General features: G+C 42.5%; 5 protein-coding genes across 6 annotated transcripts; 3 read left to right on the forward strand and 2 right to left on the reverse strand.

Annotated features, from left to right (window-relative positions):
* The first annotated feature begins 4,613 nt into the window (after nt 1-4,613).
* On the forward strand, nt 4,614-38,707 carry TPX2 (targeting protein for XKLP2). Of its 2 annotated transcripts, none has more exons than XM_086522233.1 (23): nt 4,614-4,930; nt 5,158-5,228; nt 5,315-5,370; nt 5,454-5,506; nt 5,675-5,873; nt 5,950-6,016; nt 33,330-33,461; nt 33,542-33,640; nt 33,733-33,830; nt 33,912-33,990; nt 34,132-34,194; nt 34,297-34,383; nt 34,480-34,580; nt 34,667-34,745; nt 34,840-34,905; nt 35,001-35,075; nt 35,176-35,250; nt 35,346-35,465; nt 35,703-35,869; nt 37,423-37,531; nt 38,020-38,079; nt 38,166-38,260; nt 38,353-38,707. In XM_086522233.1, the coding sequence occupies exons 1-23, from the start codon at nt 4,777-4,779 to the stop codon at nt 38,483-38,485; spliced, it is 2,238 nt and encodes a 745-aa protein (XP_086378359.1). In that variant the 5' UTR covers nt 4,614-4,776; the 3' UTR covers nt 38,486-38,707. The 2 variants fall into 2 exon arrangements, with proteins under 2 accessions (XP_086378359.1, XP_086378360.1); XM_086522234.1 differs by having other exon boundaries at nt 4,615-4,930; nt 33,330-33,458.
* Nucleotides 38,708-81,542: 42,835 nt separating this feature from the next.
* Nucleotides 81,543-185,797, reverse strand: DEG5 (DEGP protease 5). The gene is made up of 8 exons (XM_086522714.1): nt 185,400-185,797; nt 106,727-106,867; nt 106,526-106,588; nt 82,588-82,677; nt 82,365-82,487; nt 82,181-82,268; nt 82,027-82,101; nt 81,543-81,895 (listed from the first exon to the last, which is right to left on the reverse strand). Exons 1-8 carry the CDS (start codon nt 185,709-185,711, stop codon nt 81,795-81,797), a joined length of 993 nt encoding a protein of 330 aa, XP_086378840.1. The 5' UTR covers nt 185,712-185,797; the 3' UTR covers nt 81,543-81,794.
* Nucleotides 185,798-190,090: 4,293 nt separating this feature from the next.
* On the reverse strand, nt 190,091-196,157 carry LOC147449871 (uncharacterized). The gene is made up of 20 exons (XM_086522715.1): nt 195,972-196,157; nt 195,783-195,905; nt 195,305-195,688; nt 194,873-195,218; nt 194,679-194,784; nt 194,475-194,488; nt 194,307-194,410; nt 194,052-194,224; nt 193,803-193,969; nt 193,460-193,727; nt 193,143-193,374; nt 192,866-193,060; nt 192,396-192,783; nt 192,230-192,322; nt 191,592-192,008; nt 191,496-191,516; nt 191,381-191,418; nt 191,105-191,309; nt 190,393-191,004; nt 190,091-190,256 (listed from the first exon to the last, which is right to left on the reverse strand). Exons 1-20 carry the CDS (start codon nt 196,155-196,157, stop codon nt 190,165-190,167), a joined length of 4,164 nt encoding a protein of 1,387 aa, XP_086378841.1. The 3' UTR covers nt 190,091-190,164.
* Nucleotides 196,158-202,468: 6,311 nt separating this feature from the next.
* LOC147449872 (uncharacterized) lies at nt 202,469-204,089 on the forward strand. Its single transcript, XM_086521642.1, has 4 exons — nt 202,469-202,633; nt 202,731-203,153; nt 203,205-203,644; nt 204,017-204,089. Exons 1-4 carry the CDS (start codon nt 202,469-202,471, stop codon nt 204,087-204,089), a joined length of 1,101 nt encoding a protein of 366 aa, XP_086377768.1.
* A 69,600-nt stretch (nt 204,090-273,689) lies between these two features.
* Nucleotides 273,690-274,613, forward strand: LOC147449873 (uncharacterized). Its single transcript, XM_086521643.1, has one exon. It carries the CDS (start codon nt 273,690-273,692, stop codon nt 274,611-274,613), a length of 924 nt encoding a protein of 307 aa, XP_086377769.1.
* Nucleotides 274,614-288,358: the final 13,745 nt, after the last annotated feature.

The raw sequence follows: 288,358 nt of genomic DNA on the forward strand, positions 1-288,358 counted from the left end.
TCCCAATGTGGGCACTTTTCCTTGAAAAGCAAAAAACCCAAGGCATACGAAATAAGCACACACATCAAAATTGAATCACTGTGAAAAGACTTTGGGGGGTCAAAGAAAAGGTAATCAGTCAGGCGATGATTTCATGAGAAATTCCTTTTATCATAGCTTAACTACAAGGTCTTCTAGGTATAGTCTCTAGTCAGCCCTCGAATGTGAAATACTTGGCTCTCGCGATTAAACAACTTAATTGACTAGAGAAAATTAAAAAAGCTTACCCATGGTATTAATAGTCGATCTTTAGTGCCTTTCGACCGTTGAATTAGCGACCTTGAACTTGTTTAGTTTTTTACCTTCCCAACTGTTTATGCCTTTGATTATATTGCGATTTAATGTTTATTGCTGACAAATGGTTTAGAATTTTGCTACCAATCAATTTGTCTGCCTAAAACTGCATATGCTTTTTAATTGTACATGAGAATGCAATTACTATGCCAATGTTGTTTGATTTTGCAGTGACTGAAGAAGGCTAAGGACATTCATCTCAAAAGCTCTTCCACCTCGACGAACGAGCTTCAACTCAATAGCTTCCGAGGACGGAATCTACATCAGGAAGGGGGGCATGTTAACCCTCACGGCTCACGGACACCATATCACCTACGACGGACGTTGTATTATTTACTTGGTAGAGTCAGGTACCGGGCTTGTCGATCCAATAGGAAAAGGGTAAGAGTGATCGTCGATGAGAGGCACACTCTAATTGGAACATTCAAGGGATTAGTTGGCTAAGCATGGGCGCCCAAGTGTGAATGGGGTGAGCTCATATAAAAGTCAACTAAACCTAAAATTCACTCATTCTCTCATTTGTGCAATTGAAGAGTGCTCTTGCTCCATCTCCATCTTCTTCTTCTTCACCTCTTTGTGTGTGTGTGTATGCGTGAGAGAGAGAGAGAGAGAGAGAGAGAGAGAGAGAGAGAGAGAGAGAGAGAGAGAGAGAGAGAGAGTGCGATCGAGCATTACGACGACGACACGGCGGCGGCGAAGAGGTTGAGCGCGGCGCGACAGCGGCTCCTTCTTCTTCGTGGCGAGGAATCCTCCATGACAGGAAGCGTAGAGCGGTGAGTGACAGCTCATCGGCAAACATATCACATCCGTTACAGCATCAAATGACATCCAAACGTAATGAAACTTCTAGGACACATTTATAAGACCTAAGCACATGCTTATGGTCTCAAACCCCACTTTAGGTCAAGTTCCAAAATTGCGATTATTAACAGCAGTGGATTTTTGACCTAGTCGTTTTCGACCCAGAATGCACCAATGCCATCTTTGAGCTTGCTAGTTTAGGCTTGTTGTGTGCTTGGAGCCATTTGTGGCTCGCACACGGTGTATCGGCAAGTTCCTTGCATTGACACGTGCGACAAAAATGTGCGCGAATGTCGCACGTGTCCAAGAAGCATGCAGGCCATGCTGCTCGTCATCACGTCCTTGGGCTTTCAGAATCTGCTTCGGTGGTAGATGCGATTGTAGCTGTTGGGCTGATGCTGTGAGTTGCAAGGGTTTTCACTCTCAGCTACCGGGAGTGCCAAAGTCATGCCAATTAATGGTCATGAGGGGCTGCTATGTCGAGGGTTGCAAGGGATGACCGTGGATGCTAACATCTGTATGCACTGTCGTATGGAATTTCCTATCATGGAACCATGGAAAAAGCAGCCAGGTGTGACGTCTCCCCTCGCAGGGAAAGGATGACAGCTAGCTGCGGCAAGAGGAAAAATCTCACCGCTTCCATGGCTTCTCAGCTCATTTGAGCCCCAATACAGGTGATGCACACCCCCATGTTGCAAAGCAACCCTAATTCTTGCATTGTGGCCCCTCTGTTTGGAATTGCTGGCACTGCTTGTGCGTCACCTGGAGTTTCGCTGCTTGCCATGATTTACAATCATTTAAACACTCCTCGAAAACAGTCTGCGGCGTCGCGGACTGTTTTTGGGAGTTTTTGTACCTCTTTCACACGGACACGAGAGAGAGAGAGAGAGAGAGAGAGAGAGAGAGAGAGAGAGAGAGAGAGAGAGAGAGAGAGAGAGAGAGAGAGAGTGAGTAAAGTCAAGGACCTCAACCATAAGCACTGAGGGAGACAGTCCTTCTCCTCATGACTCGTCATTCTTCATCAAGATGGAGATAGGATACTCAGCATGCACTATTAGAAAAAACTTCAGTGTACTTTAACCGAATCAATCATAAAATCTCAGTTAGATTTTGAGCTTGCCTTCTAGAAAACCGGGAGATCTACTCAAGTTTTAGTGTAATTCCCGGTAAAAGCTTCAAATTTTGAATTGAAATTCGAGAGAATTTTGAGTTTGCCCTTGTTTTCACCGGTTAGGAAAAATGTATTTTTCTAACGCTAGATAGGACGGTAGAAATCATTGTAAGCTCCTTTTCTAAATTCTACCTGATAGGGTATTTTCCTTTCCTTGTCACCTTTCTCCTAAGTAGACTGTGTCACCTAAATGGCCTTCAATAGTGTCTTGTCTTTACAAACCTTTCCAAAGACAAAAGTATCCATTTATTGATTTGTTATACGAAGGGTCACCATCACCATGAGAAGGAAAGATGGGCCTCAAATCTTTAAGCGGTTCCAAGGTGGTTCTCTCCTTCCTCTCGTTTCCCTCATTTCTTTAATTTAAGTAATAAACATAGAGCTAAACTCCTCTATTAAGTAGTTTGAGATATGGCCCCCCCACTCACAATTGTGAGTATGGCAGAAAAAATAAAAGATTGAGATCTGAAAAGTGTATGAGTATGAAAACCTCTCTCTTCATAACATGTGCCATCAAATGTTTCCTTGGATTGTCAACGTTCTAATGTCTTCTAACAAAATTATTGTCATCATTAACCCACTCATACCCTAACCTCCTTGACGCCTATGAATTGAGGAATAATGCTTGGTCGTTTCCTCGATAATGTTAGCCGAAAGAAACTTTCAACACCTAGAAATGTATAGGCATATATTGCTTAAAAGAAACTCCATGAAGCAGAGCTACAAGAGGAGATTAATGAAGTGGATGCAAATGGCAATGGAACGATTGATTTTCTTGAGTTCTTGAATTTGACGAGTTCTTGAATTTGATGGCTCACAAGGTGAAGGATACTAACTTTGAGGAAGATCAGTTGAAAGAAGCATTCAAGATTTCTGATAAGGACTAGAATGGGTTTATTTTTGTTGCATAGCTTTGCCATGTGATGACAAATCTGAAAGAGAAGTTGACAAATGAATAGGTTGACAAAACAATTTTAGCGGGAGATATTGATGGTGATCGACATGTAAATTACGACAAATTTGTGGGGATGATGCTCTCAAAGTAGTGCTTTTGATAGGTGTAGAAGTTAAACGATGCTAAATTTAAACCTCAATGTTGCTTTGGAGTGGCACCATTCTTTTGGTTGCTATTATCCACCATCCGTGGTTTAATTCCAATGGCTTAGTTATTTGTACACTTTAGATTTGTAATTTATGAATTCATTGTTGCTTGGCTTTATCTGAGAGAGAGAGAGAGAGAGAGAGAGAGAGAGAGAGAGAGAGAGAGAGAGAGAGAGAGAGAGAGAGAGAGAGAGAGAGAATGAAGGTGTCATCCCGACAAAGGTCTACCAAGATAGCCTTTCTTTGCTCTCTTTGTTGGCAACTTACATGTGCCTTCTAGTCGTGCTTGTGTTCCTAACCATAATGCACTAGCACTTAGACTCACTAGAGGCATCATCTAGAATATAGAGAGTTGATGAAAAAAATACTACATAGTGTGGACCATGTTTGTACAACTGAGTGAGATTTCTAAAATGGAAATTTATTTAGTTTTGCTAACATGTTGATTTATGCATTCCTTCTTACTCAAACTTTATTTTAGATGGCTTCTATATGGGTGTGCTTAGGATGAGTTCTCTGAGAGACTCTGATGTTTAATCAAGTCCAAAATGCCATTAGAGGTGACATGGCTACATAAGCTCCCTGAGCTTTACATGGATTAGTTTGCTCAATTTTTAATTTGGTCAAAAAATCTTGCTCTCTTTGGAATTGCCCCTTGTACACAAAGAGGTTGAATGATGGTTCCCTCATCATTTTGATTTTGTACGTGGATGATATGCTCATAGCTGCGAAGTCAAAAGACGAGATTGCACTTCTCAAGGATGCCTCAAGCAAGCAGTCTGATATGAAAGATTTGCGTGATACACATAAATGCCAGGCGAGATCAACGCTCCTTTGAGTCATGTTTTTTGCACCAGCCTAAGCTAGGTTCAGACTGAACGGGCGGAAGAAACAAGCCTTTGTAAATCTGCCCCCGCCTAGTGTGAACAATGTGGAGCCTCCGAGGAAAAGTGAAAAAGTGAAGGGGGCTGAGAGAGGCCAACAACTCTTCCGGGGGGGGGTCCGGAAGAAAAATGGAGGGCCCGGCGGAAGAGTGCCTCAACTCCAACCAATTAATTTGCCATGGAAGATCGATGCCCCTTTCCATTTTTCTTCCGCCGCCTATGAACCCACCCTAAGCTTCCAATTTTTTCTCCAACCACGTTTTGCCAACATAAGGGGACTAGAAAATGGCTGGCCGCTGGACTTTGTGACCAGGGTAAGTGGAGACGTTGGGACCCATTAATCGAACCGTTGAGAAAGGCAACTCTGGGATTTCGCCGATGAATTTGAATCCCGTGGCAGTCTTTTGGGGAAGAAGCGAGGAGTAGAGAGAGCATGCGTCGATCAGGCAGGTAGGGTTGCCAAGTCGCGGTATTAGCAGCTGATGTATGGTGGCCATGCCCTCTCCTGCGATCTTCCAATTCGACCCGGATTTCGAGTTCTCGGCACCCCACTTTTACGACTTCACAGCTCCCGAGAGTGTGGCTCAGTTAGCAGAGGCCGAGAGCTGGTTCGAGACATCTGCCAGTCATGGCGCTTCTCGTGAGTCTTCTCTCATGTCTGTATTGTCTTTTCATGTAGGTGCACTTGGAGTGCGCATTTGGCTACAGAGAAAGCTCAACAGAATCATGATGTAGGAGGATTTTTTTTTTCACTTTTTTTTCAAACTACAAGACCTTGGTAAGAGGGCTTCGGGCAGCAATGCAGCTACAATTCCACAGGAATTTTTTTTCAATTGGTGTGACAAGTGTCTGCTGTGTACTTGGCAGCATTTTCTGTGCATTCAAGAGACCATAATATGACCCCCGAAAAGTTCAAAAATGAGTGCTACTGGGAGCAGGTATCAAGTCACATAATGAAAGTTACTCAGTTGTTAAGCTCAGTTGTTAAGCAGTGTCCTTAAGCTTTTAACTGGTTTTATTGTAGATGGATGCATCGAAGCTACCCGCGAATAGTAAAAAAGATCTGAGAAATTGTCCATCGTAAGAGTTGTAGATTTTCAGTACCTTTTTACCGATGCCCTCAGTCTGGATTCTACCATGATGATTTCTAATTGATTTCACAGGGATGCTCGTGGCATAGACCTGGGATTAACAGATGATCACAAGGACACTGAAGGCATGTTTCCTTACGCCTGCTGTTGTCAATCTGATCATACCATTCTCAAATTAAGATGCTTATTAGAACATATATTGCATAATTAATCAACGACTTTAGAGTGTTCCCAGTGTATAAGGATTATGACCTTTTGTTTAATTAACGTTCTTTATTGATTGCATGTTGTAGGCTGCACATCAAGAGACTTTGAATTGAGCCTTCGTACACCTTCAGAGGCTCATAAATGCAGGGCCTTGTCAGTCAGTCGAATGCAGACGCTAACTTCTCCAAACAGCCTTCCAGTAAAACGTGACCATACAGAGATGTCAAAAAGGGCACCCTTTACAGACAAGCCAGCCACCAAGCCTGGAAAGAGCTATCTTCTAAGGTTGCAATATCCAGTGAGAATACTTCCTTGAGGCTCAATGTCTTATTTTGAAGATGTTCATTTATTTGTTATGCAGAACAACTCAAAATCATGACATGCAAGCAATAAAGAAGCAAAAGCTTGAAGGTGGCCGCCTCAAGCAGGTGAGCTTTGCATTACCTTCTCCAAGAGCTGTCATGAATGAAAAAACGTTACACCGTCTGCATTTGTAGGACAATGCATCATTGCATGATTTTGATTTAGATTTTAACTCCTCATCTGTATTTGGTATGTTTAGTTCTCAACAGATTTATGTACGTTAGCAGACAAAGAATGGTAACTCTTCTTTACGGTGAAAACCTCACATGCTCAAATGATTGATGCATAGTTGAGGTTTGATAAAGGTATACTTGCAATGGAGCATTATCGTGTAGCAGATGTAATCTTATGCTGGGCTTTGACCTTCTGAAAAAAAAACTTTAGTTACCGGCTAGAATTAGGCCAGGAGTGCACATGTTAAGAGCACAATTGGCATTTTTTCAATATCTAGTGGTGCCTTCGCAAAGATCTCGCTTTCAAATGAACTTGAACTTGCTACTTTGTGCAGTTTCTCTCAATGGTTTGGTCATTGTTTGTCCCGAGTAGGGATCAACTTAGGGAATCAAAGGCACATAGAGAATGTACAGGTGCTTGACGAGAATCTGTTAGAGTTTCACCTCATGTCTTATGGTGGACTTCCATATCTTTGAGGATCAGATTAGGGAGTGAGGGCTGTTGTTTTGTGGCTGTGCCCAGCCAATAGTGAGGCAGCTTTCTCACCCGAGGCCTCATGTCTCATGTTAGTACCCGACCAGTAGGTTGGCATTGGATGTTGATTAAGTTCTCAAGGCCCTTAGAGAAATGGGCAAGGGGTTTTCAAGCCAATTAGTAGAGCGCCGACGTATAGGCCCCTTTATATATGTGTGACTTGTGTGAATTGGGGCAACGACTCCCCCCCCCCCCCCCTTCCTTTTCTCTTGAACATACTACATGTATCTTATTTGCATACTGAGTGCCACTCTGTTGGCCGTTTGGGAGCCTACACAATCTCTCTCCTCTTTTGCCAATGTTTCTTGTGGTGGCCCCAAACCTTGCGCCCCTTTCTGGATTAATATTGCTTCAACTCAGGACAAGGTGGTACTCCACGCTCTGCACCTTCACTCGAAAGGGTGCCATAGAATGAGCCCATGACACAAATTTTAAGGCCCTTGGCCTATGAAAAGCAGTTACATGAAAAGCTTCAAACTCAAAAGCATCTAGCCCCGAAAGCTTCCAACGCAAATTACAGAAATCCATACAAGTGCCACGTGGCACTATCAACACGTTTTGCAGGACTGTTCGTACAATCTGCCACGTCAGCGCGTTTCGCGGATGTTCGTGCAATTGCCATGTCTCAATAGTTTACGCAAATGTGTGTGTGTGTGTGTGTGTGGGGACTCCTGTTGTATTGAATCTATTTAGGTCCCTTGGGCCCCATCGGACGGGGTCTCGTAAGTTGGTGGGAACTCTTCTTTAAAACTAGGTCACTCGGTGTCACGGGGACGTGGCAGCTGTTAACTATGTCATGAGGACGTGGCAACTGCTAACTTTAGTTGTTGGTTTCTTTCCAATGGGTTTTGTTTTATTTTTGAGACCCTCTTCTTGAAGTAGCAAACGGTCGGACATTGTATGGCCAATGTGAACGGTAGTTTCACCCGCAGACGGGAAGTGGTCGGCACTGGAATTAGTATGGTAAGAGGATGTCAAGGCTCATAGCAAGATCGCACTTAGCAAGTTGGTGGATACTAGGAAGTGAACTCAATAAAGGCCTAAAGTCAAGGTGTGACTACCAACAGAAAGTATCCGACAGTTGGGCCACATTGCACTTTTGGATGCGGTCCCAATGAGGATAGATGGTCAGATGACCAGTGGGAGCGCAACGGAATCATTTCCTAAAATTTAGGAAACTGCTATTTTCGGCCGTGAAATGTTTTCGAGTCATTACCTCCGGTATGACTAGGGGAACATTTTACAACTCTGCCGCGAAGTCAAGTGAGCAACCAGTCGGGAGATTTTTAAGCGGCAAACCCGAAACGAGAAAATGCTTGTAAATGCGTCAAGTGGCACATTTCTGTGCACTTGCTTAATTCAAAGAAGTGGCGCTGAATTTATAGCTGGGAGGCTCATTTGCAAGTTTCGTGCCACAGGTTAAGAGCTATGGAGTGCTTCCTTTCCCTCTATGTACAGTGTGGTGCCAGGAGTGATGCCCTGCATGCTAACACTGCTCTCTCTCTCTCTCTCCCTTACGTGCAATTATGTCATGCCCCACAAGAGGGCTTTTCATTTGACTGATGTACAGTTGTGTGGGTTCATGTGCGATTGCCGAGGCAAAAGCCTCTTGCACAGGTACTGGGTTAGCTAGTGGCTAATCCCCCACAGGTATAGGTGAATTCGGAGAGGTTTCACGTGAGAAATCTCGTCCGATTCAAAGTGCAAGTAGCCCTACAGGTGCGGGAGCTCGAGATCTTGCTAGAGATGCGATCGGCACGCGAAACGGAGCCTAAAACAGGGAATTACAGCCTGCTGTGTATTTTTGCCGGTTCAGGGTTTCAGCCCTAAACGGTCCCTAAGACCCCCAGGAGGTTTGGGGACGCGAGGGGACCGTTGTATAGGTGATCTGGCGCATTTTCGGGGCAGAAAACAGAGAATTCAGCGTGCTGTAGATTCTCGCCAGGTTTTGCAAAGTGCCGAATGCGTCGGGAAAGTCATCTATTGGATGGGGATACTGACTGTGAAGCATCCTAGTACATTTATGTTGCCGAAATCGGGCCAAAACAGGTGTTTCTTCGCTTGGATTGTGGGGGGCAGCTCGTAGGAGGTCACAGGTTTTATTCCCTCTGTTAGAAAATAAAGAAATACTGAAAGGGGCGCCAATTTTGGGGCCTACACGTTGTGATGGTCAGACGACTAGTGGGAGCCCAATTGAATCATTTCCTAAAATTTAGGGAACTGCTATTTTGGGCCGTGAAATGTGTTCGCGTCATTACCTCCGGTATGACTAGGTGGACATTTTACAACTCTGCCGCGAGCGAAGTTAACTGAGCAACTAGTCAGGAGATTTTTAAGTGGCAAATCCGAAACGGTAAAATGCTTGTAAATGCGCCAAGTGGCACATTTCTGTGCACTTGCTTAATGCAAAGAAGAAGAAGTTTTGAATTTATAACTGGGAGGCTCATTTGCAAGTTTCCTGCCACCACAGGTTAAGAGCTATGGAGTGCTTTCTTTCCCTCTATGTACAGTGTGCCCTGCACGCTACACACTGCTCTCTCTCTCTCTCTCTCTCTCTCTCTCTCTCTCTCTCTCTCTCTCTCTCTCCCTTACGTGCAGTTATGTGATGCCCCACAAGAGGGCTTTTCATTTGACTGATGTACAATTGTGTGGGTTCATGCACGATTGCCGAGGCAAGAGCCTCTTGCACAGGTACTGGGTTAGCTAGTGGCTAATCCCCCGCAGGTATAGGTGAATTCGGAGAGGTTTCACGTGAGAAATCTTGCCCAATTCAAAGGGCAAGTAGCCCTACAGGCGCGGGAGCTTGAGGTCTTGCTACAGATGCGATCGGCACGCGAAACGGAGCCTAAAACAGGGAATTACAGTTTGCTGTGTATTTTTGCAGGTTTAGAGTTTCGACCCTAAACGGTCCCTAATACCCCCAGGAGGTTCAGGGACGCGAGGGGACCGCTGTACAGGTGATCTGGTGCATTTTCGGGGCAGAAAACAGAGAACTCAGCGTGCTGCAGATTCTTGCTAGGTTTTGCAAAGTGTCCGAATGCGTCGCGAAAGTCCTAGTACAGTCATGTTGCCGGAATCGGGCAAGAACAGGTGTTTCTTCGCCTGGATTGTGCGGGGAAGCTCGTTGGAGATCACAGGTTTTATTCCCTCTGTTAAAGAATAAAGAAATACTGAAAGGGGCGCCAATTTTGGGGCCTACAGGTTGTCGGCGTCCGCTTGGAGCATTCTAGCTTCCGAGCCGTGTGTGTGCTTAAGTGTTAATCCCCATCATAGGTTTTCTTTGCACGTTCTCTGTGTGTGTTTTTTAAGTAAAGAATTTCGGGTGAAAGCCAAAGCCCACCGCCCCACGGGCCGGTTTTATTGTTCCGTTGCCGGGACATCAATCACTTTTTCCTCAAAGAGTGAACCTCGGTTGTTTTGGGTAAAGACAGAGTGCAGGAATGCGGGATTACACTATGGCCGACAAGGGGAAGGGCACTATGGAAGAGGGTTCCCTTTCAAAGGACAGGCAGGAGATCCCTATGGTTTTCGAGATTGGCGAGAGCTCACGGCCACGTCAATCTGTACCTCCTGTCAATGTGAATGTCCCTTCAGTAGTACAGGGCTTTATGATTGGGCAACTTGAGGATGATGCGTTCAAGGCTCAGTTAGTTGCTGCGGTGAATGTCTTTTCGCAGCTGGTGCAGATTCCAAGGTTTATGGAGTCCTTGCAAGCGCCACCAGTGCAACAGCAAAATAGGCAACCTACGCCGCGTACGGAGCTTGTTGAGGCTCAAGCCTAGGTACTTCATGCGGCTCGAGAGGATAGGGAACACTCGCATGTTGCGAAGTCAGGGGCTCCAAAACAGGTCCCTCCCGTCCTTCAATATGTGGCTAGCGCATATTCCCCAGGTTATGCCAGTTCAGCCCGCCACCTTTTAGAGCCAGCATGCTCTCTTGAATGGACAGGGAACTGGATACCAGGCTATGCACTCAGTTTTTCCACCACCCACGGTACATCCTCGGTATTTCGGGGGTGGATCAGTGTTCCAAAGTATGGCTGGTTATGCGTCTGGAAGTCAGCCGTACATGCCAGGAACAGTGTTTGGGGGTATGCAAGGCATCATGCCAAACCCATTGTATGGTAGTATCGGCATGCAGCAGGGTTTTCAGAGCAACCACGGCCAGTTTGGGGTGCCACAGGGTCATTTTGGCATGGCTGGTTTTTCTGGACAGCAGCCAGATATCGCACCTCTGACGCAAACTGTGAATGGCCAAGATGTGCCGATCATGCCTACTACAGTGCCCATGTTGCAGACCATTCCATATGACAACTTGGGGGCACTGGAGAAGCCGAAGGCTTACAAAGAAGGTGGTGCAGCGGTAAACTTCAGTACCTTCAGTGGTTTCGAGGATATGACAAAGGCCCTCACTTTGCTCCAGCAGTTTGATACAGCTTATGCGGGAGGGAATTTTACAGAGGCCTCGAAGGTCAGGAAAGCTGCCACTTTCTTAAAAGACAATGCGCTTACATGGTGGACGACATTGTTAATACAATGACAGGCACCCGCCACTTGGGTTTACTTCAAGAAAATGTTTGCATCTGCTTGGCTGTCAAATGAATTTGAAGCCGACGTCATGACAGATTGGTACCAGCTTACTTCAGCTTCGTGCAAGAGCTTGCTGGAGTACAATAGGAGGTTTTGTAAAGCGTTACTCTTAGTGACCTCCTACAGATTTGTGCCATTGACAAAGCAGATAGAGAAATACTGTTGTGGGTTGCCTAAAGGGCTTCGCGATTACTGTACAAAGAACAGAGTGGCTACCCTCACTCAGCTTATGGAAGTTGCGAACATTGGTCTTGCTTTGTTGAAAGGAGAGGACAGTGGGTTTCCGAGCAAGCGCAGGCAAAGAAACAGAAAAGGAAGCCTTTTGTGCGCAAGTCGCTCGAGGAAAAGAAGGTCCTAATGGTTGAGAACAAATGCTTTATATGCGAGTAGCTTGGTCACTTTGCTACCAATTGTCCACAAAGGAAAAGACCAGCTGACTCAGAGGATAAAGAAGACCAGAAAGACAAGAAGCCTAAACCCATGGCAGGTTTAGTGCCAGACATGGTGGGTGACAGGTCCAGCATAGATGCCAGTGAATTATGCAGGGCATGGGGTTAAGTTAGGGATCAGACGGCACTCATCTTCTTTGATCAAGGTGCCAAAGCCAACTTTATCTCACCAGAGTTAGCTATGAAGCTTGGCATCAGAGTTGAAGAGATGGGGTACACAACAGAGGTAGGGTTGGCATGTCTTGGCGACTCAGTGTGTGTTACTCCCATCATTGGAAAGCTGCGTCTACATATTCAGTCGTATGTGGACACAAAAGAGTTCTACATCATGCCGCTGGAAGGATGTGACGCCTTGTTGGGGATCCCGTGGATGTTCCGAGTGCATGGAGTCTTGGATGCCTACAACAAAAAGATCACTGTACAGCATAGGGGCAAAACTCACATCTTGGATGTAAAGCTTAAAGGAGAGTCAGTTCCTATTGTATCTGCTTCTGCTATCACTTCTGTAATAAAGAATCATCTTTCTGTGTACTTGATTTTTGCACGTGATGTCTCAGATAGTGATCAATCAAATTTATCTGTGTTAGATAATGAAAGGTGAGCATTTTTGCAAAAGTTTAGTGACTGTTTTTCTGATTCATTACCGTCCCAATTGCCGCCAGAGAGACCTGAGGACCATCGGATAGATTTGGTGCCAGGGTGTAGCCCACCAAATAGACCTCCTTACAGGGTTAGCACGGCGCAACAGAAAGAGATTATGGGCCAGGTTGAGGAGTTATTAGAGAAGGGGTTGATTCAGCCTAGTTCTTCACCCTTTTGCTCCTCAGTGCTTCTAGTGCAAAAGAAGGATGGCTCATGGCGCATGTGTATTGATTACCGCGCGTTGAATAAGAATACCATCAAGAATATGTTTCCTATTCCTCGAATTGATGATATTCTTGATCGTTTAGAGGGTGCTGCAATTTTCAGTAGGATAGACCTTAAGAGTGGGTACCATGAGATTCGTATAAGGCCAGAGGATGTGCACAAGACTGCGTTTAGAACGACATTTGGTCTTTATGAGTTTCTAGTGATGCCGTTTGGGCTAACAAATGCTTCTGCCACGTCCAACAGAATGATGGACCGGATTTTCCGCTCGCATCAACAGGTTGTTGGGATGTTCTTCGATGACATGATAGTGTATTCCAAGAATGAAGAGGAGCATAGGCGTCACTTGACCATTGTGTTCAAAGAGTTGCGCAGTCACAGGTTGCTTGTCAATCCTAAGAAAAGTGAATTCTTCCTCGAAGAGATTCACTTTCTTGGCTGTGACATAGTCTCAAAGGATGGTGTTAGAATGGATCCCGCAAAGGTCGAAGCTATCAAGACATGGCCAGACTTGAAGACTGTGCACGATGTCAGAAGCTTCTTGGGATTGTGTTCCTATTATAGAAGGTTTATCAGAAATTTTGTAGAGATAGCATCGCCTCTTCACGCTTTGCAAAAGAAAGAGGTCACTTTTAGATGGACTCAAAAAGAGATTTTAGCTTTTAGTCTCTTAAAGGAAAAGTTGACTTCAGATCCAGTAATTGTTTTACCAGATCTTAGGAAGTCATTTGTGGTCCAGTGTGACGCGTGTGGCAGTAGCATCGGAGCAATGCTAATGCAAGATGGACGGGTAGTAGCTTATGAAAGCCGAATTTTGCAAGGGCCAGAGAGGACTATGCAAGTCTATGAGAAAGAGCTCTTGGCCGTGATTCATGCGCTTTCTAGCTGGAAGCACTACCTCTTAGGTGCTGATTTTGTTGTCCAAACAGATCATCAGACCTTGCGATACTTCTTGACAAAGTCAAAGTTATCCGAAAAGCATATGCGATGGGCAAACATTCTTTCCATGTTCCACTTCCAGATTATGCATGTGGAAGGCAAGAAGAATGTTGTGGTTGATGCGTTATCAAGAAAGCCACAAATTTCAGCTGTGTCAATTCCTTATCATCATGAGCTAGATGACACGCAGGAACAGTATACTGCTGATGAAGATTTTGCAAGGATCTTTGAACAATTACAAGAGGGGCAACATCACGAGCACTACCTCCTCAGAGATGGTTTTATGATGATGCATGGCAGACTTTGTGTCACTAGGCCTCTGCGACATAAGGTCATGGAAGAGAGTCATGTCCAACCGTATGCAGGGCATCGTGGCATTGATGCAATAGTTAAAGCGGTAGAGACATTCTTCTATTGGCCTACCTTGAGGAGAGATGTGGATGCCTTTGTGTGAGCATGCATAGTTTGCCAAAAGGTCAAGTTTGACGGGCAAAAGGCACCAGGGTTGTTACAACCACTGTCGATTCCGGATAAGCCATGGGAAAGCATTGCTATGGACTTTATCTTTGATCTTCCAAGGACGCCAATAGGGAATGATGGTATATGGACCATTATCTGCAGGTTCAGCAAGCAGGCCCATTTTATCCCTGTCAGGAAGAAGATAAAATCTGATGAGATGGCACGCTTGTTCATGTTCAATGTGTTTAAGTACCATGGTATGCCACAATCGATTATCAGTGATCGTGATCCTCGCATGACCAGTTTGTTTTGGAGAGGATTGTTTGAGAACATGGGCACTACGCTCAAGTTTTCGTCTTCATTTCATCCACAAACTGATGGACAGTCAGAAGAGGCTAATTCTAATGTCTTAGATCTCCTGAAATGCTATGTGTCAGATAATAAGGGCAAGTGGAACAGTATTTGCCTATGCTTGAGTATGCGTACAACAATACGGTGCATTCGTCCACAGGCAAGGCACCTTTTGAGATCGTTGAAGGCGGCAAAAAGGTTCCTCCCATTTTGCATACAAAGGACAAGATCTTTGAGGCAGATCGATACGTTGAGAACATGGATGAGATGTATAAGAAAATTAAAGTTGCCTTGGAGAAGACCCGGGCAAAGCAGAAAAAGGTTGCTGATCGTCACCGTAGTGAATTGCTACTATCACCTGGTGATTGGGTTCTGTTAAGGTTCGCAAAGGCAAGGTTAAAGAAGATGAAGGGCAAGGAACGGCTATTTCCTAAGCTCGGCATGCGTTACTATGGGCCTTTTCAAGTGCTTGACAAGATCAGCGATGTGGCTTACAGGCTGAAATTGCCTGATGCATGGAAGATTCATAATGCGTTTCACGTGAGTCTTCTAAGACCCTTCGTGGGTGATGTGCCAAAAGTTATGCCAGATGAGGATCAGCCAGAAGTTGAAGAACTTGATGAGATCCTGGTACTTGAGCAAGTTTTGGCACATAAGGACATAAAGTTAAAGGACAAGTTGCAAGACGCTATTTGGTGAAGTTAAAGAACTATCCGTCGCCTATGGATGCAAAGTGGATGGAAGAGCATGAACTGTCAGAGTCACCAAATGTATTGCAGCTTTCCTTGAAGCCTTTGGGTTACAGCCTCCTTATGCCCCAACCCAACGTGTGCAAAGGAGGGGTAATGATAGAGCTAGTACATCAAATGTACATATAAGAGCATGAACTGTCAGAGTCACCAAATGTATTGCAGCTTTCCTTGAAGCCTTTGGGTTACAGCCTCCTTATGCCCCAACCCAACGTGTGCAAAGGAGGGGTAATGATAGAGCTAGTACATCAAATGTACATATGAATTCAGTGTAATAGATGGAAATGACAAAAGTATGAAGCTCTCATTAAGTCATCTGTATCTATGTGTTATGACCTCTCTTGCGGATACATGTGATGATAAAAGAGTGTTGATACCACAAGATCATCAGTGCCATGTATTTATGGTATGCAATCGAGGACGTTTGCGATTTCAAGAGGGGGTTATGTCACGGGGACATGGCAGCTGCTAACTATGTCACGAGGACGTGGCAACTGCTAACTTTAGTTGTTGTTTCTTTCCAATGGGTTTTGTTTTATTTTTGAGACTCTCTTCTTGAAGTAGAAAACGGTCAGACATTGTATGGCCAATGTGAACGGTAGTTTCACCCGCAGACGGGAAGTGGTCGGCACTGGAATTCGTATGGTAAGAGGATGTCAAGGCTCATAGCACGATCATATAGGTCCCCCCGTCGTACTTAGCAAGTTGGTGGATACTAGGAAGTGAACTCGATAAAGGCCTAAAGTCAAGATGTGACTATCAACAGAAAGTATTCGACAGTTGGGCCACATTGCACTTAGATAGATGATAGTCAGATGACCAGTGGGAGCCCAACGGAATTATTTCTAAAATCTAGGGAACTGCTATTTTGGGCCGTGAAATGTGTTCGCGTCATTACCACCGGTATGACAAGGGAAACATTTTACAACTCTGCCGCGAAGTCAACTGAGCAACTAGTCAGGAGATTTTTAAGCGGCAAACCCGAAACCGGAAAATGCTTGTAAATGCGCCAAGTGGCACATTTCTGTGCACTTGCTTAATGCAAAGAAGAAGTGGCGCTGAATTTATAGCTGAAAGGCTCATTTGCAAGTTCCTTGCCACAGGTTAAGAGCTATGGAGTGCTTCCTTTCCCTCTATGTACAGTGTGGGAGATTTTTAAGCGGCAAACCCGAAACCGGAAAATGCGCCAAGTGGCACATTTCTGTGCACTTGCTTAATGCAAAGAAGAAGTGGCGCTGAATTTATAGCTGAAAGGCTCATTTGCAAGTTCCCTGCCACAGGTTAAGAGCTATGGAGTGCTTCCTTTCCCTCTTTGTACAGTGTGGTGCCAGGAGTGATGCCTTGCATGCTACACATTGCTCTCTCTCTCTCTCTCCCTTACGTGCAGTTATGTGATCCCCACAAGAGGGCTTTTCATTTGACTGATGTACAGTTGTGTGGGTTCATTCGCGATTGCCGAGGCAAGAGCCTCTTGCATAGGTACTGGGTTAGCTAGTGGCTAATCCCCCGCAGGTACAGGTGAATTCGGAGAGGTTTCACGTGAGAAATCTCGTCCGATTCAAAGGGCAAGTAGCCCTACAGGTGCGGGAGCTCGAGGTCTTGCTACAGATGCGACTGGCACGCGAAACGGAGCCTAAATCAGGGAATTACAGCCTGCTGTGTATTTTTGCAGGTTTAGGGTTTCGGCCCTAAACGGTCCCTAATACCCCCAGGAGGTTCGGGGACGCGAGGGGACCGTTGTACAGGTGATCTGGCGCATTTTCGGGGCAGAAAACAAAGAATTCAGCGTGCTGCAGATTCTCGCCAGGTTTTGCAAAGTGTCCGAATGCGTCGGGAAAGTCATCTATTGCGTGGGGATATTGACTGTGAAGCGTCCTAGTACAATTATGTTGCCAAACTTGGGCCAGAACAGGTGTTTCTTCGCCTGGATTGTGCGGGGCAGCTCGTAGGAGATCACAGGTTTTATTCCCTCTATTAAAAAATAAAGAAATACCGAAAGGGGCGCCAATTTTGGGGCCTACATGTTGTGATGGTCAGATGATCAGTGGGAGCCCAACAGAATCATTTCCTAAAATTTAGGGAACTGCTATTTTGGGCCGTGAAATGTGTTCGCGTCATGACCTCCGGTATGACTAGGGGAACATTTTACAACTCTGCCGCAAAGTCAACTGAGCAACCAGTCGGGAGATTTTTAAGCGGCAAACCCAAAACGGGAAAATGCTTGTAAATGCGCCAAGTGGCACATTTCTGTGCACTTGCTAAATGCAAAGAAGAAGTGGTGCTGAATTTATAGCTGGGAGGCTCATTTGCAAGTTCCCTGCCACAGGTTAAGAGCTATGGAGTGCTTCCTTTCCCTCTATGTACAATGTGGTGCCAGGAGTGATGCCCTGCACGCTACACACTGCTCTCTCTCTCTCTCTCTCTCTCTCTCCCTTACGGGCAGTTATGTGATTCCCCACAAGAGGGCTTTTCATTTGACTGAAGTACAATTGTGTGGGTTCATGCGCGATTGCCGAGGCAAGAGCCTCTTGCACAGGTACTGGGTTAGCTAGTGGCTAATCCCCCGCAGGTACAGGTGAATTCGGAGAGGTTTCACGTGAGAAATCTCGTCCGATTCAAAGTGCAAGTAGCCCTACAGGTGCGGGAGCTCGAGGTCCTGCTATAGATGCGACTGGCACGCGAAACGGAGCCTAAAACAGGGAATTACAGCCTGCTGTATATTTTTGCAGGTTTAGGGTTTCGACCCTAAACGGTCCCTAATACCCCCAGGAGGTTCGGGGACGCGAGGGGACCGCTGTACAGGTGATCTGGCGCATTTTCGGGGCAGAAAACAAAGAACTCAGCGTGCTGCAGATTCTTGCCAGGTTTTGCAAAGTGTCCGAATGCGTCGGGAAAGTCATCTATTGCGTGGGGATACTGACTGTGAAGCGTCCTAGTACAGTTATGTTGTCGAAATCGGGCTAGAACAGGTGTTTCTTTGCCTGGATTGTGCGGGGCAGCTCGTAGGAGATAACAGGTTTTATTCCCTCTGTTAAAGAATAATGAAATACCAAAAGGGGCGCCAATTTTGGGGCCTACTGGTTGTCGGCGTCTGCTCGGAGCATTCTAGCTTCCGAGCTGTGTGTGTGCTTAAGTGTTAAACCCTGTCACAGGGTTCCTTTGCACGTTCTCTGTGTGTGTGTTTTAAGTAAAGAATTTCGGGTGAAAGCCAAAGCCCACCGCCCCACGGGCCGGTTTCACTCGGCAAGGCTTTGCAAGTTGGTAAACTTCTTCCGTTGCTGCTGCTTTTTCTGTTGCTTGAATTAGGGTTTAGGCCCCTTGGTCGGGTTCTATAGGTTGGCTCCGTCCTTCAGTGGCTTGACACGTCAGCAGTTTGTGATACTTGCTGTGCGTAGGTCACAGTTTAAGGAGAATTTTTCCCCTCGTGGATCATAGGAAAATGTATACTTCAAGAGATTTGAAAGATTTCTTTGAAAATCAAGAAATAATTCTAGGCATTCACTATATATTTATGGACATTTTTGGGATCATATCTTTGTGGTGATCAGCTTTAGTACATATTATCTCGAGGCTGTGTCCTTTAGATGTTTTGTCTTAATAGAATATATTTTGAGAGAGAGAGAGAGAGAGAGAGAGAGAGAGAGAGAGAGAGAGAGAGAGAGAGAGAGAGAGAGAGAGAGAGAGAGTAATAAACTTATGCACACAATTAATGAGTCGAATCAACCCGGCGTAGTCTTGTGCCAAGAGAGATTGGCCCCAAAGACTGGTGCCCCTTTTGATATTTCTTTTTGTATTAATCTTTGAGCAAAGTACAACTCCCGCGGATCCTCAACTCTTAGACTCTACGTCCAGATTAGAGTGAGGCCCTTGGGTCCTTTTATTGATAAATAGGGTTGCTATAAGCAGAGCCCCAATAGCAAAACTCAAAAGCTCAACGTGAAATTTGAATTACGAAAATTTCGTACGATTGCCACGTCAGCAACGCAAATCGCGGCGTCCGTACAACTGCCTTGTCAACAGACAGATTTCAGCGCAACTTTTTTTATGCTCTTTGTGTCCCTTGGGTCCCTCGTCACTTGGCCATAAGTTGGGACAACTTTATCAGGGGTCTCTTCTTATCGTCATGCCATGTAAGTAGTTTGTGACATGCCCCGCTCTTGAAAGAATGATAATCGCCCTCGATTTCACCTGCAAAAGAGACAAAGACCATAAACCATTTCAACAGACACTGACTCTAAATACCGACGCACTAGACACGACACATCTAGCACTTGTACAAAGACGATAGTTACATCACAGGACATCACATGACAAATCAATCACAAAAAAATTCATTTCAAATCTTAGACCATGGCTGCCAGCAACATATTTAGTAACTGCATCAAGGTCCATCCCAGACCTCACTGATGTCGGATTAACTAATCCTTAATGCGATCATGTCTAAAGAGATTAATATGACCGAAATGTTGCAGTCATTTCGTCTATTAGTTAGTGCACTCAACAAGTCACATGAGAGAGTACAAATCGTTCATGTTCAATTTCAGAAATTCATTTCATAAAGTCATACACCAAAATACTGTCAGCACAACAGTATCCCTGAAACCCAAAGGGGGATATCAATGACTCTATTCAATCCAGGTAATTTGTGACAAAGGAATCCCTTTGCACCAGATTTAACCCTTGTTATCTCCGGGATCTCTCAGAGTAGACGGAGCTAAACCAAATGCTTCAAGGTAAAGTTCTAAAATCTGAGGAGTATCTGCTAGGTCCTCCTCCTCTATCCATCCACTTCGCATCCAATGCTGGATAGTTCTTGAATTTAACTAAGAACTGCCGAATCACTTTACCTTTTACTTTTCTTTCATTGTGTGCCATAATCTGCTCAGGAACGAGTATCTCCTCGCTCTCTTCCACTTCGGGTTGCTCATCAGACTCCCCATCAACTGACACTTCACCTTTAAAAGGTTTCAAGAGACTCACATGGAATGTATTGTGAATCTTCCAAGTATCTGGCAACTTGAGTCGAAAGGGGACGTCATTTATCTTTTTTTTAATCTGGAAAAGGCAATAATACCACATGCTAAGCTTTGTAAAAAGCCGCTCCCTTTCCTTTCGTTTCCTTAGGCGTGCCTTTTCAAAACGTAAGAGCACCTAATCGTCTTCCTTTAATTTTAAGTCGCGTCGATGTCGATCTTCTGCCTTCTTATGTGGTACTTGAGACTTCTCTAAAGCCTCGTGGACCTTGGTAAAAGCAGTGTCCAAGTCCCTTGTGTACTGGTCTGCTTCAAAAATCCTGTCTTTAGTGCCGAGAAAGGGAGGAACCTTCGGAGCACCTTTTATTATTTCAAATGGCGCTTTCCCTGTTGAAGAGTGAACCGTGTTATTGTAGGCAAATTCCACCAAAGGCAAATTTTTTGCCCATTGAGTCTTCTGATCAGAGACAATTTTGCTAAACGGTCCCGCTTGACTGTTTTTTTAACTGGAATGAAGTGAGCTTGCTTGCTGTATCTGTCAATGACAGTCTAAATGCCATCGTGCCCACTCTGTGTCTTTAGGAGATCAAAGATGGAATCCATTGCAATACTTTCCTAGGGGCGGGTGGGAATGGGTAAAGGCTGTAATAATCCTTGTGCCATATGCTTGTCAAACTTGACCTTTTGGCATACTAAACAAATGCGAACAAAGTTGTCCACATTCTTCTTGAGTCTCGGCCAAAAGAAATAACGCTCTAGCCTCTACCCCCTTCAAGGTGGTATCAATGCCGCGGTGACCCGTAAACGATGGACAGTGGCACTCTGTCAAGACCTTTTCCCTCAAAGGCTGTGTGACACACAACATCGTTCTCTTCATCAAGTAGCCATCTCGTATGGAATATCCTGGAACTGTCTTCCCATTCTGTATCCGAGTGAAAACATTGATAAAGTTCGGATCTGTGGCGTACTGGTCAACCATATCCTCGAAGCCTCTATGATGGATCGTGGAAATGGCCAAGACGAGGGGCTTCCGAGACAATGAATTTGCCGCTAAATTTTTCTTTCTTTGAACATGGACAATTTGGAAGGGAAACTATGACAAGTTAGCCCATTGCATTTGCTTTTCCAAAAGCTGTTGCTGTGACACGAAGTAGCATAGACTCTCATGATCTGTAAAAACTGTGAAATCCGCTTCGAGTAAAATATGTTGCCACTGTGTAAGAGCATGGATCATTGCCAATAGCTCTTTCTCATAAATTTGGGCTACCAATTTTGGCCTTGAAAACATTGTGCTTTCATAAGCAATCACATGGCCTTCTTGCATCAAGACCGCTCCCAGTCTACGACCACAAGCGTCTCACTAAACTTTGAATGGCTTTTGCAAGTTTGGCAAAGCCAACACTGGTCCAATAGTCAATTTTCTTTAAGTGTCTGGAAAGTAGTCACCTCTGTCAGACCCCATGAGAAAGGGACTCCTTTCTGAGTCAACAAGTGCAAATACGAAGCTATCTCTGTAAACTTCCGAATGAACACAAACCCAAAAAGCTTTTAACTTCATCAACATTCTTCAAGTTAGGCCAATTGCGGATAGTCTTAATTTTGGCCGGGTCCATCTGCACTTCTGCTGCTGAGACGATGTGTCACAAGAAATGTTATCTCCGGTAAGAAAAGCTCGCTCTTTTTTGCATTAATAACCAATCTATGATCGAGTAATACTTGAAAGATTTGTAGTAGATGGTGTCCACAAAACTTGGAGAAAACTATAATATCATCAAAGAAAGTGCCCACAAAAGATCGGTGCTCTTGAGAAATCCTATCCATCATTCGGTCGAAAGTTGCTGGAGCATTGGTAAGTCCAAAAGGCATCACCAAAAATTTGTATAAACCAAAGCTTGTTTGAAAGGCTGTCTTGTAGACTTCTCCCGGAGCGATTTTGCTCTAATGATATCCGCTTTTTAAATCAATCCTGCCGAAACAAGAGGATCCCTGAAGTCTGTCAAGAATATCATCGATCCTTGGGATCAGGATTCTTTTCTTGATGGTGGTTTTATTGAGAGCTCTATAGTCAATGCACATTCTCCAAGATCCGTCTTTCTTTAGTACTAGTAACACTGGAGAGCAGTAAGGTGAAGTACACGACTAGATGAGACTCTTTTCAAGAAGGTCCAAGGTTCATGATTTCTTCATTCTGGGCTCGGCTAACACGGTAAGGTGACCGGTTTGGTTGTGGTTCCAGGGATTAGATCAATAGTGTGGTTCTCAAGACGAGATGGAGGTAACTCGCGTGGTAGGCCTTTTTGTAGGCTGAACAAACAGTCAACATGTGTGTGCATAAATTCTTGTCGTTGTTTGTCTAATTCAGAGATGTTCGTTCGTTGTTCATCATTCAATTCTTGAATATGGATCGAGTAAACAAAAAGACTGGATTTCATTAATTTTGAGATGGCCGAAGCCGAAAGAATAGGGACGGACTCCCCCTTCAATTTTACACCAAGTACAATTTTCTTGCCCTTCTCATTGGTCAAAGTCGCTTTCTTGGCCCGATAGTCGATCACGTTGTTGTTCTTATGGTACCAAGGGTTTCCTAGGAGGACGTCACACCCTTCCAAAGGCATGATGTAAAAGTCCTCGTGCCCTAAATACCCCTGACAATGCAAACGAAGTTTGCCAATGACAGGTGGAATGGCTACATCTTGTTTGGGCGTCGCTAGAACTGCCTCCACCGGTGACCCCATCCTGTCGGGCGTAATCTTGAGTCAAGCTGCCAATTCATGTGAAATGAAGTTGTCCTTGGCTCCTCCATCAAAGAAAAGGAGAGCTTCCTGATCTTTTACTTTGCCCCATGCACGACAAAGTTCCGTGCTTTCATCTTGCCTTTTCTGCCACGTTCTTCCGTTGCTCTAGAACTCTCAAGCCTTTCTTCAGTTTGTCCTCATTGTGCCTTTTTGGGGCACTTTGCGGAGATGTGCCCTTGTTCCCCGCAACCAAAACACTTCCCCTCTTTGAGATAGTCGGCTCTCTATTCCGCAATCAAACGGGGTCGTGCATCCTTCTTTTCTAGGAGTTCTTCTTCTTTCTATTGTCGTTTGTCGAGGTCTGTCTGGTCCTCTAAGTCAAAACTTCATCAGTGGGGTAGGTCAAGTTACCCGAATGTATCGAGAATCCCCGCTTAGCATGTCCCATCAATTGTTGTATTGACTCGACTTTTGTTCAAGGCAGTACTCGGATCTCTGTAGGGAGTCCATAGCAAAACCGCTCAATCTGTTCTTTGAAAGTGACCTTCTTAAACGAAGAGGTTGATCTCAAAACTTTCACAATAGTGTCACCCTTGGTCACCCGAAGATGGTTCCAAGCGGTTCTCACATCTCGTTTGTACTCTTGGGTCAACCAAGAAGAAATAAAGAGCCGTTTGAACTTCAACCACTTGGTTGGGGCTTCTTTCCTCAGAAGAAGAGTGGACCACCATGTTTGTGCATTTCCCTTCAAAAACAATGCTGCGCTCCTGATCTTGGAGTGCTCTGAGTAATGCCCTCCAGAAAAGGCTATATCAAACTGCTGAATGAAAGCCAAATACATAGGGTTGCTAAAAGTAGAGCCCGAAAAGCAAAAACTTCAAATCTTCAAGTCCCAAAAACTGGTGCCTCTCAGCCCGTCAGCGTGAATTACAGAAATTCCGTATCGGCAGCCACGTCAGCAGCGCAAATCGAGGCGTCCGTACAACTGCCACGTCAATAGACGTGCACAAATTTTTTATTGCTCTGTGTCCCGTGGGCCCCTCGTCACTTGGCCATAGGTTGGGACAATTTTATTAGGGATTCCTTCTTATGGTCATGCCACGTAAGCGGTTTGAGAGAGAGAGAGAGAGAGAGAGAGAGAGAGAGACGAGAGAGATGAAATGTCATATTAACGTCTTCAATAGGCCAAAATGACCTATGAGACCAAATGGTTACATCCTTGTGGAACATAAAGATAAAAATAAATGACGGCACCCACCTAGGTAGTAGTTGCTGTCCTTGCTTAACTTGCAGACATCGTTCTAAAGGCCCTCGCCACGCCCATTTCCTTTTGAACCACCCAAGATGTCGCTACCTCCCCACCTAGATAGTTGTTGTCCATGCTACACAAGTAGCCATCACTCTACAACCCCGTGGCACGTGCCCATTTCCTCCCCAGCTAGTCGCGACTCTTCTTCACCGCCTAGCTAGTCGTCGGCCATGTTTCTCCCTATCCGCACAGCCATTGTTGACTTCTCCTCTTACCCCCCAAGCGTTTGTAGCATAATTACAGGGAGTGGCCATTTTCAGGTCTCCGTTCCGCGTTCCGTGTTTCAGACATGAGTTCGTAACAGGGAATGGCATTCAATAGGTGTTGCCGTTCCTCGTTCCCCGTTTTGATTTCCCGTTCCGGGTAACTATGGTTTGTAGGCTTATGAACGCCTTACCTTAGCCCCTTAGCTGACAATAGCCATAGTCCCACTAATCTTGTGACCCCTCAGCTAATAGCCGCCATAGTTCATATGTCACCTTAATCCTTTTAGTTAGCTATCGCATTGGGATAACTGACAGTGAATTGGAAGCAGTAGGCATGTTTTTCCTAATAGTGGTCATGAGCTGCTCACGTATGCAATAGGATTGCATCATGTATCAGCTACTTCTTAGTGAGGATTCTTGTGTGGTGATGATACTGAGATACTCGTTGTTGGTGCACATGAGCTTCTTAGGTGCTAGACTTCGAGAAGCTGCTCTTTTGGCGGAAATTCCTTTGGGTCACCGATATCGGCATTCACGATCTTGCTCATTGGAGGTGAGTTTTCTGTTCATCATAGATTCAAGTGGACTTTCCATCGGGGTAAAATTTCATGGCCAGGAGAGGTAGACACAAGTCTATCTACATGTACTAGAAGGTCAGATGCAAAGAGAGCTAGGAGGGACGGAAAGAGGAGAAGGCAATTGCGGTAGACCATATGGCAAATTGCTGACGTGTCAAGCCACTGAAGAACAGAGTCAACCTACTAATCTCGACTGAGAAGCCTAAACCCTAAGTGAAGAAGCAGAAGCAGAAGAAGAAGAAGTAAACCGACTTAGAAAGTCTTGATGAGTGGCCTATTTCTAAAGAAGAGTTCCCACCCCGTTCGATGGGGCATCAAAAATAAAGCAAACCCACACACGCACGCGGAGAGCTGATGACGTGGCAAACCTGCACCAATTTTTGGATTGTACGTTGACATGATGACATGGCAGACTTATACGGATTCCAGGATTTCGCATAGACATGCTGATGTGGCAGACCAATATCGATTTCCGCAATTTGCGCTGGCTGTGCGGACGTGCACCTGTACAGATTTCGGCAAAATGCGCAGGCAGCTTTTGGGCGCTAGTGCTTTTGGCGCCAAATGATTTTGAGTTTGAATCTTTTCATGTAAACTGCTTTTCAAAGGCCAAGGGCCTTGGCCTATAAATATGTGCAGAGGGCTTAGTCTCTGGCACTCTTTCGGGTGAAGGTGCAGAGAGGGAGTATCGGCATTGTACTGAGTTCAAGCAATATAAAGAATTACCGTAAGGGGCGCCAACGTTTGGGGCCAGTGCTCTCTTTGGGTGGAATTCCGCCACTCCCCGTCTCATGTATCGTGCATCTCTTTTCAATTCAGTTGTTGTTGAAGTTTGTTCAGTCTATGCGTTTCGTTGGCACGTGGTGCTCGTCTCAAGACAGTGGTATCAGAGCTTTAGGCGTGTGCTTTTTTGAAAGCATATCGTTCCTACCAAACAACAAACGGAGCAAGACGCCACCTCCAAGTTTTACATGAATTTTATTGAAGAATCTTCGAGTCCTGACCCCGGACGCGCTCCCGTCTTCATCGCTCTGTCTTTCAAGGCATAAGCCATAAAGATCACTTGCAAGAGATGTATCAAGGATTTTTCAAGCCGTTGTTCTCAGAGGCAGTGCCATGCAATGGTGGAAGTCTATAGAAGGACTTGGCAAGCTTTCAAGAAAATTTTCCCGCAAAGTTATATGCCTTTAGACCTCTTTCTTCGGAGTGTAGGTTTTGGCAGAGTGGGTTATCCTGAAATTCTTGCCACGGAACCTCTAGCAGGTTATAACTTGTAGTCTTTGGACATCTCTTAACAGGTGTCTCTTCTGGAGCTGATAACCTTGGAGGTCGAGTGTGATTGCTATGTCTTGGGACTAACACTGTCTATCTAAGAGCTGATGGACCATGCTGTGGTCGGCTACGACCTTATGGAAGGAACCTAATCCTAATTTTTGATGCAGGTGTCAGGATGGAAAGTTAGTTGCCTTTTCGAGCTCGACTGATGTCGAGATTGCTTTTTAAGTTTTAATCTTTTTGGAAATTTGTTCGTAATAGATAGTATCTATTTTGAACTTGTCTTGGTGCCGATTTGAATTGTTTGACTCTGGTTTTAATACTGGTTTCAATGATTGGTAATTTTACTCCCGGGTGGAGTAGTGAAAAATGTTGTTTTGGTATTGCCTGAACCTCGGAACAAGGCAGACAGGATGTCTGGGGAGCGTTTTGTTGTATGCTTGAACCTCCAAACGACGCATATTGCGGTATAGGGGCGTTTTGTAACAAACTTGGACATCCCAAGTCTAGATTTGTCGCGACACAACAAAGATTCACTTCAAAACAATTCACAATTCAAGAGTTGACACGGCCCGGCGTAATTCCGTGCCAAGAGAGATTGGCCCCAAAGGCATGATCACGTGGTAGACTTGTACGGATTTTCGGATTTTGTGCTGACATGCTGATGTGGTAGACTAGTACGGATTTCTGCAATTTGCGCTGGTGGTGCTGACCTGGCACCTCTAGGGATTTTCGCAACATGCTGGCAGCTTTTGTGCGCTAGTGCTTTTGGGGCCATATGATTTTGAGTTTGAAGCTTTTCATGTAAACTGCTTTTCATAGGCCAAGGGCCTTCAAATATGTGGAGAGGGCTCAGTCTCTGGCTGTCACGAGGACGTGGCAGTTATTAACCATGTCACAAAGATGTGGCAACTGCTAACCTTGGTTGTTGGTTTCTTTCCAATGGGGTTTATTTTATTTGTTTTGAGACCCTCTTTTTGAAGTAGCAAACGGTCGGACATTGTATGGCCAATGTGAACGGTAGTTTCACCCGTAGACAGGAAGTGGTCGGCACTGGGATTCGTATGGTAAGAGGATGTCTAGGCTCAGAGCAAGATCATATAGGTCCCCCCGTCGCACTTAGCAAGTTGGTGGATACTAGGAGGTGAACTCAATTAAGGCGTAAAGTCAAGGTGGGACTACCAACAAAAAGTATCCGACAGTTGGGCCACATTGCACTTTTGGATGCGGCTCCAACGAGGATAGATGGTCAGAAGACCAGTGGGAGCCCAACGGAAGCATCTCCTAAAATTTAGGGAACTGCTATTTTGGGCCGTGAAATGTGTTCGCATCATTACCTTCGGTATGACTAGGGGAACATTTTACAACTCTGCCGCGAAGTCAACTGGGCAACCGGTCAGGATATTTTTAAGCGGCAAACCCGAAACGGGCAAATGCTTGTAAATGCGCCAAGTGTCATTTTCTCATGAACTTTCCTCTTGCAGAAGAAGGGGCGCTGAATTTTATGCTGGGGGAGGCCTCATTTCAGCTCTTGTCACAGGTTAAGAGCTATGGAGTGCTTCCTTTCCCTCTCATGTACAGTGTGGTGCTAGGAGTGATGCCCTGCACGCTACACACTGCTCTCTCTGCGCCCTACGAGCAGTATGTTATGCCCCACTAGTGGGCTTTTCATTTGACCAATGTACAGTTATGTGGGTTCATGCGCGATTGCCGAGGCAAGAGCCTCTTGCACAGGTACTGGATTAGCTAGCGGCTAATCCCCCGCAGGTATAGGTGAATTCGGAGAGGTTTCACGCCAGAAATCTCGTCCGATTCAAAGGGCAAGTAGCCCTACAGGTGGGGGAGCTCGAGGTCTTGCTACGGATGCGACCGGCACGCGAAACGGAGCCCAAAACAGGGAATTACAGCCTGCTGTGTATTTTTGAAGGTTTAGGGTTTCGGCCCTAAACGGACCCTAATACCCCCAGGAGGTTCGGGGACACAAGGGGACCGCTGTACAGGTGAACTGGTGCATTTTCGGGGCAGAAAACAGAGAATTCAGCGTGCTGCAGATTCTCGCCAGGTTTTGCAAAGTGTCCGTATGCGTCGGGAAAGTCACCTATTGCGTGGGAATACTGACTGTGAAGCGTCCTAGTACAGTTATGTTGTCGAAATCGGGCCAGAACAGGTGTTTCTTAGCCTAGATTGTGCGGGGCAGCTTGTGGGAGATCACAGGTTTTATTCCCTTTGATAAAGAATAAAGAAATACCGAAAGGGGCGCCAATTTTGGGGCCTACAGGTTGTCGGTGTCTGCTCGGAGCATTCTAGCTTCCGAGCCGTGTGTGTGATTAAGTGTTAATTCCCGTCGCAGGTTCTCTTTGCAAGGTGCTCTGTGTGTGTGTCTAAAGTAAAGAATTTCGGGTGAAAGCCAATGCCTACCGCCCTACGGGCCGGTTTCATGGTTCCATTGCCGGGATTGTGTTCCTATTATAGGAGGTTTATCAGAAATTTTGTATAGATAGCATCGCCTCTTCACGCTTTGCAAAAGAAAGAGGTCACTTTTAGATGGACTCAAAAAGAGATTTTAGCTTTTAGTCTCTTAAAGGAAAAGTTGACTTCAGATCCAGTAATTGTTTTACCAGATCTTAGGAAGTCATTTGTGGTCCAGTGTGACGCGTGTGGCAGTAGCATCGGAGCAATGCTAATGCAAGATGGACGGGTAGTAGCTTATGAAAGCCGAATTTTGCAAGGGCCAGAGAGGACTATGCAAGTCTATGAGAAAGAGCTCTTGGCCGTGATTCATGCGCTTTCTAGCTGGAAGCACTACCTCTTAGGTGCTGATTTTGTTGTCCAAACAGATCATCAGACCTTGCGATACTTCTTGACAAAGTCAAAGTTATCCGAAAAGCATATGCGATGGGCAAACATTCTTTCCATGTTCCACTTCCAGATTATGCATGTGGAAGGCAAGAAGAATGTTGTGGTTGATGCGTTATCAAGAAAGCCACAAATTTCAGCTGTGTCAATTCCTTATTATCATGAGCTAGATGACACGCAGGAACAGTATACTGCTGATGAAGATTTTGCAAGGATCTTTGAACAATTACAAGAGGGGCAACATCACGAGCACTACCTCCTCAGAGATGGTTTTATGATGATGCATGGCAGACTTTGTGTCACTAGGCCTCTGCGACATAAGGTCATGGAAGAGAGTCATGTCCAACCGTATGCAGGGCATCGTGGCATTGATGCAATAGTTAAAGCGGTAGAGACATTCTTCTATTGGCCTACCTTGAGGAGAGATGTGGATGCCTTTGTGTGAGCATGCATAGTTTGCCAAAAGGTCAAGTTTGACAGGCAAAAGGCACCAGGGTTGTTACAACCACTGTCGATTCCGGATAAGCCATGGGAAAGCATTGCTATGGACTTTATCTTTGATCTTCCAAGGACGCCAATAGGGAATGATGGTATATGGACCATTATCTGCAGGTTCAGCAAGCAGGCCCATTTTATCCCTGTCAGGAAGAAGATAAAATCTGATGAGATGGCACGCTTGTTCATGTTCAATGTGTTTAAGTACCATGGTATGCCACAATCGATTATCAGTGATCGTGATCCTCGCATGACCAGTTTGTTTTGGAGAGGATTGTTTGAGAACATGGGCACTACGCTCAAGTTTTCGTCTTCATTTCATCCACAAACTGATGGACAGTCAGAAGAGGCTAATTCTATTGTCTTAGATCTGTTGAAATGTTATGTGTCAGATAATAAGGGCAAGTGGGAACAGTATTTGCCTATGCTTGAGTATGCGTACAATAATACGGTGCATTCGTCTACTGGCAAAGCACCTTTTGAGATTGTTGAAGGCGGCAAAAAGGTTCCTCCCATTTTGCATACAAAGGACAAGATCTTTGACGCAGATCGATATGTTGAGAACATGGATGAGATGTATAAGAAGATTAAAGTTGCCTTGGAGAAGACTCAGGCAAAGCAGAAAAAGGCTGCTGATCGTCATCGTCGTGAATTGCTGTTATCACTTGGTGATTGGGTTCTGCTAAGGTTCGAAAAGGCAAGGTTAAAGAAGATGAAGGGCAAGGAACGACTGTTTCCTAAGCTCAGCATGCGTTACTATGGGCCTTTTCAAGTGCTTGACAAGATCAGCGATGTGGCTTACAGGCTGAAATTGCCTGATGCATGGAAGATTCATAATGCGTTTCACGTGAGTCTTCTAAGACCCTTCGTGGGTGATGTGCCAGAAGATATGCCAATTGAGGATCAGCCAGAAGTTGAGGAACTTGATGAGTTCCAGGTACCTGAGCAAGTTTTGGCACATAAGGACAGAAAAGTTAAAGGACAAGTTGCAAGACGCTATTTGGTGAAGTTCAAGAACTATCCACCTATGGATGCAAAGTGGATGGAAGAGCATGAACTGTCAGAGTCACCAAATGTATTGCAGCTTTACCTTGAAGCCTTTGGGTTACAGCCTACTTATGCCCCAACCCAACGTGTGCAAAGGAGGGGTAATGATAGAGCTAGTACATCAAATGTACATATGAATTCAGTGCCATAGATGGAAATGGCAAAAGTATGAAGGCCTCATTAAGTCGTTTGTATGTATGTATGTTACGACCTTTCTTGCGGATACATGCGATGATAAAAGAGTGTTGATAGCACAAGATCATCAGTGGCGTGTATTTATGGTATGCAATCGAGGACGTTTGCGATTTCAAGAGGGGGGTATGTCATGAGGACGTGGCAGTTATTAACCATGTCACAGAGATGTGGCAACTGCTAACCTTGGTTGTTGGTTTCTTTCCAATGGGGTTTATTTTATTTGTTTTGAGACCCTCTTTTTGAAGTAGCAAGCGGTCGGACATTGTATGGCCAATGTGAACGGTAGTTTCACCCGCAGACAGGAAGTGGTCGACACTGGGATTCGTATGGTAAGAGGATGTCTAGGCTCAGAGCAAGATCATATAGGTCCCCCCGTCGCACTTAGCAAGTTGGTGGATACTAGGAGGTGAACTCAATTAAGGCGTAAAGTCAAGGTGGGACTACCAACAAAAAGTATCCGACAGTTGGGCCACATTGCACTTTTGGATGCGGCTCCAACGAGGATAGATGGTCAGAAGACCAGTGGGAGCCCAACGGAAGCATCTCCTAAAATTTAGGGAACTGCTATTTTGGGCCGTGAAATGTGTTCGCATCATTACCTTCGGTATGACTAGGGGAACATTTTACAACTCTGCCGCGAAGTCAACTGGGCAACTGGTCAGGATATTTTTAAGCGGCAAACCCGAAACGGGCAAATGCTTGTAAATGCGCCAAGTGTCTTTTTCTCATGAACTTTCCTCTTGCAGAAGAAGGGGCGCTGAATTTTATGCTGGGGGAGGCCTCATTTCAGCTCTTGTCACAGGTTAAGAGCTATGGAGTGCTTCCTTTCCCTCTCATGTACAGTGTGGTGCTAGGAGTGATGCCCTGCACGCTACACACTGCTCTCTCTGCGCCCTACGAGCAGTATGTTATGCCCCACTAGTGGGCTTTTCATTTGACCAATGTACAGTTATGTGGGTTCATGCGCGATTGCCGAGGCAAGAGCCTCTTGCACAGGTACTGGATTAGCTAGCGGCTAATCCCCCGTAGGTATAGGTGAATTCGGAGAGGTTTCACGCCAGAAATCTCGTCCGATTCAAAGGGCAAGTAGCCCTACAGGTGCGGGAGCTCGAGGTCTTGCTACGGATGCGACCGGTACGCGAAACGGAGCCCAAAACAGGGAATTACAGCCTGCTGTGTATTTTTGAAGGTTTAGGGTTTCGGCCCTAAACGGACCCTAATACCCCCAGGAGGTTCGGGGACACAAGGGGACCGCTATACAGGTGAACTGGCGCATTTTCGGGGCAGAAAACAGAGAATTCAGCGTGCTGCAGATTCTCGCCAGGTTTTGCAAAGTGTCCGTATGCGTCAGGAAAGTCACCTATTGCGTGGGAATACTGACTGTGAAGTGTCCTAGTACAGTTATGTTGCCGAAATCGGGCCAGAACAGGTGTTTCTTAGCCTAGATTGTGCGGGGCAGCTTGTGGGAGATCACAGGTTTTATTCCCTTTGATAAAGAATAAAGAAATACCGAAAGGGGCGCCAATTTTGGGGCCTACAGGTTGTCGGTGTCTGCTCGGAGCATTCTAGCTACCGAGCCGTGTGTGTGATTAAGTGTTAATTCCCGTTGCAGGTTCTCTTTGCAAGGTGCTCTGTGTGTGTGTCTAAAGTAAAGAATTTCGGGTGAAAGCCAATGCCTACCGCCCTAAGGGCTGGTTTCACTGGCACTCTTTTGGGCGAAGATGCAAAGTGCGAGTACCGGCATTGCACTAAGTTCATTCAATATAAAGAAATACCGAAATGGGTGCCAACGTTTGGGGCCAGTGCTCTCTTGGGTTGAAATTCCGCCACTCCCGTCTCATGTGTCGTGCATCTCTTTCAGTTTAGTTGTTGATTAAGTGCTAAAAGTCTGTTCATTCTGTTCTTTTCCGTTGGCACATGGTGCCCGTCTCATGACAGCTCCTCAGGTCTTACAAGTCCACAAAAGCTAGGATCCAATTCCATAGGATCCACCTCTTCAAGCTGCTCCTCGTTAATAGCTATACTAGCTTCTTTAAGCTCGATAAGGCTTTTGGGGATGTTGTGTAGTTTCAAATAGAGAAGGAGATAGCGGCAAACAGATGCAAGGATCCTATTCCACAAGATCCAATTCTTCAGGCTTCTTCTTCATCAACGGCTATACCACTTCTTCTCTAAGCTTCCTAGGGCTCTTAAGGATGTGTACCTATATGTAGGATCAGATAGAGATGTGATTCCTCTTGCTGTGCTCATGAGAGAGTACGAGAGAAATTTTCCACCTCTTGGGACTAGAAAAATATTTTATATGTTATGAAATCTGAGAGATTGAGAACCCAAAATTATTCTTGATTTTGATTGTATATTTTGTGAACTTTTCGGGATCACACTTCTATGGTGATTAGCATATTAGGTATGTTTGTCTTGAGGACGTTGCCCTTGAGATGATCATTTTATCACACACACACACACACACACACACACGCACACACACACACACACACACACAGAGAGAGAGAGAGAGAGAGAGAGAGAGAGAGAGAGAGAGAGAGAGAGAGAGAGAGAGAGAGAGAGAGAGAGAGAGAGAGAGAGATTGAATTGCAGATTACATCCACAAATGATGGAAAGTGCAATGTAAGAACCCCAGCAAACTTAACGGTGCCAAAGGCCTTTAATTTTCTGACAGAGAAGCGATTGATTTCAGCTAGAAAAGATAACATTTTAGCCTCTCAGGTGGTAAGAAGGCATCACACGAGTTCCTTGATAAAAGCCTAAAGAAACAACATTGCAAGAACTAATTTTAGTTTTTTCTCTAGGTAGGGAAGGCCTCATCTCCATTTATTTCAATGGCAGAAAAGGTTCAGAGATTTGAGATGAAGACACGTGATGTTTTCCACAACCCTGTTCCACATAAAGTTAGTATACAGCTATAAAAGCTAGAAGATTAACCAACAAATGCTGTAGCTGACAGCACAGCTCTAATCTGAATAAGGCTTCTTGCTTTCAGGATGACTCTGGCTCACGTGTCCAAGAAAAGTCAAAGCTAAAACTGACAAGGCCGAAAGAGCCAGAATTTGAGACTTCCCAGAGAATAAGGCCTGCTAGGTTTGCAATTATCATTGCTTTTGGTAGGATCCACTGGTTTGAAGATTCCTTTGATTCAGTGTTGCAAAAAAATTGGTTCAGGGTTAAGAGCACTGCGGAATTAGAGGCAGAATTGCTTGCAAAAATGCCCAAGTTCAAAGCCCGTCCACTAAACAAGAAGGTGAGATTTCGATCGCTGTTTTCTCTATGACTTGACCCAGAAAGTAATATTGAGGATATAATTTTGTCAAGATGGTCTGGTAGAAATATATTGAGGATATGGAGTGTCTTTTATACAAATGCTTTGGTACATCTGTCTTAGATTTTGGAAGCCCCTTCTTTACCATCACTACCAAAAAGCACACCATCAATGCCAGAGTTCCAGGTATGTTACATTCTGTTTGACAAGTTTGGCTGGAGCTATTATCACATTTTTGAGGAAAAACAAAAAACAACTGATTTGGTCTCTCCCTTCTTTTTTTTAAAGGAATTCCACTTGAGAACCATGGAACGGGCATTACAACAAGCTAGTTCAGCTTCTCTTGCATCTGTTTCATCTGCAGACTCTTCAACGGTATTGTTCTCATGCAAAGCTTAGTGCAACAGATTTCTAGTTTGTATAACAAGAAAATTCAAGTGGCTAACCCTTTTAAATTCCTGTTTTCCCCAGTTTGAAGAGTGTAGGAACCGTCGTAAATCTGCTCCTGGTGCGGGGTATACTGAATTAAGGGAGCCTCGCTTGCAAACAGCAGCTCGTGCACGACCAGCGAAGTAACCTTTTCTTAATGGGCTGGTTTAAAGTATTTGCTTGTATGTGTGTGTACTAAGTGCTAACATGGTCATTTTTAGTTTTTCAGGGTTAAAAGCTCAGAAGAGCGAGAACAGGAAGAACTCGCAAAGATTCCAAAGTTCAAAGCTCGACCTCTTGACAAGAAGGTAATCAGCAGAACGCCATCTCAAGGAATTGTGAGTTGCTGCCAACACTTTCTTTGGTGATAGTGTCGTGCTATTGTTACATTTCAAGCAACAGATTTTTTGGAGTCGGGGGGATTTGGGAATTTTTCGGAACACAAAACGGCAAGTTACCACTCCAGTGGTATGCATTTTCTCTCTAGCTGGTGACCCTTCATAGCCACTTTGGATGTTGTTTGCATTTTAAATTTACCAGCCTGTTTAATAATGTCATGACAGGAGTTTCGTTTTGCAACTGAGGAGCGTGTTAATAACCAACCTCAAACCCAAACGGCGCTCGATCTATTCAGCAAGGTATCAAGAGTTGTATATACAATGTTTACTATCATGTTGAAACACAAACTAGTATATCTTTCTGCTGAAGAGAAAATGCTAAATCTTTGGTTGTCATTAGCTGTCAATCAATCCCCAGAATGAGAATCAGCCTCCAAAATTAACAAAGCCTGAGCCCTTTCATCTCCTGACAGAGGTACACTTACATTGTTGATGAGTCTACCTATGAGGGACTGATCTCCAAGAGTCCAGCAATCTGATCAGATTCTTGAAAGCTTAATTTTGCTGCAGGACCGTGGGCAGAAAAAAGTGGATCAAATGCTTATTGAGCTGAAAGATAACCAGTTGAGAGAACTAGAGCAGCGAATTCCTAAGGCTAATCCCCTACCATTTACAACAGATTACCCTGAAGTAGGTCTCTCAGTATGCTGTGAGTCATTCTAGATGTGTTAGTTGAATGGCTTTGATGGATTTGGTTCAGCTAAGATTTTCTTCCTGGAAGGAACAGTATTTCATTGCATACAGAGCTTGACTTTTTAAAAAGATCAGGGTTGCATGCAATCCCCATTGGTCAATGAGCCATGAAGTTGGGCAATGGTTTTGCCTTAATTATCTTGCCTGTCAATCTTCACCATTCTCTTTACATAGGTGCCTCCGAAGCCGGATCCAAAAGAATGCACAATACCACAACCATTCTACCTGGAAAGTGTCGCACGGCACCGACAAGAGATGATTAAAAGGGCAGATGAAAACCGGCGCATTGAGAAAGAGGAAATGGACCATAGAAAATTCCATGCTCAACCAATATTATGCAAGTAAGCTCAAAGATAAAAATTATTTTGCCCAATTTACATTTGCATGGAGGTTCTTGGTTTTTCTTTCTGAACTCCTCTTTGCAGGCACTTGCCTCGGACAGAAGCAAAGTTTCCATTCTATTAGATTTGCCGACTGTGAGGGTGGGCAATGGCCACGTATTATTGGGCAAAACCCACGTGTCCTCTAGAACGATTGAAATAAAGTAAAGTGTGGTGGAACAACATAGCAAAATTGCCCGAGCAAACACGAACGTGCACACATTAAGGCCAATCGTTTAGGTCAGCGTTTTGCAAGCTAGAACCATTGAGTAGGATATGCTATGCTACGAAATACACAAGGCTCACCGTTAGCTCAACGAATTCAGGTCAGCCTTTTGCAAGGTAAGCCTTAGGGAGACGAAAGACAAAAGGAAGCAGACACTTTGAAAAAATCATGGAAACATCCTAGCAGAAATCTTCAAGTTGTAATTGTAGACTAAATAAGGCATTGGGAAAATATCCCGGCACGTGTGTGCTATTTTGATGTGGCAAAACGACAGTCTCTCTTGGTAAATCTTTCCATGTGGACTATTGTTTGCAAAATTGTACATTATAAAGAGAGGATGGCTGGCTAGTGGATTTGTAAATGAGCCCAGCTCCTTCAGCTCCTTCTTTGGCCATTGGCATCTGACTTTCTTCAAACACCATGTGGAGCATTCAATTGACCTTGGAACCTTGCTCTCCAGGGAGAAAGGTGCGTGGATGTCTATGTTGGCAGGACTTTTCTACGTTGTGTATGCAAGATTGCGAATGTTTTGGCCCCTGAGAAAGAGGGTGCTTCAGAAACCAGGATAGCCAATGCAAGTTGCTGCAGAGTACAGTTTGAGTCTGCAGGAAGGCCATCAATGTCCTAGGCAGTAGAGAAGGAGACAGGCAAAAGAGGGTATCTTTGGTGATGACCAGATCAAGCAGCAGTCACAGGGAGAGGGAGGAGCTACCCGGAGAGATGCTAAGAAGTGGCATATATTGGAAGGTGTGGCGGACAGAGGCTTTGTGGATGGTTTAGGTGCATAGAACCTCTTCACTAGATGTATACCCTCCTATTTGCAGCAGCTGTGAGGAGCTTGACTTGGGGCTTGCTTATGGAGCACAGGGTTTCAAGGGTTGACCTAAATCTTGGCCTAGGAGCTTGGGAATGGCCTCTCCTGTTTGATGATATCTCAGCTACATAATGCATTAGTTGTATCATGTTTTCTGTTTTGTGCGTTACACTCTGGAGGTGCTCTTTTTTCTCAGAGGCTAGTATGTCTTTCACCCAAGCACTTGATCTAGCAGAGCTCGATCTTGTGTGCTCCCAACGCTCGTGAAGGATTTTCTTTTGGGAGGGGCTATTGTATTGCAATAAAATGTCAATGTCTGATTCTAGTAAGAGAGAGATATTTGCTTAGCCTGCTTTTCAGAGGACTGAAGCTATTGCGTGATTGCTTTTCTGTGAGCCCATGTTTGGTGATGCCTTAACATCATGGTTCCTTCACAGGTTGCTGAGTGTACAACTTTCATTTTGCTGTTTGCAGTGGTTCAGTCTTTGTGCCCGAGAGATCTAGAAAGCCTCTGACAGAAGTTCAGGAGTTTGCCTTTCAAGTTGATACTCGTGCACTCGAGCGTGCAGAGTTTGATAGAAAGGTATGTCCACATTTACACCATGGCCAGCATAACTGATTTGATTCTTTTTGTTGGAATATACTAGCAAATGGATCTATATTTTCTCTCAATAGGTTCGCTGTCCTCTGGCAGCCTTATGGTTAATTCTTATCCTTAATTTGAATTCTACTATGATTTTGCTCGGCACAAGTTCATGAAAAGTAGAATTTTGTTTTTGTCAATCATGAACCATCATCACATTTACAGTAGACATGTACTGTAACCATCACTTGCAGAGAAGCTCAAGTGCATCTGTGCACATTCCCGTTCTTGATGATAGACAGTCTGTTAAAAGACTTTAGAAACTACTTGGTGACCACAGCCAGGAATGTGGGATTTGTTTTAGTGATTGTAGTGACCTATACAGGTATTCCAAGTGACTTTTGTTGTTAATCCGATTGCACTTGCAATAGTAGCAAATGATAGGAGGTGAAGGCAACTTGCAATTCTTTTATGTTTAATGCCTACAGGTTGCTGAGAAGCAAAATTGTTACAAAAGGTTCAGGGAGGAATATGAAGCTACGAAGAGGGTGAGCGTGTACAATTAGTGGATTGTTTCGTCTTTTGAACCAAAGGAAAAGCTGTTTAAGTCAATGAGGTGGTGTGTATAAGGCAGGCTGATGAGGAACGGCTGATCAAATCAATGCGAAGGACAATGGTCCCACAAGCTCTGCCTTTACCCATCTTTGAAAAACCTTTTATTCCCAAAAGGTGGGTGGGTGTTATACTGCTTGTAATTTACGACTTCTAAAGAAACCGGCAGATTGACTGCAATGGAACTGGTCATGTCATATATGTAGCAGGTGCTCAAAGGAGCTCACCAGACCTCGATCTCCAAAGCTGAGTGTGACGCATAGACGAGAACGCAGGAGCTCTCTTACGTTCAGAAGGCAGTCATCAACATTCTCTATACAAAAGCGATTGCAGATGAGATGACAAAGTCTTCAACCATATTGTATTGATTGCCTTGTAATCTATCCAAAAGTTTTGAGCAACACCTCAAGAAGCTCTATGCTTTGCTTTTCTTCCTCTCTTTACAAGGGTGACTGTACAACATTTTTCATGTAAATTCCACCCACACAAAACAAGACTATTTGGAAGGCAATGACAGCTTTGCTTACAAGATACAAGCTTTGGTTACAAAATAAGCTTTTTGTTCCCCCCCCCCCCCCCCCCCCCCCGCGGCCCACCTCTTCTTGTTCTCTCTCTAGATCATATTTGACCTAAGGACGATGATAAAATCTATCTATCAATCAAGCCCCGTCGGATAGGATTTTGAGGTGTATTGGGATTGTTCCTACAACGTTAAAAACTTCTTCTTCCCCCTTCTCTCTTTATAGGTCATATTTAACCTCCGAGGATTTCCACAAATTATAGGTGTATTTTGGTTATTTTTTCCTAAAATCTATCTAGCAAGTGCTATCGGTTAATCTTTGAGGTCTCTTGGTATTGTACTTACAACATTGATACCTTATCTTCTTCAAAAAATTGACTACTAATTTTTTTTTTTTTTTTCATGGAAGTAAAAATTCGCCAATGCACTTTGTACTTATTTACTTCGCGCTAGATGCTTGATGTCAATCTGCATGTCCTATTATATTCTATAGATAGATGTTCTATAGCAACATCCAGCCAACAAGACTAGTTACCTATTCACTATCCCTCATCACAACCTGGCAATCTCAAGGCTATACAATGACCTATTCACTATCCCTCATCACAACCTGGCAATCTCAAGGCTATACATTGTATAGCCTTGAGATTGCCAGGTTGTGATGAGGGATAGTGAATAGGTAACTAGTCTTGTTGGCTGGATGTTGCTATAGAACATCTACAATGACCTATTCACTATCCCTCATCACAACCTGGCAATCTCAAGGCTATACATTGTATAGCCTTGAGATTGCCAGGTTGTGATGAGGGATAGTGAATAGGTAACTAGTCTTGTTGGCTGGATGTTGCTATAGAACATCTATCTATAGAATATAATAGGACATGCAGATTGACATCAAGCACAATGTATAGCCTTGAGATTGCCAGGTTGTGATGAGGGATAGTGAATAGGTAACTAGTCTTGTTGGCTGGATGTTGCTATAGAACATCTATCTATAGAATATAATAGGACATGCAGATTGACATCAAGCATCTAGCACGAAGTAAATAAGTACAAAGTGCATTGGCGAATTTTTATAAAAGATGTGTAAGCGTATTTATTAAACATATATAATGAATGATAAGCTCTATAGCTATGCGTAAAATAGTCCAATTTCACGGCTTTCTCCGCAACTGTTTGAGCAATAAGACCAAGGCAACCCCCTTTGCCGTAGGTGCATTGTGAACTGCAATACGGAGTGTGAGAAAAGAATTGCGTGTCTATTTGATATATAAATATGATGATCGAAATTGAGCATGTACTGGTGAAGAAAACATGTAGTTAAACTAAACTTAAGTAAGCATTGACAAACTCAAAATATATAGAAAGCTTCAACAGACTCAAAAAATTATTTTGCACTATTGACTTGATAATCGTTTATGGGTATCGTCCTATTGTGCAAGCTAGAGGACAATGTTTGAGTCTATATAAAAGCAGTATGAATAGCTAAACATTTCGTGTTGCAATGAAGCATCACAGAGTGAAATTGCTGAATATATAGTGCACGTCATGCAAAAGTGTCATATAAAAACGTGATGGAGAGTGGGCAATGTGGTCTCTCCAAAAATTATAAGAAATAGAAGTCGGCACTGTCTCGTAGTGTCACAAAGTGATGACGTGGCCACCTGGCAGATGCATGATGATGAGGCAGCAGTACGAAACCCCTGTGCGGGCATGATGATGTGGCAACAATACGGAACCCTCGGATTTTGCGTTGACATGCTGACATGGGAGACTGTATAGACAGTCCCGAAAATCACGTTGACAACTGTATGCAATTTTTGTAAATTGTGTTGATTGCTTTTTACAGTTTTTGGACCAAGTTGCTACCGAGATGCTTTTGGGATTACTTTAAAGGCTTTGAGTTTAACCCCTTCAAACTTGGGCACCCCAAGTCTAGGTTTTGTCGCGACACGAGAGATTCACTCAAAACACTTTACAATTTATTTAGTCAACATGGGCTGACGTAGTTTCGTGCCAAGAGAGATTGGCCCGAAAGACTGGCGCCCCTTTCAATGTTTCTTTTTGTATTAAGGTTTGAGCAAAGTACAACTCCTCGCGGGTCCTCGACGCTTAGACTCTTTGTCCAGATGCTCTGAGAAGTGAGGCCCTTGGGCCCTTTTTATTCTTACAAAGGGATGCTAAAAGCAGAGCCCCAAAAGCCATAAACTCAAAAGCAAAGTATTCCAAAAGCAACTTGGTCCAAAAACTACAAGAAAAGCAGGTAGTGCAATTCATGAAATTTCCGTATTGTTTTGCCACGTCAACAGTCAACGTGCATCACGGGGGTACTGTTCTGTCATGTCATCATCTGTCGGCAAAATTGCCACATCATCAAATTGTAACATACCCCCTCTTGAAAGAATTGTAATCGCCCTCGATTACGTCTGCAAAACAGACAGAGGCCATAAACCATTTCAACGCACTCATAGTACCAACGCACTAGACACGACATAGCACTTGTACAAAGACGATAGTCATCACTGTACATGACATCACATGACAAATCAATCACCGAAAAATTTATTCCAATCGTCAGACCATGATTGCCAGCAATGTATTTAATAACCGCATCTAGATACACCCTGGACCTCACTCATGTTGGATTAACTACTCCTTATTGCAATCATGCCAATAGAGATTTATAAGACCGAAATGTTGCAGTCATTTCGTCTTTTAGTTCCTGCACTCAACTAGTCACATGAGAGAGTACAAATCATTCATGTTGAATTTCGGAAATTCCATTTCATAAAGGCATACAACAGAATATTATCAGCACATCATATATATCCCTGAAACCCAAAGGGACAACAGTGACTCCCTTCTTGTGCAATCCCTTTGCACCAGATTACAAACTGTTGATCTGCGACATCTCGGAGCTAAACCGAATGCTTCAAGGTAAAGTTCTAAAATATGAGGAGTAACCGCTAGGTCCTCCTCCTCCATCCACTTCGCATCCAATGCCAGTAAATTTAACTAAAAACTGCCGAATCACTTTACCTTTTACTTTTATTTCCTTGTGTGCCAAAATCTGTTCAGGAACAAGTATCTCCTCGCTCTCTTCCACTTCGGGTTGCTCATCAAGATCCCCATCAATTGTCACCTCACTTTTAAAAGGTTTCAAGAGAACTCACATGGAATGCATTGTGAATCTTCCAAGTATCTTGCAACTTGAGTCGAAAGGAGACATCATTTATCTTTTCTTTAATCTGGAAAGGGCCATAATACCTCCTGCTAAGCTTTGGAAAAAGCTGCTTCTTTTTCTTTCGTTTTCTTAGGTGTGCCTTTTCAAAACGTAAGAGCACCCAATCGTCTTCCTTTAATTTCAAGTCGCGTCGATGTCGATTTGCTACCTTCTTGTGTCGTACTTGAGACTTCTCTAGGGCCTCGTGGACTTTGGCAATAGTAGTGTCCAAGTCCCTCGTGTACTAGTCAGCTTAAAAAATCTTATCTTTGGTGCTAAGAAAGAGAGAAACCTTCTGAGCACCTTTAATTATCTCAAATGGTGCTTTCCGCGTCGAAGAGTAAACCGTGGTATTGTAGGCAAATTCCACCATAGGATGACGCTTTCCCCGTCGAAGAGTAAACCGTGTTATTGTAGGCAAATTCCACCATAGGATTTTTTTTTCCCATTGAGTCTTCAGATCAGAGATGTAAGACTTCAATAAATCCAAAACGACTGGATTTTTTGCAATCTCAGATTGCCCATCTGTCTGCGGGTAGAAAGATGACGAGAACTGCAACCGTGTGCCAATGTTCTCCCAAATAGCCCTCCAAAACAAACTCGTGAGTTGGGAATCTTTGTTGGAGACTATTGTCTCATGTAACCGAAATATGTGTGCAATGAACAATCTTGCTAAATGGTCGAGCTTGACTGTTTTCTTCACTGGAATAAAGTGAGCTTGCTTGCTGAATCTGTCATTGTAGTGACAGACCAAAATGCCATCATGCCCACTCTGTGTCTTTGGGAGATCAAAGATGAAATTTATTGCAATACTTTCCCCGATGGGGGTGGGAATGCCTGCCAAACTTGACCTTTTGGAATACTAAACAATTGCGAAAAAAGTCATCCACATCCTTCTTGAGTCACCGCCATAAGAAATAACGCTCTAACCCCTTCAATGTGGTATCGATGCCGTGGTGTAAACGGTGGACAATGGCACTCTGTCTAGACCTTTTCCCTCAAAGGCTGTGTGACACACAACATCGTTTTCTTCATCAAGTAGCCATCCCATATGGAATATCTTGAAAGTTTCTCCCCATTTTGTATCCGAGTGAAAACATTGATAAAGTCCGGATCTATGGCGTACTGGTCAACCATATCCTCGAAGCTTTTATGATGGATCACGGAAATACCAAGACAAGGGGCTTCTGAGACAATGCATTTGCCACTAAATTTTTGTTTCTCTGAACATGGACAATTTGGAAGTGAAACTGTGACAAGATGTTAGCCCACTGCATCTGCTTTTTTGAAAGCTGCTTCTGTGAGAAGACGTAGCGCAGACTCTGATGATCTGTAAAAACTATGAAATTGGCTTTGAGTAGATAATGTCTCCACTGTGTAAGAGCATGGATCACACCCGATAGCTCTTTCTCATAAATCTAGGCTACGAATTTTGGCCTTGAAGACATTCTGCTTTCATAAGCAATCACATGGCCTTCTTGCATCAAGACTACTCCCAGACTACGACCACAAGCGTCACAATAAACTTTAAATGGCTTTTGCAAGTCTGGCAAAGCCAACATTGGTTCAATAGCCAACATTTTTCACCTCTGTCGGTCCCCACGAGAAAGGGACTCCTTTTGTGAGTCAATAAGTGCAAAGGCAAAGATATCTTTGCAAACTTTTGAATGAAACGCCGATAGTAAGAGCATAAGCCCAAAAAGCTTCGAATAGTCTCAATTTTGGTTGGGTCCATCTGTACTCGTGCTGCTGAGACGATGTGTCCCAAGAAATGTATCTTCGGCAAGAAAAATTTACTCTTTTTGGCATTAATAACCAATCTATGATTGCGCAATTCCTGAAAGACCTATAGCAGATGGTGTCGGTGCTCTGCTTCATTCTTGGAGAGAACTATAGTATCATCAAAGAAAGTGCCCACAAAAGATCGATGTTCTCAAAAAATCCTATCCATCATTCGGTTGAAAGTTGATGAGCATTTCTAAGTCCAAAGGGCATCACCAAAAATACATATAAACCAAAGCTTGTCTGAAAGGCTGTCTCGTAGACATCTCTAGGACTGATTCTGATATGATGATATCTGCTTTTCAAATCAATTGATCTTGGTGAAACAAGAGGAACCATGAAGTCTGTCAAGAATATCATCGATCCTTGGAATTGGGAATTTGTTCTTGATGATGATTTTATTGAGAGCTCTATAGTCAATGCACGTTCTCCAAGATCCATCTTTCTTTAGTACTAGTAAAACCGGAGAATAGTAAGGTGAAGTACTAGGCTGGATGAGACTCTTTTCAAGAAGGTCTTTCACTTGGTTCATGATTTCTTCATTTTGGGCTCGGCTGACACGGTAAGATAGCCAGTTTGGTGGTGTGGTTTCGGTGATCAAATCAATAGTGTGGTCCTCAGGAGGAGATGGGGGTTACTCGCCTCGTAGGCCTTTTGAGAAACAGTTAGCATGTGTATGCAAAAATTCTTGTCATTCTTTGTTCAATTCAGACATGTTCATTCGTTATTCAACATTTAATTCTTTCAAATAGATTGAGTAAAAAAAAGGATGGAATTTATTAATTTTGAAATACCGAAGCCGATACAATAGGGACAGACTCATCCTTGAATTTTACATCAAGTACAATTTTCTTGCCCTTTTCATTGGTCAAAGTCACTTTCTTGGCCCTATAGTCGACCGTGGCATTGTTCTTATGGCATCAAAGGATTCCTAGGACGACGTCACACTCTTCCAAAGGCATGATGTAAAAGTCCTCGTGCCTATTTACCCATGACAATGCAAACGAAGTTTGCCAATGACCGGTGTAATGGCTACATCCCGCCGTCCTTGTGCCGCTATAACTGCTTTCGTCAGTGGCCCCATCCTGTCGGGCGTAATCTTAATTCAAGCCGCCAATTCAGGTGAAATGAAGTATGCCTTGGCTCTTGCATCAAAGAAAATGAGGGATTCTTGATCTTTTACTTTGTCCCATGTGCAAAAAAGTTCCATACTTCCATCCATTTGACTTGAGTCGGTTCCCATGCAATCCGGTATCAGTCTTGCTCTCATCTTGCCATTTCTGCTACGTTCTTTCGCTACTCTAGAACTCTTAGGTCTTTCTTCAGTGTCCTCGTTGTACCTTTTTGGGGCACTTAGCGGAGATGTGCCCTTGTTCCCCCCAACCAAAACACTTCTCCTCTTTGAGATAGTCGGTTCTGTAGTCAAACGGGGTCGTGCATCCTTCTTTTTCTGGGAGTTCTTCTTTCTATTGTCGTTTGTCGAGGTCTGTCTGGTCCTCTAAGTCAAAACTTCATCAGTGGGTAGGTCAAATTACCCAAATGTATCGAGAATCCTCGCTTAGCATGTCCCATCCAACTGTTGTATGAACTCGAACTTTTACTCAAGGTAGTAATCACGGATCTCTGTAGGGAGTCTGCAACAAAACCGCTCAATCTGTTCTTTGAAAGTGACCTTCTTAAATAAAGGGTCAGTAGAAAAGCATCCCAAAACCTTTCACAATATATGTCCAAAATGTTACCCTTGGTCACCCGAAGATGGTTCCAAGGTTCTGACATCTCGTTCATACTCCAAGGTCAATCAAGAAGAAATAAAGAGCCGTTTGAACTTTAACCACTTGGTCGGGGCTTCTTTCCTCAGAAGAAGAGTGGACCACCGGTGATGTTCGTGCATTTCCCTTTAAAAACGATTGTGCCCTTCTAATCTTGGAGTGCTCTGAGTAGTGTCCTCTGGAGAAGGCTATATCAAATTGCTGAATGAAAGCTAAAGCCTTCATAGCATCTCAAAATCTGGAAAAGGATTCAAACTTCATTGACTGTCCACCCTCTTTAAATTCCTTTGTCTTTTTTTTCTTACCTTCGAGGAAATCATATTGGTTGGCACTATAAAAGTGTTTCTTCTTTGCATAAAACATGTAATCGTCGGAGTCCAAGCTGTCAGAGGATGACTCGTCCATAGAATTGTCAGTATAACTGGTCAAAATATGATCTTCTTTACCTTTTTCTTGTTCTTTCCAAAACTTTGTTTCTTGCTTCGCTTCTTGCCCTTTTTCTCCTCCTTGCTCGAGTTGGAAGAGGAAGAGCTAGAAGAACTGTTGAAAGAAGAGGAAGAAGAACTATGTAGTCCTTCAAAATGCACATGCTTCTTCTGTTTTTGTGCAATTTGCAAAAGAAGATTGACGGCCCAAGTAACAGCGTAGTCAATCCCCTTGTTGTGCTTCTTCGATGGCTTCTTCGTGTCTAGAAGCTGATTGATTCAGGTCTCGGCACATCATGGAGCTCTTCTTTAGTGAACATCCTCAGAGTAGGAGGTTTCTTGATTGTCGGTTTGATTGATAACTCAATGGCTTTCTACCCCACTGAGTATGCACTTCTTCCATCGAGTGCTGGGTCAAAAATTTTGCATACTGAGGATCCTTGGCAAACTGAAGCATCTGATTTGCGCACTCATCAACTCACTGTTGACATTGCATCTCCATGAGTTCTTATTGCGAGGGCCAAGGTGGCCCGTACTCATTCTCCGCTAATTCGCTTGAATTTTCCGTACTGCCTCACGCTTTAGGGGTAGCAGATGGAGTCATTTGATTTTTTCCGGAATCCATAGGTGCCACGAAAAGAAGTATCGGATTTCTCGGTAGAATAGAAATTGACAATGCTCTGATACGACTATAACAAACTTGGACACTCCAAGTTTAGGTTCTGTCGTGACACAAGAGAGATTCACTTAAAACACTTCACAATTTATCTAGTCAACACGAGCCCGGCATAGTTTCGTGCCAAGAGAGATTGGCCCCAAAGACTGGCGCCCCTTTTGGTTTTTCTTTTTGTATTTATCTTTGAGCAAAGTACAACTCTCACGGGTCCTCAACTCTCAGACTATGCATCCAGATGCTCTGAGAAGTGAGACCCTTGGGCCCTTGTTATTCTTACAAAGGGATGCTAAAAGCAGAGCCCCAAAAGACATAAACTCAAAAGCAAAGTATTCCAAAAGCAACTTGGTCCAAAAACTGCAAGAAAAGCAGTCAACGCAATTTATGAAAGTTCCACACACAACTGTCAGTGTAAAAAGCAAAATTCCGTACTGTTTTGCCATGTCAAAAATCAGTGTCCATACAAAACTGCCACATCAACGTTCGTACAGAAGTGCTAGATCAACAGTCAACATGAACCACGGGGGATCTGTACTGTTTTCCCATGTCATCATTTGTCCGCGTAGAACTGCCACATTATTAATTTGTGACAGTTGTACTTTGCTCAAGATTTACTATAATAACAAAAGGGTTTTGGGGCCAATACCTATGGGCACGAAACTATGTCGGGCCGTGTCGTCTTGAGTTGAACTGCAATTTAAAGTTGTGAAGCATATATGTTCAGTGAATCTCTCTCTAGTGTCGCGACAAATTCTAGACTTGGGTGCCTAAGTCTGTGAGACAGTGGTATCAGAGCATGACCAATTTCTCTTCTACCGGGAAATCCGATCCTTCTTCTTGCAGCACATATGGATTCCAAAAAGAATCAGACGACTCTATTTGCCACCTCCGAAGTGGGAGGCAGTACGGAAAATTCAAGCGGATTAGTATAGAACGAGTACGGGCCACCTCGGCCTTTAGAATATCAACTCATGGAGATGCAACGTCAACAGCAAGTTGAGAGTGCGCAAGGCAGATGCTTCAATTTGCCAAGGATCCACAATATGCCAAATTTTGGACTCGGCACCCGATGGATGAAGTGCATACGCATTGGCACAAAGCCCAATTTAGTCACCAATAAAACCAGCAATCAAGAACCTCCTATCCCACAGATGCTTACTAAAGATAAACTTGAGGACATTGTTGAAAAACGAGTCAACCAACTATTTGGGTCAAAGGAGAAGCAATTGAAGAAACATAACAAGGGAATTGAGTTCCCTGGTTACTTGGGCTGAAAATTTTGAGAAAGCAAGAAAACAGAAGAAGCGCTTCAAAGTATTGTCTTGTTCGTCCTCATCTTCTTCTGACAGCTCGGATAGCTCATCCTTTTTTGACTCGAGTGATGAGGATAGAAAGGGCAAGAACGACGAGCGAACTATATGTTTTATTAAAAAAGGAATCACTTTTAGAGAGCTAATTAGTATGATTTTCTCAACGACAAGTTCAAGAAGGCCAAGGAATTCAAAGAGGGCGGACAAGCAATAAAGTTTGAAACCTTTTCAGGGTTTTGCTATGCTCCTAAGGCTTTAGCCTTTATTCAACAGTTTGATATAGCATTTTTTGGAGGCCGCTATACAAAGCACTCAAAGATTAAATGGGCAGCATTCTTTTTTAAAGGCAATGCACAGACATGGTGATCCTCTCTTTTATTAAAAAAGGAATCACTTTTAGAGAGCTAATCAGTATGATTTTCTCAACGACAAGTTCAAGAAGGCCAAGGAATTCAAAGAGGGCGGACAAGCAATAAAGTTTGAAACCTTTTCAGGGTTTTGCTATGCTCCTAAGGCTTTAGCCTTTATTCAACAGTTTGATATAGCATTTTTTGGAGGCCGCTATACAAAGCACTCAAAGATTAAATGGGCAGCATTCTTTTTTAAAGGCAATGCACAGACATGGTGGTCCACTCTTTTGTTAAGAAAATAAGCAATGACAGAGTGGATGAAATTCAAGAAACTTTTTATTTCTTCATGGCTCATTCAAGAATACGAACGAGATGTGAGAACCGATTTGGAACCACCTTCGGATGATCATGGGTGACACTTTGGATGATTACTGTGAAAGATTTTGGGATACTTTCCTTCCGACCTCTTCTTTCAAGAAGATTTGTTTTAAGGAGTAGATTGAGAGGTTTTGTTGTGGACTTCCCAAAGAAATTTGAGACTACTGTCTTGAAGAAGTCAGAGTCCAATCAATAATTGATGGGACATGCTAAGCGGGGATTTATTATGCATTCAGTTAACTTGACTTACCCACTAGATGAACCTTCGAAAAGTCATAACAGAAACGGATGACATACAAATATGCAAACTAGATTGACACAAGAACAAAAAGATACACGATCTCAACTGACAAAAGACCAGAAAGATGAAAATTTCAAAGCAGGAAGTGTTTTGAATGTGGAGAACAAGGACATATCACTACACGGTGCCCCAACAAGGCACAATAATGAGCATGGTTGACAGAATGGAAATACAACGGGACGAGGAGATACTCGTTCCATAACGGATTTTAGAACCTTATGGATGAATTAGCATTATTTTGATGTATGAATTTATGGAATAAGACTTTTCGAAGGGAGATTTTGAATTTTTGGATGAAACCAATGTTGTATGAAAGAACCTGTTTTTTGTGAGCATATAACACGATTATGAATGAGATGATGATGATGGCTTTGAAGCAGTGATAGCTCCCGGATGAACATGAATTGAAAAAGAGTGAGAAGATACTTTAAAGTGTGAGCTTTGTCGTAAAGTTTGAGTCAAGGAGAGAAGAGTGGAATTATCCCACATGATGTGGTGCAAGGATGTAGAGCTACTTAAAGCTCATTTTCATGAATGAATAAACACAAGTCTATTTTGCATTACATCTCCCTTGTTCATGGTGAGCTTGTGATGGCTCCAAGTTAATTGATCTTGGAACCTAATTCACTTCAGTGATAATCTAGCCACACACACTCACTCTTGTGCACAATTTTTCTCTTTCATCCACCCTAGCTAGCACGATCCCATTCCCATCAAGTGGTATCAGAGCACCATGGTTTTGCTAGCTAGGATTTGTTGTTATTAGTGTGTTAGTAATTGACATTCTCCATAACTATTTGCTTCTCTCACTTATTAAGCCCTAATCTAGCTATGTGTGGGCACGTCCTTGGCACACCCAAGAGGCCACTACCCTCCATAGTTAGTGTGTTAGTAATTGGGATTCTCCATAACTATTTGCTTCTCTCACTAATTAAGCCCTAATCTAGCTATGTGTGGGCACGTTCTTGGCACACCCAAGAGGCCACTACCCTCCATGGCTAGGTAGGCTTGATTAAGGAAAGGATTAATATTTTTTTTTGGGTGGTTTTTGTACTCGCTTTTAGCTTACTTCATTGAAAAATTTCTCCCATTAAAGCCACCATTAGCTATTGAAATTTATGTGTGTGCAAAGTGCTAATCAACACCGTTTTGCAGAGTGCTCACATGATTCAATCGCACTTCATTTGGCTATCCTATTAAGATCGCAAAATCCCTCCATTTTTAGCTTTCCATAGTCTATCAAACCTCTGAAATAACTACAACATCAACCAAAAGTTGTGTGAATGTAGTGGATTTTTGCACTAAATGCTCATCAATTTATTAAGCATTGTTACCCTGACTTGGCTTGTCAAAGAATCAAAAGGTGGGAACACCCTCTTTAATGAGGTCAACCCCTAAAGGGGTGCTCACACTCACAAAAGGAGACCACAAGCGCTGCCTATTGCACGGCGGCCTACCCTCGCCTGCCCGAGGCGCTACCCTTGCCTGCCTGACAAGATGCCCGCGCCTGCGTGAAAGGTGCTCGGTGTGCCCATGCTGCTAAAAGCCTAACCAAAGGCCCCTTCCCGCGGCCCAATCTAGCTCAAGAGGCACTCGAAACTTCACCTTGGGGCCCGTTCCTGCCTACTCCTAAACCTTATGCTCCAAAGCAATCGAGCTTAAGAAAATATTTAAAAAGGCCTCAAGGGACGACTCCTGCGCACAACAGCTCAACAAATGCACTGATTCCCACACTCAAGAGCTACCAAATTTACAGAGTCAAAGCATTCAAAGGAGCCAATTTTGAATTACAAATGATTGGGACACTGGCTTTAGGGATTTTATTGGACTATAGGGATATGTTGGACCCATTGTCTAAAATTCCATGTTTAGGTTGGCTGGTGTTAGGTGGTCCCTCTTAAACTATAGTTTAGGATTCTTGCTCACGGTTATTGTAGTCTTTTTGCCGCTTTTAGGGTTGCAGGTTTACCCAGAGAAACATGCAAGGACTACCCTAAATAGTCTCTTTCTAACTCGTCTAAGCATTTGCTATAGGCCATATCCCTCTCCCAAGGTCTGGAGTTAACTTCCAAACCTCTTATTGTAGCTACCTTCCTCGTACTTTGATGTATGAGCAACTTGGAAGCATCACAACTTATCTATGAATCAACTCTTGCTTCTAACAAGAAGTTGTCTATTCTACACATGCTCTCGTTTAATGATTGGGTCAAAATTTGGGCTACTTTAGACAAAGATGCTACTGATGGTGTAGCTATGATCTCCCAATACATTGTCCAACTATGTGTACTTGCCTTACAATACAACCAAGAGTTGGCACATTTTTCTTCTTCTGGTGCGGAACTGTCTAACTTTCTTAAGAATTATGCGGCCTCAATCCCGCTTTTATTAATAGGTTCTCTTATGTATGTTATGGTATGGACAAGGCCAGACAATGCACATGCGTGGGAGCTGTAAGTAAGTTCACCACAATCTGGTGGCATCTTTTGTAGAGATAGTTCTACTCTAGAAGTTGTCAAAGAAATTCAGAACTACCTTTGCTACATGTTAGAGATGGTTCCCAAAGTTTTCAAAGTCTTTCCTTTTCTTCCAGTTAGACAAATTGAGGTTGAGTCCTTTGGAGTGGACCATGAACTTTGGGTCCTTCCCAACAAAGCTTTTTTGGCACCTATCTTGAGTGAAACATGGGTATATTTGTCCAACTTCCTTGCTTACTATGGAGGACTGCAAAATCAAAATCCTTAAAGGTGGACATTTCTTAGACAAAGGGGAGCTAATTAAGGACCCTTTTAGCCTCAATTTTATTGTAAGAGTGTTGACCTAATGCTGGTTTATATATTCACATGAAAGGAATTATGGAGTTGCCATGAGCAATCCATACTTCTACACTGAGTCTATCTCGAATGTCTTTTGACCATACTTAAAATGTGCTTGCAAATTTATGGACACAAAAGCCTTGTGTGATTCCAATATTATGTGGTTTGACCATGCTATTTGGTTCATTCTCAATCACTTGGAACAACTGGAGAAACTTGTGGATTTTCATTTGTCCTTTATTAGTTGTTGGTTGGGTGGGCAAGATAAACCCCTGGTTATTGCTCAAATTTCTTTTAACACTTTTCGAGGCCTAATGATTGATATTCTTAAGAAACTCAAATTAGAAGGACCTGGCACGTATCTCACTACCTATGCCAACTACAAGGGGGTTAAAATTATTACTGGATTAATCAAGCCTTGCATTGAAGATGATGATTCTCCCTCACTTAAAAAGACCTAATTCTTTAACCACCCCCAATAGCTGTTCACATATTTTCTAACACCTGGCACTTCTTCTAGCTTAAATAGCTGTAAATCTTGTAGTTTCACTAGAGGGAGAGGAAGAAACACACCCATGTGGACCTCTTTGACCTGTAACCTTGTTACCATGCAGGTGATTTTTGGCCCTTGTGGTAGGAAGCAGCTTTCAAAAATGATTTCTAAAGGTGAAGTATATCTATATACATTGTTTGTACCAGAATGAACTCTTGGATTGATTTTCACCCAAGTCTATCTTTTGTGATGGTTTTGATAACCATAATATGTTAGATAAAGTCCTAATTGGCTTTTTATGCCACAATACTATCCCTAATTGTTCTTGTGAAAAGTTTGATGCTTTTTGTAAAGACTTTGGTGATTTAGATAGGCATGTTTGCACTTGTCATCTTAAAGTAATTAATGACCCTACATTTTCTAAAGGACTAAACCACATTCCTACTTTTTCAAAAATCCCATACCTTGCCCTTTCAACTTTACTTAGCTGTTTGATTGAGCTAGTCAAATCTCTCTGATTGGAGAAGACAGTCCTACTCAACAATGTTTATTTTAAAAGGTGACTCTTTTACCACATAAATGGTTATCTACAAATAGCACATGGATCACACCTAACCTCACCTTAAAATTTTGAAAACTTGCACAAAATTGGTTTATTGTTACTCTTGTGTGCAAAAACCTCACATGGAAAGCTACCCACTTAAGACTTATAGAGGGTGTCTTTGCTTTACTAAACTTATCTCTAATGAAGTTACCAATATGATTTCAAAACAATGTAGTAATCTCAAATATTCTCTAAAGACAGTCAAATTACCTGTGTTATTTCCTACCTATAAACATCACAAACACAATTTCCGATGGATATCCGATGCCTCAAACTGTTACTAAAGACATTACTTTATGTCTTGATATTAACCAAGTTTGAATTAGTCTGTGCGTCATTATATGTTTAGATTTTATCAAAATCCATGGACTACAATCCATTTTGGGTTGTTAAAAGCTTTACAGATGTTACTCTCAACCTCCCAAGTCAAATCTTTTATCTTTTTTCTGCTGACTCAATGTTACAAAAAAATTCCCCTTATTGGTGATACAGGACTAAAAAGTGTTTTATAAAACTGGCTAAGATTGCATTTAGCCATGCTCGGCTAAGATGACTCTCCCACATTTCTCTTGTTAATAAACCTAGATGGATTAAAAAATCTAACTCATCATATACTTCCCACTTTGACGAGAATACGCTTTCTGACGTCATCTCATGGCTTCTAGATAATTGTTCTCAGTACATTTTGGTAGTCGTTGCTATAATCAAAGCATTGGTATTCCAACGGGCTTTTCTTGCTCAGCCCTTATGTACCTAACCTTTTTTGAATATAACATAATAATAATGTGGCCCTAAGCCCAGGGTTCCTTTACCGTCGACGCCAGATGGATATTGTCTTGAAGTGCTCTCGATCCCAAAGGGTCACCCGTGTCACTCTATTTTGATATGTCCACCATTTTGTCTGCGCAACCGAAGTTCCTAATAGGGGGAATAGAAGACACTTTGAACGGAGTATGGCGTTTCTCCTGATGGACTCATTTGACGACTGCAGATGAGCAATGGATATTGCCAATACCTGATCTTGACTATAAGTCATAGCTGATGAAGTATAAGACACAACGTAAGACAAGTTATTGAAGAAACTTGTAAATTGTTGCTTTCAAGGCTGTTACAGTGCACTCTGAAGTATAATATGATTGTCTTATATAGAATCACATAAACATCCTCTGCCCAATGACTATCCGTATTTAAAACCCACATTACGTGCCAACTCTTAATGGTATCCCATAACACATTAACTTACCTTTGTTTTCTCGACATATGTTTCTCTTATAAACTTACCGGACTAGCCGTCCTACCTATAATAGCCTCTCTTGAAATGTTGGTACTATGAGTATTTTTTGTTTGCAACCATCCAGATTTGTAGACTATACCTCATAAGATTTTTTGAGCCGCGCATCGGCTTAGCAAATATAGCCTGTTATGTTCAAGTGGCTACTGGTACAAAATTACTAGTTTTCTAAATTTCACTACTGACAGTAAAATAAGGGGTGATTCTTTGAAGCCTTTTTTTTTGAAATTATTCATGCTAATTCTTACTCTGTCTGTTGTCCAAAAACCCTACCTTTTAACTAAATATATTGCCTTACTTTATTTACACCAATATTGTTGCATTACTTGACCCTTTGCAGACATTGAAACTACACGTACGTCTTCTTTGTCGCATGTTACCCTCTATTCATGAATGGAGTACGCGGCTATTGCGCTCACGATTCGACACACACTATGCTCTATCGGATCTTGTGCTAATGAAATCCCAGGAGACATGGGCTTTATGAGCGACCTCAATTGAAGGAAATTCTGGCAAATGTCGGGTCCCATCTGCTACGGCTGTGCATCGACCTCTATAAAACCCTCACAGATATGGAACAGGTGAGTACTACACTCACTTAGCATCTGTGTTCTGTGTGTTCAATATATGCCTTCAAACTTCTAAGTTATTGAGACTACATCATGCCTAAGGGAAAGGAGAAATTTGTGGAGGAATTGTCATCTTCTCCAGTCTACAGGTTATTTTAATTCTTTATATATGATCTGGTGGTGTTCTTCTCCTATCTAGCATTTAAGATTGGGATGGGATGGTTTAGTTGAGATGTAGTGATAAACCGGTGTCGAGAGTATTCTATCCTAATTGGCTGGACATATCATCAGCCTATTAAAAGTTTAGTCTACAACAATGAATTTTACGCCACAATACTATTATCCTCGATTGTTCTTGTGAAAAGTTTGATGCTTTTTGTAAAGACTTTGGTGGATTAGACAGGCATGTATTCACTTGTGATCTTAAAGTAATTAATGACCCTACAGTCCAAAGATCATTGCTAAAGGACTAACCACATTCCTACTTTTCCAAAAAGCCCATACCTTGCCCTTTCAACTTTACTTAGCTGTTTGACTGAGCTAGTCAAATATCTCTGACTGGAGGAGACATTCCAAATCAACAATGTTTTTTTTTCAAAAGGTGACTCTTTTACCACATAAATGGTTATCTACAGATAGCACGTGGATCACACCTTACCTCAACTTAAAATTTTAAAAACTTGCACAAAATTGGTTTATTGTTGGTCTTGACAAAGACGCCAACTCCCCACTCTTATGTGCAAAAACCTCACATGGAAAGCTGCTCACTTAAGACTTATAGGGGGTGAGTTTGCTTTACTAAACTTATCTCCTAATGAAGTTACAAATATTATTTCAAAACATTGTAGTAATCTCGGATATTCTCTAGAGACAGTCAAATTACCTGTGTTATTTCCTACCTATAAACATCACAAACAGAAGTTCCAAATGGATATTTGATGCATCAAATGGGATCTTTAATGATATTACTACGAACATTACTTTATGTCTTGACCTTATATTGATCGAGTTTGAATTAGTCTGTGTGTCAAAGCAAAAGATATGTTTAGATTTTCTCACAATCCACTATAATCCATTTTGGCTTGTTAAAAGATTTAGAGATCTTACTCTCAACCTCCCCAGTCAGATCTTTCATCTTTTTTTTTTGTTGCTGACATTATATAATGTTACAAAAACATTCCCCTTATTGGTGATACAGGACTGAAAAGAGTTTTATAAGAAATATCTAAGATTGCATTTAGCCATGCTCGGCTAAGAGGACTCTCCCACATTTCTCTTGTTAATAAACCTAGATGGATTAAAAACTATAACTGTTCAATACACTCTGGTAGCTGTTGGTATAACCAAAGCCTTGGTACTCCGATGGGCTTTTCTTGCTCACCCCTTATGTGCAACATGTACCTAGAATTTTTTGAATATAAATGGTTTCTTGAGACCATCAAATATTAAAACACCAACCACAAACTTTCTCTATTTAACCATACCTATAGATACATGGATGATATCCTTAGCCTCAATAAAAAAACCTTCTTTAACGAAATCCAGTTGATATACCCAGATTGCCTTAAAATCAAGACAACCTATTGAAACGGTTTTCATACGTCTCCGGGGTTTTTCTCCACCTCTATGCAATTCCTTAACTTCTATTGTGCTACACAATCCTTGTAATGGTAACTTTGATCTCCATTTCATTTGGAAAAGAGATAACCTTAAAATCACTTCTATAGAATTTATCAAGAAGATGTGTAATTGACCACATAAAGCAGCACTGGACATGTGTATGAGTCTACTATACATGATCTTATATTCTTCTTCTGACTGCTTCTTGGCACATTCACAAATTCTGCCTCAATGGCTTCAAGAGAAACGACCTAATTAACACGATCACTAAAGCTATTTCATTGAACAATTGGCCCGACTAAAGATTCAATTGTACTAATCGTATCTCTTTAATCACGCAGTAGGCCAATAAACAATGGGCCTACTGCCGACCTGTTGTGTATGGTGCTTGGGATAGGGCGGGTACACAGACACACACGCGTGCACGCACGCACACGCACACGCACACGCACACGCACACACACACGCACACACACACACACACACACACACACACACACACACACACACACACACACACACACACACGTATCCCTATCGGCTTTAACTGTTTTTCAGGAATAATCCCATATCCTCACACTCATCTATCAAAAAAGGTACTTTCTCTCTCAACTTGTGGTCACCTGTTACCTTTTTCATACTCTAGCCAACCACTTACCCAATAATCTAAACACACTCATACTCACATCTACTTTTGACCCTATCTTTTATTCACATCTCTGTCTTAACAACTAGTACTTGCTTTCCTGAGCAAATTTCCACCTTTTAAATACTGAGAGGACCCTTTCCAAAGAACCATTTGCACACACAATTTATTTATTTTGTTTTGGAAGGGGCTAACCCCCTTAAGGCTTTGAGCATAACACTCACTTTCCTGGATTCACCATCTAGTTTGCGAGAACCATTCGGGGGATGGTGCCCTTGATAGGGTGCTTGGTTATTAATTCACTTATTGATTTGGAACCCCTCGTGGGATTGTGCCCTTTATAGTGTGCCTGGTTAATAATTCTCTCTTTCTCAATTTCTATAAGCGACGTTTAAGAGCCTTATGAATCCTTGACTATACACACTCATAGTGAAGCCCCTCACGTCCCTGCTGCTTCCCTGTCTTCCCCTAGTGCTATTGCATAACACCCGTTGTCTTGCCTGCAATACTCTGCTAGGTTACTCTCTCTCTCTCTCTCTCTCCCCCCTAACTTAGCTTCTAGAGTAAAAACCATGGTGGTTACTTTAGGCAATCATGTGCCCTGAGAATGAGACTGGATGAGTATGCAGATCATGGGAGTGATTCTCCATGCTGTACAGGACGCCTCCACCTATTGTGTTCTTCTATAAAATGAGTGTGTCCTCCACCTATTGTGTCCAGGCATAGTTGTACCTCGTTCACTTGTTTGGTCTTAATGTTTTTTGAGACTGATTGAGCAAAATATTGGCTTCATCTATGAGCTAGGTTTTTATGTGACGTTTATGTCTAGACCCATGTACAATTTAATATGGTAATAGCATGGTTGGTCTTCAGGATGAAGAATTGAATTCTTGGGCATAAGGACTACAGAGCTGGCATTGTATTTTTATAAAAAAATAAAATGTATAGGGTATCTCTCTACTTTGGCTATCTGGGATATACTAAGCCCAATTTTTTATCTCATTTACTTCGACAAGTTTAAGTAGAGCAGCTTGTGTGGTATAAATAGTGCTTTCTCTAAGTAGACCACAAGGATGGACTGCACAAAAAAATTATGAGTTCATGACACCATTAAACTCCTTAAAAAATTAAGACATTCAAACGTGCAAGATACTTAGTGGAAGGATTGGTATATTTAAACAAAGATACAAAATGATTAGGGACAATGTTGGGTGTAAAACACTTGGATTAGAATGGGTAGTGGCTTTCTAATCAAAATTTTATGTATATAAAAGCTATTTAAATTCTTAGAAATTGGGTTATATAATAACCTTATTTATAACCTACAAAACCTCACTTGTATCTTAAAGGAGCGATGACCTTTTTTTATTACAAGTTAAAAAGGAACCTAAAAAAGAACAAAAAACACACCTTATACTTGAAAATAAGCAAAACATGAATTCAAGATTACTTTGGACAATGGTTTTAAGTTAAAAGCATTATAAGATGGACATGGATAACAACTGATAAAGTCCATTGACACCTGTAAAATGCATTCAAAGCTAAAATATCTGTTGCCTTGTTTGCATGGATGCAGGTGAGGACTCTATCCTTTCTTGGGATTTTTTTTGCTTAGCTGTTGTCCATCATTACCTGACTTTTGTCACATTATAGAACAATCAATGCAGATTATCCCATGTATACAAACAGTAGATTGAGACCTCATTCTCATATCTATGTACAAAAATAATTCAAAGACTGAATTGTTTTTGTGCTACTATTCCTTGTCCCTTGTCTAAAGCTAGCTGTCCTTTGAACTTTTATGTTCTTTTGTGTATATGTATTAATTTAAAATATCAGCACACACGTCCTACACACAAGGCTCTTCCAATATTTTGGGGGAATCGAGACGTTGGCTTTACGGATTTTTTTGGACTATAGGGATATGTTGGACTCAGTGTCTATAATTCGTGTTTAGGTTGGCTGGTGTTTGGTGGTCCCTTGTAGACTATAGTTCACGATTCTTGCTCACGGTTATCGTAGTCTTTTGACTTTTCTTGTTTTTGGGTTGCAAGTTTATCCATCTACTATACTAACCTTGGTTCTAAATAATCTTTTAGGTACACACTCAATATAAAATGATTGCTCGCATGAAAGTCATCCATGACCCAGAGAAACACGCAAGGATTATAAAACAAATTACTTTACCTAAAGGATCATTCCTATAGAAAAACCCGTGCCCCTAGAACAAGACCCTTTCTTTCCCAAAAGACCAAAAGCATTGTAATCTCTTACCCTCAATAGTCTCTTTCTCACTCGTCTAAATGTTTGTTACATGCCATATCCCTCTCCAAAGGTCTGTAGTTAACTTCCAATCCTCTTTCTATAGCTACCTTCCTCGTCCTTTGATGTATAAGCAGCTTGGAAGCATCACAACTTATCTATGCATCAGCTCTTGCTTCTGACAAGAAGTCGTCTATTCTACTCATGCTCTCTTATAATGATTTGGTCAAAATTTTGGCTACTTTAGACAAAGATGCTACTGATGGTGTAGCCATGATCTCCCACTACATTGCCCAACTACCTGTAGTTGCCTTACAATAAGCCAAGAATTGGCTCGGTTTTCTTTTTCCGCTGTGGAACTATCTTACTTTCTTACAAAATATGCGGCCCGCTTTTATTAGTATCCCTACTACCCCTATTATCCCACAATCTGGTGGCATATTTTGTAGAGATAGTGCTACTCTAGAAGCTCTCAAAGAATTTCAAAACTACCTTTGCTCCCTCAATTGCTCCCTCAATGACTCTAACGTGTTAGAGATGGTTTCCAAAGTTTCCAAAATCTTCCCTTTTCTTCCAATTAGACAAATTGAGGTTGAGTCCTTTGCAGTGGACTAGCAACTTTGGGTCCTTCCTAACAAAGCACAACTCTTGGCTATGGAATGCAAATCCAACCAAGAGCCAAGATTTAATGGCATGCTCATCTCCTCTACCATGCTAATTACTAAGCTAAGCTATGCTATAAGAGTGATTATGTGAGGAGAATACTTCTTTCTAGTAAGATACATCTTCTTCCTCTTCATCTTTCCTCATTCCCTGCTAGCTCTCACCATCTTTGAAGGTGTGTGAAGTCTTGGGATTGAGGCTAGGTCCACTATGTGGGTTTTTCAAGCATAATTTGGTGCATGAAGCTTCCATCTTCATTGCACCAACGAGTTTTGTCAAGGAACACAAATATGTATTGTACAAAAGTCTCCCTTGATGGGAGAAGCTATAATACAAAGCCTTTTTGGAGGGGGGACCGGATCCATGTAAATCCGGTCCTCAATAGTTGTCAATTGTTCTTTTTCTCTCTCTTTTTAAGTATTGTCTATGCCAAACTAGCTAGGTGTAATTGCTATGTTTCTTTCTCTAACTAAGTACTCTCTCTATGCTCATTAGGAAGTTGTTCTTAATGAAATGCTCACTATGTTATCACTTTCTGCTACACACAAGTTACTAGTGCATTAAATGTTACATTGGTATCAGAGCTATTGGTTTCTCTTTTCTTGCTTAAGAAGAGAGGTCCTCAAGCTTGCTACAAATGGTTGGTGTTATTAATTGCAAAAGAGTAAGTAGAATAGGGATTTTTCATCCTTGAAGCACGCATGCTTTATGCAGTTAATGTGGATACCGTCGAGAGCTATGGTCTTAATAATGAAGCCCTACGGGGCTTGGCTACGACAACCATTCTTGAGCTATTAGAAGCTTGACAGGAACCGGTGCTGTCTCGGCTCTGTGAAACCCTCTCTTCTATTCCTTGCAATTGATAATATTCTAGCCACTTTGAAGGTAAAGAGGAGTAACAACTAGGGCTTGAAGTGCCAAAGTAACAAGTAAAAATTTACATCTAAAATTTGCTAGTATGGCTAACAAGTGTAAAGAGATTGAAATGAATGTTGATAGCTTTGATTTTGCTAATGATAGAGCAACTAATGATGCCCCTATGCTTGTAAACTACCTTGTTTCTAGAATTCAACAAGCCCTGGGCAATCCATCCCTCCAAGGTGAAGTGCTACAACAATTGCGCACCCATGGTATTCTCCAAACTCCCCACCAAGAAGAGAGAGTACCTAGGAAAGCTCCTGGTGAGACTTCCAAAAGAGGACTCTCTCTGATAAGGGAAGAAGAGGAGGATCCGTGCGAAGGGCTCAAAAACTTACTACTCGATGAGACATATCCCTCTCAAAGGAGAGCCCAAGTTTCAACAGTAGAGCCCCCCACCGAAAGAACGAGAAAGAAGCGAGTCTCCTGCCACCTCGACGGAGATGGCTCCACAAAGACGGCGGGCAGAACGCTCTCAACACCCCTTAAACGGAGAAGACCATCACATACTCCTCCTCACCATAATTCAAAGAGGGAGGAGAGGAAACAAGGGAGGAAAAAGACGAGAAAGAGGTCGCCCTCTTCTCCATCTTCCTCATCCTCTTCCTCTTCTGAAGAAAGTAATGGTGTAGAAGAGGAGGAACAAGGGAAGAAAAAGGCAAGAAAGAGGTCATCCTCTTCTCCATCTTCCTCGTCCTCTTCCCCTTCTGAAGAAAGTGATGGTGCTGCTCTCGAACCGCCCAAGAGAAGAGGCCATAGGAAATCCAATGCCGCTTGGAAAAGGTCATCCAAGCTCAAAAAGTTCAAAGAGGGAGAAAAGAGCATCTCTTTCCTTACCTACCATGGCACGTTTGGTGCTACGGACAAAATCTTGGCCTTATCCAACAATTCGATGCGGCGTTTAGAGATGAGGGCTTCACGGAGTCCTCTAAGCTACACCATGTAGCTATGCACTTTCAAAATTCGACCAGGCAATGGTGGTCTAGCCTACGAGCAAACGGTGAAGCTCCACAAACATGGAAAGTTTTAAGAGCTTCCATCATGAAGAAGCTTTTGGCTAGCAATGCCAAAGACAAAGCACTCACCGAATGGCGAAGCTTGAAGCTCTCTCTGTACGAATCTATTAACAAATATGTGGACAAGTTTTGGGATTTACACCTCAAAGCCATTGTCTTCAAAAAGATGGATTTTGGAGAGAAAAAAAAACAATTTTGTGCGGTTTAACTGAGGATATGGCGGAGTATGTTAACTCCCAAAGGCCACCCACCATATCTGCGTGTCATACACCATACCATGGTGGCTTCAAGAATCAACTTCCAACAAGGGGCTAAGAGAAATCTTAAGCCCACGGAAAACAAGGACCGTAACGAGCCTAAGGAGAAGGACAACGTCCAAAAGTCTCCCAAAAGCAATGCCAACAACAACAAAGCTAAGGAGAAGGGAGTTTATAAAGGCAAAAACAAACTCTCTCTTGAAGAGCTAGAACATTATAAAAAAGATAACCGTTGTTTCAAGTGCGGGGAGCAAGGGCATGCCTATCGTGCTTGTCCCCACAAGAATACACGTAATGAGCCTCCTAGAGCTTCCATAGTCAAAGTTCAAGAAGAGGATGCTCATCACAAAGGATCTCCTCTATGTCATGCTTGGGAAAAGGTAAGAGAACACGATGCTTTCATTCTGTTTGACCCCGGTTCTACTCACAACTTCTATCCACGGAGTTGGCCACCAAGCTAGGCATCCAAGCCTATGAGATGGGAGACATCCTACCTGCTGCCAATGGTGCTTTCAAGGGACAAGAAGTCTCAGTCACTCTCTTAATTGGGAAATTGAGGCTCCATGTCCAAAGCTATGTAGGTAAGGAGGATTTTTTTATCTCTCCTCTCAAGCATGATGATGTAATCCTAGGGTCACCATGGTTTGATTGCACGACTGCCAATGCTAAATTCCTTGAAAGACAAATCTACTTTAGGTACAGGGAAAAGATATGTACATAGATGCTAAGGAGTCGGGTAGCACCATACCCCCCGTGTACATAAACAAGCTTTTGATAAGTCAATAAAGAGCTCTATTTTCGAGTACGTGATTTTTGTTAAAGACTCTAAAAATGAACCTAATGTTTTAGCAGAAAAAGATATAGGGAATCAAAAGGAATTAGAGTTATCTAATTTCCTAAATGGATTCCAAGATGTTTTTAATGACGACATCCCTTGTGAGCTACCTCCCAAAAGAGGGGATGACGACCATGCAATCGAGCTTCTTCCAGGAAGCTCACCACCTAATAAACCTCCTTATCGATTTTCTCAAGCTCAACAAGAAGAGATCATGCGGCAAGTGCACGAGTTGGTTGAGAAAGGCATGGTTAGGCCTAGCTCATCTCCATTTTTTTCGCTAGTTTTATTAGTGCAAAAGAAAGATCGCACATATCGATGTGTGTCGGCTATAGAGCAGTAAATAGGATCACTATCAAGAATAGGTTTCCCATTCCACCGGTAGAAGACCTATTTTGATAAGCTACAGGGGTCGACCTACTTCAGTAGGATTGACCTAAAAAGTGGCTATCATCAAATAAGGATAGTTGATCAAGACATTGTAAAGACCGCATTTCGCACTATGTTTGGTCTTTACGAGTGACCAATGCACCAACCACATTCAACCGTCTGATGGAGAAGCTATTCAGGCCTCACCTAAGCTTTACTGGAGTGTTCTCTGATGATATAATTGTCTACTCTAATTCATTAGACGAACACAAGCAACACCTCCAGGTAATATTCAAGTTTTACGAGAGAATAAGCTTTATATAAATCGAAAGAAAAGTGAAATTTTCTTACAAGAGATTCAATATTTAGGTCAAATTATCTCTCAAGATGGCATCCAAATAGATTCATCAAAGTTAGAGGTAATAAAAGGATGGCCTAATCCAAGGAATCTACATGAACTAAGAAGCTTTATCGGTATATGTGCATACTATAGATGCTTCGTAGAAAAGTTCTCACAAATTGCAGGACCATTACATGACCTAACAAAGAAAAACACTAGGTATATATGGTCCACCAAGGAGAACAATGCTTTCGAAAAGCTTAAAGAGAAGCTTATATCTCAACTTGTGCTTACATTGTCGAATCTCTCAAAGCCATTTGAGGTCCAACGCGATGCTTATGGTGATTGCCTTGGAGCTGTTTTGCTCCAAGAAGGGCACGCCATAGCCTATAAAATTCAAAGGCTCGACCCTGTTTAGCAAGCTCTAGGTATATATGAGAAGAAACTCTTAGTAGTTCTACATGCTCTAGACTCGTAGAAGCACTATTTATTGGGGACTCCTTTCATTTTGTGAACGGACCACCAAAGCCTTAAGTACTTCATGACGCAAACCATGCTCTCTGACAAACAAATGATGTGGACAAATTTCCTTTTGCAATTCCATTTTCATATTGCTCACATTGCTGGCAAGCATAATAAAGTAGCCGATGCACTCTCATGACGACCAAGAGTGAATTAAATATCCATAGCAACTCACAATGATCTATCTTCTATGATAGATGAGTATGATATCGATCCCGATTTTAAAGATGTAATTTCAGTCCTTGCACTAGGGAAGAAGGAAGAACCATTTACCTTACAAGATGGTCATCTTCTCTATGGCAATAGGCTATGTGTTACTAACTCACTATGTGAGAAATTAAATGTATAAATCTCATGCTCCTCCTTATGCGGGGCATAGAGGGATTTAGTCTACCCTAAGAGGGATAGAAACATACTTCTATTGGCCTGCCATGAAAGCGTTTACATACAAGAGTATATTTCAAAATGTATGGTATGCCAAAAGACAAAGATTGATAGTGGGAAGGAACTTGGATTTCTTCAACCTTTGCTATTCCCTAATTCACCATGGGAGAGCATATCCATGGATTTTATCTTTGGATTGTCCAAGTCTATCCATGGGAATACAAGAATATGGATAATAGTGGACAGGTTTAGCAAACAAGCGTATTTCATACCTACCAAAAAGACTATCAAGGCCCATCAAATGGTAACCCTCTTTATATTACAAACCTTCAAGTACCACGGCTTGCCAACGTCCATAGTGTTGGATAGAGATCCTAGAATGACCACTAATTTTTGGAAGGGTCTCTTTGAGAATTTAGATACAATGCTAAACTTTTCTTCGGCCTATCACCCGCAAACGGATGGCCAAAGTGAAATAGCTAACCTAACAATTCTTGATCTACTAAAAGGTTATGCCACAAAAGTAGAACAAAAGTCCCAATGGGAGAAGTACTTACCTTTAGTGGAGTATGCTTACAATAACAAAGTATATACTTCCACGGGAAAAGCACCTTTTGAGGTGATTGAGGGAAGATCAAAAAGTCCCCTGCTACTCAAAGTACATGAAAAGATCTTCGCTGCAGATGAATATAGCCGAGACCTGCAAGAATCTTTTCAAAAGATTAAGGATGCTATATCCATCTCTCAGCAAAGGCAAAAGGCTGCGGCTAATAAGCACAGAAGATCTCTAGCTGGAATTGGAGCTGATCTCTTGAGACAGCTAATTCCAGTGTTAGAAGATTTCAGCTACTAGTGTGAGAAGATTTCAAACAGTAGACTGGACATAAATCAGAAACTAGACTGGAATCTGGATACTGGAATAAGAATCAGACTTATATACTGGAAATAATGTTCGGATTCAGATTCAGAATACTGGACAAGAAGTAAGTGTAACTGGAATATCTGTCATGATTGGGATTACAGATAAAAGATTACCGTGAATATGATTTACAAAGAGAGTACAGCCCTCGACAACAACTGCCAATGATTCTCAAGTACAAGTGTAACCAAAGTGCTAACCCAAATGATAACAATTGCCAACCCGATTACAATGTAATGGGCCCTATTTGTACACTTCAGGTTTCCTGTAGTAATTACCATAGTAACTACTAAGTAATTCGCTGTCTGTCTCATAAGAGAACGTTCCCACAGTGAAACTATCCGGCCGTCTACATCCTTCCCTTCTTTCTTGAATTTTGGCAAGATTCCAAAATTTCTGAAAAATTCCCCTGTCTGATTCTGATGTGAGACTGAAGAATCCATCGTCTGGTTCTAATGTTGGGGGTCGGACTTGACCACTGACAGAGTGGCCATACAAAGATTGCGAGAGGCAGCTGAAAAGGCCAAGGTGCTGCGGGAGGCAGTTGAAAAGGCCAAGGTAGAGCTCTCATCGTCTACCTTCCAGCTGAGGAAGAAAAGTCGCCCCTGAATTCTGAGATGGAACTACCCAGTATCCTTCCATTGGACCGTCTTCCGTTTGCTCTTTGACCTGGAGGGTACCTGAGAAGTCCCAGTACCAGCATTCTCCTTCTGAATCAGTCGGTAAATGGCCTCCTGCTCAAGCTAATCCCGCCTTTCTGTGGTCATCTCTACTTCATAAGGCATGAGGGAATGATAGGTTTTGGTGTCAGGATCATACAATGTACGCCTGCCCTTGGTAATCCTAGTTCTGGCCAGCTTATGACAATGCGAAGCAGTATGGATCCATCATTCTGAAAGAGGCTGATTAGTTTTGACACGAGCTTCGAAAAGAATCTCAGCCATCTCCCCATACTGTGGTGCCAGGCCCGCCTTAGCTGCAATATCCTTTTCAGGCAATTTAGAAGATTCGACAGTAAGTTGCAGTAGCTGATTAGTAATCTTGGTCAGGCCTCTGTTCTGAATCTTCCACTGACCCATACACATCCGAATCCTATGCATCTCCTCTTTCAGTGCCTGAATATCATTGAGTTGGAGAGCATCATTGAACAACGTTTGCCAAGTCTTCCATTCTACAGTTGATCGCTCATACCAATCCTGAAGCTCATCAATAATCTTGAAGTATGTAAGGCGATCAACTGGTTCTGGATGTTGAGGATACAGTGCTCGAGAGAATCTTGGCAGCTCCGTCTCTCTTGCTGGAAAGGCATACAAGAGAACTGGAGAATCATGCACAAATTCTAAAAAATTGAGAACAGCTTGGTTCTCTTGCTGCATCATCTTTTTGGTGATTCTCACTAGCTGGAACAATTTTCGGAGAGCAGTTGCCTGTGCTCCGATTGACATTCTAGTATGAGGTCCTTTGCTAGTGGCTGTTTGATCCTCAAGAACGGTCCTTACTCTCCGATCCAAAACTCCTTTGGCAGTTTGCATCTGCACCAAAACCTCCTTTAACTGTTCCCTAACATCTTTCATACATCTGTAAGTTGGTTTGTTTCCCAGCAGAAGTTCTAATTCGAGGGCAAGAGAGCGACAATATGTAGTAGACTATCTTTGCAAGTGTGGATTGGTCACTCTCTCTTCAGCAGTGATTATCTATTCAGGAACTCTTTTCAGCAGCTGGACTGTGCTAGGATGTGCAGGCAAACGGCAAGCTTCTTGATCATGAAAAGCCGCTGATTTCTAATGCTCTATCATTTCCCTGGCTCCAACATACAGCCTCTAAAACCGTTCCAACTCAGACAGGAGATCATCATCCTCCAGATACTGTCTGGAGGATGGAGGCCTGCTGATGTCTCAATTGCCTGTTCAGGGTAATAAGCTGCAAGGAATGTTGATGATCAGCAGCTGATCCCTCATCCTGCACTTTCATTTTCCCTTTAGCATCCCTACTGAGCTGGGATTGATCAGCTGACTGATTCTCAGTGTGACTGGGCTGCTGTTCTTCAGACTGCTGATTACCCGACTGGTGCCCTTCATTCTGGCCTTCCTGCTGGCCCTCAATCTAGCCTGGCTGGTCTGGCTATGAGGACTGGCCTCCTTCAGTTGGCCCTGTAGGTGGAGATGGTGGTGGAGCATCATCATCATCATTTGTATGCCCTTCTTCTTGGTCATCCTCCTCCTTATCAGCTCCGTCGTCCTTGTCTTCATCTTCCTTGTCCTCTTCTACTTTATCCGGGGAAGTCTGTTGCTCAATATAATCCAATATTGCTTGATTCATCAAAGCAATATTATACCCAGTCACTTTGTCCTGCAAATCACTCTGCATACTTTCCATCAAAGACTTCAAATTTTCTAAATAAAAAACAGCATTGCCTGCTGGATTTAGAATTTCAGCTAGGCTGTTATAAATGTATCTGTCAGTAAGAGAAGCCTTTAGAGCTGTATGGCGAATCAACAGGGAGTTGAATTCCACCCGCTTCATTTTGAGCATTGTTTCAGACCATTCAGCAGCTCTCAGTGCTTCATTCCTTTGATTCTTGATGATCATTATCTCAGATTCAGCCTTAGCTAGCTTCTTGTTTAATAACTCATTAACCCTCTCTAAATGAGCTTCAAGTACCCTGTGTTGTATGTTCTGCTCATCTCGTGCTTTCTGGAGCTTCTGAATCTGATCTTCAGCTTCCTTCAAGTCAGCTTTAACCTTTTTCACTTCATCTTCTGACCCAGCAGCCTCCACTAGTTGTCCCATACAATTGACAATAGTATTCCAAGAAGACTGTACGAGGACTGAACATTTGTCCTTTACTGTAGCTAGATCAGAATCAGTAGGCTCATATATTGTTACTGGAGCCATGTAAGGTAAAGTTGCATAATCAGCTTTTCGTAGCAGAAGATGCCCTTTCAGTGGATGGGTCTGCATTTGTTGCAACTTATCCTGTTTTACCAGGTGCAGAATTTGTTTAGTATTGGGAATAGAGACTCCACCTGGCAAGGTTGAAGAAGCTGGGCCTTTGCCTTTGTCCACTTGGCCCTTGCCTTTGTCCACCGACTGATCTGCTACCTTCTCAGAAGTTGTTGCCTTGGCCTGATCTTTTCCAAAACCAGTAGCGACTGCACTTTGTCCTACTGACTGGCTAGGCCCAGTATTCTGAGCAGGTTGCTTCTCAGTTTGGCTCACTATAGCTTTCTCAATATTCACAGTTTTGACTTGACTTTCTATCTGCCTCAAAAATGCACTGCTCTTCGTCAGTGTAGTCTTTGGCTTCTTTGAACTGCCAGCCTGTTCCTCAGTGGCTTTCCTTTTCAGATTTGTTGAAGTAGTCTGACTGTCCGTTGCTTCGTCGTCTGAGGACAGCTCAATGTTCTTGGGCTCAGAAACCGGCTTCTCACTCCAAGCCTTTTTTACCTGCTCATGAGCATCTGCAGCAGTGGCCCAATACAAAAATTGCCAAACATACCAAGCTTTAAAAACATTATGGGATTTTAGCTTGGCAGTTTGCTGAAGCACATTGTGTGACAGGATTTGACAAAGGTTAATAGAAACCTTTGGATCCAATGTCTTGGCCAACAGCATAGCAAAGAGTTTCTCAGATACATACGTTGGATTGTTCTTAAGGATTACTGCTTCAGCCACAAACCTGTAAGCAGTGGAAGCTTCCAGTCCTGCTACTGGAACACCTTGACCACTTGCCTTGCGCCTACACGTAGCCGCTTCATCCTCCTTCAGGGCTATACTTATCTGCTGTGGAGTTGCCACAGATGGTTTGGGCTCATTGGGCATCCAGAATGCAAAAGCTATGGTCTCTGATGTAACCCACACCTTTCTACCATTCACCATGGCACTGCCATATTCAGCGTCGAAAGAATCAAGAACTTGCTTGATGATGTCTGCGTCAAAAGCAATTATTGTAGCTTGCAACACAACTCGGAGATCCCATAGTTGGAGCAAAGTCATTGCTTGGTCGGTGAATACATAACGCTGGATTTTACTGTACGGTATGATGGGAAGGCTTGCCTTTGCAGTAGCAACTATGGCTTGGGTTTCCTCAAGAGACTCCTGCATCTTGTCTGAGCGTTTCCTTCTACCCATACACTGTGAAGACGATGAAACAGGCGAAGGAGAAGAAGACTTACTTGATGTGTCAAAGCCGTACCCTGGTGTTGCTGGCAAGGCTTGCTGACAGTCAACTGTCTCTTCAGAGGTCGAGGTCTGCGGGTGTAGCGAAGAAACCTCGGAGCTCGGCGATGGCGAATGAATAACAGGAGGAAAGCGTCGCGCAGGGGATTTGTGAGGAAAAATGCCAACTCTCCTGATTGTTATACGTGTTCGCGCCATAAAAGCTCCACCACTCGCCGTTCCTAGACTTGTGTGCGTCGTTGCTGTCGTGGCAGACATGCATTGGACAAGACTGCGACTCATCCTTGAAATGATTACTACTGGCGTGCCATCTGATCGTTGGGCGCTTAAAAATTGAAAAGTGTGTTCCCACTAATACTGGACTGGTTTCCAGTCTAGCTCGATCTTACTGGTACTGATTCTAAGATCAGTCTGGTCTGGTTCTACTGATACTGGTTCTGAAATTGGGACTGGTTGCACATGAAAAAGCCCGAAAATATATGATTCAGCAGTTCCCAGTTCCTTAGTACCTTGTTCTTGCCCATTCTCTCTAGCCTTTGAATAATAAAGCTTGATCTTTGCACCATTATATACTCCTGGCAACAATAATCCAGCTAAATCTTTCAGTCTGACTGTACCATTGGAGAAGACCCAGTCTACCTCAAATGGTCTTGCCCAGGCAATCTTCAGGTTTGGCTTCTTTGGATCCACTCTAGACTGATATAGAAGCACCAAATCTCCTTTCTGAAATTCTCGAACCTTAATTCGGCGATCATGCCAGTGCTTCCTTCGTTGTTGAACAATTTCTTGTTCCAACATAGCCCGTTGCCTGAGTTCATCTAACTGCATCAGTTCATCTAGGCGCTTTTTCAGATTGTGGTTGAAGTCTAAGCCATACTTCACAGCCATTCTCAGACTTGGGATCACAAACTCCATAGGAACCACAACTTCAACGCCATACACCATTCTGAATTCCATAGGACCTTATAAGCTATCCTATATGCCCATAGAGCAGTCTGGAGTTTCAAATCCCACTGGTCTGGTTTCTTTTGCACCACCTTAGTGAGATTAGTCTTTATTGTCTTGTTGCTACTTTCAGCCTGTCCATTGCATCCGGGATAGTAAGGAGTAGATTTCCGATGCTTGACTGAAAGCACATCCAATAGGATTTCCATAGTGTCATTAATAAAATGTGTTCCTTGATCGGACACAATCTCTACTGGACATCCATATCGGCAGAGACAATATTCTCAAATAGAAACCTTGCAGTTGACTTGGCTGTGTTGTCAGGACGAGCTTTAGCTTCAACCTACTTAGTTACATAACAAGTAGCCATTACTATGTACTTGTTCTTCCTGGGTGTAACCTTCTTAAAAGGTCCCATAAAATCTAGTCCCCATTTCATGAACACTCCCAGTGGTTGTACTGGCGTCAAAGGAGTCATATCTGCAACTGTTGGTCGACCCATTCTTTGGCATATGTCACAAGTTTTACAAAAACTTCTGACATCAGCAATCAATGTTTGCCACTACAGACCAGCTTGTAGAATCTTCTTGTAGGTTACTTCGTTGGAAAAGTGTCCACCAGATTCACCATTATGTGCTTCTGAAATCACTTGCATTCTTCCTTCCATAGGGACACAACGTCGAAGTATACCATCAACACCCAATCGATAGAGTAATCCTCCGATGATAGTAAATTTCATGCTTTTTATGATCAGAGCTTTCTTCTGGTTCTGCTTCCAGTCCTCTAGAAAGGCACCTTGGGAAAGAAATTGATAAACATCGTACCATTCAGGATCAACTGATTCTCCTGCCTCTAACTGAAATAAGTCAGCGTCCACTGGTTCATCTCTCAAGGGTGATTCTGAATAACCTTCCGTACTTCTTGAGAGAAAATCAGCTCCACAATGATTCTTGCCAGGCTTATGGAAAATTCTGAATTCAAACTCCATTAGGAACATCATCCATCTTATCAGCCTGCCTTGAATAATGACTTTATTAATCAGAAACAGAAGAGCTTGATGGTCCACATAAAAATGGAACAACTTCTCAACAAGTAATGCCTAAACTTTGTAGCGCTGAAAACCATTCCAAGGGCTTCTCTCTCAGTAGTTCTATAGCCTTATTCAGCCTGACTGAATCTGCGAGACTGGCAAAATAAACTGGATAATCAGTCCTTCCGTCTGGCTGAGCTAATATTGCCCCCATTGCCAATCCCGAAGCATCTACATATACGTGGAAAATAATATCCCAGTTTGGTTGCCTAAGGACTGGTTTACTGATAATGGCCTTTTTCAGATTCTGGAAGCTCTCCTCACATTCAGCAGTCCAGTTGAACTTACTGGTTTTCTTTGTAAGCTCATATAGTGGTACTGCTTGAGAAGCAAACTTATGTACAAATCTTCTATAGAAATTCACATAACCCAAGAAAGAGCTCAACTCTGAAGCATTTCTGGGTGCTTTAGCTTGCTGAACACACTGAATTTTGTCATTGGCCATCTCTATTCCGTTTCGGGAAACCACATGTCCCATTAGCTGTCCCTTCCAGACTAGGAAAACAGATTTGGATGGATTCAAACAAATCCGCTTCTCCTGACAGCGTTTGAAAACCATTTCTAGGAATAGTAGGTGTTGTTCCTCATCTGAATAGACAGTAAAGTCATCCATAAAAATGGCGAGGAACCGATGAAGGAATCCATTAAACATCTCCATCATACACCGTTGAAAGGTAGCTGGTGCATTGCACAGGCCAAAAGGCATCACCAGATACATGAGAGCTCCGCACTCGGTGATGAAAGTGGTCTTCGCTCTATCTTCAGGAGCGATCTGTAACTGGTTATAGCCACTGTAACCATCTTTAAAGCTATACATTTCATATCCTGCGATCTCATCAAGCAACATGTCAGTAAAAGGCAATGGAAATGGATCTTTGATAGTTTGGGTGTTGAGTTTCCTATAGTCGACACAAACTCTCAATTTCCCATTATTCTTGGGAACGACGACTATGGGAAATAGCCAATCGCTACTGGCCACCTCTGTGATGAACCCAACCTTGAGAAGATTATCAATCTCCTCTTTGACCTTCTTTGCATAGTTGGGGTTCATCCGGTATCTTTGTAGTCATACTGGCCTAGCATCTGGCTTTAGCGGTATTCGATGCTGACATACTTCAGGATCAGGCCTGTATGTTCCCAGGTAAACACGTCTTTATAGTTTTGGAACATTCTGCGTGCCTTCTCCTTCATTACCGGGTTGAGATGCTTGTTGACCTTGATCATTCTAGGATTATCCTCCGATCCTAGGTTCCACTCTTCCACTTCTTGGTCGTCTGGAAGCAACCAATTAGGCCCGCCTCCTTTTCGTTTGGTCGACTCTTCAGCATAATCCTAGGATGGTCCATTCATTTCTGAATCAGCATTCTGATCCACTGGGTACTCTTCAGAGCGTACTGGTTCCTCTACCATACCAGTATCAGCTGATTCCACGACCCTTCCAATTAGCTGAACTGTTCTTTCCCCTGTGTTTATTTCAGTAAACTGATCGGGGAATTGTCTTTTGTGCTTGTCAGCCCGCTCTTTATTCAGCAAGAATGCATTCAAGTCAATCTCTGCTAAAGGGAATATGTTCATGGCCGCTAACATTCGCTCGATCTTCTTGGCTCTGTACTTCTGACATAACTCCTTCGGCCTCCGTTCTTTTCTCCAGCTCCTAGTATTGTTTGTCTGGATTTGAATTCTGCCACTGGCCCCTTCTATGGTTAATGTTTGGTTTGCATAGTCATGAACATCATATGCTGTTCTCAACCATGGGCGCCCTAGCAGCATCCCATATGCCCCTTGCACATCCAGAACTAAGAATCTGGTTTTAAATTTTTTCCCTCCAAACTCTTATCTGCATATTTTCAATCATACCCGTCGCTTGTACCACTATGTGATCCGCCATTCGCACTTTAAATGGTGTTGGCTTCAGATTAGTGATACCCATTCTCTGCTGGAGATGAACTCCCATTATGTTGACTCCTGCTCCTCCATCCAAGATAACACTTGAGAGAGGTTCCCACTGCTTCCTAACCTTGTAGTCCACCTGAATAAGTGGAACTTCATCATCTCAGACGGCCGTCAGGTCCACTGTTCTGGCCTCCGCCTTAGCTTTTCTGCACTGTCTGATAAAGTTGGCCACTTCAGGCAAGGTTCTTCTGATATCATCCAGCTCTACAGTCAACTTCTAAATTCTATCACAAATTTTCACATGAATTTCTTCTCTTTCTTGGTCAGATTGATTGTCAGAGCTCGAAGAACTGGTATCTTCACACTGCCATTCCTCTTTCGATGTGCTTCCCATCCTTCCATCAATTCTCAATTCATCAGCCATTCCTTATACTGCAGCCAGTATGGTCTCAAGTATGGTCGGTACTAACTGATCCTTATCAGCTGATTGGGCTGGTATCCTTTGAATGACCCTAGCTTCAGAACTTTCTGGCTGCTCTGGAAGCTTCTTCGCCAAATCCTCCGTGCTTTTAGCCGCTAGTTCCCTCTGCTCTTGCCATTCATCTACCACCTTCTCTTTCCCTTTGGCCTTCCAAACTTCTCTTTGTTGAGCCCACTTGTTCCTGGTAGGATTAATTGGTGTTTCTGAAGTATTTGGAACTTCTTCAATAACTACACCCTTGCTTCTAGTAACTACCCGTACTAGGACTGGTTCTGGTGCCTTAGCCTCAGTAGTAGTAGTTTGCAGGTGTATCTGGGCATTGGGCTGCAAAATGGCTATACTTCCCACAAGTGTAGCAATTCATGCTCCTATTCTGGAATTTGCCACGTCCTCTGCCTCGGCCCATACTTGTTTGGAATCGGCCATGTCCCTGACCAATACCACTGGTACCTGGTCTCTCCTCTTGAGCTACTTTGACGGGTTCTACCTTCACTGGTTCAGTATAGGCAACCACTGACAGGTCTTTGCCTTTCTTAAAGTGATGAATCCTGATGCCACAATTGTTCCATAGATGACCAAAAGCCTTACAGTAGGTACATTGTGGATATTCATTGGAGATATGGTCCTTGGATTGCATTTCGAACACCAAGTCTCCATCTTCCGAACTGGCTGTCTTGTGTGGCTAATTTCGGCAATCTGTCTAGCCATTTCTTCAATTTTCTTGGTCCAAGATCCCTTCTTTGACTTCTCCTTGGATCGTTCATTAGAGCTGCTTTCGGAGCTACTGGACACCTCACTAGAATCAAAACTTTCAGTAGCAGAACTACTGCTACCGGACCTTCGCTTCTTGTGACTCTTTTCCTTCTTGGCCTGCTGTTCCAGCTTCAATGCCCTTTGGACCAGATCATTGAATTTTTTGGTAGGGGCTGGTACCTCTTGCTCCCTAAGCTTCTTGCTTCTGAAACCATTTAGCCCTCAACCTCTTCTCAGATGGTGGTTCCTGCAACTACCTCGTTAGCTCCTTGATCTTTTCCACATAACTTCGGACTGATAGATTCTGCTGTTTGATCTTATCTAGTTCACAGAGGATATCTTCATCCCCTCTGTTGTCGGAATATTCCAACCTGAAGGCTTTAATCAATTTGTTGTATGATCTGAGCTGGCAGGCGGGGTAATGGTAATACCATTTCCTCGCTGCCTCCTTCAAGGTTTGCGGGAAATATTCCCCCCAATCATCTTCATCAATATTTTTCAGTTCAGCATACTGCTCAAAAGCCTGTATGTGAACGTCTAGATCATCCTTCTTACCTCCCTTGAATATTGGAAAAGAAATTTTCAGGGAAGATGTGTAATCATTCCAATTACCACTGATCCTGCCACTTCTCTTTTTGGATTCAGAATGACGCTTGGAAGTCTTCTTGCAATTGTCAGTGTCAGCATCCCAATCAATCTCTGTCTCTGTCTCGATGTTAAGTGTCTTCTTTGGTCTGTCTGCTAGAAGTACGCTGACTACCTTTGCTTCCCTTGGTACCCTCATCCCCCTGCCGGGACCGAGAACTCTTGGAACTCTTGGCTTTCCGTGCTTCACGTTTTGCCCGTCGACGTCGAGAATGACTGGACTGCTGTGAGTCCTGTGCCTCATCAGCCTGACTATGCTCCTCCTGAGCCTCAATGTCACTCATCTTCTCTTGCTTGGGGTCAGACTCTCTTCCCGACTCTTGAGGAATAGGGTCAACACAAATGGTGGATTTCCGGCCACGACTGGATTTAGGTGCCATTGCTGAAAACTTCCAACTGGGAGAAGAGTCTTTCAGTCAACGAGCTTCAGCTCGAGCCACCGTGATCGCCAAAATGGAATTGGAGCTGATCTCTTGAGACAGCTAATTCTAGGGTTAGAAGATTTCAGCTACTAGTGTGAGAAGATTTCAAACAGTAGACTGGACAGAAATCAGAAACTAAACTGGAATCTCGATACTAGAATAAGAATCAGACTTATGAACTGCAAATAATGTTCAGATTCAGATTCAGAATATTGGACAAGAAGTAAGTGTAACTGGAATATCTGTCATGATTGGGATTACAGATAAAAGATTACAGTGAATATGATTTACAAAGAGAGTACATCCGACAACAACTGCCAATGATTCTCAAGTACAAGTGTAGCCAAAGTGCTAATCCAAAGGATAACAATTGCCAACCCGATTACAATGTAATGGCCCCTATTTATACACTTCAGGTTTACTGTAGTAATTACCATAGTAACTACTAAGTAATTCGTTGCCCGTCTCATAAGAGAACGTTCCCACATAGTGAAACTATCCAGCCGTCTACACTAGCCTTTAAATAAGATGATTGGGTCTTGCTTAAGTTTCCCAAAGCTCGATTAAGGCACACGACGGACAAGAATCCTACGGGACACCAAAAGTACTATGCTAAGTTAGCAAAAAGGTACTATGGTCCCTTTCAGATTCCTAGGCCGATCAATGAGATGGCCTATCAGCTCAAGTTGCCCAATCAAAAGTACTACGGGACACCAAAAGTACTATGCTAAGTTAGCAAAAAGGTACTATGGTCCCTTTCAGATTCCTAGGCCGATCAATGAGATGGCCTATCAGCTCAAGTTGCCCAATCATAGGCTCATACACAATGCGTTCCACGTGAGCCTACTAAAGCCTTACAAAGGAGAGCCACCTCAAGAAGCAACCATTGAAGACCCACCAGAGATCGAGGACCAAGAAGAGGTGCTGCAACCCGAGTCCATTCTCCGACACGAAGACGAGGTATTGAGAGGCGGTAAGACTATCCGACGATATATTATCAAGTTTAAAAATTATCATTTTGAAGATGCTAGATGGATGCAAGGCATACAATTAAAGATAACCTAAACCTTGTCAATGCTTACAATGATTCCCTAAAGTAAGCAAATGTGATATGTATAAATGAACAAAGTTTTTATCTTATATTCTTTATTGTGCACAAATGTTAATAAGTATGCATGCTTAGGAACTTGTTTGTGGAGACGACGTCTCTCGATCACCAAGTAGAGCTTGTCACTCTACTATGGAAGATTTATACGAACTAATGTGCAAACATGCTTGCCACAGCTAAGGCTCTCAAGCACCAAATGAACTAGTCATCCATTCCGGAACGGTGACGTAGGGTAAAATAGGGATCCTCTATCCACTTTCAAATAGACTAATGACTAGGCTTTATCTTTCTCTATCTCATAGTCGAGGATGACTATGATTTCAAGAGAGTTAATGTCATAAAAATTAATATCTAATTCTCCCAAATGATTTTCTCATGTTAAACTGATCATTTAATATGGGGAGGTACTAGGGGAGTAAGAGCTAGAATATTGGCAAGGCTGCCAGACCGATCTCAGCAGGGATCCAAAGGAGGAAAAATAGGGATCCAAAGGGGGACAGTCTGCAAAAGAGCAATGTGCATCAATGGGACTTAAAAGACCTAAGTTTTAGTTCCATTAGGACTTCCATAGGCTAAGGTTCCAAAATTTAATTAAAAAGTCCAATGGCCAAAAGTAAGAAAAATTGGATGGGTGTGAGAAGAGTAAAAAGTCTTTCCACATCCCTAGGAAGGAGGGGGTGAGCCCTAAAGGTAGGGGAAGAGAGAGAAACACACACTCACACTCCCAAGCTCTCCCTTTACACAAAGGGAATAATGGACACATGGCACGCTCTTAACCCAGTTGCCCCCAATCTCCTCTCAAATCCTATTGGATGGCCATAGAGGTGGACCAATGAGAATTAGGCTAGAGTAAAATCGGTTTAATCAATTTAAAAATGCTTGATAAAAGAAACATGGAAATTAAGCTCCCTAAAAAGACTGTTGGATAGTCTACCAAGGGGTCCAATGAACATCAAGCAACTCAATGGCTTGCTTGATTCCTATTGGCCAGAAGACTAAAAGGTCCAATGAGAGTTTAAATAAATTATTTTAATTATCTAAAACTCTTATAAAAGAAAAAAGTGGGACACTTGTCACAAGACTATCAACTATGCTTCTTAATTGCTATTGGCTAAGCACTGCAGGAGCCAATGGAAAGCCAACAAGAGAAAAATGGGAAGAGGAGTCAACCAAGAAGAGAGAGAGTCGACATTTTTAAGCTAACTAATTTGCTGTTAGGAAATATGACGTAGCTAAATAGCTATTTGAGTAAATTACTTAATGGAGAGAGATAGATTTCACACACAAGAGATTATAGAGTAGAGAGAGAGAGTACACACGATATACGTGGTTCACCCACTGTGGGCTACGTCCACGGGAAAGCAACCACTCAATGGCTTTAGTACTTCAAAACAAGAAGTAGTTTACAAAGGGATTATACCCTTAATGGAGCTCCCGCCTTGCTTCACTCTCACCACCTCACATTCACCTTGTTGCATCAACTTCACACTATGAAATGTGTGTGGAAATGGCCTCCTTTTATAGGCCAAAAGAGTTGCCCTCTCTTATGAGAGGCAGCCATGTGTAGCCGCCCTTGTGTAGATAAGTCTAAATCGGACCCTTCAATCCACCCATGTATGGCCGCCCTTGAGAAGACAAGTCCGCTTTTGAATTCGGCCATCGGCCAACCGACTACCGGCCACCGGCCAACCAACCGGTTGTTTTCCGACCACTTTCTGGCCGCCGTCCGGCCATAATATTCCCCTAAAGTTGCCCCTGATTTTTGGCCTTGAAAATTTTGGTTTCTGGCGAGTGATTTTCCTTCACGCACGATGGCTTCTTCTCATAGTGAGGGCCTTACAAATGTGCGCTTTTACCACAGAAAATTACAAAGGTAAATCATGCTCCATACTTAACATTTGCTACAACCCAATTCTTGTGTTGAGCAAGAACTCTATCTCCTTCTCCAAGCATTGAGAAGTAGATACCTACACCAACAACTCTTGGCTTTGGAATGTAAATCCAACCAAGAGCCAAGCTTCAATGACATGCTCATCTCCTCTACCATGCTAATTACTAAGCTAAGCTATGCTATAAGAGTGATTATGTGAGGAGATTACTTCTTTTTCGTAAGATACATCTTCTTCCTCTTCATCTTTCCTCATTCCCTGCTAGCTCTCATCATCTTTGAAGGTGTGTGAGGTCTTGGGACTGAGGCTAGGTCCACTGTGTGTGTTTTCAAGCATAATTTGGTGCATAAAGCTTCCATTTTCATTGCACCAACGAGTTTTGTCAAGGAACACAAAGATTGTATTGTACAAAAGTCTATGTTGATGGGAGAAGCTACAATACAACGCCTTTTTGTAGGGGGGACCGGACTCCATGTAAATGCGGTCCTCAACTGTTGTCAATTGTTTTATCTCTCTCTCTTTTTAAGTATTGTCTATGCCAAACTAGCTAGGTGTAATTGCTATGTTGCTTTCTCCAACTAAGTACTCTCTCTATGCTCATTAGGATCTTGTTCTTAATGAAATGCTCACTATGTTATCATTTTCCGCTACACACAAGTTACTAGTGCATTAAATGTTACATTGCATCATGGAAGCCCACATTGGGTAATTATCTCCATCCAAGTTATCTTCAACAACAAACATCTTGAAAACATGTGTTGTTGTCAACCATGAGGAGTGACCGCACTTGATTTAAAAACTACCATAAAAGAGAAAAAACGAAGTAGGACCAACACGTGATATGTAGCACAACCCAAAGAAGATTGTAAGGGACCTGCTTTGCAAGAAATTGCACTAAAAAATTCTGCACAAAAGGACAATTGCTTGCGCAACACTGCTTGTGGTGGAAACGGAGGTCGAAATGAGCTTGAATGAAAATTTTGAGCAGACCAAGCTCTACACGCATTTTGGAAGTATTTGTCGACCTGCAGACGCTCATCAAAGCTCACCCAAATCAATCGAAGAAAGAGAACCGACGTGCGTTGGCAACGTTGACGACTATGCCTGGGAGGACGGAACCTACTCTGATACAAATTGTTGGATTTAGGGTTGCAAGGAAAAACACACAGCTTGAATAAGATAAAGAAGCTCAAGGCACACAACAAAGAATACACTGCTTAATGCACAATGGAAAGATAAGTTAGCCCTAGAATGATGGGCGAATATACAATGCATGGACAAAAACCTCCTAGTGAGGGAAAAATGCCTCAGTAGTCCTAAGTGTGTTCACTACCACACACATATATATATATATATGGTAACAGAGTCCTTGTACACAAGTTTTGATTTGTACATCACCTTGAGTGTCAGGCTGACCTGAGCATCGTCAAGGATCCTTAGTACCCAATAATACTTGCCTTTTCAAAAAAAGAGCTATACAAACACCAACCAGTTCTTTTTTTTGGCAAAACTCACAATTGTGAGTGAATTATATTGATCATCTCAAAAAATTACAAGAACTTGCCATGCTCGTGCCGAGCCATGACACCATCCAGAGACCAAACTTACATTACCTATCTAGGGAGCCACCCCTAACGACCTGTCCCCATGCTCTTGATACACCAGGTTCATTATCATGTTCTTCACTAATCTTCTGCTTTCATGATTTTCCCCTTACCTAAGCATTCCGCTGACAACAAGGCACAAGTAACCCTAGACCAATCATCTGAGTTTTGCTTGCGCCCAAGCGTCCATATTAGCACTCTGCCTTCTTGTATAATTTCTGCGAAGCTTGCCACCTCAGGACCTCCTTCGAACACACGGCGGTTCCTTGTTTGCCATACATTATGTAAAAAGCAAAACTTGATAATTTGAGTGCAAATTAGGATGGCAAGGCTACCCAAGTTCTTACCTCCAAGGAGTAAATCAGCCTTGAAAAACCAATTTTCCATGTTCTTTGGATCCACTTGCAAATTTTTCCTGTAAGGTCTCTGATAGCTGGGCATTCCATAAAAAGGTGGGTCAGATCCTCACTAGCCATCCTGCACCCCAAGCATCACTCTGTCCCTATCCCTCTCTCCTGAATCTTCACCCCCATCGGAAGAGCACCCCTAATTACTTTCCATAGAAATATCTTCATGTGATACGAAACCTTTGGCCCCCAGATGTTCTCCATTACTTGCTCCCACCTTTCGTACGACCATTGCTTTTTCCATATCTGTTAAGGGGGCTAGACCAATTATTCTTTAGCATCATTGTATGGTAAATGCCTGTAGAATAGGGTTTCCATAAGAGGCTGCTTCCGGGCCATTTCTAGGCATTCCAATCAAACTCTGAGTCACAGATTGGCATCAATGCACTGTCAAGCTCTTTCATCACTTTGTTGACTAGCAAAACCTCCAAGCTATTAAGTTGGAATTGGGTTACCAGAAGTTCTATGACCTTGTCCTTACCTCTTGCTAGAAATAAACTCAGGAGACACAAGTTATACTTAACATACACAACCCATCAATCTACTTACATTCTACGAAAGTATAAACAGGTACACCACAAGTACAGCCAGATCCGATATTTTAAAAGGACAACTTAAACATTGGAAGAGAGAGACATTTTCGGAAAAAGACAAAATTTCAGTTGTGCGTAAAAATTCAAGAAAAATATAAGCTGCTCTCCAACCAATCATGACTGGTTGTTTGACAATCCTTGACAAAGAGAGAGAAATTTAGAACATGTTAAATGGTCATCAAGATGGGTATACACCACTTGTACAAATATCTTTTCCACATCTATGGGTCTGAAATCCCATTTTTGTTATATGCAATGATGCATTCTCCAACTCACTGACATGGTGCGAGCACATAAAATCAGCGATAATTGAAAACTGGAAGAACCTTGAAGCCTTCCATAGTAACACTGTTTGAGTGTGTCAACAATCAGAATAATAACACACTGTTTTCAGGGGGAAGAAACTGACCCTTCAACAATTAGATGTGGAACAAGCTTCAGCACTAAATCAATAGGAATGGCAAAGTTTACACCAGATGACATGCCAGAACCTACATAAAAAGGATCCAACATCATCCTTAAAAGGCATAAGTGTGGAAGCAAGAAAGTCCTCGAATGTCTAAGAAGCTCCTAACAAACAATTCTGTTTAAACATATTTGGGTCTGGACAAATCAAACTAACCTTGGAGAGTAAACGTGGCTGTGTTTATTCCAATAATGCGCCCAAAGGAGTCAAGTAAAGGTCCTCCAGAATTGCCTTAGCAAATTGTAGTTAACCATCATCTTAATGATTAGGATCAAGAGATTACATGCTAAACAACCGAATTGTTAGTTACCAGCATTGATTGCAGCATCTGTTTGAATTGCTCCAGCGATAGAGCTTCCAGCAGGTGAAGGGATCTCTCTCCCTAAGCCACTGATCACCTGAATACAGTGGCAGAAAACTGAGACAGAAACTTACATCAACCTTGTAACAGCAAAGATACCCTCGAGCATATAATCAGAATTCCAATCCCTTACCCCAGTAGTTAATGTATGCTCGTACCCGTACGGATTCCCTATGGCAAAGCAGTTCTGACCCACCTTCAGTTTCTTAGAAGAGCCCAGTGTAAGTGGCCGAAGCACATCACCTGGTGCATCAATCTCAAATCAGATCTATCCAATCAGACTGTGTACAGTGAATTACCTAACTGATAGATATTTGAGCAAACATATGCAAAAGTTATTACTGAATAACTGGTACCTTCAAAACAGCTAGATCATGTGCAGCATCAATGCCAACAAGCCGTGCCACCTTGATCATAACATCACCATTAGGATAGAGAAGTGAAACCTGGAAAAATTGCACATTTGACTTTTTAGTCTTGCATGCAGAGCTTCAACCTCATAAAACTTTGTAAAAAATTAAAGGCATTACTCTCCCACTCAAAAGAGAGCTCTCAAACAGACAATGGGGTCACTTCTAAAAGGATTGACAGCTTTTGCTCACTATTAGAATATGGAGCAATTTCGGAGGCAACTCCACATACTTTTTGATTTTGCACAAGCGGGTGTCCTCTTCACTTTGTTCCTGTTTTCCTCCTCCAACTCTAGGAAGTGATCAGCGGCCATCACACCCAAAGCCTCATGCCACTTTTTTTGTTTGGCTGTCCTTCACTTGGTTCCTGTTTTTCCTCCAATTTTGGGACGATGGTTTAGCTGCTTTGAAAATTATGACAGCTGAGGAATGGTGTCCCATTTGAGCATTTAGTTTTGATGCTTTCACTCTTTTTAGATTCTTTATACCACTTTCTATCATACAGCCACATAAATTCAGGATTGGATAGACCCCATCCCATCCTTTCAAGCTAAGCTTTTCTTTAGGTTTAGCATTGCTTCTCTCCTAGATATGCTAGGGGGCTATGTGCCATGAAGGTACATACCATCACTGGATTGCTATATTGGATTTAACGGCGTGATCAGCAGGGTAGATCTCATACGTCAAACAGAACGAGTCCAACTCGTACTGTTCCGTACGTCTCGTACATTCTGTTCGGTAGTTTTTTGGTAACTGTTTCTAGCCATTGGCCCTTTTGACTGTTGACCATTGTCTGTTGAACACGCAGTTTTTGGGCCCGAATTTAGGCAGTTTGCCCACATTGGATTCCATTGTTGGGGCTCCTTGAGCTTTGCATGCTCCCCCTTCAACATGAATTCAGCCTATGTGACATTGATGCCACTTCTCTCATGCTCTAGCCTCTACCTATTTAAGCAATGCCTCTCCATCTTGTTCTCCAACACTTACAAGTTCTCAATGCTCTCAAGCTCTCCATGCGATGTTACATCTATGATCTAGTATGCTCAAGCCTTCAACCTCCCATGTTCTAGCTCTCAAGCTCTAGAGACTAGAGTCTTGCCTCTTCATCTCCTCTCCCTCCAATTTCTTTAAGACTAAAGTTTAAACCCAAGGGCCTAGGCCTTAGGCTTAAGAATTATTTGTTTATTTATTTTGAGCGTACATGAAGTTGTCGTACCGCACATCTTCGTACGTGTACAAAACGTATGGGACCGTACGAGACCACTTGGTGATCAGACATGGTGTAGTAGGGTATGCTTTGCTGGGCATGCTATGGAACCATGTATGATGTTGTCAGAGACCAACACTGGATTTGATCCACTAGCAAGGTAGTGCACTTAAGATTTGTTGCATTGAGCACCAAAACACTTGATACAGCACATTGGAATGATGTATCACCCCCTAATCTATGTTTTGTGGTTTATGTGATGTGATTATTTGCATCTGAGATGAATGACTACAACATTATCTCTAAGTGAGGTGAAGGTGTCTAGTGATTTGATTTTAATTGCATGATGGCACGAGGCATTAATTGTTAACAATGTTGATTGATTTTAGTGTATGCAGGTGTAGTTGTGGATGATTACTCTTGTTTAAGAAAGGGGTATGTGATGACTTGTGACGTGGCAAGGACCGGCTGGCACACATTCACACGAGGGGAGCGAAGTGGCCGAGCAATAGAGCCAAATCTCAGTGTGAGATCGAAACGTGGCAGATTTTGCACCGCAAATCACAGCCCAAAATGCAAGGCAGTATGGACAGATTATATGTGGCAGATTTTACAAGAAGAGCTTTGGCCGCAATTTTTGGGTCCAGTTAGTTAATGAAAGCAGATGCCTTTAGGGTATGTTTTTAGCAGTCCTTTTTAAGTTACTTCGTAGGGGAGTCCCTCCCAAATCCATAACCTCCAAAGTGCTGCCTCCTTGGCTGTGAAAACAGGGTCAACACAAGAGCACCTCCCCAAAGAGCCCACCACTCGAATAGGCTGCCAATGAGCATCCAAACGCCTATCAAGTGGTACCGCACCCTGAAATGTGAATCTCTAGTCATAGCCATGATGGCCAATCTCTACAATGTCAAAAACGAGAGTTCCATGCTTAGTGACAAGTGGCTGTCCAGAGGAGGGGTAAAAGACAGCCCACCACCCCTGATGAGGGGGCAAAAAAGCCTATCCCCCAATGAGGTCATGCCAGTGAGCAAGAATTGCAAAATCAATCTCTCACATACATGATCCCTTTGCGAATCCCATAGGTAGTTCCAATGATCTCTGCATTAACCAAGGAGGCCTCCGACCATCTACATAAAGATATTGCTGGACCATCCTCCCATCTGGCTTGATCAATAAGTCCTCTCTTCTAGCTGTTGGCTGTCACACAAGCATTCCAAATCAGTCGCTGCCTCTCAACTTCCTCCAAACAATGAGGTGGTTGTCGAATCAAAGCAGGAACCATAGTCATCCAAATCCTCAACAAGCAGCGCATAAACCGTGATAAATGAAACATATCCAAGGGTGCATCCCTGAAAAATGAAATGGATCATCATGCGCCAAAGGGCGTCACTGTCCATAAACCTAAAACGAGGAGAGGTACCTGACAAAGCATGGCATAAAAACTGCTTCCAAGGCTCAACCGGAGGAAACAAACCGTGGACTATGAGCTTGGCAAGCAATGCACTACTCTACATCTTGGGATAAATAATCCCCAAACAGCCCTTCTCTGTAGGCAACATCACGATGTGTCAGTGAACTCGCGGCCGTGTGTCTGTGGATCCATTTGACCCACTCCATAGAAAGTTACGCACTAAGCGGCGCAAAATGCCATGACTCCAGAGTGAAGAGTCATGCACGATGTAGTAAACCAAGCCATCGCAAGAAGAATCAGATTTACCAGAAGAGCTCTAGCAGCCAAATACAAATGCAAGGAAGACCAATGGCAAAGCTCTCTCTCTCTCTCTCTCTCTCTCTCTCTCTCTCTCTCTCTCTCTCTCTCTCTCTCTCTCTCTCTCTCTCTCTCTAGCAGCCAAATACAAATGCAAGGAAGCCAACCGGTATTTTTCTAAAGAAGAGGCCAACTCTTAAGAAAACCGGTATTTTCCTGGGAGATGACCTTACATTGGCACGAGTGGCACACATGCAAGAGTTGATGCCAGAGATCAGGGCAGCAAGAGAAAAGGGGAAAATCACCTTTTATAGAGGAGGGAAAGTAGTGGTTCTGGAAAAGCGCTCATCATGACGGTGCGAGACCTATGGGGCAACGCTCCGGATAGCGGCGTGGAATTGTAATGGATCATATAGACTAGATGTAGGTGCCTTTGAGGACAGCTTTAGGGACAGAGACATAGTTTTCTACTCAGAGACACACAGATACCGGGACAGCTTATGCCACATGTGAAGGGGTATTTATGGGAAACAACTGGTCGACCAGACAAGAGATCTCTGCGAGGTAGCCGGGGTTCAGGAGGAGTAGCAGTCTTATTTAAAGAGGAGCTGAAACCACTACTACAGATTATCAGGAAAGATGAACAAGCAAGGTATATGTGGGTGAGAATGAGAGCCGAGACAGGTAGATTTCTATATATCGCTATATGCTACTTCCCTCCAAGTACATCAGTCTACTCCTCACCTAAAGGACAGTCCCCTTTCTCCATATTGAATAATGACATATGGGAGTTGTTCTCTAGAGATGGAGACATCGTTCTCTTAGGAGACTTTAATGCCAGAACGGCCAACTCTCAAGCAGTATTCTATGATACTTCTGAGGAAATGCTCAGAGAAGTGGATTTTATCAGAGGAGGGGCTTACTAGAAACTCACAGGATAAAGAACACACTGAATATGGGAGACATCTCATGGAAATGGCAACTACACATGGTTTGGCCATACTTAATGGTCTAGAGAATTTCCCTTTATTTGGGGGATTCACATGCTTCCCGCACAGGCATGGGGCCAGTACAGAGCATTATGTCATGACTTCACCAAGCTTTATTTCTAGTATCGAGGACTTTAAGGTGGGACCCAGACCGGTTGGGACTGCGGTGGATCATGCTCTCTTGACCTTATCAATCTCCTTCCAATACAATGCCTCTCAAGTACGAAGGAAGAAGACACACACAAGATATACTTTCACGCCAGAGACTGATTCAATCTATGTGGAAAAGATCTATAACAGGATGTGGGCAGCCGAGCCAGTATATACTGTAGAGGAGATTACTTCTCAGCTAACAGAGATACTACATGGAGCAGCACAAGAGGCATACCCGCATACTCAGCCTGATCAGAAGAGAGGATATGGGAACATGCCTCAAAACAGTTGGTATGACGAGGAATGCAGAGAGACGAGAACCCAGGTCCAGAAAGAGCTTACACTTGGGATTATCACATATAAGCAGTCTCGGATTGCTCTTCGGCGTATAGTACGTTGCAAGAAAAGGGCATTTTTAGCCAAACTCGAGAAGGATTTATATCAGCTCTTCTTGAGTCAGGACTCACATGAGGCCTGGCGTTTATTTCACGAGCACTCATCACCTCCGACAATTACTTCTCCTGAGATTTGGGGTCAATATGTAACATCATTATATACGGTATCGAGACAGCCTCCATTAGCAGATCCGTTCGAGCCATGCTCTGCTACTAGTACTTTCTTTACTACGGAAATGGTGGAAAAAGCCATTGATAAGATGAAGACAAGAAGAGCATATAATCATGAGGGTTTAGTAGCAGAACATCTGATCCATGCAAGGGATCTACTTTCAGAAGTCCTTGCTCGTCTGTTTAATCGGGTCATGTGTGAAGGATTCCCTGAATCTTGGAAATTATCTACTATCGTACCTATTTTCAAGTCAAGGGACCCTATGATACCCGGGAACTACTGTACCATTATGGTGGGTCACACATTGACCCGACTGTACGCATCCATTCTGGAACAAAAATTGAGTAGATGGGCAAAGAATGAGGGCATAAGGGCAACGGGACAAGCTGGATTCAAGAGGGGTTATTCCACTTTAGATCATATTCTTACGCTCAGAGCCATTATTGAGGAAGGAAGAGCAAGCGGGAGAAGGATGTATTGTTGCTTTGTGGATTTTCGGAAAGCTTTTGATATAGTACCAAGGGCCAGATTGATGCGCAGAATGCAAGAGTTAGGGGTCCCCAAAGAGATTATCTGGGGGATCATGGCCTTATACGGGTCAGTAACTGGTTATGTACGTACTCCAGAAGGGGATTCCGACATTGTTCATTCCACCGTTGGAGTAAAGCAGGGATGCCCATTGTCCCCTACTTTATTTGGTATGTATATAGATGAGGTATCGGATTACATTGATAGAGAGGGTGACAGAGGTGCTCAACTTGCAGGGTCATGGATCCCTTTGTTGTTGTATGCAGATGATATTGTATTGATAACAGAATCGCCAGATGGAATGCAGAGGCAGTTAGATGCATTACATAAATTCGCGGAAGACAGCGGACTGTCGGTAAATTTGGGTAAAACCAAAGTTATGGTGTTTAACACCACACCGCAGTGGGTTAGGAGATCGGCACCTACATTTGCATATGGCCAGGATACAGTAGAGTACACAGACGCATACACATACCTTGGTGTGGTATTTACAGGACCGAAGTTTACTCTTAAGAAAGCAGCGGATGCTAGATTGTCCAGAGCCTCTGCGGCCTTGGGGGGGTTGGAGAGGATGTGTTCACAAGTGCAGTTTCAAGAACCACGAAAAAAACTTTGGCTCTTTGATACTATGGTGGCTTCGGCTATGCTTTATGGGGTCCAGATTTGGGGACCATCTGTGGATCAGGATAATTGGAAGTCAATGGAGAGACCTTTGGTATCTATGATTTCGCGAATGATTAGAGCCAAGGCCTCCGTACCACACACGATTACCCAAGCGGAACTAGCTGCCCCTTCGATAGAAATTGAAGCTCTTACCAGATCAGTGTCCTTTATACACGGTTTATGGGATACAAATAATTGCCGATATACTAGATTGGCCCTCAAATCCTCTCGACAATTAGCAATGAAAGGAGATACATCATGCTGGTATGCGCAACTATCCTCGTGGTTTCAGAGACACGGGTTCAGTATGGAAAGATTACCCCCCTTCCAATACTCTCTTGAGGCTCCATCACTGGCAATCACACGAACGGAGATTAATAAAATCATCTGCCAGGATCTTATACAGTTGGACACTAAGAGGACATGGGTAGACCCTACACAAGAATTGGGCACGAAGATGGCCGACTACAAAGAAAACTTCCTACAGATATCTGAAGATGGTTTTGTGATTCGCCCGAGCTACATGGATACCCACTTGTCTCACGGTTTGAGATGTGCTATTGGTCAAATTCGTACATCCTCACACCAGCTGGAAATTGAATTTGGCAGATTTAGGGGAATCCCACATGCGAGCAGAATTTACAAGTTATGCGGAATGGAGCCGAAGACAGAATTACTATGAGATACGCGGGCGTTTCCATTGCCTATTTAAAAAAGGCTTTGGACCTCTAAATAGAGTCATGCAATACCAAGATCAAAGGTGCTTAGGCCTGTACCTACTGGAACTACATCGGCACAGGGATAATCTAATGAGAAGACAAAGAGCACTACAGCCTCAGAGGCAGATCACAGATTTCTTCGGATCGAGAGAAGCAAGAATGGAAGGAGAAGCAAGAGGCCAGCACTGAGCACAAAGGAGTACCCACATTCAGACCAAAGGCACCCTCATTGACAGGGCGATTGAGCTTAGGAAATCGAGATGACCTCGACCGAGATGCAGAAGCACACTTCACCGGAGGAGACTACAACAAAGGATTAGAAGCATTCTAGCCAGACACCCAGAATGCTCCTAAGAAGCTTATCTAATACTTTGTATTTAGTTTTTCGCATTTATTTTCACACTTTTCAGACATTGTAACAGATTCACCACTTTTGTATCAGTTTGGTCTCATAGGTCACTCTGGCCTTTTGAAGACGTTAATATAACATTTCATTTCTCTCTCTCTCTCCGTTTATAGAGAGGAGATTTGAGACCGTCTATGGGAAGGCACAACTGGTACAGGCCTCTCAGTGGAGGAGTGCACCACTCTACTGACTGACACACTGCATGGTGTTGCATCCGTGGCATACCCACACACTCAGCCGGACAAGAGACGACATTCTAGGAGCATGCCCCAGAATAGTTGGTATGATGAGGAGTGCAGAGAGATGAGAGCCAAGCTTCAGAGGGATCTTCTTTTAGGAGTCATCACTTATAGACAGTCTCATATTGCTTCTAGACGCCTTGTGCGATTCTTGACTTACATGGCTCAGATGGACCTAGACTTATATCAGATGTTCTTGACTAGGGACTCAGGAGAGGCATGGCGACTCTTTCATGATCACTCCCCTCCCCCAGTGATAACTTCACCTGATGTGTGGACATCGTTATATACGATTCCAGGACAGGAACCCCTTCCAGACCCTACAGAGCCACGCCCATCTACGAGCACCTTCTTTACCACTCAGATGGTACAGAGGGCCATTGATAGGATGAGGACCGGGAGGGCATATGATCATGACGGTCTAGTAGCGGAGCACTTCATACATGCTAGGGATATGTTGATGAAGGTTCTTGCAGTGTTGTTCAATCGTGCCATGTGTGAGGGGTTACCTGAGACTTGGAGGTTGTCTACTATTGTGCCCATCTTCAAGGCAGGTGATCCTACAGAGCCTGGGAACTATCGCACTATTATGGTTGGACACACATTGGCACGGTTGTATGCATCCATTCTTGAGCAACACTTGAGTGATTGGGCAGAGGGTGAGGGTGTATGAGCAAAGGGTCAAGCCGGTTTCAGGAGGGGTTTCTCCACTCTTGATCATATTCTGACACTCAGAGCCATCAGTGAGGAGGGCAGGTCACATGGGAGGCAGATTTATTGTAGCTTTGTGGATTTCCACAAAGCATTTGACATGGTACCGAGAGCTCGATTGATGCGCAGACTGCAGGAGATGGGGGTGCCCATAGAGTTGATTTGGGGGATTATGGCTTTGTACAGATTAGTAATGAGACATGTACGCACTCCGGAAGGGTATCTGATTTAGTTCACTCTACTATTGGGATGAAACAAGGCTGCCCATTGTCTCCTACTCTATTTGGTATGTATGTTGATGAGGTGTCTGATTACATTGACAGAGAGGGTGACAAAGGTGCCTAACTGGCAGGGACGTGGATCCCATTGTTGTTGTATGCTTATGATATTGCGTTGATATCTAACTCACTAAAGGGTATGCAACGACATTTGGATGCACTACACAGTTTTGCAGAGGATAGTGGATTATGTGTAAACCTTGGTAAAACCAAGGTTATGGTGTTTAACACCACACCACAGTGGATCAGGAGATCAGCACCTACTTTCACGTATGGTCACGAGATTGTGGAGTATACAGATGCATACACTTACCTGGGAGTAGTCTTTACTAGGCCGAGATTTTCTTTGAGAAGAGCCGCAGAGACTAGACTGACTAGAGCTTATGCGGCTTTGGGAGGATTGGAGAGGATGTGTTCGCAGGTTTAGTTCCAGGAACCTAGGACAAAGTTATGGCTCTTTGATACTTTGGTTGCCTCTACTATGCTATATGGGGTGCAAGTTTGGAGACCTTTTGTAGGTCAAGAAGGCTGGAGACATATGGAGAGGCCCTTGGTATCTATGATCTCTCGGCTGATTAGAGCCAAGGCCTCCGTACCGCATGATATCATTCCAGCGGAGTTAGCTGGCCCCTCTATGGAGATTGAGGCGCTTACCAAATCAGTCTCCTTTGTACATAGCCTATGGGATACTACCAGAGATAGATATGCCAGGTTGGCACTAGAGTCCTCCAGACAGTTAGCTCTACAGGGGGATACATCATGCTGGTATACACAACTGACATCATGGTTTCAGACACATGGCTTCACCATGGACAGGTTGCCTCCTTTTCAATACTCTCTACAGGCACCCTTGATGTCCCTGCCACGAGTGGAGATCACTAGACTCATCGTCAGGATCTGATCCAACTGGACACGAGGAGGACATGGATAGAGCCGGTACAGGAGTTGGGCACAAAGATGACTTTCTATAGAGAACATCTTTTCCACCTCATAGAGGACGGGTTTGTGATTCGACCTAGCTATATGGACACACACCTTTCTCATGGTTTGCGGTGTGCCATTGGCCAGATGTGCACATCCTCACATCAGCTCAAGATTGAGATTAGCAGATTCAGAGGGATACCAGCAGATAGCAGGATATGCCGCTTATGTCATCTAGAGCCAGAGACAGAGCTAAATTACATATGCCATTGCACAGTGTACTATGAGATACGAGGCCGTTTCCATTGTCTATTCAAAGAGGGTTTTGGGCCTCTATCTAGGGTCATGAGTTATGAGGATCAAAGATGTCTTGGACTGTATCTACTTGACACAGGCATAGAGACACTTTACTGAGGAGAGCCGGAGAGAGACAGTCCCAGAGAGAGATTACAGATTTCTTTACACTAGATATTGGGCACCCAGAGGAGCAGCCAGAGGAGCAATCACCATTGCAGAGCTTTGCCCGCACTCATACTACCACTATTGGCATTCTCATAGACCGAGCATTCGAACTAGGGAGATCTAGAAGACCGCGATTGAGGAGAGGAGCTACACAGTATAGACGGAGACTACAGCAGAGGATTCGAGCCATACTTTCTCGACGGCCATAGTGCGGACGAGGATGGATCTCTACCATAACTATCTCCCCCCCCCCCCCCCCCCCCCCCCCCCTTCTCTCATTGGACTACACAATGTATTGGGCACCTTGTATTAGCTGGCACATCCATACAGTCCCACTTTGTAGTAGTTGTATTTTGTTTCAGTTCTTTTTTATTCCGGACATGGTATCAGATTCACTATGTTGTAACAACTTGGTCTCATAGGTCATTTTGGCCTTTCGAAGACGTTAATATATCATTTCATTTCATCTCTCTCTCTCTCTCTCTCTCTCTCTCTCTCTCTCTCTCTCTCTCTCTCTCTCTCTCTCTCTCTCTCTAAAGAATCACATCGTTGGTTCTCTATACTTTGGCCCCCTCTACGCGCCCGAAAGGTGTTTTCCTACAAGAAAGTTAATCTGATACAACCTCCCGAAAAGCAAAGTACAAGGCTTCCTTTAGGCATAGAACCCGTGAATAGCTGAGGCCCATCAAAAACCTGAAAAGACGGATAACGCATGTGGGCGAGCAACTATATAACTGAAAAACCAAGGGAAACCCCCCCCCCTAGGAACTAGGTGGAGAGCCGAGAGGAGTCCAAGTAAGTGGTCAGGGGGCAGCTATGCTACCCAAGACCGCCAAGCGACTAGGAAGAGACCAAATCGGCAGGAAGGAGGATGGACGAGAAGAAGCACACGTAGACACCTGAGAGAGCCGCAGTGACACCCACAAGGTAGAGGCGGGCAAACTAGGAACAGAGGAGCCGTCATGTAAGGTGCAGCGGAAGTGAATGTTGAACTTTGCTCAAGATGAGTGCTCCGAACTGTGCTCAAGGGTTCCTTTTACTTACGGAAGGAAGAGCCTTCCGTTCCTTTAGTGAGAGAGTGCAATGGACACAAACAAAGTGAATGACACTGTGAATGAAGGTGTTGAGACTAAGAGATAGAGAGAGAAGAGAATACGACACCAGAATGTTGTCAAACCCTCCTCCCAAGGCCCCACTCTCTATGGCGAGAGCGGTCTACTATTGATTGCACAAATCTCTACAATGCTTTGGACTTGCCGACTATGTCGACGACGATGAGGACGACGACGAGACGGGCTGAAATCTGAAAACGCCAAGGGCTGAAATCTGCAAATCTTGTATCTGCTGAATTCTGACTCTATGTCGGCGACGATGTCGATGGCGACGTGATGAAAAACGCAGATGCTGAAATCTGTGTTTTCCGGGCTGAAACTGCAAACTTTGCTGGATATGACCGTGCGGCGAGGATCTGCTGCGGGAAGGTGAGATCTGCGAGGTTTGGGGCTTGTTCTACTGTGCCTAAGTGCTGAAAACTGAAAACGCTGATGCTTTTAACTGTTCCGTCGCGAAGGATCTGCAAAACGCTAGGATGGTATGCTGATCCAAAACCGCTAGGGCTGAAAATGGGTCCTGCTACAAAAACTCTGTGAATCTGCTGGTGCAAACCACTAAGGCTAGGGCTGATCTATCCTCTGCTGTTGCCAGGCTGCTGCAAATGCAAAAACGCTGGCTGATCTGGGTTCTTGATGGAAAACGCTAGGCATCCAATGTTGATGGGGTCTTGTTGAGAAGTTGCCTGTTGAACAAACTGTTCCTGCTGCCTCTTTTGCCAGAAAGTGCCAGCGCTAGGTTTCTATTTATACAAACTTAGCAAGAATGCCCTACCTACTTTCCAACAAAAGTCACTTAAAAATAATAAGTGAAAAATGTCAAAAATAGAAAAAATAGGTCTATACATTGTAAAAATGCTCCTAATGGGATCTGACTGGAATTTGATTATCATGCTATGTGCAACCAGAGGATATAAATCTCATCTAAGTGTTTGGACATGCACGGTCTACGAACAGACTCACAAAAGTGCCAGATCACTTCCTATTCTAGACTGACTTGACTGAACTGAACCCTGCTATGGTGTAGCTTGTCCACGGACACATAGGGTTGGATGTGTCACATGACATCTCCTCCTTTTCAAAGTGAGATACTGGTACCGAACTGTATGCCGTCGAGGGAGATCGCCAATAGCATCCCAAATCCTGGAAGGGACTCTTCGCTGCCCACTCTGATGTGTGTGTCGTGCGGTACTTGAACTTCATAAAGGTCTGCAACGCTTCCTTCTTTGTGCCGCGCCGAAAGCGACACAAAGTCATCGGAGACTGCTTCAATGCTTCCACTTTGTCTATGGACGTAAGTCCACCTTCAAGAATCTCCATGGCTGAAAATTCATGAAACCATTTCCAACACAAACCATGAACATACCTATTCCATGTAAAGTGACTGGAAAAAATCTTGTCTTCCTAAAAGACTGTGCATGCAATGTAGACATAGTTACCCGGAACGGGAACGGGAAACGGGAACGGGAGAGTCCCGAACGGGACGGGAACGGGGAGGAGGAGGGGGGGGGGCCGGAACGGTCCACCTAAAGTAAGACTTGAAGCTCTTTCTACAAATGTATCATGCCAAGGAAGAGACTGGAATGTGACTTCCTTAAATGCATACTTTTCAGCTTTTCATGAATAATCCGCATACATCCGTGCTCATTCATGAGTGAAACGTGCCCAACGTGCAATATGTCATGCCTCGGAAAAGGGATCACGAATGAAACACTCGAACAATGCGTGCTGATGAATCACTCGAACACATAGTACTTCTTGTAAGGGTTCTTTGGACCTAGGCTCTAGAGCCAAGACCGGTTCTTCTTGAGGGGGTTCTTGGGACCTAGGCTCGAGAGCCAAGATCGGTTCTTCGTGATTGATCGAATCTGCAATGAGGTTAGCTTCACTACAGAAAGTATCAATTAACACATCATCCTTGTGAACAATCACATCATCTTCATGCAAATCATCATGCTTGTCAGAAATCACATCTTGATCATGCAAATCATCATGCTCATCATTTATCATTCAAATCATCATGCTTATCATCATGCAAATCCTGTGCGTCATGCTTTGGAGAAAAAGAGACTGAGAGAGTCTCCTTCTTTTGATTCTGTTCAAACTGTGCTTGCACAATTGAAAAGAGTCGCAAGAACTCTTTCATGTGTTGGTCGCTCTCCTCTTTTCTTGCTTTGTTCTCGCGATCAAATTCGGCTCGTCTTTCTGTGGCTTCCAAGCGTACTTGCTCGTACTTACGCTCGATGGCTACCAATCTTTCTTCGCGTTCACATGCTATGGCTGCCATTCGTTCTTCGTATTTACGTTCTATGGCTGCAATTCTTTCGTCACCTTCTAGCTTACTGTCCACCATCATCTTGTAAAAGCTTCCATAGGATCTGGTGCAATCTTTCGCGTAGATGGGAAAGCGGGAGGGTCGGAAAAACCTCCTGGTGGGGAGAATTCTTCTTCGCCTCTCTCATACTCATCACCTCTAAGCGAAGTATCCATTCCGCTTTGAGTGATGACCATCCACTGAAGTCGTGGGTTCTTGTGGTCTTGGGTTCTTAAGTTCACAAGGAGCTTGGGTTCTTGGGTTCTTACGGGTCTTGGTTCTTGGGGTTCTTGAGTTCTTGAGGTTCTTGCGCGTCTTGAGGTTCTTCTTTTGCTTGCAATCTGTGTTAGAGAAGGATCTTCTCTTCACCCGAGTTCTTCTCTTTCCTGCGGCGGGCGCACCCCTTGGCGGCCTTGCGCTCACACCAAGGTTGCTTTTTCCCACCTCACGTCGATTGGCCGGCCACTAAGTGCACGGTCCGCTCTTAATGAGTGAAAAGAGAAACAAGGGGAGGCTGGACAAGCCCTTCTTTCTTGGGTTTCCTGTCACTCTTCAAAAACACGATTAGGAATCAACACGCCCAAGAGAACTTGGGTTCGTGCGACCTCAACAAGCAAAAAAAATTGTGGTTCTTGTGGTTCTTTCCTTGAGTGATACAGAACACTGCCAAAGCTTTGATACCAATGTAAGGTGCAGCGGAAGTGAATGTTGAACATTGCTCAAGACGAGTGCTCCGAACTGTGCTCAAGGGTTCCTTTTACTTACGGAAGGGAGAGCTTTCCGTTCCTTTAGTGAGAGAGTGCAATGGACACAAACAAAGTGAATGACACTGTGAATGAAGGTGCTGAGACTGAGAGATAGAGAGAGAAGAGAATACGACACCAGAATGTTGTCAAACCCTCCTCCCAAGGCCCCACTCTCTATGGCGAGAGCGGTCTACTATTGATTGCATAAATCTCTACAATGCTTTGGACTTGCCGACGAGACGGATTGAAATCTGAAAACGCTAAGGGCTGAAAAATCTGCAAATCTTGTATCTGCTGAATTTTGACTCTATGTCGGTGACGATGTCGATGGCGACGACGACGCGCTGAAAAACGCAGATGCTGAAATCTGCGTTTTCGTTGCTGAAACTGCAAACTTCGCTTGATCTAACCGTGCGGCGAGGATCTGCTGCTGCGGGAAGGTGAGATCTGCGAGGTTTGGGGCTTGTTCTACTGTGCCTAAGTGCTGAAAACTGAAAATGCTGATGCTTTAAACTGATCCGTCGCGAAGGATCTGCAAAACACTAGGATGGTATGCTGATCCAAAAACGCTAGGGTTGAAAATGGGTCCTGTTGCAAAAACGCCGTGAATCTGTTGGTGCAAACCACTAAGGCTAGGGCTGATCTGTCCTCTGCTGTTGCCAGGCTACTGCAGATGCAAAAACAAGATGGGGTCTTGTTGAGAAGTTGCATGTTGAACAAACTGTTCCTACTGCCTCTTCTGCCAGAAAGTGCTAGCGCTAGGTTTCTATTTATACAAACTTAGCAAAATTGCCCTACCTACTTTCCAACAAAATTCACTTAAAAATGATAAGTGAAAAATGTCAAAAATAAGGAAAATAGGTCTACGCATTGTAAAAGTGCTCCTGATGGGATTTGACTGGAATCTGATGATCATGCTATGTGCAACCAGAGGATATGCATCTAATCTAAGTGTCTGGACATGCACGGTCTGCGAACAGACTCACAAAAGTGCCAGATCACTTCCTATTCTAGACTGGCTTGACTGAACTGAACCATGGTCGTGTTGTAGCTTGTCCACGGACACATAGGGTTGGATGTGTCACGTGACACATCAAATTGCTTGTCAAAGCCTACTATCAAGCAAGCAACAATAGGCCGGAGGAACAGGGGGAAATGTCGGGTAGGCCAAATCCAGTATCCGCTCTACAAGACGACTCAAACTGTTGAGAGAACATTCCTCACAACTCTTGCCAGTCAGCCTATTTAGGCTCCACCTTGAGCCGGAAGCACACTGCGAAGATGCACAACACATCACAAAGCAAACGTACACACTCAGACACCCATGCGAAGAAAATTGCAAATTGCTGGAGGTAATTCGGAAGAATGCCAAAAAGCCAGAATCGTTTGTGGAAGACCGCTGAGGGAAATCGAAGGTGCAAACAAGCAGAAATGCGGCGGAGGAAAGCCCTGGTGCAGCGACACTCCCAAAGCAGATGTCTGACGGTCTCATCAGCAGCGGAACAACCGACGAAACGAAAGGAGCTAATACAACGCGCCGCAAGGAGTGTTCCAATTGGAAGAACTCCCAACAAACAACGGCAAAGAAATAAACGCTCCTTAAGAGGCAAGCGAGACTTCCAGATTGCAATAAGAGCCTGCCTCCACCATTGATCGGATTTGTGTAAATCCCAAAGCGCATTACAATGATCAGCCAGCCAAGAAGTCCTGCATGAGAGAAGCATAGACATGGCGAGCAAAAATCGCATCCAAAGAAGAGTCGCATAAATTCCAATCCTGCATATGGCATCCACCGGCCAACGGCGGAACAGGTAGAAAAACATCCAACATATGCCGAAGCAAGCTCCAAATCTGACGATAATGTAGGCCCAACCCAAAGCGTGCTGCCGCTTGAGAAAAGGTAAGCAAATTCCCAGATAAATCCAGCACATCATCCACCGTGCGTATACCACGACCAGAGAGGAAGTAAGCTTGATGAGGCGACTAATCAACCAAGGTAAAAGAAAATGCCTTGCTCCAATGAATGTTTCCAAACGCAACGAATTCCCAACTGCTTGCTGCCTGCCATGCCAAGAGAGATGATCCGTAACAACTTTCCAAGCAGAGAGCAAGCCCAAGGTGATCAAGCAACAAGGAATATTACCGACCATCTTGCCAAACACAGTCTCCCAAAGGGAAATCTGCCAATGACCAAAGGCAGGAGTGGCAACATGTCGACATAGATCAGCAACCATAACTGTCCATGGCTGAAACTGCAATGCAAGAGTGGGCAATAACATAGCCTTCCCTGCCAATGCATGGCGGCGAAGGTCCAAAATATTCAGCCCACCAAGACGCTTTGGAGTGCAGAGTTTCTCCATTGCTAACAAACGGAGGCCTTTCTTATGAGAACTGGTGCGCCACAAGTGAGATACAATAGTAGACATCAACAATGAGAGGCGAGAGTGAGGCCAGTGCAACAATGGCAAGTAAAACTGAACATATGCCATCATGATACTTTGCACTATACGAAGTCGAACATGCAACGGCCATGTAGACAGTTTTACACACTCACACAAACACCTACACACAGAGACAAACACTCACTTACACCCGCACTAAAAGACACCGACACAAATACATACTCAGTCACAACCCTTGCATTACAGTGACATCCCCCTTCTTGAAAGAAGAGTAATTGTCCGCGATTACAGTATATCTGTAAAACGACTCAAGTTAGCTCAAAAATATCCGAGGGTCATTCCAAGGGGCATTCAGTTTTCTCATTTCATATTGGAGCTCTTGATATTCTGACATAGCAAATTGTCACGTGCACATCTAACCCTATGTGTACGTGGACAAGCTACTTCATGACAGGGTTCAGTTAGCCTAGCTTAGGAAGTGTTCTGGCACTTTTGTGAGTCTGTTCGCACACCGTGCATGTCCAGGCACTTAGAGTAGATGCATATCCTCTGGTTGCACACAGCATGATCATCAAATTTCCATCAGAACCAGCATTTTTACAGTGCATGGACCTATTTTCTCTTTTTAGTCAATATTCACTTAATATTTTTAAGTGATTTTCGTTGGGAAATTGGGTAGGGCAATTTAGCAAGCTAGTGTATAAGAAACCCCAGCGTTAGCACTTTCTGGCAGAAGAGGCAGCAGGGACCAAACATTCGGCAGTGCACCTTCTCAACAGGACCCCCCGGCATGATCACCTAGCGTTTTCAACCAAAGAACAAGCCAACGTTTTCATGCAATTGCAGATCAGCCTAGCGTTTGCAACTTGTAGAACAACCTAGCGACAGCAGAGCACAACAGTTCACCTAGCGTTTTTGCATCAGGACAGCAAGAGACCTAGCGTTTTTGGATCAGCACAATCACATAGCGTTTTGCAAATTCTCCGCGACAAGACCATCATTAGCATCAGCGTTTTTGGTTTGCAGCACTCAGATCCCGCAATAGAAGTCCCAAACCTCGCAGATCTCACCCTCACGCAGCAAATCCTCGCCGCACGGTCAGATCCACCGAAGTTTGCAGATTCAGCCCTGAAAACGCAGATTTCAGCATCTGCGTTTTCAGCGTGTCGTCGTTGCATCGTCGTCACCGACATAGAGTCAGAATTCAGCAGATACAAGATTTGCAGATTGCAGCCATTAGCGTTTTCAATATTCAACACCATCTCGTCGTCGTCCTCCTCATCGTCGTCGACATCGTCGGCAAGTCCATTGCATTGTAGAGATTTGTGCAATCAATAGTAGACCGCTCTCGCCATAGAGTGGGGCCTTCGGAGGAGGGTTTGACAACATTCTGGTCTCGTATTCTTTTCTCTCTCTATCTCTCCAATCTCAGCACCTTCATTCACAGTGTTTGCCACTTTGTTTGTGATCATTTGCACTCTCTCACTAAAGGAACAGAAGGCTCTCCCTTCCGTAAGTAAAAGGAACCTTGAGCACAGTTCGGAGCACTCATCTTGAGCAAAGTTCAACATTCACTTCCGTTGCACCTTACACAAATTTAGCCATCACACCCAAACCGCATTGATCTATAACGGGTGTCTTAGTGCACTAAAATTGCATACCCAAGCAATCTCATCCAATTAGAAATATTCAGTGGTTGGCACATCACAATGCAACACAATATGCTTACATATGCATGTTACAAGACACAGAAGCATGTAGTCGCTGATGAACACTACCCTGCAAATAACCATCTAGGTTCGGGCCATGAGCTGTTCAATGACTCCCTCATCACTCCTCTCACACGTAACCTAAAGAGGTCTGGGCCCTGAGATATAGAGGCCTTTTACAACCAACCCTCCTCAGACCGCAGCCTGCGTCACTTGGAGGTGCTGAGAGTAACCACTGCTCAGACTCCAATACACCCCCTAAAAATAACCATCTAGGTCTATGCCATGAGTAACAACAACACAAACATTCATACTCCCCCTGTAAATAACCATCCCGGTCCGGGCCATGAGTAAAAACGATACTCAATCATTCAATACTTCCCTCGCAAATAACCACAAGGGTCCGGGCCATGAGTATATGCAGGCAGTATCAAGCAGTAATACTCTTTAGTACTCCTCCCGGGAGTAAAACACGAATCATTGAAACCAGTATCAAAACCAAAACCAAACAATTTTCAAATCGGCACCAAGACAAGTTCAAAACAGATAACATCCATTTCAAACAAATTCCAAACAGTATTCTCAAACAAATTCTCAAGCAAAGTTCAAAAAGTATCTAAATCAAACTTAAAGAGCATTCTCGATGTATCTTCGTCAGTCGAGCTTGAAAAGACGACTGGCTTTCCATCCTAAGACCTACACCAAAACCATTGTGCGAGAAGTTGCACTCCAAAGGAAGATGTTAAAGATAGCATGTAACTACGGACAAAAGTTTTCTTGAAAGCTTGCCGTTCTTGGAGTGTGCGGCTTGGTAGCTATAGACTGCATGGCATTGTCTCTGAGAAAAGCGGTGGCTCAAAAAATCTTTTGACTCTTCTAAGTAGTTCCCCATGGCATAGATGTTGTCAAATTGTTCCAGAAACTGTATAGCTTTCCTTGGATATTTCTCCCCTTAAAATAATAAATTTGTGTGAAATTTGGAAGTGTCGTCTTGCTTTGTTTGCTCTTTGGAAGGACCGGTATGCTTTCAAAAAAGCACACGACTGAAGCTCTGGTACCATTGTAACGGAAGGGCACAACGTGCCAACGTAAAAGAACAGACTGAACAGACTTTCAAGCACTTGAAACAATTGAACTGAAAGAGATGCACGGGACACGAGACATAGAGTGGCAAAAACCCCTGAGATATTCAATGATCACAAACCATAGGGGGAAAACTACCAGTGATGCAAAGTTACAAAAGATGGGTGATACAACAAAAGCTAGGAGCAGGGGAGTGAGGGAAGAAAGTAACACAGAGCTGAAGCAGAAATAGGCAACCTTGACGTCGAGAGGAGGCCGAAAACTCCACCAAAGAATCTTCGATACCCGACTTCAAATCTCCAAGGCCATATGCAATGGTGTATCCCAGCCGAAGAGACATCACCGCTACAAGAAGACTGCACCAAAAATGCGGGAGAGAGATAGCCTCTAGCCATCCCTGGCAATGATCAGCACGGCTATGACATTCTTCAACCTACAAGCAGAAGCAATATAGTGCAAATCTGAAGGCGAGGCAAGAACTGCCCAACACACCCACCAGCCCACACCCATCAAACAGGAGAAAAAACAAAAAAGAACAACCAGTAAACAAGCAAAACAGGCATACATACATGCGCACACACCTCAACCACAAGCACTCATACAAAAAGTACTCAACCAAGCACATGCAAATCCACAAGCACAAGCATCACACACAAAAGAAATAAGATGCATACAAGCAAGCAAGCTAAACAAACAAAAACCATGATAAACAAAGGAAAATACTTACATAAGAACAACAAACAAAACGAAAGGAAAGAAACCGTCGCAGACAACACATGTGACATAAGAGGGGAACAGATATCTGATGAAGGCGGCCAAGTAGAGCATATGCGGTTTTGTAAACCTTGAGTGACCACCATAGTAAGTATGGTGGTTGCTTAAGGTGGGGAGCCATTCGTCGCAATGGAAAATCTCTCTCTCTCTCTCTCTCTCTCTCTCTCTCTCTCTCTCTCCAACCCCCCAACCCCCTTCTTGATGCTCGCAGGTACGAAGAACTCACTCTTGTTCACTGTCACATGCGCACTTCACTTGCGCCACGTGGACACGCTTCTGCCATAGTCTAGCATGAGTTTAGCTTAGGACTTAGCCTGGCATCTTTGTGAGCCTCTAGCAGGACGTGCATGTCCAGGCCAGTCACACTTGCATACCCTCTCTTGCACAAGAACAATCATTTCATCATGCAAGCATTTTACCGTGTGAACCGCCTCTTATAAGTCATTTTATTACAAGTGACTTTTGGAATTCTTTTTGTAAGTTTGTTGGAAAAGTAGGTAGGGCAAATTGCTAAAGATCTATAAAAGAAACCCATTGAGCACTCAAGAGAAGCAGGGACACAAGGAGACAGGCACCCAACACCTCAGTAGGAGCCCTAGCGTTTTTATCAAGAAGAATATCCAGATCAACCTGGCGTTTTCAGTTTTCAGCAGACAACCCACCGTTTTCAGTTTTCAGCCTTAGCCTCGCGACTCGCGAGAACCCGCTTCCACCAGGTTGCAAATCCTCGCCAGATTCCCCATCTAGTACCAGATCAGCCAGTGTTTTTGCATTTCAGTCCTAGCCCGGCAAAGCGGTTGCAGATCCAGGCAGCAGTATCGCCACAGTAGCAGATCTCCTGCAGAACACCTAGCGTTTTCAGTTTTCAGCCTTGACGCCGTCGTCATCGCAGATCCCTTCGTCATCGTTATCGCAGTCCTCGACTTGACAATGACACAATCGTCGTCGTCATCACAGTCACCATCGTCGTCGACATAGGCCAGCAGTACCCGTCGTCGACGGGGTCTATGTCGAAGACGATGATGTCGACGATAGGTACTGCTGGTCTATGTCGACGACGCCGACAATGGTGACTGTGAGGATGACGACGATGGTGTCGTCGTCGAGTCGGGGACTGCGATGACGATGGTGACGACAACGATGGCGTCAAGGCTGAAAACTGAAAACGCTAGGTGTTCTGCGGGAGATCTGCTACTGCGGCTTGGATCTGCAACCGCTTCGTCAGGCTAGGACTAAAATGCAAAAACGCTGGCTGATCTGGCTGAAATCTAAAAATTGTATCTGATGTGTTTGAAGAAAGATTGACATCGGATACACGAAAACCTAGATCTTGAGTACCAAGATCTCCTAGCTTTGTATACGGATATGGAAGAAGTTGGAGACAGGACCCTTAACCTCTTCTGCATTCGCATTCGCATGTAGCGTGCATCCATTTCTCTAGTCATTGAACCTTTGGAAAGGACTCCAGAACCAAACCTCAGTCCATCAGCACCGGTAATGTTTTCACCATAGTCGGTGTTCGAGGAACAGCTCTTGCTACAGCAGGCAGAGTCAACACTATCTGCTATAGAGCCTAGGCTGATATTCGGCAATCGTAGTAAGGCTGGACAGTGCCCCTTACACGGTGTTTGCATCGCCAGCAGTACCCACAGCAACCGTAGTACCATCAATCCCTGGTTTCGGAGGAATCTGCATTGGTTTGTGCATCCACAACATCAAAAGCATTCATCAATCACCTTCAGAAGTACAAATAGAAGTTCGGCAATTGTGTCTCACTTTTAACAGAGCGGGATGTCACATGCACACTTCACTTGCACCACGTGGACACGCTTCTGCCATAGTCTAGCATGAGTCTTAGCTTAGGCCTAAGCATGGCATCTTTGTGAGCCTCTAGCAGGACGTGCATGTCCAGGCCAGTCACACTTGCATACCCTCTCTTGCACAAGAACAGTCATTTCATCATGCAAATATTTTACCGTGTGAACCACCTCTATAAGTCATTTTATTACAAGTGACTTTTGGAATTCTTTTTGTAAGTTTGTTGGAAAAGTAGGTAAGGCAAATCGCTAAAGATCTATAAAAGAAACCCATTGGGCACTCAAAGAGAAGCAGAAGAAGCAGGGACACAAGGAGGCAGGCACCCAACAGGCACCCAGCACCTCATAGGAGCCCTAGCATTTTTCTCAAGAAGATCCAGATCAGCCTGGTGTTTTCAGTTTTCAGCAGACAGCCCAGCGTTTTCAGTTTTCAGCCTTAGCCTCCCGAGCCGCTTCCACCAAGTTGCAGATCCTCGCCAGATTCCCCATCTAGTACCAGATCAGCCTAGAGTTTTCAGATTTCAGCCAGATCAGCCAGCGTTTTTGCATTTCAATCCTAGCCCGACGAAGCGGTTGCAGATCCAGGCTGCAGTATCGCCGCAGTAGCATATCTCCCGCAGAACACCTAGCGTTTTCAGTTTTCAGCCTTGACGCCGTCGTCATCGACACCATCGTCGTCGTCACCATCGTCATCGTAGATCCCTATCTTGACGACGACACCTCCATCATCGTCATCGCAGTCCCCGACTTGACGACGACACCATCGTCGTCATCGTCACAGTCACCATCATCGTCGTCGTCGACATAGACCAACAGTACCCATCGTCGACATCATCGGCTTCGACATAGACCCCGTCGTCGACATCACCGTCTTCGACATAGTACCGTCGTCGACTTCACCGTCTTCGACATAGTACCGTCGTCAACGAAGAACCTTAGTACCTCGTCGTCGACGAAGTCGTCTTCGACATAGACCACGTCGTCGACCTCCCCGTCTTCGACATAGATCCCACTGTACTCGTCGTCGATGTCATCGTCTTCGACATAGTCCCCTTCAGTACCTCGGTACCCAGTCCCCAACATCAATAGCATCAGTACCCATTAGCATCAGCATCAGCATCATTGTAGTAGCATTTGTGCAAGAATAAAGAAAGTACTTGCTCTGACAACAGAGCAAGGGGGCCCTTGAGAGTTGGGACCTGACATCCCTATGTCGTCTCTTTTCTCTCTCTTGTATCTCTCTTTCTGTCAGTTTAGTTCAGTTCTTTCAAGTGAAGTAAAGTATCCTTTGTGTTTGTGTGCGGAGTACTAGATCCGAGCAAATCCTTATTCTCTTCTGCTGCACCTGACATTCACTCTCTCCTCTTGTATTGCAAGCATAACTATCTCTCTAGATCACTATGTACACCCATCAGCTCAAGCTGAACGTTCAAAGGCTTGACTACAAGCTTTTGCACCTATTCAAAGACAACTCAAATTTTGGTATAACGATAAAGACAATTTCTTACTTGCTCTCATAGATGAACGTCATGTCATCCTACATATGCATTCGCAGTCCAAACCCAACCTATACCTTATTTTGTAGAAAAGACCCTCATGTTTGGGTTCAAGGGCCAACAGAATCAATACAGATGCAGGTAACTGCCCATATAGAGTCACATAACTGCAAAGCAAGAAATGAGGAAGTGTAGTCCTGCTTACTTGACCCTTGACAACGAGAGAAATGTTTTGTCTGATGAAAGTCAATTCTCTGGAATATATAAGTAGACTTGAGTGTCTTTGATGAAGGTCAATTCTTTAGTTTATATAAGTAGATTCGAGTTTATTGAGAGTTTTCCACTCCCTCAAATCTACAATACTTTAAATAGTCTACAAGGAGCTAGTATGTTTAGCTGCATAAATCTGAAGAGCAGCTATTACCAGAAATGCATTGCCACAGAAGATGCGTATAAGACGATCTACATTCATGTTCTTGAATGCCTGGTTGACTTACTTCAGAGCACTAGACATGCTAGTATCATTACTTGATTTTCATTATTTGTCTTTCTGATGAGGGTTATAACAAACACGTTTTTAAGATGCGATGCATGAACTGGTGTCTAGGACCATAGTTGTTGTTTGCCTTGCATCATTCTTTCACAAATTTTATTCTGCACGTCAGCAGGGCTTCTCTTCAAAGAACCTGCCAAACCCTTGTGTTAAGCCAAGTCCGATGTCCCATATGAGAGAAGGCTGGATCTATGAACCTTTCCCCAAGTGTCTTTGTGGTTTGATGAGTCTTTGTACATTCTCTTTGTAATACCCAGTAGAAGAGAGTTGACATGGGAAACAACCCAAACCCACACACAATAGAATATTAATGCAACGCTTAGCACTCACTTGTGACTGTTGCTTGCCTGCAGTGTCCTTCGCTAATTTTGCTACAACATGATAGTTGGTTACCTTCCATAGCCAAAGCAACAGAAATGTTAGTTGTGTCGTATACAAGCATGCAAGACTGAATATTTCATGGGCAATCAGCAATAAAGTAAACAGCAAGCTAGTTGTACTGAGTATTAGTACAGAAAACAGGACTCTCACAATGTGACCAAATTTGTCCCAAACAAAGCCTGACCCTGTTCCTTCAATGCTTATGCCTTCATCATTGGGAGGAATCATGGTTGAGGAACCTGGGCTTGATACTTCCACATCCTTGATGCAAACAACTGACCTTGTAACTTCCTGGATCCAAAAGCGTTTATGTTAGCTGGTTATCCTCATGGCTTTGCACACTCAAGGACAAATTAAAGCACCAGGACAGTTCACGGCCTCAAAAAAAACAACTCCTGAGAGCTTATGCATCAGAAGTCATAGCCTGAACCTTAGTTTGTGTCTCCTCTAGCAGAACAAACTGACACTTGCATGGACCAAGTGGCGAAACCACCCCTTGACAGAGAAGCACTATCGCCAAACTTGGTCAGCCCCTTGCGGTATTTCTTTACGTCTCATCTCAAGAGGGTGGTGCTTGTGTACACTACACAAGTCTTGTACACACTGGAGCTCAAGTGGCTCTTCCGGATCTCTCTTTTTAAGCTTGCTGTTTTTTAATACCACGCTACCTTCCTTCAACCCCTCTCTCTCTCTTTTCGGCCCAGCGCTATACACTCTTTGTGTATCACCTCTGCGTTCTGCCTTCCCAGATAGCTGCCACAACATTCAGTGCCAACTCTACAACCTGCCACGTTACTGCCGGCTGGCTTCTGCCTCGTGTGCGCGCACGCGCACGCACGCGCATGTGTGTGCGTGTGAGAGAGAGATATGGCAGCTCCCACGTCATCACTTGGCTGGCCTCAACCTCTTTACCTATCAAGTGTCTCCTAGGGTTGCCACATCATATTCACTCGAAGCCATATCCCCAAGAACAATGTAGCTATAATCAGAAAAAGTTTAGGTCTTCCTTGTTCTCTTATTCAGAACCAGATTACAGCCTGCAAACCTTTTTAAGAAAACCCCAACTGTAAGGTGTGAGCTTTGTCCTAGAGTCACTAGAGTATAAGTCAAGGAGAGAAAAGGTGGAATTATCCCACATGTAGTGGTGCAAGGCTGTAGAGCTACTTAAAGCTCATTTCATGAATAAACAAATCCATTCCATGTTTGCATACATCTCTCTTGTTTATGGTGAGCTTGTGATGGGTTAGCAAACTACTCAAGATCGTGTTTATGACTCCAAGTTAATTGATCTTGGAACCTAATTCGCTTGAGTGATAATCTAGCCTATTGTCACAAACTGATGACATGGCATGACCAACTAATAAGTTGGTCCAAATTATGGGCAACTGCCAAGGGGCCAAAGGGACACATAGGCATTCAAAAAATGCATAAGAGCTACTGACGTGGCTGGTTGTACGGACGCCCACGATCTACGCTACTGACGTGGCAGTTGTACGAAATTCCACAATTCACGCTCGCTGTTTTGGGTGGCAGCTTTAGCACCAGATGCTTTTGGAACTTAAGCTTTCCATGTAAATTGCTTTTCCGAGGCCAAGGGCCTTTAAATAAGACCCTAGGCTCTCACTCTGGCTCATACAGAGCTGACGAGCAGGTGAGCAGAGGAGTACTTGCTCGATTTGTTAATACAAAAAGAAATACCAAAAGGGGCGCCAGTCTTTGGGGCCAATCTCTCTGGGCACGGAACTACGTTGGGCCGTGTCGACTCAATTGAACTGTGATTGAATTGTGGAAGTGTTTAAAGTAAATCTCTCTCGTGTCGCAACACATTCCAGACTTGGGGTGTCCAAGTTTTTTACACTGGTATCAGAGCTCAGTTGATTTCTCTTCTACCGGGAAATCCGGTCCCTTTTCTCACAGCACAGATGGATTCGGGCAAGAATCAGATGACTCCACCTGCCACCTCGGGAACGGGAGGCAGTACGGAGAATTTGAGTGGATTAGAAGAGCACGAGTACATGCCACCTCAGCCTACGGAGTACTAGCTTATGGAGATGCAACGTCAACAGCAGGTTGATGAGTGCGTAAAGCAGATGCTCCAATTTGCGAAGGATCCATAGTATGCAAAATTTTTGACCCGGCACCTGATGGATGAAGTGCATACTCATTGGTAGAAAGCCATTGAATCACCCATTAAACGGGCCCTCAAGCAACCTCCTACCCCAAGGATGTTTACTGAAGAAGAACTTCATGATGTCGTCGAAAAACGAATCAATCAACTTCTAGAAGCAAAGAAGCCAACGAAGAAACAATTGAAGAAGCGCAACAAGGGGATTGACTACCACAGTTACTTGCACAATCAATCTTCTTTTGCAAACGCACGAAAACAGAAGAAGCATGTACGTTTCGAAGGACTACCCAATTCTTCTTTTTCTTATGACAATTCAGATAGCTCTTCCTCTTCCGACTCGAGCGAGGAGGATAGAAAGGGCAAGAAGCGAAGCAAGAATCAAAGTTTTGGAAAGAACAAGAAGAAGACAAAGAAGAGCAGATCCCGGCCCGTTTCTGACAGTTCGATTGAGGAGTCATCCTCCTTTGACAGTTCGGACTCGGATGATCACATGTTTTATGAAAAGAAGAAACACTTTTATAGAACCAACCAGTATGATTTTCTCGAAGACAAGGGCAAAAAGACCAAGGAGTTTAAGAAAGGTGGACAAACAGTAAAATTTGAATCCTTTTCCGAATTCCGAGATGCCCCCAAGGCTTTAGCTTTTATTAGCAGTTTGATACGCCATTCTCTAGAGGGCGCTATTCAGAGCACTCCAAGATCAGGAGGGCAGCATTATTCTTGAAGGGAAATGCACGAACATGGTGGTCCACTCTTCTTTTGAGGAGAGAAGCCCCGACTAAGAGGCTAAAATTTAAACGGCTCTTTATTTCTTCTTGGTTGACTCAGGAGTACGAACAAGATGTGAGAACCACATGGAACCATCTTCGGATGACCAAGGTGACACTTTGGATGCTTATTGTGAAAGATTTTGGGATGCTTTTCTTCCGACCTCTTCTTTCAAGAAGGTCACTTTCAAGGAGAAAATCGAGCGGTTTTGCTGCGGACTTCCCAAAGAAATCAAAGATTACTGCCTTGAGCAGAAGTCTGAGTCCATATAACAATTGATGGGGCATGCTAAGCGGGGATTCTCTATACATTTGGGTAACCTGACTTACTCCGTTGATGAGGTTTCGACACCAAGGACCGTCAACAAATAAAAATAGAAGAAAGATTCCAGAAAAAGAAGGATGCACGACCCCGATTGACCGAGGAGCAGAGAACCGAATATCTCAAAGAGGGGAAGTGTTTTGACTGCGGAGAACAAGGACACATATCTGCGAGGTGCCCTAAAAAGGCACAACGAGAACAATCAGAAGATAGGCTAGAGAGCTCCAGAGCAGCACAAGAACGTGGCAGAAAAGGCAAGATGAAAGCAGGACTGGTACCGGATTGTATGGGGACCGTCGAACCGAGTCAGATGGACGAAAGCACAGAACTTTGTCGCGCATGGGGCAAAGTAAAAGATCAGGAAGCCCTCAACTTCTTTGATGGAGGAGCCAAGGCCAACTTCATTTCACCTGGATTGGCGGCTCGACTTGGAATTACGCCTGACAGGATGGGGCCACAGGCGGAGGCAGTTCTAGCGGCGCCCGGACGGGATGTTGCCATTACACCTTTCATTGGCAAACTCCGTTTGCATTGTCAGGGGTATTTAGGGCACAAGGACTTTTACATCATGCCTTTGGAAGGGTGTGACGTCCTACTAGGAACCCCTTGGTACCACAAGAACAACGCCATGGTTGACTATCGGGCCAAGAAAGCGACTTTGATAAATGAGAAGGGCAGGAAAATTGTACTTGATGTAAAATTGAAGAGCGAGTCCGTCCCTATTATATCGGCTTCGGCCATTTCGAAATTAATGAAATCCAGTACTGCTTTTTGTTTACTCAATCTACTTGAAAGAATTGAATGATGAACAAAGAACCAATATGTCTGAATTGGATAAAGAACGACAAGAATTTATGCCAGCCAAGCGGGCTAGCCTCTGCCACAAGGGCCGATGTCCCATACCACCGAGCCCACACCAATACAGGTATGCGGACAGAGCTGCCAAGGGCCAAGAGTCCAAGTGTGGTGATTACACAAGATGTCTCACAAATGAGAGACAAGTCCTATTTATAGGACTTCATAACCAAAGAGCCATGTTCACACTTGTCGGACATAATTGCAGGCGTCCATCCTGATGTCGGGGGGACGTAACACCTAGGCCACCTTACCAAGTTAGCCGAGCCCAAAATGAAGAAATTACGAACCAAGTGAAAGAACTTCTAGAAAAGGGTCTCATCCAACCAAGTACATCACCTTACTGTTCTCCGGTTTTGTTAGTACTAAAGAAAGACGGATCTTGGAGAATGTGCATTGATTACAGAGCTCTCAATAAAATCACCATCAAGAACAGATTCCCTATTCCAAGGATTGATGATATTCTTGACAGAATTCAAAGATCCTCTTGTTTCAGCAGGATTGATGAAAAGCGGATATCATCAGATCAGAATCGCTCCAGGAGATATTGTCACAAACTGGTGACGTGGCAAAGCCACCCGGACATACAGACACAAAGCATGCTGACATGGCAGCCATCCGGAAAATGCGCCGACAGGCTGTACACGATCCCGCCATATGCGCTAACTGCTGACGTGGCAACGTACGAACGGGCTGTACGGACACCTGCTTTTTGCACTGACACGCTAACATGGCAGTTGTACGAAAACCCGCTTTTTGCACTGACAGCATACGGATTTTCTGCAAATTACGCTGACAGCTTTTGTTGGCAGCTTTTGGGACAGTTTGCTTTTAATTTTACCAGCTTTTGGGGCTCTGCTTTTAGCAACCCTTTGTAATGTTTATAAGTAGCCTTAGGGGCTCACTTCTCAGAGCATCTGGACGCAAAGTCTGAGAGCGAGAACGCACTGGCTCAATTGTACCTTGCTCACAGATTAATATAAAAATAAATACCGAAAGGGACGCCAGTCTTTGGGGCCAATATGTCTTGGCACAGAACTATGCCGGGCCTATCGTCTCTTGTGGACTGTTAAGTAATTTGAAGTGAATCTTGCTGTGTCGCGGTAGACTCTTGACTTGGGGTGTCCAAGTTTGTTATAGTGGTATCATAGCACGACCGATTTCTCTTCTACCGGGAAATCCGATCCCTTATTTCGCGACACTTGTGGATTCCGACAAGAATCAGTCAACTTCTTCTAGATTTGCTAATGCGGGAGGAGATCACGCAGAAGATTTTAACGATTTAACAAAGGAAGAGTGCGGGCCACCTCGGCCTACTCAGTATGAACTTCAAGAGATGCAACATAGACAACAGGTTGACGAGTGCACAAAGCAGATGATTACATTTGCAAAAGACCCTCAGTTTGCAAAATTTTTGTCTTAGTAATCCGCCGGGTTAGTGTGTCGAATCAATTGTGAACTGTGAACTGTTTTGAAGTGTTTATTTGTGGTGTCGCGGTAGATTCTCGACTTGGAGTGTCCAAGTCTGTTACAGTGGTATCAGAGCACGGCCGATTTCTCTTCTACGGGAAATCCGATCCCTTTTTTTCCGTGGCACTTATGGCTTCAGGCAAAGATCAGTCGACTCCCTCTGCATCCGGAGATGCAGAAAGGGATCACAACGAAGATTCACGCAAGGAGTATGGCCCGCCTCGGCCTACTCAGGCGGAGCACCAAGAGATGGAGCGTTGGCAATTGATCGGCGATGCAAGAAAGATGATGCTTAATTTTGCCAAGAACCCAAAATTGGCAAAATTTATGAGCCAGACTTCTTTCGAGGAGGCGCACACGCAGTGGCAGAAGACCACAAAACCACCCCGAAAACCCGCTCTCAAGAAACCTCCTACTCCCAAGAAATATACAGAGAAAGAATTAGAAGAGGTGGTTGATGCACGAATTGCTTAGCTTTTTGACGCGCAAAATAAAGCTAAAAAGCACGACAAAAAGCAGAAGAAAGGCACTGACTTCCCGGGTTATTTGGGCAGTCGGTCTACATTTGAAAAGGCAAGAAAGCAGAAGAAGCGTGTTCGATTTGAAGGAGTACCCAGTTCTTCTTCTTCTTCTTCTTCTTCTGACACTTCTTCTAGCTCATCTGACTCGAGCGAAGAAGACAGAAAAGGCAAAAAGCGAAGCAAAAACCAACGCTTCGGAAAGGGCAAGAAAAAGGCAAAGAAGTCTAAATCTCGCCCCGTGATTGACAATTCTATAGAGAACTCGTCTACAGACAGTTCGGACTCTGATGACAGCAACTTTTACGCAAAGGAGAAGAATTTTTACAAAGCCAACCAGTATGACTTTCGGGAAGACAAAAGCAAGAAAGTCCAAGAGTTTAAGGAAGGTGGACAGTCAATTAAATTTAACACGTTTTCTGGTTATAGAGATGCTTCGAAGGCTTTGTCTTTTGTACAGCAGTTTGACATCGCTTTCGCGGGAGGGCGTTACTCAGAACACTCTAACATTCGGAGAGCTGCCTCTTATTTTAAGGGGAATGCTCGAACTTGGTGGTCCACGCTTCTATTAAACAAGACGCGCCAGTTAAATGGCTGAAATTCAAGAGGCTTTTTATTTCTTCTTAGCTAACTCGAGAGTATAAACGCAATATAAGAACTGCTTGGAACCATCTTCGGATGACCAAGAAGGATACAGTGGACCCTTATTGTGAGAGATTCTAGAGCTCTTTTCTACCCGCCTCTTCATTTAAGAAGATCTCGTTCAAGGAACAGATTGAGCGGTTTACCTTGGGTCTTCCTACAGAGATCCGAGATCACTGCTTGGAACAAAAGTCAGCTTCCATTCAGGAGTTGATGAGTCATGCGAAACAGGGTTTTGCCATTCACTGAGGCAGTTTGACCTACCCCACCGATGAGATATGACACAAAGAGCCGAACAGACTTCGACAAATGAAAGTAGAAAGAGGAAGAGCAACCCAAAAAAGAAGGATACACGACCCAAGCTCACTCCTCAGGAGAGAGCTCGCTACATCAAGGAAGGGAAGTGCTTTGGATGCGGGGAAACTGGACATATCTCCGTGAAGTGCCCTAAAAAGGCACAGAAAGAACAGAACGACAAGGACGACGAGAGGCATGAGAGTTCGAGAGTGGTTAAGGAACATAGAAGAAAAGGCAAGATGAAAATAAGACTGGTTCCAGATTGCGTGGGTACCGATCCCAGCACGTTGAACGAGAGTACAGAACTTTGTCGAGCTTAGGGCAAAGTGAAAGACCAAGAAGCCCTAATCTTCTTTGATGGAGGAGCCAAGGCCAACTTCATTTCACCAGAATTGGCGGCGCGGCTCGAGATCACTCCCGATGGGATGGGATCGCTTGCGGAGGCAGTTCTAGCGGCACACGACAGGGACGTAGCCATTACACCTGTCATTGGCAAACTTCGGTTGTGTTGTCAGGGCATTTGGGGCATGAGGACTTTTACATAATGCCTTTGGAAGGTTGTGATGTCCTCTTGGGAATTCCCTAGTACCACAAGAACAACGCCGTGGTCGACTATCGGGCGAGGAAAGCAACATTGACCACAAAGAAGGGCAGAACCATTGTACTCGATATAAAACTTAAGGGCGAGTTTGTCCCTATTGTATCGGCTTCGGCCATTTCTAAATTAATGAAATCCAGTCTCTTTGTTCACTCAATCTTTTTGAAAGAGTTCAATGATGAGGATAGGACAAATATGTATGAACTTGATAAAGAGCACCAAGATTTTCTCCACTCTCATGCCGATTGCTTCTCAGAGGGCCTGCCAGGCGAGTTACCACATGCTCGTCCTAAACATCATACCATTGATCTGATACCTGGAAGCACACCACCGAACCGACCACCTTATCGTGTGAGCCGAGCCCAGAACGAAGAGATTATGAACCAAGTGAAAGACCTCTTGGAAAAGGGTCTTGTCCAACCTAGTACTTCACCGTATTGCTCTCCAATGTTGTTGGTATTGAAGAAAGACGGACCTTGGAGAATGTGCATCGATTATAGAGCTCTCAACAAAATCACCATCAAGAACAGATTTCCGATTCCTAGGATCGATGATATACTCGACAGATTACAAGGATCCTCGTGTTTTAGCAGGATTGATTTGAAGAGTGGATATCATCAGATCCGAATCGCGCCGGGAGACGTCTACAAGACATATACCTAGATGAATCCAGGATGAGCCCAGATTCATCCTTAAAGGAAAGTGCAAGGTATAGACCCATGGTAGTCACCCACAAGACAATATAACCATCAGCTCCATCGTGCATAGTATTGACTAAATACCACGACATCCCCACTAACGTCTACAAGACAACCTTTCGGACAACTTTTGGGTTATTGGAGTTTTTGGTGATGCCTTTTGGCCTAATCAATGCTCCTGCGACATTTAACTGGATGATGGCCAGGATATTTCGAGAGTACATGCTATTTGTTGGCACTTTCATTGACGATATCATTGTTTTCTCCAAGGATGAGGCAGAACGTAGAGATCATTTGCTTCAAGTCTTTCAAGCATTACCAAATCACAAGTTAGTGATTAATGCAAAGAAAAAAGAATTTTTCCTACCAGAGATACACTTTTTGTGACACATTGTGTCAGCAGCAAGAGTGCAGATGGATCCGGCCAAGATAGATACTATCCGTGATTGGCCCGATTTGAAGAATGTCCATGAAGTTAGAAGCTTCTTGGGATTGTGTGCGTACTACAGGCGGTTCATTAGAAAATTTGCAGAGGTTGCTTCTCCTTTGCATGTTTTGACACAGAAAGGAGTCCACAGAGGTGATTGCCTTTCAGACATTGAAAGAAAAATTGACTACGGGACCAGTTTTGACTTTGTCGGACTTGCAGAAGTCATTTGAAGTATATTGTGATGCTTGTGGTCGTAGTCTGGGTGCGGTCTTAATGCAAGAAGGCCATGTCATTGCTTACGAGAGCCGCTTACGAGAGCCGATTATTCTCAAGGCCGGGATTGATAGCACAAATTTATGAGAAAGAGCTTTTGGCGGTTATCCATGCTCTTACTCAATGGCGGCACTACCTACTCGGAGCGGATTTTACTATCTTTACGGACCATCAGAGTTTACGCTACTTCTTGTCACAGAAGCAGCTATTGGAAAAGCAGACATGGTGGGCAAACATCTTGTCACAGTTTCACTTCCAGATTGTCCATGTGCAGGGACAGAAGAATTTGGTGGCAGATGCTTTGTCTCGGAAGCCGTTGGTTCTGGCTATTTCCGCGATTCATCATAGGAGCTTCGAGGATATGGTCGATCAGTATGCCACGGATACAGATTTTGCAGACGTTTTCACACGGATAGGGGATGGGGAGACAGTAGCGGGATATTTCATTCGGGATGGCTACTTGATGAGAAAAACCATGTTGGGCGTTACACAACCGTTGAGGGAAAAGGTTATGACTGAATGCCACTGTCCGCCTTTTACGGGTCACCGCGGTATTGCTACCACCATGAAAGGGGTAGAGAGATACTTCTCTTAGCCAAGACTCAGGAAGGATGTGGACGAGTTTGTGCGCAGTTGCTTGGTATGCCAGAAGGTCAAGTTTGACAGGCATAAAGCACAGGGATTGTTACAACCTTTGCCTATACCCACCCGCCCCTAGGAAAGTATTGCAATGGATTTCATTTTTGATCTCCCCAAAACACAGAGTGGTCACGATGGTATTTGGACTGTTATTGACAGATTTAGCAAGCAAGCTCATTTCATTCTAGTGAAGAAAACAGTCAAGCCGGATCACTTAGCGAGACTGTTTGTGGCCCAGATTTTCAGATTACATGGCATGCCTAAGACGATTGTCTCTGACAAGGACCCCAGATTTACGGGTTTGTTTTGGAAGGCAATTTGGGAGAATATTGGCACGCGGTTGCAGTTCTCGTATCTTTCCACCCGCAGACTGACGGGCAATCTGAGATTGCTAATTCAGTGGTTTTAGATTTATTGAAGTCTTACATCTCAGATTAGAGGACTCAATGGGAAAAGTATCTACCTTTGGTGGAATTTGCCTACAACAACACGATACACTCTTCGACGGGGAAAGCACCATTTGAGATTGTTGAAGGTGCTACGAAGGTTCCACCCTTCCTAAGCACGAAAGATAAGATTTTTAAAGCTACATGCGCGACTTAGACACGACTTTTGCCAAGGTCCGCAAGGCTTTGCAGAAATCTCAAGAAAGACAAAAAAAAGGCAGCGGATCGCCATCGTCGCGATTTGAAATTGAAGGAGGATGATTGGGTGCTCTTACCTTTCCAAATCTCCGAAAAGATCAATGATGTCTCCTTCTGATTGAAACTGCGTGACACTTAAGAGGATTCACAATGCATTTCATGTGAGTCTCTTGAAACCTTTTAAAGGTGATGTCCCCGAAGATGGGGGGAGCCTGATGAGCAACCCGAGGTGGAAGAAAATGAGGAGATCCTTGTTCCTGAACAGATTTTGGCACATAAAGACAAATATTATAAGGGTAAAGTCAGAAGGCGGTTCTTGGTTAAATTCAAGAACTATCCTGCATTGGATGCGAAGTGGATGGAGGAGGAGGAGGACCTAGCAGATACTCCTCAGATTGTGAAACTTTACCTTGAAGCTTTTGGTTTAGCATAGTCTACTCCAAATGGAACCCCAAATTCAACTTGGCCGGAGATCTGGTGCAGTGGGTTTGCACAAGAGGGGAGTTACTCCGCTCCTTTGTCAACGGATGCATTTTTGAATACTAGAGTCACTGATGTCTCTTTGAGCTGACAGTATTCCGTTGTATGACTTTATGAAATGGAATTCCTAAATATGAAACTCATTTGTTCTTGACTTGTTTTTAAGTGTAGGAACTGATAGAAAAAATGACTGTAGCATTTTGGTCTGAATGATCTCGAATAGACATGGTTGCAAAGGGATTAGTCAATCGGGCATCTATGAGGTCCTGAATGGATCTAGATGCGATTGCTAACTGCGTTGCTGATAAATCATGGTCTAAGATCCGAATGAATGTTGAATGTGATTGGTAATGTGATGTCCTGTGATGTCCTGTGATGTGACTGTCGATTGGTACATGTACTAGATGTGTGTTCCTAGTGCGTAGGTACTAACAGTCAGTGTCTGCTAAGGCAGTTTATGGCTTCTCTCTGTTTTGCAGGCGTAATTGAGGGCGATTACAATGCTTTCAAGAGGGGGGTATGTCACAAATCTGTGACGCGATAGCCTGTAGGGGAGCAGCGGATAAACACACACACACCTTTTCTCTAGCTGCAGTTGAATGCTGACATGGCAGGCTATGTACGGACAGGCTGGAAATGACTGACACGTGGCAATTGTACGGACGCCCGCATTTTGCGGCGGAAATTGCGGAGGCTGAAATCTGCGGCAGTTTTGCTTTTTGGGCAGTTTTTTTAATACGCAAATTATGGCTGAAGTTTTACGCTGGAGCTTTTTGAAGGTTGCTTTATTTTATTAAAGCCTAAGAGAGAGAAAGAACCTTTGCTTTATTTTCATGAAGGTTTTTAGAAACCCAAGCTTTTGATTTTTACCAACCTTTGGGGCTCTAAGCATATCCCTTTGTAATCTTTAAATAGGCAGGCAGGGCCTCATGACTCAGAGCATCTGGACATAGAGTCTGAGTGTGAGCGCCTGCCTGCACTCTTGTACTTTGAACACAGATTAATACAAAAAGAAATACCAAAAGGGGCGCCAGTCTTTGGGGCCAATATCTCTAGGCACGGAACTCCGTCGGGCCAATGTCGAATCAATTGTGAACTGTGAACTGTTTTGAACTGTTTATTTGTGGTGTCGCGGTAGATTCTCGACTTGGAGTGTCCAAGTCTACTACAGTTCTTCTAGCTCTTCTGACTCGAGCGAGGAGGACAGAAAGGGTAAAAAGCGAAGTAAAAAGCAAAGCTTCGGAAAGGGCAAGAAAAAGGCAAAGAAACTCAAATTCCGCCCAGTTTTTGATAGCTCTACGAAGGAGTCATCCTCTCGCAGTTCGGACTCCGATGACCATATGTTTTATGCAAAGAAGAAGCACTTCTACAGAGCCAACCAAGATGACTTCCTTGAAGACAAAAGCAAGCAAGCAAAAGAATTTAAAGAAGGTGGACAGTCGATAAAATTTGAATCCTTTTCTTGACTCCGAGATGCTCCAAGGGCTTTGGCCTTCATCCAACAGTTTGACATAGCCTTCTCTGGAGGGCATTACTCAGAGCACTCCAAGATTAGGAGGGCTGCATCTTTTCTCGAAGAAAATGCTCCAACATGGTGGTCTACTTTTATTCTAAACAAAGAAGCTCCAATCAAGTAGTTAAAGTTCAAAAGGCTCTTTATTTCTTCTTGGCTGACTCGAGAGTACGAAGAATGGGATATAAGAACCGCTTGGAACCATCTTCGGATGACCAAGGGAGATTCTTTGGACGCTTATTGCGAGAGGTTTTGGGACTCTTTTCTATTGATGGGTTCTGATGGAAAACTGATGATCATGCTGTGCGCAACCAGAGGATATGCATCTAATCTAAGTGTCTGGACATGCATGGTCTGCGAACAGACTCACAAAAGTGTCAGATCACTTCCTATTCTAGACTGACTTGACTAAACTGAACCCTGGTCATGCTCTAGCTTGTCCACGGACACATAGGGTTGGATGTGTCACGTGACATCCCCTCCTTTTCAAAGTGAGGTACTGGTACCGAACTGTATGGCGTCGAGGGAGATCGCCAACAGCGTCTTGAAGAATCCTGGGAAGGACTCTTCGCCGGCCCACTCTGATGCGTGGGTCATGCGATACTTGAACTTCATAAAGATCTGCAATGCTTGCTTCTTTGGGCCGCGCCGAAAGCAACACAAAGTCTTTTGTAGCTCCTTCAATGCTTCAATTTCGTCTAGAGTAATGCGTCTAACTTCTTCAAGAATCTCCTAAGCTGAAAATTCATGAAACCACTTCCAATACAAAAACATGAACATACCCATTCCATGTAAAGTAACAGAAAAAAATCTCGTCTTCTCTAAAGATTGTGCATGCAATGTAGATGAACATAGAGACGGAGTGTCAAACCATTCATCAAACACATGCAGACAATGAGATCAAATCTTTTCTTTCTGATCCCAATCAATCAACTGTGGCAAAACACAATGGAAATGCCCATGCTTGGTACTCATACTTTCTAGTACTCGTTCTACGAAGGTGTCATGCCAAGGAAGAGACATGAAATGTGACTTCCTTGAATGCATACTTTTCAGCTTTTCATGAATAATCCGCATACATTTGTGCTCATTCATGAGTGAAACGTGCTCAACGTACAATATGTCATGCCTAGGAAAAGGGATCACATAAAGACGCTGACTTAAATACATGAAACGATCACGAATGAAACACTCGTACAATGCGTGCTGACTAATCATGCGAACACAGTACTTCCTGTGGGGGTTCTTTGGACCTAGGCTCGAGAGCCAAGATCGGTTCGTCGTGTTTGATCGAATCTGCCGGGGCGGGGGGGGGGGGGGCTGTGAACCTCGACTCGAAAGCCAAGATCGATTCTTCGTGATTGATCGAATCTGCAACGACGTTAGCTTCGCTAGAAAAAGCATCAACTAAACCATCATCCTTGTGAACAATCACGTCTTGATCATACAAATCATCTTACTTGTGAGAAATCACATCGTGATCATCATGCAAATCATCATGCTTGTCATTGTCATTCAAATCATCATGCTTATCATTATCATGCAATTCATCATGCTTATCATCATACAAATCCTGTGTCATGCTTTGGAGAAGAAGAGACTGAGAGTGTCTCCTTTTCCCGAAGCTCTTGCATCTGTGCCTGCACTTGAGAAAAGAGTCGCAACATCTCCATCATGTGTCGGTCGTTCATTGCTTGTCTTGCTTTGTTCTCGCGATCAAATGTTGCTTGTCTTTCTTTGTTCTCGCGATCAAATTCTGCTTCTCTTTCTTTGTTCTCGCGATCCAACTTTGCTTCTCGTGCTTTGGCTTCCAAGAGTGCTTGCTCGTGCTCACGCTCTATGGCTGCCATTCTTTCTTAGTATTCATGATCTTGGCTGCCCTTCTTTCTGCAGATTCATGATCTATGGCTACCATTCTTTCTGCTTTTCTAGCGTTGTGTTCTAACTCCCTTTTCATAAACAACTACTTCAACTCCTCCATAGGAGTTAGTACAATCCTTGGCGTAGATGGGGAAGGGGGAGGGTCGGAAAAACCTCCTAGTGGGAAAAATTCTTCTTCGCCTCTCTCATGCTCATCACCTCCAAGCAAAGTATCCATTCCGCTTCAAGTGATGACCATCCACTGAAGTCGTGGGTTCTTGTGGTCTTGGGTTCTTAAGTTCACGAGGAACTTGGGTTCTTGCGGATCTTGGTTCTTGAGTTCTTTAGGTTCTTGAGGGTCTGGAGGTTCCTGCGGTTCTTCTTTCGCTTGCAATCTGTGTTAGAGAAGGATCTTCTCTTCACCCGAGTTCTGCTCTTTTCCACGGGCACACCCCTTGGCGGCCTTGCACTCACACCAAGGTTGCTTTTTCCCACCTCACGTCGATTGGCCGGCCGCTAAGTGCACGGTCCACTCTCAATGAGTGAAAAGAGGCACAAGGGGAAGTAAGGTGCAGCGGAAATGAATGTTGAACTTTGCTCAAGATGAGTGCTCCGAACTGTGCTCAAGGTTCCTTTTACTCATGGAAGGGAGAGCCTTCCGTTCCTTTAGTGAGAGAGTGCAATGGACATAAACAAAGTGGTGAACACTGTGAATGAAGGTGCTGAGACTGAGAGATAGAGAGAGAAGAATACGACACCAGAATGTTGTCAAACCCTCCTCCGAAGGCCCTACTCCCTATGGCGAGAGCGGTCTACTATTGATTGCACAAATCTCTACAATGCTTGGACTTGCCGACGGTGTCGACGACGATGAGGATGACGACGAGACGGGCTGAAATCTGCAAATCTTTTATCTGCTTAATTTTGACTCTATGTCGGTGACAATATCGATGATGAGGGTACGACGACGACGCGTTGAAAATGCAGATGCTGAAATCTGCGTTTTCCGGGCTGAATCTGCAAATTTCACAAGATCTGACCGTGCGGCGAGGATCTGCTGGCAGAAGGTGAGATCTGCGAGGTTCGCGGGTTCTACTGCGGTTACTGAATGCTGAAAACTGAAAACGCTGATGTTCTTGATGGTCTTGTCGCGAAGATCGGCAAAAACGCTGATGGTCTCAGGTAGATGCAAAAACGCTAGGGTTGAATGTCATCCTGCGGTGGGAATCTGCTAACGTTGGGAATCTACTGTCTTCTGGGGTCGTCGGGGCTGATCTGCTGTACAAAACGCAAGGGCTGATCTGTCTTGCAAAAAACGCTAGCTTCTCAGTTGGGCTGAAAATGCTAGGTCAATTGCGGGGGTTGGTCTTGCTGAGAAGTTGTCTGTTGAGCAAGTGATCCTGCTGCCTCTTCTGCTAGAAAGTGCTAGCGCTAGGTTTTCTTATATACAAACTTAGCAAAATTTCCCTACCTACTTTCCAACAAAAGTCACTTAAAAATAATAAGTGAAAAATGTCAAAAGTAGGGAAAATAGGTCTATGCACTATAAAAATGCTCCTGATGGGTTCTTATGGAAAACTGACGATCATGCTGTGTGCAACCAGAGGATATGCATCTACTCTAAGTGTCTGGATATGCACGGTCTGTGAACAGACTCACAAAAGTGCCAGATCACTTCCTATTCTAGACTGGCTTGACTGAACTAAACCCTAGTCATGCTATAGCTTGTCCATGGACACATAGAGTTGGATGTGTCACGTGACAGAAAAGGGTCGAAAATTTGTACTTGATGTAAAACTGAAGGGCGAGCCCGTCTCTATTGTATCGGCTTCGGCCATTTCCAAATTAATGAAATACAGTCTCTTTGTTTACTCGATCTATTTGAAAGAGTTAAATGATGAACATAGAACGAACATGTATGGACTTGACAAAGAACGCCAAGATTTTCTCCACACACATGCTGATTGTTTCTCTGAGGGCCTACCAGGCGATTTACCCCTATCTCGTCTTGCGGAGCACACTATTGATTTGATTCCTGGAAGCACACCACCGAGCCGGCCACCTTACCGTGTTAACCGAGCCCAGAATGAAGAGATCATGAACCAAGTGAAAGACCTTCTCGAAAAGGGTCTTATCCAGCAAAGTACTTCACCCTACTGCTCTCCGGTGTTGTTGGTATTGAAGAAAGACGGATCTTGGAGAATGTGTATTGATTACAGAGCTCTCAATAAAATCACTATCAAAAATAGATTTCTGATTCCAAGGATCGATGATATTCTTGATTGACTTCAGGGATCCTCTTGTTTCAGTAGGATTGATTTGAAAGGCGAATATCATCATATCAAAATCGCTTCAGGAGATCTCTACAAGACAGCCTTTCAGACAAGCTTCGGTTTATATGAATTTTTGGTGATGCATTTTAGCCTTATCAATGCTCCAGCGACTTTCAATCGAATGATGGATAGCATTTTCCGAGAGTATCGATCTTTTGTCGGTGTCACCAGGAGGTGTATTTTTCCTGTTGCCTTCTGTAAATAAGTACTAGATATTTTTACTTATTTTTATTTTTACTTGTTTTCCCCAAAACCCTTGAAAAGGTGCAAGTGGACATTGCATGGCCAGTGTGAAACGGTTGCGGCCGAGCAGGTTTCTCGCATCGAGAGTCTAGGTCGGTCGATCTGGTTGGGCCAGTTAGCACTGAATTCTAATGAGTATGGAAGCCTGTGCGCGCCAAATGAAATCTAGGCCACTCAGAAAGTCACTTACTACTTTATAGGTGAGTGGGAACTAGAGAATTAACTCCAAGGGGCAAGTTGGACACTTGGCAAGAGGAGAGCAGTCTACAGGACACCTCAATTGGAGGGTGCGTCCATTTTGGGCTGATTTTAGCCTCATAAGTGACCTACAGTGTGTGTATGAGTAGTGGATGCAAGTCTACAGCTTTAATGGAAAGCTTGCCTTCTCCTCTGTCTCATGTAGCGCGATGACTTGCTCTCGTGCATCTCTCTCCCCCCTTTGGCACATATGGTAATGCCCCACTAGTTGGGCTACTCAGATGAATATGTACAGTTCTGGGGGTTTATGCATGTTTGCCAAGGCAAGAGCCTTCTGAACAAGAACCGGATTAACTAATTGCTAATCCCCCAAAGGTACACACAGTTCCATCGCGAAAGATTATGAGTTTGAAGAGTTTTCTCGCGTGAAAACTCGTCCAATTCACAAGGGCACTGTCCCATTGCGTGCGGGAGCCCTTGGGACACGCGTAGGCGTGTTCGCTCCGCTAAAAACGATCCTAAACAGGGAATTAGAGCATGCTGTGTTTTTCTGCAGGTTTAGGGTTTCGCACCTAAACTGCAAGGAAACACTAAGGGAGCCTCGTGAGAGCCTTGGGATGCATGTACAGGCTTTTGGGCACCCGGCAGTGAAAAACAGAGAATTACAGCACGCTGAATTTCTGTGACAGCTCACCAAAAAGCTTCCAGATAGCGAGGGAATCCGCCCTAGACAGGTACTTTTGACCTACAAGGGTTTTTGCGCCGTTATGCTGCCGAAATCAAGTCGGAAACCAACATTTTCAGCCCTCGCCAGGTTTGGAGCTTTGTGAAAGCTTGTACTAAGTGGTCGGATCGTCTACCTTAAATTGAATGAAGAAATATTGAAAGGGACACGAGTGTTTGGGGCCTACAGGGTGTCGGTCTTGTGTACGCAGTGAAATTCTAGTCGCTGGACGCATCTGTGTTCTCTTTCCTTCTCAGTGCTCTGTGTAAAGTTAACAGGTAATTGAAATAGTACCGCCCTCCTACGTTGTATAGGCCGGTTATATGGTTTGGCCAATAGAAGAATGCCTCAACCCCTTTCCCTGTCACATCAATTCCACGATGCCCAGCATAAGGTGGAGCATGACTTTCCATCAAAATCTTTGGCCGTAACTGTTTAGTAACGCATAACTTTCCATGCATCATGAGAAAGTCATTCTTAAGCATATAGTGCTTATGATGTTGCCCATCAACAAGCTAGTCATAGATCCTTGCAAAATCTGAATCTTCAGCATATTGTGTCTTCATTTCGCCTAGTTCACAATGGTACGGAATCGACACTGCTGAAATTTGGGGCTTTCGTGACAATGCATTAGCCACCACGTTCTTTTTCCCTTGCACATGCCCAATCTAAAAATGGAACATTGACCAGATGTTTGCCAATCGCGTGTGCTTCTCAGACAACTTCGTTTGTGTGACAAAATAACGCAAGGTTTGATGATCTGTTTGGACAACAAAATCAGCCCCTAGCAGATAGTGTTTCCAACTAGTGAGAGCATGGATTACTGCCAGCAATTCTTTCTCATAGACTTGCAAGTTCCTTTCAGTCTTCAAAAGAATTCTACTCTCATATGCGACTACTCTGTCATTTTGCATTAGAACTGCACCAAGACTATGGCCACACGCATCACACTGAACCACAAAAGGTTTCGAAAGATCTAGCAAAAGCAACCGGGATTGTTGCAGCCATTGGCGATCCCTGATAGGCCATGGGAAAGCATGGCGATGGACTTTATCTTTGATCTTCCAAGGACACAAACAAGCAATGATGGGATTTGGACTATCATTTGTAGGTTCAGTAAGCAGGCCCATTTCATTCCTGTTAGAAAGAAAATAAAGCCTGAACACATGGTCAAGATATTCATGGCAAATTCTACTATCCTGGATCTGCTCAAATGTTATGTGTCAGAGCACAAGGCAACTTGGGAACACCATCTTCCATTGGTTGAATATGCTTACAATAACACTGTGCATACGTCAACAGGTAAGGCACCATTTGAGATAGTGGAAGGAGGGAGAAAAGTCCCGCCCATTTTACAGACTAAGGACAAGATATTTGAGGCAGACAAGTATGTGCAAGATATGGATGAAACATACAAGAAGATAAAGATTGCTCTTGAGAAGACTCGGGCTAAGCAAAAGAAAGCTGTTGATCGTCACCGTCGTGAACTTGTATTTTCACTTGGTGATTGGGTGCTTTTGCGCTTTGAAAAGGCCAGGTTAAGGAAAAGGAAAGGCAAGGAACGTTTGTTTCCTAAGCTCAGTATGCGATATTATGGTCCTTTTCAGATTTCAAAAAATATCAGCGATGTAGCTTACAGGTTGAAGCTACCAGAAGGCTGGAAAATACATAATGCTTTTCATGTCAGCCTTCTAAGACCTTTTATTGGTGATGTGCCAGAGAATATGCTTAATGAGGAACAACCCGAAGTGGAAGAATTGGATGAGATTCTTGTTCCTGAACAGATATTGGCACATAAAGAAAGAAAGGTTAGGGAAAGGTTGCAAGACGCTATTTGGTGAAGTTCAAGAACTATCCATCGTTGGATGCCAAATGGATGGAAGACTCTGAATTGGTCGATTCACCTCAGCTATTGCAATTGTATCTTGAAGCCTTTCAGATGGAACCCACAATGACTTGATGTAGCCTTTTTGGAGCAAGGCAAGAGCATGGTTCATGATGCTCAAGAGAGTAGTTAAGCAATTGTATCTACTCTTTCCATACAGAATTTAGCTAGAGAAGTTTGTGCTTGAGAGTACACTAGAAGACTTCTATGCTTGATATATGTGTCATAGCCAAGTTGGTGGGATTGTTTAATCGTCCAACGCTACATTTCCGAAAGCATGTATATCTTGGATTCCCATCATAGAATATAGGTGATATCAGGAGATACAGAATGTATTATTGGCATGCAAGCGAGGTCGCTTGCAGTATTTCAAGGGTGGGATGTGTCACCAGGAGGTGTATTTTTCTTGTTGCCTTCCGTAAATAAGTACTAGATATTTTTATTTATTTTTATTTTTACTTGTTTTCCCCGGAACCCTTGAAAAGGTGCAAGTGGACATTGCATGGCCAGTGTGAAACGGCTGCGGCCCAACAGGTTTCTCGCATCGGGAGTTTAGGTCGGTCGATCTGGTTGGGCTAGTTAGCACTGAATTCTGATGAGTATGGAAGCCTGTGCGCGCCAAATGAAATCTAGGCCACTCAGAAAGTCACTTACTACTTTATAAGTGGGTGGGAACTAGGGAATTAACTCCAAGGGGCAAATTGGACACTTGGCAGGAGGAGAGCAGTCTATGTTGGGTTAAAGGCCTAAATAACCTCTTTTTGTACATTTTTATACTTTGTCCATGTTCATATTGAACCTGGACACATTTTTGAAAGGTCACTTATAATAAAAGTGGGAAAACCCAAAACTCACTTATTGAGTTTTTCCCAAAAACGTGAGCCCTCTCTCTCTCCCTCATCGTTCTGTTAGCGCTTCCTCTCCTGCTGGCTTTCGTCACCCCTCTCTGCACACACACTGCACTTCCTCGCGTGCTCTTTCACTTGCACACACCGCCGCGCGCTCAACAACTGGTATCAGAGCCAGATTAGGGTTTCAGAAGCTTTGCGCAGGTGGCTGGACAGCAAGCAAAAGGCTTCTCTCGCGTCAAATTTCCGCTTTCATCGCGAAGCCCCTTGCTTCCGGTGTCACCTAGGGTGATTAGGGTTTCCAAAACAGCCTAAAACAGGCTGAAATTAGGTCAAAACAGGTAAAAATCAGAAAATTACAGGTCAAAACAGCAAAACGCAGGTGTTCGAAATCGATTCCCGTGAATGCCCCTTGCTTTTCCCACTCAAAATAGGTCCATTTGATGCAAATTGATGCGCCAAAACAATAAATTTGCAGAAAATTCAGAATTGAACTGTTTTTATGTACACAAATTGAGGTTTATGTACGCCTTTTGTGGGTTTATGCAAGTACGCATTGGGGATACTTGTTAATTGGTGAAATTTTCAGCACATTGTATGCAACGTGCGGTACATTGTGATCACTGAAAATTTTCAGATTTTGTGTAGACACTTTCTGTTGCATTTTTATCCGTGCAAATGGCCTCTACTTCCTCATCGTATGATGCCAAGAGCTTGATGGAAATCAAGCGATTTGACGGTACAGGTTTCGACCTATGGCAGGACAGGATGCACGGGATTTTGTTCCTCAAGGATTGTGAGGACGCCCTTTTGGCTGTAAAGCCTGAGGATATGCCGGATGAGGAATGGGCCAAGCTCAACAAGAGGGCAAAGGCCTATATCAAAATGGCTGTGACCGATGACATTCTGGTGGACATAAAGGGCTTGTACACTGCACATGCAATTTGGCATAAGTTGAAGGCCACTTATGAGAATGCCACCCCTGTGAGTCAGGTGCATTTGATGTGCAAACTGGTGAACATGATGCTTGACGAAGCCAAGTCGGCTTCTGAGTACTTAAGTGCTTTCACCAGTGTTATGAGTCAGCTACAGGATACTGGGCTTCAACCTTTTGATGACAAGTTGAAAGCCATATTTTTGTTGATGACGTTGCCAGACTCTTGGGAAACGCTTGTGGTTTCTTTGAGTAATAGTCCCAACCTCACATATGATGGAGTGCGAGGCTCCATCTTAAATGAGGAAATTAGACGCAAGTCTAGTGGTGGGGAAGGTGGCAGTTCTGCTTACAATGCGAGAGGTAGAAGTCAGAAGCAAAATACAGGTACCAAGACTCAAAACAGGAGCAAAAGCAAGTCTAGGGATAAGGATGTGACTTGTTACCAGTGTGGCAGAAAAGGCCATAAGAAGCCAGATTGCAAGTATTTCAAGAAAGAGCAGGAAAGAAAAGAGGATTAACAGGAGAAGAAGAAGACAGAGGATAAGAAAGGGAAAAAATCAGCAGGTACCTTCTCCAAGGATTCGGAGACTGTCAATGTATCCTCTAGTGTGGTTATCACAGAGTTATCCGACAGTGAGGAGATCTTAGTTGCAGCTTCATGCCCCTCATATTTTGTTGTAGCAAATGCAGAAGACATGCTTATCTCACGTAGAGATGTCATTGATGCATTGCTAAGTGCAAATGATGGCCTTACACAGTCTTGGATAGTAGACTCGGGTGCCTCATTTCATGTGACTCCATCTATGGAGTGTTTTGCTTCTTATCATGCAGGCAAGTATGGCAAGGTTTACCTTGGGGATAACCATGCTTGTGACATTGAAGGAATGGGCACTGTGCGCTTGGCATTAAACAATGGCCAAGAGTTTATGCTTAAAGATGTAAGGTATGTACCAAGCAACAAGAAGAGTCTATTGTCTGTTGGCCAGATTGATGCACAGGAATATACAACCATTTTTGCTGGGGGTTCATGGAAGTTGCTTAAGGGATCAATGCTCATTGTCAAGGGATGCAAGAGTGGTATATTGTACTATTTACATGGCAAAGCTTTGCCTGGCAAGTTTCTTGTAGTGGCCGAAGTTGCTTCTCATTTGGAGTTGTGGCACAAAAGACTTGGCCATATGAGCCAGAAGAGACTTGATGTGCTCTCCTCTTTGAAGAGGGTTGATGTAAAGGGCACCAAGTTAGATTTTTGTAATGACTGTTTGTATGGTAAACAAAAGAAGTCTTCTTATTATTCTGGTGTCTCGCGCAAAGCTAATGCTCCTGATTTAATTCACTCCGATGTATGTTCAATGCCTGTTAAGTCTTTTGGTGGTGCATTATACTTTGTTACATTCATTGATGATTGCACTAGGAAAGGCTGGGCATATTTGTTAAAGAATAAGAGTGAGACATTTAATGCATTCAAGAGGTTTCATGCTTTTGTGAACACGCAAAAGGGTAGTAAGCTTAAATGTCTCAGATCTGACAATGGGGAGGAGTACACGTCTGCTGAATTTCAGCGTTATTGCGAAGAATATGGGATTAAAAGGGAGTTGACAGCCCCTTATAATCCATCTTCTAATGGTGTGGCTGAGAGGTATAACCGTACTTTATGTGAGAGAGTGCGTTGCATGTTGTCCACGGCTAATCTCCCTCATGGGTTTTGGGGAGAGGCTTTGAAAACTGCAGTTCATGTATGCAATCGCTCTCCTAACAGTACGCTAAAAAATGAAATTCCAGAGGAGGTTTGGTCTGGCAAACCTGCCTCTTATGATCATTTGAGAGTGTTTGGTTGCGAGGCTTTTGTCCATGTTTGTAATGACTTGAGGACAAAGCTAGATGCCAAGTCCATCCAAGGACTCTTCCTAGGTTATGGGGAAGAGGGTGAAATGGGCTACAGGATATGGTTGCCTCAGTTTAAGAGGGTAGTACGCAGCCGAGATGTAGTGTTCAATGAGGCTAAATTGCTGAAAAATGCTACATCTTCTGAAATTGACAAGAAATCGGTCAAATTTCAGCCTCTCTTGCCACCTATTGATGTTGAAAAAGAGCCTCAGGATGCATTACCGCAAGCTGAAATTGATAATCAACCGGTTAACTTGAGCCAGAAGAGGTAGGACATGATTTAGATGCTCCAAATGAGGATGGACAGCCACCTGTCATGGCTGAAAATGATTTTCAACAGCATGAGCATGCTGAAAATGAGTTGCCTCCTGATGTAGAACCTGTGCCTGAGAATGTAGATCATTAGGTACGCAGGTCTACTCGTGTCAGAAGGTTGATACAGCGCTTTGACCCCTCTTTGCATCATGTTATGTTGACAGATGAGGGAGAGCCTCTTACATATAAAGAGGCAAAATCATGTGAGTTAAGCAGTAAGTGGGAGCTTGCGATGCAAGAGGAAATCAAATCTTTGCATGCAAACAATACTTGGGATCTTGTGCCATTGCCTAAAGGAAGAAAGGCTCTTCCCAACATACAAGGTCAAATGTGTTGATGGAAAGCCCAAGTATAAAGCAAGGTTAGTTGCCAAAGGGTATGCACAAAAAGAGGGGATTGACTTTCAAGAGATCTTTTCTCCTGTTGTAAAGCTTACGACATTGCGTGTCCTTTTTGCTCTCGCTGCAATGCTTGACTTAGAATTGAATCAAATGGATGTAAAAACAGCTTTTCTTCATGGTGACATTGATGAAGATATCTACATGAAGCAACCTGAGGGTTTTGTAGTTCCTGATAGAAAGGAACTTGTATGCAAACTAAGAAGGGCACTGTATGGTTTGAGGCACTCATCACGTCAGTGGTACAAAAAGTTTGATACTTTTATGCTGTCTCAAGGCTTTAAACGCAGCCATTCAGACCATTGTTTGTATACAAAGAAGGATAATGATGGAAGTCCTATAATCCTTGTGCTATATGTAGATGATATGTTGATTGCTGGGAAGCATAAGTCTACCATTGATGCTCTTAAACGTCAGCTGAATTCAGCTTTTGCAATGAAGGATTTAGGTGATGCTGAGCACATCTTGGGCATGAGAATCAAGAGAGATAGAAAGTTGAAATTGCTCTTCTTATCTCAAGAAAAGTACATTGCTAAAGTACTTGACAGGTTTAACATGGCTGAAGCTAAGTCACTTGGAGTACCTTTACCTCCACACACAAAACTTAGCAAAGCCGATTGCCCAAAGGATGACGTGGCAATGAATGCTATAAAGGGAATCCCTTATGCATCAGCTTGTGGTTCTCTTATGTATGCTATGGTTGCCACTCATCCTGACATTGCCCATGCAGTGGGAGTTGTTAGTAGATACATGTCCAATCCCGGCAAAGCACATTGGGAAGCTGTGAAATGCATTATGAGATACTTGTCAGGTACACAATCTAGGTGTATATGCTATGGCAAAAGTGACCTGAAGTTGCAGGGCTATTGTGATGTAGATATGGCAGGTGACTTGGATACCAGGAAGTCCACTAGTGGCTATGTGTTTGCTATTGCTGGTGGTGCTGTCTCTTGGTGTTCACGACTGCAGAAAATTGTGGCATTGAGTACTACTGAGACTGAATATATTTCAGCCACCGAGGCTTCTAAAGAGGCCATATGGTTGGGCAGACTTGTCAAAGAGCTTGGTATGCCTGCTAGTACTCCTGTCTTGGGATCTGATAGCCAAAGTGCTGTCTATTTGGCCAAGAATGCCATGTTTCATGCACGGACAAAGCACATTGATGTGCGATACCACTTTATACGACAGGTATTGGAGGATGGTCTAGTCACCTTGACTAAGATTCACACACAGGATAACCCTGCAGATGTTCTCACCAAGAGTCTTGCTAAGGCTCAACATGAGCATTGCATACAGCTGGTGGGAGTTGGTTAACTTAAAGGCGTCATTTATGCCTTTAAGTGGGAGGTTGTTGGGTTAAAGGCCTAAATAACCCCTTTTTGTACATTTTTATACTTTGTCCAGGTTCATATTGAACCTGGACACATTTTTTAAAGATCACTTATAATAAAAGTGGGAAAACCCAAAACTCACTTATTGAGTTTTCCCCAAAAACGTGAGCCCTCTCTCTCTCCCTCATCGTTCTGTTACCGCTTCCTCTCCTGCTGGCTTTCGCCACCCCTCTCTGCACACACACTGCACTTCTTCGCGTGCTCTTTCACTTGCACACACCGCCGCGCGCTCAACAGTCTGCAAGACACCTCAGCTGGAGGGGGTGCCCATTTTGAGGCTGGGGCTGATTTTAGCCTCATAAGTGGCCTACAGTGTGTGTATGAGTAGTGGGCGCAGGTCTACAGCTTTAATGGAAAGCTTGCCTTCTCCTCTGTTTCATGTAGCGCGATGACTTGCTCTCGTGCATCTCTCTCTCCCCTTTGGCACATATGGTAATGCCCCACTAGTTGGGCTACTCAGATGAATATGTACAGTTCTGGGGGTTTATGAGCGTTTACCAAGGCAAGAGCCTTCTGAACAGGAACCGGATTAGCTAATTGCTAATCCCCCACAGGTACGCACAGTTCCATCGCGAAAAATAGTGAGTTTGAAGAGTTTTCTCGCTTGAAAACTCGTCCAATTCACAGGGGAACTGTCTCATTGCGTGCGGGAGCCCTTGGGACACGCGTAGGCGTGTTCGCTCCGCTAAAAACGATTCAAAACAGGGAATTACAGCCTGCTGTGTTTTTCTGCAGGTTTAGGGTTTCGCATCTAAATTGCAAGGGAACACCAAAGGAGCCTCGTGAGAGCCTTGGGATGCGTGTACAAGCTTTTGGGCACCCGGCAATGAAAAACAAAGATTTAGAGCACACTGAATTTCTGTGACAGCTCACCAAAAAGCTTCCAGATAGTGAGGGAATCCGCCCTAGACAGGTAATTTTGACCTATAGGGGTTTTTGTTGCTGCCGAAATCAGGTCGGAAACCTACGTTTTCAGCACTCGCCAGGTTTGGACAGCTTTGTGAAAGCTTGTACTAAGTGGTCGGATCGTCTACCTTAAATTGAATGAAGAAATATTGAAAGGGGCGCCAGTGTTTGGGGCCTACAGGGTGTCGGTCTCGTGTGCGTAGTGACATTCTAGTCGCTGGTCGCATCTATGATCTCTTTCCTTCTCAGTGCTGTGTGTAAAGTTAACAGGTAATTGAAATAGTACCGCCCTCTACGTTGTACAGGCCGGTTATAGTCAACACTTTCTTTGATGACGTTATAGTCTTCTGCAAGGATGAAGTAGAACATGGATACCATCTGCTACACGTCTTTCAGGCATTGCGGGATCACAAATCAGTTATCAATGCCAAAAAACTTGAATTTTCTTGCTGAAGATACACTTTTTGGGACACATCGTCTCAGCAGCAGCAGCAGTTCAGATGGACCCGGCCAAGATTGAGACTATACGTGACTGCCCAGATTTGAAAAATGTTCATGAAGTTAAAGCTTCTTGGGCTTGTGTTCTTACTACCGGCAGTTCATTCAAAAGTGTGCAGAGATGGCTTCCCCTTTGAACATATTAACTCAGAAAGGAATCCCTTTCTCGTGGGGACCAACGGAGGTGACTGCCTTTCTGACACTTAAAGAAAAACTGACTATCGGACCAGTGTTGACTTGCTCAAAAGTCATTTGAAGTATATAGTGATGCTTGTGGTCGTAGTCTGGGAGCGGTCTAAGTGCAAAAAGGCCATGTGATTGCCTATGAAAGCCGATTGTTTTCAAGGCCAGAATTAACAGCACACATTTATAAGAAAGAGCTTTTGGCAGTGATCCATGCTCTTACTCAGTGGCGACATTACCTACTCGGAGCCGATTTCACGGTCTTCACTAATCATCAGAGTTTATGCTACTTCTTGTTACAGAAGCAGCTTTGGAAAAGCAGATGCGGTGGGCTAACATCTTGTCACAGTTTCACTTCCAAATTGTCCATGTTCAGTGACAGAAAAATTTGTTGGCAGACGCATTGTCTCGGAAGCCCCTAGTCTTGGCTATTTCCGCGATTCATCATAGAAGCTTCAAGGACATGGTTGATCAGTCACAGATCCGAATTTTTTCGATGCATTCACTCGAATACAGAATGGGAACGTAGTAACGAGATATTCCATACGGGATGGCTACTTGATGAAGAAAACGATGTTATACGTCACACAGCCGTTGAGGGAAAGGTTTTGACTGAGTGCCATTGTCCACCTTTTACCGGTCACCGCAGCATCGACACCACCTTAAAAGGTGTGACGCGTTACTTCTTTTGGCCGAGACTCAAGAAAGATGTGGATGAATTTGTTCGCAGTTGTTTAGTATGCGAGAAGGTCAAGTTTGACAGACATAAGGCACAGGGATTACTATAGCCTTTACCCATTCCCACCCGCCCATGGTGTAAGGTGCAGCTGAATGAATGTTGTTCTCTCTCAAGATGAGTGCTCCATTATGTGCTCAAGGTTCCTTTTCTTGTTCTTATGGAAGGGAGAGCCTTCCGCCTTTAATGAGAGAGTGCAACGATAACGAACAAAGTGAGTGGACACCGTGCGTGCAAGTGTATGAGACTGAGAGATAGAGAGAAGAGAATACGACACCAGAGACTGTTGTAAAACCCTCCTCCGAAGGCCCCACTCTCGTCGGCGAGAGTGGTCTACTATTGATTGCACAAACTGGTACAATGATGATGCATGTGATTGATGCAAGTCTATGCTATGCTGGTGATGACGACGGGGATGGCGATGAATGTTGTTCTCTCTCAAGATGAGTGCTCCATAATGTGCTCAAGGTTCCTTTTCTTGTTCTTATAGAAGGGAGAGCCTTCCGCCTTTAATGAGAGAGTGCAACGATAACGAACAAAGTGAGTGGACACTGTGCGTGCAAGTGTATGAGACTGAGAGATAGAGAGAGAAGAGAATACGACACCAGAGACTGTTGTAAAACCCTCCTCTGAAGGCCCCACTCTCGTCGACGAGAGTGGCCTACTATTGATTGCACAAATTGGTACAATGATGATGCATGTGACTGATGCAAGCCTATGCTATGCTGGTGATGACGACGGGGATGGCGATACCGGTCTAAGGGCTGAAATCTGCAAGTGTGTATCTATTGTCCAAAAACGCTCAAGGCTGAAATCTGCTGGAACTGAAACGCTGAATTCGAGGCTGATTTTATGCTGTTTGAAAAACGCAGATTTGGCTGATGAAAAACGCTGAAATGTATGCTGCGTTTTGGTGCTGAAAATGCTGCCTTTCTGCTGCGGGTTGGTGCTGAAAACGCAAGGGAACAGTAGGCGATGATGGCTCTGTAAAACGCTGGATGCAAGAGGGCAAGGTGGTCTTGTGTCTGTTGAAAAACGCCAAGGGGAAAAGGTTGATGGCGATGGTGAGGAAAACCCTAGGGATGCCTGCAAGAGGAAATCGCCAAGGCACTTGGGAGTCTGTTGTTCTCCTTGCTCATCTGCTATTTAGTGCTAACCTTGGTTTGCTTATATATTTTCTTACCCAATTTGCCCTACCTACTTTCCAACAAAAGTCACTTAAATTAATAAGTGAAAAATGTCAAAAATAGGTAAAATAGGCTAAATGCACTGGAAAATTCGCCTGAAGGATTCTGGCTAATGGGAATGCCTATGATCATGCTGTGTGCAACCAGAGGATATGCATCTACACAGAGCACGGTCTACGAATAGACTCACAAAAGTACCAGATCACTTTTAATCTAAACTGACTTGCCTGACGGAACCTTGTTATGCTGTAGCTTGTCCACGGACACATAGGGTTGGATGTGTCACGTGACATCCTCTCCTTTTTAAAGTGAGTTACTGGTACCGAGCTGCATGGCTTCCTTGTAGTCTGCCAACAACTCTGGATAATCTTTGAAAAACTCTTCATCGACCCACACCGCTTCGTGGGTTCTTCGATCCTTGAACTTCAAAAAGTATTGTCTCACTTGCTTCTTCGAACCATGTCGAAACCGATACAATAACACTTGCTCCGGTTCCATGACTTCAGCTTCATCAATGATATCCGGTTCTTCTTCTTTCGAAATGTCCTTTGGAGGTGTTCCCTGAAACACTTTCAATCAAGAAACATGGAAAACGTTGTGCATTGACCATGAGTTATGCAACTGCAATTTCATTGAAACCTCATTTATCTTTTTAATGACTGGAAATGGACTATACATACGAAAAGACAACTTGGGACACTTCTTTCCAACTTGCTTAAGACGTTGCTTCATGATTCTTAAATACATCCAATCTCCTTCCTTGATCGAAACATCCTGACGATGTTTATTAGCCTGTCGTGAATAAGATTCCTGAGCCTTGCTTAGCCGAAGCTTCATACTCTCAAAAATCTCATCCAATGACTGACTTTCAGCATTGGCATCAGGCATTTGACTAGCCAAGCGAGTCAAAAGTGACTGGAACAGACGGCCAAAAGCTGCCTCATACGAAGTTCGATCAATAGCAGAAGAAAGAGAGTCATTCAAAATAGCCTGAACCAATGGGAGATAGAGCTCCCACTGAGACTGTTGATCATGCACATATGACTTTAAAACATCAAAAGCCAATTAATTGTAAATTTCTGTTTGACCATCTGACTGTGGATGAAAAGCCGATAAAAAATTCAACTTAGTGCCAAAATTTTCAAAGAGTGCGCGCCAAAAATTGGACGTGAACTTAACATCCCTATCTGAAACAATTGATTTTGGCAAAACCACAGAGGGGGTACCAATGCTTAATGAACAATCGTGCTACATCTTGTGCAGTAACAATGGCTTTACAAGGAATCAACATGCAAAACTTGCTGAAACGATCAACAATTGTCAAACATTGAGTGTTCCTTGAAGGCAAACATCGTGGTAGGTTAGTCACAAAATCCATAGAAATATCTTGAAAAGGTCCATCGGGAATAGGCAGCGGAAGCAAGAGGCCTTGCTGCTTACCCCGAGGAGCTTTTACTTTTTGACATATAGTGCACTGTGTGACATAACGAAACACATCTTTTCGCATTTTAAGCCAATAAAAGAATCTTTCAATTTTTTCCAAAGTGGTGTTTATTCCCCTGTGCCCACCCGTGAGAGAATCATGTGCATCATGCAATATGGTTGGCTTGAAAGAGGGCAACACACATAAACGTTGACGAAAATACAACAAACCATCACGAATGAGATAGTTGCTTAGCCCTTGGGAAGCAACACCCTGCAACCAATGCTTACCAAACTCGGAATCCGCATACTGATTCTTCATGCTGTCAAAAGACTCACCTTGAATAGAAAATGTGGATCTTGACTCAAGAGCCAAAATCTGTCCTTTGCGACTCAACGCATCTGCAACAGGTTTAGCTTTCCCAGGCACATAATCAAACCGCCAAATGGCTCAAAAAATTGTGACCACCGTGCTTGGCGATATGTGCACTCAGCATAGACTGTAGCCACTTGAGGGCTTGATGATCTGTGCGAACTGTAAACTCTCTACCATAAAGAAAATGCTTCCAATGCTTAAGAGAGTGAATGACAGACAAAAGTTCTTTATCATAAACTGAATAATTCTTTTTCGCACTATTGAGCTTCCGGCTAAAGAAAGCTACAAGACGACCATGCTGCTGAAGCACAGCGCCTATGGCGACATTGCTCGCATCCGTCCATACCTCAAAGAGATCATCCCAAGAGGCAAGGATAAGACACGGTGCTTCTGTCACCGCAACTTTGAGAACTGCGAAAGCCTCAATGGTTGCTTCGGACAAGTCTACGTGCTGACGGCGAGTCTTTACCCCTTTCAAAACATCAGTCATAGGTGCAGCAATGCGTGCAAAATTCTCTATGTGCGAACTATATGCTTCACATAAACCAAGAAAAGAACGCACATCATATGCAGTTTTGGGCAAATCCCAATTACGAACCTGTTCCACCTTTGCGGGATCTAGCTTGACGCCTTCTGCAGAAATGATATAACCCAGATAAGTGACTTCAGTAAGAAAAAATTCAAACTTCTTAGCTGCAATGTACAACTGACACTCATCCAAACGGGTTAGTACCCTTTCGACATCTCTTTCATGTTGTTCCCACGATGCAGAAAAAATGAGAATATCATCCAAAAAGATGAACACACATACACCGACCATATCGCCGAAACAACCTACCATGAGACGATTAAATGTACCCACGACACCTGTCAATCCAAAAGGCATAACAATATACTCCCATTGCCCTCGCTCGGTGCGAAAAGCGGTCTTGAAGATGTCGCCTTTGAATACCCGTACCTGATGGTATCCACTCTTGAGATCGACCTTGCTGAAAACCTTTGCCCCATTGAGCCTATCTAGGATATATTCAATGCGAGGCATCGAAAACTTGTTCTTGACGGTCATCTTGTTTAATGCCCTGTAATCAACACACAAACGAGACGAACCATCCTTCTTGCGAACAAACAAAATAAGGGCAACAAAAGGACTTACACTAGGGTGTATGAATCCTCTAGCCACCAACTCCGTGAGTTGTCGCTCTAACTCTTCCTCCTGTGTCTTGTTTAAACGATAGGGAGCCTTATTGACAGGCTATGTCCCCTCCATAAGCTCGATGCGATGGTCCTCCGACCGCTCGGGTGGGAGACGAGGTGGAAGATCATCCTGCAAAAGAGATGTTTAAACTTCGTTAAAAAATCTGAATACTTAGCTGGAGCCTAAATGCTCTGGGAAACTGGAGCAGCATAGATGAATGCCGCTTGTGCTCCTCGTCGTAATTCATGACTAACCTCTAGGCGGGCTCTCTCAACAAGAGAGGGACAAATCACATCATGCATACTGCCTGTATCAAACAATATGATAAAACGCTGACCCTTTACATGACCATAACACTTCATGAGAGACTCATCAATGTGTGTGTCAGAGTCATGAGAAGATTCAGCGTGGTGCATTATAGTGCTTGTGGTTGTTGTGGGTGCCTTTTGTTCTTTAGGTGGGGTTGTCTTAGGAGAAGCCTTCTTAATGTGACCCTTGACGTGACATTGAAAACATCTACCTTCCTTAGCATAAATCACTTGTTCTTCAGCCATGATGTATCCTCCTACAATTCCTTGTGCAACTTTTTCATCTGGGTTAGCTTAGGTTTTGCAAGTGCTTTAGCTTTACCCTTAGATTCATTGTTAGAGTTCTTTTCCGAGGAATTAGAGGAAGAAGGGCTAGAAGAATTACCATTCTTACCGTTCTTACCATTCTGCGTGTTCTGAGAATTCTGCGGGGTTCCTTGAGAAGTCTTGTCTTCCTTAGGCTTTCCCTTGTTGTGCTTCATCTCGTGTGCGAGAGCAATCGCTACCGCCTTGTTGAGATCGATTGGATCAAGTACCTCGACATCATACTTGATATACTCGTCCAATCAGTAAAGAAATGCCTCCTTGCGCTCCGCATCCAATTTGCGTAATTGAGTGCCGAGCTGCAACACACGATTAGAGAAAGACATAACCGGCATACCATTTTGCTTGAGAGCGCGCCAATCGTCCTTCAATCGTGCGAGGTACTGAGGTGGCATAAACCGCGCCTTGAGCTTGTCTTGGAAATCAACCCAACTGAAGGAAAGGGGCGTGAGTTCGTCGGCTTCCTCTAGGTGCGCGGCTAGCTGTGCCTCTTGCCATGCGTGGTACAAATTGATGGCATCACCAGCAAGGTACATAGCTGCCGTCAATACCTTCCTATTCCCTGTCTTCTTAGTTGTTGCAAAATAAGCATTAAATTGATGCAACCAAGAATGAATAACCGTAGCATCCATCTTACCATCATACTTACTGGAATCAACTTCTTTGTGACTGGGTTGTTGGAATCCGCATCGTGCCTTGCGCCACTTGAGGAACCCCCACGATCTTTGGCTGGTTCGGACATCGAGGCAAGTACTTGTCGTACCAATTCTTGAGTGCGTAGTTCTCTTTGAGCCTCCCGATCGACCTCCAAGGCCGCTCGTCTTGCTTGAGCTTCCTCTTGTCTTTGTGCTTTTCTTTCTTCTCGTTCATCGCGCTCGCGTTCCAAGGTAATGCAATTCGCTTCTTGTTGTATGCAATTCTTTCGTTTCTTTCTTCGCGCACGCGATTCGCTTCTTGTTGTTGGGCCATCATGTCCAACATCAACTTGACCATCGCCTCCATGGAAGTTGGTACAACTCGTGGCGTAGATGGCGAAGGGGGAGGGTCGGGAAAATCTCTTAGTGGGGAAAATTCTTCGTCGCCTCTCTCATGCTCATCACCTGTATGCGAAGTATCCATTCCGCTTCGGGTGATGACCATGCACTATGATCTTTGGTGCTTAAGTTCACAGGTTCTTGAGGTTCTTGAGGGTTTTCTTTCGCTTGCAATCTGTGTTTGAGAAGGATCTTCTCTTCACCCGAGTTCTACTCTTTTCCGCGGGCGCACCCCTTGACGGCCTTGCGCTCACACCAAGGTTGCTTTTTTCCACCTCACGTCGATTGGCCGGCCGCTAAGTGCACGGTCCGCTCTCAATGAGTGAAAAGAGACACAAGGGGAGGCTAGACAAGCCCTTCTTTCTTGGGATTCTTGTCACTCTTCAAAAACACGATTAGGAATCGACACGCCCAGGCAATCTTGGGTTCGTGCGACCGCAACAAGCAAAAAAAATCCTTGTGATTCTTATGGTTCTTTCCTTGAGTGATACAGACACTGCCAAAGCTTTGATACCAATGTAAGGTGCAGCGGAATGAATGTTGTTCTTTCTCAAGATGAGTGCTCCATAATGTGCTCAAGGTTCCTTTTTTTGTTCTTATGGAAGGGAGAGCCTTCCACCTTGAATGAGGGAGTGCAATGATAACGAACAAAGTGAGTGGACACTGTGCGTGCAAGTGTATGAGACTGAGAGATAGAGAGAGAAGAGAATATGACACCAGAGACTGTTGTAAAACCCTCCTCCGAAGGCCCCACTCTCGTCGGCGAGAGTGGTCTACTATTGATTGCACAAACTGGTACAATGATGATGCATGTGACTGATGCAAGTCTATGCTATGCCGGTGATGACAACGGGGATGGCGATACCGGTCTAAGGGCTGAAATCTGCAAGTGTGTATCTGCTGTCCAAAAACGCTCAAGGCTGAAATCTGCTGCGACTGAAACACTGAATTCGAGGCTGATTTTATGCTGTTTCAAAAACGCAGACTTGGCTGATAAAAAACGCTGAAATGTATGCTGCGTTTTGGTGCTGAAAATGCTGCCTTTCTGCTGTGGGTTGGTGCTGAAAATGCCAAGGAACAGTAGGCGATGATGGCTCTGTAAAACGCTAGATGCAAGAGGGCAAGGTGGTCTTGTGTCTGCTGAAAAACGCCAAGGGGAAAAGGCTGATGGCGATGGTGAGGCTTGCTGAGAGAGAGGGAACCTGTCGGCCGAAGCCTGCTATTCTCCTTGCTCATCTGCTATTTAGTGCTAACCTTGGTTTGCTTATATATTTTCTTACCCAATTTGCCCTACCTACTTTCCAACAAAAGTCACTTATATTAATAAGTGAAAAATGTCAAAAATAGGTAAAATAGGCTAAATGCATTGGGAAATTCCCCTGAAGGATTCTGATGGATTCTGATGGGAATGCTTATGGTCATGCTGTGTGCAACCAAAGGATATGCATCTACACTAAGTGATTGGGCATGCACGGTCTACGAATAGACTCACAAAAGTGCCAGATCGTTATTAATTTAGACTGATTGGACTGAAGGAACCCTGTTATGCTGTAGCTTGTCCACGGACACATAGGGTTGGATGTGTCACGTGACACATGGGAAAGTATTGCAATGGATTTCATTTTTGATCTCCCGAAGACGCAGAGTGGGCATGATGGCATTTAGACTATCATCGACAGATTAAGCAAGCAAGCTCACTTCATTCCAATGAAGAAAACAGTCAAGCCGGATCATTTAGCGAAACTGTTCATTGCACAGATTTTCCGACTACATGGCATGCCTGAGACAAAAGTCTCCGACAAAGATCCCCGATTCACGAGTTTGTTTTGGAGGGCTATTTGGGAGAACATTGGCACACGGTTGCAGTTCTCGTCATCATTCCACCCACAGACAGATGGGCTTATATTTATTGAAGTCTTATATTTCCAATCAAAAGACTCAATGGGAAAAATATTTGTCTTTGGTGGAATTTGCCTACAATAACACGATTCACTCTTCGACAAGGAAGGCGCCATTTGAGATCATTAAAGGTGCTCCGAAGGTCCCATGCTTCCTTAGCACTAAAGAAAAGATTTTTGAAGCCGACCAGTACACGAGGGACTTGGACACTACTTTTGCCAAGGTCCGGAGGCTTTAGCGAAATCTCAAGAACGACATAAGAAGGCAGCAGATCGACATCTACGAGATTTGAAATTAAAGGAAGACGATTGGGTGCTCTTACGTTTTAAGAAGGCACGCCTAAGAAAGCGAAAAGGAAAGAAGCGGCTTTTCCTAAAGCTCAGCATGAGGTATTATGGCCCTTCCCAGATAAAAGAAAAGATAAGTGATGTCTCCTCTAGACTCAAGTTGCCCGATACTTGGAAGATTCACAATGCATTCCATGTGAGTCTATTGAAGTCTTTTAAAGGCGATGTGACAGTTGATGGGGAGCCTAATGAGCAACTCAAAGTGGAGGAAAGCGAGGAGAGACTCGTTCCAGAACAGATTTTGGCACACAAGGACAAAAAGATAAAAGGTAAAGCAATTAGGCGATTCTTGGTTAAATTCAAGAACTATCCTGCATTGGATGCGAAGTGGATGGAGGAGGAGGACCTATCAGATACTCCTTAGATTTTGGAACTTTACCTTGAAGCATTTGGTTTAGCATAGTCTACTCCGATAGAACCCCGATTTTAGCGAGGGTGAATCTAGTACAGCGGGTTTGCACAAGAGGGGAGTTACCCTTTGTCAACAAATTACCCCGATTTTTGAATAAGGTCACTGATGTCCCCTTTGGGTTTCAGGGATACTAATGGGCTGAGTAGTAGTCTGTTGTATGACTTTATGACAGGAATTCCCGAAACAGACCCAAATCAGTCAACTTTTGGACGCGAACAATCAATCCACAAAGCAAGTGAAAAAGTGCAAGAAGGGGACTAACTACCCTGGTTATTTGGGCCGTCAATCTTCTTTTGCATCTACACGAAAGCAGAAGAAGCGTGTACGCTTTGAAGAACTACCCAGTTCTTCTTCTTCCTCTTCTTCTCACAGTTCTTCTAGCTCTTCTGACTTGAGCGAGGAGGACAGAAAAGACAAAAAGAGAAGCAAAAAGCAAAGCTTCGAAAAGGGCAAGAAAAAGGCAAAGAAACCCAGATTCCACCCAGTTTTTGACAGCTCTAAAGAGGAGTCATCCTCTGACAGTTTGCACTCAGATGACCATATGTTTTATGCAAAGAAGAAGCACTTCTACAGAGCCAACCAATATGACTTCCTCGAAGATAAAAGCAAGAAAGCAAAAGAGTTTAAAGAAGGTGGACAGTCGATAAAATTTGAATCCTTTTCTGGATTCCAAATGCTCCGAGGGCTTTGGCCTTCATCCAATAGTTTGAAATAGCCTTCTCTGGAGGGTACTGCTCAGAGCACTCCGAGATTAGGAGGGCTGCATCTTTTCTTAAAGCCAATGCTCAAACATGGTGGTCCACTCTTCTTCTGAGGAAAGAAGCTCCAATCAAGTGGTTCAAATTCAAAAGGCTCTTTATTTCTTGTTGGCTGACCCGGGAGTACGAACGGGATATACGAACCGCTTGGAACCATCTTCGGATGACCAAGGGAGATTCTCTATACGCTTATTGCGAGAGGTTTTGGGACTCTTTTCTACCAACCTCTTCATTTAAGAAGGACTTGTTTAAGGAACAGATTGAGCGGTTTTGCTGCAAACTCCCTACTGAGTGAGATCCGAGACTACTGCATAGAACAAAAGTCAAATTCTATTCAAGAATTGATGGGTCATGCGAAACGGGATTTCTCGATACATTCGGGAAATTTGACTTACCCCACCGATGAGATCTTACTCAGAGAACCCGAAAGACCTCCAATAATGAAAGTAGAAAGAAAAAGAGTTCCCAAGAAAAGAAGGATAGGGATACACAACCTTGGCTCACTCTTCAAGAGACGGCCAATTATATCAAAGAGGGGACGTGTTTTGTTTGCAGGGAACATGGGCACATCTCCACAAAGTGCCCCAAAAAGGCACAGCAAGAACAAACTGAAGACAGGCCAGAGAGTTCTAGAGCAACAGAGGAACATGGCAAAAAAAGGCAAGATGAAAGCAAAACTGGTACCAGAAAGGCAATCCTAGCAACACCCGGACGGGACATAGCCATTACAATTGTCATTCGCAAACTTCGGTTGCGCACGAGGACTTCTACATCATGCGTTTGGAAGGCTGAGACGTCCTCCTAGGAGTCCCTTAGTACCATAAGAACAACGCTGTGGTCAATTATCGGGCAAAGAAAGCAACCTTGATGAATGAAAAGGGCCGAAAAATTGTCCTTCATGTAAAAACTAAAGGGCGATTCCATCCCTATTGATAAAGAACGCCAAGATTTTCTCCACACACATGCTGATTGTTTCTCTGAGGGCCTGCCAGGCGAGTTGCCCCCATCTCGACCTAAGGATCACACCATTGATCTGATTCCTGGAAGCACACCACCAAACCGGCCACCTTACCGTGTTAGCCGAGCCCAGAATGAAGAGATCATGAACTAAGTGAAAGACCTTCTGGAAAAGGGTCTTATCCAGCCGAGTACTCCACCCTACTGCTCTCCGGTGTTGTTGGTATTAAAGAAAGACGGATCTTGGAGAATATGCATTGATTACAGATCTCTCAATAAAATCACCATCGAGAACAGATTTTCGATTCCAAGGATCGATGATATCCTAGACAGACTTCAGGGATCCTCTTGTTTCAGCAGGATTGATTTGAAAAGCGGATATCATCAAATCCGAATCGCTCCGGGAGATGTCTACAAGACATCCTTTTGAACGAGCTTCAGTTTGTATGAATTTTTGGTGATGCCTTTTGTCCTTACCAATGCTCCAATGACTTTCAACCGAATGATGGATAGGATTTTCCGAGAGTTTAGATCATTTGTCTCCACTTTCTTTGATGACATTATAGTCTTCTCCAAGGATGAAGCAGAACATCGACACCATCTGCTACAGGCCTTTTAGGCATTGCGAGATCACAAGTTAGTTATCAATGCCAAAAAGATTGAATTTTTCTTGCCGGAGACACACTTCTTGGGACACATTGTAAGGATTCTAGTCGCTAATCCATAATTAAGTACTTAAACTCATGATTAAGACTTAAGAAACTGAAACTGAACTTAGAACAAGACTTAGAAGACTCTGTGTTTGATTGATTGAAAGTGTGATACAAGGGTTCCTTTTATAGGAATTGAATAGTCATCAGTGACGAGGCATGTCTCTTTGTGAAGAGACATGACTTTAGGTGAAAAGACACATCCTTTCGATGAAGAGCTGCAACCATTGGGTGAAGAGTCGCATCCGTACGGTGAAGGGGTGTGACCAGTCGTCGAAGGAGTGTGGCTTTTGGCGAAGAGGTATGTCTTTTGGGCGAAGGGGTGTGACCATTCGAGAACAGGAGTCCTCCTGGGTTAGTCACACTTCGCATCTGCATCTGTAATGAATCAAGAAGAGTGTAACAAGTCACAATCGTGACATTCCCTCCCATTTACATTAAAACCCCGTGTTCAGATGAAAGTCTTCCGCTTTTCAAAGAATTCTTGAAGGAGGTTTGGATACTGCTGCATATCTTCATCCGTTTGCCAAGTTGAGTCTGACTCATCAAGATCCATCCACTTGACAAGAAATTCTGTTGTGATCTTTCGTCTTGTTTCTTTTTGTCTCACATCAAGAATCTTTTCTCGAACAAGAATTATGTGTTCATCTTCAATTTCTGGCACATAAGAAGATAAGTCTGGAATTGGCGAATCTCCTTGTATGTATTGTTTGAGCCAAGAAATGTGGAAAGTTGGATGAAGTTTTCCCCATGAGAGTGGAAGTTCCAACTTGTAACTGACAACTGAGTACTTCTTGATTATTTTGAAAGGTCCATAGAAGCGAGGACGCAACTTTGGAAAGACCGATTTCACAGTTTTGTAGCGATGAGGTGCTACATATAATAAAACAAAATCTCCCTCTTGGAAATCTGCATGTCGTCGATGCTTATTGGCTTGTTTCTGGTACTTTTGTTGGACATGAACCAACTTGTCACGTACTTGAATAAGTACATCTTGCATTTCTTGAACCGACTGATCTGCTAGAGCTACTTTGTGTTGAAGAACAAAGTTTGTCGGTATAAGAGGAGTATGCCCATAAGCTGCTTGGAATGGAGTCATGCCAGTTATTGAATGAATAGAGTTATTGTATGCGAACTCTACAAGTGGAAAATACTCTTCCCATGATCCCAATCGAATTTGTATGTAATGTCGAAGCATTTCTTCCAAAATTTGATTCACTCTTTCTGTCTGCCCATCAGTTTGAGGATGGTATGCTGAGCTGAATAACAAATTTGTACCAAGGGATTTGAAAAGGGATGTCCAAAAATGCCCTGTGAATTTTGGATCTCTGTCTGAAACAATAGACTTTGGTAATCCATGTAATCTGAAAATGTGTTGCACAAACAATTGCGCAACGTCTCGTGCCGAGGCAGCTTTCTTGCAAGGAATAAAGTGTGCCATCTTTGAAAACCGATCCACCACTACGAGAATCTGTGCATTGCTTTTTGAGAACGAGGCAATGTAGTGATAAAATCCATGCTGACACTTTCCCATCTTTCTTGAGGTACGGGCAAAGGATGAAGTAACCCTTGAGGAAGTTGTCGAGAAGCCTTCATTGTTTGACAGGAATGACAAGCTTTGACAAACTTGATAACATCTTGCTGCATTTGTGGCCAAAAATATGTTGCAGATAACAATCTGTATGTCTTGTTGAAGCCTGGATAAGCAGCAAAAGGGACTTCATGATGTTCTTGGATCAAAATTTTCCGCCATGGTATATTGTGTGGAACACAAATGCGATCAATGTAATACAGCAAATCATTGACAATGGTGTAAGCTGCAAACATATTCATCTCTGCAGGAGTCGGAGTAGAGGATTTAAGAGCTTGAAATGCATCCCCAAAATCTCGATCTGTCAAATACTCATGTTTGAAACAAGCAGGTATTTCCATCTGCACACCGGAAATGGCAAAGTTGATGGCTCGATGAAGGCGGCTTAAGGCATCTGCAACTGCATTTGCAAGGCCTGGCACGTATTGAATAATCATATGAAAATTTGCCAAGAACTCAACCCATCGTCCTTGACGAGGATTCATTAAAGGTTGAGTAAAAATGTATGTCAATGACTGATGATCTGTCTACACCACGGAATCTGCGCCAAGAAGATAGTGTTTCCAAGTGCGGTAAGCATGAACAATGGCTAAAAATCCTTGTCATAAACTGGGTATCTCATTTGTATGGCTGAAAATTTGCGGCTGTCAAAAGCAATGACACGCTCATTCTGCATAAGAACACCTCCAGAAGCACGATCTGACGCATCGGTCATGACCTGAAAAGGTTGAGTAGGATCTGCAATAGCCAAAACTGGAGTTGTCGTCAAGCCATGTTTAAGGGCTTTGAACGACTGTTCTGCTTCTTCAGTCCATTGAAGTTTATCCTGTTTGGTAAGCTCAATCAAAGGAGCTACAATGTCGGAGAATTTGTGGACCTTGGTATGATAGAAATTTGCAAGTCCCAAAAAGGAGCGCACATCTGAGACGGTGAGCGGTAAAGGCCAATCCACTATGAATTGTATTTTCTTGGGATCGATTGCAATGCCACTGGCAGAACTAATGTGACCAAGGTATTCCACCTGATTCTTGAAGAAATCACTTTTCTTCTTATTGATGTATAGCACATTGGTTCGCAAAACTTGGAAGACAAGCTTCAAATGTTCCTTGTGATCAGCCATCGTTTGACTGAAAACTAAAATGTCATCCAAATACACGATCACGAACTTGTCCAAGTATGGTCCAAATATTTCGTTCATAAGCGTCATGAAAGAGGCCGGGGCATTGGTTAACGCGAATGGTAATACCAGAAATTCATAGTGACCATACTTTGTGCGAAAAGCTGTCTTGTACTCATCACCAATGCAAATGCGAATTTGGTGATACCCTGATTTTAGATCAATTTTGGAGTAGATCTTTGCTCCCAATAACTGATCAAATAACTCGTCAATGCGAGGCAGGGGAAACTTGTTTTTGATCGTCAACTTATTCAAAGCACGATAGTCAATCCAAAGACACATAGACCCATCTTTCTTTTTGACCAACAGAACAGGAGCTCCAAATGGACTTTTGCTTGGGCGAATATGACCTTTATCCAACAAATCTTCTAGCTGCCGCTGTATCTCTTGAGACTCTGAGTATGAAACTCGATAAGGGGCTCGAATTGGTGGAGGTTGGCCGGGGATCAAATCAATGGGATGATCCACGGGACGCCGAGGAGGCAAAGTTGTTGGTAGCTCGTCGGGAAACAAGTCCAAATGTGGTTGAAAGAAGGGTTGCTGCAAATAGGCAATGTTTGAGGAGGATTTAACTTCTGCTTCTTCTGCACCGGGTTTAACATCTCTTAACATGATTAAGACAGTAGCACAATCATGTTTTCGAACCAGCCGTTTGACTTGTAAAGCAAAAACCAATATAATGGGTTTGGCACTGAAAAGACCACGAAGATCTATTTCCTGTTGCTTGTGAAAGAGCCGAATTGAGTGATCTCTGAAACTGATTATTGGATCATCCTGAAATAACCAAGACTGGCCAAGGATCAAGTCGTAATGTGACAAAGGCATAACGGAAAAACCAAGCTGATCCTGGTAATCCTGTATCTGAAAATCTAGCTTTTCAATCCTTTTGTTGCACTCGAGGAAGGAACCATCAGCAAGTTCTACTTGGTAAGCTGCCTCACTAGGTTGAGTTTGAAGGCGCAATTTAGTAATCAAAGATGTGCTGACGAAATTAGTAGAACACCCACTATCCACAAGAACATTGATTGGTTGCTTGCCAACAAAGCCAAGGAGGCTGAGAACCTGATTCGAAAGATCCACTGGAGCAGTGACGTGATTCCGAGCATTCATCATTAAGGCACTTACAACCTTGGAAACTCGAACACAACGTGCTGCTTGTTTGCCTTTGTCTGGGACAGGAGGTTGACTGTGGATAGGTTCTGAAATTGTGGTCTCCATGTGAGAATTCTGGCGAGGATTTGAAGGATTTGGCTTCTTGGGGCATTCATACGACCTGTGATCTCCATGACAAATTGTACATAATCATGTACGGTTGGAGTTGGAGGTTGAAGGAGCTGATGAAGAGGATTGCTATCCAGAGGACGTATTCGGCCGAAAATCACGACGACCATTCCTTCTATGATTGGGACGATTGTTTCGTCGATTCTGATTATTTGCCAAAGAGGAGGCTCTGGAAGTGGCTGCTTGTCCAAAAGATTGGGGTCGAAAAGAAGTTTGTCCAGCAGAGTATTGTCTCGAAGAGTGAGCTCCTGAGAAAGAACGCTGATTCTGACCACCTTGTCCTTGGTAATTACATTGTGAAGAGCTTACAGAATTGGAAACTCGATCACCAAGAAGGAAACTTCTAAGTGGGCGCCGATTGTCACCAAGACGCTCAACATAAGCGATTGCAACATCCAGTGTGGCAGGGTTTAATTTATGGACATCATCTCGCAGGGAAGGCTCAAGTCCGTCAACAAAACTGTGGAGTTTGTCGGAAGGACTGAGAGTCTCTATCTCAAGAGTTGATTTCTGAAACTCTGAGATGTACGCGGCCAAGGAACCAGTTTGGCTCAAGCGACGGAGAGAAGACCGGGCGTGGAAATCAACATTTGCAGGCTCAAAAGCCTTGCAAAGAACGCGCCGGAATTTGTCCCAAGTAGCGGTGATTTTTCCATCTTTGATGCGGCGACGCCACCAAAGGAATGTAGTATCCTTTAGTAGAGAGCTAGCCAAAGCAACTTTCTTGCTTTCAATGAGATCAGTATTTGAAAAGTAAACCTCCATTTTGAAAAGCCAATGGTCCAGCACGCGCTTATCGCGGCGACCGTTGTATGGCTCGGGCAACTTTGCATCTATTTTCTTTTTTTGTGCTATGTTTATTATCTTAAAAAGATATTTCAATTCAGGATTGTCTACCTCTGGTTCCGGAGCGTCGACTTGCTCAGGAACTGACTCTGCTACCGAAGAAACTGAATGGGTAGCTGGCTGCGTCCTTGAAGAAGAAAAGGCCTGCAGAACATCCAAATGTGCGGTCATCAATGCAAGACCGGTGGAGAGGGCCTCCTGGAGGACAGACATCTATTCTCTAAGGATGGCTATCGGATCGTCTGGTGCAGCACTGCCTGTCTCTGACATTCTGACGGCTCAGAGGGAATATCTCGGAGAAGCTGGAGAGGTGTGATTGCCGTAAAAGGGTGAAGCTGCTGCTGATGCTGTGTCCCACTCCTCTAAGAAATCTGGTCCAAGATCCGAATCCTCGATATCTTCCAGCTCGTCGATAGGAGGTGTGTCGTCTGGCGTCAAAGGCGTGTAGTCCGGAAGATGTAACTCGCTGTGAACCCAAACTGGGAAATGATGTCGTTTACTGAATCCACGCGACACTCCGTCAGAGAATAGGCCAAGTGGGGGTACCGGCTCAGTATGTGCTCGTAGTGCGGCAAATGAAGAGGCTCGCACGTAACTATGATATGCCACACCACCCAGCCCTGTGAGCGCGAGGCATGCTGATGAGTGACATAAACCAGGTAATTTTGTGGCAACACTACTGGCTGTAATGCAGGTCCAGGAGCAGGCTCGGGTGCCGGAATAAAGTCGGGAACTTGTCTTTCCTCTGGAACTGGAACTGGAGATGGGGAATCCGAAATGAGAATTACTTCCGGTTCGAATGCGGGTTCCGGTTCGGGTACGGGTTCTGGTTCGGGGGTATCTGGTATAATTATCACTTCGGGAGCCAGAGGAGGATTTTCTGGCAATATTTCTTCGGGCACCTCGTCTATGTGAAGAGGCATGTCTCTTTGTGAAGAGACGTGACTTTAGGCGAAAAGACACATCCTTTCGGCGAAGAGCTGCAACCATTGGGTGAAGAGTCGCATCCGTACGGTGAAGGGGTGTGACCAGTCGTCGAAGGAGTGTGGCTTTTGGCGAAGAGGTATGTCTTTTGGGCGAAGGGGTGTGACCATTCGAGAACAGGAGTCCTGGGTTAGTCACACTTCGCATCTACATCTGTAATGAATCAAGAAGAGTGTAACAAGTCACAATCGTGACACACATCGTCTCAGCAGCAGGAGTACAGATGGACCCGGCCAAGATTGAGACTATACGTGATTGGCCCAATTTGAAGAATGTTCATGAAGTTAGAAGCTTCTTGGGCTTGTGTTCTTACTACCGACAGTTCATTCGAAAGTTTGCAGAGATAGCGTCCCCTTTGCACATTCTGACAGAGAAAGGAGTACCTTTTTCATGGGGACCCACAAAGGTGACTTCCTTTCAGACACTAAAAGAGAAATTGACTACTTGACCAGTATTGACTTTACCAGATTTACAAAAGTCATTTGAAGTATATTATGATGCTTGTGGTCGTAGTCTGGGAGTGGTCTTAATGCAAGAAGGCCATGTGATTGCCTATGAAAGCCGATTGTTTTCAAGGCCAGAATTGACAGCACAGATTTATGAGAAAGAGCTTTTAGCAGCGATCCATGCTATTACTTAGTGGCGATGTTACCTACTTGGAGCCGACTTCACGGTCTTCACTGATCATCAGAGTTTACGCTACTTCTTATCACGGAAGCAACTTTCCGAAAAGCAAATGCACTGGGCTAACATCTTGTCACAGTTTCACTTCCAAATTGTCCATGTTCAGGGACAGAAAAACTTGGTGGCAAATGCTTTGTCTCAAAAGCAATTAGTCTTGGCTATTTCCGCGATTCATCATAGCAGCTTCGAGGACATGGTTGATCAGTACACCACAGATCCAGATTTTTCTGCTATATTCACTCGAATACAGAATAGGGAGGTAGTAGCGCGATATTCCATACAGGATGACTACTTGATGAAGAAAACGATGTTGTGCGTCGCACAGCCGTTGAGGGAAAAGGTTCTGATTGAGTGCCATTGTTCACCTTTTATGGCTCACCGCGGCATCGACACCACCTTAAAAGGTGTGGAGCGTTACTTCTTTTGGCCGAGACTCAAGAAAGATGTGGACGACTTTGTACGCAGTTGTTAAGTATGTCAGAAGGTCAAGTTTGACAGGCATAAGGCACAAGGATTGTTACAGCCTTTACCCATTCCCACCCGCCCCTGGGAAAATATTGCAATGGATTTCATTTTTTATCTCCTGAAGACACAGAGTGGGCATGATGGCATTTGGACTGTCATCGACAGATTTAGCAAGTAAGCTCACCTCATTCCAGTGAAGAAAACAGTCAAGCCGGATCATTTAGCAAGACTGTTTATTGCACAGATTTTCAGACTACATGGCATGCCTAAGACAATAGTCTCCGACAAAGATCCCCAATTCACGAGTTTGTTTTGGAAGGCTATTTGGGAGAACATTGGCACACGGCTGCAGTTCTCGTTATCTTTCCACCCGCAGACAGATGGGCGATCTGAGATTGCAAATTCAGTTGTACTGGATTTACTGAAGTTTTATATTTCTGATCAGAAGACTCAATGGAAAAAAAATTTGCACTTGGTGGAATTTGCCTACAATAACACAATCCTCTCGTCGACGGGGAAGGCGCCATTTGAGATCATTGAAGGTGCTCCAAAGGTTCCACCCTTCCTAAGCACTATAGATAAAAATTTTGAAGCCGACCAGTACACGAGGGACTTGGACACTGCATTTGCCAAGGTCCGGGAGGCTTTAGCGAAATCTCAGGAACAACACAAAAAGTTAACAGATCGACATCGACGAGATTTGAAATTAAAGGAAGAACATTGGGTGCTCTTACGTTTTGAAAAGGCAGGCCTAAGAAAGAAAAAGGGAAAGGAGCGGCTTTTTCCAAAGCTTAGCATGAGGTATTATGGTCCTTTCTAGATAAAAGAAAAGATAAATGATGTCTCCTTTAGACTCGAGTTGCCCGATACTTGGAAGATTCACAATGCATTCCATGTGAGTCTATTGAACCCTTTTAAAGGTGATGTGCCCAATGATGGGGAGCCTGATGAGCAACCCCGAAGTGGAGGAAAGCGAGGAGATACTCGTTCCAGAACAGATTTTGGCACACAAGGACACAAAGATAAAATAAAGTGATTAGGCGGTGTAAGCTGCAACGGAAGTGAATGTTGAACTTTGCTCAACATGAGTGCTCCGAACTGTGCTCAAGGGTTCCTTATACTTACGGAAGGGAGAGCCTTCCGTTCCTTTAATGAGAGAGTGCAATGGACACAAACAAAGTGGTGAACACTGTGAATGAAGGCGCTGAGACTGAGAGATAGAGAGAGAAGAGAATATGACACCATGAAGTTGTCAAACCCTCCTCCAAGGGCCCCACTCTCGATGGCGAGAGCGGTCTATGCTATTGATTGCACAATCTGGTACAAGATGCTGATGCAAGCCGTGAGACTATGATGCAACGTGGATCTAAACTTGGGGACGACGGCGACAACGACGAGGACGGCGACGACGGCGACGACGACGACTGAAAAACACTACCTCCTAGGAGGTTCTTCTACTGAATTTGATGGGTCTTTTGCTGAATTCTGTTGCTACTAATACGGTGAATTCTGCTACTGCAAATCACTGCCTTGCAGGTTCAAAACGCTGGTCATGCTGTCCTTCAAAACGCTGGTCATGTTGTCTCTAAAAATGCTGCCCTTGCTGCCTTTGAAAACGCTGGCTGCAATCCCTAGAAACACTGATTTGCTGGTTGTAAAAACGCTATGGCAGCAGGCTGGAAATCGCTGAACTGCTAGGCTGAAAACGCTGGGAAGTCATTGCTGCAAACGCTGAGGTTTAGGGCTGAAAACGCTGATGGTCTAGAGCTGAAAACGCCACGGGTTCTTTGGGGGAATCTTGCTTGAGAAGGTGCTCCAAAGGGCCTGCTGCACTGGGTGCCTGTTGCTCTCCTTCCTCTTGCCAGATAAGCCTAGCACTAGGTTTGCTTATATATTCTCTTAGCAAAATTGCCCTACCTAGTTCCCAACAAAAGTCACTTACAAATAATAAGTAAAAAATGTCAAAAATAGGGAAAATAGGTCTAATGCACTGGAAAATGCTCTTGATGGATTCTGATGGTAATGTTGATGATCATGTTGTGTGCAACCAGAGGATATGCATCTAATCTAAGTGACTGGACATGCACGGTCTGCGAACAATTTCACAAGAGTGTCAGATCACTTCCTATTCTAGACTGACTTGACTGAATTGAACCCTAGTCATGCTGTAGCTTGTCCACTGCCACATAGGGTGGGATGTGTCACGTGACATCCCCCTCCTTTTCAAAGTGAGGTACTGGTACCGAACTGTATGGCGTCGAGCGAGATCGCCAATAGCATCCGGTATCCTGGAAAGGACTCTTCGTCGGCCCACTCTAATGTGTGGGACGTGCGATACTTGAACTTCATAAAGGTCTGCAACGCTTGCTTCTTTGGGCCGTGTCGAAAGCAACACGAAGTCTTCTGTAGCTCCTTCAATGCTTCAACTTCGTCGATAGTCATGCGTCTACCTTCTTCAAGAATCTCCGAAGCTGAAAATTCCTGAAACCACTCTCAACACAAAAACATGAACATACCCATTCCATTTAAAGTGACTGGACAAAATCTCCTCTTCTCTAAAGACTGTGCATGCAATGTAGATGAACAAATAGACGGAGTGCCAACTCGTTCACCACACACATGCAAACAATGAGATCGAATCTTGTGTTTATGATCTAAATCAATCAACAGTGGCAAAACACAATGGAAATGCCGATGCTTGATGCTCAATCTTTCTTGTGCTCTTCCGGATACTGTGTCCTGCCAAGGAAGAGACATGGAATGTGAATTCCTTGAATGCAAACACTTCATCTTTTCATGAATCATCCACATACATCCGTGCTCATTCATGAGTGAATCGTGCTCATCGTACAATATGTCATGCCTGTGAAAAGAGATCACATAAAGACGCTGACTAAAATACAGGAAACGATCACGAATGAAACACTCGAACAATGCGTGCTGACTAATCATTCGAACACATAATACTTCCTGTGGGGGTCCTGTGGTCCTAGGCTCGAGAGCCAAGATCGGTTCTTCCTGAGGGGGTTGTTTGGACCTTGGCTCGAGAGCCAAGATCGGTTCTTCCTGAGTGATCAAATCTGCAATGAGGTTAGCTTCACTAGAAACAGTATCAACTAACCAATCATTCTTGTGAACAATCAAATCGTGATCATACAAATCATCATGCTTATCATTATCATTCAAATCATCATGCTTATCAGTGTCATTCAAATCATCATGCTTATCATAATCGTGCAAATCATGTGTGTCATGCTTGGGAAAAGAAAAACTGAGAGAGTCTCCTTCTCCTGATTCTCTTCAATCGACGCCTGCACATTAGAGAATAATAGGACAAACTCTTGCATGCGTTGATCTATCTGCGCTTCACGCTCTAACCATCTTTCTTTACGCTCGCGAGCGAATTCAGCTAGTCATTCTGTGGACTCGCGATCCAATTCTGTGTTTCTTTCTATGGCCACCGAGCGTGCTTGCTCGCACTCACGCTCTATGACTGCTATTCTTTCTTCGTGCACACTTCTCGTTGTCTACCTTGTCGTACCATGTCCATCGTCGACTTGACCAAACCCTCCATAGGAGTTGGTGCAATCCGTGGCGTAGATGGGGAAGGGGGAGGGTCAGAAAAACCTCCTGGTGAGGAAAATTCTTCTTCGCCTCTTCCATGCTCATCACCTCTATGCGAAGTATCCATTCCGCTTCGGGTGATGACTATCCACTAAAGTCTTGGGTTCTTAAGTTCATGAGGAACTTGGGTTCTTGTGGGTCTTGGGTTCTTGAGGTTCTTAGGTCTTCAGTTCTTGAGATTCTTCTTTAGCTTGCAATCTGTGTTAGAGAAGGATCTTCTCTTCACCCGAGCTATACACTTCCCTACGGGCGTACCCCTTGGCGGCCTTTCGCTCACACCAAGGTTGCTTTTTCCCACCTCACATCGATTGGCCGGCCGCTAAGTGCACGATCCGCTCTCAATGAGTGAAAAGAGGCACAAGGGGAGGCTGGACAAGCCCTAATTTCTTGGGATTCCTATCACTCTTCAAAAACACGATTAGGAATCGACACGCCGAAGAGAACTTGGGTTACGTGCAACCTCAACAAGCAAAAAAAATAATGTTCGTCTGGTTCTTTTCTTGAGTGATACAAAACACTGCCAAAGCTCTGATACCAATGTAAGGTGCAACGAAAGTGAATGTTGAACTTTGCTCAAGATGAGTGCTCCGAACTGTGCTCAAGTTCCTTTTACTTACGGAAGGGAGAGCCTCCCAATCCTTTAATGAGAGAGTGCAATGGACACAAACGAAGTGTGAATGAAGGTGCTGAGACTGAGAGATAGAGAGAGAAGAGAATATGACACCATGAAGTTGTCAAACCCTCCTCCAAGGGCCCCACTCTTGATGGCGAGAGTGGTCTATGCTATTGATTGCACAATCTGGTACAAGATGCTGATGCAAGCCGTGAGACTATGATGCAAGGTGGATCTAAACTTGGGGACGACGGCGACGACGAGGATGACGACGACGATGGCTGAAAAACATCATCTCCTAGGATGTTCTTCTTCTACTGAATTTGATGGGTCTTCTGCTGAATTCTGTTGCTACTAATACGCTGAGTTCTGCTGCAGCAAATCACTGCCTTGCGGGTTCAAAACGCTGGTCACGCTGTCCTTCAAAACGCTGGTCATGTTGTCTCTAAAAACGCTGCCCTTGCTGCCTTTGAAAATGCTGGCTGCAATCCCTAGAAACGCTGATTTGCTGGTTGTAAAAACGCTATGGCAGTAGGCTGGAAATCGCTGAACTGCAAGGCTGAAAACGCTGGGAAGTCATTGCTGAAAACGCTGAGGTTTAGGGCTGAAAACGCTGATGGTCTAGAGCTGAGAACGCCAGGGGTTCTTTGGGGAATCTTGCTTGAGAAGGTGCTCCAGAGGGCCTGCTGCACTAGGTGCCTGTTGCTCTCTTTCCTCTTGCCAGATAAGCCTAGCACTAGGTTTGCTTATATATTCTCTTAGCAAATTTGCCCTACCTAGTTCCCAACAAAAGTCACTTACAAATAATAAGTAAAAAATGTCAAAAATAGGGAAAATAGGTCTAATGCACTAGAAAATGCTCCTGATGGATTCTGATGGTAATGATGATGATCATGCTGTGTGCAACCGGAGGCCAGTCTAAGTGTCTGGACATGCACGGTCTGCGAACAGACTCACAAAAGTGCCAGATCACTTTCTATTCTAGACTGACTTGACTGAATTGAACCTTGGTCATGTTGTAGCTTGTCCACGGACACATAGGGTGGGATGTGTCACGTGACATCCCCCTCCTTTTCAAAGTGAGGTACTGGTACCGAACTGTATGGCGTCGAGCGAGATCGCCAATAGCATCCGGAATCCTGGAAAGGACTCTTTGTCAACCCACTCTGATGTGTGGGACGTGCGATACTTGAACTTTATAAAGGTCTGCAACGCTTGCTTCTTTGGGCCGCGCCGAAAGCGACACGAAGTCTTCTGTAGCTCCTTCAATGCTTCAACTTTGTCGATAGTCATGCGTCTACCTTCTTCAAGAATCTCCGAAGCTGAAAATTCCTGAAATCACTTCCAACACAAAAACATGAACATATCCATTCCATTTAAAGTGACTGGAAAAAATCTCGTCTTCTCTAAAGACTGTGCATGCAATGTAGATGAACAACTAGACGGAGTGCCAACCCGTTCACCACACACACACAAACAATGAGATCGAATCTTGTGTTTATGATCTAAATCAATCAACTGTGGCAAAACACGATGGAAATGTCGATGCTTGATGCTCAATCTTTCTTGTGCTCTTCCGGATAATGTGTCCTGCCAAGGAAGAGACATGGAATGTGAATTCCTTGAATGCAAACACTTCATCTTTTCATGAATCATCCACATACATCCGTGCTCATTCATGAATGAATCGTGCTCATCGTACAATATGCCATGCCTGTGAAAAGGGATCACATAAAGACGCTGACTAAAATACAGGAAACGATCACGAATGAAACACTCGAACAATGCGTGTTGACCAATCATTCGAACACATAATATTTCCTGTGGGGGTTCTGTGGTCCTAGGCTCTAGAGCCAAGATCGGTTCTTCCTCAGGGGGTTCTTTGGACCTTGGCTCGATAGCCAAGATCGGTTCTTCCTGAGTGATCGAATCTGCAATGAGGTTACCTTCACTAGAAACAATATCAACTAACCCATCATTCTTGTGAACAATCAAATCGTGATCATACAAATCATCATGCTTATCATTATCATTCAAATCATCATGCTTATCAGTGTCATTCAAATCATCATGCTTATCATAATCATGCAAATCATGTGTGTCATGCTTGGGAGACTAAAAGACCGAGAGAGTCTCCTTCTCCTGATTCTCTTCAATCGACGCATGCACATTAGAGAATAATAGGACAAACTCTTGCATGCATGGATCTGTCTGTGCTTCACGCTCTAACCGTCTTTCTTTGCGCTCGCGAGCCGATTCGGCTAGTCTTTCTGTGGACTCGCGATCCAATTCTGTGTTTCTTTCTGTGGCCGCCTAGCGTGCTTGCTCGCACTCATGCTCTATGGCTGCTATTCTTTCTTCGTGCACACTTCTCGTTGTCTACCTTGTCGTATCATCATAGACCTAGATGAATCCAGGATAAGCCCAGATTAGTGAAAGGTATAGACCCATGTCCATCATTGACTTGACCAAAGCCTCCATAGGAGTTGGTGCAATCCGTGGCGTAGATAGGGAAGGGGGAGGGTCAGAAAAACCTCCTAGTGGGGAAAATTCTTCTTCGCCTCTTCCATGCTCATGACCTCCATGCGAAGTATCCATTCCGCTTCGGATGATGACCATCCACTAAAGTCTTGGGTTCTTAAGTTCACGAGGAACTTGGGTTCTTGAGGTTCTTGAGGGTCTTGGGTCTTCAGTTCTTGAGATTCTTCTTTAGCTTGCAATCTATGTTAAAGAAGGATCTTCTCTTCACCCGAGCTATACTCTTCCCTACGGGCGTATCCCTTGGCGGCCTTGCGCTCACACCAAGGTTGCTTTTTCCCACCTCACGTCGATTGGCCGGCCGCTAAGTGCACGATCCGCTCTCAATGAGTGAAAAGAGGCACAAGGGGAGGCTGGACAAGCCCTAATTTCTTGGGATTCCTATCACTCTTCAAAAACACGATTAGGAATCGACACGCCGAAGAGAACTTGGGTTACGTGCAACCTCAACAAGCAAAAAAAATAATGTTCGTCTGGTTCTTTTCTTGAGTGATACAAAACACTGCCAAAGCTCTGATACCAATGTAAGGTGCAACGAAAGTGAATGTTGAACTTTGCTCAAGATGAGTGCTCCGAACTGTGCTCAAGTTCCTTTTACTTACGGAAGGGAGAGCCTCCCAATCCTTTAATGAGAGAGTGCAATGGACACAAACGAAGTGGTGAACACTGTGAATGAAGGTGATGAGACTGAGAGATAGAGAGAGAAGAGAATACGACACCATGAAGTTGTCAAACCCTCTCCAAGGGCCCCACTCTCGATGGCGAGAGAGGTCTATGCTATTGATTGCACAATCTGGTACAAGATGCTGATGCAAGTCGTGAGACTATGATGCAAGGTGGATCTAAACTTGGGGACGACGGCGACGACGAGGATGGCGACGACGACGGCTGAAAAACACTACCTTTTGGGATGTTCTTCTTCTACTGAATTTGATGGGTCTTCTGCTGAATTCTGCTGCTACTAATACACTGAGTTCTGCTGCTGCAAATCACTGCCTTGCGGGTTCAAAATGCTGGTCATGCTGTCCTTCAAAACGCTGGTCATGCTGTCTCTAAAAACGCTGCCCTTGCTGCCTTTGAAAACGCTGGCTGCAATCCCTAGAAACGCTGATTTGCTGGTTGTAAAAACGCTATGGCAGCAGGCTAGAAATCGTTGAACTGCTAGTCTGAAAACGCTGGGAAGTCACTGCTGAAAATGCTGAGGTTTAGGGCTGAAAACGCTGATGGTCTAGAGTTGAAAACGCCAGGGGTTCTTTGGGGGCATCTTGCTTGAGAAGGTGCTCCAGAGGGCCTGTTGCTCTCCTTCCTCCTTCTGCCAGATAAGCCTAGCACTAGGTTTGCTTATATATTCTCTTAGCAAAATTGCCCTACCTAGTTCCCAACAAAAGTCACTTAAAAATAATAAGTGAAAAAAGTCAAAAATAGGGAAAATAGGTCTAATGCACTGGAAAATGCTCCTGATGTATTCTGATGGTAATGTTGATGATCATGTTGTGTGCAACCAGAGGATATGCATCTACTCTAAGTGTCTGGACATGCACGGTTTGCGAACAAACTCACAAAAGTGCTAGATCACTTCCTATTCTAGACTGACTTGACTGAACTGAACCCTGGTCATGCTGTAGCTTGTCCACGGACACATAGGGTTGGATGTGTCACATGACAGGCGGTTCTTGGTTAAGTTCAAGAACTATCCTGCATTGGATGCGAAGTGGATGGAGAAGGACCTAGCAAATACTCCTCAAATTTTGGAACTTTACCTTGCAGCATTCGGTTTAGCATAGTCTACTCCAATAGAACCCTGACTTCAACAGGGTGAATCTAGTGCAGCGATTTTGCACAAGAGGGGAGTCACTCCGCTCCTTTGTCAACAGATTACCTCGATTTTGAATAGAGTCACTGATGTCCCCTTTTGGTTTCAAGGATATTAAAGGGCTGAGTAGTATTCTGTTGTATATAACGGAAATTTCCAAAATGAAAATAATTGATTTGTACTTGACTTGTTTGAGTGCAGGAACCGAAAGACGAAATGACTGCAACATTTCGGTCATAAATCTCTATAGACATGATTGCAATAAGGATTAGTTAATCAGGCATCCGTGAGAGCCAGAATAGATCTAGATGCGATTAGTAAATACGTTGCCGATAATCATGGTCTGAGATTTGGCATGAATTTGTATGTGATTTGTCCTGTGATGTCAAGTGATGTCCTGTGACGACCGATGATGTGACTGTCGTTTTGTACTAGTGCCAAATGTGTCGTGTCTAGTGCATCGGTACTAACAGTCAGTGCCTACTAAGACAAATTATGGCCTCTGTCTGTTTTGCAGTCATAATCAAGGGCGATTACAATTCTTTCAAGAGGGGGGTATGTCACAAATTGGTGACGTGGCAGACCCCCGGACACACACACACACACACACATTTTTGACGTGGCAGATTCCCGCAGAACGTGCCGACAGGCTGACGTAGCATCACCGTACGGATTTCCGCAAATCTCGTTGACTGTACGGACAACCAAAAAATGCGCTGACATGGCAATGTACGGAATTCCGCAATCCACACTGTTGCTTTTGGCTGGCTGAATTAGCGTTGGCAGCTTTTGGGACAGTTTGCTTTTATTTTTAAAAGCTTTTGGGGCTCTGCTTTTGGGTATCCCTTGTAAGAATAAAATAGTCCTAAGGGGCTCACTACTCAGAGCATCTAGACGCAAAATCTGAGAGGGAGCACCCGAAGGCCCTCTTGTACTTTGCACACAGATTAATATAAAAAGAAATACCTAAAGAGGCGCCAGTCTTTGGGACCAATACCTCTTGGCACGGAACTACGCCGGGCGGTGTCATCTTTTGTGAACTGTTTTAAAGTGAATCACTGCTCTGTCGCGGTAGAATCTTGACTTGGGGTGTCCAAGTTTGTTACAGATTTACACGACTCTACTACTTCACAGGTCTAGGGCATATAGTATGTCTCCAAGCTGGCCACCCATAGTCTAGGTTGCTCTTGTTCCGACTGTCCGAGTTTGGGGCCGGCCTCCCACTTTGTCCAGGCGCCCTCATATATTTCCATATATCATTCTCTATTGGATCGTGCCATAAAAACTAATATCTAATACTCCTAAATGATTTTCTCATGTTAAATTGATCATTTAACATGGGGAAGTACCAGGGGAGTAAAAGCTAGAATATTGGTAAGACTGGCAGACCGGTCTCTGTCATGGATCCAAAAGAGGGAAAATAGGGATCCAAAGAAGGGATAGTCTGCAAAAGAGCAATGTGTTTCCATGGGGCTTAAAAGACCTAGGGTTCAGCTCCATTAAGACTTCCATAGGCTAAGGTTCCAAAAATTAACTCAATTGTCCAATGGGCAAAGCAAGGGGAAAATTGGATGGTCATGGGAAGACTAAAAAGTCTTCCCACATCCCTAGGAAGGAGGGGGTGAACCCTTTTAGTAGGGGATGAGAGAGAAACACACACTCCAAGGCTCCCCCTTTACAAAAAGGGAATATTGGACACATGTCAGGCTCCTAGGCCAGCTGCCCCCAACCTCCCCTCAAATTCTATGGGATGGCCATAGAGGTGGACCAATGAGAATTAGGCTAGAGTAAAGTTAATCTAATCAATTTAAAAATGCTTGATAAAAGAACCGTTAGAAATTAAGCTCCCTAGAAGACTATTGGACAGACTACCAAGGGGTCCAATGAGCATTCAACAGCCCAATGGCTTGCCTGATTCCTATTGGCCAGAAGACTAAGAGGTCCAATGAGAGTTTGATTGAATTATTTAATTACCTAAAGCTCTCACAAAAGGGGAAAGGGGGACACTTGTCAAAAGGCTATCAACTATGCTTCTAGTTTGTGATTCGCTAAGCTTTACAGGAGCCAATGGGAGGCGAGCATGAGCAATTAGCAAGAGGGATAGACCAAGATGAGAGAGACGGCTGCATTTTACACAATACTACACACACACACACACACACACACAACTCATGTGTGCAAGAAGAACTTGATCTCCTTCTCCAAGCATTGAGAAGTAGAGGCCTACACCAACAACTCTTGGCTATGGAATGCAAATCCAACCAAGAGCCAAGCTTCAATGGCATGCTTATCTCCTCTACCATGCTAATTACTAAGCTAAGCTATGCTATTAGAGTGATTATGTGAGGAGAATACTTCTCTCTCGTAAGATACCTCTTCTTCCTCTCAATCTATCCTCATTCCCTGCTAGCTCTCACCATTTTTGAAGGTGTGTGAGGTCTTGGGACTGAGGCTAGGGACAAGGCTAGGGACACTAGGTGTGTTTTTCAAGCATAATTTGGTGCATGAAGCTTCCATCTTCATTACACCAACGAGTTTTGTCAAGGAACACAAGAATTGTATTGTACAAAAGTCTCCTTTGATGGGAGAAGCTATAACACAAAGCCTTTATGGAGGGGGGACCGGCTCCATGTAAATCCGGTCCTCAATTGTTGTCAATTGTTCTATTTCTCTCTTTTCAACTATTGTCAATGCCAAATTAGCTAGGTGTAAATTGCTATAATGCTTTCTCAAATTAAGTACTCTCTCTATGCTCATTAATGAAATGCTCACTATGTTATCAATTTCCACTACACACAAGTTACTAGTGCATTAAATGTTACATTGGTATCAGAGCTATTGGTTTCTCTTTTCTTGCTCAAGAAGAGAGGTCCTCAAGCTTGCTACAAATGGTTGGTGTTATTAATTGCAAAAGAGTAAGTAGAATAGGGATTTTTCATCCTTGAAGCACGCCTGCTTTATGCAGTTAACGGGGATACCGTCGAGAGCTATGGTCTTAATAATGGAGTCCTATAGGGCTTGCTTATGGCTTAACCATTATTGAGCTATTAGAAGCTTGACAGGAACCGATGTTGTCTTGGCTCTGTTGAACCCTCTCTTCTTTTCCTTGCAATTAATAATATTCGAGCCACGGGTATAGATGCTTGAGTGCTTATCTTTGAAGGTAAAGAGGAGCAGCAACTAGGGCTTGAAGTGCCAAAGTACAAGTAAAAGTTTACACCTAAAATTTGCTAGTATGGCTGACAAGGGAAAAGAGATTGAAATGAATGGTGATAGCTTTGATTTTGCTAATGAAAGAGCAACTAATGATGCCCCTATGCTTGTGAACTATCTTGTTTCTAGGCTTCAACAAGCCTTGGGCAACCCATCCCTCAAAAAAGAAGTGCTACAGCAATTGCGCACCCATGGTCTAGACCTTGATGAGGCATCTCCCTCCTCCCCATCGAAAGAACGAGAAAGAAGTGAGTCTCATGCCACCTCGGCGGAGATAGCTCCACGAAGACGGCGGACAAAACGCTCTCCAACACCCCCTAAACGGAGAAGACCATAGCATACTTCTAGAATTACACCATAATTCAAAGGGGAAGAGAGAAAACAAGAGAAGAAAAAGGCGAGAAAGAGGTCACCCTCTTCTCCATCTTCCTCATCCTCTTCCTCTTCTGAAGAAAGTGATGGTGCAGACAAAGAGAAACAAGGGAAGAAAAAGGCGAGAAAGAGGTCACCCTCTTCTCCATCCTCCTCATACTCTTCCTCTTCTGAAGAAAGTGATGGTGTAGCTCTCGAACCACCTAAAAGAAGAGGCCATAGGAAATCCTATGCCACCTGGAAGACGTCGTCCAAATTTAAAAAGTTCAAAGTGGGAGGAAAGAACATCTCTTTCCCTACCTACCATGGCACCTTTGGTGTTACGGACAAAGTCTTGGCCTTTATCCAACAATTCGATACGGCGTTTGGAGATGAGGGCTTCACGGAGTCCTCTAAGCTACGCCATGTAGCTATGCATTTTCAAAAGTCCGCCAGGCAATGGTGGTCTAGTCTACGAGCAAACGGTGAAGCTCCACGAACATGGAAAGCTTTAAGAGCTTCCATCATGAAGTAGTTTTTAGCTACCGATGCCAAAGACAAAGTACTCACCGAATGGCGAAGCTTGAAGCTCTCCGTACGAATCTATTCACAAATATGTCGACAAGTTTTGGGATTTACACCTCAAAGCCACTGTCTTCAAAAAGATGGATTTTGGAGAGCAAAAACAACAATTTTGTGCGGGTTTAACTGAGGATATGGCGGAGTATGTTAACTCCCAAAGGCCACGCACCATATCTACGGTCATACACCATACCATGGTGGCTTCAAGAATCAACTTCCAACAAGGGGCTAAGAGAAATCTTAAGCCCACGGAAAACAAGGACCGTAACGAGCCTAAGGGGAAGGACAACGTCCAAAAGTCTCCCAAAAGCAATGCCAACAACAACAAAGCTAAGGAGAAGGGAGTTTATAAAGGCAAAAATAAACTCTCTCCTGAAGAGCTAGAACGTTATCAGAAAGATAACCATTGTTTCAAGTGCAGGGAGCAAGGGCATGCCTATCGTGCTTGTCCCCACAAGAATACACGTAATGAGCCTCCTATAGCTACCTTGGTCGAAATTCAAGAAGAGGATGCTCATCACAAAGGATCTCCTCTATGCCATGCTTGGAGAAAGGTAAAAGAACATGATTCTCTTATTCTCTTTGACCCTAGTACTACTCACAATTTCGTATCCACAGAGTTGGCCACCAAGCTAGGCATCCAAGCCTATGAGATGGGAGATATCCTACCTGTCGATGGTGCTTTCAACGGGCAAGAAGCCTCAGTCACTCCCTTTATTGGGAAATTGAGGCTCCATGTCCAAAGCTATGTGGACAAGGAGGATTTCTTCATCTCTCCTCTCAAGCATGAGGATGTAATCCTAGGGGCACCATGGTTCGATCGCATGGCTGCCAATGTTAAATTCCCTGAAAGGCAAATCTACTTTAGGTTCAAGGAAAAAAATATGTACATAGATGCTAAGGAGTTGGGTAGTACCATACCTCTTGTACATAAGCAAGCTTTCAATAAGTCAATAAAGAGCTCTATTTCCGTGTACATGATTTTTGTTAAAGATTCTCAAAATGAACCTAATGCTTTAGCAAAAGAAAATATAAACAATCAAAAGGAATTAGAGTTAACCAATTTTCTCAAGGGGTTCCAAGATGTTTTTATTGACAATATTCCTTGTGAACTACCTCCCAAACGAGGCAATGACGACCATGCAATTGAACTTCTTCCACGAAGCTCACCGCCTAATAAACCTCCTTATCGAGTTTCTCAAGCTCAACAAGAGGAGATTATGCGGCAAGTGCATGAGTTAGTTGAGAAAGGCATGGTTAGGCCTAGCTCGTCACCATTTTGTTCACCAGTGTTATTAGGGCAAAAGAAAGACGGCACATATCGGATGTGTGTCGACTATAGAGCACTAAATAGGATCACTATCAAGAATAGGTTTCCCGTTCCACGGGTAGAAGACCTATTTGATAAGCTACAGGGGTCGACCTACTTCAGTAGGTTGACCTAAAAAGTGGCTATCATCAAATAAGGATAGTTGATCAAGACAATGTAAAGACCGCATTTCGCACTACGCTTGGTCTTTACGAGTAAATTGTCATGCCTTTTGGCTTAACCAATGCACCAACCACATTTAACCGCTCGATGGAGAAGCTATTCAGGCCTCACCTAAGCTTTACTGGAGTGTTCTCTGATGATATAATTATCTACTCTAATTCATTAGACGAACACAAGCAACATCTCCAGGTAATAATTCAAGTTTTACGAGAGAATAAACTTTATATTAATCGAAAGAAAAGTGAATTTTTCTTACAAGAGATTCAGTATTTAGGTCACATTATCTCTCAAGATGGCATCCAAATAGATCCATCAAAGCTAGAGGTAATAAAAGCATGGCATAATCCAAGGAATCTGCATGAACTAAGAAGCTTTATAAGTATATGTGCATACAATAGACGCTTCATAGAAAAATTCTCACAAATAGCGGGACCATTACATGACCTAACAAAGAAAAGCGTTAGGTATATATGGTCCACCAAGGAGAACAATGCTTTCGAAAAACTTAAAGAGAAGCTTATCTCTCAACCTGTGCTTACATTGTCGGATCTCTCAAAGCCATTTGAGGTCCAATGCGACGCTTGTGATTGCCTGGGAGCTCCAAGAAGGGCATGCCGTAGCCTATGAAATTCCAAGGCTCGACCCTGTCGAGCAAGCTCTAGGCATATATGAGGAGGAACTCTTAGCAGTTCTACATGCTCTAGATTCATGGAAGCACTATTTATTGGGGACTCCTTTCATTCTACGAACGGATCACCAAAGCCTTAAGTACTTCATGACGCAAACCAAGCTCTTCAACAAACAAATGAGGTGGGCAAATTTCCTTTCGCAATTTCATTTTCATATTGCTCACATTGTTGACAAGCATAATCAAGTGGTCGATGCACTCTCAAGACGACCGAGAGTGAATGCGGTATCCATAGCAACTCACAATGATCTATCTTCTATGATAGATGAGTACGCTATCGATCCCGATTTTAGAGATGTGATTTCAGCCCTTGCACTAGGGAAGAAGGAAGAACCATTTACCCTACAAGATGGTTATCTTCTCTATGGCAATAGACTATGCGTCACTAACTCACTATGTGAGAAAGTAATGTATGAATCTCATGCTCCTCCTTATTCGGGGCATAGAGGGATTCAATCTTACCCTAAAAGGGATAGAAACATATTTCTATTGGCTTGCCATGAAAGCAAACATACAAGAGTATGTTTCAAAATGCGTGGTATACCAAAAGACGAAGTTTGATAGAGGGAAGCAACCTGGATTGCTTCAACCTTTGTCAATCCCTAATTCACCATGGAAGAGCATATCCATGGATTGTATCTTTGGATTGCCCAAGTCTATCCATGGGAATATAGGAATATGGACGATAGTAGACAGGTTTAGCAAACAAGCACATTTTATACCTGTCAAAAAGACTATAAAAGCCCATCAAATGGCAACCCTCTTTATATCACAAATCTTCAAGTACCACGGCTTGCCCATAGTGTCGGATAGAGATCCTAGAATGACCAGTAATTTCTGGAAGGGTCTATTTGAGAATTTAGGTACAAGGCTAAACTTCTCTTTGGCCTATCATCCCCAAACGGATGGCCAAAGTGAAATAGCTAACCTAACAATTCTTGATCTACTAAAAGCTTATGTCACAGAAGTAGATCAAAAGTCTCAATAAGAAAAGTACTTACCTTAAGTGGAGTATGCTTACAATAATATTATACATACTTCCACTGGAAAAGCACCCTTTGAGGTGATGGAGAGAAGATCAAAAAGTCCCCTGCTACTTAAGGTACATGGACAGATCTTCGTTGCAAATGAATATAGCCGAGACTTGCAAGAATCTTTTCAAAAGATTAAGGATGTTATATCCATCTCTCAGCAAAGGCAAAAGATTGTTGCTGATAAGCACAGAAGAGTCCTAGCCTTTAAACAAAATGATTGGGTCTTGCTTAAATTTCCCAAGGCACGATTAAGGGACACAACGGGCAAGAATCCTACGGAACACCAAAAGTACTATGCTAAATTAGCAAAAAGGTACTATGGCTCCTTTCAGATTCTTAGGCCAATCAATGAGATGACCTATCAACTCAAATTGCCCAACCATTGGCTCATACACAATGCTTTCCACGTGAGCTTACTAAAGCTTTACAAAGTAGAGCCACCTCAAGAAGCAATCATTGAAGACCAATCGGAGATCGAAGACCAAGAAGAGGTGATCGAAGACCAAGAAGAGATGCTACAGCCGGAGTCCATTCTCCGACACGAAGACAAGGTATTATGAGGCGGTAAGACTATCCGACGATATCTTATCAAGTTTAAAAATTATCAGTTTGAAGCTGCTAGATGGATGCAATGCATACAATTAAAGGATTACCTAAACCTTGTCAATCCTTACAATGATTCCGTAGAGAAAGCAAGTGTAAATATGTTTAAATGAACAAAAGTTTTGTCTTATAATACTCTCTTTTTCTTTATTGTGCACAAATGTCAATGAGTATGCATGTTTAGGATCATGTTTGTGGAGACGACGTCTCCCGAACACCACGTAGAACTTGTCACTCTACTATGGAAGATTGATACGGACTAATGTGCACACATGCTTGCGGCAGATAATGCTCTCAAGCACCAAATGGACTAGTCATCCATTCTGGAACGATGTCGTAGGGTAAAACAGGGATCCTCTACCCGCTAGCAAACGGACTAATGACTAGGCTTTATCTTCTCTACCTTAGTCAAGGACGACTGTGATTTCAAGAGAGAGGTGATGTCATAAAAACTAATATCTAATACTTCCAAATGATTTTCTCATGTTAAACTGATCATTTAATATGGGGAAGTACTAGGGAAGTAAAAGCTAGAATATTGGTAAGGCTGCCAAACCGGTCCCTGTCAGGGATTCATAGGAGGAAAAATAGGGATCCAAAAGAGGGACAGTCTCCATGGGGCTTAAAAGACCTAAGGTTCGGGCTCCATTAAGACTTCCATAGGCTAAGGTTCCAAAAATTAACTCAATTGTCCAATGGCCAAAGCAAGGGGAAAATTGGATGGTCATGGGAAGACTAAAAAGCCTTCCCACATCCCTAGGAAGGAGAGGGCGAGTCCTTTTAGTAGGGGATGAGAGAGAAACACACACACACTCCAAGGCTCCCCCTTTACACAAAGGGAATATTGGACACATGTCAGGCTCCTAGGCCAGTTGCCCCGAGTCTCCCCTCAAATCCTATTGGATGGCCATAGAGGTGGACCAATGAGAATTAAGCTAGAGTAAAGTTAGTCTAATCAATTTAAAAATGCTTGATAAAAAAACCATTAGAAATTAAGCTCCCTAGAAGACTATTAGATAGTCTACCAAGGGATCCAATGAGCATTCAGCAGCCCATTGGCTTGCCTGATTTCTATTGGCCAGAAGACTAAGAGGTCCAATAAGAGTTTAATTGAATTATTTAATTACCTAAAGCTCTCACAAAAGGGGAAAGGGGGACACTTGTCAAAAGGCTATCGACTATGCTTCTAATTTGTCATTGGCTAAGCTTTACAAAAGCCAATGGGAGGCGAGCATGAGCAATTAGCAAGAGGGGTCGACCAAGATGAGAGAGAGGGCTGCATTTTACTCTAATACAATGCTACACACACACACACACACACAATTCATGTGTGCAAGAAGAACTTCATCTCCTCCTCCAAGCATTGAGAAGTAGAGGCCTACTATGAGGGGCCTGTACAACGTAGAGGGCGGTACTATTTCAATTACCTGTTAACTTTACACAGCGCACTGAGAAGGAAAGAGAACACAGTTGCGTCCAGTGACTAGAATGTCACTGCGCACACGAGACCGACACCCCGTAGGCCCCAAAGACTAGCACCCCTTTCGATATTTCTTTATTCAATTTAACGTAGACGATCCGACCACTTAGTACAAGCTTTCACAAAGCTGTCCAAACCTTGCGAGGGCTGAAAACACAGGTTTCCAATCTGATTTCGGCAACATAACGACGCAAAACCCCCTGTAGGTCAAAAGTACCTGTCTAGGGAGGATTCCCTCGCTATCTGGAAGCTTTCTAGTGAGCTATCACAGAAATTCAGCGAGCTATAATTCTCTGTTTTTCACTGCCGAGTGTCCAAAAGCATGTACACGCATCCCAAAGCTCTCACGAGGCTCCCCTGGTGTACCCTTGCAGTTTAGGTGCGAAACCCTAAACCTGCAGAAAAACACAGCAGGCTGTAATTCCCTGTTTCGGATTGTTTTTAGCGGAGCGAGCCTGTGAATTGGACGAGTTTTCACACGAGAAAACACTCCAAACTCGCAATCTTTCGCGATGGAACTGTGCATACCTGTGGAGGATTAGCAATTAGCTAATCCGGTTCCTGTTCAGAAAGCTCTTGCCTTGGCAAACGCGCATACACCCAGAACTGTAAATGTTCATCTGAGTAGCCCAACTAGTGGAACATTACCATATGTGCCAAAGGGGAGAGAGAGATGCACGAGAGCAAGTCATCGCGCTACATGAGACAGAGGAGAAGGCAAGCTTTCCATTAGAGCTGTAGACCTGCACCCATTACTCATACACACACTGCCGGTCACTTCAAGTCAAAAATCAGCCTCCTCTCTCAAATTGGGCGCCCCCTCTTCATGCTGGATCTGGCAAATCTACCAGGAGCCGCCATGTGTCCAGTTTTCCCCTTTTGAGTTAATAAGTGATTTTTATAAAATTATAAGTGACTTTCCGAGTGGCCCAGACTTCATTTGGCGCACACAAGCTTCCATACTCATCAAAATTCAGTGCTAACAGACCCATCAATCCCAGACTGATCGACCTATACTCCCGATGTGAGAAACCTATTTGGCCGCAACCATTTCACACTTGCCATGCAATGTATCCACTTGCACCTTTTCAAGGGTCTCGAGGAGACAAGTAAAAATAAAAATAAATAAAAATATCTAGTACTTATTTATGGAAGGCAACAGGAAAAATACACCTCCTGGTGACACCGACACCAACAACTCTTGGTTATGGAATGCAAATCCAACCAAGAGCCAAGCTTCAATGGCATGCTCATCTCCTCTACCATGCTAATTACTAAGCTAAGCTATGCTACTAGAGTGATTATGTGAGGAGAATACTTCTTTCTTGTAAGATACCTCTCATTCCCTGCTAGCTCTCACCATTTTTAAAGGTGTGTGAGGTCTTGGGACTGAGGCTAGGGACACTAGGTGTGTTTTTCAAGCATAATTCGGTGCATGAAGCTTCCATCTTCATTGCACCAACGAGTTTTGTCAAGGAACACAAGAATTGTATTGTACAAAAGTCTCCTTTGATGGGAGAAGCTATAATACAAAGCCTTTATGGATTGGGGACCGGCTCCATGTAAATCCGGTCCTCAACTGTTGTCAATTGTTCTATTTCTCTCTCTTTTCAAGTATTGTCAATGCCAAATTAGCTAGGTGTAAATTGCTTTGTTGCTTTCTCAAATTAAGTACTCTCTCTATGCTCATTAGGAACTTATTCTAATGAAATGCTCACTATGTTATCAATTTCCGCTACACACAAGTTACTAGTGCATTAAATGTTACAGATCGTTGGGATTTTTATCATGCATTGACATACCTCCCCTTGGGCACCTATTTATGGGGTTAGGGGGGTACCCACTTCCAACACTATCTGTTGTACTAAGGTTCTCTTGCTCTGGTAGTCAGTGGGGGGTTGATCGCCCCCTCTTCATCATATCTTGCGTTTGTGCTCTCTCTCTCTCTCTCTCTCTCTCTCTCTCTCTCTCTCTCTCTCTCTCTCTCTCTCTCTCTCTCTCTCTCTCTCTCTCTTTTCCGCACACGCGCACTCTCACAAATACTTCTTCTCAATGCTCCCTGTCATCCATCCAATGTGACGCATCAGAAGTACCTGTTCTTGGTGGCCCTATAGATATTCCCGTTTGTAGTGCTCCAGTCATTTCTCTGAATGACGCATTAGAAATATTTGTACTTGGATATCTCAAGCAAGAAAAACCATCTCGCTCATAGTTCCAATAATTCATTTAGAATTATTTTTCCTAGTGTCTCAAGCGAGAAACCCCTCTCACTTATAAATCCAATAATTCATTTAGAATTATATTTCTTTCAGATAGAGTTAATTTAGCAACATATTTTCTCACACAATGGAAATTATTTGAGAAACATATGAGATAAGCCAACTTTCTGTCCATGTTTCATTTCAAGGTGCTTTACTTCACTTGAAGAGAGAAATTGAACTCAACGCAATGAAAGAGAGAAGCAAAGAGAGAGAGAAAAGAGAGACGACACCGCATGTAAGTGTCGATGCTTCATGTGGATGAATTGCAAAACGCTAGGGCTGATCTAATGCAAAACGCTATGCTGATTTGGTGCAAAAATGCGGGGCTGATCTCGCGCAAAAACGTTGGGCTGAACTGATGCAAAACGCTAGGCTAATCTGATGTAAGACGCTAGGGCTAAACTAATACAAAACGTTGATGATGCTGGGGTGCTAGCGGTGGAAATGCTAGGTGTTGAGGTGCTGTAGGCGGTGGATGCCCCTGCAAGTATTGGGTTCTGATGTCCTAAAAATTGAAGGCCAAGTAACTTCTTTATAGGCTTTTTTGCCATTTTCCCTAGCTACCTTTTATAAATTTCATGTCAAAAGTTACTTACTAATAAATGAATTAAGTGATAGTTCATATGCCTATATGCTTAAGTGACTGAACTATGCAAGTGAGGGTATGCAACTATGACTTGCCGAATCATGCATGTCCTTCTAGAGACTCACAAAATTGCCAGGCTAGATCCTAAGCTAACTAAACGGGAAGTTCAACTGTAGCAATAGCTTGTCCACGTAGCTCGAGTGCAATACGCACCTGACACAACACTATGTCAATCTTTTCCCATACTCTTCTCCTTTTCTCTCTGTCGGTTTCTATTAATCAATCATGTGCGATCCCATTTTGGACATTTGGCATTGCACTGGAGCCAAGCTACTACTACAGGTTAGCATCAGTCTTAGCTCAAGATCTAGCCCGACATTTTGTGAGCCTCTAGAAGGACATGCATGATCAGGCAAGTCATATGTTAGGTGCAGCGGAATGAATGTTTGCGCTTTGCTCAAGATGAGTGCTCCGAACTGTGCTCAAGGTTCCTTTTATTCTTATGGAAGGTAGAGCCTTCCGTTCTTAATGAGAGAATGCTATGATCACAAACAAGTGAATGGACACTGTGCGTGCAAGTGTATGAGACTGAGAGATAGAGAGAGAAGAGAGATACGACACCAGAGACGTTGTAAAACCCTCCTCCGAAGGCCCCACTCGTCGGCGAGAGTGGTCTACTTATGATTGCACAATCTGGTGCAAATGGTATGCATGAGACTGATGCAAGTCTAGGCTATGTCGACAATGCCGACGGTGATGACAAAGTCGACCTAAGGGCTGAAATCTGCAATCTTTCTACTGCTGTCCAAAAACGCTATGGGCTGAAATCTGCGATCAGTCCAAAACGCTGATTTGGGGGGCTGTTTTTTGTGGGTCTTTGTCGCTGAAAATCTGCAGGTCTAGGGCTGAAAACTGAGGTTCCTAAATGCTAAAAACTGATGTCTTTACCGAGCTGAATCTGCTACTTCTTGTGGGCTGAATCTGCAAGTCTTCTATTGCTGAAAACTGAAAACGCTGATGTTCCTTGACTTTCCGTCGCAGTGAATCTGCAAAACGCTAGGGTGTGTAGCAAATGCAAAAACGCTAAGCTGATCAGAGGTGCTGCTGTCGCCGGGATCTGCAAAGGCAAAACGCTGGCTGATCTTGTGATGAAAACGCTAGGTGATGCTGGATCTGCAAAATGCTAAGTCTCCTAGGGGGGGATCTGCTGAGAAGTTGTCTGTTGAGCGTGGAGCTCCTGTTGCCTCTTCTGCCATTTAGTGCTAACTTTGGTTTGCTTATATACAAACTTAGCAAAATTGCCCTACCTACTTTTGTTGGAAAGTCACTTAAATTATTAAGTGAAAAATGTCAAAAATAGAAAAAATAGGCTAAATGCACTGGAAAATTCCCCTGATGGAATCTGATGGAATCTGATGGATTCTGATGGAAATACTGATGATCATGCTGTGTCCAACCAGAGGATATGCATCTATACTGAGTGACTGGGCATGCACGGTCTACGAATAGACTCACAAAAAGTGACAGATCACTTCTAATCTAGACTGACTGGACTGACTGAACCCTCATCATGCTGTAGCTTGTCCACGGACACATAGGGTTGGATGTGCCACGTGACATCCCCTCCTTTTCAAAGTGAGGTACTGGTACCGAACTGTATGGGGTCGAGGGAGATCGCCAATAGCATCCGGAATCCTGGAAGGGACTCTTCGTCGGCCCACTCTGATGTGTGGGTCGTGCGGTACTTGAACTTCATAAAGGTCTGCAAAGCTTGCTTCTTTGGGCCGCGCCGAAAGCGACACAAAGTCTTTTGTGGCTCCTTCGATGCTTCAACTTCGTCTAAAGTCATGCTTCGTTCTTCTTCAAGAATCTTCATGGCTGAAAATTCCTGAAACCATTTCCAACACAAAACCATGAACATACCTACTCCATGTACAGTGTGAAAAAAATATGGTCTTCCTCAAAGACTGTGCATGCAATGTAGATGAACCAATAGACGGAGTGCCAAACCGTTCACTACACACACGCAAACAATGAGATCGAATCTTTCTCTTATGATCTAAAGCAATCAACTCTGGCAATTCACAACGGAAATGCCCATGCTTGGTGCTCATACTGTCATGTGCTCTTTCTACGAATGTGTCATGCCAAGGAAGAGACAGAATGTGACTTCCTTACATACATACTTTTCAGCTTTCCATGAAAATTCTGCATACATTCGTGCTCATCCATGAGTGAAACGTGCTCAACGTACAATATGTCATGCCTAGTAAAAGGGATCACAGAAAGACGCTGACTAAAATACAGGAAACGATCACGAATGAAACACTTGAACAATGAGTGCGTATCAATCATGCGAACACATAATACTTCCTGTGAGGGTTCTTTGGACCTAGGCTCGAGAGCCAAGATCGGTTCTTCGCGTTTGATCGAATTTGCAATGAGGTTAGCTTCGCTAGAAAAAGCATCAACTAACACATCATCCTTCTTATGAACAATCACATCTTCTTCATGCAACTCATCATGCTTGTGAAAAATCACATCTTGATCATGCAAATCATCATGCTTGTCATTGTCATGCAATTCATCATTATCATTTAAATCATCATTCTCATCATTATCATTCAATCCATCATGCTTCTCATAATCATGCAAAACCTGTGTGTCATGCTTGGGAGAAGAAGAGACTGAGAAAGTCTCCGTCTCCTGAATCTCTTGCATCTGTGCCGGAACTTGAGAAAAGAGTCGCAAGAACTCTTGCATGTGTCGGTCACGTTGTTCTTGTCTTGCCTTTCTTTCTGCTTCTCTTTCTGCTTTGCCTTCTGCATACCTGCGATCCATTTCTGCTTTTATTTCTACGTGTCTGCGATTCATTTCTGCTATTCTTTCTGCATTTCTTGCTTCGCGGTCTAAGTTCCTTTCCATAAACATCAGCTCTAAAGCCTCCATAGGAGTTAGTGCAATCCTTGATGTAGATGGGAAAGGGGGAGGGTTGAAAAAAACTCCTGGTGAGGAAAATTCTTCTTCGCCTCTCTCATGCTCATCACCTCTAAGCAAAGTATCCATTCCGCTTCGAGTGATGACCATTCTAAAGTCGTGGGTTCTTGTGGTCTTGGGTTCTTAAGTTCACGAGGAACTTGGGTTCTTAGGGGTCTTGAGGGTCTTGAGGCTCTTGACGTTTTCTTTCGCTTGCCAACCGCGTTTGAGAAGGATCTTCTCTTCACCCGAGTTCTACTCCTTTGTGCGGGCACACCCCTTGGCGGCCTTGCGCTCACACCAAGGTTGCTTTTTCCCACCTTACGTCGATTGGCCGGCCGCTAAGTGCAAGGTCCACTCGCAATGAGTGAAAAGAGGCACAAGGGGAGGCTGGACAAGCCCTTCTTTCTTGGGATTCCCGTCACTCTTCAAAAACATGATTAGGAATCGACACGCCCAAGCGAACTTGGGTTCGTGCGACCACAACAAGCAAAAAAAATTATGGTGATTCTTGTGGTTCTTTCCTTGAGTGATACAGAACACTGCCAAAGCTCTGATACCAATGTTAGGTGCAGCAGAATGAATGTTTGCGCTTTGCTCAAGATGAGTGCTCTGAATTGTGCTCAAGGTTCCTTTTACTCTTATGGAAGGTAGAGCCTTCCGTTCTTAATGAGAGAATGCTATTATCACAAACAAGTGAATGGACACTGTGCGTGCAAGTGTATGAGACTGAGAGATAGAGAGAGAAGAGAGATACGACACCAGAGACGTTGTAAAACCCTCCTCCGAAGGCCCCACTCTTGTCGGCGAGAGTAGTCTACTTATGATTGCACAATCTGGTGCAAATGGTATGCATGAGACTGATGCAAGTCTAGGCTATGTCGACAATGCCGACGGTGATGACAAAGTCGACCTAAGGGCTGAAATCTGCAATCTTTCTACTGCTGTCCAAAAACGCTATGGGCTGAAATCTGCGATTAGTCCAAAACGCTGATTTGGGGGGCTGTTTTCTGTGTGTCTTTATCGCTGAAAATCTGCAGGTCTGGGGCTGAAAACTGAGGTTCCTAAATGCTAAAAACTGATGTCTTTACCGGGCTGAATCTGCTACTTCTTGTGGGCTGAATCTGCAAGTCTTCTATTGCTGAAAACTGAAAACGCTGATGTTCCTTGACTTTCCGTCGCGGTGAATCTGCAAAACGCTAGGGTGTATAGCAGATGCAAAAACGCTAGGCTGATCTGAGGTGCTGCTGTCGCCGGGATCTGCAAAGGCAAAACGCTGGCTGATCTTGTGATGAAAACGCTAGGTGATGCTGGATCTGCAAAACGCTAAGTCTCCTAGGAGGGGTCTGCTGAGAAGTTGCCTGTTGAGCGTGGAGCTCCTTGTGCCTCTTCTGCCATTTAGTGCTAACTTTGGTTTGCTTAAATACAAATTTAGCAAAATTGCCCTACCTACTTTTGTTGGAAAGTCGCTTAAATTATTAAGTGAAAAATGTCAAAAATAGAAAAAATAGGCTAAATGCACTGAAAAATTCCCCTGACAAATTTTGATGGGAATATTGATGATCATGCTGTGTGCAACCAGAGGATATGCATCTATACTGAGTGACTGGGCATGCACGGTCTACGAATAGACTCACAAAAAGTGCCAGATCACTACTAATCTAGACTGACTGGACTGACTGAACCCTGATCGTGCTGTACCTTGTCCACGGACACATAGGGTTGGATGTGTCACATGACATCATAGTTGCATACCCTCACTTGCACAATACAGTCACTTAAGCACATAGGCATATGGACACACTTAAGTCATTTATTAATAAGTGACTTTGACATGACATTTATTAAAAGTAGGTAGAGCAAATGGCTAAAAGACCTATAAAAGAGTCATTTGACCTTCAGTTTAAGGACAGCACAATCCGGTACCTACAGTACAAGTATCCGCCGCACAAGCACCCGCCAACATTTCCATCGCCAACACCTTCATCATTGTCAGTACCCTCAACACCAACAGTTTAGCACCGGCGTTTTCAGCCTACAGCATCCGATCAGCCATAGCATTTTGCATTAGGTTCAGCCCCATCATTTTTGCAGCAAATCAACCAATGTTTTGCATCACATCGGCCCCATTGTTTTTGCAACAGATCAGCCAGCGATTTGGCATCAGATTCAGCCCCAGCGTTTTCAGCCTAGAGCATCAGACCAGCCCTAGCGTTTTGAAGATCCTCAACATCAGCATCAGATCCAGCCTAGCGTTTTGCATGAAGTATTCAGTATTAGCATTCAGCATTTAGCCATTGTATCAGCATTTGTGCAAGTAATTAAAGCAAGTTACAGACTTGGGCACCCTAAGTCGGAAATCGGGCACGACACACGAGAGAATCACTTATAATACTTCACACTTTTAATTAAAGAGTCGACAAGGCCCGACGTAATTCCATGCCCAGAGGTATTTGCCCCAAAATCTGGCGCCCTTTCAGTATTTATTTTTATATTAATGCTTGAGCAAAGTTACACCTCCCGCGGGCCTTCTCTGCTCAGATATCTGCTCGTCAGCACAAAACTGAGTGAAAGAGGGACCTTGGGTTCTTATTTAAAGGCCCTTGGCCTCAAAATCAAAAGCAAGTACATGAAAAGATGAAAGCTCAAAAGCATTGGCTAAAAGCAACCAACAAAAATCGCGGAAATCCGTACAGCCTGCAACGTGGCATGTCAACGCAAAACGTTGGGATTTGTGCTGCTACCATGTCAACATGTCAAGGCAATCTGCGGAAATCCGTACAGTTGTCCATGTCAACATGTTAGCGGGTTGTCCGTACACTTCTTCCACGTCATCAATTTGCGACATATCCCCCTCTTGAAAGAATTGTAATCACCCTCGATTACGCCTGCAAAATCAGACATAAGTCATAAACCAGTTCAGTAGACACTAACTCTAAGTACCGACGCACTAAACGACACAAATCCAGCACTTGTACAAAGACGACGGTCACATCACATTCAAGCCATATCACATAAAATCCATCCAAAACTAGGACCATGATTCCTGGCAACATATTTAGCAATCGCATCTAGATCGACACCGTACCTCACTGATTAACTAAATCTTATTGCGATCATGTCCATAGATTTCTCAAGACGAAAATGTTGCAGTCATTATGTCAATCATTCCATCTTTCAACCCTGCACTCAAGCACAATCACATGTGTGAGTAATCAAAAATCAAATTCAGTTCCGAGAATTCCAGTTCATCTATCACACACTGAGTTCATACTGAACAGAGTGTTTCAATCATTCAATTCTCGTAATCTTATTGTTGTGTAGCCATCGCATCCCTCGTGAACTCTTGATACGCTCACCACAGTTTCATTCAATCATTCATCATCAGTCATCATCATCATTCGAAATTCATGATTCTTATCTCGAATCGTGATCGCGTTCATTCTGGAGCTATCATTGCTCCCAATTCGTTATCATCTTATTCTCGATTTCACATGTTATCTGTACACAAATAGCAGGATCTTCCAAAAAACATTAATTTCATACATAAATCAAAGTCATCTTCAGGAATTTCCCATTTCAAAAATTATTCATTCATAAAGTCAAAAAGCAAAAATATTGCCAACACATCAGTATCTTTTTCAATTTTCTATCCAGTATCTGTTCTGGAGCGAGTATCTCCTCACCCAGTTCTATTTAAGTATGTCGGTTGTTCTCATTCTTGTGCCTTTTTGGGGCACCGTGCAGATATATGTCCTTGTTTCCCACACTCCAAACACTTCCCCATTTTGAGGTATTCGTCTTTCTGTTCCTCTGTCAATCGGGGACGTGTTGTTAGAGTTTTGGCATCTCAAGTGAATTGCCCAAGATGATCCCATTATTTAGTTTGGTTTTTAGGTATTTATTTTACTTATTTATCAAAGTCTGAGTAGGGCAATTTACTGAGGTTGCTATATAAGCAACCCCTTGCCTCCATTGTATTACACATTCAGTTATTCATTCCCAAGGTTGATTGGTTCAGGAGACTCTCTCTCTCGTGCTCATTCTCCTTGGTCTCTACGCTTCTGCATAGTCAACTTTGACGTGTATCTTTGTTTCCTCTTCTTGTGTCATCACTTGTCGAAGGTTGATCTGTTGGATAAGTCAATTTACCTGAATGCAAATGTCCCATCAACTGTTGTATGGACTCAGATTTCTGTAACAAGCAGTAATCTCGTATCTCTTTGGGCAGTCCACAACAAAATTGCTCGATTTGCTGCTTAAAATTGATCTTTTTAAAGGATGAAGCGGGTAGAAAAACATCCCAAAATCTCTCGCAATACGTATCCAAAGTATCTGCTTTTACCATCGGAAGATGATTCCAAGCGGTAATCACATCACGTTCGTACTCTTGAGTGAGCCATGAGGAAATAAAAAGTCTCTAATACTTAAGCCACTTTGTCAGTGTTGCTTTTCGTAACAGAAGAGTGGACCACCATGTCCGTGCATTGCCTTTCAAATAGGATGCTGCCCTTCTAATCTTGGAGTGCTCTGAATAGCGCCCTCCAAAAAAAGCTAAGTCAAACTATTAAATGAAAGCGAGGACCTTGCGCGCATCTTGAAAACATAAAAAGGTCTCAAATTTTATCGCTTGTCCACCCTCCTTTAATTCTTTGGTCTTCTTGCTCTTATCTTTGAGAAAGTCATATTATAAAAGTGCTTCCTCTTAGAATAAAACATATGGTCATCAGAGTCCAAACTCTAGAAGAGGATGAATCCTCCTCAGAACTGTCAAAAAGTTTCCAAGATCTGCGATGAGATCTGCTTTTCTTGGCCTTCTTCTTGTTCTTTCCATGTCTTTGGTTCTTATGTCGCTTCTTGCCCTTTCTGTCCTCATCCTTGGAATCAGAAGAAGAGGAGCTGTCGGAACTGTCAAAAGAGGATGAGGACGAACTGGACACACCCTCGAAGCGTACACGCTTCTTGGCTTTTCGTCCATTTGCAAACGAAGACTCTCGACCCAAATAACGAAGACTGTCGACCCAAATAGCCAGGGCAATCTGTTCCCTTGCTGGGTCTCTTTGGAGGCTTCATGGTCTTCGATATTTGGTTGGCTCGTCACTCGATCACATCATCACGTTCATCTTCAATGTATATTCGCGGGAACATGGTTTCTTCAATGCAGACTTTAATGGTGAATCGATGGCCGAACGCGATCAGGAATGCATCTCATAAATCGGGTACCGGGTCAAAAATTTCGCGTAATGGGGATCCTTCAAATACTGGAGCATCTACTTCACACAAGCATCAACCTGTTGTTGACGCTGCATCTCCATTGGTTCATACTCCGCAAGCCATGGAGGCCCGTACTCTTGTTCCGATTGTCCATTTAAATTTTTCGTACTTTTACCCAATCCGGAGTTGTCAGGTGGGTTCTTCTGATTCTTACAGGATTCGTCGTTTGAATCCATGTGTGTCGCAGCAGAAGGATCGGATTTCCCAGTAGAAGAGAAATTGGTTGAGCTCTAATACCACTGTTACAAACTTGGTCACCCCAAGTCGAAAATCGGGCACGAGACACGAGAGAGAATCACTTAAAATACTTCACAATTTATCACACTTTTAATTAGAGAGTCGACACAGCTAGGGGTAGTTCCAAGCCCAGAGGTAATTGCCCTGAAATCTGGCGCCCCTTTCGGTATTTATTTTTATATTAATGCTTGAGCAAAGTTACAACTCCCACCGTGCCTTCTCTACTTAGATGCTCATCAGCACAAAACTAAGTGAGGCCTTGGGTTCTTATTTAAAGGCCCTTGGCCTCAAAATCAAAAGCAAGTACATGAAAAGCTGCAAAATCAAAGCACTCGCTAAAAGCAACCAGCGAAAATCAGGGAATTCCGTACAGCTTGCCACGTGGCATGTCAGCGCAAAAAGCGGGGATCCGTATTGCTGCCACGTCAGCATGCCAATGCAATCTGCGGAAATCCGTACAGTTGTCCACGTTAGCATGTCAGCGGGTTGTCCGTACACTTCTGCCATGTCATCAGTTTGGAACACTTGCTCTAGCAACAAAGCAAGGGGCCCCTTCAGGGTGGTTGGGACCAGACATGCAATGTCATCTCCCTTTTCTCTCTTTCTACCTCTCTCTTTCATTGTGTTCAGTTTAGATCTCTCAACTGTAAAGTAACCTTGTGTTTGTGTGAAGTACTAGATCCGAGTTAAAATCTTAAACCCTTCCGCTGCACCCGACACTTTCCCTTCATTTTCCTTTCCTTGTGTGCTAGCTAGGACCTACTCAGGTATAAGTATCTCCTTGGTTTCTTCTACCTCTAGATGCTCCTTTGGCTCCCTGTCCACTGGCATTTGCCTCAATAGACTCACATAAAAAGCATTGTAAATCTTCTAGGTATCTGGGAACTTTAGTGTGCAGGACACATTGTTGATCTTTTCATGAATCTCGAAGGGCCATAGTATCTTATACTTAGCTTTAAAAAAACCTCTCCTTATCTTCCTTCTTTTTACGGCGTGCCTTCTCGAATCTAAGAAGCACCCAATCACCTTCCATCAACCGCAAGTTGCAACGATGCTTGTCTGTTGCTCTCTTATGCCGTTCTTGAGAATTCTACAAAGCCTCCTTAACCTTAGCACAAACAGTTTCAGATCCTGTACAAAATGATCTGCCTGAAAAATCTTACGCTTGGTATTTTGCAACCCTCAACAATCTCAAATGGTGCCTTCCTCGTCGAAGTGTGAGCAATATTGTTATAAGCGAACTCCCCGAATTGTAAATACTTCTCCCACAGAGACTGATTTTCAAAGATATAGCACTTTAACAAGTCCAAAATCACTAAGTTGGTTATCTCTAACTGCCCATCGGTCCGTGGATGACATGAAGAAGAAAACTTGAACATAGTGCCCACATTCTCATACACTGCTCTCCAAAACAAACTAGAACCCTAGACTTAAGGCATCCCATGCAACCGAAAGATGTGCAAGACAAACAGCTTTGCCAAAATGATCGTCCTTCACTGACTTCTTTGATACAAAGTGAGTTTGTTTGTTGAAACTATCTACAATAGTTCAAATACCATCATGTCCACTCTAGGTCTTGGGAAGATCAAAAATGTAGTCTTATCGCTATACCCTCCCCCATGGTCAATCTAGAATCGTTAAAGGCTGTAGAGTGCGGTCAATTTGTGCCTGTCATACTTTAGTTTCTGACATACGACACAAGCACGCACAAACTCACACATCCTTCTTGAGCTCTGGGCGATAGAAGTATCTCTCGACACCCTTAAGTGTAACACGCTTGGACACCCAAGTGAGAAATCAATAGCAACACGCAAACAGAAATTGCAACGAACTTAATTGGGGGGGGGGGGGGGGGAAGAGAGAGAAGAGTTGATACGATGTGGCATCTGGCCCGAAAGCCTTGAACCCCTTTCAGTATTTTTTTAATATTAATATGCACAAGGTATAACTCTCGGGGAGGGCCTGATCTACAATCTCCACGTTCAAGAATGCTAAAGAGCGGCCCAATGCGAAACAGGAACCGGGGGGTCCCCCTCGGACGAGGCGACAGCCAAGGGCCCGGAACGAGAATGACGCAGAACAGGAGGCATAAAAAAACCCCTAACTAATGGAATTGAGAGCTTGTAAGGTTAAAGTTGAGATTGAAAGGGAGGGATGAAGCGAGCTTTAAAGTTCAAAGTTGAGAGGGAGGGAGGGAAATTGAAAGTTCAAAGTTGAGAGGAAGAGGAAGAGGAAGAGAGGGGAAGAGGAAGAGAGCTTGAAAGTTGAGACTCAAGAGGGAGCTTAAGCCTTGAGAGGGAGAGAGCTTGAGAACTTGAATGGAGATGTGAAGGGGTGGGGGAGGACGAAAGAAACGGTCTTTTTAAAATTATGGTGTTTTTTGCCATATGGAGGTTAAACTGCCCTTGCCAGTCAGCCGTGTTCCGAACCCATTCCCCGCCATTCTGGAACGAATCATTCGGGTGACAGGCGGTCACCTAGAACATCCAACCATTCCGACACGTCCACCTATAGGTGTCCAGAATGCCATTCCGCTGTTCCAAAGCAGTCCAGAATGCCGTTCCCTATAACAATGCCCAGCTGCAATGCTGAGACGTACTCCTTTGCAAAAAAGTAACTGCTTTCCCGAAAGAAACTTGCTTGCTCGTAATGCAATTGCTTGTCTGAATAGCTTTTCATTTTCATTCATGTTCTGGCCCTTAGCGGCAGCACTTACTTAGTCAAGAATCTTCTAACCTTGAAACATTCCCGTCCAAATGCTCGCATCACCCACCTTCTAACAAACTAGAAATGCTCATAACTTGGCTCTACTTACCCGACTAACGGAATGAATCCTTAGTGATGCTCTATGTCACCCACCATGTGACTCATGCCTGTTCCAGGTGGTTGAATACTCAGTAACCTATTTCCAAGTGGCCTAGCAAATGTTCCCTATCGGGGTGCTCTCTTCATTTATATGAAATGAAATGATGCACCAGGAGAACCTGTTCTAGAATGGCTCAAGGGACACTTCGCCTAAGCTGCTCTATGTCAGGTTCATAGACTTCCGTGTTCAAGGGCACCTTGGAGTTTTCCAAATATGAATACATAGACTTCTACCCAGTAGTTAACAAGTGCAAAAACAACCACAAACACAGCATTTCCCAAACTAGGACTCAATCAACCCCCGCCTTGGTAATTAAAAACAGATGTACAGCAAAGTTTCAGACCCAGAAGTAATGCCTACACCGCGATACATGCACAAGAAAATTTGGGACATCATAATCACTAATCATCGAAGGCCCAATAAAGCAGTAATATCTGGAGGAAATTGTTTTTATACCAAATAAACATCTCAAAGATGCTAGTCAATTTGGCTCTGAGTACATACCTCCCTAAATACACCTACTCTCTCTCTCTCTCTCTCTCTCTCTCTCTCTCTCTCTCTCTCTCTCTCTCTCTCTCTCTCTCTCTCTCTCGGTGAAAAAGACTTTCTAGAACCTCAAAGAGATGCCCTCCTCGATCCTCAAAGTCACTACTGCTAGCGCTGGCGAAGGCTCTCTCTCTCTCTCTCTCTCTCTCTCTCTCTCTCTCTCTCTCTCTCTCTCTCTCTCTCTCTCTCTCTCTCTCTCTCTCTCACACACACACACACACACACGGTATTAATGGGTGAGGGAGACTTTCTAGAACCTCAAAGAGATGCCCTCATCGTCCTCAAAGTAATCGATGTAGCTCACTACTGCTAGCGCTGGCGAAGGCTCTCTCTCTCTCTCTCTCTCTCTCTCTCTCTCTCTCTCTCTCTCTCTCTCTCTCTCTCTCTCTCTCTCTCTCTGTGTGTGTGTGTGTGTGTGTGTGTGTGTGTGTGTGTGTGTGTGTTGAAGGATGATAAAAATGACTTTCTATTACCTCAAAGAGATGCACGACTCGCTCCTCCTCGTCCTCAAAGTCATCGATATAGCTCACTACTGCTAGCACTGGCGAAGGCAAGGCAAGGTTTGCAGCCGAGACAACAGCTGTGAATAGACACGCACGCCGAGAGAGTATCGTCGTCCAAGTGCCTGACGAGGACGATTTTGTGGGTGGTGATAGTGAACACAATTGTTGAGCAGCTGCACTTGCATACCAACACAGTGTAGCCATAGTCGACAGAGAGCAGAAAATTTTTACGACAAAAAGCAATGCGGCAGCTACAGACCGAATGGATGGGCGACGACACATTCAGAAAAGACGGACATCACTTAAATAGGCTAATGTCAAGTCTCCCGCCTTCACTTTTGCTGAAAAGCTGCAATGTCAGCAGTGCCCATCCTTAACCTTCTCATAGGCTTGCTAACGGGGGTTATTAAAGGGCCGTCCTTCTCTCACACCCCCTCCCATACACCTGATCCACACGCTGCTGAGTAAAATTCGGAGCAGGTTTCGTGGGTGGTTGGACCACCCTCTAAAACAATGAATCACATCTGAAACCGGATGCAGGCAGTCAACGTGATTTTTGCAGCCGATAATGACCGAACAGTACCACAGTTAGCCACCGATAATGACCGAACAATACACACAGAGGTTGTAGCTTGGTGTATGAGAGTGTGTAGCCAGAGGAGAGTGGGTCGCTTGCTTTAGACAGGCCTTTTGCTCAGAGGCAATTGTAGGGCTCCTATGGGCAGGCGCTGTTAGACTGCCACACGAGGGCCAGCATGTGGCCATGGCTTCAGTGTGTGAATCCCTTTCGGACAACCATTCCAAAGTGGCGCCCTTTTATTGGTTCTAAGTTTTGTCCACCTCACATGATCGGATGTTTGTGAAAGCACCCTAAACTCCTTCACGGAACGGACACATCTCATCATTGTATTCATACTGCATCTTTCACTCTTAAAATCGTCCATCTATTCTACGCTATAACATCTACTAGTACAACGGTGCCACCTCCGGCAGTGCTATGTGGATTTTCTTAGCTTAGACATGCCACCACTATTATAGGCATGAGAAGCGGCCATGAAAGACATGGTTGTCATAGAGAGAGATGTCACATGCCTTCAAAGTGCGAGTGTACATGATAGCATTTGGAGAGATGCCCTCTCTCTGCATCTGGTAAAAACAGTCAAGAGCTTCTTGACCCTGATCCTTGCCTTCAAGATGCAAGCGTATGTGATTGCATCTAGAGAGACACCCTCGCTTCGCATCTGCCAAAAATAGCCTAGAACTTCTTGGCCCTATCGCCCAAGTTGGGCACATCCTGCAATCAATGCATTCCAAGGGACGACGACATCCCGGACAGGAAGCTCCGCAAGCACTTTTTGTGCTTTATGAAGTGCACCACATTTGGCATACATGTCGACCAAGGCAGTGCCAAGCACAGTGTTTTCTTTCAACAACCCCTGACTAACAATATATATATCACGGGGCTCCCTTCCCCCATTACATATACTATAGAGAGGGAAAATGGAGGTCCATCCTCATGCTACTATGGATGGTCGAGTTGCCGCCTACAGTCAGAGATGGGGTGGTGAGCAAGGAGTTTCCGCCTTAGAGGCCGATGATATGTGTGGTGAGCATAGAGCTCCAATAGCCAAGGTGGAAACGGGGAGCTGTCTCCTGCAGAGTTCAAGGCAATGTGCAGCACTGAATTATGGAAGTGGCGATGAGTATCTTGAAGGTGGCATATTGTAGATGGGAGATGCAACATCCAAGAGGGTTACATGAGCTGAGAGGGTGACAGGAGCTGGAAAGAGCCGTGGTTATGGGATTTGCTATAGGGGTTAAGACGCTTTTAGCTTTGTAGAGGTGCCTCTATAGCATGGGGATCGACAGTGTATTAGCATGAGGATCGCCATGCTTCAAAGACCGCCTCTTCAAACAAAACTTTGATTGGAGTCGTGGATCCGGCCTCTCGATGTCTCATGATGTTGCGCATATGCGGCATAGGCCGCAAATTTAGCAAGTTGCCATTAGCAAGTTCCTTGCGGGAGGAGACAATGTTGTTGATCTAACAGGCTAGGTCGTAGGTGGCTTATTTCTTGTAGCTCTCTAAATTACAAATCTTCAAGCTTCTCTTGCTTCAACTCTATGCCCAAGTCAAACTCTGTCATGGCTCCGCTACTAGTGGGGAAACTGGATGTTACCCTGTGTATCACAATGTAGTCCTCTAGGCTTGGAAGAGTGTCGTTGCATGTATGCCTCTCTCTGAAGGCCACCTCGTGCGCTTGCTCTTGGAGATGCTTGCAGAAGTTGGATCTGAAGCGTGCTCCTTGCGAGGGTGAGACTACCTATTGCATTTCCTCCCACCATTTGGACCCCATAGCTACGATAAGCGGCTGATTTTCATGGACTATGTTGTCGAGTGAGATATAAGCATGCAGGGCTTCTGTTGGACGAAGGTGGATTGGTTGAGTTGTCCTAACGGGCAATGGGCTTGGGTGTCATTGTCTAGATTGTTCGTAGGCAATGTCCACAATGGTGTGCCATTGCATGAGCTTGAGGGCGGCAGCGGCCCTCCTGCCATCTGTAACATTAGGCAGCATGTAGGTGCCTAGAGAGGCGATGTTAGTGGCACACATCTTGTCGATGTCCGCTGCACAAGCCGTGTCGAAAGAGGTGAACCACCCACCTAGGACGGCCTCTTCCCTTCCTTCTATCTCTTTACCTAGAGGTTCCTTAATGCTCATTGATGAGCTTCTCTCTCTAACGATACAATTTCAGAATTTCTCTCTCTCTCTCTCTCTCTCTCTCTCTCTCTCTCTCTCTCTCTCTCTCTCTCTCTCTCTCTCTCTCTCTCTCTCTGTGTGTGTGTGTGTGTGTGTGTGTGTGTGTGGGTGTGTGTGTGTGTTTCCAGTTTCCAAATCTGCCCCGCAGGTAGATACATGCTTTACAACCATCTGTCACTTTCAATATCATCCATCTATTCTACTTTATAACATCTATTCTACTATATAACGGGAAGCCAAATTTAGGCTAGGCCACACGGTGCAAGATCTCTCTATGTGTGGCACGTTCTAATTGGATCTTTAGATATTGCCCTTTCATGCTCAAGAAAAGTGTGTATCAGCTTACTTTCATGATGCTTGAAGATGTCGCTTGAAGATTCAAATTTCATTGATGCCAAAAGAAAAAAAAAAGTCCCACCTAGAACGTGAGAGAAATAGTGTACTCAAATTTCTAGCATTTCTTTTTTGAAAGGCCATAGAGAGGAATTCTTGATGGTTAAGATCAATCCTGATTCTTCTCGTATATTGGTTGTATAGCATGTATGATCAGGACAAATTTTGAGGGTAACAAATCCGTGCTAGCATTGTGATGTTAAATGTGAGAGATTAATAGAATGGAGGACGACATTTCGGCAATCGGGGTTGCCACATGGCCTCACATCCCATAATTTCAAGTTGAATGCTCCGCTCTCTTTCTTTCCTTAACTCTGAGTGGTGTCTATGCACGAGTTAGGTCTTTGAGCGAGCTTAGGAGCGAGCTTTTTTTTTTTTGCCGCCCTCCTTAGCTCTACTTCCTCCTCCTCTTGCCGCCCATGTGCCTCCTCCCCTCCACTTACTTCTCCTCCTCAACCTCCTCCTCCAACATCCTCCCTCCCCTCCACCTTCTTCCTCCACCACCTCCTCTAGCCGACATCCTCTTCCTCCTTACCCATCCATCTCTTCTACCTCATTCCTCTCTCTCTCTCTCTCTCTCTCTCTCTCTCTCTCTCTCTCTCTCTCTCCCCCCCCCCCCTCCTCAGACCTTCACTCTTCTCCTTTTTCACACTATTCCGCATACCCCCCCCCCCTCTCTCTCTCTCTCTCTCCCCTCTCTCTCTCTCTCTCTCTCTCTCTCTCTCTCTCTCTCTCTCTCTCTCCTCAGACCTTCACTCTTCTCCTTTTTCACACTATTCCGCATACCGCCCCCCACATTGCAAAATGTTTTTTATCTAATTGAACCAAAAAGAAAACAATTACTTTGACTTGGGTGCATGTTCATGCTATCGCATGCTAAAATTATTTAGGCTACATTATTCGCACTCTCTCTCTCTCTCTCTCTCTCTCTCTCTCTCTCTCTCTCTCTCTCTCTCTCTGCTCCTCCTCAGACCATCTCTCTTCTCTTTTTCCACACTATTCCGCATACCGCCACCCACATTGCAATATGTTATTCTAACCCCTATATCCCCCCCTCTCTCTCTCTCTCTCTCAATCTCTCCATCTGCTACTACCCTCTCTATTCTCCTCTACCCCACCAATCCCGACCCCTCCCCCCACATTGCCATGTGCTTTTTTATGCAATTTACCAAAAAAGAAAACAATTACTCTGACCTCGGTGCATGTTCACGCTATCGCATGCTACAATCATTTAGGCTACAATATTTGCATTCTCTCTCTCTCTCTCTCTCTCTCTCTCTCTCTCTCTCTCTCTCTCTCTCTCTCTCCTGCACATATCTAAAACCAAATAGATTAAAACAAAGATAGAGAATGGATAGTAGTAAGTGACCCAAATAACTGTATTTATTTGATGACGTTAACAACTAAACAATGCCGTGTCCATAATTATCTTGGTCCCTCATCACATGTACATATGTAAATTCAACTAGATTATAACAAAGACAAAAAGAGGAGACTAAAAAATGAACCAAATACTTTTATTTATTTTATGACGTTCGCAGCTAAACATTGCTGTGTACACAATGTTCTTGGTTCCCTCATCACAATTTAGGATGTGCCATGACCGCATCTCCTCCAAGACCAAATGTCGCCTCCATTGTGTGCTCAACTTTCCCACCATGCGCTGTAGAAACTACAATCAAATTTTGGTCAGGGACAATGCTCTTAGCAAAAACTACATTGATACTAAAAGTTAACTAAGAAGCCGTAGAAGACAGTATTTCAAACCAATCACCTATTAAATGAATCCTATGACACACATTGTGTACCTTGTTTGAAAGGTGTGTTCTTGATATAATCCGTTGCTAACCCAGGATATGCATGAAGACCTTCTAGATATGGGAGTAAATTCATGAGGAGCACATTGTCGTTGCTCGCTCCATCGTAACTCCTTACTGTGACAAGCGTATGTGGTGGGTTTTCAATTGCCTTCTCAGGATTGTCATCTACTAGAATGGTGTTCAGAGGGTCCTTGATGTATGCGGCTACCAATTCAGACCTAAAGTTCTTCACAAACACCAAATTGAATTTTGGATGCTTGCCTTCGCAGTGCCTCTCTTCACAATGTCCTTGATGCAGACAAAACTTGAAAAATGTCTCACCATACCCAGCCTCTTTGTATTTACTCTTAATTAAATTGATAATGGGGGTCAGATTTTGCTCTTGCATGGAGCTCCAAAGCCCTACATCGAATAGCTCAAACACCACTCTCAGCAATCGCAATATCCCTGGTCGCAATGACACACCCATTCGCCCTACATTTAGAATATTTGCAGCATGGGAAGGAGCACTTTCCCACCGCCACCGTTTCAACAGGACACCGTTAACATCGAACACTATGAGTTTCCTTTTCGCATGGCAAGAAGGAAGTGTTCCTGTGCCTTCACGACGATCAATTACCAAATGGATCTTACTTAGCATCATATTAGAAGGGATACATAATTCAGTCTTTCACACTAATCGAGGAAGAAAGACACTTACCATTACATAGATGTTGCAATTCTTCCATTGACTCTTGTCGATCTAGCAACAGTACATGTCGACCCATTCGCAGCCCCGGACGTGCCAGAAGACCGCAACCAGCATACATTTGTAATACTACATTACCCTCCTCTGTATAGAAAGAGAGTAGCTTCTCGTGTAAAGTTGGACTTCTCTCCATGCCCCCTGAAGAGATATCATCATTCTAAATGTATGTCTGGAAATTTAGATAAGCAAATACAATGGAGGTGAACTTTTTGAAAACTCACGGCATACCTCGCCAAGGACAGCCATCCGTTTTGAGTTGCCAATGACTGGCGTTGTAGTAATCAAAGATAACTTCCGAATCAGGCTTTCGATTCAATCTGTAGGCACCAATTTTGCGGAATACAACGATTTCCAAGCACCGCATCTGTGGGACTTAAGACTCATAATGAGGACACAACCTATCACACACTAATTTTCCAAAGCAAGCAAGTAGTTTTACCTATCGTAACACCACCATGGAGGCTGAATGGAGTAGCACACAGGACAATAGTGGTATGATCAAGATAATACCCATTTCGATTTGCTAGGCTCGATAATACCCATGCATGTTCTCGACGACATATCAACACTAGATTTCCCTTCTCATCAAGATACTCCCTGGAAATACCAAAAACCTTTTGGATTTGATTGATTTTGAAATGGTTCCATTTGGGGATATTTGGTGATGTTATCCTGACGACGCTTGTGTTGGTTGGTAGATGACAAAATATTGCATCGCAACCTACATTTTTTGTCCCGCCTCGCACCCGAAAGCTTCGCCTAGCTACTATAGCAATTTTTGTGAGTAGGGCACCTACATCTCCCTTGCCCGTCTCATTAGCTGCTCCCATAGGATCAATAGCTAAAACCGTTGAATCTGATTTTAAAGAAATGAATATCCAGTTAGTAAGGTGAGACAATAATACTAGGAGTACCTCAGGTTGGTAGCATACAAGAGCTATGTGCCATTGAATTATGTGCTTCATCGTGAGGTGGAGTGTTGCATTGCACCATGACATCTAAATATAACAAGCAGGTAAGTGACTGTATTCTAAATACTTAAAGATACCTTCTCTTAGTTGCTACACACTTGCTCACCTCCAACAAGAAGAGCAGGCTCCCTGCGGTGACCAGTCTCTGCTACAGTAGACAATCCTGTTGAAAGTTCGGTTATTGTGACGTTCACATCATCTGCATCCACCCACTACAATAAATACATTGCTTACTGCACAACACATACCACAATCAATCATTCCATACTTACGAGGTAGACCGATAATTGTTGCCATTTCATTAGAGCGTATGGCATCCTGCAACCCTTCACTTTCAGTGGTCGCCTGGCGGTGTAAATGAGCAGGCTCTATATTAATTCCAATCTCTGTGCACTGTCGTTGTGCCTGCTCATGTGCCTCGTCATGCGAAGGAAGAACATGAGGCTCTGAAATGGAATGAGATGCTGGTGGAGCTTGTTCAGGCTCTAGAATATGACTATGAGCTTGGTTTTTTAGGCTTCTCGGTGTTAATAGGTTCTCTCCCATTGATTGTGTGTCTCTCTCTTGACGTGCTTTCGGACTTGATGTACCTACCTTGTTTAGAGGCATTGGAGTATCTCTGTCCATTGCTTGACCTTTACCCTTCTTTGCGTTGCTCCCCTGTCAAGAGCATATAAATTACACGAGCTCTATTAGTTCAACCTTTCCATTTATGCAACAACAAGGGTTTGCGAAAACTTGCCTGGGTAGTTTGTGGGGCTCTTGTAGGTTTAGCAGTTGGAGAAGGCGGCACATCACTTTCGTCTTCATCATCCTCAAACTCCGAAGGACATTCACCGTCACTGCGCCTTGGTTCACGATCCTCCTCCACCTCTTCTTCATTATCTGTCCCCTCAGTCACAACATCTTTTCCTTTTAGGGAACGTAGGTTCTTACCCTGGCAAAATTATTTTCACATGTTGCAGTTAAATCCTCACATGACTTGAAAATAGTTTAACTATGGTTTTGTATGCTTTTACCTCTTCTTGCTGTCTTTTAACTCTACCAGTCTCTGCCTCCTTGAACTGCTCCCTCTCGTTGGGGGGAAATGTGTCATTCGCAAAGTCAATGAAAAGAGGACACTGAACATAAACTTTTTTGGGCCACAATGCTGCACGTTGTTCTTCCGTATACATGCATGCAGTGTGCTTCACATTGAGCCACTCTTTTGTAACTGGAACTTTATTTGTCCAATCCATGATCCGCACCCATCTGGTATATGTTTGTCAAAATATACTTATTGTCATCCACTCAAATTTTTTAAGATTTGGAAATCAAGTAGGAAAAGATTACATACCTGTAAAATGCCCGTTTGGCGGCCATGTTAGTACCCTCCTTCTGTTTCTGCTTATTAGATTTGAGTCCACCTTTCAATCTCTCGCACTCCACTTCATACAATGTGCCACTGTACCTCGATTGCCACTCCCTTATAGTTGTCACTAGGGTGTCGTTTTCAAGGAGGCGGCACGATTTCTTTAGCAACGCATACTGTCTCGTAGCCTCGTTCACAAGTCGATTCCACCATGTCTCTCGACGTAACCAAGTGCGAAATACGGAGTGGTCATCTACATTATTACACAATTACGTTATTGTTTACTATACTCTTTTTATTTGAAACATTTATCGAAAAATGACCTTACTTAGCGCTGATTTTAGGCTTGGATATAATGTGGTTGGATCATCGCTAACCAAGGCCCTTAGCACATTGCTACGATGATTGACTGGTAGATCGGCGCATGCAAGACTGTATATTCGATCATCTGTCAACCACTTTGGTCTCTTACTCCAATCTATGTCCATAAGCAATCTAGAAACAAGTGTTAAAAATTTTTAAGCAACACGTGAATGTAAACTTAACTCCATTTGAAAGAAACCCCTATTAATCTTACCTCCACCACTCCTCTCCTAAGTTAGGATCCGCAATTGCGGATGCCCGTTGCGTATTTTTTCGGGCTTTCTTGTCAGCCATATAGAATGCGTTACGGTAATGGGTAGTGAACTCCTCCATTGAGAGCTCATTTCGCTTATTACTCACAGATTGCAAAGCCTTTGTATACTTTTCCTGAATCGTGACATTAGTTCATTCTTTGTTTGATCCACTACATTGTCATGGTGAGAATAATGTAAAGGACAATGAAACTTACCAGATATAGAAGTTGGGATAGCACGATAAGAGGGACCTTGTACCAGCGTCTTCGCAATCCCCCACGCTTATTCATTTCAGCATCTAATTCTCGTTGCAACCATCCTGGAACATCTTCCTCCAAACCCTTAAGCAATGTATCCATGTTGGCTGTGCCCATTTCTTTTACCATACATAGCATATCTATGAAGGAAGTTTTTACGTAGCCTTTGTCATTAATGTTGTGGCAACAAAACTTACACCATTAAAAGAATAGGAAGAGATAACCATGCTATAGCTAAGCTTATCAAATTGACTAGAAAGCAATACTCATGCTATGGCTAAGCTTATCGATTCGACAAGGATGCGTTAATTATGTTATAGCTAAGCTTACCGATTCAAGCGTGCCACCACAGTGAGAACTTCTCCCTCGTTCTCTTTAGTGACCTTAACCATGCAAGCTTCCACACAACAATGGTACTTAGGCTCCTCTTTGTGAACTGCAGAGAAAAATTACCTTGCATAGTTTCACAAAATTCATCTCATCTTGATATTGAGTCAGAAACAGAAGTGTATAAAGTAATCTACCTGTATCAATTTGTGCATTCCATGCCCGAAGACGGTGATTCCCATCCCATGTGTACAACAGTTTTCCTTTCACATCCCCCCACCCGGATTTATGCAATTGTTTCTCAAATTCCTCATTAAGTTGCATCCAGATTGGATCCCAGGTTTTCCGAATAGCATGACTAACTTCTACTGAATCTAGATCTAGAGTCCTTATTGAAAGCATGAACCTGGCACGATGTGGAACATATCCATTTCTAGAGAACTCCAAAGCTAGATTGTGCACACGATCTTGCACTGGCCATACCGCTGGATGAGGTAACAAGCGGCACAATGGCACTGGTGGCAGTGGTACTTTGCGAGTATCCTGTATAACCGTACTTGAATAGCTTTTGATCTTGTAGTTTGAAATAGGAAATGTTAGAGGAGCATACCATTTTAGAAGTTACCAACCTGAAGGCGGTGCAAAGTGTTGTCGAGCAAATCCCATTTCAGCGTGGATTTCTCGGTAATAGTAAAAAGACCGCGATCTTCATCCCCCGCATCCTCTCTTTCGTCATCTTCTTCACTTGAGTACTTCGCAATAGGGACCTTGTCCTTTGATGGCGCTGGTACCTCGGATTGTGTAGTGCCCTCTGCATTGGCTTTCTTTGGCTTTTGCACTACTTTCGCTTTGGTGACTTCTTTCTTTGTGGCACCTTCCTTTTTCAAAGGAATTCTACCCTTTTTCTTTGGGGGCTCCCAGCTAGGGTCCTCTTCTTTCTGTGCTCGTGTGACCCGCTTGCTTTCAACGACTTCACTTGCTTGATCTGCACTTCTTTTCTTGACACCCGTCGACTACTTGGCCATAGGCAAATAATAATTAGCTTAAGTTACTGGCAAACAACGATTAATTTCATGAGTAATAGTGCAATAAACTCCAGTGGATTACCTCTGTAGCAAGAGTCTTTGAAACGCTTGGTTTGGGCATAGCACCCGATGCTATGCTAGTGGCTCTTGGTGCGACAGGGACTGAACCTTTGCCTCCAGAGGATACAATTCGTTGTCCTTTTGCCTAATGTTCGATGTTGCTTGCAAAAGAGAGCATGTAAGACTAAATAAAACTAAGAGGTCTCATTACCAATTCTCTTATCGGCCACGCCACAATTGTACCCACTGCTGCACCTAAGGTGGACACATAATTGTCAATGGGTGGAACATGTGGCAACATGAGACCGGGAGCTGATGCCGATTGGACAGCTACTCCCAACGTGCCTCTAGGTAACTCTCTTCCATGTAGCTGTTCGTGGGGTAGAGACTGTATCATAATTCCTTTCCCAACTTCCTTACCCTTGCTTAAGAGAACCACGTTCTCATTCTTGCTAAAAGACAAATTTTTTGTAGCCATCTATTTCATTTTTCACATAAGTTTCATTTTTCATTTTTCACAGATGAAATCCTTGCACAGAGAGAGAGAGAGAGAGAGAGAGAGAGAGAGAGAGAGAGAGAGAGAGAGAGAGATCATGGATAGCTACATTCTAAACATCAAATGTCATCAATGCACAAATGCTATGAGAATGGTAAGCTGTATATTAACTACACTAGATTGCATGTGAATAATGAATCCCAAAAAAATAGAATGCTTCGGCATTTGTTCAAAGGACTGACCTGTACAGCTAAATGTGGTTGAATGTCCTCTAGATTTTGTTTTCTCCAATACTGCAACACCTTCAACAAAGTAACATAGGTTTTTGTTTAGTCTTACATCAACATAGAGAGAGAGAGAGAGAGAGAGAGAGAGAGAGAGAGAGAGAGAGAGAGAGAGCATGGCCGACGGAGAGGACGGGGATGGAGAGAGGTAGAGAGAAAAGGAGAGGGAGAGAGAGAATGGCCAACAGAGAGGACAGGGATGGAGATAGAGGACTAGTAGGAGAGATGAGGGACAACAAGAGGAAGAAAGAAAATTGTTGGGAGGGATACAGAAGGAGGGAAGAGGAGAGAGGTGGAGAGGATGAGGGATAGAGAGAGGATAGCTAAGAGGGGAGGAGATGGTGAGAAGGCAGGGGATAGAGAGGTAGGAGGATGTGATGAGGTGGTAGAGATGGAGGAGGAGGAAAGAAGGGAGGACCATACCTGTCTGGAGCAACAACATAAAATGGTCCTCTCAATCTTTACTCATCTTTTTATACTGTAGGGAGGGCAGAGAGAGACTCACATATAAAACGCACACACAGACACAATAAAGGCGAACATGCACTACTGCAAATTCAAACAGCAGCAAAAAGAAACTTGTACTCAGTAACTTTCAATACACCACCTCTCACCACAATATGCAAAAGAGACCAAGATGTTGCAAAAATGCTCCTCTAAGAAGGTAGCTTATCTGAGAATGCAATCTAGAAACACCACTATCCACTTTCCTAGGTACAGACAAAACAAGTCATTTATCATTTGCTTCTAGAAAGTGGAGGTTGTAAACCCAATAGGTAGGACAAAGAAATGGTAATACCCATACCAAGTACACGACACAAGCTTCAAGACATCCCAAGAATGTGGTCGTATTGACCTCAGATCAATTTTGGTTGATACATACCTTGAACTTGAGAGTCTATCTATGAGGCCATCCATCCACAATAGACGATACTGATGCTTAATTGTAATTCTATTAAGACCCTTATAATCTTAGCAATCAAGACCACGCTGCCCGTGGAGTTACCTGCTCCCCGAGATCCATCTTGCACATGATGACATGATGCACATCCCCATAACAATCACCAACCCTTAACTCAGAATATGAGGAAGGGAAATGCATCATGTAATAGGAAGAAACTCCTCCCTAAAAATAGGCAAGACCCCACAGTCAAACACTCCAGATAATCCACACACAAAGAAGATGACTCCTTTGTCAGGTTTCCAAATATACACATGTAGGTAGGTTCTGTAACACCAATGGGCACTTTTTTGTGCTTACCATACTTCAAAATCCACAGAGGACTCCACTCCTTGCTAAGATCGATGCGATGGACCAACATATATTCAGATACTCACAGTAACAACACTTGCAAAGAGTATGTTGAGGAAGTCTCTCTTAGAACTCATATTCCTAATGCTAACACGAACTGGAAAACAAGCACGCTTCAACTTTTTCTGTGTGTGTCAAACAGAAGGTGCCCAATGATAAGGTTGAAAGAGTGCGACACAAAATCCGATAAAAAAGCATGGCTGGAAAAAATTATCGCCATCTCATGTAGGTGTGCTCATACGCCTAGTCTCCAAAGTACGAGAGAGAGAGAGAGAGAGAGAGAGAGAGAGGGAGGGGGGAGAGAGAGAGAATCGTGGCTGCTCTTGACGCTGACGCACAAGAGAGAGGAATATGTTGTTTCTCCACAGAGGACTCCACTCCTGGCTGCCTGTGACGCTGTCGCACAAGAGAGAGAACCGTGGCTGCCGCCTCCTTGTCACGCTGTTGCTGCAGCTCTTAGACGTCAGCGTCACGCTGTTGCGCGCCTGGCAGAGGACCTCCTTGTCACGCTAATGCTGCAACGGACGACAACGGCCCCTGCCGAGACAGTAATCTGCTGCCCCATTGCACCTAGGTAGCTAGTAATCGAGATGGGGTCGTTGACCGCTTGCCGGTTCGCGAGAGAGAGAGAGAGAGAGAGAGAGAGAGAGAGAGCTTACTTGGGGTTGCGGACCTACACAGAAACCTATAAAAAGAACGATCAATAGCGATATCGCTATTGCTCCGTTTATTTTTTATTTTAAAAAAAGGCTAAAATAAAGGAGCAATAGCGATATCGTTATTGCTCCGGGATTTTTGACTTAAAAAAAGGCATAAAATTTTCATTATTAAATAAAAAAAATTATCAAAATATCGCTCTAATTTGTGGAAATTCCCAAAATACCCCTCAAATTTCAAAAATTCCCAAAATACCCCTAATATTTTGACATAATTTCCCAAAATACCCCTCAAATTTTCCAAAATTCCTAAAATCCATGGTTGTGAGATTAAATTTTTCCAAAGATTCAAAAATTTGTACCTTTCATAAGAAGACTGGGTGTCTATTAAAAAAAGATACTAAAACTAGAATTTGAGTAGGTTATGTAGGCTTTGTAGATGAATTGCTTCATTATTTTAGGATATAATTGCCGTAGCCATTATTCCCTTTAGACAATTGAGATCGGATTTTGAGAGCTTGGCCTGTAGTTAAATTATCGCACAAATTTAAATCATGTCTATATTTAATGAAGCAATTCATCTTCAAAGCCTACATAATCATACAGTACATACGAGAAGACTAATAAAAAAAATCCCCCGCTTTGCGCATCCCTCCCCCTCCCCCTCCCCCGCATGTGCATACCCCTATCTCACCATGCTATCTATTCCCTACCTCCTCCGCCAACACCTTGCGGCTTCTTCTGTCGTCTGTCTCTACCATCAACATTTGTCAACTACATAATTATGCGCCAGATCTGCAAGCCCCCCTCCCCCATCTTCCTCTCTCTTATGCGACGTACAAGAGATAGAGAGAGAATGGACATGGGCCTGCGCATGAGAGAGAATAGGATGGGCTCGTGACCAGGAGTGAGACATAGAGATAGAGAGAGAGAGAGAGAGAGAGATCCTTGCTCTTTGCTGCAAAAGAACGCGGGAGAGGGAGAGGGAGAGAAGTGTGCTATGCCTCTTCTCTTTATGAATGGCGGTGCACTTTTCCTAAAAACGGAAGGAACATGAGTAGTGTATACAGCGAGCTGCACCTTATTTGACCTTGGCGATTGCAAGCATCTAAACAGATACTTCCTATTTTGGAATAAATCCCAACCGTACCTCCCTATTCAACTCAATGGAAGCTACAACCCAGCAAGATTGCAAGATGAGGGAAGGTTGCATCAACAAGATACCGTACATTCAGTATGTGTGTGTGTGTGAGAGAGAGAGAAAGAGAGATTAACAAAAAAGAAAAGTGTGTGTGTGTGTGTGAAAGAGAGAGAGAGAGAGAGAGAGAGAGAGAGAGAGAGAGAGAGAGAGAGAGAGAGAGAGAGAGATAGAAGAAGAACAGAGTTTTAACGTGGTATGAATAGACTCCTCTTTTTTTTTTTTTAAAAACCATTTCAACCTCCACCCTCCCTACTCTTAACATTTTACTTGTATCAATGAGTTATATAAAGAGATGGCTCAATAAAACTTACCATTTTTTTTCCATCTTTTAGTTATCTCTCCTCCTACACCTCTCTACTTACCTTCACTCACCATCTGTACTCCTCTACCTCTCTACTTAGCATCACTCACCATCCCTCATTTCTACTCCAACCTCTCTCTATCATCTTTACTCTACCCCATTTCTCTATCATCTTTCCCTCCAACTGTCCCTCCCTTCACTACATCCACATACCTTTGTCCACTCTGCCTACATCCTGTGCTCAGGGCACCTTCACTACTTTCTCTCAATCTATCCTCTATCTTCCCTTCTCATCCTCTCCTCCTGTCCCTCACTTTGCCAACACATTCCTCCCACCTCCATCTCTCTCTCTCTCTCTCTCTCTCTCTCTCTCTCTCTCTCTCTCTCTCTCAATGGATAGCTCTCATTTCATCGTTCACGTGGGTGGTGTGGGGGTTGGCAAACCACACCACCTATCATTGGAAGGATCTTTGTTGGTTCTATCTGGAGCTGACATAAATGCACCATCTGGCTATAATGTGTTTGCCTTATCAAAATTTGTTGAAGGTGAACCATCAACTTTTCCTTTGCAGAATGCAGGTAAAGGTAATAGCTCTCCTCTTTATGTTTTGGATGCTAAAGTTTCCACAGAGTATGTTGCATTCTTGGATTCCCCTGTGAAAGCTACTACAACACTACAATCTGCCGACATACTGTTGCTTTCTTCTGATGAAGAGAAAGAAGACTTTCACTTTGACCCCACCAACAAAACACCCAAAAATGGGGTGATCGACCTAGACTCCCCACTACAAGAGGGATGTAAGAAGGACCGGTCACCGATCGGTGATTCCTTTAGCATAGTGGAGCTAGCGTTACATCCCACTATGAGATCTCCGAAGCTAAAGAACTTGATCGCATCATCGGAATGGGAGTGGGTGGAAGAAATTCCATCAAGCTACAATGGAAACATGGTATTTGAATTTCCACCTCAGCCTAATATCGAGAGGTCAGCTATGGATGGAATGGAGCAATCAGTGGATGGTCATGTGTGGACAAAACCAACAACCACAAACATCAAATTTCCAGCAACTATCAGGAAAAGCTATTGTGGAGGTGATTTTGAATGTGTGTTTGCAGAGTGCTCGCAAGTGTTATCTACAGGAATACCCAACCGGTCGTCTTGGACAGGTATTTCTTATTCTTTTCTTTCATGTACAAGGGAAGAGTGAAAAAATCACAATTGTAAGCATGGATTAACAGGTAAACTAATTGAGAGACCAATGCTAAATGGTGACTTGCAAAAGTATGGCACCTTGAAGTGCTTCTATTGTCAACATGTGCCTGCTATTCGAAAAACCTACGACTGCCAAGTTTACTACATAATGCCAACCGACAAACGCTATTCTCGAGCCATGGTGCACCAAGGCTTCCATTCCCATGATGTCAAACTAGGGTCATCCAAAAGTACCATTGCAAGGGTGAAGTCTTTGGTGGCTGAGGCCGTTGATTCGCTTGGCATCCAAGCTGGGCCGAGAAAAATCCAAATGGAGGTGGTTAAGCTTATTTCCCAATCTGTCCTTCAACCTTCATCAGGTGAATGCACGTCGCTTGGACAAGTAGAGTTGTCAGTTCTACTTCAAGAAATATTTCCTCTTGTTAAAAGCCAAAGGTATGGGAAATGCATTTTAATATACTTTATAAACTTAAAGTCTTATATATTTCTAAACTTTCTTGATCTTCTCCGCAGAATTAAGAATTGGGTGCATAAATTTCGTGGGGAGTCGAGTGCTCGTGGAGAGGAGTCATTGATAATTGACTTAAAGAGACACTTGACATTTGTGTTTATCCACGGAATGCTATTTCCAGGTCAATCTAATAGTGAGGAGGATAGATGTTTTGTTTTCAAGATGTCGACAACAGGTCTTGGCTCATGCATAGATCTTGTCAATAGAATGCGAAGAAATGGGAATGGAGATCTAAAAAGAGAGTGGGTTTGCTTTGATTACGTTCGACGGGTAGAAGGATGGACAACCATGGCAGCACATGTTTACGATCCAAGGCAAGTTTTAATTTAATTATTTTAATTCTATGTTCAATACATCCTACAACCTATTGTAGAACAAATTCTAGAGTACTAAACACATATTGACACATATTGATGTTCAGTGTCCAGGAATTAATGACAATTGCCATATGTGAGATGAAAGAAGAGGACACTACAACACATATGATATTTTGGCAACAAATGATCAACGTGCTAGAGCGCAATGGGGTGCCCCCACCAGATTTTGCTGGCTTTATGGCAGATGAAGCCCAAGCAAACTGGAATGCAGTGCGCACAATTTTCAATGGAGGTCCGGATATGGTGATGAATGGTAGGGAGAGATCATGCCTTTTCCATTGGGAACAAAGTCTAGGGATACACACCACAAAATATGTTCTCAATGCATTTCAAGACGAGCACAAGCGACTGTGTCGAATGTGGTGGTGCGCGCATAGCATTGAAGATGCAGAGGCCCAATATCGGTTCATTCGAGCTTGGTGGGCAACAGGAAAGGTGGCAGATGGGAATCTAGGCCCAATGGAGTGTTGGTTGAGTTGGTGGCATGTGAGGTACCCTCATTGGAGGAAGGAAATTGTTGGTGTAAGTTTTCAAATTTATTATAGAATAGGTTATAGGATGTCCATTTAATTAGACCCTTCATGATATCAATAAAATATATTAATTTCTTTTTTTGTAGGCTTTAGATGACTATTGCATCGAGGTTGTCCCTCGAACAAATCTCTCAGAGTCACGTCACGCTTCATGGCTAGCATGTGAGGGTCACAAGCCTAAAATTTATTTGTACGATGCAACAGTTTCGGATATTGGGAACACTCTTCTTCAACAATCCAAAATAATGGCATATACAGAGGGTAAGTATATAGGAAGCGGACCAAGCATAAGCAAGATGAGAGACAGGGCAGCTTCACGAGAATTTCACACACCTACTCCATCACAGAGTAGCCGTGTTGTGAACGATGCAATTGGAGGAACTGATCTTCCAAAGGTGCCTGAGTTTTTTGGAGACCGGGTTACAATGACAAGGCGACGCAAGACATTCGGCAATGTTATAGGCGAGGAGGCAAATAGTTCACACAGGCCAGAGTATGTCACTCAAAATGTTGCTCGACAAAGAAAGGCTCGAAAGTTGTCATTTGGAGATGCATCACAGGTAATCCAAGATCACTCTATGGACGAGGAGAATGACGGGGTGACAATTCGGGCCATCGAGGTTGACATAAATGAAACCATGTGGGCAATCCGCAGGTGCAAACCGGGGTCTAAGTTCACTTGCCAAGGAAAAATCAAAGGAGGAAAGTGCAAGAAAAAGGTGAATTTATGCAAAGAGGGAACGACAGCACCAAGTTTTTGGGGGAAACGCAACTGGGAGGGGCGTAACAATGAGACATGGGTATGGTTTTGTAGTGATGATGTCAAACATGTGTGGGATGTATGTCCATATATTGTGATGCGGCCTCCAAGACCTCAGCTTGAGTGGCCAGTGGCACAGGGCACGAACTTAACAGCGCTGGAAGTAAAGTCTTTGCAGCTAGCGGGGTTTCATATCGCAACAGAAACTATGGAAGTGCAAGGGCAAAGACGTGCGGGCAGGTATAGGACAGGTGTTTCTGAAGAGGCATCGAAAAGGATCGACAGTGCTTTAGTACTAGAAATGGTCATCGAACAAGTGGAAATGGTAAAGATCGGTAAGCATGAAGTCTTCATTATAGTAACACCAAACTCAAAATTACGTGGTGAGAAATATCGAGTCACAGTAGCTAGGAATCCTAGTTGTACTTGCAGAGACTTCCAAAGGAGGTCAGGGGAAGGAATGACCTATGTGGCTTGCAAACACTTGTATTATATCTACTTGAGAGTGTTTGGAATGGACATAAACAACAACATGTTCATTCATCAGTCTAGTCTGGCTGATAACGAGCTCAAAACTTTATTGAGTGCAAAAAGACTATTGTAATAATGTAGCATTTGTTGTGCTATCACATTTACCTTGAATTGTGCAAACAATGATATTTGTTTCGAGTTTTCAACAAAGTGAATTCTATCATTGTTGTCTTTTGATATGCAATTAGTGAATGTGTGATGACAGAGAGAGAGAGAGAGAGAGAGAGAGAGAGAGAGAGAGAGAGAGAGAGAGAGAGAGAGGGGGGGGGGGGATAGAGATACACAAGTGAGAGAGAAAGAGAGACAAAATCAAGAAAATAAAGAGAGAGACAGATTGATAGAGAGAGAGAGAGAGAGAGAGGATATTGATAGCTAAGCTTCACAGGCTATCTCTTTCAATATGGGGCAATCTCATGATTCTTAATAACATGTAAGATTCAACAAGGTTGATTCTCTGTGAAAATTCGATAAGGTCGATTCTCTTTTGTTTTGATATGGGTGCATGTTAGCTATGAGCAATTACACTCAGTCTATCTCATCTTCTTGATGAACTCATGTGAAGCAAGGCTTCAATTTGGGGCATTTTGTCCAGAAACTTTCAAATTTTGGAATATGCTCATAGCATACGAACTTGGAAAATTTTGGTAACATGTCTACTTGTTTTTTTATTGGAGATCGGTATGAACCAAGCCCTCAGGGCATACAAGGTACATTCGACAACTCTAAATTTCTCAGTATACATGGCTATCAACCACATTCTAGCAACAGGAACTGCTCTTAGATGGGCGACAAGATCACACATTTTCAAGCTCTACTTGTATTTTCTGTTTTTCAATTTTCATTTGAATAAGATTTGTTTGATGTGCAAAGCAAAGTACTTTGACAGACTTACTGCTAAGCAAGGCTTCTCCTCCATGCAACAGCACTACCCATTGACTTAGGATCAAGGATACTACCACACATATTTGGCAATAAGAGAATATAAGCTCACAATTATGGTTTCCAATGACCAACTTTGATGTATCCATGCTAGTACGCATTGTGCAAGGCACGTCTGGCATTTGCTCACATTGTGGAGATCATCATTGATGAAGCCAAGAGCTTCTCACGTTATTTTGTGATATGCATGCACGGTATGTCAATACTATGGACTCATTCCACTAAAGCATGGTTTACGCTTTTGCTAGAACATCAGCTAGTCTGTCAAAAAGAGTGGAAGCTAGTATAGTTGGTTGCGATCGTTGTATATGACTACAGCAGTGGGCAACTTCTATGCACAAGGTGATAACACTACAGATGATGCTTTCTATGGATAGCAAGTAGGCAAAGCCTCGCTATCACGTAAATGCTTCATGGAACGACATGAATAGACAAACAGAGCCTTAACATAGGTAATCTCTCATTACAAACCCAAGATAATCGAGTATGACTATTTTCTATTGGGTGTTAGGAATCATTTTCTCATGTTTATGAAGAGATATGATTATTTTGAGATCTAGTCATGAATAAGAGTCCAGCTTGAGAAGAGTTGTAAAGAGTTGTTGTTTACTTCTAGCATTGATTATGTATCTTAGAGTGGTAATTATGGGGATATGACCCAATTAATATACAATCACTCCATAGGTGTTGAGGGTCACAATTTGATCTCATCACAGTTCTACTTTTAAGGAAAGAATTCCACAAGATGCCGAGGGGTGGTGGACAAGTTCAACTTCCAAAATTAACTTCACTCACTGCTAGACACAGTAGACTGTGTTGGTCACCGTTGGCTACTAGGTTGAGCAGTTTTCATACAGAGTCTAACCAAGGGGTTTGACATTCTCAGTTTTAATCAAGGGGTTTGGATTGCAAAGGCAACACCCAGGGTTACCAGTACAATACTGCTTGATTTTCACTAATCTTTCAATTAGTGTTCCTATGACTTTGTAGACAAAAAAATTGCTTATGTGCATTTGACTAAGGGTAAGTGAACATTATGTTCAACCTCCAGGTACGCATCTAATTTTATTTTATTTTATTTTTGAATATGTTTTTTGTTTATTTTTTCAAGTAGGATGTATAAGCTTCTATGTTTTCATCTATTTTACTCTTCAGAGACATGACAAGGTCATGTAGGAGCAAAGTATTTTGGGCCGTAGTGTCCAAAATACATTTTTGCATTATGCAGTTATGGACCTACATGTAGGGTTTGGTTTGGCACATGTTATTACATGGGATACAACATGGTCTAGGAACTCAAGGAGTTCAGTTTAGCTAGTGTGGGGAGTAAGTAGCCATAAGCATTGACAAGTATGGTCAACGATATGCAGGTTTGGATCTATTTTTGTTGAATGCACGCACACTAGGTGTTATAGGTCCTAGTATGCAACAAAGGCTGATTTGAAGCGGCTTGCAAATTAATGACATTAGTAGCTTCTAAAGCCTCTTGCACTCTATGTGCAATATCTCTATGAGATTACTTGTAGATCTATCAATCACCAATAGGGGTCATGGCTCGGTTTAGAGGCTTGTAGATCATCTCACTAAAGTTAACCAAGATGGTTGTTCTTAACACTGTTGATTAATCAGCACTATTGCAAAGAATTGTGATCCCTGTTTAACAGTCATTTTGGCAGATTGTTTGTAAATGGTGGGGAAATACATCTCAATACTGCTAGTCATCCAGAAAGGATAGGTAGATTACAAGTGTTAATCGTGTGCTAAAGGATATGCTAAGTGTGTATGTTAGCACCAAGCACTCCTATTGAAAAGTTTATTTCTCTACTTGGACTTTTCTTACCATGAGGCAAAGCATGTTACGAGGCTAAGTTTAGTCTCTTCATGTTTACATCAGGCTCTCAACCTCGATCAACAGCTAGGGTGGGGTTTTTACTGATGCAGATTGATAACAAGTCAAGGACTTATACTTTGCTGATGAGTTACGTCAACCACTTACTTTCATGGAAAGTGAAAAGATGTACTTTTTGCGGTACATCTTTGTTGTGATAACTCGTTTAACATGTTCAAGTGAGTTCTAAATGGAGTCTACATGCTATGTTGAATATGGGCCAGTTACACAAGATGGTTGCAAAGGGACAACAATGTGGAAAATCTAGATGCCTTCTTGATTTCTTTGAACCTCCTATTGTACCGTGCTCCAGTCAAAAGGACAGGTGGATCCATGAAGGATGCCACTGCCAAAAACATTAGTGTTCTTCATGACACTTTTGTTTTTTAAGAAAAAAACACGTGTCTAAGGGGGGAGTAATATAATGCTAAGGGCAAACATAGGGGGGTCATGGACCCAGGCTAAGGGTCGACTACTAGGTGTGGATAGGGGATTCTAAGTATGGATGGCAAAGGGCCTATATTATGGGTGGTAGGGCAGAGAATCTGGGAGGCAGTTCCCCTGGGTCTTATACAAAATATGTTATGAAGAGATGTCAAGAGGTATGGTTAAGGTTGATTCCATTACTAGGAATAAAAGATAAAATAGTAATTCACCTCTAAAAATTATGGGTGCTTTTGTAGGTCTTTCAAATTGTTAGAAGAAATTTTTTCACACATTGTTTCTAATGCATAAGATGTTGTGAAGAGAGATCAAGAGATATGGTTACGGATGATTCCATGACTGCGAATAAAATTAGCCTTTTCATGAGGGATGTGGTCCAAACAATGAGGCAATATATTTTGCCAATGATTAGAAGTGCCCCTGCACCTGTCCTCGCTTTCGTAGCTCCCTTCCAAGCTTCTCGAATCAAATCATACCTAGTATTTTATAGCACTGTGAATGCTTTAGGATAAACAAAGAGAATTAAGTAGACAATCATGAGACATATATATATATATATATATATATATATATATATATATATATATATATAGAGAGAGAGAGAGAGAGAGAGAGAGAGAGAGAGAGAGAGAGAGAGCTTGAAGATCTCAAGATTTGAACCACTTTTCCATTTATCTTCATTAATTTAACCAAGGTATTTTTAAATGGCTCTTACTAATGTTCAATGTGTAGCCCCTCCTCACACCTAATATTTTATAGCTTTATGAATGCTTTAGGATAAAGAGAGGATTAAGTAGACAGTAACGAGAGAGAGAGAGAGACCTTGAAGATCTCAAGATGTGAACCACTTTTCCATTTACCTTTCAGTTCTACCTTGGTTCTTCTTTGGTTCGTGATAGATGGCCTCACCATTTTGCAATATGGATCTTCATCAATTTGACCAAGGTATTTACTAATGGCTCTTTCTAATGTTCAACATCTAGCTCTTACTACTGACTTTTGAGAAATTTTAGCAATATTTTTTCATTTTTCTACTTTTGTATCTCATAGCGACTCAATTCTTTGCACCTAAGAAAGAGAAAAATCATAGTGTAAATTCTAATTTTATGTGTGTGTGTGTATATATATACATAGTAGAGAGACTACTAGGTACGCATGATAGGATAGAACACATAGCACGCATATGGTACACATATTCTCTCTCTCTCTCTCTCTCTCTCTCTCTCTCTCTCTCTCTCTCTCCACGCACACTCCTTGCTTGATATTAATTATTATTTGAGGAAAAATTATTAATTATGGTTCAATTAATTAGGTGATGTTTGTACTGCAAGATGTTGTAAAGTAGATTAATTAATTCAAGATAATTTCATCAAATTTACAAAGTCCATGTTAGAGAGAGAGAGAGAGAGAAGAAGAAGAAGAAGAAGAAGAAGAGAGTTTTAACATCGTAGCTGGAAACTATACCAAGAGACCTTAAATATCTAGCGGACGAGCAGTTGAACTCAAGACCTGTTATTCAAGAGGGAAATAGCATAACCAATCTACCACACTTGGGTGATAGAAAGGTTATACCCACACACCATAGAGAGAGAGAGAGAGAGAGAGAGAGAGAGAGAGAGAGAGAGAGAGAGAGAGAGAGAGAGAGAGAGAGAGAGAGAGAGAGAGAGAGAGATTTTATTATCGACATCAAAGGTCAAATATGACCTATGGCACCAAAGTTACATGTGATGTAGTATGTGTAGCGTGACTCTCGATGCTCCAAAATTTTGGTGATGAGAGTCGCAATGGAGAGCCCACATTGTGGTTGGGAGAGGAAAGTGTGTAGGTCTAAGTCATGGCTAAAAATGTGAGAAAAGCAAGTTCGAATGTGACCAAAAGCTGAGCACTCTAGTAATGTGTGGTACTTAGACTCTCGAACTTGTAGTGAGCTTAATGTGCACAATCGATTTGACTCTTCTCCATTGCCCCAATGCCCTGCCTTGCATATAAGGGAGTGGGAGCTAAATTGAATGGTTGCGATAGTGTGTATCACTGACAAGCGGATAGGCTCGAGCATGAAAGAGTGAGTACGGTTTTCTCCTTAAACGAAGAACATGGTTTTGTAGTTGGGGGCAATATGGGTGGTGTAATGTATGAAGCATGACCCACCGGATTTCTCCCAAGCCATAATACATTGGTGTTATAGAAAAACTTCATTCACTTGGGACGTAATTAAAGCATCATGTAGCAAGTATAATGCATCCCATCTTCCAAACCACTTCTTTATGTCTTGCATCCATCTCGTGCTCAAGATCTTGCTTTTATGCGTCTTTTGAACTTTTTTGCTTGCTTCCCATGCAATTGTAGGAAGTCGATGTGAGGTGTTTTGACGCATCTTTATCATGCACTCCACAATCCTTTCCACGTCCACAACCTCAATTGGAAGAGATCTTGACTCAAGAAGTAGGAACATATATGGTGTTTGTGTCTCAACTTGGAGAAAGTTTGTAAGAAAACTCTTTAGGACATTCTCAAACTCTTTCCAAGTAGACTTTAAGATACTCCCGCCCCACATTTCAACTCCATAAAGAAGAACTAGTGACACTAATGTGTCAAAAAGGTACTTCTTGAGAACCCAACACTTGATCTTTTCCGCATTACACATGTTCTCAAATGCATAATACACTCTCTCTCTCTCTCTCTCTCTCTCTCTCTCTCTCTCTCTCCCTCTCTCTCTTCCAAATGATGCATAGCATATCCATGCCATTTGTAATTGCCAGAACCTTAAGGCCAAGGTACTTAAAGCTCTCAACAACTTCAAGTGTCGCATTGTTGTACACAATGCATGGCTTCTCCTTATGGTTGGTTTTCACAAGCATAACCTTTGTCTTGGATTCATTCACAATCAGCCCACTATGCAAGCAAAAGTTTTGAAGGACAACCATAAGCTTTTGTGCATCCTCTAAAGTGTGTGCTAGAAGCACTACATCATCCGCATACAACAAAAGCATGATTGCTGCATTTCAATTAATGACCTCTTCAAAAATGCCTTCTTCTTGTATAAAGTCAAGTACCATTTGTTCCAATTGATCGATGCATAGATAGATCACAGAGAGTTTGTGACAATGGACATCCTTGTTTAACCCCAATAGTGCTTGCAAAAATTTCTAAAATTCCTCTTCCCATGCGCAATGGACACTTAAACTTCTCATAAATTCTAGAAACCGCAAGCATTAACTCACTTGGCACTTAAAGTTCTTCCATCCTTCTCCACAAATTGTTATGTGGAATCATATCAAAGGCTTTCTTAAAGTTTGTGCACAAAGCAACAATACAATCACTTGACTTTCCTCCATGAGAACACAAAGAGTGACAAGATGATCAATGGTGCTATGGCGTCGACAAAAACCCGCTTGTCCTTTTGTATGCTTGCCATTCTCTTCAGCTCAATCACTCAATTTTATCTCCATTATGCACCTAAACAACTTTTCCATGAGAGACCCAATCATTATAATCCGGTAGCTATTTACATTTTTACGTCCCCTTATTTATGCAAGGTTTGACTCAATTTGTACTCCAATCATAAGGCATACCATGTTGAAGAGCAAGGTTGAACATATCACACATCCACTCATGTGTAAAATCTCCTATCCATTTAATTATTTTCGGCTTGATACCTTGAAGATCTCTCGCTTTGCGAGTGGCCAACTTTTCGAGCCCACCACATACATCCTCAATAGTAAACAAAGAGGGCATACATGGAAGTGAACCACAAAATGACATCTTTCTAGCATTTTGGTTACTCATATAGTTGCCTAAAATATGTGTACATATCCATAAAATTCAAGCTACTAAAGCTCTCAACCCGTTCTCCCCTCAAATTTCTCCAAAATCTTCCACATGATGTGCCTTTTCTTGGACTTGAAACAATTGTTGCTTTAGTTCCCATCTTCTTCTCTTATTTTGAATCAATGCCTTGTATGTATGCAAATGACTTTGATAGTTTTCTTTGTCCATAGTTGCATCAAGCTTTATCAAGGACTTTTGAGTATCTTGGCATTCTTTATCAAACCATCTTTTGCGTGATCTATCTTTGTTGATACCATGGACATGATTTATGGCAAACCATTCTTCGGCACAAGAACAAATAACTTTCTTGAAATCTTCCCATTTAGTTCCAATGTAGTGTCATATTGAAGCTTTGTCATCCATAAATTTTGCTCAACCATTTCAATGTACATAGGTGCCTGTTTGAAATCCATACATAGTGATAACTTCTCTTCCCTTTGGCTGAGATTATCATACTTAGTTGCTTCTCCACATGCAAGGTCAATACATAAGGTTTGATAATATGATTTTGGGGTCCATTGGCCAAGCGTAAAACTCTTTATGTGATACATAATGGCTTCGAAGAGTAGCATATATTCAATCACACTATCCCCATTATGTTTTCTACATGTAAATCCATTGGTTCCACTCCACAAAGATACACCATTGGCAATTAGCATACTCGTGCTATTACACATGTGTAAAAGTAACTTTCCATAGTGATCCGACTCTTTCTCATCCATTGAAGTACGATCATACAAGTGAACTTCCTCCAGCTCCCTTGAAATGTATGGCATATCAAACAATTGAGTATCATGTTGCAATGTTTTTGTGCGAGCATTCATATCCCCAAAGACAATAACATCACCTTGGCCTTTAAAATAAGCAATATCCTCCTCTAAATAAAAAAATGGCTGATCTTTATCCATGCAACCGTAAAAGGGGAAATCATGATGAGGAATGTAGCAGCTGAGTAAAAAAATGGGTGCTCTTTTTGGTGTCATAATTTTCAGCCATACATAACGTCTTTGGTGTTATCTTTCACAATCGATACCAAATCTTTTAATCCTTTCCTAACCATACATGCTACCCCTCCTTGCTCTCTTCATTACTTGAGATTCTCTCACCACATCAATGAATGTACATGGTATTCCTCCAACCTGTTAATCCTTTGTGTATCATGCTCCCAAGTTTCTAGTGATGTCTTTTTTGGGAATTTTTAAAATTTGAGGAATATTTTGGGAATTTCCACAAATTAGAGGGGTATTTTGAAAGTTTTCTCATTTGTTTTTTTAAAAACCAACTCAAGCATTAGCGACATCGCTTGAGCTTGAGCTTAAAAAAAACACCATCTTTTCTTACATCTCTCTGTGTGTGTGTGTGTGTGTGTGTGTGTGTGTGTGTGCTCATCACTAGGGAGTGGATGCTTTGTTTACACCACTCTCTTTCCTCCCGTATCCTCTCCCCCCCCCCCTCTCTCGCTCTCTCTCTCTCTCTCTCTCTCTCTCTCTCTCTCTCTCTCTCTCTCTCTCTCTCTCTCTCTCTCTGAGTAGCTTCCTACGACATTAAAATTCTCTTCTTCTTCTTCTCTCCTTGTTGCGAGATTTTGGGAGCGAAAAGGAGGGGTTTGTCGAGAAGAGGCTAGAGAGCGGACTGCCACCTGATGACCTGGCCATCCCAATGGACCTGGAGCTCCTCGATGTCCCTTACAATCATGTCAAGCTCTTCCGCATACAATGGTAGGGAAGTTGTCTCTGCTCTCTGATAAGAAATCTGCGAAGACTTGTCGAACGGGCCAACTCTTTTGAGATTGAGCAGACAAAATTAGCTTGGCGTTCCTCCCCTACCATTGTTGTCAGAAGAGCCAAGAATCTCAAGCCTGCTATCTGGCATAATCCAAGTGGCCCTGCCAGTCCAGCTGCTCCGCTTCAAGGTGGGCTACCCTCTACTATAAAATTGCATTCTCAGCTTGCAGTGCTTCAATTTGTTGATGTTGCTCAGAAGTTTGCGTGAGGGAATGGCACCACCGCAAGTTTGCCTTGCATATTAGAGCCATGTGTTGATTTACCTTGTGCATTAGAGCCGTGTGCACACTACTATAGCACTGATTTTACGGCCAAGCTTGTGTTTAACAAAACAACTCACTTTTATTTAAAAAAAAGAAGAACCAGCGCTTGGTTCTCTTTTTTCCCCCCTCTAAAGAGCAACTCTATCTCTGGATTTTGTTGCAAGAAGCCTCTCTCTCTCTCTCGTATGCTCTCTCTTCTCGACCCTGATACCCCTTTTCTCTCTCCTTCTCTCTCTCTCTCTCATCTCCAAAGCCTACATAATCAGCTCAAATTTCTAGTTTGAGCATCTTGCATGATAGACACTCAGTCTTCTTATGAAAAACTGCAAAATTTCTTATTTTAAAGGGCATTTTGGGAATTTTCAAAATCCAATCTAGAAAAGCCTTTAAAGCTTGAGGGACCTTTGCTCTTTATCCTAATTGGTGTAAGTTTGCACTTTGGCTATAGTGTTTAGGTTGGGTTCCTCTATTGTTAGCAACAAGCTAACTTGGACACCATTTTTTGGAGCTTTCATTGTAAAAACAATTATTATTTTGATGAATCGGGAATATTGTAACTCCTATTTTTTGGATAAACTTTGTAATTGATGAGCCGAGGCTACAAGCTTCAGATTGTATCAACTTGTCTTTAGTTAGAGCTCCCAGATTATTAATTTTGACCACCAAAAACCTTGCCTGAGGTATAAAAGCCAATTTTGTAGAGTTATTATCAAGTTTTGGATAATGAAACACACAGTGTGAGCTAATGGCTCTCACTTCTCTCCTTCTCGCGCTTCCTACTCCCTCCCCGATTCTCACATTGCAGTCGCGTCTGTGAGTTGCAACCGCAAGTAAGAGCTCTACGCATTGGCGTGAGCAATTCATGGTATTTTGTAACTTTTGGCGTCGCCGACTTGTGGCCTAATTTCATCATAAGTAGGAATTTACACTTCAAATTCAAAAACTAAGCATAGGCCCCCGGGGTATTGGGACATCATTGCTAAGCATTTAGATGCATTCTAGGTCGAAAACGACTAGGTCAAAAATCCATTGCTGTTAATAATCACGTTTTTGCATTTGACCTAAAGTGGGATTTGAGACCATAAAAATGTGTGCTTAGGTCTTATTAACATGTCCTAGAAGTTTTGTTACATTTGGATGTCATTTGATGCTGTAACGGATGTGATTTGTTTGTCGATGAGCGATTGGCTTTTGGTGATTTCAATCACTTGACTGTAGCTTGATTTAGATGCGAGTTGTTTATTATTTTCCAAGAGATTGACAACCTCTTGTAGCTTCTATGCACTAGTCGAGTCAGCTTCATCCCATGGATTGACAATTTATTTGTGGTTCTCGCTACATCTGCAATAAGATAGGAGTGAGGTTAGACACCCGTCCCACATTTGGTGCCGCTTTCAGGGATCAAAGAGACCCAAACTAGGGAAAAACACGAGCGTCTTGTGTAGATTTCCTCTAGGATCTCCTAAAGTAGAAACTTTCTTTTTAAAACCGCATAGCTTAAGATTGTCGTCTTTTGTTGTGTAGAGGTAGCTTGGAAGTAATTGTACTTACTGAGTACCTTTAGGATTGTAGAATTGTAGAATTAGATTAGGGTTTTGAGAATGATTGATGAACGAGACAAGTTTTAAGATCAATATTTAAAAAATCATAAAAAATAAGAAAACAAGTGTTTGTGGACACTTTTCACAACCCCATTGCACTAGAATCTAGGAGTAGGGTGAGTAGGATCCGAGGTGGGCTTTAGAATATTGCTCTCTCCGAAAGAATCAATTGTGAGTTGTTATGTAAAGTTGCAGAATTTCAGGTCTACGACTAGAAATAGCACGAAAAGGCTGCCAACCACTCAATCCGACTGGAGAGTATGCTTAAAAGTCATATGAACTAGTGGGTAAGCTCAAGGACACATTGAGGTAAAAATTTCAAAGTTTGCAAAAACGCAGATTATTTACCTTTTCTTGATATTTTAGGCCAAATTAAGTTTTGACTTAACTCAGAGGCTTAAAATAGCTCATGGAAAGACTGTCCAATAAAAAAGTTCAAAAAAGTGTTCATTTAGGGCTTAAAGTAACTAATCGTGATTATTTACTTCTTGCTCAAAAGTGACCAAGGTTGATACTAGAGACTCTATGCATAAGTGCAAACAACTTTTGTAAAGGACCATAGAATTTGGATCACCAAATTGACCAAAAGCTGGGTAAAAACTAAAGTCTGTACTGACTTTCGAAACTTTAGTGTAAATGGGGGAAATTTTGTTCAAACTCAATGAAACTTGATTCATAGGCTTGCATTGATGTGATAAACATGTGTACATGCTCAGTTGATAAAAAAGATGCAAGAATTTGCCAAAAGTAAATAATCGCGATTATTTACATCTTTTCCATTTTTCAACTTCTTTGACCAAGTCAGCATACCACTAGCTTTACCATGTTGTAATAAGCCCACAAACCAAATTTGGTAAGATTTGGATCATTAGATTGAAAATTGTGGCCAAATTGCAAAGTCAGTCTGCAAATACAAAATTGATGACCAATTGAACAAAAATTATGCAAATTTGTTCAAACTTGGCTAGGGAGCTTAAGTCGAGGTACTTAATAGATCTGTGTCAAGATTGGGATAAAAACTTGCAAAAAATAGATGAAGTAAATAATTGCAATTATTTACATTTGCTACAAAAATTGATCATCTTGCCCATTTGAGTATACCACAGGGTCAAGCACATCAGGTAGACCACACAAATCAATTCTGGTGAAATTTGGATCACAAAAGTGAGACTTAAGCCAGATTCTTGAAAACTGAGTCTGCAAACACGAACTAGTTGTTGATAACTTGAACAAATTTTGTCCAAACTTAGTAAAACTTGTCCACGGACCTTAACAGGTTGTATACTTGGCAGACCAAGCCAAAAAGTATAAAAAAATTGAGAGAAGTAAATAATCACGATTATTTACTACTGCTACACATAGACACCATTTTTTAACTTTTGAACTTGTACAGTGTTAGAAAAACATAATACAAGGCTACCAGGCAATTTTGGGTTCAATCGGATCCAAATTAGTACATGTTCACTTAGTTTCAGATTGCAGATTAGTCTTTTGGCTTTTTGCAAAAGTGGAATATGAAAGTCTCAACTACTGACTCACTTAGCTCGATTTGAAGTGATACACATAGACCAGTCACAATAGTTAGCAAGAATTGTATAGTCTTTGTGAAAGAATAGCTAACTTTTTCAAAACTGATACAAGAATCAGGTTGCAGACAAGGAATTGACAGCTTGACGGAAGTTGCAATCAAGTCGTGGAAGAAATTGACAACAAGTCAATCCGACGGTAAGTACTCTATCCAGGTCTTCACAAATCTATATGAACCTTAGATCTGGTCGTATAATAGGAAACCAAGGCATATTTAGAAAGACCGCTAGTAGAGTATCCACCAAAGAAAGTGTGAATCAAGGCAATCCCTTGCACACTATCCTTGAAGAAGTCTTGAACACTTTTTAAAATTCAACATCTGAAATGTCTTCTTATTCGACTCATCCAAAAACCGGAACGATAGTGTGCTATAAGCATATACTCTCTTTTTATAAGACTAATCGCCATGGAGCTCAGGTCTACCTAGATCCCAATGAAGAGTATGCTATTCGCATTGATGACCATGGTATTGAGTTTAAAGACGAGATCAGGACAAACAAACAAGGAAAAATGTACATGGATAGAAAGAAACTCATATTTACAAGTTCAAAACCCTGACGTGATAGACAAATGGGGATTAGAAGTAAATGCCATGATTCCAGATATGGCAGCAAAAGAAGAACCACCGACTTTAGAATTCAAGGGATACGATCAAGTTGACTTGAAGCCTTTGAAACAACTTAGTACGGATAATCCTAGGATCAAAGTCTATTGTTGGGAGGATAGAAATGTAAAAGATCTCCTATGGACTTCTCATGTTAAGTCAGCACAGCAAGCACCCATGAAGATTATCTATATCTTCAAAATCAAAGATAAGGGTTTATCAGATCTACCGACGTACCTGTTTAGGGATTGTTATAACAATAACTTTGTTATGATGACTCCTGAGGAGGTGGAACAAACCAAATACCAAGGGTATTCCATAAGGGATTGGATATTGGGCCAAGGACCAGAAACTATTCCAAGAGATGAACACTGTGAGAGATCTTCTATAGCTTTAAACAAAAACAAGGTGAGTTTGTTAGGGATTGTGTAACTAGAATGAAGCAATACATTGCAAGATGCCCAGAGCTAGAGATACCTGCAGAAGAACGACTAATATCATTGTTTCTAGAGAGACTGCTAAACAAAGAACTTCATGCTATACTATATAGCAAGAAGCATACGACCCTAGAAGAGTGCGTGTCAGATGCTATTGACTTAGGGGACAATTGTGATATTTTCAACGAAGAAGATGTCCCTAAGGATAACCAAAGCGAGAAAACAACATCCACCAAACCACCACAAGTGGGAACGGCTACTGCAGCACCGCTTTCAGCCATAGAAGACATGCTCAAAAGGATGAATGACATGATGAATAACATGCAAAAAGCACCTATGAGGGGACCAGGACAAGGGATACCTCAACAGGGACAACCAATTAGGCCGCAAAAAAGGTGTGCAATCGAGGGTAAATGGACCAACCATGAGACTAATGAGTGCTACTACCGACCAAAGTATGATGGGAATGTTCAATACGTGCCTGCCTATGAGACCACCAGGATAACCCTTGTACAGATATCAGCCTAATATGGCCTCAGCTCAAAGACCACCAATGAGTATGGAAAGACCTCAACCCGTGTTGGCCAACAACCTCCATATCCAGGACATAATGCAGTGCCTGTAAAGTACATGCATCCAGAGGGAGTCATAGATGAATAAGCACTAGTGCCTGCTACACCGTATGATGAGCCTACTCCATCTATAGTAATGGTAGAAGGAGATTGGTATAATTCACATCCATTGTCAATGGAAGAACCCGTGAATTATACTACACCAGAGCTTGCATCAATGTACTATGTATTTAATCAATGTGTTAGACCTCCTATGGCAAGACCCGTGATTAAGCCAAGAACTGGAAATTGTCATAACTGTGGTGCAGATGATCATTGGAAAAATGAATGCCCAGAGCCTGACAAGAATCTCAAGCCAGTTGAAGCTTATTGCATACAATGTTGCAAAAAGGGAGGATACTTCCCTGAAGATTGTCCTAAAAATCCTTTAAACAAAGGTAAAATGGTAGTGAATGTAGTCCAAGTGATACCCAGTAGCTCATCCGAGAGTGAACCGATTGTTCCAATCAAGGTAATCACCAGAGCCCAGGCTAAGAAAAAGAAACATAACTCCTCTGATGATTTGGAGAATAAAAAAATTTCCTCTCAAAAGAAAAAAAGAAGCATTGCCCTGATAGCCAATGTAATTATGGTCCCTGGATGATGTCATGGCTCAACACGAGCATGACAAGACCTTGTAATTATTTGGGTTGATTAATATAATTCACTCACGATTGTAAGTTTTTCTATAAAAACAAAAAATGAAAAGGTGGATGAAAGAACTTCTCAAAATGAAAAGGTGACTCTTGGGATTTGTGGAGCCCCCCATTATGCTAAGTCTTTATCATCTAACCTCTAAGGCTTTCAACTTTTCAAAGGCAACCCAAAATCCTTTCGTTGATAAATGAGCATTCATTTCATATTTTAAAACTCAAAACATGTCCATCATTAGATTTACACACTCTTCATTTAAATTAGTGTCCACTATCTTATTTCAACCAACATCATTTTTGGCCTATCAAAAAATGCTTGAAAATACAACTCCACCTTTTTTTGCCTGCCCGAAGGGCAAAGGCTATAGAAATGCCTTCTCTTTTTGCTGACCAAAATAGAAAAAATACTCAGTTGTATTTTCAAACATTTTTTGACAAACCAAAAATGCTGATTGATTGAAATAAGGCAGTGGGCACTCATTTAAATGAAGAGTGTGTCAATCTAATGATAGACATGTCTTGAGTTTTCTGGCTAAAAATTTTAAAAAAATCATTGAGTTGTTTTTAAAATTTTCATAGGTAGAAAATTAGATCTGCCTTTGATATCATTGCACACAGTCATCAAATATCCTAGGATGTGAAATTATGAAACACCAATTACATACCCTCTTTCCTGAATGATGCTCCAAGCCTTCAACACGTTTTATCTTGGAGTATACACTATAATCTAATTCTTTGAAAAAAGCATTATGGGCTATGTAGTGCATGAGGTGATTGAGGGGTGAGAGGATTTGGTTCAAAAAATGAGCATTATTGTCGAGTTGGTTTCTTGGTGGTCGAGGGATGCCTTGAGTTGCATGTTCCTAACGTTGGCCATCAATTGCCGATTTGCGGTGGGTACCTGCTCCCTGAGCTACCAGAAAAAGTGCCTTGGGTTGTGGGCGTTACAACTTTGAACTTGGGGTAGTGGTGCAAAAGGAAGGTAGACATCGAGTAGGTGTGCCTCGTTACAGGGGAGACGAAGGCAGAGTGATGGGGCTGCCGCCTCGGGGGCTACAATGGCGGTGAGGAGGAGCTGTAACATTTAATGGTCTATAAAGCTTGTAAATAGCGGAAAATAACTTAACATAGTGAGCATTTCATTGAGAGCAAGTTCCTAATGAGCATAAAAGAGTGCTTGGTTGAAGATAGCAACATTAGCATAACACCTAATTAGTATGGCATAACCATACTTGAAAGAGGGAGAGAAATAGAACAATTGACAACTATTGAGGACCGGATTTACATGGACCGGTCCCCCCTCCATTAGGCATTTGTATTATAGCTTCTCCCATTAAGAGAGACTTTGTACAATACAATTCTTTGTGTTCCTTGATAAAAACTTGTTGGTGCTATGAAGATGGAAGCTTCATGCACCAAACTTACACGTGATAACACATAACATCAATTCCTCGTTGGTCTCAGACCCAAGACCTCACACACCTTCAAAGATGGTGAGAGCTAGCAGGGTATGAGAGTAGATCTAGAGGAAGAAGGAGTATTCTTACGAGAAAGAAGTATTTCCTCACTTGATTACTCTTGTAGCTTAGCTTAGCTTAGTAATCAGATAATAGAGGAGAGAAGCATGGCATTGAAGCTTGGCTCTTGGCTGGATTTGCATTCCATATTGAAGAGTTGTTGGTGTAGGCCTCCATTCTCAAATCTTGGAGAAGAAGATGAGCTTTCCATTAAAGCTTGGAGAATGAGATGACTTTCTTGCTCTACGCATGAGTTGTGTGAGTGTGTGTGGAATTATGCCTTTACAAATCAGCCCCCTCTCTCATCTTGGTCGACCCTCTTGCAATTTACTCATGATGGCTTCCTATTGGCCCTTGAAAAGCTTAGCCAATAGCATTTGAGCAAGCTTTTTACTCATGCTGGCTTCCTATTGGCCGGTGAAAAGATTAGCCAATAGCATTTGAGAGGCCCAGTCAAGAGCCTTGTAACAAGTGTCCACCCCTTTCCTCGTTTGTAAAAGCTCAGATAATTAATTTAATTATCTAAATTGTTATTGGACCTTTTAGTCTTTTGGCCAATAGGAATTAAGCAAATTTGTGGGCTGCTTATTTCTCATTGGACCTTTTGACTGTCCAATAGTCTTTTTGGGAGATTAATTCTCATTGGTTCTTTTATCAAGCATTTTTAAAATAAGAAATTGGATTTACACTAGCTCAATCCTCATTGGTCCACCTCTTTGTCCATCCAATAGGATTCAGGCAAGAATTGGGGGTTTCTTTGCATGCCTGACATGTGTCTTGTTTACTTTGTGGAAAGGATAAGCTTAGGTGTATAGTGTGTGTATGTGTGTGTGTCTAGTCACTTCACAAGCTTTGTCATCTTTTCAGATCACCCTCTAATCTGTCCTCTAGCTGTTTGGACTTTTGTACACACACAAAGCAACCAATTCCATTAACATTTGACCATTAAACTTACACTTTGAAATTTTGGAACTTAACCTTTTGGAAGTCTTAATGGGATGAACCCTAAGGTCTTTGGAGCCCATTCATTGCACATTGCTCTTCTGCAGATGGTACCCCTTTGGATCCCTACTGTGGGCCCCCTACTGTGACCAGTATGCTAGCCTTACTAATAATCTAGCTTTTTCTCCCCTGGTGCTTCCCTATATTAAATGATCAGTTTAACATGAGAAAATCATTTTGGAAAATTAGATATTAGTTATTATGACATTACCTCTCTCTTGAAATCATAGTCGTTCTCGACTATGAGGTAGAGATGATAAAGCATAGTCATTAGTCCTTTGCTTAGCGGGTATAGGATCCCTATTTTACCCTACGGCACCGTTCCACAATGGATGACTAATCCATTTGTTGCTTGAGAGCCAAAGCTGCCGCAAGCATGTATGGGCATTAGCCCTATCAATCTTCCATAGTAGAGTGACAAGCTCTACTTGGTGTTTGGGAGATGTCGTCTCCGCAAACTTGATCCTAAGCATCCATACTTCTTAACATTTATGCACAATAACGGAAAAAAGAGAGTCTTATAAGACAAAAACATTGATCATTTAAAACATATTTACATTTGCTTACTGTAGGGAATCATTGTAAGCATTGAGAAGATTTAGGTTATCCTTTAATTGTATGCCTTGCATCCATCTAGCATCTTCAAAAGGATAATTCTTAAACTTAATAAGATACCATCGGATAATCTTACCACCTCTCAATACCTTATCTTCGTGTAGGAGAATGGACTCTGGCTGCAGTACCTCTTCTTGGTCTTCAATCTCCGGTGGGTCTTCTATGGTTGCTTCTTGGGGTGGCTCTCCTTGGTAAGGCTTTAACAGGCTCACATGGAAAGCATTGTGTATGAGCCAGTGGTTGGGCAACTTGAGTTGATAAGCCGTCTCATTGATTGGCTCAAGAATCTGAAAGGGGCCATAGTACTTTTTTGCTAGTTTCGCATAGTATTTTTGGTGTCCCGTAGGATTCTTGTCCGTGTGTGACTTAATGAAGCCTTGGAAAATTTAAGCAAGACTCAATCATTTTCTTTAAAGGTCAGGGCTCTTCTGTGCTTGTTAGTAGCAACCTTTTGCCTTTGCTGTGAGATGGATATAGCATCTTTAATCTTTTGGAAAGATTCTTGTAGGTCGTGGCTATATTCATCTGCAGCAAAGATCCTCCCATGTACCTTAAGTAGCAGGGGACTTTTTGATCTTCCCTCAATTACCTCAAAAGGTGCTTTTCACGTGTATGTATGTACTGTGTTTTTGTAAGCATACTCCACTAAAGGTAAGTACTTCTCCCATTGGGATCTTTGATCTACTTCAATGACATAACGTTTTAGTAGATCAAGAATTGAGATAGGTTAGCTATCTCACTTTGACCATGTGTTGCAGGTTATAGGCCGAAGAGAAATTTAGCCTTGTACCTAAATTCTCAAAGAGACCCTTCCAAACATTGCTAGTCATTCTAGGATCTCTATCGGACACTATTGACATTGGCAAGCCATGGTACTTAAAGATGTGATATAAAGAGGGTTGCCATTTGATGGGCCTTAATAGTCTTTTTGAGAGGTATGAAATGCGCTTGTTTGTTGAACCTGTCTACTATTGTCCATATTCCCGTATTCCCATGGATAGACTTAGGCAATCCAAAGATAAAATCCATGGATATGCTCTCCCAGGGTGAATTAGGGATTGGCAAAGGTTGAAGCAAACCAGGTTGCTTCCCTCTATCAAACTTTGTCTTTTGGCAAACCACACATTTTGAAACATACTCTTGTATGTTCGCTTTCATGGTAGGCCAATAGAAGTACATTTTTATCCCTCTTAGGGTGGCTTGAATCCCTCTATGCCCTGCATATGGAGGAGCATGAGATTCATACATTACTTTCTCACATAGTGAGTTAGTAACGCATAGACTATTACCATAGAGAAGATAACCATCTTGTAGGGTAAACGGTTCCTCTTTCTTCCCTAGTGCAAAGGCTGACATCACATCTTCAAAATTGGAATCGATAGCGTACTCATCTATTATAGAAGATAGATCATTGTGAGTTGCTATGGAAACCGCATTCCTGTCGGTTGTCTTGAGAGTGCATCAGCTACTTGATTATGCTTGCCAGCAATGTGAGCAATATGAAAATGAAATTGCAAAAGGAAATTTGCCCACCTCATTTGTTTGTCGAAGAGCTTGGTCTGTCTCATGAAGTACTTAAGGCTTTGGTGATCCGTCCGCGCCGCAAAATGAAAGGAGTCCCCAATAAGTAGTGCTTTCACGTGTCTAAGGCATGTAGAACTGCGAGGAGTTCCTTTTCATATATGCCTAGAGCTTGCTCAACTGGATCAAGCCTTCGACTTTCATATGCTATGGCGTGCCCTTCTTGGAGCAGCACGGCTCCAAGGCAATCACCACAAGCGTCGCATTGGACCTCAAATGGCTTTGAGAGATCTGGTAGTGTAAGCACAGGTTGAGAGATAAGATTCTCTTTAAGCTTTTCAAAAGCAGTGTTCTCCTTGGTAGTCCATGCATACTTAACGTTCTTTTTTGTTAGGTCATGCAATGGTCTACTATGAGTGAGAATTTTTCTATGAAGTGTCTATAGTATGCACATATACCTATAAAGCTTCTTGATTCATGCAGATTTTTTGGTTTAGGCCATGCTTTTATTACTTCTAACTTTGATGGATCCATTTGGATGCCATCTTTAGAGATAATATGACCTAAATACTGAATCTCTTCTAAGAAAAATTCACGTTTCTTTTGATTTATGTAAAGCTTATTCTCTCGCAAAACTTGAAACATTACCTGGAGGTGCTGTTTGTGTTCGTCCAAGGAATTGGAGTAGATGATTATATCCTCAAAGAACACTGCAGTGTAACTGCGGTGAGGCCTAAAGAGCTTCTCACCATGCGGTTAAATGTATCGGTGCATTGGTCAAGCCAAAAGGCATGACAATGAATTCGTAGAGACCAAACGTAGTGCGAAATTCGGTCTTTACAATGTCTTGATCAACAATCCTTATTTGGTGATAGCCACTTTTTAGGTCAATCCTACTGAAGTAGATCGATCCTTGTAGCTTATCAAATAGGTCTTCTACCTGCGGAACGGGAAACCTATTTTTGATAGTGATCATATTTAGTGCTCTATAGTTGACACACATACAATATGTGCCATCTTTCTTTTGCACTAATAAAACTGGTGAACAAAATGGAGATGAACTAGGCCTAACCATTCCTTTCTCAACCAACTCATGCACTTGCCTCATAATTTCCTCTTGTTGAGCTTTAGAAACTCGATAAGGAGGTTTATTAGGCGGTGAGCTTCTTGGAAGAAGCTCAATTGCATGGTCATCATCCCCTCATTTTGGAGGCAATTCATTAGGGATGTCGTCAATAAAAACATCTTGGAATTCATTAAGCAAATTAGATAACCCTAATTCTTTTTTATTCCCTTTATTTTTATTTGACAGAACATTAGGTTCATTTTGAGAGTCTTTTACAAATATTATGTACAAGGAAATAGAGCTCTTTATTGACTTATCAAAAGCCTGCTGATGTACAAGAGGTATAGTGTTACCTGACTCGTTAGCATATATGTACATGTCTTTGTCCCTGTACTTAAAGTAAATTTGCCTTTCAGGAAACTTGATGTTGGCCGCCATGCGATCAAACCATGCTGCCCCTAGGATTACATCCTCATGCTTAAGGGGAGAGATGAAGAAATCCTCTTTGTCTACATAACTTTGGACATGAAGCCTCAATTTCCCAATTAAGGGAGTAACTGGGACTTTTTCTCCCTTGAAAGCACCATCGGCTGGTAGGGTATCTCCCATCTCAAAGGCTTGGATGCCTAGCTTAGTGGCCAACTCCATGGATATGAAATTGTGAGTAGAGCCATTGTCGAAGAGAACGAAAGCATCATGTTCTCTTACCTTCCCCAAGCATGGCATAGAGGAGATCCTTTGCGATGAGCATCTTCTTCAATTATGGAAGCTCTAGGAGGTTCAGTGCGTGTGTTCTTTTGTGGGCAAGCACGATAAGCATGCCCTTGCTCCCCACATTTGAAACAATGGTTATCTTTGCGATAACGCTCTAGCTCTTCAGGAGAGATATTTTTGACTTTGTAGACTCCCTTCTCCTTAGCTTTGTTGATGTTGAAGTTGCCCTTGGGAAACTTTTGGACATGGTCCTTCCCCTTAGGCTCATTACGGTCTTTGCTTTCCATGGGCTTAAGATTTTTCATAGCCCCTTGTTGGAAGTGGCTTCATGAAGCCACCATAGTATGGTGTATGACCGCTGAAATAGTGCGAGGCCTTTGGGAGTTGACATACTCCGACATATCTTCAGATAAACCCCCACAGAATTGTTGTTTTTGCTCTCCAAAATCTATCTTTTTGTAGACAGTGGCTTTGAGATGTAAATCCCAAAACTTGTCTACGTATTTGTGAATAGATTTGTAGGGAGAGAGCTTCAAGCTTCACCATTCGTAAGCACTTTGTCTTTGGCATCGCTAGCCAAAAACTGCTTTATAATGGAAGCTCTTAAAGCTTTCCATCTTCGTGGAGCTTCATCGTTTGCTTGTAGGCTACACCACCATTGCCTGGCAGACTTTTGGAGATGCATGGCTACATGATGTATCTTAGAGGACTCTGTGAAGCCCTCAACTCCGAATGCCGCATCAAATTGTTGAATAAAGGCCAAGACTTTGTCCGTAGCACCAAAGGTGCCATCGTAGGTAAGAAAAGAGATACTCTTTCCTCCCTCCTTGAACTGTTTGAGCTTGGGCGACCTCTTCCAAGCGGCATATGATTTCTTATGGCCTCTCCTTTTGAATTCTTTGGGAGCTGCACCATCACTTCCTTCAGAAGAGGAGGAGGATGATGAAGATGGAGAAGAGGATGAACTCTTTCTCGCCTTTTTCTTCTCATACTTCCTTTCTCTCTTATTTGAATTACGGTGAGAAGGACTATCCGATGGTCTTCTCCGTTTAGGGGGTGTTGGAGACCGTTTTGCCCGCCGTCTTTGTGGTGCCATCTCCACCGAGGTGGCGGGAGATTCACTTCTTTCTTGTTCTTTCGGTGGGGGCTCTACCGTTGAGATTTGGGCTCTCCTTGGTGAGAGTGTTGCCCCGTCAACTTGTAAGCTTCTGGGTCCTTCGTATGGGTCCTCCTCTTCTCTCACCGTAGAGAGGCCTCTTTTAGAAATCTCACTAGGAGCTTTCATAGGCACTCCCTCTTCTAGGTGAGGAGATTGGAGAATCCCATGGATGCATAATTGCTGTTGTACTTCACCTTGGAGGGATGGGTTGCCCGTTGAAGCCTAGTAACAAGATAGTTCACAAGCATAGGGGCATCATTAGTAGCTTGACCATTAGCAAAATCAAAGCCATCAACATTAATTTCACTCTCTCTACTATTGTCACCCATTCTAACTAAGTTTTAGGTGTAAATTTTTACTTGTACTTTGGCACTTCAAGCCCTAGTTGCTACTCCTCTTTACTTTCAAAGATAAGCACTCAAGCATCTATACCCATGGCTCGAAATATCATTAATTGCAAGCAATAGAGGAGAGGGTTTATCATAGCCCATTCAGCACCGGTTCCTGTCAAGCTTCTAATAGCTCAATAATGGTTAATAAACCGTAGGCAAGCCCCTTGGGACTCCATTATTAAGGCCATAGCTCTTGACGGTGATACCCCATTAACTGCACGAAGCAGGCGAACCTCAAGGATAATAAATCCCTATTTTTTTTACCCTCATGCAATTAATAATACCAACCATTTATAGCAAGCTTGAGGACCTCTCTTCTTGAGCAAGAAAAGAGAAACCGATAGCTCTGATACCAATGTAACATTTAATGGTCTATAAAGCTTGTAACATCGGAAAATAACTTAACATAGTGAGCATTTCATTAAGAGCAAGTTCCTATTGAGCATAAAAGAGTGCTTGGTTGGAGATAGCAACATTAGCATAACACCTAATTAGTTTGGCATAACAATACTTGAAAGAGGGAGAGAAATAGAACAATTGACAACTATTGAGGACCGGATTTACATGGACCGGTCCCCCCTCCATTAGGCATTTGTATTATAGCTTCTCCCATTAAGAGAGACTTTGTACAATACAATTCTTTGTGTTCCTTGGTAAAAACTTGTTGGTGCTATGAAGATGGAAGCTTCATGCACAAAACTTACACGTGATAACACATAACATCAATTCCTTGTTGGTCTCAGACCCAAGACCTCACACACCTTCGAAGATGGTGAGAGCTAGCAGGATATGAGAGTAGATTTAGAGGAAGAAGGAGTATTCTTACGAGAAAGAAGTATTTCCTCACTTAATTACTCTTGTAGCTTGGCTTAGCTTAGTAATCAGATAATAGAGGAGAGAAGCATGGCATTGAAGCTTGGCTCTTGGCTGGATTTGCATTCCATATTGAAGATTGTTGGTGTCGGCCTCAATTCTCAAATCTTGAGAAGAAGATGAGATTCCATTAAAGCTTGGAGAAGGAGATGACTTTCTTGCTCTAACGCATGAGTTGTGTGAGTGTGTGTGGAATTATGCCTTTACAAATCAGCCCCCTCTCTCATCTTGGTCGACCCTCTTGCAATTTACTCATGATGGCTTCCTATTGGCCCTTGAAAAGCTTAGCCAATAGCATTTGAGCAAGCTTTTTACTCATGCTGGCTTCCTATTGGCCGGTGAAAAGATTAGCCAATAGTATTTGAGAGGCCCAGTCAAGAGCCTTGTGACAAGTGTCCACCCCTTTCCTCGTTTGTAAGGGCTCAGATAATTAATTTAATTATCTAAATTGTTATTGGACCCTTTAGTCTTTTGGCCAATAGGAATTAAGCAAATTTGTGGGCTGCTTATTTCTCATTGGACCTTTTGACTGTCCAATAATCTTTTTGGGAGATTAATTCTCATTGGTTCTTTTATCAAGCATTACTAAAATTGAATTTACACTAGCTCAATCCTCATTGGTCCACCTCTTTGTCCATCCAATAGGATTCATGCAAGAATTGGGGGTTTCTTTGCATGCCTAAGATGTGTCCTGTTTACTTTAATTTTGGAAAGGATAAGCTTAGGTGTATAGTGTGTGTGTGTGTGTGTGTGTGTGTGTGTCCAGTCACTTCACAAGCTTTGTCATCTTCCCATCTCACCCTCTAATCTGTCCTCTAGCTGTTTGTACTTTTGTACACACACAAAGCAACCAATTCCATTAACATATAACCATTGGACTTACACTTTGAAATTTTGGAACTTAACCTTTTGGAAGTCTTAATGGGCTGAACCCTAAGGTCTTTGGAGCCCATTCATTGCACATTGCACATTTCTCTTCTGCAGATGGTACCCCTTTGAATCCTTACTGTGGGCCCCCTACCATGACCAGTCTGCTAGCCTTACTAATAATCTAGCTTTTTCTCCCCTGGTACTTCCCCATATTAAATGATCAGTTTAACATGGGAAAATCGTTTAGGAGAATTAGATATTAGTTAAAACCTAGAGCACTTGCAGGGTAGTGGGTGGCCTAAGGGTGTGGGGCTATGAATCTTGCAGTGCGAGGTGGAGGCAGACAAGGAAGAGGAGTTGAGGGGGGGTGTTGTGGGTGGCGGAGTTGCAGGCTTTCCAGGGGCAAGCTTTTGGCGGTGCAACTATTTGCCTAGGATGGCAAAGGCCAGCTACGGCATGGTCGTCGACACCAGTCTCACTACCACCATGGATATTGAATCTAATGTGCTGCATCAGCATGTCTCGACATTGTGGAGCAAATTTAGGGTAGTGAGGGCAGTGAGGGCGGTGCCATCAAAAGCAGCTTCTCCTTAGCAAGGTGGTAATGATGACGATGTTCTAGATGCTGAGCCACACTAGCTGAAAAACTGCACGAAAGTCATTGTGGCTGTATATCCATCCCCTTCGCTTTGAAAGATCTGTCTATTGCGCTACTCTGGCGAGGACCCACTATGCAGGGAGGCTAAAAAGGCCTGCAGGGCACCTATGGTAACTATGAGAGCAAGCGGTAAAGGACACAATTAGGGTGTTGGGCGATACAGCCACGCAGGTAAGGCCAAGAAGTTATGGCTGGACGATGAGGTGATGGACGTTGGGGGGTGACCCGAGCATGGGAGTAATCAGGGATCGTAAGTTTGTAAGCTTAGATTAAGGGAGGAGCTCAAGGGGACAATATCTCTGCCCTGATCATCCATGTGGGTGTTGTTGCTATTGCAAGCAAGGGGCTCATGGAAGCTTGAGGTTGACGGAGCCACGCAAACCTTCAATGTTGTGGGCGCCACGCTCGTATGAGTGCTTTTAGTACTCTCTGCATGAAGTTGAGCCCTCTTCCTTAGAGAGTCGACTCTCATTAACTGCTTCGGTGCCTCATCATCAAGCTTAGTAGGGTTGGGATGCCTTCACTGCTATCAAATTTCTCGAGCTAGCATCATTACCTTCCTTCGTAGCTCTTTGTGCATTTTTACAAAGGCTTCTCTCATGCTGACTATGTTGTTTCAATCTCAATTACCTGCATGCTAGCCGCATGTGACACACAAGCGAGCCTCATAATTATAATTTTTTTGCTGGCCTGGAGTGTGCCCACGTGGTCTACAAGGTTCCTTTGTATCTGGTGTATTTGAGAGTATCTATAAATGTATCTCCTTTTGATTAGGGCTTTTTATTTTCCTTTCTTTTTTTCTATTCCCTTGTTTAAAAGTGGCGATTGCAGTGTTATGGAAAAGTGTGCCTTGCAGCTGGTTGAAAAATCAAAGCAGCCAATTGAAGGGAGGGGGAGAAAGAGATAATCTGCTTTGAAAATTTAAGAAATTAGTGCTAAATGCTGGTTACATCTTCAATATTGTGGATGCCAAACATTGCTTTCTTCAATGTGCCATGCTCTGTCAAGAAATCTCTAAAAGAAGTGTCATGTTCACCTTCAGTTCGAGCGCCATTGCCCTCGTCTTATGCACCCAACCATTGCAGCTATATTCTCATCATGATTGTTTGCTTTTGAATATCAATGGGCTTCAAGTATTCACACTTCATTGCAGTGTATTATGTCCATATATTTTTGACTTGTAAACCATGTTTGTTCCTTGTGGTTGCCCACAATATTGCAGCACACAAAAAATTGGTAAGGATTTGTACTAATTGATTCTTTTTTTGTGTGTAGGAAAACTTGATTTTTCCCATATGGTAGTGCATACATCACTACCTCTGCACTAGGTATCAAATCCTTATTAAAATTATGGACTTTGTCAAGCCCATCCAAGAATATAATACCATTCAAATGCCAAGAAACCAAGAAGATAGATGCATTGCTCTCATGCCAAAGGGAAAGAGCATTAGTACTATCAGATGCATGGAATTGTTGTTAACAAAGGGCCCAAGGTTTAAATGTTGCTAGGATAAAAAACATCCGCTCTAGTTTTGCAAGCCGCAAATGCAGTAAGCAACATTTTTTTACTATTGCTCATGTATTTTATGAGGTCTTTTACATTATTTTTTAATTTTGTGAGCTCTATATAGAGTGCTTTTGGGCATAGGAAAAAATTGGCTCAAGAGCATACACATTCTTTAGAATAACTGCGATCAGTACAGTGGTGCTTGTACAACTTGTGGATATGGAACATTGTCTTGGTTAGCCTTATTTTTCTCCCTAGTTTGATACATGATAAGTTATTTTTCTCCCTAGTTTGGTACATGAGACGTTATTTCTAAATCTGAGTATTATAAAGGTTGGTGTTTATTGTCAGTTTTGATGCGATGCATGTAATTAAACCAAAGTTTCCTAAAGTTAATCTACATTCAATATTTGATCAAAGTCTCATGGTGTAAATGAATCCACCCTTCACACATCTTATTCTTTAAGATAGAAATCAAATTTTCAAATGGTGGACAAATGTCTTGTTTGTATTCCAAGCACGGTTCATTATTTTATGATTGACAATTAAGACCATATTAGGTAAAGTGGGAAAATCCCAATTCCCAGGTTGGACAACTTTCAATATATCATGTATAAAATATAGAGATTTTGTCAAAAATTTGAGTTTTCTTAAGGTCTCATTCCACTTTATGCACATACAATACACAATGAAAACAACTAAAATATCATGGTTTCAATCAATTGGATTATTAGGAGAGGAGTATATTGCATCCATTATCGTTGTCTATGTTCTACTGTCCTACCTACAACTTATCTCAACATGGAGAGCTTGGTTTCTAGGTCCACCACTTGTCCAAGTTAATGTAAAAGTGACTCAAGGTTCACAACTTGTGAAAGCAAGGATCCATTGAGGAATACAATCCACTTGGCTATTTTTCCTTAATTTATTGCATGTGACATTTAAGCAAGGTCCACTTCTAATCTATAACTTCTTAATTTGAGGCATGGGGCATACATAAAATATGTAGCATATGCTCTATTGCCTCATAGGAAGGTTGGTTTCAAGGTGCACTTATCCATGCTAGCCTATCTTGGAGAAATGATGGAGCTTGCTTCTCTCCTTGTTTCAATGGAGACTAGCTTGGACAAGTGGTGGACCTTTGCTTCTCTCTATGTTTCAATAGAGTTAGCTTGGACAAGTGGTGATCTTGGAACAAAACCCCCATGTAAAACATATCATGGGTATTCCAAGTGATTAGAAAGATTACCATTTAAGATATAACCTTATAGGTTGGACAACTAGATCTTGGCTTGGAGAAATGGTGGACCTTTGATTCTCTCCATGTTTCAATGGAGTCTATCTTGGAGAAATGGTGGAGCTTGCTTCTGTCCATGTTTCAATGGAGCCTAGCTTGAACAGTTGGTGGACCTTTGCTTCTCTCTATGTTTCAATAGAGTTAGCTTAGACACGTGGTGGATCTTCAAAATAAACCAACTACTATCAATGTTGCCTAGCTTGGACAAGTGGTGGAGTGTTTCTCTACTCCATGTTTCAATGGATCTTAGCTTGGACAAGTGTTGGACCTTAAAACAAAAACCCCATGTACAACATAGAATGGATTTTCTAGATTTCAATGGAGTCTAGATTTAACAAATGGTGGAGCTTGTCTTCATCCATGTTTCAATGAAACTAGCTTGGACAAGTGGTGGACCTTGTAACAAACCCTCCCATGTACAACATATCATTGGTTTTCTAAGTGATGGGAAGGAATACCATTCAAGATATAAACTTATAGCTTGGATAAGTAGTTGACTTTAAAACCAAATTCATCATAATACAATGAAATACAGGTCAGCCAATTCCTAAATCTTGAGACCAAACCTCCCATGCTATTAGAGATAATATATTGGATAAGTGGTGGACCTTCTATTATTTTCCCATGCCTAGTTTAGACAACGGTACACTTCGCAGCTATAAAGGTTGGACGAGTTGTGGAGCCTTGTTTCTATCCATGTTTTAATGGATCCTAGCTTGGACAAGTGGTGGACCTTGGAAAAAAGCTTCCATGTACAACATATATGAGGTTTTCCATGTTTTAATGGAACCTATCTTGGACAAATGGTGAAGCTTTCTTCTCTCCATGTTGATTTTGGAACTACCTTAGACAAGTGGTGGAGCTTTTCTTTTCTACTCTTCATAATACAATGAAGTATATGTTGGTTACATGGTGAATCTTAAGGCCAAACCTCCCATTTTACTAGAGATGATAGGTTGGACAAGTGGATCAACCTTCTATCATTTCTCCATGACTATATTGGACAATTAGTAGACATAACATCTCTCTATGTTGTCTAGAGATGAGCTTGGACAAGTGATGGACCCTGCTTCTCTCTTCCCTTGGTTACTAGTTTGAAGACTCAGTATATATACTTTCTTAGATCTAGCTTGAACAAGTGGTGGACCTTGCATCCACAATCTTAATTCAGTACAAAAAAGTATATGAAAAAATAACATAGGAATCTTGGTTTGAAGGTCAAGCAATTAGGTTCCAAATGCACATAATAATATATTTTCCACCCATATTAAAAGAAAGTTAAATATGTTATTACCAAATTGACAAAGGTAACGTCCAAGAATTATATCTTTCCATCTTGTCAGATCTAAATCTTCATCAAGGCGACATGCATGTATACATCAACTTTCAAGCCATTCAAGAATACATGCACTTAGATTCCATAGTTTTGTTTTCAAAGTCTTTTAGGTTCTAAAACTCTTTCACATAAAGTATGTAATGACAAAATTCTTGAAGCAAACATTTGTGCCCAAGAAAAAGATCCCTCTCACATATTTAAAGTCCATGAATTCTCTGATCCACACTTACAAGTTTTATTTTGACATCAAACATCAATTCTTTCATAGTTCCAAATAAATGCAACCTCGATATGAATTGACAAAAAATGAATTTCTTTTACTATATGACCCAACATAGGCCCCAATCAAATAAAAAATGAGTCCCCAAAAATTTGGGTGCACTCTAGCAATACATCAGAGTCCCCTTACAATAGGATGCACTCCAATAGTACATTGAAGTCCCCTTAGAGTAGGGTGCACTCCATTCAAGTGTTCATAAAATTGACACACCTTAAAAAAAAAAAAAAAGACTATATCAAATTATACAAATGTTGAAAGATACACACTAGAATAAAAAAAGCATCTTATAGCCATATTTATTCAATGCTTTCGTGTTGACAAGTACACACCAAGGACATAATTTGTCTCAGAATCACTATACTGATTTACAATTGTGTTGTATGTATAGACTCTCTTATCTCTTGCATACAACCATCCTACCAACCATGGAATTATGGTTCTCTGCAAGAAGTTTTGAAGTTGCTCGGAAGTTTGCCTCCACATCTTTGGAAATATAAGATATGTCCCTGGCATGTTCCACATCACCCTATATGGAGTGTCATCAAAAATTAAGGTATTGTTTGCATCCAAATCCTCAAATATCTTCCAAATATCACTCAGATTTTTGTGATAAACCCTTGTAAATCCTAACATGATATTTGGATTTTGGCAATTTTTGTTACTCATAAACACCTTGAACTTGGTATACTGCTCAGGAAAACACTTTTGTGTGATGCGTTGCACCCTTGTTAAGTTATAGCAACTCCATATCCATAGCTCAAAGTATTCAGCACAAAAATCCAAAAAACTTTGTGCGTCTGGTCGCACCACATGATAAACTTCATCTTTGTCCTCCACAAGTCGCATGTGTTGAGCCCAAGATGGCATAGAATCTCCATGTTTCATTTCAACTGTCTTGAGAAGTAACCCCTCTAGATCCAAGATAAGTACTCTTTTGATGTCCTTGAAAGCAAGTGGTAGGTGATAAGGAGGTGATTCATTCCTTGGACAAGGTCTTGGAGGAGGTTGGATGGGTAATTCAATAGTTTTCTTCAATTTATGCCAGCATATAGCCAATCCATTTTTTTGTAATGGTTCTGAAATTAAAGAACAAGAACACTTAATGCAAACACAACAATAGACATGAGTTTTACATTGTCTACCCTAAGGTTTTATTAGATACCAAAATCCATCTATGATCTACTCATTAATAGAAAGAAAGTCAAATTAAAATCCTGACTCTTTTTTATGCTACACTCTCTCTTAGTCTCAATACCATGGAGTTCAACTAGACTTAAGTCAACTAATAACTACTACTTGTTGTTAAAGGTATTCTTGAAGTGTATAAGGCTTAACCAATGCTCTAGTGTAGAATGGGTATTTAGGTCTCAAGGTCTACCACTTATCCAAGCAAAGATCCATTTAGATATGGAAACCCAATTTTTCTTAATATAATGATATAGAGTGGACAAGTGGTGAATCCTGAGACCAAGCCACTCATGCTACTAGGGATAATAGGTTGGACAAGTGGTGGACCTTGAATGTAAACCCCCCATGTACAAAGTATCAGGGGTTTTGGGTATTTCAATGGACTCTAGCATCTTGGAAACATGGTGGAGCTTACTTCTCTCCATGTTTCAATGGAGTCTATCTTGGATAAATGGTGGAGCATCATTCTCTCCATGTTTCAATGGAGCCTACCTTGGACAAGTGGTGCACGTTTGTTTCTCTCTATGTTTGAACAGATTTAGCTTGGACAAGTGGTGGACCTTGAAACAAAATCCCCATGTAAAACATATCATGGACATTACAAGTGGTGAGAAAAAATACCATTCAATATATAACCTTATAGGTTGGAAAAGTGGTGGACCTTAACACCCAATTATTATTAATATAATGACATAGAGTGGACAAGTGGTGAATCTTGCGACCAAACCTACTAGGAAAAGTACGTTGGACAAGTGGTGGACCTTGAATGCAAACCCCCCATGTACAAAATATTACTCATGCTACTAGGAATAATTTGGTATTAAGGTCCATGTTTCAATGGAGCCTAGCTTGGAAAAGTGGTGGACCTTTGTTTCTCTCTATGTTTCAATAGAATTTGCTTGGACAAGTGGTGAACCTTGGAACAAAACCCCCATGTAAAGCATGTCATGGGCATTACAAGTGGTGAGAAAAAATACCATTCAAGGTATAACCTTATAGGCTGGACAAGTGGTGGACCTTAGCACCCAATTCCTCTTATTATAATGACATATAGTGGAAAAGTGGTGAATTGTGAGACCAAACCTACTAGGGATAATAGGTTGGAGAAATGGTTGACCTTGAATGTAAATCACCCATGTACAAAATATCATGGGTTTTGCGTATTTCAATGGAGCCTAGCATCTTGGAGACATGGTGGAACTTACTTCTCTCCATGTTTTAATGGAGCCTATCTAGGAGAAATGGTGGAGGTTCCTTCTCTCCATGTTTCAATGGAGCCTAGCTTGGACAAGTCGTGGACCTTTGTTTCTCTCTATGTTTGAATATGGTTAGCTTGGACAAGTGGTGGATCTTGGAATGAAACTCCCATGTAAAACATATCATGGGCATTTCAAGTGGCGAGAAAGGATACCATTTAAGATATAACCTTATAGGTTGGACAAGTGGTGGACCTTAACACAATATAATGACATAGAGTGTACAAGTGGTGAATCTTGAAACCAAACCACTCATGCTACTAGGGATAATAGGTTAAACAAGTGGTGGGCCTTGAAATAAAACCCCCTAGAGTGTTTCAATGGAGCCTAGCTTGGAAACATGGTAAAGCTTGCTTCTCTCCATGTTTCAATGCAGCCTATCTTGGATAAATGGTGCAGCATCATTCTCTCCATGTTTCAATGGAGCCTAGCTTGGACAAGTGGTGGACCTTTGTTTCTCTCTATGTTTGAATAGAGTTATCTTGGAAAAGTGGTGGACCTTGGAACAAAAACCCCATGTAAAACATATCATGGGCATTACAAGTGGTGAGAAAAAATACCATTCAATATATAACCTTATAGGTTGGACAAGTGGTGGACCTTAACACCCAATTATTCTTAATATAATGACATAGAGTGGATAAGTGGTGAAATTGGGACCAAACCTACTAGGGAAATAGGTTGGACAAGTGGTGGACCTTGAATGTAAACGCCCCATGTACAAAATATCACTCATGCTACTAGAAATAATTTGGTATTAAGGTCCATGTTTCAATGCAGCCTAGCTTGGAAAAGTGGTGGACCTTTGTTTCTCTCTATGTTTCAATAGATTTATCTTGGACAAGTGGTGTACCTTGGAACAAAACCCCCATGTAAATCATGTCATGGGCATTACAAGTGGTGAGAAAAAATACCATTCAAGCTATAACATTATAGGTTGGACAAGTGGTGGACCTTAACACCTAATTCCTCTTAATATAATGACATAGAGTGGACAAGTGGTGAATCATGAGACCAAACCTACTAGGGATAATAGGTTGGACAAGTGGTGAACCTTGAATGTAAACCCCCCATGTACAAAAAATTATGGGTATTGGGTATTTCAATGGAGCCTAGCAACTTGGAGACATGGTGGAGCTTATTTCTCTCCATGTTTCAATGGAGCCTATCTAGGAGAAACAGTGGAGGTTCCTTCTCTCCATGTTTCAATGAGCCTAGCTTGGACAAGTGGTGGACCTTTCTTTCTCTATATGTTTTAATAGAGTTAGCTTGGACAAGTGGTGGACCTTGGAATGAAACCCCCATGTAAAACATATCATGGGCATTTCAAGTGGTGAGAAAGGATACTATTTAAAATATAACCTTATAGGCTGGACAAGTGGTGGACTTTAACACATATTTCTTCTTAATATAATGACATAGAGTGTACAAGTGGTGAATCTTGAGACCAAACCACTCTTGCTACTAGGGATAATAGGTTGGACAAGTGGTGGACCTTGAATGTAAACCCCTCATGTACAAAATTATGGGTTTAGGGTATTTCAATGGAGCCTAGCTTGGAGACATGGTGGAGATTGCTTCTCTCAATGTTTCAATGGAACCTATCTTGGAGAAATGGTGGATCATCCTTCTCTCCATGTTTCAATGGAGCCTATCTTGGACAAGTGGTGGACCTTTGCTTCTCTCTATGTTTTAATGGAGTTAGCTTGGACAAGTGGTGGGTCTTGGAACAAAACCCCTTTGTAAAACATAGCATGGACATTACAAGTGATGAGGAAAAATATCATTCAAGATATAACCTTATAGGTTGGAAAAGTGGTGATGGACCTTGACAAGTGGTGAAGGATACCATTTAAGATATACCCTTATAGGTTGGACAAGTGGTGGACCTTAACACCCAGTTATTCTTAATATAATGACATAGAGTGGATAAGTGGTGAATCTTAAGACCAAATCACTCATGCTACTAGGTATAATACGTTAGAGAAGTGGTAGACCTTGAATGTAAACACCCCATGTACAAAATATCATGGTTTTAGGGTGTTTCAATGGAGCCTAGAATCTCGGAGACATGGTAGATCTTGATTCTTTCCATGTTTGAATGGCACCTATCTTGGAAAAATGATGGAGGTTACTTCTCTCCATACTTCAACGGAGCCTAGCTTTGACAAGTGGTGAACCTTTGCTTCTCTCTATGTTTGAATAGAGTTAGCTTGGACAAGTGGTGGACCTTTATGCTTCTCTCTATGTTTGAATAGAGTTAGCTTGGACAAGTGGTGGACCTTGGAATGAACCCCCGTGCCTTATTAAAACATATCATGGGCATTTCAAGTGTTGAGAAAGGATTACCATTTAAGATATAACCTTATAGGTTGGACAAGTGGTGGACCTTAATACATAGTTTCTTCTTAATATATGACATAGAGTGTCAAGTGGTGTATCTTGAGACCAAACACTCGTGCTACTAGGGATCCTAGCTTGGACAAGTGGTGGACCTTGGAAAAAAGTCCCCCTGTACAACATAGATGAGTTTTTTCATGTTTTAATGGAAGAGAGATTCGACAAATGGTGGAGCTTGCTTATCTCCATGTGGATTTTAGAACTAGCTTGGACAAGTGGTGGAGCTTTGCTTTTTTACTCTTCATAATACAATGATGTATAGGTTGGTTACATGGTGAATCTTAAGGCCAAACCTCCCATCTTACTAGAGATGATAGGTTGGACAAGTGGTCAACCTTCTATCATTTCTCCATGCCTATAATTAGACAATTAGTAGAACTAGCATCTTTCTATGTTGTCTAGAGCTGAGCTTGGACAAGTAGTGGACCTTGCTACTCTCTTCCCTTGGATTATTTAGTTTGAAGACTCATTATATATACTTGCTTGATCTATATATTACTCATTAGTTAGGTTACAAGTGGGTATGTAATTTGTTAGCCTCAAGGGACTTTGAATATTGAATAGTAAGAAAGATCAAGTGCTGGTTTGAAGATCTTTTGCTTATCTAAACTAGACTCTAACTCAATAATAAGTTTCATAAGTTCCACGAATTGTCCTATCTAGGCTCCAAAAGAGTCTTAATGGTTTGTGCTAGATTCTAACTTCCTTTGATGGGGTAGAATCCTAGAAAAATGAGGCACTATAAGTTTTACCTTAGCTCAAATGGATTTTTCACTTAAACTCGACTGCAATTTAGGCTATCTAGTCTTTGTCTCGATGGAGTTTAACACTAGATACATAGTAGTGATATTTAAGCTTCATGTCTCTTCACTTGATCGAGATATGAGACCATACTTTCAAGGTCACCACTTGTCTTACCTAAAGACCAATGTGAGACATGGGAGCAAGAAAGCCATCCGATATTGTTTTAAGGACTATTACATAGGCAATCAATAACTTAAGTAAAGCAAAAAGACTTGGATCTTTCACAATTAATAACTTAAGTAAAGCCAAAAAGACTTGGATCTTTGACAGTTTTTTTCAAACTAAAAAAGCACAATCTCATGCTAACAAAACTATAAATCACAATTGAAAGGTTTGAACAAGAAAAAAGATCAACAATCTTAATAAGAAGGATACTCTTTCATTTCATTTGATGATTACAAACTAAAATAAAGTCTCTCAAGAAATTGATAAACAAAAAATGTAGGTGACTGCTTCATTATTTTGAGCAAAAATATCAAAATCTCTATTGATTGAGCTCCATCTAGTAGTATCCTTTGTAAGATCCTGCAAGAAGGAATAAAAAGAAAGATTTGTTAGATACCATGCACATGAGTGTTCAAGCATGTGTATCAAGAATATATGACATGTCACTAGTACCTTAGGGTTGCTTTCTATCCAGCCTTAGAAGATTGTTCTCAGCTTTCACCTATATTTATATAAGCCTTTGCTGTGGTTGCCTTCAAAACTCCTTTTGTGTTACAACCCAATTGCCTAGCTAAAGTGGTCAATTGTGACGCCTTCATGCTTTCAATGGGTGTACGTTCCTTTGCCAAGATCTCTTGTATTTGGGCTCTTCTCATTTCATTGCGGTGGCTTGTGTCACTTGCATCTTCAATGATAGTTTCATCTCTGTCACCTTTTGCAGGTGGTATTCTTCTTGTAAAGAACACCTTAGCTGACCAAACATCATTTTTTGCTTCCAATACTCCATGATTTGTTTGTATTCACTATCATTTGTCACTATAGGTTGTCCATAACGATTAGAAGCAATTAAATCACGCACATCCCTTCTCTCATCAAGCTGAATCAAAGTATGGCAGTAGCTCCTCCAAGAGCATATTGTCAACCATCTTCTCAGCATCAAATTGTGGTGGAAAAATGCAATTGTTTGCTGGTGAAATACATCCCTTGTAAGGAGAGTCATCAATAAGCACTGTTCTTTGTGGATCACATTCAAACCCCATGGCAATTTTGGCTAGAGGCTTGAACATTGCCTCAACGTTTGGATTGTCGGGTCTAAACAATTTTTTGATTTGAGCGGTGTAGCAAACATCTTGCGACCAAATTGCAAAGAAAGGCAATGTATCCTCAGCTAAGTTGTTTAGTGCTGCAAGGATTTGATACACATTATTCCTAGTAGCTGTCGACCAAATTGCAACATTAACCTTTGTAAAATAGTCTTCAAGAATTGGATGCAACCTGGCCTGAGTATAATATATCTTTTTGAATCCATTTGCACTGAGTTGTGGTGTGTGAGGATGGTTGAGGGGAACGTTTCAACAATAGACCATTTAAATCCAATATAATTGTAAGCATGGATTTCTCAACATCTACGCTACATGACGTAGTACCAATTGGCAATAGCTCGTGAGTGGACTTTTCAGTCTCTTTTGATGTATGTTGCATTTTTGAAGCATCGATTTCTTGGTTCTCATTATTGGAGCTTGCTCAAGTTGCACAACACTAGACTCTAGTATAGAAATATCATCCATCTTGGGCACTTTAGAAACCATAGAATCTATGGATTCTATAGTTGTTGACTGAACCATAGGAGCATTATCCATCCCAGTTTGTGAATCTAAGAAAACACACACACAAATGGTATCTCAAAACCACTAGAATTTTATTCACCATATTTATATGTAGAACTCCTAGTAAGAAATTTATTTAAGGTAAAGTCGTTGTTAGAATCCTTGCAACCATTTTCAGCATTCGCATTCTACCAAACACCACTTGTCTAAAATACAATCTACAACTCAACATTTTCCATCCTACACTTTATTAAAGATGAGTACTTAAAGTGAAAACTAAAAGCCACCCTTGTTGAGGAAACATGGATACAAGTCCACCAAATGTCCAACCTAGACTACAAGAAAATAATTAGAGATTTGGCTTAGATTTGGATTCAAAGGCCACCACTTATTCAAGTAAGATAACTCCACTTGTTTAAGACAGTAATGTTTGAAGCCCCACCACTTGTCCAACCTAGACATTGATTAAATTTTGGTAAGATTTATCACAAATCTAGAGTAGAATCAAGATTCTATGGCCAAGGTAGTCAAATATGTTAGACAACACACAAAGCATAAGAGCACTCTAGATTCTCGTTGAGCATAAACTAAACAATAATCAAATGTTATATTTACTTGAGATTTCATCCATGAAAAATGAAAATGATGCATGTACTTGAGATTTCCATCCATGTACAATACTTTACAATGTCAAGTAAAGTTATAGTCAGCAAACAACTCTTCTCCTGCTTCAACTTGACAAATAGTCTCAATGCATACATGGCCATATTCTTCTGACTTGATGTGTGAAGAGGTGCATTTATGCCAAGGTGGCAAATTTGGATCAAATGTATAGCGTACGTTGGGACAGACATTTGTACTGTGAGAACTATTTATATAGCCCGACACGTTTCCTTCTTCTACACAACCAATAATGTATGATTGATCTTCCTTCTTCTTCTTCTGTTTGGATCCTCTAGAAGAGAATATTTATAAGCTCTTGGAAATATTTTGCATATCTTTTTCCAGTCTTGAAATCTATACTTATGCCCTCCATAGTTTAGAATAGTCAAACCACTTTCCAGGGTAGTATGCACAAATAGCCATAACCAGCTCCTTCAATACATGAAAGTCGCACTTCAAAATCCACACCGTTAATATGGAAAATTACATCTTTGGGAATAGGAAAAGTTGGTGTCCCAAAAGGATCTTCATGCCAATCATAGTGTGAAATACATCTAGTTTTTATATCACTTAACTCCTTTGTGTCTGCAAAAAGAAGAAAATATTATGCATAAAATAATGACAATATCAAAGAAAGATATCATTATTTTATAGTCCAATAGGTCCATTGTATGGAAGACTTAGAGTGCCTCTTACATGGTGCCTCCAAGGTTTCCAAAAAATAAAATCATTGGAAAAAAAAGGCCACTATGTCTCCAATCTATTGCCCATTTGAAGCATAGAGAGAACCAAGGTCCACCACTTGTCCAAGCTAGACATGGAGCATTGACACAAGATCCAACACTTATCCAAGAACCCTATAGTATATGTGGTAATGGGATGATGCATTGATGCAACAAAAGTAGTCTAGCCTCCTCATCCATCTCTTTTTTCTTGTAGCCTAGAGGGATTAGTTTCAAGGTCTATCACTAGTCAAAAACTACACATAGAACATTGATACAAGGTTCCACCACATGTGAAACCTATCATCTCTAGTAGCATGGATGGTTTGATATCAAGGTTCATCGCGTGTCCTACCTATACTCTATTGTAGCATATAGATTCTGGTTTGGTGGTACTACACTTGTCCAAACTTGGCTTGTTGTTGATATCTGGAGGTAATCAAGGGTCCTCCACTTGTCCAAGTTAGGCATATAAAACAATTGCAAGGTCCACCATGTGTACAACATATGATTGATTATAGCATGCATGGTCTTATTTCATGGGCAACCATCTTCTCTCCAACATGTGTCCAACCTCGGCTCCATTGAAGCATGGAGAGAAGCAAGGTCCACCACTTATCAAAGCTATTATTTTCTCCCAGTGCTTTCAAAACCCATAATACGTTGTACATGGGAGGGGGGGATTCTTGTTTCAAGGTCCACCACTTGGCTAAGATTGGATCCATTGAAACATAAAGAGAAGCAAGCTCTACCATTTGTCCAAGCTAGGAGCCATTGAAACATGAAAACCCCATAATATGTTGTATACGGGGGTGTGTTTTCAAGGTCTACCACTTGTCTAAGCTATGGTCCATTGGAACATGGAGAGAAGCAAAGCTCCACCACTTTTCTAAGCTAGGATCCATTGAAACATGGGAGAGAAGCAAGCTCCATTTTTGTCTAAGCTAGGCTCCATTGGAACATGGAGAAAACAAGCTCCACCACTTGCCTATTATTGCATAGAGATTCTGGTTTGAAGGTCCACCACTTGTCCAACCTTGCCTTCATGTATGGAGATAATCAAGAGTGCAATGCTTCTCTAAGCTAGGGACATAAAAGAGTTTCAAGGTCCACTACATATACGATCTATGATGGGTTGTAGCATGGGAGGTTCATTTTAAGGTTGACCACTTCTCCAGCTCCGCTTGTCCAACCTCAGATCCATTGAAGAATGGAGAATAAAGGTGTACCAACTCTCCAAATAGGCAAGACAATCTCTATAAAACCCATGAATTGTTAATATATGCTATGCTGTGGAGTTTTGTTTGAAGTTCCACTCTTATCCAAGCTACAATCCATTGAAGCATGGAACTAAGTAAGATATATCTCTAGTCCAAGATAGGATCCATTGAAACATAGAGAGAATCAAGGTCCACCACTTGTCCAAGCTATGCATGGGTAATTGATATAAGGACCACTACGTTTTCACCCTATACTATGCTCTATCATGGATGGTTTCATATCCACCAATTTTCCAACCTATTTAGTAGGTTGTATTATGGGGGTTTGGTTTCAAGGTACTTCACTTGTCTAAGGTGGGTTCCATTGAACCATGGAGAGAAACTATGTCTACCACTTGTCTGAAATATGCTCCTTTAAAACATAAAAACAAGGTCCACCACTTGTCCAAGCTAAAGTTTCTCTCCATTGAAGCATGGAGAGAAACAAGGTCTACCACCTGTCCAAAATATGCTCCATTGAAACATAAAAGCAAGGTCCACCACTTGTCCAAGCTAATATAACAAATGGGTGTTGGTTACAAGGTGTACCACACTTGACTAAACTAGTCTTCATGCAAGGTCTACCACATGTCCAAGCTATATGAGCTTGTTTTGAAGGTCTACCACACCTCTTGAAATTAGGATCCATGTAAGGTCACCTTTTGTCAAGCTATGCATTTAATGAGTACTAAAACTAAGTAAATTGCAGCAGTACTTAAATACCTTTCCAAGCTCATTAAGATTTTGGTCTCTAAGGCCGGCCACACCACATGTCTAATCTATGCTCTAATTGATTACTTATGCTAGTTCTCAAAGTCCAAACATAAGCTCCCTTCTAGCAAGGTTAGTTTAAATTTAGGCTCGAGCACCTGTCTAAGCTAGGTTCAATTTATGAAGCATCACCATTTAACCATGCTACGATCTAATGTATCATATCAAGGGGTATTGTATGAAAAGGTCCAAAACTTATTGAGTTCAAGCTCTTAAGTAATTAAGTCTTTGTGAGTATTAAATGTTATAGTTTTAGTCTACAGATCCACCATTCAAAAACTCAAGTAATTTACTATTTACATTCAAACCTTGAATGCTTGAGATACAAAATACAAACTCAATCAATACTATATAAAGCAAAATCTAACATTAAGAGTATCAAATCAGTAACAAGAAACACTAACATGCACAAGAAACTCAAAACATACGTGTCTCCATTTCCAAAAAGTCCTCCATTGACAGAGGATGGTGTTGTTGTTGTTCTTCTTCTCTTTGTGGAGAGCACTCCTCTGTAACAGGCACACATGTCGCCTGATTGCGAAGTGGATTGTTGAAGTCCAGCCCATTTTTCTATATCTTCATGAGACTTAACAAAGTCTAGCAGCATGGTCTCCACGCTTTTTGCCTCCTCCACACTATCAATTAAGCAGATAACTTCTTTTTTCTGTTGTATTCCTTCTTGTGCAACCAAGGAGCCATCACCCAAAACATCAACAAGCTTGCGGTCTTCAAAACAATATGTACGAATGTAGTGCTTGACCAAAGCTCTTTTTTTGGCCTCCAAATATTGCAAATCTGACATATCGTTATCTGCTACTTGAAGAAGAGAACAATCAATTGGCATGGGATGTTCCTCTAATCTTCTTCTCAGGTCTTCAAATGCATTGCTTGTCCCAAGAAGGCAATAACTGTTAGGAATTGAATTGCTCCTTTGCAAGGAGCTGATGGAAAGTGATGCAATGCACCACAACAATGGTAGCTCAGATTATCTCCCATGGCGTCAAAGGCACATTGCAATTTTGTGAAGTTAGTGAAATCCACAAATGCAAGAAAGACAAATCCAGGATCTGTTGACCCTCCAGCAATAGCCAAGATCCCATCCAAAGCATTGTTAAATGTCTCCTCACTCCACTTCAAATTGCCTCCAACGTTTTTTGTCATATCTAAAACACATAAGCCAATAGGCACTTTATTATATAAGTGGCGCATCAAGTAGAGATTGCCTTCCATTTGTAGGATCACCACATAGATTGACCATGGCAAATCTCTAGGCTCAGTTTTCTCCTTTTGAAGGTGAATTGCCCATTGCATGTATTTTATTGCTCCATCTGGAAAAGCCATTTTCTTTGTTCCACGCGTCAAACTAGATCTGATCCATTCCTCGCATAGCATTAAAATTGTTTTATAAACAACATCATTGATGTTATACATTTTGACCACCTCCTCCCAGTCTTTACATGGTGAAGACTCATTCAAATTGTTGAAGCCTTCAAGAAGTGCATCTTGAATCAATTTGTCTTGCTTCAACTGCTTGATTCGATCATACATGTCAGTTGCATCACTATCCTTTGCACTCTTTGACAGTAAAATCTTCTCATCTCTAATCTCTTCTTGAATAGTCTTTACCTCTGATTCCTCAAGGCCACAAAGGTATCTAAATACAGTTGTTGGGGTTTCTTATTCTCCTCTTCTAGATTTTCAATGATTTCTATCCAGCAATCATAAACTAAATCAGAGTAGTGACCATGTGTGCTGTTTAGCAATCCAACTTGCTGCTGCACTCATTCTTGCCAATCGAAGAAAAGCCTAAAAAGAAATAGAGAAATAATTAAACTATTGAGCAAGATTTGTTAATTAAACACTATCAAAAAGACAAAGAAAATAACTTACATCCCATCCGGCACGAGATGCATGTCCCTCTGCAATTCCACTTGCTGCCTTTGGTGGTCGTCCTGAGAAGATCCATTGACTCCGTAAATGTCTCAATATTGGCTGTAAGGTTGCTTGACATACAATGCCTGAGCCTCCTCATTTGCAATGGCAGATATAGCAGTTGCAACAAATGGAGGAGCATTCACAACAATGCGAGCCTTTCTAAATTTATACACGCTAATCAGTCTTTCAAAGATCTCTTTGTTGTTTTGTTCATTTGTGAAGCAAACTTTTGCAGCATAGATTGAATGCTGCCCGGCAATCAAGAATCCAATAATGATAATCTTTAATTTTTTGCTCCTCTACCTCTTCTACTGCCAAAGGAGTCCCCTTCTTTGATTTTGCATTTCGAACAGGCATCAAATATGCACATGCTGCAGGCTTGGTCGTACTCCGTGAAAATCCAAATAACACACTTTCAGCGTGTTTTTTATCCATAATACGTGCATTATAGTGATCAGGAGCAGCAAGCCAACAATTTTGAATAGGGATATCAAATTCCCTATATTGGAAAGGAAAATAATTTATGTACTTATTCATTCCACCTGTATCTTTTTCTTGTCCTTTCATGGCCTCAGCTTCTAAAACATCTGGATCCACAATTCTCATCTTGACATTGAACCCTCTGTTGATGAGGATGCCAAAGATGCCTTGTCTACATCCAAAATGGAACTAGTTCGCTTAGCTTCTACTTTCTGCACTTTTGCTTGCTTCTTTGTGGATGGTGGTCGTGAAGCTTTCACCTTTTTTCGTTGTAGTGTGGCAATGATGGAGCTTTGAAGTTGATTTGCTGTGATATTTGGATTTGATTCTGCAAACTTCCATCCTCGAGAAAACATTGTCTCTTCTTTGTTTCTAGACATGCGCTCCAATGCATATGCTCCTGGAGATAGTTGAAATTCTAGATTCATTGGAACTAGAATGTCAATGCATTCCACCTCTGGATGACTATCAACTACAGAGACAGATGCTCCACAACTTGTCCAACATCTTCAAACAAGCTGTCATTCTCCCTTTTGGCAATAAATAGATGCACCTTATGAAATTGTGCACCCTCTATACCATGTATGTGTCCAAATACCATTTCCTAAGATCATTGCAAGTATAGTCAACTGAGACAGCAACCCTTGCAACCTGTTTTTTTGGAGCCATCTTTCCTGAAACAAAAAAACCAAATGTTATTTAAATATACTTTTTTGTAATGGATTAAGTTGTGTGAATACAAGTTCCACCACTTGTTCAAGCTAGATCTAAGCAAGTATACATAGTGATCATTTAAGCTAGTAAACTAAGGGAAGGGAGAAGTAAGGTCCACCACTTGTCCAAGCTCAGCTCTAGACAACATGGAGAGATTCGAGGTCTACTAATTGTCTAATATAGGCTAACTATATTGAAACATAGAGAGAAGCAAAGGTCCACCACTTGTCCAATCTAGGGTCCATTGAAACATGGAGAGAAGGATGCTCCACCATTTGTCCAAAATAGGCTCCATTGAAACATGAAGAGAAGCAAGATGCACCATGTCTTTGAGATGCTAGGCTCCATTGAAATACCTTAAACCCATGATATTTTGTATATGTGGGGTTTAAATTCAAGGTCCACCACTTGTCCAACCTATTATCCCTAGTATAGCATGAGTGGTTTGGTCTCAAGATTCACCACTTTTCCACTCTATGTCATTATATTAAGAAGATCTGGGTGTTAAGGTCCACCACTTGTCCAACCTATAAGGCAATATCTTAAATGGTATTATTTACCACCACTTGGAATGCACATGATGGGTTTTACATAGGGGTATGGTTCCAAGGTCCACCACTTGTCCAAGCTAACTCTATTGAAACATAGAGAGAATCAAAGGTCCACCACTTGTCCAAGCTAGGCTCCATTGAAACATGGAGAGAAGGATGCTCCACCATTTGTCCAAGCCAGGTTTTGATTGAAACATGAAGAGAAGCAAGCTGCACCATGTCTCCAAAATGCTAGGCTCCATTGAAATATCTTAAACCCATGATATTTCGTACATGGGGGTTTACATTCAAGGTCCCCACTTGTCCAACCTATTATCACTAGTAGCATGAGTGGTTTGATGTCAAGATTCACCACTTTTCCACTCTATGTCATTATATTAAGAAGATCTGGGTGTTAAGGTCCACCACTTGTCCAACCTATAAGGCTATATCTTAAAGGGTATTCTTCTCACCACTTGGAATGACCATGATAGGTTTTACATGGGGGTTTGGTTCAAGTTCCACCACTTGTCCAAGCTAACTCTATTGAAACATAGAGAGAAGCAAAGGTCCACCACTTGTCTAAGCTAGGGTCCATTGAAACATGGAGAGAAGGATGCTCCACCATTTTTCCAAGATAGGCTCCATTGAAACATGAAGAGAAGCAAGCTGCACCATGTCTCCAAGATGCTAAGATCCATTGAAATACCTTAAACCCACGATATTTTGTACATGGGGAGTTTACATTCAAGGTCCACCACTTGTCCAACCTATTATCTCTAGTAGCATGAGTGGTTTGGTCTCAAGATTCACCACTTTTCCACTCTATGTCATTACGTTAAGAAGATCTGGGTGTTAAGGTCGACCACTTGTCCAACCTATAAGGGTATATCTTAAAGGGTATTCTTTCTCACCACTTGAAATGTCCATGATATGTTTTACATGGGGGTTTGGCTCCAAGGTCCACCACTTGTCCAAGCTAGGCTCCATTGAAACATGGAGAGAAGGATGCTCCACCATTTGTCGAAGCTAACTCTATTGAAACATGGGGGGTTTACGTTCAAGGTCCACCACTTGTCCAAGCTATTAGTGCTAGTAGCATGAGTGGTTTTGTCTCAAGATTCACCACTTTTTCACTCTATGTCATTATATTAAGAATATTAGGGTGTTAAGGTCCACCACTTGTCCAACCTATAAGGCTATATCTTAAAGGTTATTCTTTCTCACCAGTTGGAGTGACCATGATAGGTTTTAAATGGGGGTTTGGTTCCAAGGTCCACCACTTGTCCAAGCTAACTCTATTGAATAATAGAGAGAAGCAAAGGTCCACCACTTGTCCAAGCTAGGGTGCATTGAAACATGGAGAGAAGGATGCTCCACCATTTGTCCAAGATAGGCTCCATTGAAACATGAAGAGAAGCAAGATGCACGATGTCTCCAAGATTCTAGGCTCCATCGAAATACCTTAAACCCACGATATTTCGTAGATGGGGGGTTTACTTTCAAGGTCCACCACTTGTCCAAGCTATTATCGCTAGTAGCATGGTTTGGTCTCAAGATTCACCAGTTTTTCCACTCTATGTCATTATATGAAGAATATCTGGGTGTTAAGGTCCACCACTTGTCCAACCTATAAGGCTATATTCTAAATGATATATTTTTGACCACTTGGAATGTGCATGATATGTTTTACATGGGGTTTTGTTCCAAGGTCCCACACTTGTCCAAGCTAGATCTATTACATATATATTATACATACAATATTCAACTAGATTCCCTACCATCATGTCCAGTAGCATGGATGCTCTAGCTTGAAGGTCCACCACTTGTCCAACCTATACTCTCTTATGTAAGGGAGATCTCGCTATAAATTCAAAACCTTCCCGCCTAAATTTAAAATATCCCTCCCAAATCTTAAAAATATCCCGCCCAAATTTTAAAATTCAAACTTTTTTATAAAAATTTAAATTTTACTACTTAAATTTAAAATATTCCACGCGAAATTGATTTTAAATTCAACTTTAACAAAAAAGATATCATTATACCACCTAAATTCAAATATGCAAACCTCAAATCATTATATTGTACATAAATTCAAACAAATTCAAATTAACAAGCCTAAACTGATATTAGTTTGCATAGATATGAATTTATCACACCTAAAATTATGTCACCATGTTAATGTTAGAGAGAGTGGTGTTAGAGAATTTGAACAAGGTCCACCACTTGTCCAACCTAGATACAAGAAGGATTGAGTGTACAAGGTATTGTTTGGAGGTTCTTATAGTCCACTGGTCTCAAGGTCCACCACTTGTGGTAAGGGTCACCAAAAAGTGTATATATTCATCCAAAGAAATACACGTATTTTTGGTCTACATGTCCTAGTTTAAACCATTTATGTCCATTAGGTGTATCACTAAACAACACTACTATTTTTGAGAAACAGAAGTTACAATCATATCTACAAATGGATTAGAGGAAATCAGCTCAGCATACATCCAGAATCGCTCAAGAATACACTTTAAAGACTTTAATAGATCACGCAAGTAAGTCTTCCATTCAATTTTACTAGTATTACAATGTGGTTAGTTATTTGTGATATTTATGTATGTATGTATATATACTATGTGTGCATATCGTAATTAAGTGTAATTGTGTATCTGCATTATGTATGAGTATTACAATGAAATAACCACATATACATACATACACATAGATAACACAGACGCACACATACATGAGCATGTATTTCAAGAGAGAGATAGCAAGATACAGAGATAGATAGATAGAGAGAGAGAGAGAGAGATAAATACCTGTTTTTTAAAAGAGAGAGAGAGAGAAAGATAACAGATTTCACTGTGTTTATGTATGTGGAAGAGAGGAAGACGATGTATGGGAATATGTGCACGTATTTTCAAGAGAGAGACAACAAGATAACAGATTTCATTGTGGTTATGTATGTGGAAGTGAGGAAGACGATGTGTGGGAATATGTGCATGTATTTTCAAGAGAGAGACAGCAAGATAACAGATTTCACTGTGGTTATGTATGTGGAAGAGAGGAAGACGATGTGTGGGAATATGTGTATGTGTGGGGGATACTTTTAAATATGTATTGTATCTCTGTCTTTTGACGAGAGAGTGTGTGTGCAAGAAGAGTTACAGAGAACCATCTTCTCTATATAAAGAGAGACAGAGAGTGAGAGAGAGAGAAATACCTGTTTTTTCTCTATTCGTGAGGTGTGCAATGTCTCCTGAGAAGACTACCCGATCCTGCCCTTCTGGAAAGCGTTGTGTACGCTGCTGTTTCTTTATCTTGTGCGCGAACTTTCAATCCTGTGCACTCCACCTGTGTGTTGTGTACGATGCCGAGCTTGCTCCTCTACGCGCACGTATACTCCAACTGTGTGCGATCCATGTGCGCTTTCTGTGTGTTTGCTGCTCGCCTGCTTTCTCTGTGTGCGTTTCTCGTGCGCTCTCTGTGTGCCTAATCTTGATAGGCTTTATTAGAATGCCACGTATGCTACAAGTCCATGTTTTATCATAGGATTAAAAAAAACAAAAGCAATATAAAAAATTAACCAATTCACACGGCCAAAATTAAAGAAATCATGGTTGAAAATATGAAAAACATGCGTAACTCTATACTAGGAATTCACGCTGCCCCGGACCCCCCCAGAACAATATCCCAAAATCAACCTCCCAAGCCCCGCCATCGAGAGCGCTATATTCCACATCCCCATCAAGAGCGCTACCCCAAACCTCACGTGGAAGCGCTGCCTTGTCACACCCATTGTGGTATTGCCCTAAGACCCCGCATCTGGAGTGCTAAATGGGAACATTCTTCATTAGTGAAATTTGAACATAAATTATATTAGCATATACTTAAATATAATACAAATATTAACATATTAGCTATACTACTAATTTACTATAGCAGTTCTAGATTATGTCCCATACTATATTTAAGGTGCCAAAGGTTTGGCCTTATGGTCTAGATTTAGCCAAGTGGTCAACACATATAGGACCAAGTGCACACTGTGCCACAAAACTTGGCCACCACTTCACTTGCCAAAGTTTAGGCCACATGGTCAATCCTAACTTTCCAATGTTCTTATTATGTCACCTTTTGCCTCGTGGAAAACTAGGCTTGTTTTCACATACTTTGGCACTTCCATCTACAAGCCACAATAAATTGTCATTACTCTTCGGCAACCCTTTTGTTCAAGTCTTTGAAAAAACATTGTTTAAGGCCACCCTAAACCATTTTCATTTAGGGGGTTGTCTAAAACTAGCTTTTTGGCAATTCGAGAAGAAAATGGTCAAGTTTTATACTTAGTTTTAACCACTTGACCAATTAAATATTGGAAAGCAAGGTCTTGTAATACTTTTCTTTGGACATCACACATTTAAAACTAGGTCCTCACTTGTCCAAGCTATGCTCTAATACAATAAAGGGCTTTTGGTTTCAAGATGCACCACTTTCCCAACCTTGATTCCATTAAAGAAGCTAGCTCTACTTAGACATTTAATAGCAAGGTCTTGCAGCAGTTCAGATTGAACATTTTCCATGGCAGCTAGGTCCACCACTTATCTAAGCTATGCTTTAATAGAGTAAGGGGGGTTTTGGTTTCAAGATCCACCACTTGTCCAAACTTGATTTGGGAAAGGTCCCCTATATAGTTTGCTTTGGACATTCACCATTACAACTAAGTCACCACTTCTCCAAGCTATGTTCTAATACACTAAGGAGGTTTTGGTTTCAAGGAGAACCACTTGTACGACTCTGTTTTTGGAAGTAAGGTCTTTACATAGTTCACCTTGGACCTTGGACATTGGATACTACAACTAAGCCCACCACTTGTCCAAGATATCCTCTATATATAGCAAAGGGTTTGGGTTTCAAGATTCACCACTTTTCCAACATTTCTTCCATTAAAGAAAGGAGGGGCTTTATAACTAGGTCCACACACTTGTCCAAGCTATGCTCTGATATAGAAAGGGGATTTTGGTTTCAAGGTCCACCACGTGTTCAACCTTGCAAGACTCAAGGGATACTTGGACATTGGAAAGCATAGTCCTATAGTAGTTGATATAGGTGGCAGTGGGTATTACAACTAGGTCCAACCTATGCTCTCATATAGCAAAGAGGCTTTGCTTTCAAGGTCCACCACTTGTCCAACCTTGCTTCCATTAAAGAAATGAGGGGCTACGTAAACATTGGCAAGCAAGTAGCAAGGTCCTAAGGTGTTTCACCTTGGATATTGGGCATTATAACTAGGTCCACCACTTGTCCAAGCTATGCTCTGATAAAGAAAGGGGATTTTCGTTTCAAGGTCCACCATGTGTTCAACCTTTCTAATATAGAAGGGGATTTCGTTTCAAGGTCCACCACGTGTTCAACCTTGAAAGACTCAAGGGATACTTGGACATTGGAAAGCATAGTCCTATAGTAGTTGATAGGTGGCAGTGGGTATTAAAACTAGGTCCAACCTATGCTCTTATATAGCAAAAGAGGCTTTGGTTTCAAGGTCCACCACTTGTCCAACCTTACTTCCATTAAAGAAATGAGGGGCTACGTAAACATTGGCAAGCAAGGTAGCAAAGTCCTAAGGTATTTCACCTTGGATATTGGGCATTATAACTAGGTCCACCACTTGTCCCAAGCTATGCTCTGATATAGAAAGGGGATTTTTGTTTCAAGGTCCACCACGTGTTCAACCTTGAAAAACTCAAGGGATACTTGGACATTGGAAAGCATAGTCCTATAGTAGTTGATAGGTGGCAGTGGGTATTACAACTAGGTCCACCACTTGTCCAACCTATGCTCTCATATAGCAAAGAGGCTTTGGTTTCAAGGTCACCACTTGTCCAACCTTGCTTCCATTAATATAGCAAGGAGGATTTGGTCTCAAGGTTCACCACTTGTCCAACCTATGCAAACCTTTTTCATGTTGTAGCATGATTTTTTGTTTGAAGAGTATTTTTCTATAACTATGGATTTAACAATGTAATCTTTTTACTTACAGGATGGACTTCGAATCTGGGGAGAAAGTACATATGATACTTGACAATGAAATCGTTGGTATTGGTTGTGTGTGTAGACAGATCCAGATTCCACTTGTGGTGGTACAAAGATAGGGCTGTGGAAATGTCTCCATACTAGTGGAGGAATGCTTGAAGGATGTGGTCCTACCTTTTCCTACAATGGATACTTCATCTCTCCAAGGCTCATTATGGAGTGCTGTTCGATGGTCAAAGCTTCTTTTGCAATCTTTTGTATTAAATGGGAACTTAATTGATCCACACGAAAGCTACAATGGTGATGAAGAACATGATCATTCTGATCCTCTAGTTACAGATGCAATACCTATGACCCAGAATTTGAAGCAATGATTCGAGAGTCTTGGAGAAATCAGAGGGTCCTTTTAAAAGATGACACAATGATGCAAACCATGAATGAAGGGACCATCTTATATGTATTTCCACATGATTATGTCAACTTTCAGGAACTTGGTCCTGATGTGTGGGTGTGTGGTATGTATTGAAAGAAAATGCAAGCATTGATGATGTGGTTGAAGTGGGTAGCATCACTTTGCTAAAGTGGCCCATCAAGCAGACAACAATGTTGAATGGGAGCCCATTACAACGCTTTGTTCCTGTTGATGGCATGCATGCTACATATGAGGATGTATCCAACGATGGCAATGTTGGAAAAAAACTTGATGGGAGTAATGTTGTCCAGTTGTCAAGGAAGAGGACGATACACTTTCATGAACAGGACTCAAAAATCAAAAGCAGCACAGCTTCGACTTTTTACCTTTCAAACAAATCAATTCAAAGGGTATCATGCATTGATTGTTGTGCACACAAAAATGCTGCCAATTTGCAGATCGTGATATGGTGACAAGGTTACGACAACAATTTTGGGGAGAGTCTCAAAAATCACGCACTAATTATGTTTATGATGTTCTTTCTATATGTTATCAGAAAGATGAGAAGTCACGATACCAATTCAGGCTAAATGGCTCTATTGTTTGTTGTAGAGCATGGTATGAGCTAACACCAAAGACATCATTTTATCGATACAAGGAGAACTTTGAAAATATTTTAATCGATACAAGTGAGAACTCGCCAATTAGTCAATACGTACATGGGAACACATGTACATTGAGAAGGGGACTTAACAATACTAGTTTAGCAAGAGCACTACTAAATGAGTTTGTGGAAAACAATCTGAGAAGATGCCACATAGAAGTAGAACACTGCTAGATGGCTCAAGAGAGACTCAATTGGTGATTTCATCAACATACAAACAAGTGGATATTTTATGTGAAATCAACACGACACTTGACCAAATGGGCTATGAGAAGAAGCTATCCCAATCTTCTTTTGGTAGAATTTGGAACAAAGAGTACCCACATGTCACTTTAACAAAGACGACGAGTGAGTTCTCTAAGTGCACAATATTTGTAGCTCAATCAAGGCAAGGTTAGAAGCTAAACCTTCTCTTGAAGAGAGAGCTCTTCTCTTGAGGGAGAGAGAAGTTCACATGGCACAACAAAAGAGTTGCAGAAGCCTATATTATGCATGGCGCACGTATTCAGAAACTCAACCACAAAAATATGTATTCATGATCCATGATAAGATGGATCAAAGAAGAAGATGCCATCCTAGATTACGCATTGTTCCCAAGGGTGTGGATTCAGGATATAATCTGCAGGGTGCATTGATTGGCATGATCACTCATGGACATGGAGAGGTCATTACGGACACTTTGTCTTGAATGGTTTGTGGCCAGCTGATCCAAATCTTACAATTGGCTCAATTGCTAATTGTTTACATAACCTCGAGAGGATAGATAAGCATCCTCTTGGTGATCTAGTAACAAATGGACTTCCAAGGAGCAATATTTCACTACTACATGCTTTGAACTCAAGGGATGCTTTGGACTACCATAACTTGAGTGATGGAAAAGAGCCCATTGTGCAATCGTCAGAAATTGCAGAAGAGGAATTGGGGTCAACATTTCGCAGATTGCCAGAGAACTTGTTGCTACAATTGGATAATTGTGCAGGGGGAAAACAAAAATCGATACTTATTTGCCTATTTGTCAATGCTTGTTGCAAGGGGTGTTTTCAAAACCATCCAGCTGGGATTTTTAATGGTTGGGCATACACATGAGGACATAGACGCCATGTTTAGTAGGTTTTCAGAGAAGTTGAGAGTTACACACAACCTATACTTTGCCACATTTGATGGATACATTACGAAACAGCCTCATCTTCATCTCAGCTCCATTTTTTCTCACAAAGATCCGATTTCAAGCAATATTGTGATGGCTATCTTTGTGATGGACAAGACATACTTGTTGGACATTCCAAACCGCTTCAGTTCAGGTTCTTTATGCAGGATGAGACACCAATGATGCAATATAAGGCACATGTAGGTGTATCAAGTTGGAGTGGAAGTATTCGCCTTTGGAAAACAGACACAGAAGGCAAGCCAATGTTACCACATGGAGATCCACCTCTAGTACAAATGGCGGAGTATGTCAAGGCCACGAAGAAGTCATTTTGGGGCTAAAGAACTATATAAAATTTTGGAAAAATTTAGGGAATGGTTCAAGTATTCCGCGATATTATAGACCCGTGATAGATTATTGGAGTAAGGTAATTGAAGAGATTGGAAAAGCAATCATATCAGAGGGAGTCTTGTATGAAATGTTTTGGCCAAAAACTCAAGATATTTCACCTACAAAACACTACAATGAATTTGCAACAAGGAGCAGAAAGATTCCTAGGCTTTGAAGAGTTGAACGATCATTTTTGTGGGCCTCAACGAGATAGGCCAAGGGAAGAGTTTCACCCTATGTCTGATGTGCACCAAGGTGACTTTCTTATGCTTGTTCCGAGTGACACAGAAATCTATCCAGTGTGGCTTGCAATGGCTTTATCTGACATTGATAATGAGCTTACATCACCAAACTACAGAAAACTCTTCATTCAATATTGGGCACCTTGCGCGAGAAAAAGTGGGATGACAGATACTCAAGCTTATAGTAATTGTTGGAAGGGTTATTGAGCTGTCAACTATAAGGACCCACAAGTGTGGGAAACTATAGATGCAATTGTTTGGCCCTGGAGACCCAACAAAGAAGGACCATTTTCTAGAATAAAGATTCCAGAAAGACATGCTCTAAAAGCCAAAGAAGGCCTCACTCGTGCACATCAGCCACACTTGGATCAAAGTTCAGATATGGTATCAAATGTGGAGTAGAATTATGTGGAGCTTCTATTGTGACTATACTAGTCAATTTGTAAACAAAATCTTTTTTGTATCTTCCTTTGTTTTATGTAATTTATAGTTATTATTCAAATCCATGTGTTGTACATCCTCTTGACTTTTGGTGTTTATCAACACCACAATCCTATGAGATTTTCACTTTATTTACTAGCCACACACCTCAATTTTTCCCACTTTAAGTGGAAAATTCCCAAATTACATGAATTCGGTCGATTTGGAGATTCCCATAATGTGAGATTTTTACCAAAATACCTAATATGGTCTTAATTCTTATCAATTCATTATGGTGGACAAATGTCTTGTTTGTATTCCAAGCACGGTTCATTATTTTATGATTGACAATTCTTATCAATTCATTATGGTGGACAAATGTCTTGTTTGTATTCCAAGCACGGTTCATTCTTTTTATGATTGACAATTCTTATCAACAAAAATTATGGAGCTTTTAGATTTGTATCTTCAATTTTTTCGCTAGAAGTGATATGCAAATGTTGTTACGCACATCATCGCAATGAAGACATCATGGTTTAATTTATTATCTCAGTTTATGTACTCAGATTTGTTGAGTTATGACATAAACTCACAATTATTGATCCGAGAAAGAATTATCCAAATCATGAAATGTGCTACTACCTTTGGTATTTGATTCTCACCAATTGGACTACCTTCAATATGTGAGCTTTATGCCCATCTTATTATGGCGGGCCTTGTGATTTTATCACTTGTTCTATTTTAGTCAGCAAAAAGAGAAGGCATCTCTATAGCCTTTGCCCTTTGGGCAGGCCAAAAAGCAACTGAGCACTACGTTTAAGTGTACTTTGTCATGGGCCCCCTGCCACGATTTAGATTAATTTTTGGAAGGCAAATGGTAGCCTGCGCTCAACCTCAACAGCCACCCACTGATCACGTCCTTCTCACCTTTCACTATGAATTGGTGAATTACAAAGGACCATGATAGGAGATCTGATGACAAGCTTCGTGCACACCTGGCTGACACTCAACCTTCGACGCATTTTGATGGTTTGGTTGTGTATGCCTTGTGAAGTTCCACTTGAATTGCCATTAGTTCGCAAGGTTTAGAGATTGCAACAGCTCCATCAACGAAGCAGCTCCTGAATAGGTACTCCATAACGTGCACTTTAATACAAGCTATCTATGAGATATCTAACAGCTTGATACTCATGCCTCTCTCTCTCTCTCTATCTCTCTCTCTCTCTCTCTCAGCCAGCTAGGCGCTAGCACCCCCTTCGGCGCGAGAGAAAATGTTGCATTGGAGCAAAAGCTGCACGTTTTGCAAGAGCGCCGAGAAAGGCTTCAAAGGAGTCGTGCCATATGAGGGAGATATGGACTGCACATGCACATAAGATTTGAGTTTTGAAATTGGGTCAAGGGTGCACATACAGAGGCGACGCGTGCAACCTGAGGTGGGCTCTAGCGCTCAGCTGGGGAGAGAGAGAGAGAGAAGGCTCCACGGTAGTGTTAAGAAAAATCAATTTCATAATCATACGAATTTTCCTATAGGGTCGATCCATTGAGTAAATTTTACAAAACTAGTGTGTAAGCTCGTCTTCAAATGGGATGAAGAAGAAACATTAATAGAAAATAATATATGCAATTGCCGATAAACATTTCCTCTAGCTCTAGCTTCTTATAGGGATGCGAGTAGGCAGCTTCCACACCAGCAAGCATCGATGATAGCATTCGTAGGTCGAGGGCTCCTCTATCCGCGTGTTGAGAAGGTAACTTGCCAAACCATCAATGAAAGAGAGAGAGAGAGAGAGAGAGAGAGAGAGAGAGAGAGAGAGAGAGAGAGAGAGGCTTCATCAATGGTTTGCATATGCAGTCAGATGGTGTTATGTTGAGTCATTGCGGACAATATATTTCATAAAAATAAAAAATACGAAAACAATCAATGATTTCGTAATACAGACAGAAATTTCCTTGATGTATTCCAACAAAAAGTAGCAAAAATGTTAGATAAATTCCCAGGGTTTCTCATAATCCTTTTGATTTCATTTTAAGAGATTAAGAAAAGAAACATAATACCATTATAATGAGTATCATTAGCAAGCAATGAGATGACCACAAGAAGAAAATTATAGAAATTAGCATTGAAAGCATGTAGCACAAAATGCAAGGACAATCATCAAACATCGTTAGGATCATATTTTAAAGTCTACATGTAGATTTAACGCTAATCAATTAAAAAACAAATGGTACGAAAACTGCAAACATTCCACAAAGAGACCCATCAAAAGAGCCTTTAAGTACCTTAGCATGACGACATCACCGTCGGGAGCTTCGATATGGTAGCTAGTGGTGGAGATGCCATGACTAATGGTGAAGCAACGGTGCAAGGATATGAAGCTCCATTGATTAGGGATTATGCTTGTGGAAGCAATTTTAAAGTGTGTCTTAGCTAGAGGGGGATTTTATAGAGGGGTTTGTGACGTGGGGGGTAATTGCATGGCTTTTGCAATTTCCAGGGTCACACATCCTTTTTAAGGGATTTCCACCAACACATGTGATCTGCTTGCTTACTCCCTTAGGATATAGACTAAGCACTCTAGAGATCATTTCGATGCAGGTCATTTGGATTTCTGTCATCGAAACACAGTTTTCACCACAATATACAACATCACACTTTGGACCATGTGGAAGGCTTGTTGCACCCACATTCAAGGCTCTCAACCCTTCTTTATGTCCATCATTTTACCAAACATTTGGACATAGCTATTGCATACTCTTCGTAATCAATGGGATTCTTCAACCAGCTCCTCCAGGGTAGTGGAGCAACGTCAATGTGTCTTTCTTCACATATGGGCAAGATCATCAATTCTTTTTCGTTGAGATCATGGCACCATCACATGGCATTATGCACCCCACAATGGTTCCTTTACATTCATCATTCATACCACCTTGATGCATAAACCGCTCACACCTGGTTAGCCCACTTTTGTGCTTCCTCTGGGTTTTAGGCCATTGTGCATCTATAGAAGTCTCTTGTATACACACCTTGTTAACCCACTTTTGTACTTCCTCTGAGTGATAGGCCATTGTGAATCTCCAGAAGTCTCTTGTGTACGTAGAATACAACAACTTTTCTTGCCACATAGAGAGAGAGAGAGAGAGAGAGAGAGAGAGAGAGATTGAAGGAGTGAGAGATAGAGAAAAATAGAGATAGGAAGAGGTAGCAAGAGACAGAAGGGTAGAGAGAGAGAAGAGATAGAGGGAGAGAAAAAAAAATTTCGTTCCAAAAAGCTCGCTCTGAAAATTCCTTTTAGAAAGAGTTTTTTGGAGCGAGCTTTTTTTCTAGATATGATAAGTTGAGAAATATCATTAAAAAAGCTTACTCCAAAGCTCGCTCAAAAAGCATGCTCGAACAACAAAAGAGTTTTACACTAGACTAATCCAAAAAACAGAGCTCTAAAAATACCAACATTAAGAAAGCTATGAAGATTTTAACAAAGAAAATTAGTACCGTTGTGAGTAATTGCTACACTTTTAGCTTTGAAAAACATCATGTGCATGTTTTTTAAAGAGCTAATTCCTTAAAAAATTAAATTTGGGTCTTTCAACAATGTCCTTAACACTTATAATAATACCTTGTGAGCTCATACATTATAAAGAAGCCGATTTATCATGTTTTCAAAAGGATATTGCGTCAATGTCATAGATGTCACTAGTGCATTGGTTAGCCCAAATGGCATAACCAAGAACTCAAAATGTCTAAAATGGGTCCTAAATGCTATCTTCACAACATCTTCTAGTCTAATTCTAACTTGATGATAACTAGAACTTGGGTTTTTGAAAAACAATTTGACTCAAAGAGCTAATCAAACAACTCATCCATACATGGCATCAGTCGATACTTGTTCTTAATCGTTATTTGGTAAAGAGCCCTATAATCTATGCGCATCCACATAGATCCATTCTTCTTCTTTACCAAAAGAATAGGTGATGTCCACAGACCAAACTAGGCTTAATAAAGCCTTTGTTCAAGTATTCAGTTAACTGTTTTTCCACTTCCTATGCCTCGGAGTGTCTTTAATCTATAAGCAAGTTTACTTATAGGTTGTAAACCTGGCATAACATCAATGCCATAGTCTACTTCCCAAGATGGTTGCAAGCCATTTAGTAAATCACCAAGAAATACATCCTAAAACTCCTCCAATAAATTCATCAAAGCATGTATGTACTTTTTCTTAAGGGTCTCTTTTGACTTGGATTTTTCCATTTTAGAATCACATGCATGCCAAACAAGGTTCTCAAATAGTGGGTCTCGTCCAAGGCCATCGTTTTTACTATGCTTGTCTACACAAACATCACTTACAATGTCAATTACAAAAACATTATTTTTACTTTTATTTTTTTATTTACAACAAAAAAATATAAAAGAGGGTAACAAGAAAATACCTTTGCGGACTGCTCTATGTACCTCAATGGAAGAAATCCAAGGGGACACTACGATCACCTTGTAGGGCGATGACCCTACCACCATGCTCAAATTGTAGCATGCTATGCAAATAACTACAAAATAAACTAGGGCCCAAGCTATACAGCCACTCCTTGCTTAAGTATACATCTGCTCTAGCCAAGTGAATGCCCTACAAGTCAAGCGAAGCCTCGTAATGGAACTCCCAAAACTACAATATTCCACCCGGTCTTATCATAAATGTTGGCCAATCCAATAGTATACTCATGATCGCTCGTGGCCTTGGTCAACCTTAACTTCTTAACTAATGAGTAGTTTAAGAAGTTATGGCTAGCTCCATCATCTATGAAAATAGTGACTCTAGAGTTACCTATGGTGCCATACATGCACACCGTGTCAGAGATGTCAGCTAGGCTACCACATAGCTGGTGTCACTAAACAAGCATGACGCTCATCATAGTGGCACACACTCACCTCCTTGAACTCTGCGGAACTGAGAGGAAGCCTTTGCATTGTATGCAACTACCTAGAGGATTTACCATCTCTCTTGGGCTCATTGCCACTAGTGCTAGCTTTAAGCTTTGGGCATTCAGCCTTAACGTGCCCTACCTCATTATAACAAAAGTAACAATTTGCCTTTCATGCTTTAACGGAGCTCTCTTTTTTTAAAAATTTTGATCTCTCTTTTCTTTTTGATTGGTCGTAGCTTTTTAGTCCAACAACCACCCTCACTCCCTTAGTTCGTTCACTCCCCTTGCCACTCACTATTGAACCTTTTCAGAGACAAAACAGATAAGATTTTGAGCTTATGGCAAAATATAGAGGCTTGAAATGACCCTTCTAAATCTCCAACCCTTCTTGTCCCATCTTGCTTACCATGACACTTGATGTCATCATAAATTTGCGCATATTTGATTGCCTTGGATGAGTCGTTTGGCTAAAGAGGCTCAACATATTCAAGATAATATTTTATGAGGCCACTCTTGAAGCCCCGCAATGCCTGGAATTCATTAATCCTTTAAACTTGAATACTATCTCTCTATAGTGCAAGATGTACTAAGTTAGGGACTTGTTCTCCATCGAGCACTTGTCCCATAAGTCGTTGTTTCTCTCTTCCTCATTGCTCTAGAAGAACTCCTTTCAAAACATTGTTTTGAACTACGTCCACATGGCATGATGAGTAGTCAATCTCATTCACCACTTGTATACCTTACTAGTCAACAAGAAGCTAGCTTCTACGGATTGCATACAACTAGGCTATTTTTGCAGTGCATGAATGCTCAACCACTTTGCTAAGGACATATTCACCAGATCTTTGTTGCACTGTTTTTCCTTGCCTCCAAGCTAAGCAATTCTAAATCCTTGAGTAGGGATGAGGCATCTCTATGGATGGCCCTGTAGGCACATCGGCTTGGACTCCCATGACTACGGGTGAGGCTACACTCACTTGCATTATGGGAGTCCTCCTACTATGAGGAATGGGAGATCCTATTGAAGCAGCTGTCAATGCATCATCTAGGTGTGTGGAGATTCTCTAGATAGGTAGAGAGCAGTAACAAAACAATAAAGACAATACTAACAAAGATAGTGCAAAAGGACATCAGTGGGATGTAAAACTTCAAACAACATTATGGGCTTATAAGATTGCCTACAAGATCACCACTAGCGTGAAACCTTTTAGAATGGTATATGGGACAGAGGCAGTGGTTCAAATGGATTTTGCAATCCCAAGTCTCATGCTAGTAGTGGAGCATGGGATGGATTTCAACACAAATTTGAAGCAACGATTGGATGAGTTATTACATCTAGATGAAATCAGACAAAAAATCAAGGGTTAAGAGATCATTTTTGGTGGTAATTAGTCTCTAAGGGTGATTGTATAGAAGCCAAATTTTGTAACCCTAAAAAAAACTTTTGAATTAATCAAATCCTTGCGTTTACTGTGTGTCGGGTGAGAGAGAGAGAGAGAGAGAGAGAGAGAGAGAGAGAGAGAGAGAGGGAGAGAGAGAGGCCTTGTCTCTTCCATACTCGTGCTACAGAGCAGCCATTGTGAAGGCGACACCACCAATGGGTTAGCAACGATTAGGGTTGCACACGAATGTCGAGCTTGCCGGGTTTTTGTTCCGAGATCCCACAAGCTTTTGAGTGAGTTTTCTTGCTATCCGTGTGTTTGTTTGGTGATATCTTTGTACCGATAGATTCACGGTGAGTAGAGCTACATGTTAGGACCATACATGATGAGAAATGGTGACCTGTAATACACTGTCTGTCTTCATATGTGTTTGCTGCACGGAGGGGTTGCAGGTAGGAAATTCGGTTAGAGTCCATAGGGTAGTGAGCTCTTGGTACGTAGAGTGTGCCCTATGAGTTTTGTGGCAATTGGAGCACATTTGGTCTTGATTCGGAGAGTGTGAGCATTGTAGGTGGAGTTGCATTCATGAGCACATAGTATGTCCAGGTTTGATATCCTCGAGTCATGATTGTCTTAGAAGGTCAAGTAGGCGATTGACAACCATCCACTTGTTTCCATGCACCTATGGGTTGAGCTTCTTCCTTGGTTGACATTTAGTTTGTTGGTCTTGTTCTCGTTGTGCTAGCATTTGCTCGCAACATATCCGCCAACATTGGCTCTTGCAAGCTTATGACAGTAGGAGGAGGTATGAATCCATCCTTGAGGTAGTGGCTAATTGACTTTGATTCGGGCCTCAAATAAGCTTTCAACCATTTCTCTAAACTGGGGTTCAAAGGCTGTCCTGCTTGCCATCTCCTTCTCTAGAATTTTGGATGCCTTGATTATGAGTTGGAGAAGTTCATTAGTAATCTTTATGAGTTATCCGATTTTTGCCCCATCTTCATCTGAAATGTCTGTAAGGCATCCAATAGGTCATCCCCCTGATCCTTCTTTAGAGATTCATCCAAGACATGATTCCATGCAGTCCATTCTGTAGTAGGTCTCTATCTTGACATACTTTTGCTGATCAACAAGCTCAATGTATTTTGGGTAATGCTGAAAAGAAGCAAGGTAATTCATCTTCATTTTCCTAGTGATTTGAACCAGATGGTAAAGGCTCTTGAGATTCATTTCTTGCTCTTTAAGGGTCATTCTGGTCTTTGTCCCCCTACTAATAGTAGCATTGCTTTTCAAGAGTATCTTCACTTTTTGATCAAGGACTCCCCTAGCGATTTGCAGTTTGATAAGCATATCCTTGATCTGAGTCCTGGTGTCTTTCGTACATATGTATGTTGATATATCACCCAATATCCGCTTGTAACCCCAAAATCTTGAGATTGACTATTGATGGGTCCTTGATGTGTGGGTTAACAATAAAATCCTCATTTGTGAGAAACCACTCAAGCACACGGTCAAAGACTTGGACACAGCTTAGATGAGGTGGCAATTGATGAACATGTTGATCATGAAATCTCATAATCTTCTAGTCTTGAACCATTCTTCTCGCTCCTACAAATAGCATCTAGAACCTCTCTAGATCAATTTTACCATGAGAAATTCCTTCCTTAGTTTCTTATTTAGTGTAATCAGCTTGATTGAGCAATTTTGATATGAATTTGACTCTGAACTACAGTCAACCACATTATCTTTACGTTTATCATTGAGCTGATCTATTGGCCTATGTACTGAACAATAGCTTACTAGGTATTTGGCTGAACCGGATCAGACTGAGTCTGGTCTTTATGTTGAGTGCCTGACTAATTTTGTTGTTGAGTCTCGTGCTGTTGAACCTGACCAAGCTCTATCTCCACTTGCTCTATCGCTTGATCCATGTCTTTCAAAATCTTTTTTGATGTTTTCTTAGTCTTGCCCATTTTGGACTCCTGTGAACAATCTTATAGTAGATGATGAGTAAATGCAGGAAACCGTAGGAGTGTCAGGCTTGGTAGTGAATGCAGTGGAAGTGGAACGAGAGGGAGAGGATGTTGCACGCTCTAGAGGTTGTGTAGAAGGTGAAGGTACAAAGATCTCCATGGGGCAAGCTGCAGGTCGCACGAGTCATTGAGGGTAAAGTGTAGGATCGTGCACTCTATGCATAGTTATACATATTCTTGCCATGAATGCTCCACACTCTTGCTGCCTTGGTTTTAGGACCGCCACTTGGAACATGGCACCCATGCATTGGTTAGGGTGCATAATCATTTCCTTTGAGATTTTGCCAATGATTGTTTTATTTACTTTATATAATGATTGTTAAAATTGTTAGACTCTACTCGTTCTTCATGTATCTGAGTCTGAATTGGAAATACACCCAAACTGTCTATTGGTTTTGAAAAATTCTCTATTCCCTCTTGAACTAGTATGGCATGAAATAGATGTAGTGGTTCATTATCTAATTTTGAAATGGCTCTTGCGTTGGTGTCATTGGTACCTCATCTAATCTGGCATAATATAACTTTATCTTTACCCCATTGTAAACACCTAGCAACATTAATCTTGATAGATATCTCAACCTTATTGTGCCATTAGAAAACACCCAATCCACCTCATAAGGTCTTGACCATGAAATCTTTAGATTAGGCTTCTTGGGTCCTAACTTAGACTGATCAAGCAGTACCAAATCACCCTTTTCAAACTCTCTAACTTTGATCTTGTTGTCATGCCAATGCTTCTTTCGTTGTTGAACCACTTCATGTTCCAGTATTGCAAAGTTCACCTAAGTATTGAACAAGCTCATCCAAATTGCATTTTGAAACGCTATGCTTAGGGTCCAAAGCCTTATAGAGTATCCTGCTTCTCATCAAAATTAAATAATACAAAAGTGGTGTAGCTTTCCCGTGTTCACCCATCAACACTCCCCCCTCCTTGTCCATGTTGTCCTTGACATGACAGGTCTTTGTCTTTGGCGGGTCTTCTTTGGGTTGAATCTTAGCTCAATAGAACCTCGGTGGTTTGATCATCTTCAAGTATGATTCATATTTTATATTGTCGATGCTCACCATTGGTCCAAAAATTTTGCTTTCATAAGTGAAAAAGCCTATATAAAAAGCCTCTTCAAAGGCTTGCATGTGATAGCTTGGTAAAAACATCACTCTCTGGAAGAAATGGTGTAGCACTTGTGGCAATGGTTGGGTAGAGAGGTTGTAAGCCAGTTTGTGGAGGGTGTTGCCCGTGGATAGTAGACTTGAGGCTGTAGCTTTATGCGGCACGAACACTTCGATGCAGGCTAGCAGTGTTTTGTATATTTTTCTAAGCATTACACATGTCAAGTCAGGAGAGCTAGTGAAAAGCTTAATGGCACCCATGAGGGTTTTCACCATATAAGTTCCACTTATTCTCTCTCTTTCTTTGGGGTGGTGGAAGCTTAGGATAGTTAAGCCAATTGGGATGTTTCTCTAGTAATCTAGAGTGGTCCTTCAAGGTTCTCATTCTTGGTATAGGGCAAAAGGAAACATCATCCCGAACTAACTTTGGCGCATCAACCAGACATACAAGGTATGTTGGGTACTTGTAGAGCCAACCTTTTTGCCAGTTAGGCTGTGAATCCACTATTCTTTTGGAGACTTCTTGATCTTTGATATCAGCATCAAAGAGAGGTGGTGTCTCCTCTGCCTGGATGCCCTTCTTCATTGTTATCGCTTCATATTTAAGTGAAGGGTAGGGAAGGGATGGTTGCATCCATTCCTCTCTATTTACATTTGCATCAAGCTTTAGGACACCTACAAAGTGTACCATCCTCTGCTCCCATTCTATTGCGGCTTTAGCACTATCTTCAGTGACTTTATTTATTAAACTGTGGAGGCGGGCCTCTTCTTCTATAGTTAGCACATGTCCTTCTTCTTGGATTTGTGGAGATATCTCCATTAATACGAGTTCGTCTGAACTTTTTGGTAGCTCCATAGGCTCTTGCTAGGCATTGACTCCAGAGTCACTTGGACCTGGGTTTGTAGATTGGCCCTGTGTCTGCTCTACCTCTTGTCTTAGGTATGCTAGTTGTTGTTGCACCTCCTCATCTCTTCTTGTTGCCTCTTCTACATTCTTGAGCAGTAGCTCCTGCATTGTCTCCAATTGTTGCTTTACCTTGTGTTCTCTTTTTGGAGCTCTCAATGTTGTGCTTTTAATCTTTCTTCCACTGCCAAAGACCCTTCCGCAATATGGATTCTTTGTCTTTGCTCTAACTTTAGTTCCCTTTGTAGAGCTATGATCTGGGCTTCCAACGCTTGTACAGCCTGATTATCTACTCCTGTGTTTTCTCTAGCGGCCCTGGTTCCTCTTAACCTTTGTATGGTAAGCCCTTGGGGCTCTAATTTTTCTTTCAGCTCCATAATCTCATCCCTAGATGATGCCGGCTCATCCTTAGTATTGTCTTTTTCCTCTTGTAGCTTTGCAATTTCCTTTGACACTTCGGGTATTTGTAGTGTGAGGGTGTCTCTTTTAGCGTCAGCTTCCTGTAATGCTTTTCTTTGTGCATCTTGCTCTCTCTCATCACTTTTTTCTCTCTGAATATATCTTTGCAACGCTCTTTCAAGGTTTTCATCATGTTCTCCTCTCTTGTTTTGATCATACTATTCTCTTCAACTACAAACATGGATCTCATCATAAATATGTCTAAAATCTGGTGGGCAGCTCTAACATCTTCTTCATTAGCTGCCACCACACTCCTTGCTGTAGGCTCTGGCAGTGGTCCAACTAAGGGGACTTGGTGGCCCATACTTAATAGTACTCCCATTGGAGGGGACGCCATGGTTTCTCTAGGGGTCTCCATTGCGGCACTAGTGGTAGGACTGCTGGCTTAAACCCTGGTACTTTGGGCAGTGATACATGCACTTCAGGTGCCCTTTCTTATGTACTTTGGTTCTGAGATGCTGGTGGTGTTGCACTTCTTCCTTCAGCCTTTGTGTCTCCTTTTTCTTCTTTTTCTTCTTGTGCGTCTGGCTGCTCTTGTAGCTTCTTCTTAATGTCTTGGACTTCCTCAACGGTAAATGGCTCTAGATTCTATTGTTCAATCACCCACTCGGTCTCTTCATAGGCCCTGACATAGTGGTCAAATTTGTCCTCCAAGGGTTGAAAGGAACTATCCCCCATTTTCTTTGGGTCTAGCACCTAGTACTCTTCAAAATCCCCTTTTAGTGTCGCTCGGCCCTAAGCTGCTCTATTAACCTTTCAATACGGGCCACCTTCTAACTGTTGGTTTTTGGTCTTTCCTCCATGGTCATCACAACTTTCCCTTTCTTCTTTGGTGGCACCTTCTCCATATCTTCTTGCACTGTCTCCAGCTTTCTCCTGAGCCATGTAGAGATAGGTGATGCTACTCTTGTAGAAGATTCATCTTCTGTATCTTCTTTTAGTCTTAGTGTTTGGCGGCTAAGTCAACAATGGCCAAACGGACCGGTCAAAGATGCTATTTACTATTTTTAGTAAATGCTAACGAGGCCAGATGATGCGGATGCGAAGAAAAGATGAAGATGAAGCAAATACAAGCAACAGATGCAGAGAAGAGTTGGAATTGATGACTATCTATGGAGTTACGGTCACAATTGACGGTCACTTAAGTTTTAGGATTTTCCGTCAAATGACTGCAAATGCGGGTTGTAATTATGTTTTGGGCTCATCAAGAATTCCAAGTTGTAAACATTGAGCTATATTTAGATCCTAGGTAGTGCAGATAGCAGATTAAGTGAGTTTGGCCATTTGGGTGCCCGGCCACTTCTAAAAAGCCTAGTGAGTATATAACTCAAAACACACAATGTGAAAGGGGATTCTTACTCACTTGAGATAAGCTTTGTGAAGAAGGAGATGGCGATGGAGTTCTTGAGCTTTCTACGTGCGTACATGGACGATTCGGCCTCATGCCAATAGCTAAACTCTAACCTCTTCTCTCTCATTTGCTCATGGTGTAATCAATGCTTGATTAATCAAAGATTAGTGGATGATTTGTTGATTAATCTCTCTCTTTTTCATATTTCCCTCTTGTTTAAGCATGCTACTAAGTGTGTGTAGGCTTGTGTAGAGTGTTGGTGCCCGGTGTGGTCATTCAATGCTATTCTATGCTCATTGTGTGCTTGATTAGAGTTGGATTAGTGATTGATTAGAGTGTAGTGCGTGATTAAGCTTGTGTGTGAGAGATTAGGCCGAATGGTAGAGTAAGTAGTGTGCTCACTCCTCGTAGCAACATCATACCCGCTCCGTAGCTTTCTTTGTGTGTAGGTTTCACCTTCTAATCCTCCATTTGGCACGCACAAGCCACTTGTGTGTTTCCATGCCCTAGCCGAATCCTACTCCTCGGATTGACATTATGTTGATGTCCTCCCTATGCTAGGATGACGTCCCAACATTGGCGCCGCTGCCGAGGATCGATAGCCTAAGCTAGAGGTGCCATTGGTGTGATTAGGAGACACTAATTTCCCTAATTTTTTTGTTAATTTTGTTAGTTTTTAGATTAGGTGTGTTGATTAATTGAGTGGTTTTTAGTGTGATTAGTGCTTGGGTTAGCATTGATTATGCTTAGAACATCACAAAACAACCCACACACATCATTAGTTCTTGATTTTGATCACTAATTTTGACCATCAAATTCACTAATTTTCCCTAACTTTGATGCTAATTTCCCGTTGATTGATAAGTGTTTTTTGTACTACACACAATTAGACAGTGAGTAGGGTGTATAGACAACATGCCTATGTGATCCACACACTCATATCCTACTCCATTTGTGCGCAAATCGTAGCCGAAATCACCTATTAATCACTAATTTTCACTAATTTCATTCACTAATTATTTGGGCATTTTGCAAAGTGCTGATTTGTATTGATTATTTGATGCATGTCCATGATGATTATGTGTTTACATTCATGCTAAACGATGCTACACATTGATTTTTGTGTTGGTTGTGTGTAGGTGCTTTTACGGGATCACACACACACACACACACACACACACACACACACACACACACACACACACACACACACACACACACACACACACTAGTGTGTTGGGCACTAATCAAGTGCTTAATTGCTAATTTTGTGGCTAATTAAGGTGCTGAAATTAATGCTAATTTTTTGATTTTATGTGAAGGTTTGGTTCATAAACTATGTGCATTCGTAAAATGCAAAACTAGGTGCGGTTTATGCCTGCTTGCGTATAGGTGAAAGTGCCTAGTTTGGGGCTGTTTTGGAGTCAAATTTGCTTATGAGAAGCATGTGATTGCTTGTGGTCATCAATGAGTTATGGTTATGATTTTCTAATTCCGTTGTGACGCCGAAATGCTGCCGAAATTCGGTCAAATTTGGTTATGTATGCTTATGTGCATGATTTGATGCAAAAAGCGTGTTAATGATTGATTAAATTTGAGATTTGGATGCTCGAATTGATGTTTAATTGATGCAAAATGCTGTTTTGAGTGCGATTAGTCATCGTGCAAGAGAGGGTGATTTTTTTGTTCATTTAAGCGCAGTTTCGAGACGATTTGTATGCTTAAAGAATGATGTTTTGTGCGATTTTGATTAAGTAAGTGATCAATTTCTACATTTCGATTGCTTGATTGCGAACGTTTAGGTCGATGGGTTGATCTAGAATTTTTGGGAATTTTCTGGTAATTTTGGTAATTTTTGACAATTTTTTGCTAATTTTTATCCAAATGTGCTAATTATACTCAGAAAATTGATAAATCGCCTAATTCAGGTAAATTGTGGAGTGCCGGGGCAAATTTTCTTGTTTTCTGAGTGTTTTTGCGTGATAGTTTAATTTTTTTTAACGTTTTTAGGTTTTTGTTTGATAAGGTTTGATTTTTTATTTATTTATATTTACGTATTTTATTATTTTTCTGTGTTTTGTCTATTTTTGTTTGTGTTTTTGTGATTGTTTTGTGTTTTTTCTTATTTTTGTGTGTTTTTTATATTTTATGGTATTTTCTTTATTTATTATATTTTAATCGTGGTTTTTAGTAATTTTATGCATGTTTTGATTTTTTTGTGTGTTTTTTAATTTATTATTTGTGTTCATTTTTGTATTTTTGTATGTGTTTTTTGATTTTTTGTGAGTCTTTTTGAATTATTGTATGATTTTTGAAATTTTTAGTGTATTTTTGTATTTATTTATTTTTATTTATGTGTGTTTTATTATTTATTTGTGTGATTTTTTATTATTTTTTGTTTTTTTAATTAAAAATAAATATTTCTTTTAAAAAATAAAAAAATTATACTCACCCGTCTCCCGCTCCCGCGTTGACCAAAGCTAGCTTGCCCGCCTGCTGTCTCGCCGCGATCCGAGCTGAACCGCCGCTCGCGCCGTGATTCGCGCTGAGCCTGCTTGCCATTATGCGGCCCTGACCTACCTACCTACGCGCTAAGCCCGACTCTGCCTTGCTTTTATACGTGTGCGCAAAGACATCCTACGCTCCCTGCCTTGCTTTCGTACGTGTGCGCAAAGACATCCTACGCTCCCTGCCTTGCTTTCATACGCGTGCGCAAAGACATCCTACGCTCTCTGCTCCCGGCCAAGACATCCTACGCTCTCGCGGGCCCTTGCCTTCATATGGCCTCACACGCTCACTGCCCGACGAGTCTTGCTACGCGCTCGCGCTCCCTCTCACTCTTGATACGTGGCCAGGGTCCCCTCATCATACGCCCGGTGGGACCACGATGTCGTAAACACAACAAGGGGCTAGTGTCACCCAACACAGTGAGGCTGAGTCTGAACTCTGGAGGAGGAGTCTGAGCTCTCTCTCTCTCTCTCTCTCCCTCTCAGTTTTCACGTTCCCGAGACTGCAGCCGCCAATCAACCCGGCTTTTGAGGCTCAACGGCGTCCAAACACACACATTCAGGCTCAAGCCTCGGCAGCTCTTTTTGCGCGCTCTGGGCCTCTTCTGCTGCGACTTTGGCGTTTTCACAAGCCCGCTTCTCCCTCGTCTTCCAGAATCTGGCTCCTGAGTCCTGACTGAGCACAAGCAAAAAAAAAAAGAAAAGCCGAACCCACACACACACGCCCTGGAGGCTCTCAGGCTTCAGCTCACACTCACTACGGCGCGCTTACTGCCACACACACACAACTATAATACACAGATTTTCTGCGGTTGGGGGGGGCCATCATCAGAGCCATGCTCATCACATATGTCACACACACCTTTTCTCTCACGCTGCAAGCATGACCCTGCAAGTCTTGCGGAATCACAGCGGCCCTGAATCAACGAAACATATTGCTTCCTTCTAGCAGCCCTGGCCCCCTCTCTTGTTGAGTCTCGAGTCCCTGCTCCACTCGGAAACTGGGGATTGTACTGCACCGAGCCTTGTTGCATCATTTACCTTACAACTTGGCTGAGGCTCACACTCCTTCAAACACACACAGAGCCATGGCGTGTGCAGTGATGGCCGGGCTCGAGGGATGCTCGAAACGGCAGAGCGCGTTGGCTAGCTGCAGATAGTGCCCGGGGCCTGCATTCGACCTGGTCAGCCCCATCCCTAATTGCCCATCTTCGACATTTCCGGCCTTCACGACACACCTTTGCAACACCTGCTATGCAGCTCCAACACATACACATACACTTGGACTCGTCGTACGCGTAGCTAACACTTGCTGCAGTAATTGGTAGTGGCCATAAGGAGGCTGGAAATTGAGCATTGCCAGGCAGCATTTTCCATGCAAGTCATCAAAAGAGCAAATTGAAGCGAAAAAAATTGAGTGTGCCAGGGATAAGAGTAACAGTGAGGCCCGAAAAGCAAAAGTTGCGGACATATACACTTCAGAAGTCGGATGACCTATGGTCACCTGCGTGGTGGTTTAATTTAAATTAAATGCCATATAAAGTGTGCTATCAACATGCAAATTGAGTTTTAGTTCACGTCAAAAGTACTTTGCTAATCTACAATTTTGCAGATTAAGAGCAAATTTCATAGCTCAATCAACTGAAATCGAGGTATCACAAAGGCGAGTAGTCGTTGCAGTACAGTGGTAAGTATCTTGCCAACTAGTGCTACAGCTATACAGGTAGATCAGATCGTCGAGATCACAGCTAAGCCTAGCAGAGAGCTTTGAATTAGGAAAACCACTGGTCACCCGTGGGAGAGGCTAGAAAAAGGGAATACAAGTGCTCAACAGGTCAGTAACAGGGTTGAAAGAAAAATGGAGCAGCAGATGCAACAGCCACAGTCAATGGCAACATCGGCAAATCAAAGCAGTTATGATGCAGCTTCAAGCTCATTAATAACAGTCAAATCAGTTGGCGTCAGGTTGGAGTTAATAGGTCATTTCAAAGACTTTCCATGCTACATGGATGATGTAGACAATCGCTATCTAAAGTCCAAGCAAAATGTGATGAAAAGCCCGACAATACAGGTTGTGGAAGTAGACGAAGCTACCAACATGGCTAATTCACAAAAGAACCTAATGGAAGATTGTTTAGGATCGGTGTACATGAAGCTCAAACCAGGTAGTGAGTTGGACATAATAAAATTGCACAGGCAAGATCTTCCAGAGGTTAGCAGTTGTCGAGTCACTGTGCACTTGATAAAGTCAAATTACAAGGACAAAAACTGTAGCAGTCTCTATAGAGATATGGAGGGTAGATGGTACAAAGCAGAAACACCTCAACAAGCGACGGAAGAGCCAGATCAATGCTTCATAGCTCAACAAGATAGTTCAAAGTTGGGTTACAAATACATGTCGACAAGTGGTAATATTTACCGCTTGATAATGAGCTTACCTTTAGCTTCCAATGTAGATACAGTGGTAGCTCAGAACAGAGAAATCACTCAAGAGACAGGGCCTACTATAATCAATCTGCCAAAAAATGAAGACACAGTCAGCAAGAGGAAGGAATTCCTTGAAGCCATGTGTAAACGACAGTTGCCTTCAACCACTTCAGAAGTCAACAAGCAACCTGAACCAATAGCCCTTCATTGGATCCACGAAACGAGATGGAAAGATCCAATTTATGTAGATTCTGATGGACAAAGATGGGTTCAAGTCACGCGGGTAAGGACATTTAGCGAGTCAGTTCCTAGGACACTATGGGCAATGGCGTTGCATTGGAGACAAGAGCTATGATATAGATCGAAGATGCAGTGAATTAGATCTTATTGCAGATAAATTCTCGGAAAGAGCTGCAGCTTTCATCTTGTACCTTCAACTCCACAAGACCAAATTGAGCAACGGACACATGACGAAATGATATCTAACATGGTAAATATTGGTCACACTGCCACTATTGCACAAAGTCAATCACTAAAAGATAGGGAAGTGCACTTTAAAAGCTCTAGGCTTTCATTGACACATGATCAGACTTTGAATTTGTATGAGCACAATTCAACTCCTTTCATTACACAAATGAGTGCCACAACACAACATTCACAGGTACAGAACACTACACATGCACCACAAAATGTACCAACACAAACACACGTACAATCAATGGAAGAATCAGCTATTGAGTTAGCACGACTTCACAAAGACCTAGCTCAATCACCTGAGCTAGATGACAAAGCTAGAATATCCACATTTGGCATAAGAAAGATACCTCTTACAGATAGGGAACACTCTCGGATGGGGGGAGTCCAATCTCCACCTCACTTATTGCAATCAGGACAACCCTATCAACTGCAAACAGCAAAGGAGAGTCACAATACTCTCTTACAATTCAACGGACAACAGAAGCCAAATACATGATCGAATCGACAACATAGTCCTAAGACTATACAGAAGCCACAGATAAAGGATCACATGTTGATAATCGACATAGAATTAAAGTTGGTCACTGAAGCAGGGCCTGAAACAACCATCTACCAGGGTTATAATGGAAGCTATTACAAGCTTCTTGAGAATGCCACAGTCGAAAAAGATAAGGGCAATCAGTCAAAGCCAGCGTCAGTGTTGGTTTTTAAGTATCTACATGTCATGCTGATGACATATTTGATCCAAGATATTATGAACAGATACCTCGACCAGGTATAGAAAAAATAGGAATAGATGTGCATTGCTACGAATGTGGCATTGATAATCTAATACCCAATTGCCCATTAAAGATGCACTTAGATATGATGAAGCAGCAAAACGAAGATAGTATCAGACTGCAAGCAGCAGAATCATTAAAGCAGACGTCTCCAAATAGAAAGTCTCCAGAAAGAAAGCATATCTTGTCAAAGGATACCAGGGACAAACTGATGACTAAAATATTGGAGGTCAAAGGCGTCAATGATATTTCGATTGAAAATCAAGCTGCCAAAAAAGATCAGCTAAGATGGTCTCAAATAGCTTGGAATTTTTCAGGCATGAAGTCGAAAGATCCGACAAAGATGTAGCGGACGATCCAATGTCATAGGAAGTGGATGAAGAAATTATCTGAGACCCAGAACCAGAGCAGGTACGGGCAGTCAAGGACTTGCCACTGAAGATTTCAACAAGCAGAAATGTGGAATCAAAGATTCATGTGGAATCAAAGATTCATGTGGAATCAAAGATTCTACATAATAATGCTAATAGCACAGATAGTTCATCGCTAATGAATGTACCTCAGAATTCAACAAAGCCAGAGATCAAGTCTCAAAGCCAAGAAACAGACATCTCAATGTGTTCAAAGGCAGACTTGAATCAAAAGGCAGAGGCGGTCATAAAGTCAGATCCTAATATTGTATCGCCAATGGAAGATGCCACAGAACCAAAGGTGACACAAATCACAATTAACTTGAACAATCAGAAGCAAATGGTGCATCAAGCACATGAAGCCTATCAAAAGACCTACAAACATATCAATAAAGAGCAATGTGAACCAAAGGCCACGATAAGCATTGCATCTGGAGAAAAGAGTCAACATACTTCTGTCCAGCTGGCAGAGGAAATTAAACACTCAAACAGATTGTCAAAAATAGAGGCACAAAGGACTGTTCAAGTCAGTTTAGATGCAGAAGTCACCAAAGCATGTCATCCACAAGCAAAGAAGTCCAACAAGGAGGTCACAAATGCAGCTAAACAATCAACGCGAACAGCTGTGGATTCAACACCCCAGTGAAAAATAGACCAACAATCTAGACTAAAGTATAAAAAGGTCTTTCAGCCAAAATACCCAACCCAGAGTAAACAAAGACACAAGCAGCACATCAAAACCTATGTTGCGGCCAATGACATCAATGTCAAAGATCCAGTTTGGGTAAATGATCCTAGTCCAAACAATTCAGGTAAAGAAATGGGATGGATTGCCTCCCAGTACAGCTTAGAAGAGCAAGGCTACTACAGTTGTCATCCAAATGTTTGGTTACCTAAACCAAAGATATCAGGCTATACAATAGAAAGTGGCTTCACACCAAAACAACAAACAGGTAAATCAAGATCAAATTCAACTCAAAATAGCAGATCGAACAACAGGGCTAGAAATAGGTTCAAAAACGATTCTCAATCTAGAAGGCCTACATATCTTCAAGGGAATTTACCAACCGTGATTCTCAAAAATGGCAAGGAACAGATACAATTGAATACAAAAGTACATACAAAAATATTTGTGCCATCAAATATACTTCAAGCACAGGGATATTATAAAGGACAAAAGAAAATCTGGCTACCCAAGGCACCAAGACCAGATTTTACACAACTTGAAGATAATTACAGCTACAAACACTGACAAATCAAGGATACAGGTCCAAAACGTCAATATGTCTTCTGTAAAAATAAGCCAGATACATATGGGTGCCAAAGCAGACAAATGAGCAAAAGAAGATTGAAGTCATCTCCCGCTTCCAACAAAATGAAACTAGCCAATCTTCTCAGATAATGGACCAAAAGTTAAAACAAGCAATTTTGACAACCAAGGTCACCCAGGTATGGCAGAAAAAACCTACTTTGCCAATATGGTCCTTTAATAACCCTCTTTTTGAGGATGTGAGCTCTAAATGTCTAGATATATACTTTGTTGAGAGCTCAAGGCAGTAGTCAAGTCAAAAAAAAAATGTCAAGAGTCGGGCAGCTGAGCCGATAAATGAGCAAAGTGTTAGACCTAAGCTTCAAGTCCTAATATTTTTCTGTGGTCTATGAGTCTAGCTAATTAGGCTACAGCTCAAGCTGGAAGAGTTGAGCGTTATTATATCAACTCGCTCATTCTGGATAGGTGAGCATAGTCAATCTATCATTTTAATCATGGTGGAGAGGCGAAGTGTTCAAAACAAAACACACACGCACTTGTGCACATTAGGAGAGTGGAAACCATTGCATCAAACACCCTTCTCAAGAGTAGTGGAAGCTAGTAAAGTGAATTTAATTTACTAACTCTGAGGAGCACCCATCAATACTCTTCTCTCGCACAGCATAATCTTACCCATGCATAAATCTGTGCAAGCATATCGAATGTCCCATAATTGGACATTTGCATTATGCACTCTTTATTGTTCCACCCATACACTCACCTTGCAGGTACATGGAGCAACAAAGCAACTCCAGACTCAAGGCAGATCATCGACCCTTTTCAAGGGACAGAAGGCTTAAACAATTCACTTTCACGTCATTTATATAATAAGCCCACTCAATTCAGTCCCTCAACACCCATCATTGTATATTCCCATAATAAGATCACATACCTTTGGACACTTTTTCCCTTGAGGTTTTTCCCCATTGGTAATCCAGGGTTTCCAGACCCTAACGTACTATACCTAACCTTTTATTTTGCTTTATTCCCATAATAACTCAAGCCAATTGCTTTTACTTGAACCCAAATGCCTAATCTCATATTACACCAACAAGTTAACCCAACAGCTTACAGCTCTTCAAAACAACATTCACCACCAATTTCAAATCTCTCCAGTGCCAGCCAACCAGGCAGCGCACGAGGACGTGCACTGAAATCGGATGGGGGGAGTGTTTGGCGGCTAAGTCAACAATGGCCAAACGGACCAGTCAAAGATGCTATTTACTATTTTTAGTAAATGCTAACGAGGCCAGATGATGCGGATGCGAAGTAAAGATGAAGATGAAGCAAATACAAGCAACAGATGCAGAGAAGAGTTGGAATTGATGACTATTTATGGAGTTACGGTCACAATTAACGGTCACTTAAGTTTTAGGATTTTCCGTCAAATGATCGCAAATGCGGGTTGTAATTATGTTTTGGGCTCATCAAGAGTTCCAAGTTGTAAACATTGAGCTATATTTAGATCCTAAACATTGCAGATAGCAGATTAAGTGAGTTTGGCCATTTGGGTGCCCGACCACTTCTAAAAAGCCTAGTGAGTATATAACTCAAAACACACAATGTGAAAGGGGATTCTTACTCACTTGAGATAAGCTTTGTGAAGAAGGAGATGGCGATGGAGTTCTTGAGCTTTCTACGCGCGTACATGGACGATTCGGCCTCATGCCAATAGCTAAACTCTAACCTCTTCTCTCTCATTTGCTCATGGTGTAATCAATGCTTGATTAATCAAAGATTAGTGGCTATGCATGCTACTAAGTGTGTGTAGGCTTGTGTAGAGTGTTGGTGCCTGGTGTGGTCATTCAATGCTATTCTATGCTCATTGTGTGCTTGATTAGAGTTGGATTAGTGATTGATTAGAGAGTAGTGCGTGATTAAGATTGTGTGTGAGAGATGAGGCCGAATGGTAGAGTAAGCAGTGTGCTCACTCCTCGTAGCAACATCATACCCACAAGGTAGCTTTCTTTGTGTGTAGGTTTCACCTTCTAATCCTCCATTTGGCACGCACAAGCCACTTGTGTGTTTCCATGCCCTAGCCGGATCCTACTCCTCAGATTGACATTATGTTGATGTCCTCCCTATGCTAGGATAATGTCCCAACACTAATCCACTCGTTCTAGGTGGGTGGGTCTGGCCACTTTCCTCTTGCTCCAATACCTTCATATGTAATTTTGGTGAGGATCTCTACTCCACCAACGTATTTGGGCTTATCAGTCCCCAAGCCCACTACCTACTCATGTATATATTGGGCGTATTTCACAGACACTGCTATGTGGAATGGTGAAGGAATCTGCTGTTACCATGATATCTTGTAGGGTAAGCCTTTTCTTTTTTACATGTGACTTGCTTGCTCCCATTGATCCTACGTGCACTCCAAGTCCTAAAGTTAGCATCTTTTGCAAAATTTGGTAATTAATTAGCTTCTAGCTATCCAAATGATTTCAAAGTTGAACCACAAGCTATTTAGGGCCTAAAGTTTCCATTCAAATGGAATCATTGCATCATACGCATATGATGTCTAGATTGGCTTTTTTGGCTCAAACTTGGTGTACATCTAGCTCGTGATGTGTGCATTGGACTGATGTGTTTAGAAATAAAATGGGATGAGGATTCATGTGCCCTAGACCATAGAAGGTGTTTGTGACTCTTTGATTTGTAAAATGAAGTCTATGATGACCAAAACATGCCCAGTCATGCCCAAACTTGATGTAAAAACTATATATACCATGATATTGAATTTTGGGTACTCAAGATGCTAACAACACCTCTTTATGATAGGTCTAGACATCATATGCATATAATGTCTACTCTTGCAAAATTGGTTTATGAGCATTGGGGTATGTTGTATATGTTAGGTGCATGCCTTGTGTCAAGTTTCTATGAGTTTAGAGTACTCTTTCTATGGATAAGACCATTATCTTGCCCGGGAACTCTAACTCTATGGTTTTTGGCTAATTTTTGGCTTCATGTGTTCGGTCCACTTTGCATGAAATTTGGTATGTGAGTTGTGATGAACATATTGAAGAGACTGGTGTGGAGAAATTACCATTTGCATGTGTAAAAATGCAAGCCAGACATCATATGCGTATGATATCTGGGATGCAAAATTTTGTTTTGAAGCATTGGGGAGATCAGAGCTAGTGCCCTAAGCCCTTTTAGCTTTGTGGTAGTGCCTAAGAAGAATGATAAACTACCAGTGTGGGTGGATCTAAAGAAGGTTAATGCTGCCACGATAAGGGATAATTATCCCTTACTTGCTATTACTGACCATGTCTTGGAATGAGTGGTTGATGAGCGGGCATACTCCTTCTTAGATGGGTTCTTAGGATATAACCATCTCGCCATTGCTCCTGACAATCAATACAAGACAACGTTTGCCACGGAATGGGGTATATACACATATAGAGTGATGCCTTTTGGTGTAACCAATGCCCCAGCTACTTTTTAGAGATTGATGGCACATGCCTTTAAAGAATACTCGAGGATATTCTTGGAAATATGGATGACATATGTGTGCACTCTTTCTTGAGAGATGAACATATAGAGCGCCTCAAAAAAGTATTTGAGAAGTGCAGGACTTATAAGATCTGTCTTAACCCAAAAAAGTGCATCTTTATGGTTAGACAAGGCAGAATCCTGGGACATATTGTCTCTGAGAACAACATATCTACCGGTTTAGACAAGATAAAAGAAATTGTAGAGATACCTAGACCAAAAAATGCAAAGTAGGTACAATGCTTTATTAGGAGGTTTATACACATGTATGCAGTCATTTCCTAACCCCTATACAGACTTATAGTAGCCTTTGTGTAGACGAATGAGTGTGAGGAATCCTCTGAAAACTTGAAAAAAAGCACTCATATATGCTCCATTACTGAAAGCACCTGATTGGGAGAAGATCTTTCATGTTCATATTGATGCTTTGGCATTTTCCAATAGATGCATCTTGGCAAGCTTGGAGAAGGAAACATGGATTTCTCAGTTTGCTATGCAAGCAGACAGCTTAATAGTGTGTTAGCGGGTACGTCGCGATGGAAGATGGAGCACAGTGAGAACACAGACCAACAAACTGTCAATCCGAGGACGTAGCTGACCCGACTAGGGCATGGAGGCAATCTCTGGGTTGTTAACCCTGAGCTAGACACGAACAACACTCTATAGTCACTAATCCTACCACAACACTACCATAAAGCAAAGAAACAGACAACACATCCTACGAAACACTACAAGCTCGAAACAGTCTCAAATCATATCGGAATGACTCGAAATCGGAGGGTAAGACTCACAAGGACATATCCTATATGGCCAAACACCTAAACCCTGAAAACCATAACTGTAAGACCTCTAATCGCTATCGCGATAGACTCAAAACAGTAATTTCCAAAGTGTCCGAAACTGATCTACAAATACATCAACACGAAGAGCTTCTCGCCCTGATTTTAACGACTACTCGATCATTCAGAACGGATGTGGTCCTCGGCTTGCATTGGTTGCGTCGACGCGGAGAGCTCCTCTATGCTAACACGCTCCTACTCTCATATCTGCAATGTCATTAGTGTGCGCGACGGTGTGTGTGCATGAAGCTCACTACCGTGTGCTGCAGAACCCACAACTGTATATTAATTGAGATAACGTAATGTGTCCTTTACAAAGCCTTAGGTTTTAGCTTATATACCAAGCCTTCAAACCTAATGTCCGACCAAATGACCTGAATTGTCCCTAGGCTTCTACAGAGCTTAATTACAAGAACCTGAGTTGGCTTTACTCATTATACAAGCATCTGCGGCCAAAATACAAGTGCCGACTTAAAATATGAGGTTCCCGTAAACATTACAAAAGTGACCGTAATGGCTCAAAATAATAATAACGGGATATTCGATGACGTCCATGAACTCGTATCTTCATGTTGCAGCATCCATCTTCATCTTCATTACTTCATCACCATCTTCATGTGGAATCTTTACAGAATCTTTGAGGAATCTTAATGGAATCTTTATGGAAACATTGTTTAAAGGGCATCCTTTCAACATAGTGCTGAAAAACTACACAACCACGGAGAGAGAGGGGCTAGGAATGATATATGTTGTTAAGAAAATTCCATCATTATCTCCTTGCAAACAAATCCGTGTTTTTCACAAATCATCAAGCCCTCTTATACCTCGTAAACAAACTTTGCAATACAGAAAGGATTGTACGATGGTTTATCATATTGCTAGAGTTTGATTTTACTGTCGTGGTTAAAAAGGAAAAGATGCATCTACGAGCTGATCACCTTTCCAGATTTCCAAATGGAAAAGCTCTAGAATGTATTGACGATGACATCCCTAACGCTTATCTTTTCAACATTCAAATGATCCCAAAACTGTCTCAGGAGATAGTCAACTTACTATCCTATGCAGGTGAGTTTGATAGAGCAGGGTAAGAAATTAAAAGACGAACGGTTTGACAATTAAGGTATTTTCAATTACTTGACGGATGTTTGAACCATTTAGGCTCAGACAACATCTTACAATTATGCATAAGTCCAGAGGAGTACAACTGTTATCTTTTGGAAGCACGTGTTCAGGACTTAGCATTTCATTGCTCTCAAAAGAAAACATACCAACCTGCAGGTCTAAACCACCGGTAGAACATGCTACACTATTTTAGGTGACAATTGCACCAAAATGGAGTCGGTACATAATCGACTACTTGACAAAGAGAAAATTTCTTGAACAACATACCTCTAAAGCACGACAAAGGGCCATAGCAATAGAGGTTCAAGATTTTGCATTAATAAAAAATCAACTGTATAAGAGGGGAAAGGAAAATCAACTCAAGATATGTGCAACAAAAAGCATGTATTTGCCAATCCTCAAGCAAGCACATGAAGGACTTAGTGGAGGCTGTCTTTACTGCTAAAATATGGTGGCCTACATTACACATGGACGTTGACGAATATATTAAGATATGTGATGCTTCTCAATGTACCAAGTACCAATAAGGAGAGATGAGATGCCCTTAAGGCCAATGATGGACACCAGAGCTTTTGCTAAGTGGGGTATAGATTTTGTTGGACCGATCTCACCTCCCTGCTTATAAAACTCATGCCCAATATATAATTGTGGCTATGGATTATCTCACAAAATGGGATGAAGCTAAGGCCACACAAAAAGCAGATGCAAGGAAAATATCTTTGTTAGATATGTACTACCCATAGAAATTGTCAGTGATCGTGGCACACATTTCCTTGATGAAGTTATTGAAAATCTTTTAGACGAATTCATGGTAGTTCAGAGGAAGTCTGTTCCATACCATCCATAGGCTAACAAACAAGATGAAGCTACAAATAAGACTCTATGCACTGTTTTGACAAAATTTGTTTCAGATTGAGGAGTAGATTGGGACCAATAGTTACAATGTGGGCTTATACGGTACCCTACAAAACATCTATTGGAACAACATCGTACAAGATGGTGTTTGCTCTTAATGCTATCTTGCCTATGGAATTCCTCATCCCAACACTAAGAGTAGCTAAACAACTCAAATGGACAAGCCATGAATTGTCTTCAAAAGACAATGACCGAGAGAAACTAGATGAGCTTTGTCTGAAGGACGTAGCCTCTATATATGCTCAGAAAAGAAGACAAAAGGAAATTTCAATAGGCATGTACGCTCGAAAGAGTTTAAAATAGGAGACTATGTTCTGGTTTATACATTGAAATAGCATGCTAAAAAACTTAAAAAGTGAGGGATAAGACCCTTGGTGATCACCAATATATCACCAAGTGGGGCCGTTGAGCTTGCTACATTGGATGGTGAAGAAATGCCTAATTGGATTAGTGGCTATCGGCTTAGAACGTATCATCTACCACAAACCTAGTTCAACAAATCCATACAAAAACGAGCAGCCCATAGACAACGAAGCTCAAGACAAAGCCAAGGACGGAAGCTTCTACGACAGCAAGGACGACCACTACCCATCAATGTACTCAAAGTGACAGTTTTTGAAGAGGAGCATATGGTGGATTCAACCATAAAAGTCAAGCTTGGAGGTAATCAAGTGGAGGCCAGTGCAATCCTAGCTTCTGGAGCTCAAGGAAGTCTTATTTCCTACAACCTATACAAGCAGTCGACACTTGAGGAAGAGCTCCAACCAACACATCAAGACATTCAAAGTTATTTAGAGCATTCAATCAAGGCAATAGGATGGATGGTGCCTCATGTGCAGATTAATCAATATCTCTATCTGCATAATTTTAATGTGGTAGAAGATAAGCGAGTGTAGCATCCATTATTGCTCGGTCATCCATGGCAATGTAAGTACGATGTACAGATTGATTCAGCCCATTTTGTGAGATAGTCCGTAGCCACAATGATATATTGGGTATTGGTGCAATATGCAGGGGGTGAAATAGGTCCCACAAAATCAATTCCCCATTTTGCAAATGCCACTGCTCCCATCATTGGCCGTAGTGGCACCTCATCTCTCTTTATCGGCACCTTAGTGCGCTGACATGCGTCACAATGCTTTACAAACTCCTCAGCATCCATGTGCAATGTAGGCCACCATATTCCTACGGTTAAGACAATTTTTGCCGTCTTATCGCCTGAAAAATGACCTCCACTTATTCCTCCATGTGCGTGTTCTAGAATCAACAGGTATTCACTTTCACTTGCACAGATTCTAAGTTGATTGTCCTTTCCTCTCTTGTAGAGTTGATTTCCAATTAAATTAAAGTCTCGAGCCTTCAACTCTATAGTCCTTTTTCGTGCTTTTGTTATATTTTCAGGAAATGTCCTTGTTGTTAAGAAATCAATGATATATTGACTCCATGCAGGTGCAATGTTTACCTGAAACAATGTCGCGTGATCCACCGATCGTTTGGCACTACATATAGTACAATTGTTAACATAAGCATGTGTGTCAGCATACATAGTTGGCCAATAAACTCCTAATTGTTTCAATCTTTGGTGTGTTTTCATTGTTGAACAATGAAATGCACAATCCTAGATGTGTGCTTCTTCTAGATAACACTCGAATTCCTCTAGATTTATACATAATCGTAGAATTTGGTCCGAGCCTAGATGTTACAATCGTCCTGCAATCAACTGAAAGTTTTTTGTTTGTTGAAATGTTTATTGTTTGAACATTTCCTCCTTGTTATCAAATCTTCCTCCAAAGGAAAGAATGCTAACAATTGCCTGAGACCATTTGGATATCATTTCAATATTGAAAAGATAAGCATCAGGTATGTCATCATCTACTACTTCAGGAGCTTCCCCGTTTTGTAGCCTTGAAAGATGATCCGCCGGTAGATGAGTTTTACCCTTTTTTACTACCACTGTGAAGTCAAACTCTAGCAATATAATAAACCAGCGTACAATTCTCCCAGCATTGCATGGTTTATTTACTAGATACAAAAGAGCTTGATGATCTGTGAAGAACGCAAATTTGTTTGCAAGCAAGTAATGCCGAAATTTCTTTACAGCATAAATCATTCCTAATCCCTCTCTTTCCATGGTGGTGTAGTTCTTTTCTGCACAATTTAGCTGTCGGCTTGCATAACAAACTAGAAAATCCATTGTTCTGTCTCCAGGTTGAGCCAGAATACTCCCAATTGCATATGCAGATGCATCAATGTGAACATGGAATATCTTTTCTCAATCTGGTGCTTTAAGCACAGGTGCTGATACAAGGTTTTCCTTAAGCTTTTCGAATGAAGTTTCACACTCCTCAGTCCAGCCGAAACTGACTAATAAGCGATATAGTGGTTGTGCAATGACCGCATATATATATATATATATATATATATGAATATTCGATAATATCCACAGTGTCCCATGAAGGATTGTACTTGTTTGGCATTAGTAGGCCTGGGCAAGTCTACTATGACTCTAATTTTGTCTAGGTCAGTGGTTATGCCATCTCTTGAGACAATATGTCCTAAGATTCAGCCTTGTCTTACCATAAAAATGCACTTTTCCGGGTTGAGACAGATTCGATATGTTCTGCACTTCTCAAATACCTTTTGTAAATAGTCAATATGTTCTTCTCGTATAAGAGAGTGGACACAAAGATCATCCATATATATATTTCTAAGAATATTCTCAGGTGTTCTTTCAACGCATGAGTCATTAACCTTTGGAAGGTAGCTGGGGCATTGGTTAGACCAAAAGACATAACTCTATACGCATATATTTCCCACTCTATGGCAAATGCTATTTTGTGTTGATCCTCTATTGCGATTGCCAATTGGTTATACCCCAAAAACCCATCTAAAAAGGAATAAGCCCGTTTTTCAGCCACCCTCTCAAGCACATGTTCTGTGATCGGCAAGGAAAAATTATCCCTTATTGTGGCAGCGTTCACTTTTTTGAGGTTCACACACACACACACACGTAGCTTTTCCTTCTTTTTAAGGACAACCACAATGGGTGACACCCAATCTGTATGCTTGATTTCATAGATGAATTCAACATCCATCAGCTTGTCAATCTCTTCTTTGATTCGTCTAGTGAATGTGTCATTATATGTGTAAGGGCACTGTTTGCTAGGTTTTGCATCTGATTTCAAAGGAATTGTATGTTGGCATATCGATGGATCAACTCCTTTGAGGTCTTTGTGGGACCATGCAAACCCATCTTTATACTTCTTGAGAAGTTGTGTTAGCCTTTCTTCTTCTTCAGGCTCTAAATCATTTGCTATATAGACAGGCTGAGGCTCTTCACCTGGCGCAGCGAGGTCTATCCGTTTTGCATTTTCCGGCCCATCGCAAGATTCCTGGTTTATTCTTTCTCTTACTGGTGGTGTCATTATGATTTTTCTATCTTGGATAATGAATTTTTGATAATGGGATGGTACATTCATGTTCCCTTTTTTTGAATCCTCCCTCCCTTCACTTTCTTCTTCAGTAGTCCATACCTCTTGTAACAACCGTTTTAGTTCTTGGTATTTCTTTTTATGCTCCATTTTGGTCCACTCTAGATCTTTGGTCTTTTCCTGTTTTGATTGTTGAGATTTTCTTGATTTTGTTTTTGTTTTAGTCTTCCGTGCTTGTTTTATTTCCTCATGTGTCCTTTCCCTTCGAACTCTTGAGAATCTTCTGGATATTTGGTCTTTTACACAATCCTCTGCCTTGACAAGCATTAGATAGTGAGTTTTATCTTTCATCCTGGGCATTAGGTTCTCTCTAATTTTGTTTTTTGCTCTTTTTTTTCTATAGCGTTCTTGGCGTCTAGGATGTTGATTTGCAAAATCATAAAACTTGATATTCGCGGTTGTCTCCCCACGCTCGCTTGAGCTGTGTGAACACTCGTTATCTGCATCATGACTTAATTCCAGATGCTCAGAGGAGTCATAAAACTCTTCTTGTTCTGGTGAGTCTACATTGTCATCTCCTGTTGGTATAAGGCTTACCATGTAATAGGGTAGCATATCATAGCCATCCTTATCGCAAAATTGTGTCGTTGGGCTATCTGTAATGGTACAAACATCCAATGTTGCTAGTATGTGTTCCCATTCTAGAGGTTCTAAGGCATCTTCGGAAAAAGGTTCAGCAATGTAATCCTTGTCCTCAATAGCTCTTTCTAAGATGCATTCCTCTCTTTTAATGCTCCCACGATGTAAAGCTCCGCACATCCATAGCTCTTTTTTCTGCCCTAACCATGTTGGGAGTTCGGACCCTGCCAATGTAGCTGAATCAAACTCTTCCACTGGTGTCTGGTTCACATCCTTGTAACTATGGTCTTTTAGGTATATTTTGGTTGTAGTCTCCCCACGTCTGAGGTATATGTGGTCGTAACCCCAATCCTAAACCATCTTTAATTGTCTCATGAATGGTCTTCCCAAGATGATCTCGTAATTGTTCTTTTTGTCAAAATCAACTATTGCAAATGTATGCTCATACTCGATTCTGCAAGAGGTGACAATTACTTTTTCTAAAAGTCCTAGAGGCTTTTCCATGAACCCATCTGCCAGTTGCAATTTCATTCTGGTAGCTCTCAAAGCCGGCTTTCCCCATTTTTTCCAGATTTCTTTGGTGGCGATAGCGACTCCTGCTCCATTGTCAAGAATAGCTTTGGATACTACTCCTTGAAATTCTACTGGTAGTGTGGTATTGCCATCTTCTCCCTCGTAATA

The sequence above is a fragment of the Adiantum capillus-veneris genome, chromosome 10 (assembly GCF_014529385.1).
Source record: "Adiantum capillus-veneris isolate H3 chromosome 10, ASM1452938v2, whole genome shotgun sequence".
Taxonomy (NCBI): domain Eukaryota; kingdom Viridiplantae; phylum Streptophyta; class Polypodiopsida; order Polypodiales; family Pteridaceae; genus Adiantum; species Adiantum capillus-veneris.

What these genes read in the sequence shown, in the direction of transcription:
- TPX2 (XM_086522233.1), top strand. Translation starts at nt 4,777, where the DNA reads ATGGTGGCCATGCCCTCTCCTGCGATCTTCCAATTCGACCCGGATTTC. An exon ending in GCTCGTGCACGACCAGCGAA is followed by an intron (nt 34,581 to 34,666) that starts GTAACCTTTTCT and finishes TTAGTTTTTCAG; the next exon opens with GGTTAAAAGCTCAGAAGAGC. An exon ending in GCTCAACCAATATTATGCAA is followed by an intron (nt 35,870 to 37,422) that starts GTAAGCTCAAAG and finishes TGCTGTTTGCAG; the next exon opens with TGGTTCAGTCTTTGTGCCCG.
- DEG5 (XM_086522714.1), bottom strand. Translation starts at nt 185,711, where the DNA reads ATGTGTCGTCGCCCATCCATTCGGTCTGTAGCTGCCGCATTGCTTTTT. An exon ending in CAGGCAAGCAACAGTCACAA is followed by an intron (nt 82,678 to 106,525) that starts GTGAGTGCTAAG and finishes CAATTTTTCCAG; the next exon opens with GTTTCACTTCTCTATCCTAA. An exon ending in AGATGCTGCAATCAATGCTG is followed by an intron (nt 82,102 to 82,180) that starts GTAACTAACAAT and finishes CAATTTGCTAAG; the next exon opens with GCAATTCTGGAGGACCTTTA.
- LOC147449871 (XM_086522715.1), bottom strand. Translation starts at nt 196,157, where the DNA reads ATGATACAGTCTCTACCCCACGAACAGCTACATGGAAGAGAGTTACCT. An exon ending in CCATGGTGGTGTTACGATAG is followed by an intron (nt 191,517 to 191,591) that starts GTAAAACTACTT and finishes TAAGTCCCACAG; the next exon opens with ATGCGGTGCTTGGAAATCGT. An exon ending in GGATGGCTGTCCTTGGCGAG is followed by an intron (nt 191,310 to 191,380) that starts GTATGCCGTGAG and finishes ACATACATTTAG; the next exon opens with AATGATGATATCTCTTCAGG.
- LOC147449872 (XM_086521642.1), top strand. Translation starts at nt 202,469, where the DNA reads ATGTGGTGGTGCGCGCATAGCATTGAAGATGCAGAGGCCCAATATCGG. An exon ending in CAGAGTATGTCACTCAAAAT is followed by an intron (nt 203,154 to 203,204) that starts GTTGCTCGACAA and finishes GATGCATCACAG; the next exon opens with GTAATCCAAGATCACTCTAT. An exon ending in GGGCAAAGACGTGCGGGCAG is followed by an intron (nt 203,645 to 204,016) that starts GTATAGGACAGG and finishes GTAATAATGTAG; the next exon opens with CATTTGTTGTGCTATCACAT.
- LOC147449873 (XM_086521643.1), top strand. Translation starts at nt 273,690, where the DNA reads ATGGAGCAGCAGATGCAACAGCCACAGTCAATGGCAACATCGGCAAAT.